Genomic DNA, 262319 nt, shown 5'->3' on the forward strand with positions numbered 1-262319 from the left:
AAATGTGAAAATGTAAAAATTTTATTTTTTAAAATCATCTTTTAAAAAAAGAGATTAAAGTTATTTTTTAAATTAAAGCTATTTTTATTTAAATAAAAAAACGTTTAAATTTTAGTTTATAAGAATAATTATAAAATATTTCTAAATTTGAAATGCATTTTAAAGTTTTTTTAAATTATTTTTGGAATTACGTAATTTTTTATTTAAAATGTGAAAATGTAAATATTTTGTTTTTAAAATCATCTTTTAAAAAAAAGAGATTAAAGTTATTTTTTAAATTAGTGCTATTTTTATTTAAATAAAAAACGTTTAAATTCTAGTTTATAGGAATAATTATAAAATATTTCTAAATTTGAAATGCATTTTAAAGTTTTTTTGAATTATTTTTGGAATTACGTAATTTTTTATTTAAAATATGAAAATGTATATATTTTGTTTTTTGAAATCATCTTTTAAAAAAAAGAGATTAAAGATATTTTTTAAATTAGTGTTATTTTTATTTAAATAAAAAATTGCTTAAATTTTATTTTTAAAAATGATCTTTTAAAAAAAAGAAAATAAGAGTTTAAGGTAGCTTTTATGTTATGTAAGTTATTTAAGTTAGTGAAGTTTTTATTTAAATGTCAAAAAGTATATAATTTGTTTTTAAAACAATCTATTAAAAAAATTTATAACTGAAGTTTATAAATTACTGAAGTTTTGAATTAAATATAACGTTTAAATTTTGTTTTTAGAAATCATGTTTAAATTTTATTTTTAGAAATCATGTATTAAGAAAAAGAAAATAAGAGTTTAAAGTAGCTTTTATATTATTTTAGTTTATAGGAATATGTAATATAATTATAAAATATTTCAAAATTTCAAATGCATTTTAAAGTTTTTTTAAATAATTTTTTTTAATTACATAATTTTTTATTTAAAATGTGAAAATGTATTTATTTGGTTTTCTAAATTCATCTATTTAAAAAAAGAGAGATTAAAGTAGGTTTTATGTTATTTTTGAAATTGGTGCTATTTTTATTTAAATAAAAAAGCGTTTAAATTTTAGTCTTCAAAATCATCTTTTTTAAAAAAAGAAAATAAGAGTTTAAGGTAGCGGTGTGCGTTTATCAATCTTTATGTGGAATATTATAGATTATATAGTTGGTTAAGAGTTGTTTCATAATTTAGGTAGAGTAAGTAGGCTGTATAAAACACCACATGGGCATTATCCCTAAAACACCACACCACATGGGCAAAGACCCCAACACTAGAGTGGTTAGATGCATAAGCGTATGGCTAATTGGATCTTCTAAATGCATCAGCGCATGGAAAACACATACGTAAATGATTGTCCAAAGGTCTCCTCTCTCCCTAGGCATGGAAACTAAGTGATGATCTATAGGAATGGCCACTAGTTGAGGTGGATTGCCCAACCAAAATAGATAATATTGAAAAGGCCTAATTATTTTCTCAAAGTTCTCGCTTTAAAAGGTCTGTAGTGTCAACCCGCTCTCTTTTTTAATGTGTAGTCCGAGAAATACTAGATGTGCCTTGCTTGTGTATCGTTCAAAGTAATGTATTAGATATCCTTCTATCTCCTCCATCTCTATTGCAAACCCAAGGCAGTAAAGCATTCAAAGAAGGTCTTATTAACCAAACCTCTCCACTATCTGTCCTTAGTATAGGGGCCATAAGTGGACAATGTGGGCCTTACACCACATGTGGAAAAGTTTCCAAAGAGCGAGAAAGGCATTTAAAAAAATACAATTCTCCTTATTTTGGAAAATAAGTTAATCAAGTATAATAATACTTGCCCCAACCATGTGTATTATCTTGGGGAATAAAATATAGAGATTCTCCTCAATACCATCTCTTAAACCTACAGTCTTGTTAGAATCTGTATAGTTATCAAACACAGATCATAATGAGTCTTCTTACTAGGGTCCTCAAAGTACTGATAAATGCAAAGAAATACAAGGGTTACCAAGAGTGTGTTGCATGTGTGTGTGTATGTGTGTGTGTGTGTGTGTGTGTGTGTGTGTGTGTGTGTGTGTGTGTGTGTGTGTGTGTGTGTGTGTGTGTGTGTGTGTGTGTGTGTGTGAGAGAGAGAGAGAGATTCCGCACACAAAAAAAGTGTGTGTGTGCTTAGATTAAAAAGTCCCATCAATAATTGAGCCATACAGTTAATTCCATCAATTGGATAAAAAGTAAAAAAAGGGAAACATATAAGGAAAAAATATTTGAGACATCTAAGTTTAAAAATGCAACAACTAGAGTTTGAAAAAATTTTAATCAAAATTAAGAATTTTTAATAATATTGAGTTTGATAAACATAATATTGAGCCACACATTTGGCCCATCTACCGGTAGGTGCATAGGATGATCCCAATGACATCCTACCTCATCAAGGAGTACGTACAAATAGTTTTCATTACGTAAATAGATTATAAGTCATATTGAATAGAATATTATTTTCATTACCCAAATAGAATATTAATTTCCATGTGTTTTTTTTGTGCATGTGCTAGCCAAGCGCACAGGTTCTGACACCACTATTCGTATGCAGATAGAGATTCTGAGAGCTGAGATGAGGGCACTGCAAGATGCTAGGACACCCCCTCACTTGGTTGCGAGTCTAGATTCAGTTATTGAGGCTCTGGGTCGATTGGACACAGTTGAGGATGTTGTGGATAGCTTTCAGGCACAGGCTGAGGCAAAGATCACTGGTCATGGCTTGGATTGGAGAGCCATTCGATAGTTGTTTGAGCGTGAGTCACATCACAGGCAGGCCTTAGAGGATATGTTTTGGGATGGTCACACTGAGGCGATGCGACCACGATCAGGGCTGCCCTTGCATATTTTACGTTGTAGGCACCCCATCATAGCAGCACACATTTATCCGAGATATCTCGCTGCGAATGGTGGTCGATTGCCTCACAACCGTCAAATAGCTAGGTCATTTGCCATACGCTGAGTTTGTGCTTGGTCATCGGGTAGACTACCTTAGTACCCGTCCAGGATCAGGAGCAGGACATGGTAGGATGGGGCATCAGGAGCATCAGAGTATAGGTGTTCGGCATCGATGCGAGGCACCAGAGTTGCACACCATCCCTGCACTGGCATTGCGAGCTGTTGGAGGACAGATTAGGGGGGATGTTCATTCAGTGGCATCATCCTTGTAGCACATGGTCTCTGCCCTATCGAGATCACTTTCGATTCCACCTCCCCCACCTCGATCATCGATGGAGCCTCCCACATCTACACCACCTCCCACATCTACACTGCCTCAGCATGAGTTGGAGACTCGAGACGCATGGATTGCAGAGTTGGAGGCATTGTTGGCCGAGTCTAGGGATGAGGTTAGTTATTTAGATTATTTTAGTTTATTTTTTTGTAGCGTGTTTTGAACTGAAGTTTTTTGGTTAATTCTCACCATGTACGCGACATGTTTGCATTGCAGGCACATCTATTGCGACAGGATACAGAGTCTCGTGTACGACTATTGGAGACCGATTTGGAGGATCAGAGGATTCAAACATGCATAGCATACCATCGTGCGGAGCACTATATTTTGCAGTTGAGACATATTAGTCGTGATCCATCTCGCCATAGGATCGACCCCAGCGTGGCCCTATACCACACTCCACGAGGAGTTTGACACTGTAGGGTGGTTTGGACTAGGGTGCGGCCACATCGCACATCTCCATTGCATGACCCGCCACATGGTGGCACGATTAGTGTGCCCTGTATGCTTTGCTGACATTGATGTGGCCACATACAGAGGACTAGGCATGGATGATCTGTATCCTGGTCATCGTCAGGCCATTGATCCATTCGCCCGCATGGTCTTGACAGAGCACTACAGGGAGGAGGCACAGAGAGCTTTGCTAATGCAGGAGGGTGCTGATACATCTATGGTTGCAGCGTGTGTTCCACGACGCTTCTCATATGGTGATTTCATGCTAGGTGACGAGGCACGAGCAGAGGAGGCACGTCGTATTGAGCAAGAGGCAGAGCTGCAGACATCATTGCAACAGTGGGTGGAGCAGCAACTTGGGCGGGGCCAAGACTAGCGTCTTCTACAAGAGGCGGCAAGGGAGGCAGAGATGGCAGCGATGGCTCATGCAGCATGCCCTCCTCTTCATCAGGATGAGGCTGGCCCATCTCATGCAGGAGATGAGGCTGGCCCATCTGATCTGGCTTTGCCTAAGGGCACACAGCGGATGGTTGGGCAGTGGGTCATACAGGAGCCACGTCAAAGGATGACTAGAGGATCATATGTGGAGTTATCAGATACTGATTTAGGATGATTGTTTAGGCTTCACACATTTCTTGTTTAGGGATGCACTTCTGCACAATGATGATGATGATGTACACATTCATTTTAGTACTTTCATGATATTGTTCTTACTTTTATGATGTATGAGCATTTTCGTACTTTCATGATGTTCTTCACACTTTGTTTATCTCAGTTTATAGTTTGTTCAAATCTAACATAAACATTTAAAATTAGGAGTATGATTTTGAATTTCGAATATCTCAATTCACACATCTAATACATAAGGTATTTAAAAAAGAATGCCATGTGAAGTAATTGTAAACATTAAGCATTGAAAAAGTGTTCAAGTATAAGGTCTCTCTCTCTCTCTCTCCCTCTCTTTCTCGTGCTATGAACTTTATCATTTTGAATATCATATTGAATTTCGTATATATCAATGCTTGCAATTATTACACTAAACCTAAGAGCTGTGCGAAGTTTCATCCCCATGTGCATATTTAAAATTAAGAGTATGATTTTGGATTTCAGATATCTCAATTCACACATCTAATACATAATGTATTTTAAAAATAATGCCGTGTGTCGTAATTGTAAACATCAAGCATTGAAAAGGCGCTTGCAAAAATGTACACATTATACCTTCCACGTGGCGCATACCAAATCACTTGGAGACCAAATCTTGCATGGATGTATGTCTAGGGTAGCCTAAGAGCCGTGTGAAGTTTCATCCCCAACAGGGTTTAGGATTTAGGGTTTAGGGTTTAGTCGTGCTAGTAGGGATTGTAAAAATGTACGCATTATACCTTCCATGTGGTGCATACCAAATCAGTTGGACACCAAATCTTGCGTGGATGTACGTCTAGGGTAGCCTAAGAGCCGTGTGAAGTTTCATCCCCAACAGGGTTTAGGATTTAGGGTTTAGGGTTTAGTAGTGCTAGTAGGGATTGTAAAAATATATGCATTATACCTTCTACGTGGCGCAAACCAAATCAGTTGGAGACCAAATCTTGCGTGGATGTACGTCTAGGTTAGCCTAAGAGCCGTGTGAAGTTTCATCCCCAACAGGGTTTAGAATTTAGGGTTTACAGTTTAGGGTTTAGTCGTGCTAGTAGGAATTGCATTATACCTTCCACATGGTGCAAACCAAATCAGTTGGACACCAAATCTTGCATGGATGTACGTCTAGGGAGCCTAAGAGCCGTGTGAAGTTTCATCCCCAATAGGGTTTAGGGTTTAGGGATTAGTCGTGCTAGTAGGGATTGTAAAAATGTACGCATTATACCTTCTAGTGGCGCAAACCAAATCAGTTGGACACCAAATCTTGTGTGGATGTACGTCTAGGGTAGCCCAAGAGCTGTGTGAAGTTTCATCCCCAACAGGGTTTAGGGTTTAGGGTTTAGGGTTTAGTCGAGCTAGTAGGGATTGTAAAAATGTACGCATTATACCTTCCACGTGGCGCAAACCAAATCAGTTGGACACCAAATCTTGCATGGATGTACATCTAGGGTAGCCTAAGAGCCGTGTGAAGTTTCATCCCCAACAGGGTTTAGGGTTTAGGGTTTAGTCGTGCTAGTAGGGATTGTAAAATGTACGCATTATACCTTCCACGTGGCGCATACCAAATCAGTTGGACACCAAATCTTGCGTGGATGTACGTCTAGGGTAGCCTAAGAGCCGTGTGAAGTTTCATCCCCAACAAGGTTTAGGGTTTAGTCGTGCTAGTAGGGATTGTAAAAATGTACGCATTATACCTTCCACGTGGTGCATACCAAATCAGTTGGACACCAAATCTTGCATGGATGTACGTCTAGGGTAGCCTAAGAGCCGTCTGAAGTTTCATCCCCAATAAGGTTTAGGGTTTAGGGTTTAGTCGTGCTAGTAGGGATTGTAAAAATGTACGCATTATACCTTCCACGTGGCGCATACCAAATCAGTTGGACACCAAATCTTGCGTGGATGTATGTCTAGGGTAGTCTAAGAGCCGTGTGAAGTTTCATCCCCAACAGATAAGTCCACGTGCGTATTTCATTAGTACATGCGTATTTCATTAGTACGTGTGCCATTTTTCATACGTAGTCATGCTAGTAGGGATTGTAAAAATGTATGCATTATACCTTCCACGTGGCGCATACCAAATCAGTTGGACACCAAATCTTGCGTAGATGTACGTCTACGGTAGCCTAAGAGCCATGCAATGTTTAATCTCCAACAAATGTGTCCACATGCATATTTCGTTAGTACGTGCACCATTTTTCATACGTAGTCGTGCTAGTAGGGATTGTAAAAATGTATGCATTATACCTTCCACGTGGCACATACCAAATCAGTTGGACACCAAATCTTGCGTGGATGTACGTCTATGGTAGCAAATCAGTTCGAGACAAAATCTTGTGTGGATGTATGTCTAGGGTGGCCTAAGAGTCGTGCAAAGTTTCATCCCCAACAGATAAGTCCACACGCATATTTTGTTAGTATGTCCGCCATAGCTTTGCCGCAGTCGTGCTAGTAGGGATTGTAAAAATGTACGCATTGTACCTTCCACGTGGCGCATACCAAATCAGTTCGAGACCAAATCTCGCGTGGATGTATGTCTAGGGTGGCCTAAGAGTCATGCGAAGTTTCATTCCCAACAAATAAGTCCACACACATATTTCGTTAGTACGTGCGACATAGCTTTGCCGCAGTCGTGCTAGTAGGGATTGTAAAAATGTATGCATTATACCTTCCATGTGGCGCATACCAAATCAGTTGGAGACCAAATCTTGCATGGATGGATGTCTAGGGTGACCTAAGAGTCGTGCAAAGTTTCATCCCCAACAGAACTGTCCACGTGCATATTTCAATAGTACATGCACCATTTTTCATACATAGTCATGCTAGTAGGGACCAACAGATAAGTCCACACGCATATTTCGTTAGTACGTGCGTGAATTTTCTTAGTCACATTTTTAAAATGTCCTAAAGCACAAAACAAATTACAACATTACTACTAATAAACAATTTTTTGTTTTACAAACACAACAAATCCCATTGAGAAGACATCAGACATCATGTATAAAATAGAATCTAATACAATGATGTGTATGAACGTGTATACAACCATCAGAGTGAAATACAAAATATGAGTCCATGAAAATTACAATGGTACGGTCACACAGTGAGCCTATACATATCGAATACAAAAATGTGTAATCAACTAGTGATACCCAATAAAAATCAATCTGATCAACTGATGATCCCAAAAAATATGATATGTAATGTGCTACTCCTCAGGATCAGCTCTCATGCCAATAGTTGCAAGTATGCTCTCGTGATCCGCCACTGCAAGGCGCCATCGTGGAGTGGACGTCGCCTTGCGAGTGCGAACATGACTCAAAGTAACGATATCCCAACAACAAGATGAGAATACATGTATGCCTCCTGATCCGCCATGTACTCCTGGAACTCAATATAGCGACCACGCCTCTGTATCTGCTGAAAATAGTGGCCACCTACGATCATGCTATGAGCATTGAAGTGCATCCCATGCCCATCCACTGTATCCTCATTCAGCACACTCTTCAGCATAGAGCATCGCAACAAGTAATAATCCACACCCTCCTCATTGCCCTCCGAAGCAATAACCGTGAAGATATCACCAATACGCAAAATATCTGTAAGCTGGTCATAATCTTTAGAGGAACTGAATCCTGATCATCATGTACCTCCTCCCAAGGCTGGAAGGGAGAAAGTACTTGCCGTACCCATGGATCGGTCCATGGTATCATGGAGCACCCTCCCCAATCATCATCAATGCATGCAGAGCAAAAACATGCGAACCGTCAAGAAAAGATCGCGGGGTGAGACTCCCCTATGCTCCTGATGGAATGGAAATCAAGAGTGCCAGACACAGAATGACAATCAAAAGGCCTAGACCGATCAAGACTCCCAATGTCCATGCACCAAAAATACCGGCTCACCACCCTATCGTCATGCGACTAATACGAGGAGATAGCACTAGTGGATAAGTGCTAGCTGCACCACCGCACAACATCATGTGCATCCTTGAAGCGATCGGCACTGTGATGCAACTGGTATCGACGCAAAGCATGCTTCACGCAAGCACCTGCACCATCGTGCTCTCCCTTACCATGCCCTATCTCGAAGTAGCTCCATGTGATCGGAATGCCTGTCTCACGGTGCCATCTACAGAACCAATAAAACTGTCTAGCAGATTTGAACTGACCACCGCAGCCGTCTGACCAGATCCAGCGCCACTGCCATGTGACACCATGATCCCTCAAGAAACTATCATGCAAAGTGAAGCAATGCTACACAAAATGGGCATCATGCGATCGATCATCACTAATGTAGAAGTGATACTCTCGCACAATGACGCGTGAGTCCATGGTGCTATCAATGCCATCCACATGAGCCTGTGCATGACGATAGCTAATGTGCACAAATATAGCAACCTGCAATATGGCATTGAAAAAAAATATGACTATTAAAATAATTCAATATAATGAGGTGGGGAAAAAAGCAATACTCAATCACACGTCACCTGTTCGGAGAAATAATACTCCGATTGGATCTCATGCTATGGTGCAAAGGTGTAATTCTCTGCAAAGTCCACCACTGAGACAACAACCCCTGTAGGAAATGTCCTCAAACATGCACAGAACTGACGATCCTCCCATTTCGTAGTGTGCGAGTGGTGTATGTAGTGGTACAGCTTCCCTCGAAAACTGTCAATGAATACAACACGTGGTGTCTCCTTCCCCACAAGCTGCAACCTCCTCGACTGTGCACCACCATCTAATGTCAAGGTACTGTACTCATACTGCTGCCAACGAACCATCTGCACATCACAAGTATCTAGTGCAACTCGTGGCACTCTAGCAAAGTCACCACACAAAGTACACCTACCTTCCACACAATCAAGGGAGTGGAATAAAGCATCACCATCTCGTGTACACAATATGGAATGAATGAAGTCGCGAGGGCTAGTCGGAACCACTCCCCTATGACCATCAAGGGAATGGAATACATCATACATCAATCCAAAATCCACATGGTAGCGACAACAGCATGTGTCACGCTCTTGAGAGCATCGCACAAACCATGGCCTGCATCGCTCAAATGACCTCTGCCCAATCCTGAACTCCAGGTGCGCCTCTACAAACTGAGTGTACAACTCAGTCTGGGTACACTCCAAAAAACATGCACCATGCTCAATGTACACACCGCGTGACACCCTCTTCCGCAATGCCTTCTTGAACATCGGGGATGCTCTGCAATGCTCCTCCCAAAACTGTTGTATGAAGGACCTAGTGGAATCATCCAACAATCGATCGCTGCAAGGTGCATGACCACTCGAAGCCCAAAGAGCATCAGTCTCACTATCCTTTAGACTTTGCCTCCTAATCATGCCTGCTCGCAATGTGCGCGGTGCAATCTGAAGAAGAAGTGAAACGGTACGCACATGGCCTATCATATGAGGTCTACTAATGGCAGCCACAATAGCACGACGTGCTGCCAAGGGATCACTGGAGTTCTTATGCTTAATAGAAGCATAGGAACGTCGAACACTGCTAAGGACCTCGCTAGATACAACCCTATCTCTACGTGCACCAAGACCAGCAAGCCTCCTACACTCTACCAAGTCATGAGAAGACTGCGAAGCTGGCATGAGGTCACAAAAAAAAGACTGCACAATCTTGCTAGTACGACGACGGATAGTGGACTTCGGTAAGTCACGTCGTGAAGCAACATTGCTGATGCAAGGTGGGGCAAGGGGATCAATGGGAGATGGTAGGGTGGATGGGGGAAGGGAGGCGCCAAGGGGAACGGGGGGAGGGGGAGGGGGAGGGGGGAGGGTGGAGGGGGAAGAGGCAGAGGTGGAGGCCAAAATGTAGGTGGCTAGGGGAAGGGCGGAGGCTAGAGGTAGGGGAGCGGATGAGGATGGGGGGACAATGGAGGTGGGGGTGGGGGTGGGGGTGGAGGTGGAGGTGGAGGTGGGATGTAGAGGTAGAGGTGGAGGTGGATCGGTGGTGGTAGCGCGAGCTCTAGCTCTAGAGGCTCTCTTGCGCTCACGAGCCTTTCGCTTGCGCTCCTCGTCAATGAGATTTGGGGGGGGGGTTCCTACATCTTTCACGTCTACTAGCTCTACGGCTTTGAGAACCCATTCTCAATGAAAGTAGGATGGAAGGTGTGACAAAGTGATGAGGAGGCAAGAATGGCTAAGAATGGGTGAAATGAACCAAAACATAGTGTCTTACAGAGAGCCTCAACTCATCCACTAGATTGCTCTTAGATTGCTCTTCATTATTATTGGTGGAGAAGGTGCTAAGATTGAAACTAATTGGCTGGAATCCAACGTTAATTTCTAATATTTGCATCGTTTGATTTTATTCCAGTTTTGTACCTTCAAATACCTCGATCGAGGTATGCCATGCCCAGATCATATACCTCGATCGAGGTATTCAATGCCTCACGCAAATATAAACCTCGATCGAGGTACCCCTCGGTCATAGCACATACCCCTCGGTCATATACCTCGATCGAGGTATTCTATGCCTCACACAGGTCATATACCTCGATCGAGGTATTCTATGCCTTGCACATCGTGATGTGTATACATGTGGCTGATGTGGCACCATGCATGGTCATGATGTGGCAATATAGTCTCTTCCATGATGTGGAAAGGTGATGTGGCATGATGAGTTGGCATTCATGAGGTGGTAGATTGACATGGCAAATTGAGGTGGAGGGATTGGTGACATGGCAAGGTTGACGAGGTATGCCAAGGTGGCAAGGTGTGATGACATGGCTCATGATGTGGAATGATGAGGTGGCACATGTGGCAGCATGTGTGGCAATGTAAGGTGACATGGCAAGGAGTGATGTCACATATCCTTGATGACATGGCACCACGTGGTCTAACAACGTGGCATGGTTGCAAGGCAAAAATAGATGACTCAGCCTTCCACATGGGCAGCATGCACACTCCAAAGGCTTGCCACTAGGGTCGGTGATGCTCCTAGCCTACCTCACCAAGCCTAATACCAAGCCTACCTTGTCTTGGTATTAGGCTTGGGTGGCCCTTTTTCCCCCACAAAAGGGAGATTTCAATCTTGGAGGCCATATCGTACGTTTCCCTTACTCAAATTTAACCAAAATTTTTTCCTCTTATTCATCATGCAGAGGACTAAAAATATTGACATTTTTGAAATGTTTGGTCATGTTTGAGAATTACTAGATTTATTTATAATATTCTTTGTTGATCCTCTGACGAGTAAAAGTAAAAATTAAACTTCAATTTTCCTAAATCTAATCGTTGGATTTGGGATTTGATGATTCAACCACACACCCTTATGTGCCTACTAACCTTCCACCGAATTGGATTTGCTTAATTATTCAAAATACTAAAAAAATGTGCTACTAAAATGCATGTATTTTATGACTTTATTTATTATAAATAATTATTTATAATTAGACAAATAATTCAAAAAACTACCAATAAATCAAGTTAAGCTCTACATAATGCAAAGAGACCACTTACAAAGTTTCAATAACATTTAATCTAAAATGAGTGAGAAATTTAGAATTTAATATAACACTCTCTGTTCGTGACAAACGTGTGACCACCCTGGAACCATGCCGTGTGACACAAAGAAATTTTTTGTGTGTGCATCGAATTTTCGATCAGACTATACGATCGTGTGCACAATAGCAAGTGTGATGTTGTGTCAGAAGACTTCAAAGACTAGATCCATAGGGAAGTAGGTGAGATTTGCATTTTTGTGTGCTAAAAAGCTTGTTTTTCCACCTCCTAAGGATTGGGGAGTGAACAAAAAGTGGACACCCTTAGCTTGCTACTTCCCTTGTGCACATGCACAATCACTCCCTCTCTCTCTCTCTCTCTAGAGATAGAGAGAGAGATAGAGAGAGAGAGGGAGGGAGGGAGGGGGAGAGAGAGAGAGAGAGAGAGAGAGAGAGAGAGAGAGAGAGAGAGAGAGAGGGAGGGAGGGAGGGAGGGAGGGAAGGAGGGAGGGAGGGAGGGAGGGAGAGAGAGAGAGAGAGAGAGAGAGAGAGAGAGAGAGAGAGATTGTGCATGTGGACAAACATGCATACATACACACATACGTAGTATGCACATATGAATATCTTTGTTATAGATTCCAATTGAAAGCTACCATCTTAAGCCCCTGTTCTTCTAAGTAGTACATATAGGAAATAGCTTACACACACACACATGCACACACGCATGATACATACACACATACGTAGTATGCACATATGAATATCCTTGCTGTAGATTCCAATTGAAAGCTACCATCTTCAGCCCCTGTTCTTCTAAGTAGTACATATAGGAAATAGCTTACACACACACACACGCACGCACGCACATGCACAGAGAGAGAGAGAGAGAGAGAGAGAGAGAGAGAGAGAGAGATTGTGCATGTGCACAAACATGTATACATACACACATAAGTGGTATGCACATATGAATATCCTTGCTGTAGATTCCAATTGAAAGATACCATTTTAAGCCCTTGTTCTTCTAAGTAGTACATATAGGAAAGAGCTTTCATACACACACACACACACACACACACACCTCACACACACACACATGCACATGCACGTGCACGTGCATGCACATGCACACATGCATGCACGTGCACGCATGCACATGCACAAAGAGAGAGAGAGAGAGAGAGAGAGAGATGTGTGTGCAATGCTACAAAATACATTTTTCCCAAGACTTGCAAGCCTTGACAAGGCTTATCCAACTTTGAAATTCCCTTAGAAGCATTTAGATATTGAGATTTACAATAAAATCTTAAATTGTTTTCCTTGAAATGAAAGGGAGCCTACAATTCCAACCTTGGGACCCGGCGGAGCGGATCTCTAACCCATCATAGACGGGTCATGCTACTCATAGTGAAAATTGCCTACCAAGAAATATAATTTTCATAGCATACACAATTACAGAATCTTCATTTTCGAGTTTAGAACATAATATTGATTAAATACATTCTTCTTTATATAGTCTTGGAGATGAAGCATTCCATGTATGTAATGTGTTATCCCATTGGATATATCACTAGCTCATCTTACCATTTTGCCATCTCATAGTCTCACCATTGAATTTGAAATCCTTGGATTTCCCATCCACCAAAGTTCATCACAATGCATCCACCAAAATAGTTTTGCAATTGGTAATGCTCTAACCATGCTTTGACCCTAGATTTTCCGGACTTTATTTTATAGTCTATGTTCAGGATATAACAAGAACTCAAAATGGGTCTAAAAGCTCAATTATGCAAGAACATACCCAATAGCAGAAGAAGAACTTTTACCAATGAACAAATCTTTATATCAAGCCACAATAAGCTTATCCACAAGCTTCCATTCTTCTTACTTTTTTAAAAATCCTCATATAAGGAAATGCATTCCAAATGCAATCAGGCTACCTGACTATTTCCCATTTAAAGTTGTGCACGTTCTGGTTGGTAACATCACGACATTGATTCAAACCTCTTGAGTCAATAGTTTATAAGGTATGATCAGTTTCTTATTTCCCTTAAATGGTATTATTTTACTCCTAAATAACTTATGTAATGGATAGTTATACATTTGTGAACTTTGTATAGAAAGTAAGTCATGCAATTCATCACAATGTCACATTTTTTATTTTGAATCCATCATTTGAAGATCATAAGGCAAAACACATTAACATAACATGGATTAGCCTTGTTGGAAGTACTATTGATTGACCACATAATAATAGTATATGTAAATGGTTTAGTGAGCAACGTCCAAGAATATGATGAAGCTTGCTTGTAGCTTTCAAATCCTACATGGTGTCCATGTTCAAGCAAGTAGATTGCAAAGATGAAGGAATCTTTACATGACTATTTCCTATTTAAAGTTGTGCACGTTCTGGTTGGAAACATCATGGCATTGATTTAAACATGTTGAGTCAATAGTTTATAAAGTATGATCACTTTATTATTTCCCTTAAATGGTATTATCTTACTCCTAAATAGCTTGTATAATGGATAGTTCTACATTTGTGAGCTTTTTATAGAAAGTAAGTCATGCAATACATCACATCATTTGAAGATCATAAGGCAGAACACAACGCTTAGCATGTTCATCATGTTGCTACCACAAGGGGTGTACTACTAGAAAAAACTACATACAATGTGCATCCAAGGGGTAATATTCAAACACCCTACAATACACAAGGGTCCTAGTTTCCTTTCTCTTTATAGAAGCTGAATTCTTTGATTTTTTTGAGTTTCAAAATAACTTTTATATGAATATTTATGTGAATTTAATGGATTTAAAAACCCCTCATGCTGAACCTAGTTACACATTTTTAGGTGCACTCTAAAGATAGCTCCCACCATCACAATAATAGAAATGTGATGGTAGTGTGTAAGTTGCTACCATCATTGCATGATTCATTTGTAAGTAATGTTTACATTCATCAAAATTATGATCATTCATGTGTAGTAATGTTTTAGGAAAGAGATTAAATTTCATATTAAGAGGATTGATGGGATGTTTAAAGCTTTTAGTCAAACACATTGGTTAAGGATGATAAGTTGTATTAAGAGCATTCGTTTAACATGGTCCCATATAAAATTCATCACATGCATTATTATGGTAAGCTATCATTTTGAGCATTTCCCCCCCTAATGAGGAATTAATTGCTTATGCTTGTGGCCAATTCACATGTACCTTGTGGTGTGACTCTTGACAGCACTAGAAGCACCCAAGGGAATTGGAAACTTGCCCTAAGGAGGTTCAAGTTGCATAATGAAAATCAGAAACAAAGCTCACAACTCATTAGAAAAAAGTATGTTGGATGTTTTTAGATTAACTTAACCTTATGACAAGTTGTAAGCTGATATCTTCTAATCACCTTATAAGCACTTACATGTATATTCAAAATAGGTTAGAATTGGTATGTAGCCCCTACCTACTTTCACGTAATTTTCCCCCATTAGGTTGTAGATCCACACTTCCCATGTACCTATTCTAAAGGTCTTTAATCCTGACAAATTTTTATGTACATCTAACTTGACCTTCAAAGGAGAAATCTAATTAAAAAGGGCATTTATCTTTCAATGTGATATTCAATTGATTCCTTAGGTTAAAAGTGGAGATAGCCCTATTAAGCTAAGATTAAAGGAATAACTTATGGAAAGGGGGAATTTGAATTCAATGCATCCTTTTAGGCCTTTCCACTAGGCTATATGAGGTGATGTGAAAAGTTTATTGTAAAAGGGTTTCACAATCCCACCTTTATAAATATAAGAGGTGAGGGGGGGTAGAGCGTGGACTTCCTCCTCCTCTTTACCCTCCACTCTTTGTCTTTGCTTATCACTAGAGCTTACCCCTCCACTCTTGGGCTTGCCTTATCGTCGGTAGAGTGTGGACTTTCTCCTTATTCACTCTTCTCTTTACCCCTCCACTCTTTGGCTTTCCCATCCCTCCCCTAGAGCAGATCTGCAAAAATGTAGACAAATGTAAGACGAGTTCATGGATTTTCCCGGCCAGAAAACGCCCGTGGATGGGTGAGTGTACCGAGTGTGCTGTACTGGGCATATATATACATACTATTAGGCATTTCTAAATCGATTCGTAGAAGGTCGTATCCAGAAATGAGAATGCAAAAGGGTGCGAGGGCGTCTCTAAGGAGGGGCACGACCCTCCGCCCTAACTCGCACTCCCACTGCACTGAGCAACATTTCTTTCTACTACAACAATTCCACAATGGCTTGGATCTGCTAAATGCTCCCACTGAGGCTTTACGGTGATGTGCTCAACAACATGGCCCCCTCTCCAGCCCCTGAAACCGAATCAAGCGACGCCATCGTTTCTAGACGTCCAGCCGATCAGTTGGTCCTACTCAAACGCACGTATTCCGATCTTCCTCTTGTCGAAGATGTGCACCTAGCTCTTCAAAGACGCCCCACCCTTGAGCAGACATGGACGGAACTTAACCGGCAGAGCGAAATCGGTGCACCCATTGCTGCAATGAATATCATGTGGTTTGCACGATTCATCATATCGACTGTGTTTTTGGGTCACCTTGGTGGGTTGCAACTTGCAGGAGGAACCCTGGCTCTCACTTTCGCTAACGTAGTTGGATTCTCCATCCTGCTTGGCCTTGCGGGAGGCATGGAGCCAATTTGCAGCCAAGCCTACGGTGCTAACCGCTTTGACAGCTTGGGACTTGCCCTGCAGCGTGGAGTTATACTCCTCCTGGTTACAAGCATTCCTGTAGCCGGGGCTTGGTGTCGCGCTGAACATCTTCTTCTTCTTGTTGGACAGAACCATGTTATAGCGAAAGTGGCACAGGAATACCTTCTCTATTTGCTTCCCGATCTCATTGCCACCTCAATCCTTGCTCCGCTCAGGATTTTCCTAAGATCCCAGTGCATAAACAAGCCCCTGATGACATGCTCCGTCTTTGCCATGTCGCTCCACATTCCTGTGAATTATCTTCTTGTGATCAAGTTGAAAATGGGAGCACCCGGCACGGCCCTGGCCATCTGCTTCACGGACTTTAATCTGATAATCATGTTGCTGCTCTACATCCGGTCTTCAGGTCTTTGCAAGGATTCGTGGACGGGGTGGTCGAAAGCAAGCATAGGAGGATGGAACCATCTCTTGAAGCTGGCTATTCCGTCTTGTTTGATGAGCTGTTTGGAGGGATGGTGCTACGAGATAATGGTTCTCCTCACAGGCCTACTTCCCCATGCGAAAGAGGCTGTGGAGACAGTTGCTATCGTGTTAAACGGTGACACGCTTCTCTATGCCCTTCAAGTGGCATTGGCCTCTTGCGTCTGTACCAGGGTAGGAAACGAGCTTGGCGCAAAGCGGCCCCTAGGGGCTTATCACGCAACAATTGCAGCTCTTTCTATCAGCATGGCCATTGGGTGTGCCGGAGCAGCATGGTTATTATCCTCGCGGTTCATGTGGGGCAAATTCTTCACCACAGACTCGAGAGTCATTCAAAGCGTTGCGCAGGTTCTTCCGATTATGGCTTTGATGGAATTGGGAAATTTCCCTCAAACTGTAGCTTGTGGGGTTCTCCGGGGCAGTGCGAGGCCTGGAATGGGGGCCTTGATTTACCTGGGCGCCTTCTACTTTCTGGGAATACCCGTAGGAATTCTTCTCGGTTTCAAGTACAAGATGGGATTGCTTGGGCTCTGGATTGGCCTTGCTACAGCTGTAGCGGCGACAGCGGTCATGACAGTTACTTTGGTTCTGCGAACGGACTGGATCCACCAAGCGTTACGTGCACAGCGACAACTAACGGCCCAGGATAAAGGAGAAGCCTTGTATGATGATGCTCTGGACGACAGCCGTTCATCCCAGGTACCCGCGTTTGACAATAGGGCGAACTTGGATGAATCGTATGAAGAGAACAAGCGTGTAGATCAATGGAATATGCCTTCCGAAGAACAGCTTCTCTCTCGTAAGCACAGCACTTGTGAAGATCATGTGAGCCCGGCCGGCCAAGCGGCGCAAGCACAGTGATGGGTCCGTCTTTCGATACCAGGGCGCTAGGTTAGACAGATACGTATGGTGTTGATTTGCTCATGAAATTTTGTGGGCTGCAGTTGAAGTTCGTTCAAGAAGAAGGCGAACCACTGTTAAATTTTGAGAAGGAGAATGATCGATTCGCATGGCAAGCTGCGCCAGGCGACAATAATATTGACCAGGCGCCAGCGCCATTGGAGATGAATCTGGACTTAGTAAAGCTTGTGAACAAGTTTCCAGAAGCCAGCGTTGAGGTTGCAGATGAGTTTGCGGATGGAAATTGGACGCGGATGGCGAGCAGCACAGGAAAGCAAACGGTGATCGGGAGGCGATATCTGGACAGGCAACCGACACGGGCGTGGGATCGACACGGATGGGAAGTCTCAGTGAGTATGATGAACGAGAGCATGCGCAAATGTGCAAAGATGGCGCGTTTGCAAGGCGATAACAATCCCATTAGATCTGGCGCTGCTGGTCATATTGACCAAGATCAGACCAAGAAGCAGCTCATGCTGAGTTCAGACAATTGCCTTCAAGCTGCCGCTGCTCACGATCCTCATCCCGACCATCACACTAAGAGGTTCGTGTTCAAGAAACTCAGATCCTTTCTTTCCAAACGGCACCATCACAACAAGAAACCCGAACGTAGGATGACGCACTAGCACCACCCAAATTTTTGTTTTCCAGTCTATAAGCTTTAAATCTATGTGATCTCATATTCATCATCATGCAGTTCCCTGGAGGTTGTGTAGACTTGACTAGATGTTTAGATTCCTAATGATACTTATGATTGATAATCGCTCTCATATGGCTTCTACTTCCTCTCCTGAGTTTCAGGTCCAGGAAGCTTTTCACAAAGTGCAGATTATGTTTTATGGTCTGATGTTTAGACTCCTTTAGCTTCTTTTCTCAATGGTCTCATATTTGCCTCACATATTATGGTATGATGTTTAGACTCCTTTAGCTTCTTCTCTCAATGGTCTCATATTTCCCTCACATTGGGCTTGCATAATGATCATTCTATTATGTGTAACCCTTAGCATTTCATCATTTTCTAGATTGAAGACAATTTCAAATGGCATAATGGGTTTAGTTTCCTAAAACTTTCAACTCCCCCCCCCCCTTTTTACAATTAAGCTAATCTCACTATGCTCTAGTCAATTAATGAACCCTAATCGACCTCTCCCTCCCCTCGCTCTCTCTTCCCTTGGCTTCCTCTCTTGCCTCCCTTCAGCCTCTCCTTCTTTTACCTCCCTCTCGTTTTTCTTCCGCCTCTCCCTCTCCGTCTTCTATCGCCTCTCTTTCTTCTCCTCCCTTTGCTTCCTCTCCCGCCTCTCCTTCTCCACCCTCCCCTCTCCCTCTCCCTCGGCTCCTCCCCTTAACCTTCCCCTCCCCTCGCTCTGCACTTCCTCCACTCACCCTTGAGGCTCCCCTATTGTTCCTCCTCCTTCACTATTGCTCATTGCAGTGGTTGGGAGGCTTTCACAGCCCCCTTCTCCCTTCAGCCTGGTCTTCTCTTTATAGTAACCAGCAAAACCTTCTAGAGACCAGAAGCTTGTCCAAGAAGCTCCCCAGTAGTCGAACTGTCTCGACCCTTCCTACGTTTTGCACTCGCCCGATTCTCAAACTTATGTTAATGCGAATGGCATCGGCACTCGAACCTTATGTTAATCACCTTAATCAAGCGCCCCCCCGCACAAATTAATTAATTGGCGTCATTTTCTCATTGGGGGGGCCTATTGGATTTAGTTTCCTAACACTCATAACTTTAACAATACTTATGTTTTCAGCATAATTCAAACACCAAGGTTTTTTACCGACATAGGAAATTCACATGCCAAAAAAACTATGGAATCTAAATTTTGCATTGATCAGACATTCATTAGCATTTGGACATTCTTTAAGGTAGTACTAATAAAATATCAAAGATTTGCAAATGAAAGATTTGCAAGCACAAAGTTAAGTCTCCCTATTGAGCTCTCCCTACATAGCCTCCGCTCCTCACCATTCCTGCCATAGGTTCCATCACCTTAGATCCAAAATCATGGGGTTGCTTAGCGGTTGCCACGGTTTGATCTACCCTGCTTGCTCCAACAACAAAACATGGCGCTCACTGTTTTGAAAGGCTTTAGTCTCCATGCCCTAATGTAAAGCAAGTTGCGGCCTGCCCTGTACACTTGCTACCATCAATCGCCAAGTAGCCCGAAAAACCACAATTCTCAACTCCTTTCTCCCTCTACTCCCTTCGATACCCACTCTCGTCGAACCTATGGATTGTCACTACAATGTGATTATCAACAAAACTTAGAGCAAGACTCCAACAGTCACACAAGCAATGAAACCCAAAAAACCAAAACAAATCACATGAGCAATGAAACAATCGATGTCAGGGGGAAGAAACTTAAAAGACAAAAATCGTGGACATGAATGTCTCGTTGTTGAGAGATGTGAGAGGGTAGGGCAGGACAAAGGGGCCGAGACAAGGGGATGGAGGAGCCGCTACCCAAGATGAGAAGAAGGGGGGAAACTAAGAGAAAGGGCCAAGGGAGAGACAGAGAGATGGCAGGAAGGACGGATGGCGAGGTGGAGTTGCGAGACATGGAGGGAGTGAGAGATGAAACTCCAGGTTCTAAGGAGAGACAGAGATGCAAGGTGGAAATGCGCATAAAGCAAGGGGAGGAAGGAGGCAACAGAAATTTTTTGTTCTCTCACAAAGTAGGCCAACTTTCATTGGAGGTCAGCCCCTAGAAAAAGACCAAGGCCTTGTAATGGTGTTTTAAGTGTGTTAAGTGAAGGGTTTAGTGTACAACTTCTTGTGGGATAGTTAGGGACTTGTAACGGCAGATTCAATTGGAAGGCATGTATTCAATTCATCACTTGGAAACCTTCTGATAGATTTCATCAATGGGATAGGGGGATTTCTAACTTATCTTAATCGATGGCAGGGAGACTAATACAAATAGAATTTTGATTTTATATTCGAAGGGGGGACATACTTAGGTGTATTGAATTTCATTTATTTTTTTGAGCTCATCATTTTTAATATTTTTGTGGTGTTTGATGTTTGTATAATTTCACCCCAAATCCATGCTTTTGTTTTAATATTTCAATATGCTTCATGTGATAATAGTTCCATTCCTTGGAGCTTTACACCCTTTTTTTCCTTCATAAGTAGAGTTCCACTTTAAAAAGTTTGTAGTACAACATGAGAGTATTGTCTATTGCCTCTTTTTTTGGGTAAAGAAAGAATAAATGTCTATTTTTTGCTTTCAAATTAATTAGTGATTGAGTATTCTACCTTTAGATTGTCCCTTTCAATTATATTATTGGTCATAGCTCTATTTACTTGCTTCTTCACATAAACATGATGCCCTTAAATTGAAAATAAAAAAGATATATTATGAATGGATTGTCTCCGTTACTTATCTCCTAGAAATCATAATCTATAAAATCTCCTCTCTTATATTGATGCCCTTTATAGTAATAGTCACAATAGATCTATAATCATTTATTCTTACATTTGTGGTCATCCTCCATCTGGAGGCATAACTCAATAATATATTCTCAACATGCATTTATTGTATCTTTGTTGTATTTTGAGTCATTCATGTAGCCTACCTCATTATAACTTTCCATAGCACCTATAATCATCCTCTCATACAAGGCACAAGCTGTTTTTCGATGGAAATACTGACCTTTTTTACACTAAAAAGTTTTTTTAAAACGGGCACAAAAGTCGCTATTTGTACGTCGCTATTAACGTCGAAAAATATATGTCGCTATATAAGCGTCGCTATATAGCAACCCTTAGTAGACCTTTAAAAAAACATTAGTGGGGCTAACAGGGCCACAGCAAGCCCTATTTTTCTGCACTAATGTTTTTTTTTTGCATTACAAAAGAATGTTTACAAGCACACAGGTGAGATAAAACTCTCAAACCTTGTTTGTTACAAAATTGCTCAAATGAGCCAAGAGACAGAAGCATATACATGCCAAAGTATATACAACCTTGTTTGTTACAAAATTTTCATTTTGAAAAGGGTGATACAAAATCGCTCAAATGAGTCGACATACAAAAGCATATGCATGCTGAAGTATATACAAACTACTACTAATACTACTCATTCGAATCGTCGTCATTGTCGTCGTGGTCGTGCTGGCCTAATCCTTGGCCCTTGTGAGCTATGCCTGATCCTTGGCCCTTGTCGAAGCCATGTAAGCCAAATCTCTCGAGACCTGCCTCCTCGTCATCACTGCTCACCTCCGCTGATGGGACGTTTGAGCTTGCACCCTAAGAGTGAAACCATATTAATTGGAAATTAGATTGAAACTTAAAGAATAAAACAATTTAAAAAGCGAGATTACAAGTAGGAGTAGACTTATACCAAGCGATCAGCCACCTCAACCCAATCAACTGTCGCTCTCTACACCTCCATCTCAATAAACCAGGGCTTCTCTCCTATGCGGAATGTGCATCTTTGATCTTTGTTTGTGGGAAGGCGACCCATTACAGCTTACTGTGGGCCCAAATTACGAGAGTTAGATAAAATGCATGCAATATGTAATAAAGTAAATAGAACAATAAATTAAATGAGAAGAAGTAGACTTACCACCCATGCCTTGAACGCGGCCCATCCACCACTACTGAGGTGTGAAGCACCTACGGTGTCCAGCCGTCTCCTTTGACTTTTGAACTTTTGGGGTTGGTTCATGTACACCTTCTTAAAAAACTTCCAGTTAGCTTTGTCTGCCCATAGTCTTCCCCTTTGCGATGGAATTCGTAAGGTTGACCTATGATGCTTCAAGGCAGCACACATGCACTCTCGCATGTAATCCTCATTGAACTCCCGATTTGGGGGGTTAGGGTATTGTCTTTTCAATTCCTTGACGATTGGCTTCTTCTTTTCATCATCCTGGTACCACCAATCAGTAGCTATGCCGCTCTTGAAATGGGGGCTCATCAATCGCCTCATGGTGGCCAACACTTTTGAGCACTTTTTATTTTCTATTATCTTTCCACCCCTAGTGACTTCATAGTACAGGTCCTCAAGCAGGAAATCAGGAGTCATGGGAGTGGTAGAAGTAGCAGAGCTAGTGAGAGGGGTGGTACTGCGAGTGCTTACGTGATTGCATTTTATATCCTGAAATGGATTGAGGTTTGAGCATAATTTTTGGGACAAATTTATTGCCATTTCAGAGTAGCCACTATCAGTGAATGACATTGTAGTGATTGCATAGCAGTTTGGGGTCTTTTAGTTGTCCATTTGTTGTCTTTTCCTTTGTAGGTACACTTGCATTTATTATTGAGCTTGCAATCATGTCTCTCAATGAGAAATTTGGTACCATGAATGAGGCAGATAAGTTGGATGGACCCAACTATGCTTTATGGTCGTTTACACTCAAGAATATCTTGGTTGGAAAGGGCTTATGGGACATTGTGAATGGGGATGAGACTAGACATGGTGCACCTAGCTCTAGTGCATCTTTCACTACCACTCAGGGTTCTACTGCCACTACTCATGTCACTCCCATAGAAGATTAGAGGAGGTTTGATTGAAGGGATGCCCAAGCTTTATCTTTGATTGCATAGTCTGTGAAGACACACATTATGTCCACTATAAAGTCTTGCAAGACTACAAAGATAGCTTGGTATAGAGTGAAAAGTATGTGGAATGTGAAGAATGAAGAAAGAAGCATTGCCTTGCATAATAAACTCAATGACTGGTCCATGCGAGAGGGTTAGACTGTTTCAGCTCAAGTTGCAAAGATGACTGACATTTGAGATGAGCTCATAGCTATCAATGGATACAAAAGACAAGAAATTGGTCTCTAATCACCCTCAAGAGTCTAGCACCCTCATATGATGTGTTCAATGTCATCCCGGGGGATTCACTCTTCATTAAAGGGGGACGTCACCTGTGTGCATGAACTTCAAGAAAACCCCCTATTTAAGATCCACATAGGATGACAAAACACCCCTATTTAAGCTTATAAGATACCACCAAAATTCCATTATGTTCCCCCCTTTCCTTAAATCTACATTCTCTCTCAAGCATTTAGGTTACACAATTAGCAAATTTAGGTTACTTTCCTGATGACTATTTAAAACCATACACAAAATCAAACTTGTTTGGACTAGTTACCCAAGGTAACCTATATTATGTCTCCCCTTCTTAAATATGACATGGTCCCCCTAGCTTAAATTCAATATTGGGGAAAAAAAAGGGCCCCCACCCCTAATGTATAAGCTTATGCCTCATTTCAAAAAGAACCCCTATTGTACACTCACGTGAAATCATAAGTTTCCCCCTGTGAATCCCCCGGGAATGTCATGCATTTATGATAATATTAATAAAAGATCAAAGATTTTCAAATGAAAGATCTACTAGCACAAAGTTAAGTCTCCCTATTGAGCTCTCCCTACACAGCCTCCACTCCTCATCATTCCTGCCATAGGTTCCATCACCTTAGATCTAGAATCATGGTGGTTGCTCAGTGTTGCCACGATTGGGTCTACCTTGCTTGCTGCAACAACAGAATATGGTGCTCACTATTTTGAAAGGCTTTAGTCTCCATGCCCTAATGTAAACCAAGCTACGGCTTGCCCCATTTCCTTGCCATCATAAATTGCCAAGTAGCCTTAAAAACGTCAATTCTCAACACCCTTCTCCCTCTACTCCTTTCACACAAATTAATTAATACCCTCAATCAGGGGCCCTATTGGGTTTCCTAAAAATTTCATAAAGTTAACAATACTTATGTTTTTCAGCATAAATTAAACACCAAAATTATTTACCTACATAGGAAATTCACATGCCAAAAGAATGGTGGAATCTACAACTTGAAATTTTGCATTGATCAAACATTCATTAGCATTAGGAAATTCTTTAAGGTAATACTAATAAAAGATCAAAGATTTGTAAATGAAAGATATGCTAGCACAAAGTTAAGTTTCCCTATTGAGCTTTCTTGCACAGCCTTTGCTCCTCATAATTCCTACCATAGGTTCCATCACCTCAAATTCAGAATCATGGCGGTTGCTTGACGGTTGCCACGGTTGGATCTACCTTGTTTATTGCATTAATAGGACATGGCACTCACTATTTTGAAAGGCTTTAGTCTCCAAGCCCTAATGTAAACCAAGTTGCTCCCCCATTCACGTGCCATCATCAATTGCCAAGCAGCCCAAAAACCACAATTCTAACCTCGTTTCTCCCTCTACTCCCTCCGATACCAACTTCCGTCAAACCATTGGATTGTCACCACAATCTTCTTATCAACAAAACTTGTGTGTATGTGTGTGTGTGTGTGTGTGTGTGTGTGTGTGTGTGTGTGTGTGTGTGTGTGTGTGTGTGTTTCCTAGATCTCTACCATTCCTCTGCTTATTATTATTCAAAGTCAATCATACTTTATAAAGCAAAAGAGTCCATTACAATAAGAAGAGGAACCCTTGCAGGACAAAGTAAAAGGATTAAACTATTGCAAGTTTTATCAACATATTAGTCATCCAATACAATTTCCTAATATGATGTTCCAAAGATGGCTACTAAACATGATATAAAGTATGAAGTATAGATAAAGAGCTAAAGTGTGCCAAAATTTGCATAATTAGATTCCATCTATCTTATGAGGGAAACTAGGTCCAAAAAGGATCTACAAGCCTAAAACATGTTAGCTTGTGAAAATCCTCCATAAGAATGAGCTTCAACTTTCCATTGTTCCAAGATGCCTAATTATATAAAGAGATCTCCCGTTTCCTCTAGCTATCAATTCAGTCCTTCTTCCTCAAACAAACTACTACACTTTATGGGTGATTAGAAAAAGGATCCACTTAGTTAAAATGATTAGTGATAGCAGTTTCTTGAAGAACACATAAGTCATATACAATATTTTCCAAACAAAATGACTAATGAAGCTGTCCTTTTTCCATATGGCTATGCCAAAGTCGTTGGGGCCATTTGAGAAGATGAGCCCTCCAAAATCCTTGCAGATCCAAAAAAGTTCATCCTTAAATGTCAACACAACTAATCCATCAAAATACAAATTGTCTATCTATCTACACACACACATACACACACACACACACATGCATGTGTGTGTGGTGTGTTGGAATATACTCTCTCTCTCTCTCTCTCTCTCTCTCTCTCTCTCTCCAAATGCAGTGGTAAATAGGAAATCCATTAATAAAAACTACCCAATAATTGAAAAACAAATGGCATACAAATTTGGAAAGCCCACAAGAGAAATTACAAGAAGCAAAGAAAGTGCTAGGATCCTTCCAATGCTTGCTATAATCCTTTGACCTCAGCAACGTCATGTATTGTACAAGTGTTCTCCCTTCCAAACCGCCAGAGCCAATTGCTATAAGTAGAAGCATGAATTCTCTGTCCAAACTCTCAACATCATGGTTTGTGAGAATCCATCTTATACCCTTGCCTCACTTAGCTGTTCTATTTTCCCCTAACCTTTGGATGTCACCCATTGCCTCTCAAAGGTTGGAATGTCTTCTCCTAGAGCATTCACCACACCCAACAACTCAACCTCGACCTCTCCGCTACCGTCTTCTAAAAGAACATGGAGGTCCTCAACTTTGTCAACTACTAGATCCATGGCCTAAGGGTCATTTTTTGCTTGGGTGTAGCCACTTTTTGTGAGGTTCAGGGACTTTTCTGTATATAGGTATCTTGCATGACCCATAACTTATGCATTGCTCAACGGAATTCGGCAAACTTTGTCTTCAAGTTGTAGTACACATTCCAAACTTAAACATGAGAGCAAAAAAATTATGGAATAAGGATATGGAATGAGTGTGGGAGAGGAGAGCACACACAAAAGGGGTAAGGAGACACCAAAATGTGATGGAGCAAAAGCTACTCCAGCTTATTCCTCTATCATATATATATATGAGTATACATGGGCATTGTACAAGTGGGTGGGCACACTGCCCTTTACCCCAACAACCTCCCACTTAAAGGCAGTGTGCCTTTAAGGGAGTATAGTACACATATAATACAATCAGCCATAGGCTGAAAAACAAGATGACCACACCATCATCCTATGCCCATCGGCACTTTACAATGTGCAAAGTGCATAGAGGATAAGCTGCTAGCAGACATTAGGTTTGCAAGATAGAAAATGACAAGCTGTAGATGCCTGTCAACCAAGATCTCATGCCAGATCTCACTGGGAGAGTGAACTCTCACCACCACGTGCTCTTGTGCTAAGTCCATAGCACCCAAACTGTCACTGTGCAGAGAAAATGTCTCTGTACCACCTGTGACCATAAGCACATAACCTACAATAGACCTCTGCTGGTCTACCCAACCTGCATCACCTGCATGTTGCTCCTGGAAGCATAAGGACCTGATGTCCACAACCGCTTCCCTACTGCCAAAATCTACCATAATCATGCTACCAACTCCCACTGCAACGGAAGCAAGAACTGGAAGTGTAGCACCAATGGCAAACATGTGAGAACCAAGTCTCAACACAGTCATGGATGCATGAAGTACTATGGCTGCCATATCAACCATAACTTGCTGCTCAACTGATCTGTGATCGTCAAACCTGCAGTGTTTCAAGTATGGAGCCAATACAGGCAATGGAGTACTCAGTAACTTCCCCCTCTCCATACTGAAACAACCAAGTATCTGACAAACATCATCAAGACCATGCAGCTCCCACTGCAAAGCATCCCTGTCCATAAGGAACCATATGGCAAGTAACCTCAGAAGGATAGCAACCTCCTGAATACTGAGACCATAACCTGTCTCACTGCGCATCACATCCTGAGCTCTCATAACGGTATCAAACCTATGAAGCCAAGCTCGAGGGGATTGCTTCTGGCTATGAAGGCACTTACGAAGCAAACATATCAATGATTCCTGCCCATGCGCAATATGACCCGAGTCAATAACTGCAGAAACCACATCTGTCCTGGCATAACCAGCCAATGGATCATACCGGGCATCATTAGCCAAGGTATCCTCCTCACCATGCATAGCCTCATCCTCATCTGCAAGAGGCACTCCGCATCCTGGGAGTAAACTGTAACTGTCCATAGAAGATGCATCAACAATCTCCATAGGAGTATAAACCTGTGGAATACTAGAGACATCTAATCGTCTCTGACCAAAATTAGGAAGTAATCGTGGCTGTCCCAACTTTATAACCTGCTCACCGTGGGAAAAACCTCCCACTCCAAGGGATATGGGCTGCCCCTGCAAAGAATTCGGAGGTATCAGTGCACTTACACCCTCCTGGAACACCACTCTCCTGCTATCCATAGTCTTGGGCTGTCTAAACATAGCATCCTCTCTGAAATAGACATTATGGCTGCGTATCAACTCTCTAGTTGAAGAATCCCATAACCTGTAGTCCCTACTGGACTCACTGTATCCAAGAAAGATACACCTCCTCGATCGGGAACCATGAACATAAGCCTCACAGCCAAACACACGTAAATGCTCATAACATGGTGCCCTGCCTGTCAAGAAGTCAAATGGCACTCTACCATTCAGAGATCTCCTGGGTGACCTGTTAAGCAAGTATGCAGCTGTCTTACATGCCTCAGCCCAATAGCATTCGGTAAGACCTGCATACCGTAGCATGCTACCAATCCTGTCCAATAGAATCTGATTTATGCCTTCTACCAAGGCATCATGAGCAGAAAGATGAGGAGTGGTCAACACCCTCCTAATACCAAGTGTATCACATAGATGCTGAAATCTAGAAGAGGTAAACTCTGCATCGCCATCAGTCATCAAGCTCAATAGCTTCTTTCCTGACTGATTTTCAGCATTACCCAAGAAGCGCTGAAATGTATCATATACATCATGCTTATGCCGAATCGGATAGACCCATATGTACTTTGTAGCAGCATCAATAAATGTCACAAAGTAAGAGGCGCCACCCAGTGAAACGGTAGGCATAGGCCCACAAACTGCACTATGAACCAACTGCAATGGCTCAAGATACCTCTCACTAACTGTCTTCCTCACAAAGGAGGATCCTGACTGCTAATCATCATCACAATCATTACATAAAATTTGAGAGACATCCATAACAGGAATGTATCTCAATGTTGTAAGGGCTTCCATACCTGCAGTAGACATATGTCCAAGTCTGGCATACCATAGACTAACTGATGGCTGCTTACTAATCATAAGCATCTTATCCTGGACACCTGATACATGCAATGCATAAGAGAATCCAACCCGTGATCCCCTAGCCATAACCAGATTGCCTCTAGCAATCTTCCATGCATGATCATCCAAAGAGACATGATAACCTGCCTCAACCAACTGTCCAGTATTGATCTTGCTTGTAGCAAGTCCTGGTATATGTCTAACCCTCTGTAGAACAAGAATAGAGCCACTAGGCATAACAAGGTGGATATCCCCATAACCATAGACATCCATAGAATGATCAATGCCCATCAAACCACTCTCCACAATGCATTCCTGATATGCACTGAACCATGACCTATGAGGGGTCATATGACATGAAGCACATGGATCTAACATCCAATCACCAAGAATGGGTACATCAGTGGCCAAGAAGGAGGTGTCAGACATAGACAAAAGAATGCCTTCATCACTGCTACTATCAGTGGAAACCCTGGCATCCATGCCTTGAAGCTCAATATGCTTCTTCTCCTTCTTCTTGTCATTCTTAACCTTGCTCTTCTTCTTGTATTTTCTCAGCCATTTCCAGCAATACTTTTTCATGTGGCCATACTTTCCACAATAGAAACATCTAACACAAGACCGAGAGCTAGACTTGCTCCTAGAATTCCCCCTTGAACATGACCTGTTTCTACCAATTGGTCGACCTTTGGAGTGCATATCAAGGCTGTATTTCAGCCCATCAGGACATTTCAGCCCATCATGCTGTAACATAACACTATCATGGTCATACATCCGGCATATACGAGTATAGAACTCATATGCATGGCAATCTATACCCTGTACACCATCTTGTACCTGCAAGTAGACTGACTTCGAGAGTGATGACTGAATGATAGAGCATGCTTGCTCATCCATGTCATCCCAATCACTCTGTTTAATGCTATTAGGCTTGACACCTTTGCATTGAATGGGCTTATGTTGCCTCTTCTGCACTAACACATCATAAATCTGCTCTTTCCAATACTGAAAGTTTGATCCATCCAACCTCTCAATATCAAAGAGGGCACTACCAGCTGTAGATGCCATAGGTCACAACCAAAGAGCAGTATAGTGCAATAGGCAACCCAAATGACCAAAAAATATAGTGTTGTCTAGACCAATCAGGTCTCCAAATAAATTGGCTGATCCAATGCTCAAAAGCACTCAGCCATAAAGAGGCATAAACAAGTATGTATGCAGCCCAGTAACCTGCCAATGCCTAGCAATCCAAGTAAGAAATGCACTGAACCAAATGAGCAATGCCTGCTCAACCAATGGCAATAGGAGCCCAGCTCAACTATCCATAAACATCAGTGCAGCATCCACCAATGCAAATCCATAATGCATCGAAATGGCATTTACTGCATCACCAATGCATCACCTCAAGCGCGCAATTGTTTGGCAACAAAATCAAGCATTCACCACTTGCCAAATGTGCCAAAGTGACTTGCCTAAATGCCAATAATGCCCTTGGACTGAAGTGAGATCCCAATCACTTTCTGTAATTTACTGTGAGTTCCCAATTCACTATTGTGCAAGAGAAATTCCTACAACAATACCTCACAGCCACTTTGGGCAAAATAACACGCTGTCCCTGTCTTTGAACAGCGATATCTTTTCACTGAAAGACCGGATGCCAAAGCTGTAAACAGCAAAGTTGTAGCTGGTAGAAAGATCTACAACTTGTCAGTTGACCTCAAGAGCCAAATCCTTCTAGATTCTCAGATATTCTCACCTGAAAAACAGCTTCCTGCACATTGGTTACAAATAGACAATAGACTGCAACTTTTTGTGATTTTGCAGAGGCTGTAACTCCTGCAGCTTATATCGGATCAACTTGCTTCCAAAAGCAAAGTTGTAGTATATTCTGTGAACTACAACTTTCCAGTTTGGCACAAAGTGCAATTCCGCACCAGGAAAGAGATATTCAGTCCTGAAAATGACTATTTTGTCATAAAAACAGCAACAGCAGCTTCCTTGAATGTTTGCTACCCTTTACAGCACTCATCTGCTCCGGCAAAAAACAGCCCCAAAAAATGGTCAAAATACATCCAGTAGATCACCCCGTATGTCAACTGCAACACCAACAAAATGGCAAGTACAATGCCCAACAAATCAGCCCCAAGAATGCTCACAGATCAACAATAAAATAGCCCAAAAGCACTGGCAAAACAGCCCCGAAATGTGCTCCAAATGATGCTAATCTGACAGGATCTCAATACATCACCGTACCACTGTATGTATCCAACATAGGCAAATAACCATGCATCCAACAAACTGTCAATGCATCTCAACCAGGCATGTACCACTGTCAAAGCATGTGTCACTGCCACTACCAAAGTGATGTATCTGCAAAAAAGATATGCAACCCACTGACTAAATGTAACGGAATGTTCACAAGGACTAAGATGCACCAGAGTATGTCCGTACAAGGACCCAAATGCACGGGAAAACACGAGCTAACAAAGCTCAACTGCAACCAAAAGAAGCTGCATAGTGCACAAGCACATATCCCACACAATGTCCACAAGGCGTACTTCTGCAAAATGTCCCGCAAAGAGACCAAAATCAGCCAATGCTCAGCTCCAAGACCTCAAATGCTACACCGGCTATCCCCCAAGCATTCAACTGCATCAAACATGCAATCCAGAGGCTCCCCAACAGCTCCCAGATGAGCTAGAGACAATGGCAAAGAACTATGCCAAGACTGGAACATCTCCAAAGACTGAGGCAGCTCCAGCTTCATCAATGTAAAGCCTCCACAGGAATACATGCTCCCTCAAGCCTCACAGCCCACTGTCAACGTTCTCTAATGGGAAGCCATCTCCAACTGTGAATGGCTGTCAACAACGACCACTCTACTCTCATGTAGAGCCAGCTACAACGCCACAACCATAGAGTTTTCTGTAGCGATGGGACTATAGCGACATACTCCCAGCAGCGACCACAAGAGGCCTTCATGATTTGCACCTTCAGTTGACATCTTCACGGCTGGAATGACCTCAATGCATGATGCATCCAAAGCCACCATTGGTCAGCCAGCAACGAGCAAACAATATTCGAACAGCCTTGAACTTCTAGCCCACCAAAGCAATGCGCATTTGCAGTTGTCCTCTCCACAATGCCCAACGCAATTGCATATCCCAGGTGCCAGCTGACTAAGCACCAAGTCGAGCTACCTCCATCTTCATGCAACAGGCAATGCATACAATGCCACACCCATCTCCAAGCTCCTGGTAGATCTCTCGAAGCAATTCCCGTTCTCCTCTCACCGAGCTCCTCGTAGATCGAACGCCATGGGCTCTGATACCACTTGTGGGAGAGGAGAGCACACACAAAAGGGGTAAGGAGACACCAAAATGTGGTGGAGCAAAAGCTACTCCAGCTTATTCCTCTATCATATATATATATGAGTATACATGGGCATTATACAAGTGGGTGGGCACATTGCCCTTTACCCCAACAATGAGACCGTTAAAGCATTACAAGTGCTATGTTTCATGTGAAGCATGCATCATGAAGACTATAGGATATAGCAATTTATTCAAAAACATCAAAATTTTGTTCTATACATACATGCAACCAAGTAATCATTAAAAAATACACTACGTGAGCTTCTCCTCAACCCAAGGACACACCTAAATGAGAACATTAGGCATGGGTTAACGGGCCTCCAATGTTGTGCTAAAGTGATGCATACCCATTTGAGGGCAACGGATTGAAAATTTGGAATCCGAACTAGTGGGACAACTACATGGTGGTCTTAAAACATTGATAATTGTTGGTACTAGTATCTAGATTCATCCTAAAATGGAAGAAGTTGGGTAAATGCAATTTGTCATGTGAAAATATATTTTAATAAATCCAACACTATTTACAAATTTTAATTGTTTCTTTTTCCATGCACTTGCTTGCTATATGGCTCATAAGCATGCCAAAGGTCATTGCATTTCATAATACACAGCATCAAACTTGATAGCGTGCCCTTTGGACTATTTGTGTTTTGAAGCATTGTAGGCCACAGTGCCCTTGTTTGAGATACCCAATTCTATTGACGTGTATCGCCGGAGGGGGGGGAAACTAGTAGTTGAAATTTTGCTACTTCCATGAATTTTGAGTTTTCACACCTACCCATCAAATCTTGGAAGATTAAGTACCTGCAACCTATCCTTGCCCTGTAAATGTCCTGCAACCTACACGCACCTCGACGTGACCTTATGCAAACTTTGGTTTGCCATTGTCTTCTTTCGAGTAAGTTGTCTTCTATTCTTTGCTTGCCTATGAAGACATTGAAGGAGAAAGGGAGCTAGCTAAGATACCAATGACTAATACACAACTCAGTACTGAATAGTGAGTGTGAGAACCAACCCAAGAACTTAATCTTGGAATAGATGAAAAACCTATAATGGTGGTCATTAGTGCCAATCTCTCTTTTGAGCAACTGAAGGTTGTCAAAGAATTGTTCACCAAATGCAAGGATGTTTTTTCTTGGAACTATATTGACCTTTGTGGAGTTCCTCCTGAGTTGTGGAGTTCCTTTTGAGTTGTGTCCACATAGAATACCTCTGATACTAGATGCTAAACCAATCTGACAACCAAGGTATAGGATGAATCCAAACTAGACTCCGAACTATGCCTAGCCTTGAAGCTCTCTCACACTTCCTGCATCACCTTTCTGGTTTCTGCATTCTCCCTTTTCAGCTCCTCCATCATCTAGTCTTTTTCAATGTTCAATGTGTTCTGCATGTTGCAGAGCCATTTGTAAAGACCCTCCTTTTTAGCTCTCTGATCTTCAAGGTCTTTTTGCATCTTCTCTAGCTCCTTGTCTGCCATGTCCCAATCATTTCTCACTTCTTCGAGCCTATCTTGGAGCTCCTTCATGTGCTTCTCTGCTTCTTCTTGTCTATGCCTTTCCATGTCAACCAATTTTGTAGTAGCCTCAGCTTGCTCTTGTTCCTGCAAGGCCCTCCCTTTTGCCTCCTCTACCTTGGATTCTGCACCTTCCCTGAGACTTTTCTCAAGTCGCACTGCCTTTGCTACAATGGGCACAATAACTTGCACGCATCTCAAACTAGGTGGCATTTACTTGCATGCAAAGTGGCGCACCCATCCCAAAAGTACTTATTCAGATAACACACCTGGGGGCATGTTTTTTTATGGTTGTGCATAACACTAGTTAAAAATAGTATATAATGCATGATCGAGCATGCAAAGCATATCCTATGTTCACAATACTTTGCACACACCTCAACCTAGTTGGTATTGATTTGTTTGATATGGCATGCCAATTTGATAAGTACTTGTTGGAATAACACACCTAGCATAGTGTTTTTTGATGCTTTGCATGATACTAAGGCAAAAGCAAAGTTTCATGCTTGGTCAACCATGCATATCATATCCGATGGCCTCAATACTTTGCATAGGTCTCTATTCAGGTGATATTGATGTGAATGCAAAGTGGCATGCCCATCCCATAAGTACATGTTTGGATAACACACCTCGGAGTGCTTTTATTGACAGTTGTGAATAACACTAGGAGGAAAACGTTGAATAATGCAAGTAAATACTTTGCACATGCCTCAACTTAGGTGGTATTTACTTGCATACAAAGTGGCACACCCATCTTATAAGTACTTGTTCAGATAACACACTTGGGAGCACATTTTTTGACGGTTGTGCATAACACTAGGGGAAAAATAATATATAATGTGTGATCGAGCATGCAAAGCATATCCGATGGGCACAATACTTTGTATGCACCTCAACCTAGTTGTAATTGAGTTGCATGCAATGTGGCATGCCAATCTGATAAGCACTTGTTGGAATAACACACCTAGGACAGTGTTTTTTGACGATGTGCATAACACTGAGGCAAAAGCGGAGTTTAATGTTTGGTCGACCATATATATCATATCCAATGGCATCAATAGTTTGCACAAGTCTCTATTCACATGATATTAAGGTGCATGACATGCCCATCCCATAAGTACTTGTTCAGATAACACACCTCGGCGTGCTTTTATTGACGATTGTGAATAATATTAGGAGGAAAATGTTGTATAATGCGTGATTGAGCATGCAAATCATATACAATGGACACAATACTTTGCATGCATCTCAACCTAGATGGTATTGATTTGCATGTAAAGTGATGCGCCCATCCGATAAGTACTTTTTGGATAACACACCTATGAGCATGTTTTTTGATGGATGTGCATCACATTGAGGCAAAAACGGTGTTTAATGCTTGATTGACAATGAAAAGCTTATCCAATGGGCACAATACTTTGCAAACACTTCAACCTAGGTGATATTTGCAACATGGAGCACCCATCCGATAAGTACTTGTTGGAATAACACACCTAGGACCATGTTTTTATATGGTTGTGCATGACACTAAGGCAAAAGCGATGTTTACTTACAACCATTCAAAGCATATGATATGGGCACAATACTTTGCATGCACATCAACCTAGATGGTGTGGACGTGCGTGCAAACTTGCACACCCATACCATAAGTTCTTGTTTGAATAACACACCTAGGACTATTCCTTTTTATGATGGTGCATAACACTAGGTGGAAAACGGTGTATAATGCGTGATCGATCATGCAAATCATATCCGATGGACATAATACTTTGCATGTGTCTCAACTAGGTGGTACTTATATGTTTTGCAAAGTGTCATGTCCATCTGATAAGTACTTATTGGAATAACACACCTACGACCATGTTTTTATATGGTTGTGCATGACACTAAGGAAAAAACGATGTTTAATTCTTGATCGACCATACAAAGCATATCCAATGGACAAAATACTTTGCATGCATCTCAACCTAGATGGTATTGAATTGGGTTCAATGTGGTGCACCCATCCGATAAGTACTTGTTCGAATAACACACCTAGGATCGTGTTTTTGACGGATGTGCATCATCGTGAGACAAAAACGCTGTTTAATGCGAGAATCGACCATGCAAAGCATATCAAATGGGCACAAAACTTTGCATTCACCTCAAACTAGGTGGTATTTACTTGCATGCAAAGTGGCACACCCATCCCATAAGTACTTGTTCAGATAACACACCTGGGAGCGCATTTTTTGATGGTTGTGCATAACACTAGGGGAAAAATAGAGGGGAAAAATAGTATATAATGCGTGATCAAGCATGCAAAGCATATCCGATGGGCACAATAATTTTCATGCACCTCAACTTAGGTGGTATTGAGTTGCATGTAATGTGGCATGCTAATCCAATAAGTACTTGTTGGAATAACACACCTAGGATAGTGTTTTTTGACGCTTGTGTATGACACTAAGGTAAAAGCAGAGTTTAATGCTTGGTCGACCATGCAAATCATATCATATGGACACAATACTTTGCACGCATATCAATCTAGATGGTATTGACTTGGGTGCAAAGTGACACATCCATCCGATAATACTTTGTAAGGATAACACACCTAGGAGAGTGTTTTTGATGGATGTGCATCACAGTGAGGCAAAAACGGTGTTTAATGCAAGAATCGACCATGCAAAGCATATTAAATGGGCACAATAATTTGTACACATCTCAAACTAGGTGGCATTTACTTGCATGCAAAGTGGTGCACCCATCCCAAAAGTACTTGTTCAGATAACACACATGGGAGCACGTTTTTTGACGATTGTGCATAACACTAAGGAAAAAACAGTATATAATGTGTGATCGAGCATGCAAAGCATATCCTATGTACCTCAACCTAGGTGGTATTGAGTTGCGCAATGTGGTGTGCCAATTTGATAAGTACTTGTTGGAATAACACACCTAGGACAGTGTTTTTAGACGCTTTGCATGACACTAAGGCAAAAGCGGAGTTTCATGCTTGGTCGAGCATGCATATCATATCCAATGGGCTCAATACTTTGCATAGGTCTATATTCAAGTGATATTGATGTGCATGCAAAGTGGCATGCCCATCCCATAAGTACATGTTTAGATAACACACCTCGGAGCGCTTTTATTGATGGTTGTGAATAACACTTGTGAATAACACTAGAATGAAAATGTTGAATAATGCATGATTGAGCATGCAAATCATATTTGATGGAGACAATACTTTGCACGGGTCTCAACCTAGATGGTATTGGCTTTCATGCAAAGTGGTGTGCCTATCGGATAAGTACTTGTTCAGATAATACACCTAGGAGCATGTTTTTTGACGGATGTGCATCACATTGAGGCAAAAATGGTGTTTAATGCTTGATTAACAATGCAAAGCCTATCTCATGGGCACAATACTTTGCACCCACCTCAACCTAGGTGATATTTGCATTCTTGCAAAGTGGAGTACCCATCTGATAAGTACAAATTTGGAATAACACATCTAGGACCATGTTTTTATATGGTTGTGCATGACACTAAGGCAAAAACGATGTTTAATTCTTGATCGACCATTCAAAGCATATGCGATGGGCACAATACTTTGCACACACCTCAACCTAGGTGATATTTACATGCTTGCAAAGTGGATCACCCATCCGATAAGTACTTATTGTGGAATAACACAACTAGGACCATGTTTTTATATGGTTGTGCATGACATTGAGGCAAAAATGGTGTTTAATACTTGATTGACATGCAAAGCCTATCTGATGGGCACAATACTTTGCACGTGCTTCAACCTAGGTAATATTTACATGCTTGCAAAGTGGATCACCCATCCAATAAGTACATGTTGGAATAACACACCTAGGACCATGTTTTTATATGGTTGTGCATGACACTAAGGCAAAAACAATGTTTAATTCTTGATCAACCATTCAAAGTATATGCGATGAGCACAATACTTTGCACACATCTCAAACTATATGGTATGGACTTGTGTGCAAAGTTGTGCATCTATACAATAAGTTCTTGTTCGAATAACACAACTAGGACTATGTTTTTTTATGATGATGCATAACACGAGGGGAAATGGTGTATAACGCATGATCGACCATGCAAATCATATCCGATGGACACAATACTTTGCACATGTCTTAATCTAGGTGGTATTTACATGCTTGTAAAGTGGCGTGCCCATCCGATAAGTAATTATTGCGCATTGTAAGCCCTGGTACATCAGGAAACTCAAAGATAGGAATGTTTGTTGTTGCAAAACACACATAGACTTTGACCTGGCCCGCCGACAAGCTATGAATGACTTGATCTGGGGTGTCCTCTTCCCAAATCCAAAAGCCATTGGATTAATTTCAATTCAAAATAAATCCAAGGCTGTCCTAAAGGAGGCAAGAGTGTTGGAGCATTGCTCCATGGGGATCGATGCCCATGCCTCCCCAATGAATGCGCAGTCTGTAGGCCACCTAGATCCTCATCATGTGTTGTAAGGGAGGGTAGGTTTTGTAGCTTGAGGTCTCTGTGGGAGCCAAAGGGAGACCGTAAGTGGCATAGGATTGAATGCATTTGCAGCATATGCAAGCAGTACAGTTTGAAGCTGAAGAAGAAGACATTCAATGTCTGTCCAAATGAAATGAGGGAAGACAACCATGTTGCTCTAAAATGGAGGAGATTTGAAAATGTCAATGTTGAAGGATCCGATAAAAAGAGATGGCTACTGTCATATAAGAGACCCATCAAGGGAGCTTGTAGGTCACATGGTTCAATCCATCCCAAAATATGTGCTTCATAATTTCATGGCTAGCTAGTAGGATAAGCAGTTCAGGACGTGCCTTGCCAATTTTCCCCGTGACACTATTGTATCTGTCATAGATTTTACATAAAATTATTCTTTTCAAGAACAAGATGAGATACAAAGTGCTCGCTTGTTGTACAAGCAGATAACAGCTAAGGCATTTATGTAATCTCTTTTTGTTCAATTTGAGGCTCTCAGTATGCACTCTTGTTAAATTTTATATTTGTATTTGAATGGTTATGGCTGGCTCTCAGTATGCACTATTGTTAACTTTCATATTTGTATTTGAATGGTTATGGCTGCTACCTGTAATCTTTTGTTTAAGGCTCTCAACAATTGTTGAGTTTTTATAAGTGTAAGATCCTTTGTTCAATTTTTTCTCAGTATAAGTTGATAATTTTTATATAACCTATTATTGGACATAAATATACATTGTGATCTCTTTTGCTCAATTTTCACTCTATAAATTGTACTTTTTCCATCATTTATATTTACTACAAAAAGGGCTAAAATACCAAGAAAGAAGGACTACAATCTCCTTGGTTTATGACCAAAATAGCGCTAAAATAACTCCAACGACCCCACTGTTGTGGTTGCATGGAGATACATCTAGAAAAATTCAATTGATGATATGGCCTTTGAGGGGTCCTCCCCTTTAGGGGCAAGGGCCATATCGACATGCCATTTCTATCCAGTGGCATCATGGATATTGTATAATGCACATAGATATGGCCCTTGCCTCTAAAGGGGACCCCTCAAGGGCCATATCATCAATTGCATTTTGCTTGGTTGCACAACGGAATACATTTTCATTGGTACACAAATATATAACTTCAAGAACCAGCACGGTGGCTTTCATAGATCTCCTCCCATAATACATAAAAATAGGTAATGGAACTATAACTCCAAGAACTAGCGTGGTGATCTCTCTAAGACAACCTTGAATTCTGGACGATGACAGGTAGTCATGCCAGAGATTGCATTGAGGCGATGCTTAGAATGATAGATTGCATCTCATTGTTATGCCAAAAAGTAGCGCAATGGTCTCTCTAAGCCAACCTATGATTTGCATGGGCTGCGGTTAAAGAAGCGACAAAAGGCTGCATGATGACAGGTGGTCATGCTAGAGACTACGCTATGGTGGTGTTTAGAATGATAGATTGCATCTAATTATTATGGCAAGAACGAACGCGGTGGTCTCTCCAAGCCAACCTTCAATTTTAATGATATGCATGGGTGCATGCCAGTGACAGGTGGGAAAGCTATAGCAAAAGGCTGCGTGATAATAAGTGATTAAGTGATGTAGGCCAGAGATTGTGCTACGTGAAGTAGTGTAGAGATGCCATGTGTCAAGCTATGCAGTGTTCTGAACAAATAGATTGCATCTCATTATTACGCCAGTGCGCCTTCATGACGTCAAGAAAATTTTTAGCGAGAGCGCAGGTCTGCACAAAATTCAAATATTCACCCAAAAGCGGATCGCATCGTGGCCCCAAAATGGCCCTGAAAATAGTTCCACGATTGGCTACACCCAAGCTAACGTTGACCCAATGGTATGAGCCATGATGGTGGAAAAACCTTGGCTACCCATGGATGGGCTTGACGAAACGATAGTATGAGAGATTCCCAAAATCTTCTGAACATCCATCTCCCTTACCTTCAGGTAAAGGGAAATGGATAGGCATGGAAAGGCATGGTGACCTTCCAGATAGGTTGGGCATCTACCATTGCATGTTAGATCTCCACTCCTTCATGGCAATCTCTAAACATAGCACAAATACTGGAAGCCCCCCATTAAGCTACGGATTTGCCATATTATTATATTCATTGGGCAGCATGAAGGTGCTTGCCACTTGTGCTTCAATTATCTTGATCTTCCTCACTTTGACTTGGAAGGTCTTTGTTATTGAATCGTAGTTGTCAATCGATTGGGTCAACCATTCTCTTTTGGAATAGTAGCCCAATGATGAGTGTCTACAAAAGAACTAGAAGAAGGGCATGCCTTGTGTGCGTTGCTAAGAGTTGGTTCTCCACCTCTTCATGGCACCATTTCTATCCAACCTTTTCTAGAAACCCCTCGTTAAGACTGCCAAGGATGGACAGCCAAGGCAAACTATGGATCCCATAACTTAGGCAACATTAAGCAAAAGGTACATCAGGGTTGTAGTAGAAGATTCATCACAAGGGTTGAAGGGGCTTGGAGAGAATGGAAGGGGATAGGAGAAGGCTTTTACTAGGTGCAGAAAGGTTTTTCTCTCCCCTTAATGCCTTGGGAACTTGCCACCCTCCCACTCTTTTCCCCTTCATTTCTTATGTCAGTTCATGCGACTTTGGTTGCCTCTAGTTGCTATGATCACACAATCCACCACTGGGTTTTTCTATTACCAGATAATTGCAATACTGGCACCCCTTTAAATGACACATTGTTAGGATGAGGGGAGAGGGGTGGTAGCACATGCAGAGTCCCAATTAAATATTGCAACCACCAACCCCCTTCTAGTAGCCTAGCCTAGCATAGGTACTCCTCATATCCATCATCGTCTGGCCATGCATGATGTGTGATTAGATGGTTGCCATGGGATAATATCGGTCATCAGATCCAAGATCATAATAATTAAATGGAAAGCAAACTACCATTTTGAATGGCATTACGCTACTACACACGGGCCTTATTCTGACGGTTGGCATGTACGGGGTGCTAATCATCGATAAGTAAAGAGGTTTTATAAAAGAGTCACTATGTACTGACAATTGCCAAATGTCACTATATAGCAACCTTTATAAAACGTCACTATATAGCAATGATTGGTAGACTTGTAAAAAGTCATTATATAGTGACTCTGAGACACTTTCCTATAGCGATGTTTTACAAAGAGTGTTTTTCCCCATACCGACCTTTAAAGATAGTTTTTCCCAATGACAAAAAAAAACTCTCTTCATACATGTTTGATCCTTTGAAAGAATAAAAGTACAAGAGAATGTACATCAAGTTTGAAGCTCATATATTCATGTCCAAGTTTGAGATGGAAAAAATCAATGGAGAGCATTTACATCAATGGCTTCATCCTGAGCCAAGTCTAGAGTGCCAAACAAGTCTATCTCCAACTCTATACCGAGTTGATATCCTATATCATCATCGTACTCTGGCATCGTACATTCACCTAAGACTTGACCATCTTCTTCAATAAACTCGGATGATTCTTGATGATCGTCATCTTCTTCCTCAATATCGTGATCTCCATCTTCCTCCTGTATGCGTATCTTCCTCTTGGCTCATATTGTGATTCTCATCTTCTATGCTAGATCCATATGGATCAATTGGATCCGGCATTGGTAGTCGCATCTCCATATCCACATCTCTATCTTCAAAAAACAATTTATTTTTGTGGTGCAACTTGGATCACATACCAGGTGATCTTGGATCAGAACGATCCGGATGAAAAACCACCTATATTGAATATGGGTGCCAAATTCCATCAATTATATGAAATTATGCTTAAGTACATGTACCAATTGATCTTTAAAAATGAAAGCTTTAATTAATTAAATAGTTAGTATGCACCTGCTCACAATGCTCTCAGGAAGAACAAAAATATCACTTTCAACGGTCCAAATTTTGGTGGAGTCTATTGCAAAGAAAACTACTATCTTTCCTCAGTGTCACATGGGGACCATTGTAAATAGTTCTAAACCATTTTACATCAAGAACAAAAATACTAAATCGTTTGAAATCAATTTCATAGATTTCCTGTATGGTCCCATAATAATCCAACTCCCATAATAATCCAACTACGAGGAGAGAAGATTGGTATCCGAAGCACTTGCTCGGCTATCTTGGCATCTAGCATGCTTCTTGTATGTACAAGCAAGATGTTCAACCATTTGACTTCTCTCTTGATATGCTCATTGTCTCTTAAAACACGTCAATGCTCATGTATTACATCTTGTACCATCAATGGTGTGAAAGTGAGTTATGTTCTATGAATGTAATGAGCATGCTTCGCTACTCCCCCCTCTTCTAGGTTCATAAAAATGTCTAAATACATAACTAATTTAGACAATGTAAAAGTGTGCAAGCAAGCAAACCTTAAATCCAACTCATGAATAGATTGAAGCAGAAATCATAAAATATGGCATAAATTTTCACCAAGGGATGGAATTCCAATGTTTGAGGGTGGTGATGTAAACACAAGCACTATTGGAAGTGTGATTGGTGTAGGCTCATGTGTTTGAGGCTTGTCAGCAAAGTCCATGGGATGACCCAACATGAATCTTGCATACATCATCTTGGCAAAATATTGTGGAATATAGCCACTATGTGGTTGTGTTAAATGCACCATCTCATAAAGAAAATGTGCATTTTCACACATAGCTTGGTGCTAAGAGTAAGGTAAAATAATAGGGATACATTGAGTGATATTTTCAAGGAGTTCCAAAACAATATTTTGAAATGAAATATGATATTAAAAAACACCTACTCAAGCAAGGGCTTTGTCAAAGGAATGCATGAAGAAATTCAAGAGTAGATGGAACATTATGACTTAAAGACAATGATGGATATATACAATGAGGCAATGATGATCAAAGAGACAACTTAAAGAGATGAAGAACTGACTAAGCCAAAATCAATAAGACAAATTTGAAAAAAGATAGGTGACACATGTTAGATATCAATGCTCCACTCTCATGTAACTACGCGGGAACTAGCTAACTCTACTTGTAAGCCCCCCCATATGAGGAGAAGGCATTTGAGTAGCTCGATTATCTGGTAGGTCCTGGTTTGGACACCAAATGGGGGCCATGTGTGGCCTGATAGCTGAACGGAGTTGGCACACTGCCAACTAGGCTACATGCAAGTGCGGGAAGGCATCCCATGACTGGCCGCATTGAGGGTAGACAGAGCATTTCTCGGGGCAGCCCACTCTTGAGTTGCGGGGCCCGTTTGGAGTCCCAGATGATCCTGGATGGCTGTGGGCTGAATGGAAACCGTAGGTTAGTTGCTCTATTTTGCGCACCAGTTCTATCGTGTGGTTAATGGCCTACCCCCAGTCGACCGTTTTGGGCAGACTGAGTCAGTCACCCAATTGAGCCCAACCGACTATGACTAGTGGCTATATAAGAGCAAGCCCATGAAGCCCATTTTATCACTGGCTTCAACAACCCTGATTCCTTAGCATCCAGCCTCCGTCCTCTACTGTTTCTAGCATGCCATCGAAGCTTCTCTCACAGGAGCGCACGGTTGGGAGGCAGCACCATCTATTGTATCAGTTCTACAGTAATCAAATTTTTGATTCTCCATACTGTGGTTTTCTCTCTTGCATATGAAATCCTGTTATCTATTGAGCACAGACGTTGTATTGTTTTCTTACAACACAAGTGGAGCTAGATCAACTCCAATGCACATATGACACCCCCTATGAATAGTAAATAGGAACAACTACTAGTATTAAAAAGAAACTAAGCCATGTAAAGCCTCTAAAATAGTCTTGAATAAGGATAAAAAAACGTTAAGGCAATAAGTAATAAGAAGGACAACATGTTGAAAAATCCACAATGAAGATAAGAATGGTTTTAATAGTAGAGCAAAAGATTGGAACTCATTAAACACACACACACACACTCATTAGGCATGAACTAGAGAAATCTCATCAAAATCAAATTGGGCCCACATAAAATGAAGTCCATATATAATGATGAGCGCCTTAGCGTTAATCTAAAAAAAAAAGAAAAAGAAAAATGAGATCAAATAATGGCAATTGGTAAACTCCATTTGGAGACCAAGCCAAAAAAATATAATGGTATTCCATAAACATGTAGGCTTGTAGCCAATGAACAACATTGACTATTTAGAACTTTTAGATCCTATTGTTCACATAGTTTACACACATTTTAGAGCATGCAAACTAGGTGAATGCACAAATAACATCTCTTTGAGTATGGTAGTGCCAATAAAAATCGGGCACTAAATTCAAGAATGATATGCATAGTCCCTTGATGATTAGGTGATCAAAACAAAATAGCTACTCTAGGTAGCACTAGACAAGTATCAAACTCCAAAGATGCACTTGCAATATCCATAGGTGACAATAAGGATCTAGAAATACCAAAATAGATGCCTATAGACATTTGGCATGTAATTCAATATAACAAGAACAAGAAATGGGTATACTTTGTTCAAACAAACTGATAGTGTCAATGTCACCAAATTTACATTTCGATGACACTAATAAAATCTGAGAAGCATGCCTATAGATGATGAAAAGGAAATAACAATGCCCATAAGAGGAGCTATAATAGCAATATCTTTCAATGCATTAGCACAAAATAAGAGGGAGCCTACTTTGAATGTGGTTCCAAATGTCCATAGGACAACTTGAAATTTGTCTTACTAGCTTCTACCATTTTATGATCATGAACCTCAAGAGTGTTTTTTTGGTGGCCTAGCTTGACCATTTCCTAAAAGATATTGTTATTATAGTAGCAAATGAAAAATAGCTCCATTGCCCACTTTGTCAAATGGCAAATAGCTACTATTGGAGGTAGTACATGACCATGGTTCACACTTTGTCCATTGACAAAGTGTGAAACATGGTCACTTACTCTCTTTAGTAGTAGTAGGGATCCAAATTTGACAAACATGTTTTCATATACAAACCCAAAAGTGAATGATGCCTATGCATTCTTTATTGTGTCTTTTTTGTCAAGTCTGCTATGACATACCTAGCATGATCTCCCTTTTCCTAGGATATAGTACATGCCACATTCTCAATATGTTGATGAAATTGTGAGGACAAATCATGGAAGCAAAAATACAGTGCAATGACCTATGGCCTCACACTGGGTACTCAATAAAAGTACACATATTATACTCTACAAGGTTGATCTACAAACTCTATTCATGGTTTATATATGTCCCATGTACATCCCTTTCACTTTTTCATGCATATGCTTACTATACTCCAAGATTGATCTATTACATAAATTCAATCATATTTATTTCTTATGTATTATGTCCTTCTCTAGTTTTTGTTTTAGTGTTTACACTAAAACCAATAAGAACAAATGTCACTCTTAAACTTTTAGAGACAATTTGTCATTATAGATAATTGTTACCTTATACAAGTATCATCGATATTATACATATGTATGCCCCTAATAATCTCATTGTACCTCAATTTAATAGCATGGATATGCATGGACATGTTCTATGCTTATGATACAATTGATCTATAGGTGTTGCTTCTTTTAGATGCTCAAATACTTTTACTTTTGGATGCCAAACATTAGGATATGATATGGATATCATTCATCGGGTCTTGATGGATATGTTAACTTTAAACCTTCAAAAGCTTTCCACTTCTTGTAATAAATAAAATTGAATATTTTTTCCCCACCCTTGTCCTGTCCTGTCTTCTTACTGAATCTTTGCATGCTTGACTTTCACATAATTTAAATTTAAAAATGAAGCATTGTGTTTATTACATCCAAATTTTTGGTACATTTGAAGAAGATCTTTAAAAAATGTTATATATTACAAAAGCAAAGTTTTTTAATACATATTCAATTAGAATATCCCCTCTAACTTATATTATTCATGAGTCAAAGTTATTAATTGAATTAAAAAATCAATCTAGCTCTAAATATAAGCAATACCTAGGAGTAGAACCTTCCCAAAATGTTACTTGGAGTATTACATCAAAGCATGTATTACTTGGAGGTTCAAGTTGCCAACTCCCATTCTATGTAAATAATAAATACAAGTGATCACATGCAATTATGTTTGATTGTTTTCATATACATAACTTAATACATATTCATTTGTCTCATCCATGCATGAGGTGGTGTATTTTGGCACCATTGGGATTTATTAAGTAAATAAAGACTCATATCTTACTGGACATACATAATCTTTAAAAGTAGTACATTCTCAAAGACCATATACCCATTGATTTAAAATCCCAAACGCAACATGTACATCTATACCTTGTCCACAAGATCCCAAAGACAACCTACTACCTAATAAAGGAATTCATTCTAAAGGAGCCATCAGTTGTTTTCAAGACTTACATCTACACCTCATCGACAAGATCCCACAAACAACCTAGCTACTCTAATCCATGCACAACCTATTGTTCTTCATCACTAATTCATGTAGTAATTCAAAGTTGTCCTGGCTAACTAAATACAAAAATTAACCTAAAGTAATATATTCTGAAAGAATTAATATGATAATTTATAGAACAAATTATAGATATCCAATGTGGAATAAAAAATTTCTTAGTATATTCAATCAAATCATTTTTAGTGGTACATGAATGCTTTCATTCGATGAAAGATACTATTACATCCATGTGCCTTTCCAATAACTTCTTGATCTTTAACTTTTTGATCTATAAAAGAAAATAATAATCATTATAAGGCATGCCCCATTGTGGTCGTGAATTCACTTCTCATAGATATTATAGTAGCGGTGCTTGGCATGTCCCTAAATGGTCAATTTTGATGCATCTTGACAATTGCAATAAGTAAATCATTAGTATTTCTTTAAAATCATTAACTTAGTAATAGAAATCATAATAACTACAAAATAACTTCAGATCAAACAAAGCCTAGAAATCTAATCAAATCTTTATTGTGTCCACTACATCATGATCCATAGGAATCCATTTGCTTTTCTCTCTCTCTCTCTCTCTCTCTCTCTCTCTCTCTCTCACACACACACACGCACACGCACACACACACACACACAGCATGGGAATCCCTCTCTCTCTCTCTCTCTCTGTCTCTCTCTCTCTCTCTCTCTCTCTCTCTCTCTCTCTCTCTCTTACACACACACACACACACACAATGCATGGGAATCCATATCTCACACACACACACTCTCTCTCTCTTTCTCTCTCTCTCTCTCTCTCTCTCTCTCTCTCTCTCTCTCTCTCCCCACAACATAGTCCTCTTACCCTCGCTCCCATACAAGCCCCTTTTGAGCAATCCCAAAATGAAGTACTCCTCCAAAATGTGTCTTACATCTGGTCTAGGGGAAGAGGAGCACTTCATAAATATGGAAAGAATGGGAGAAAGAAAAGAGGAAGAGATTGAGAGGACGAGGCTAAGAGCAAGAAGAGGTTGTGAGGATGTTGAGAGGGGGAGGATAAGTGGAGATTGAGAGGAGGAAGCTGAGAGGAGGCTGAGAGGAGGAAGAGGTTGAGAGGAGGAGGTTGAGGGGAGGTTGAGAGGAGGATGAGGAGGCTGAGAGGAGGTTGAGAGGAGGAGGAGGAGGCTGAGAGGAGGCTGAGAGGAGAAAGAGGCTAGGAGGAAGGTCGGGAGTCAATGGGGATAGTTTGGGGGGCCTCTTGGGAGGTGTTTGGGAGGTTGGGGACACTTTTGGGAAAAAAAAAATTTTTGGAGGGTAGGGGGACCATGAAAAATTCAAGGGGGGGAGTAAATGCCCCAGGAGGTGGTGGGGGAAAGAGAAGGCAAGTGGGAGCCTAGTGGGGACCAAGGAAAGTCTCTCCACCAATGAGAGGCCAATATGGAATCCTCCATTCTTTTAATGCCCAAGCCTTCCCATTGGTTGGTTTACTAATCACAAATCTTAAGGGACTAATCCAAGAGGCCCTTTTTGAGTCCAAAATTCCCCTAATGCAAAGCTCTCATTATAAGTAATAGCATAGTCAATAGCCAAAAGAAGTATAAGGATGGCATCCTAAATATTATTACCCTGCACAAAGCCATATTATCTAAGTCTAGATTAAGCATCACAAACCTCTCATTATAAGTAATAGCATAGTCATTGTAGCCAACAGAACTATAAGGATGGCATCCTAAATCTTGTTGCCCTGCACAAAGCCATATTGTTTGACATGGGGGATCCTACCCAAGATAAACTTAACCATGTTCACCATCTATTTAGTCAGTATCTTGTACACACAATTTGGGGGTCTCTAGTGATAAGACAGTGCATGACATGACATTTAGGAACAAGCTTGATAATACATGTGTTAGATTTACTGGACAAGCTGTGGGGTTAAAGGTCACTGTGCCTTAACCCCAGTTATGTACAATACTCAAACACATATATAAATGAATGAAAAAGAAGATTAGGGTGGTTCTGCACCCACCAAACTTGTGTGGCTCTCTGTCTCTCTCTCTCCTTCTTCCGTTCTTGCTTCCGTTGAGAGCACTCTCAACTGGTATCAGAGCCCGAGTGATCTAGCTGAGCGTGCGTGAATGCTTGGAAGCTCAGTAGCTCTGTGGGAGGAAGGAGAAGCTTTGTGGGAAGCTTTGTGGGTGACTTTACTTGCATCCGAGTGTGCAGAGACCTTGGAGGAACCTTTGGAAAAGTCACTTTGGCTTTGCGAAGTGGTTTTGAGAGCCTGTTAAGAGTTTTCAAAGAAAAAGTCATTTTTTGAGCTTTTCCCTATTCCGTTCGATGACAGAGACTTCATATTGACTTGTAGAGGCAACTATTGCTTGCTTTTAGTGTCCACATTACTTCAGGAGCTTGGAAACACCTTCATTCTTGAATCTGAGATCATTTCAATGGATTTCTGACTCACTGTGTCAGTTCCTGCGTTTTTTGCCCGGGTAAACTCAAGTTTGGAGCAACCATTTACAGATCTGTCAGTTCCGGTGGACTCAGGAGGTCCTAAAACTTCTATGTTGCTCATCATTCGCACTCCAGTGGAGTTTACAGATAGCTCTGTTTCCAAAAACGTTTTTCAGTCCGTGTTGGACCCAGTGATTGAGACCACGGTTTCCAAAACCGTCTGTCCCATTGCGTTCCGGATGCCCAAAAACCCCTACCTATCAATTCTTGCATGATTCGGTGGAGGATTTTCAGAGTTATAAATCTCTGTGTGTTCGATTTCGTCTCTCTGTTATGCATTTTTCATGCTAAGGTTTTGAAACCTTGAATTTATGCCACATGGCAGTGGATAAGTGTTGACTCCCATTTCTCATTCACCGGTTGGGATTTTGGAGTTCTGGCAGAAGAGAGATATTTGCAGATTTTCTTGCTTAGTCCGATTATGCAATGGCGCCCATGCTTTGAAGCATCTCAGGTTCTATTTTCAGTAGCGCTCATTACCGTGGGACTATGATTTCTTGAGCATACCTTATGCAGATCACTCTGGTTGCAGTGTGCGCTCATTCGTGGTATGCATTGGGTTGCAGTGGATGATTTATAGGCCATTTGGATGCATTGCGGTCCTTGTTGGATGCGCTGATAGGCCCAAATTGCCTTGTGGGATGCTATTTTTTATGGACGCCTTGCACATGGATGCTATTTTAAGCTGAGGGACAGCTTTGACACATTGCAGGTGATGCACTGATAGTGCTATGCTCTCTTGGATGAGATATTATTGATGCATATGCCAGTGGACGGTGTTTATGCTTGAGTCATTTGGCACTTATTGGCATTTTCTTTTGGGCTAGATTTGCTCATATGGATGCATAGTATATGCACATGAGTCAGATGCATCTTTTGATGCTTTGAGCTTTGAGATTTGGTGATATTTCAATCTATTGTGGCATATACATTTGGGTGCACCTAGTATTTGGTGTGATTCTCTCTTGCAGGCACTAGCATTTGGGATTTTGTTTCATTTGCATCATGGCATCCTCTTCCACATCTGAAAAGGAGTTTTTCAGCATTAAAAAGTTTAATGGGACAAACTTTTCTTTGTGGAAAGAACAAATAAGGGATGTGCTTATTCAAAAGAAGCAGATTAAACCCTTAGCAGGGATTGAAGCTAAGCCTGCAAATATGTCTAAGGATGATTGGAATGAGTTGGATGCATTAGGAAAGTCTACTATTAGACTTCATCTTGCAGAGTCAGTTTATTTCACAGTAGTAAATGAGCAGACTACGGAAGATTTGTGGAAGAAACTGTGTGCCACTTATGAGAAGGAAACTGCCTCTAATAAAGTTTACCTCATGAAGAGGTTGTTTGAGCTGCAGATGAAGGAAGGGATCTCCATTGCTTCTCATTTGAATGAATTCAATATTATTTTCAGCCAGCTTCAGGCTCAGAAAATGAATTTTGATGCGGAGACTAAGGCAATATTTCTCTTATGTTCATTGCCATCCTCATGGGATACCTTCCGTACAGCTGTCAGTAACACTGCACCTGGTGGAGTACTGAAATTTGATGATGTTGTGGGTAGCTTGTTGGCCGAGGAGATTAGACGGAAGTCTATGGATGGCAACAAGCAGGATGCAGCCTTAAATGTGCAAAGGGGCAGATCACAGTACAGGGGGAAGTCCCAAGAAAGAGGGAAGTCTCGTAGCAAATCCAGGGCACGGAACATTGAGTGTTACCATTGTGGCAAGAAGGGCCATATGAAAAAGGATTGCTACAAGCTGAAAAGAGAGCAAAAGAATAAGAAAAAGAATGCAAATTGGGGTGCAAATCAAAAGGAAGAGAGTCCAAGGGAGGACAAAGGAAAAGTGAATATCGAGGAGATCAATGCAGTCACACGTGATAGTGACAATGATGTTCTCTTCATGTCTAGTTTATCTGCAGAGTTGCTTACCACTTCAGATGATGCATATTCCCAGGATTGGATTTTGGATTCTGGTGCTTCATTCCATGTTACTCCCCATAGGGAATGGTTCTCCACTTATGATAGTGGAAAGACAGGTTGTGTGCATCTTGGAAATGACTATGCATGTGACATAGTGGGAGCAGGTGACATAAAGTTTTCTTTTGCAAATGGGTCTGCATTTGTTTTGAAACATGTGAGACATGTGCCTAAGCTGACCAAGAGTCTTATTTCAGTGGGTCAGCTAGATGATGCTGGTTTTCACACCACTTTTGGCTTTCAGAGTTGGAAAATTCAGAAGGGCTCTATGCTTTTGGCCAGGGGTGCCAAGTGTGGGACTTTGTATCCCATACATGTATCAGGGGTATTTGATCATGTTGTTGCAATAACCGAGCAGCCAAGCACTTCTTTGTGGCATTGCAGGTTGGGGCACATGAGCCAGAATGGAATGAAACTCTTATGCCGTTTGGGTTATGTACCGCATTTGAGTTTCTCTGATTTTGAATTTTGTGAGCACTGTCTCTATGGGAAGCAGACTAAATCAGCCCATAAAAGAAGGGGAAAGAAAGAGTTTGAAATGCTTGATTTGGTGCATTCAAACGTATGTGGTCCCATGCCTACACGGTCATTAGGCGGGGCTGAATACTATGTGACATTCATTGATGATGCAACTAGGAAAGTGTGGGCTTATGCTATAGCTCGGAAGAGTGATGTGTTCCAGGTATTTCAAAAATGGCTGGCCTTGGTTGAGAATCAGTCAGCTAGAACGCTTAAATGCCTACGGACTGACAATGGTGGAGAGTATCTCTCTCATGACTTTCAGCATTTCTGTGATACACGTGGGATTAAGAGGGAGCTCACATCCCCTCGTACTCCAGAGCAAAATCCAGTTGCAGAAAAGATGAATCGTACCATTCAAGAAAGGTTGCAATGCATGCTTTCCAATGCAAGTCTTTCTGGTGGTTTTTGGGCTGAGGCAATGAAGACTGCAGTGCATGTGATCAATAGATCACCTAGTAAGAGTTTGGATGGTGGTATTCCTGAAGAGGCATGGAGTGGCAAGAAGCCCTCTTACTCTCATTTGCGTATATTTGGGTGTGAGGCATATGCACATGTGCCAAAAGAGCTTCGAAAGAAGCTAGATCCTAAGTCTAGGAAATGCATCTTTCTGGGTTATGGTGAAAGTGGAGAGATGGGCTATCGTCTCTGGGATCCAGAAGCAAAGAAGATCATACGCAGCCATGATGTGGTCTTCAATGAGAAGAAGATGCATAAGGCACCCATGAGGGATGTGGAAATGAGGAGAATCACTTTCCAGGATGTGAATCCACCTACATATGTTGATAGACAGCAAGCTGTCCATGCACCAAATGTGCAAGAAATGGTACCACCAAGTACTCCCACAGGTATACAATCAAGGGTAGATGATGGATCATCTATTGGTGGAAATGATGAGCCAAATGTGGCTGATATGCAAGTGGGACAGCAAGCTGAAATGCCCTTGAGAAGATCATCTAGAGTGTCTAGACCGCCTGATAGGTTTGTTCCAGGGGTAGACTATGTGATGCTTACTGATTGCGGGGAGCCTTCTTGCTACAGAGAGGCTATGATGCGTGAGGATCAACGCAAGTGGGAGTATGCTATGCAATCAGAGATGAGTTCACTTATGAAGAATAAGACTTGGGACTTGGTTTCTTTGCCACATGGAAAGAAAGCATTGCCATGTAAATGGGTCTACAAAATGAAGGTCACAGGTGATGATGTGCCTAGGTACAAGGCCCGATTGGTTGCTAAAGGGTTCAAGCAAGAGAAGGGTGTGGACTTTGATGAGATATTCTCTCCGGTTGTGAAGATGACCACACTTAGATGCATGCTTGGACTAGTGGCAGTAGAGGATATGGAGCTTATGCAAATGGATGTCAAGACAGCTTTCTTGCATGGGGATTTGCATGAGGAAATTTACATGGTGCAGCCGGAAGGCTTTGAAGAAAAGGGCAAAGAGCATTTAGTTTGTAAGCTGAAGAAGAGTCTCTATGGTCTTAAGCAAGCGCCTAGAAAATGGTATCAGAAGTTTGATGCTTTCATTCGGTCCCAGGGTTTTAGAAGGAGTGAAATTGATCACTGCCTCTACACTAAAAGGGCTAAGGATAGTAGCCTGATAATCCTGGCACTATATGTGGATGATATGCTATTGGCTAGCAAGAATACTTATGAGCTAGATGCATTAAAGGCCAAGTTGCATGAGGCCTTTGATATGAAGGATTTGGGATTTGCAGGTCATATTCTTGGTATGCGCATCACGCGTGATCGGAGTAGGAAACTCCTTTGGCTTTCACAAAAAGAGTATGTTACAAAAGTATTACAGCGTTTCAATATGGAGGGGGGGAAGGCAGTGAGTACTCCATTGCCTCCATATGTGAAACTGAGTCATACAGATAGTCCCAAATCAGATGAGGAGAGGGCCATGATGGCCAAGGTTCCTTATGCATCAGCAGTTGGGAGTCTTATGTATGCTATGATAGCTACTAGACCAGACATTGCATTTGCAATGGGAGTTGTTAGCCGGTATATGGCTAATCCAAGAAAGAGGCATTGGGAGGCAGTTAATTGCATCATGAGGTACATGAAGGGTACCAAGGAGATGTGCATTTGCTTTGGTAAAGGAGACATGCGTGTACTTGGGTACACAGATTCAGACTATGCAGGGCATGTGGATAGTAGGAGATCCACTTCTGGTTATGTGTTCACCTTTGCAGGTGGTGCAGTGTCGTGGATGTCTCGCACACAGAAGTGCGTTGCTTTGTCTACCACAGAGGCTGAGTATGTGTTGCAGCCACAGAGGGTTGCAAGGAGGCTATATGGCTTGATCGGCTAGTGGGAGATTTGGGGATTCATACAGGTGTACCGACATTGCATAGTGATTCCATGAGTGCTATTCAGCTAGCACGGAATCCGATCTTTCATGCAAAGACCAAACACATTGAGGTCAGGTACCATTTCATTAAGGAGGTACTTGAGGACAAGCGCATAGAGCTTGTCAAGGTTCATACAGATGATAACCCTGCAGATATGCTGACGAAGAGTCTACCTAGTCAGCGGTTTGAGTATTGTCGTGTATTGATGGGCATTGGATAGTATGCTCACTAGTTATTCTCCCTTAAAGGCACATTGTCCTTTAAGTGGGAGGTTGTGGGGTTAAAGGTCACTGTGCCTTAACCCCAATTATGTACAATACTCAAACACATATATAAATGAATGAAAAAGAAGATTAGGGTAGTTCTGCACCCACCAAACTTGTGTGGCTCTCTGTCTCTCTCTCTCCTTCTTCCGTTCTTGCTTCCGTTGAGAGCACTCTCACAAGCTACCTTGCCAATAGCAAGAATTGATCTAAATAGTTAAGTCAGAGACACAAGTGCTCAAAACTCAATAGGAAATCTATCCAACCTAGAGCCTTCCCCTTTGCCATAAAAAACACTGTAAATTTGATTCCCCCCTTATAAAAAGCAATGCTATAACATGCGACAATACATATCTTTAAAGGTAGAAAAAAAAAACTCCAATCGTTCATTATAGTCCAAATGATACTCTATCTTAGAGTTGACAATATTAGCTAAATGGCCTGTGAAATATTTGTATCATCTCCCACTACTTAGTTGCCGATATCATCAAGGATCAAGGTAGCTAAATCAAACATCACCCGAAGAGGAAAGTGATTCGATGAAACACTCTTTGAGATCACTCTACCACTCTTCAGGGGTTTGATCCACTAAACACTATCAAAAAATTAGATTTGATCAAGACAAGCCACTCTCCAAGTTTTGTTTGCATGATGATTGTGCCATGTAAATACCCTCAGTGCCTTCAAAGCCTCAAACGATGCCCAATCAAACTAAAGAAGTGGAGCTCATAAATTTTTTTCAAGCCATTTGCCCTCGGAGCAACATCTCAAGGCCATCGTGTGAATGTTCCATTACCCCAGCTACACTGCTCCACTCCCCTATACAGATAGCATGCTTACCTTCAAGGCTACCCTTCAACTACCCTTCAAGGCTCCCCTATACAGTGAGCTAATTAATTTGAAGTATAAACTGAGACTATGGTAAATGCAATCCCAGGGAACACGGCATCAACTAACATCATTTCACCATCTCATTGCAGAGTCATTGCACTAAATTGAGCTAATTGAAAAGTCATTCCTAACCAACAATATGGTACTACCCTTACCAATGGAAGAATAGTTACAAATGAACTGAAAACTATAGACTATAATCCTAGGTCACATTATTATTACCTATCTTTAATTCCTCTCAAGCCAACACATTAGGCTTATGATTCTTCATCATTCTGACTACTTCCACTTCACACATGTGTCCCTCACGTTCTAGCTCATCATGATAAGATTGGATCAAATTGGTGCATCTTTACTCATCAATGTCATCACATTCCTTATCTATTACCTCTGCAAGTTGCAAGAAAAGTATTGACAAATTAACCCCTATGAGCTAGCCTTCCCTTTACTTACTCTAAAGGATTCCCTCTCAATATCGGGTGAGTGAAACATGCCTTTTGCATGGGCACCACTTCACTCTAAGTTATGCTTGGGCCACAGACTCCTCCTGGCTTCTAGATCTCTAGTCACACTTGATGCTGATCTGTTCTCCTTCTACCAAAACTCAATCCTTTTAGTTGTAGAATCCATAAAACCCATCTTGTTAGCCTACATCTAAGATGGCTTCCCCACATGAGCTAGCTTGGCTAACCCAACCCAAAAGAGTATTCCCACCTTCATCTCAATGTTGAAATGTAGCATTGAGCTGCTAGCCTAGCAGGGCTATTTGGAGCTATTTTGGTTCATCATTCCAGTGCCCAAACACTCTCATTGTCTCAAGTCCTTCCATCCTCCCTACTATTCATTGAAATAGGCTAAAAAATTCTCTGACATGCTTCATAAATGCCATTTTTAGATCAATAAATCTTTCATCGGGACACTTGAAACCTAAGTTCCTCTGAGCATTGCACTGCTCATGTTTCAATAGTGTGAACAGTGTGGGGAGGTCCTCTAAACCACCAAATCAACATGCTTAGATTTAGAAGTCTCATGACCAAGATCTTGGATACCTAGAGGTTTCTCCTTCAAAGATGGTGCCAGAGAAACTATTGCTCTAGCACTCTTGCCTCTATCTTGCTCCATCTTATCTAGCCCATTCTCCACCATCTCCCTGTTAGGTGACCTTGGCCAGGATTTCCCTAGCAAAATGGCCACTACACTTGCTAAAGTAGTAGACGTTGAGAAACATCCCAAGCTTGAATTTGACAAAGAGTGTATGTGGCAACACCAGTTCAAGGCCTTTTGGCATCTCTTTTCTAGTATCCTTGAGGATGCATACTTTAGGAGAATACTTCTTAACCTAAATAGGTGGGACATACATCACTCTTCCTAGAAGAGAAGCAATCTTTTCCAACTTACCAACCAAAAGCTCATTGATGTTAGGGAAATGTATCCAAACATGGCATTCATGCTACAAAACTAGTGTGAATGATGCACTCCATATTCAAATCACAAAATTACCCATATGTCAATATGTTGTTGAGATTGTCTAACAAGATTTCATTGCCTTTTCAAATAGATTAAACATTGCATTGGTTTATAGTGCTAAGATGAGGCACCATAAGCGGTCATTTATAGGCCATTTGCACCATGGCTATCGAAGCAACATGGTCATTTAAATGACCACTTATTCCATGGATATTGTTTTCCCATGTATGAAATGTATGAGGTTGAAGAGCACAGCTAGTCCCCATGTACATGGGGAATAGATGGCTTTGTTTTACCCCTACTAGATTATAAATAAGAAATGCTTGCTTTATGGACAATGGATGTGCAACACTTACTTTATGAAGCTCTTTTGAATATTCCTTTATCATTCATGGACTTGATTTTTTTAGTTTACTTTAATAGTGATGCAAGGTCAAGAGTGGTGGATACTAGATATGAAAGGTTAATAAGCTTATCCTTTGACCTATGTGACAAATGATTTCTTAAAAAATCTTGTAACCATATGGATAACCACATACATGCAGATCCTCAAATGAGAATGTTTGAAGGTTATGGATGACTTCAAGGTGTCTGAGCTTCTTTTGGAAGACATAGTGGCTAGTGACTCATTCACTCGGTTGTCCCATATTGTACCTCTTATTAATGCTATCACTTTGATTTGCTTAATATTGGTATTTGACAATGTGACATTGATGAGCTTCACGCTTAGGCCTATAGTCCCATAAAAAGATATTTCTAATCTAAATTATCTTTTTCGTGTATGGATACAAGTGAGTGGAGCTCCCTTAACATCATCCAAGAAGTTATTGGCTATGAGACTCTTTTAATAAATCTGAATTCAAAAGCTATTCCTTGGTTCATATAGTCATGGAACAATCTAGTTGCATGGATGATGGAGCATTGTGGATATGTATAAATTAAATTTATTCTTTCATATCTATAATATATTAACGACACTAATCGGTTAGGACCATTGAAAGAGTCTAGACCATTAGATCTATTGGGATTAATAATGATGCTTAGATTGAAAGTCATTACATGTGGTTACATCATTAGGAAGAAGGGAACTCATTTTGGGGCCCTCTAAGAAATTCACTATTTACCTATTTTTGTTGCACTCAAAATATGGGAAATACCCTAAAATGCGGATACTTACTATAAAAATGTCAGTCTGGTACTCAGGCTTCACATTAAATGCATATATAAGATCCTTGATTTCTTGTGCATTATTTAATTATTCTGACATCGCCAGCGTGTCTGGACCGGGCCAAAACCCCCAAATCGACCCTGGAGACACTGAAAACCGACACCTAGAATCTTGGAAAAGGGCAAAAATGCTCAAAATGGGGGATTTGCACAAAAACACGATTTGGCCAACTGGAATTGTCTAGCTGGCCAAATCAATTTGCACAAAAACACGATTTGGCCACCTAGAATTGTCCAACTGGCCAAATCAATCCCCCATTCTGGGCATTTTTGCCCTTTTCTGGGATTCCGAGTGTCGGTTTTCAGTTCTCTAGGGTCGATTTAGGGGTTTTGGCCCAGTTTGGATGCATTGGCGATGTCATAATCATCAAATATTATGTAGAAAAGCATCTTTTGAAGATCACATATGTCAGACATAATAAAAGAAAAAGATTTTGAATATGACTTACTTTATATTTTTACATGGTTTTTGGTATTTTATGTTGGCCCTCTTCTAATTAGTTGAGAGCCTATTTTCTAAACCCTAAAAGGCCCTAAAATGAGCTCCCTTTTTTCCTAATATGATGATGGTGGCATCATGCATGAGACCTGCGAGAGGTTGTGAACGGAGTTCATGGACATTTTGCTTCTTGGCTGAGACATTGTGAATCTTGTTCCCTCGATTTTCCATGCCATCAAGTTGGTGCGAGGATGTCTATTATGTTTGTTTCATTATTGCTTTTGTAGTGTTTGTATCTACTGCGTCTAGTTTGTTTTTGGACTTGGAGTCCAAACCGCATTATGAGATCATCTCCATGGATGTCGTTGAAGAGCCCTCGATAAGAATTTGGAGATCTGCTAATAGTAAGGAGTCCCTTAGCTTAGTACATGAGTAAGCCCTAGTACATGATAGCCACAATGCTAAGGAGGAGGGATCAAAGTTAGTCGATCAAGCCCTTGTATCTATGGCCCTTGCTCCACACACGCACGGTCCAATTCACCTGCACATAGGACCAATCATTTTGCATAACAAGGCTAATGGAGGAAGGTTGATAGCAACTAGCTTGGTAACACAGCTTAACTAAGGATTGCAAGAGAATCCTGACTAGCTGTAGCAAAGAATCTAAGGTATTCTAAATAGCCAATAGATCATATGCTTTTGCTCTGTTTTTTAAAGGATGGGACATGATCAATTCTAACCTGATGCTTTGCAAAATGTCAAAACAATTGGTAGGAACTATTCTTGCTAATTCAAGTGGAATGGAACCAACTAACCTATTATGTGAGAGATTGAGAACTTTTAGACGTAGTAAACATACAATCATCAAAGGAATGAATCCAAATAATGCATTATTGTCTAGAAGCAAGACCTCCAAACTGGTCAAGCTTCCCACAGTCCACAAAATATCTTGTGATAGTTGATTTCTTGAAAGAGAGAGAACAAAAAGGGAAATATAGTTGAGGATACCTACAAGGAAAGGCCCCTATAGCCTGATGTTTGCTATGGACAAATACATAAGAAGTGGGAGCAACCCTATCACGTTTGGGATAAAGTCATCAAGGAAGTTTTCATCAAGCCACACATGGGTCAATTGGGTGCAATCTTTTATTTGAGCTAGAATCGCATCTGTAAAATGATTCCCTCATAGGCACAGAACTGGGAGATTGCTCAATTTGCCAATCTCTAATCTAAAGACAATGCACCTCCCAACTGGTTGTAATCTAGGTTGAGAGTTCTCAGATAGGTATAATTTAGTATGGATATTGGGATATTGCCGTTAATGAAATTATAAGAAGAGGTTGTGAGCTTGGAAAAGTTTCCAAGTGCTGAGGGCAAGCTACGTATTTATTGGTGGCGCGAAGCATCGAGGTTGGGATAGAAGGGGACAGACGATGAAAAATGATTGTGATTGAAGAAGAGGTGCTACAGGGAAGATGGGGAGTTGATGGTCGAGGGTAGGGGGCCATGGTGGGAGGAATGGCTCGGATCTAGATGGTGGAGGTTTGGGGGTACTGGGGAGGGAAGGGGGTGAGTGAGCTAGGATTTATGGGAGAGGTCGAGGAGGGCAAGGTTGGATAGGTTTGTGACATTGGGAGGGACGATATCAAAGAGTGTATTGTTGGAGAGGTTGAGGTGGTGATGAAAGGGAAGCCAGTGAAGAGGAGGGGAAGGATGGAGCCAAGCAAGCTACAGGAGTGGAGGAGAAGGGAGATGGCATGGGAGTGGGAGTTACGTGCAACGCTAGGCCAGAGACATCAATGGGACAACAAGGGGGAAGGTGGCCATTAGAGATTGGAGACAATGGAGCTACGAAAATCCAAGAAGGAGGAAATCTTTGGGGCAGAGCAAGGAGGAGGAGAAGTACTGTAGGATAGATTTAGAAGGCCAAGGTAATGAGCAACATCAAATTGGCCAAGAAGCTTGAATAAGTGAGTGCATGAAATAGCAAGGAAATCTTGGTGATGGCATTTGCTAGCAATGCCATCATTATAGTGATCACTCCTAGATGTTGCAACCTAAGGCGATTGAGGAGGTCAGTTGAGGTAAAAGGGGAATCAGCTGAAGCAGATCACAAGGGAGAGGGCAAGTGATAGAGGTTGTGAACAATTGTTCGGGTGGAGAAACAAAATGAGGGAATGAGCAAGTGAACAATTGTTTAGGTGAAGGAACCAAATGAGGGAATGAGAAGAGTCATGGCATGTTTGTACTTGATCACCAATTCATCCTTCATGTTGAAAGGATTTGGACCATTCGATTTACATGGATTAATCATGACCCTTAGATTCAAAGTAGTTAGATCAATGATGGCTAGAGAGATATGGGACATGCCCACTTGATCGTTTGTTTTGTGAGACATCATGGGAGAGGTTGAGCCATTTGTTTTGCAAGACATCATGGTAGAGGTTGAGACTCAAGATCAAGAGCAGGAGCATTTTGTTTCCTTGCTATTCAGGTGGCTCAACTGGTATTTTTTTTATAACTCTTCGCAGTTTCATTTTTTTGTTTTGTCAATCTTACCCTAGTTTTGCTGGTGCTTTTGCATGGAAGGAGCGATCTGAAAATTCTGCTTCTCCATTTGTGTCTTTAGTATGTGCAATTGTGGTAGATATGGATTTGCCAATCTACATTCTTAAAACCAGAAGGAAACTACAATTGAGTACTGGTTTCCATGGGTTGCTTTGTTTGAGCGTGATTGCACTCCTATCATGTAGCACCGTGCTCATCGTGTGATAAGGGAAGGGAAGGGGAAGAAAAAATCCATAACTCCCTATTGTATCTTACATCTTAGCCACATTTTCTTCATGAGATACCTTCTCCCATGCTCTCCTTGCTCCTGCTCTTGAGGAGAAAATTTTGTGTATTAGCCAACCATTTGTGAATTTTCTTCCATATGGCATTCCCAAAAAAGGTAGAAGTTTGTCTTCTTGCAAAGGGGGCATATTAGAGGGACTTTGGATGCGCAATTCAGTCAGATAGGATATTTGTCAACCAATAGCCTCCATAGCATCATGAAATTTAGCCTAGATGAGGGGGTAAGGGACCATACCCTGCTTAAACAAGAGCACTAGATAGCCCGTCATGAGAGGCAACTCTTGCCCATGTTGCTACAACCACACGACCTGAAAGTTCTTATCATGTGTATATCTAGAGGGTCTTAGGAGACATAATAGTGGCTTGCTATTGGAGGGCTTGTAGGCTAGCCTACCCTGACTTTTTTTAGAATAGATTGGATGAAAAGGGCTTGAGGGAGTATCTTAGTTTTGATTGATTTGATGTGTCCCATAGGTACTGACATATCTGAATTTCTATTAAGGCTATTTTGTTGCATAACGAGAGGTTCACAGGAAGGGAAAAGGGGAGTAGGCCTTGGAATTAGCAGAAATTGTTTTTGCCATTTTGCAAACAATTTCCCAAGCAAAGCAGATTGAGGGATCTTGATCTTCGCCCAAGTTGAAATGCAGTCTTGTAAGGGTGCAATTGTGCCTCAAAGGCCATCGACACCATCTTAAGTTCAAAGAACTCAATTTTCAAATTCAACTTAGAAGTATGAGAGCTAGCACCAAATAATACATCTAACTTATGCCATGCCTCAAAAGAGGATTCCAAATTTGAAGTATAATGCACATAATCATCTTCCAAACCTAATGAAATTATTGGATAAGCTTTCTCTATCCTTTTAGCATCTGTAGGTGTAGTTGAAGAAGAGTCACTTGCCTTCCCTTTACCTTTGGTTGTGGTGGATTCACCTTCTTGAGATGATTGATTCCTTGACTTGACCAAGTCCCACAAATTCTCTTTCATAAGCACAAATTTGATTTTCATTTGCCAAGTGTGAAGACCTTGGCCATTGAACTTGTCAATCTTAAAGGTGTCCACGAGAGGGTCTTACCTTTATCAAGCAATGTCTACTCTCTTACAAAATGACTAATCTTGCTGAGCAAAGAAATCTCCCTCACCGTATAAATGTAGATTACTAGAGAGAAACTCAAAAAAGCCTAGTTGTTTAGCATATGCATATGCAGTTTGCTTCTCCCAAAGCTTCTTAGCTAGGGTCTTCTTTACCTTGTACTTTGTCCTTCTTGTAGTCTTCTTCAAGTGCTTAGCATTGGAAGAGCATTGAGAGCTTGGCATTTTGACAAGATATCAATGCCAACTGAACTTCAAACTAAAAGAGCATTCTTTGAACTGTAGTTTAGCACCACTTCATACCTCAAGCATCAACTTAGCATTTACTGTAGCATCAAACTTCAAGAACTGTAAAAAATGCTTGCAAAAAACAAAGTAACTTGGAGGCTTGATATCTCACTCCACATAACTTCAAATTTGGGGCTTTGTGAGCTGGAATGAAGTCCCTATATTAGAGAATAAGCACAAGAGAGGAGGGGCAAAAAATTGCACCACATTATCGTGAGAGTCACGCCAATGCCGACTGGTCTTTTGCTAAATTCTCAGCAACCACTGGACCAAATGGGCATAGATTTCACTAAGAGAAAGCTCTTAGTATTGCCTAACTTGTGCTTGAAGGGCAAGTTGTCATTTCTATTATAGAGGAAGAATTTTGCTAACAATTGCAGAGGACAGAGAGTGTCAGTACACACAACAAAGACAACATCTTGGGGAATGCTTTGAGCAAGAGGTGCGCCCCAGAGGGAAGAAACTTTACTTCAGAGGGTTTGGCGAACGGCACAATGGATGAGGAGAACAGAGCTTAGCAAAATTTGAAGAGAAAGGAAGAGGGAGCTTCAAAAATGGAGGTGGTGGAGAAGATGATGAGGTGGCACTTTCAAAGTGGATTCTCTAGAACCTACCAGCTCTGATACCAAATGAAGAGATGAGTGGATAGAAGAGGTGCATAATGACACAAAGGAAGAGCACAAGTGAAGGCAAAATCAAGTGTATTGAAATGAAGGGAGAACCTCCCTTATATAGAGTAGAGAGGAAGGTGTCCTAGATCATAGGCACCTCCCCTATATCAGTGCCAATCAGCCCCTACATCATAGGAACTGGTTAAATCAAAGGAACCTCCCATGTGGGGGCCTTTGCACTTACATCATCACTTATGTCATGGTCTAGACACCTCATAGCACTAGGTGTGCTTCTACTACACACACACATACACACGTGTGACTCCCCTAGATGCACACGTGCACCTTAGAGCAAGCCCTTGATCACATTTATCCCAATAGTAGCTTTCCTCTTGCTCTAATAGTGCATTTGCCTGTGTGCTCACATCTTTCTTGTTTGCAACAACAGAGTCTCTATACTCCTACATTTGCTTGCTTTCTATAAATTCCTTTTCATGAAGAGTCCTCTTATCAATGTTGTACAACCTTCTTCTCATCATCTAATTACCTTGCCTGCACTAGCCATGGCTACCACAACTGCATGCTCTTCTCCTCATCATTTTCACTGCCATCCCACTCTGCACTTGGCTTACTATGGATTTCTACCATTCTACATGCCCCAATGTCGAAAGCATCATGCTAGATGTTGTTCATACTGCCATTAACATAGACCCTATTGCTCCTTCTGGCCTTCTTAGAATGCGATTCCATGAAGCTAGATATGCATGGGAAGTAGTCTCAAATAGAAGACAAGATCGTTGCATAGTCACATTGGTTATTCTCTAGGAATTATGAACCTAGGTATGCTTCCATAATGTTGTGCATGTGTCATGTCATGTTTTGCTAGGATTTATTGAGCTTATACCCTAACTCATGTGTGATGTGATCACTTCTTTTGGTCTGGTTCATGTTTTTGTTTGCATCTTTGGAATATGCTCGCATTTTTTAGCAACCAACTATTTTTTAAAAGCTCTAGTTTGTCTCATTTATAATTTTGCTAATGGAGCTTGAGGGTCTTAAGTTTGACCAGTGTGACCTCAATTCAAAGTTGAATGGTTGGACTAGCTATTGCATATAATCTATCTGAGCAGGACTTAGCCACACAAAAACACCTTTTAGCCTATCAATCTCTTTGTAGAAAAGAGTTTGTGTACTATGGGGTTGAGACTAAATACAAGCCGAGGGGTCATGCTAACTACAATCCATACTTGGGGGTGATGCCATCTTGGACCTTTGTGTGTATCACAAGCAATTTTTGTTGTAGAGGCTACACATACACATGACATAGGCCTTGAATCACTGTAGGCTTTGCAACCAATTTGTAGTTATAAGCATCAAGCATGAGGGTCTGAAAGAGGATCATGCTTGCTACAGCCAACCCTTAAGCAATGGAATAAAGAAAGTCTTGAGATCGCACGACAAAAAACTTTAAATGCCAATTCACTCCATGTGCTTATAGAGAGAACACTTCAGATAAATTCAGATATGAAGAGAATACACAAAGATATTCAGCCAAATAAATCTCATAAATAGAGGTGATGTCCAAGTACAAAATATTGCCAAAACTGTGACATCACCATCAGCAAACATATGCTGAGGTAAGCCACCAAGAATAGGCTCTATTTGTTAATCCCTTTGTTGTGGACTCCTGCTAGATTATTGATTGTCTCCTATCAGACTTCAGTTGATTCTCTAGGTTGAGCACTCTTGAAAATCTGCTCACAAGTTCTTTGTAGATAAACCTCCATCCGTTGCACCAGCTTATGCTCTCCTACATTGTGTAGGATTGCACCAAGGTGTGCTTTAGATGTCTGGGACTTCTTATTGGATAATTGTAGCTGAAATTCTAGCACATAGATCAATCATTCCCTCTCTCAAGCTATATCAGCACCACAAGTAACCACAGAGTATATATTCCCTAGCAATCCCCCCCTAAGTTGAGTATGGGAATGTAACATTTTGTTGCTGAGCTACTCACATAGAGCAAAGCATCACTAACAATGGAAAAGATACTGCCACACATGGCCCCACAACAAAAAAGAAAAATTTCAAACTACTTCAACCTTATGGACATGCTCATCTTTCCAAGCAATAAAATCTCTTACATTTATTATGTCTGATAGCAGTGATGGACACGAAGAATGAGAGACCTTTGGCTATAAGGTACCGAGAAGCAACTGTGAAGATTGAAGCTATTGTAGAGGATATCATGGAAAAATCAAGGAGCATGAGATTGCCCGTCAGCTGCATCATTGCTAGCACATTCTTTTTTTGGATGCAAACATAGGCCAGGGGTTATTGGTCTCTCCTAGATGACCATGAGTGTGTGAGTGGGTGTGCGGTGGAGGGAAAAAAGAGAGTAAAAAATGCAGAGGAGAATGTCCAAGGGTGTAGGACAATGGCTCACACTGGGGACATACTGTTGCTCAACCCTTGGGATCTTATTGCCATACATTGGTGTCGATGGCCTTTGAGGCAATGGTGTCGATGGCCTTTGAGGCACATGTTAATACTTTGGATGGAGACAATGTTGTAGCTCATGTTAATACTTTGAGGAGTCTTATGACACAATTGGCCTCAATCAACTCTTTAGTTACTGAAGATGATGCTATGGCTGTGCTCTTGAAGAGTATGCCTCAAGATTATGATTATGTTGTGACTACTTTGAAGAATCTTTCCCAACCCATACTGGAGGGCATCATCAATGCTTTATAGGAGGAGGAAAGAAAGAATACTTCAAGAATGGGTAAAGTGCACACAAAAGCACTTGCAGTAAAGTTTTCATCAAAGAGCAAGTACAAGGCATGCAAGCATTGTGGGAAAAACAATCATCTTGAGAAGGATTGTTATAAACCAACCCTTGCACCTACTGTGGCAAGAACAATCATACAGAGAAGTTTTGCAATGGGAAGAAGAAAAATATGAAAATTTTGGTTGAAGAGAGAACTCCATCAACAAATGAAGAATCAAACTTTGTGGTAGAAGACAAAGATGATGCCTCTTTTGTCTTTTGAAAATTTATCTTCACTTGGTCAATTTTGAGGTTCTCTGCCCGGAGTAGTATTCCAAAAACAATGTTATGTGTTTTGTCTTTTGTAAATCACCTTTAGTCACCATATGATGTAGGCCATGTGATATGTCTTTTGTCTATCCCATTTTTTGTAAACCTTGACCCTTGGGCACCTTTGCTAGCATGAGATCCTAGCCATAGATTTATCCTTGACCACCATGAGATGGCATGAGAAACTATGTGAGTAGATGGATTCTTGACATAGTAAGAGGAAAACCCTTGAGGGGGGGTATGTTGGGATAAATGTGATCAAGGGCTTGCTCTAAGGTGCATGTGTGCATCTAGGGGAGTCACATGTGTGTGTGTGTGTGTATGTGTGTGTGTGTGAGAGTGCTCTCAACGGAAGCAAGAACGGAAGAAGGAGGAGAGAGAGAGAGGGAGACAGAGAGCCACACAAGTTTTGGTGGGTGCAGAACCACCCTAATCTTCTTTTTCATTCATTTATATATGTGTTTAAGTATTGTACATAACTGGGGTTAAGGCATAGTGACCATTAACCCCACAACCTCCCACTTAAAGGACAATGTGCCTTTAAGAGAGAATAACTAGTGAGCATACTATCCAATGCCCATCAATACACGACAATACTCAAACCGCTGACTAGGTAGACTCTTCTCAGCATATCTGCAGGGTTATCATCACTATGAACCTTAACAAGCTCTATGCGCTTGTCCTCAAGTACCTCCCTGATGAAATGGTACCTGACCTCAATGTGTTTGGTCTTTGCATGAAAGACCGGATTCTGTGCTAGCTGAATAGCACTCATGGAATCACTATGCAATGTCAGTACACCTGTATGAATCCCCAAATCTCCCACTAGCCAATCAAGCCATATAGCCTCCTTGCAACCCTCTGTGGCTGCAACATACTCAGCCTCTATGGTAGACAAAGCCACGCACTTCTGTGCACGAGACATCCACGACACTGCACCACCTGCAAAGGTAAACACATAACTAGAAGTGGATCTCCTACTATCCACATGCCCTGCATAGTCTGAATCTGTGTACCCAAGTACACGCATGTCTCCTTTACCAAAGCAGATGCACATCTCTTTGGTACCCTTCATGTACCTCATGATGCACTTAACTGCCTCCCAATGCCTCTTTCCTGGATTAGCCATATACCGGCTAACAACTCCCACTGCAAATGCAATGTCTGGTCTAGTAGCTATCATAGCATACATAAGACTCCCAACTGCTGATGCATAAGGAACCTTGGCCATCATGGCCCTTTCCTCATCTGATTTGGGACTATCTGTATGACTCAGTTTCACATATGGAGCCAATGGAGTACTCACTGCCTTCCCCCCCTCCATATTGAAATGCTGTAATACTTTTGTAACATACTCTTTTTGTGAAAGCCAAAGGAGTTTCCTACTCCGATCACGCGTGATGCGCATACCAAGAATATGACCTGCAAGTCCCAAATCCTTCATATCGAAGGCCTCATGCAACTTGGCCTTTAATGCATCTAGCTCATAAGTATTCTTGCTAGCCAATAGCATATCATCCACATATAGTGCCAAGATTATCAAGCTATTATCCTTAGCCCTTTTAGTGTAGAGGCAGTGATCAATTTCACTCCTTGTAAAACCCTGCGACTGAATGAAAGCATCAAACTTTTGATACCATTCTCTAGGTGCTTGCTTAAGACCATAGAGACTCTTCTTCAGCTTGCAAAAACTAAATGCTCTTTGCCCTTTTCTTCAAAGCCTTCCCACTGCACCATGTAAATTTCCTCATGCAAATCCCCATGCAAGAAAGCTGTCTTGACATCCATCTGCATAAGCTCCATATCCTCTAATGCCACTAGTCCAAGCATGCATCTAAGTGTGGTCATCTTCACAACCGGAGAGAATATCTCATCAAAGTCCACACCCTTCTCTTGCTTGAACCCTTTAGCGACCAAACGGGCCTTGTACCTAGGCACATCATCACCTGTGACCTTCATTTTGTAGACCCATTTACATGGCAATGCTTTCTTTCCATGTGGCAAAGAAACCAAGTCCCAAGTCTTATTCTTCATAAGTGAACTCATCTCTGATTGCATAGCATACTCCCACTTGCATTGATCCTCACGCATCATAGCCTCTCTGTAGCAAGAAGGCTCCCCACAATCAGTAAGCATCACATAGTCTACCCCTAGAACAAACCTATCAGGCGGTCTAGACACTCTAGATGATCTTCTCAAGGGCATTTCAGCTTGCTGTGTCCCATTTGCATATCAGCCACATTTGGCTCATCATTTCCACCAATAGATGATCCATCATCTACCCTTGATTGTATACCTGTGGGAGTACTTGGTGGCACCATTTCTTGCACATTTGGTGCATGGACAGCTTGCTGTCTATCAACATATGTAGGTGGATTCACATCCTGGAAAGTGATTTTCCTCATTTCCACATCCCTCATGGGTGCCTTATGCATCTTCTTCTCATTGAAGACCACATCATGGCTGCGTATGATCTTCTTTGCTTCTGGATCCCAGAGACGATAGCCCATCTCTCCACTTTCACCATAACCCAGAAAGATGCATTTCCTAGACTTAGGATCTAGCTTCTTTCGAAGCTCTTTTGGCACATGTGCATATGACTCACACCCAAATATACGCAAATGAGAGTAAGAGGGCTTCTTGCCACTCCATGCCTCTTCAGGAATACCACCATCCAAACTCTTACTAGGTGATCTATTGATCACATGCACTGCAGTCTTCATTGCCTCAACCCAAAAACCACCAGAAAGACTTGCATTGGAAAGCATGCATTGCAACCTTTCTTGAATGGTACGGTTCATCTTTTCTGCAACTGGATTTTGCTCTGGAGTACGAGGGGATGTGAGCTCCCTCTTAATCCCACGTGTATCACAGAAATGTTGAAAGTCATGAGAGAGATACTCTCCACCATTATCAGTCCGTAGGCATTTAAGCGTTCTACCTGACTGATTCTCAACCAAGGCGAGCCATTTCTGAAATACCTGGAACACATCACTCTTCCGAGCTATAGCATAAGCCCACACTTTCCTAGTTGCATCATCAATGAATGTCACATAGTATTCAGCCCCGCCTAATGACCGTGTAGGCATGGGACCACATACGTCTGAATGCACCAAATCAAGCATTTCAAAATCTTTCTTTCCCCTTCTTTTATGGGCTGATTTAGTCTGCTTCCCATAGAGACAATGCTCACAAAATTCAAAATCAGAGAAACTCAAATGCGGTACATAACCCAAACGGCATAAGAGTTTCATTCCATTCTGGCTCATGTGCCCCAACCTGCAATGCCACAAAGAAGTGCTTGGCTGCTCGATTATTGCAACAACATGATCAAATACCCCTGATACATGTAAGGGATACAAAGTCCCACACTTGGCACCCCTGGCCAAAAGCATAGAGCCCTTCTGAATTTTCCAACTTTGAAAGCCAAAAGTGGTGTGAAAACCAGCATCATCTAGCTGACCCACTGAAAAGGTTGCTCCAAACTTGAGTTCCAACACCCGGGCAAAAAACGCAGGAACTGACATAGTGAGTCAGAAATCCACTGAAATGATCCCAGATTCAAGAATGAAGGTGTTTCCAAGCTCCTGAAGTAATGTGGACACCAAAAGCAAGCAATAGTTGCCTCTACAAGTCAATACGGAGTCTCTGTCATCGAACGGAACAGGGAAAAGCTCAAAAAACGACTTTTCTTTGAAAGCTCTTAACAGGCTCTCAAAACCACTTCGCAAAGCCAAAGTGACTTTTCCAAAGGTTCCTCCAAGGTCTCTGCACATTCGGATGCAAGTAAAGTCACCCACAAAGCTTCCCACAAAGCTTCTCCTTCCTCCCACAGAGCTACTGAGCTTCCAAGCATTCACGCACGCTCAGCTAGGTCACCCGGGCTCTGATACCAGTTGAGAGTGCTCTCAACGGAAGCAAGAACGGAAGAAGGAGAGAGAGAGAGAGGGAGACAGAGAGCCACACAAGTTTTGGTGGGTGCAGAACCACCCTAATCTTCTTTTTCATTCATTTATATATGTGTTTGAGTATTGTACATAACTGGGGTTAAGGCACAGTGACCTTTAACCCCACAGTGTGTGTGTGTGTGTGTGTGTGTGTGTGTGTGTGTGTGTGTGTGTGTAGTAGAAGCACACCTAGCGCTATGAGGTGTCTAGACCATGACATAAGTGATGATGTAATTGCAAAGGCCCCCACATGGGAGGTTCCTTTGATTTAGCCACTTCCTATGATATAGGGGCTAATTGCCACTGATGTAGGGGAGGTGCCTAGGATCTACGACACCTTCCTTTCTACTCTATATAAGGGATGTTCTCCCTTCATTTCAATACACTTGATTTTAACGTCACTTGTGCTCTTCCTTTGTGTCATTATGCACCTCTTCTATCCTACTCATCTCTTTAGCTACAAATAGTAGTAGTGATATGGGCAATAGGTGTTGTGTTAAAGGGAAATGTTATCGAAAATTTAGCGGTACCAAGGGATGGAAGAACAAACATCTTGAAGCTTAATGAGAGTGATGTGAGGAGTTGCAATCTCTTGTAATCAAGGTAATATGTTACAAAATAAAGATGAAGAGGAGGACAACTACAAGAGATCTATAGAAGATGAAGGAAACAAACAAACAAGTAAGGGTTGAGCTCCAGCCAAAGTATAAGTACTAGGTCAAACAATCAAAGAATAAAGAGAAATACCTGATTGCTTTTATATTGTTGTTGAGCTCCAACTAGAGCATAAGTAGTAGCTCAAAGAATCATAAGGTAGGAAGAATTACCTGCTTTCTATTGTTGACATTGCTACATTAATGAGTAAGAAAGAAACTTCTAATAGGTAGTTAAAAATATATGGGGTGTAGTTGGATTAGTTAGACTATTGATATTGGGTTCCATCAAAACCATATTTCTCTTTGAACGTTCTCTTGTAATGCTTTCATGCCTTTATAGAGTGCACCTCGACATGACCCTCACCCTCTAGATGCTCGACTCCTCACCTTGTCCAACACATCATTCAACCATAAAGATGCCTTGCCTTGGGTCCCCACTCAATTTGCATATTGAAAAGCCTTTTGCTAGTGTAGCCCCTCAAGTGCTTAGGGGGCTTGCTCAACCAGGCTTATTGTGGCCATAACTTGGCCAATATGACTCCAAACTGTTGAGATATGGTGCCATGAGCACATAGATTAAAGGCTAAGGTATGGTACATGAAAGAATTAAAGTAGCCACCCTAGGATGTGGACTACATGATATGGAGATGTGGATCAAGGATGTCCACAAGGAGAGATGTGGATCAGAGGATCCCACAAGTGTTGACTATTCAAAGGGCACTCTCTATATAAGGGGCCTATCATGTATTGTTGAATAGAGAAATGCACATTCACTCAAGATTCTAGTTATAAGTCCAAGCTAATCCATCTTGGAACCTAATTGACTTGAGGTACATGTCATGAGCACTCTCTTTCATCATGTCTCCACATCGCTTCCATCCACCTTAGAGCGCTCCATCAATCCTAAGGCATGCATGTTTTTACATGGTATCAGAGCTTAGGTCTATCTCTCCTTGATTAGTTGTAGGCACACCTTAGGTACTCATGGTTTCTCTTGACTAAATATTGAAATTCCATTTAGAGGTCTGTGTCCATCATGTTTGAGTAGAGAGGTCAAAGGTAGTGCAAAAACAAAGCCTACATAGCTTCAAAGTTCAACCTCCTACAACTCCTGGATAATCACCGCATCGACACGAATAGTTGCCTACATACCACAATGAATCGGCCAACAAAAGCCGCTCTAGGAGATTGGTGGTGCCGAAGGAGTGGCTCACGTGATCAGAGTCAATTTGGAGAAGAGGAAAAGGCCATATCTGATGACGCCATCAATGGAGAAGGCAAAGAATCATCCCTCAAAAATTGCAAGCTGAGCGGCTTTCAGTGGTAGAATTAGTCAATCATTTTGATGATGTGCACAGTGCTATCCCTTGCTTTAGGCATCAAAAGCCAAAACCAGCCAAGGCCGGCTGCTCTGAAAGCTCCCAAGGCTCCTAAGGCTGCCAAGGCCCTAAAGCCTCCCATAGCCAGCACGACCGACAAAGCTCCTACAATCATCTCCAAATGCAGTAAAAGAAAGTCTCAGACTTACAACAGCACTCTATCCTGCTCCATCATACGTCTGCTACTTAGCCGCCATAACTTTTAGACCTACACAATAGTCGTATTCATTTGCAACATCTCTCCAGAGCTCACGATGCTCCTACAACCCTTCGACACCCAAGCAATTCTCCATAAGGCAGCGTCAACACGACTAAGCAACTCCAGCTTAACCTCAAGGCTGCTCTGAATGGCTGAGGCAGTTGACCTCTAATGACCCCAAGGTAGTCTTAAGGCTCGCATCTAGCTCCACCCACTGCTCTCGTGACAGAGGCAGAACATGCCATCAAACAAAGCTTGGCTAGTGACCTCCAAGATCATAGCGAGCTTCAATGAAGGCTCACGGGCTCCCTATGACATTCACAAAACTACAGTGCCATCGCCAACGAAATCCCAAAACTGACTCTGAGAACACCTATGACTAGTGGCTACTCCAAACAGCGCTACTCTAAATAGCTCAAATGCATTTGAGTGGCTCACTCCTACTCTTTCTTGGCCATCTCATTGTCATCGATGCTTCTTCTCAGCTTACTGTGCATCTTTCTTCCCAAAGGCTGAAACCTTAGGCCACGTGGAAATGCCATGTGGTAGATAAGGGTGGTCAAATTTACCACTGTGGTAAAGATTCATTATGGTTTTGGTTAATATGCCATGTCACCTATAGTGCCACATAAGCAAAGGCCTTTACTAAGCATAGTGTGTCTGCAGCATATGAACAGACTTTGCCACATCATCAATTGCCCTCATCTTCACAAAACCTTCGGCAAACTGTAACTTTAATTCTAGGAAGAATTTGCATACGCTCCAAAAAGGAAAAGTGATCATCTTTTTGAGCTCTACGCGCCTGTTAAGCAGAATCATTGTTAGCAATTAGACACTGCCATTGCAGCAAAACAAAGCTCATGGTAAGACCTTTGCAACAAATGGAAAAGTGATGCATGAATGCAAAAATCATGCCAAAAGCACAAGTGCATGAGATGACCATAGCCCTGAACATGGTTTCAGCATATGAATAGACTCTGCCACATCATCAATTGCCCCTCTTCTTCACAAAACCTTCGACAAACTGTAACTTCTAATCCAAGAAGAATTTGCACATGCTCCAAAAAGGAAAAGTGATCGTCTTTTTGAGCTCTACACGCCTGTCAAGCTAGAATCATTGTTAGCAATTAGACACTACCATTGAAGCAAAACAAAGCTCATGGTAAGACCTTTGTAACAAATGAAAAAGCGATGCATGAATGCAAAAAGCATGCCAGAAGCACAAGTGCATGAGATGACCATAGCCCTGAACATGGCATCCACACATAAAGCATTAAAGGCATAGGAAGAACAAAGCATCATGCATCAAGCTACATCAAGCAAAGAAGAGAACGCCATTGACATCAAGCATTGAGAAGCAACAACCTTGCCACCTTTAGCCCACACGTTTGTAAATCAAACCTGACCACCTGAGAGTGGCTATGTAAGCACCCAGGGGAGGATTTGATCTTGTGATACCCACACTTGACCACCTTAAGTAGCAATGTCTACACTAAGGGGAGGTGATGGAATGTAAACTCACATCTGACGACCTTGCAGTAGCCAATGGATCATGGCACCAAGGGGAGGTGTTGATATATGGTGCCATGAGCACATAGATTAAGGGCTAAGGTACAGTACATGAAAGAATTAAAGTGGCCACCCTAGGATTGTACTACCTGATATGTAGATGTGGATCAAGGATGTCCACAAGGAGAGATGTGGATCAGAGGATCCCACAAGTGTTGACTTTTCAAAGGGCACTCTCTATATAAGAGGCCTATCATGTATTGTTGAAAAGAGAAATGCACATTCACTCAAGATTCTAGTTATGAGTCCAAGCTAATCGATCTTGGAACCTAATTGACTTGAGGTACATGTCATGAGCACTCTCTTCATCATGTCTCCACATAGGTTCCATCCACCTTAGAGTGCTCCATCAATCACGAGGCACACATGTTTTGACACAAATATGGTCATGTTTGTAGTCAAAACGATCGGGGTGATATGAACAAATCCATTTCTCACGATAAAGTGTCAAAATTCTACATGTTTAAAAACCTCTATTGAAAATTATTTGTTTCATAAGAGCTTGAATTGTCATGCTACACATGGACATAATATTGAAGAATGAATAATGCTACAACTCAAGAGACATAGTTACTTTGAATTATTATTATTTTTAAATTATTTAAGTACCACAAAGAGAGAGAATTTCCATCCTATTTATTAAAAACTTTTCATTCTCAAATTCTATAGATTTTTTAATAATAGTTTTGAAATCACTTCCTATCTTTTATATTTAATAGCTTTAAATTAAATTAAGCAATATGAGATGTGTTTTGTTTGGTAATTTAAGGTTACTCACTCTTTGTTTTAAGAACAAATTACCACATAATAAATAGGAAAGTTTTACTCTGTGGCTTGTAGGAAAGATTTACTCTGTGGCTTGCCATGAGTTTCCCACTAGTTTTCATTATTTAGCTTGTATTATGGGTCCAAGTGACTTGAAAAATTTTTAAATCAATCCTCACACACACACACATGCATGCACGTGCACACACACACACACACATACTGCAATGTGGACTTCACATACCTCAATATGCATCTAGCCCCTTCATGTGAAAATGCTATTGAAGCAAAAGTTTGAGATGAAGGATTTGGGAGAGCTGCGTTACTTCTTGGGCATTGAGGTGATCATATCCACAAGTGGGATATGGCTCTTACAGAGGTAGTATGGATTGGACATGCTGTCCAAATATGGGATGACAGGTTGTAAGCCTATTTCAGTTCCTTTGGAGCAGAATGTAAAGTTGAGCACAGATGCAGGTGAGCTTCTGGAAGACCCTACTATGTATAGATGCATAGTAGGATGTTTGATTTATATGACTATTACCAATCTAGATTTGAGCTATGCTATTGGGTTGGTAAGTCAGTTTATGCAAGCTCCAAGGAGTATCAGGTTTGTTGCCATGTTTGTGCTTTGACACTGGGGTTTGAAAATTGTATCCAAACAATTGCAAGTGAATTAGAAGTTGTCATTGCCTTAAATTGGCCATTGGCTCCATTTACAAGACCATTGGATGTGTTGTAGTTTCTAGCACATAGCTCAATGATCATGCCTATTTTTAGTCTTATTTCTTTCTGGATCCTGGCAATTTTATTAGGATCATCTAAGAGGGACAATGAATTAGGACAATTGTTGTATTTCCTGTCTATAGCTTCCCAAATGTAAACATCACTATCAGTATGTTGAAATATGTACTCGTTGTGCACGTGTGTTGGCATGTTTGTACAAAATAAGTAAGGCAATGTCAAGTCTTGTGGCACTTTGCAATAGCACATAGAGTTGATTGAGCTAATATCTTTTGGTTGATCCGCATTTGTTCTCAATTTGTTTAGGATGCTAGTGAAGAAGAAATCACCCTAACGCATAATGGTGTTGAGTTAGTAACACAGGTATAAGCCGCTTGTTATTATGATATCCAAGCCACCATACGTTAAATTATGAACGTGTTTGATGGCACGTAGTCTTCTATCCATAAAGTTGAACATTCTCTCACCAATTAGTGACATCTATCTAAAATTATTTTTTGAACTTCCATGTATTCCTTCGTGAGTTTGTCTAATTTTTTGGTGGTTAACTTAGGCATGTCTTTGCAATTTCCTAGTATACGATATGTCTTTGCAATTTCCTAGTATACCTAATGTTGAATGTAGAGTTGCACCATTTATGTTGTATGCAGCTCTTCTTGTATATACCATTTTCAATATTATGGTCTTCAATGTATCCAAATTGCATTTTTTGTTATACCAATGCAATGGTTCTTTAATAAGAGCACAAACAGTAGTTGTTTTACTAGTTCATTTAGGAATATGTAGTTGGATTTGTTAGGGTTGTTATTTTTTTCCCCACATTATGTCATTGAATATATGCCATTACTCTGGGTTTCATAATCGTATGTAACCAATGTTCTTCTAGTATCAGTTTTCTGCAGGCTACAAGAATCGAAAGGAAGTAGGAGTTTCCTTTTTCTACCTCTTTTGATTTTGAGGTAATGAAATGTCTGTTGATTGCTTTTCTATGTAGTTGTGGTGTGTCACATCAACCATGCCAGATGAGTCTAACAAAATAGCATTTATTAAATGTTTTGGCCCATATGTCATTGTTTGCGTTGTAGCTAGTTCTTATTTGGTTCTTGAAGTTTTTCCAAGCTTCAGTGTTTTGGCCTTTTGAGTTTACATGGAAGGTGAATTTTCCTTTAGTCTTAGAAATTTGGTCTACAGCCCTAGAGTAAGTATTTTGCCAAGTTTCTTTGATGACCTTAGAGTCTCTTTTAAGTTCAATATGGTAAGGAGTATAAAGCATGAGTTGTTCTCTACAGTAATTGTCAGTGTCTCGATGTTGGTCATAATTTATGCATCTAATTATTTGTGTCCTTTTTTTAATAAATTGTGTTCTCATAATGTGTGAATCTAAGTATTTGTGGCCTTTCTTATATAAATAGTTTTTCTCATTGTATTCTAAGACAAATTTTACAAGGCATGTTGAGTCAAGTGTTTTTGGTCTTGCTATGTACAAGTCATCACTAATTAAAGTGCACATTATACCAATTGAGTTGTCTGGTAGTGTTTGCAATATTTTATTAAGTTTCAAGGCTATGGCACACAGTTGTAATGGCACTATATTTATAAATTGTGTAGTTTGGAAGCATAGTGCAATGGTAATAAAAGCAATGTGTGATCTGCTTGTTGTGTCGACATTTGTTGCAGGTTCAAGAATGTAGCCCCATTTTTTTAATGCAACGATTGCTTTTTAAATGATGTCGTGAAATGCTTCGGTTATTGTGTTGTCTAGTTTTGTTAGGTATGATGTGTATACAGTATGCGGCTGCTACATATGGATCTAGTATAAACTCAGCATCAGTATTTGTAGCCCATAATGGCACTCGTAGTTTGGGAAATGGGTTTGTCCAAGCATCCAACGGTTTTCTTTTTAGGAACAATGTTGGTCGCTTTAAGTTGGCCTTAAGTAAATTGCAATTTCACTAATAATTGCTCTAATCTTTGTAATGGACTTGGAATTGTATCATTGTAGCTCTTTGTATACTTTAGTGAGGGTCATGTTACCGTAAAATATTTTTTGCTCTAGAGATTGTAGGATAGTTTTTTTGTCCATTGGTGGCAATGAAAATGTAACCTACATATTGCTTTCTGCTTTTCCCTACATGTACATGAGTGTCTTTCGCATTCTGCTACTTGTAATGATTCAAGAAGCACTGTGAGGTCGCAAGATATGTATTGGCCAATGACATCTGTAACGACTTCATCTAGTTCTCTATTATAAGTAAGAGAAATCTTTAATCCATTGCAAACCATGGTTGTGCTCTCCGATAATTTTGAACTTCAGTTGCAAAGAAATATTGTATTTGTCCAAAAAATTGTCTATCGAATTTTAGAAGCTTTCTTAATGCTTTGATACAGTGATCATTATAACATACACATGTCATAGAATCATGCGTACAAGCTAGTGGATTGGAATGTTATCTCATCAGTGGTGTTATGTTGGGCCAGGCATAGTTTGCTAATGCCACCCGATTGCTTCTCTACTTGTGAATGTTGCTTAAGAACATTAGAGGGCCTAGTTGTCAAATCATTTGCTAATGCCACCCGATTGCTTCTCTACTTGTGAATGTTGCTTAAGAACATTAGAGGGCCTAGTTGTCAAATCATCGCAAATAATTGCTTAAGTTGACGTTGCAAGTAGTGTGGAGATGTTCTAATGCTTTCAAGTTCATGGTAAACTATATCTGATTGTAAAGTAGATTCAAATTGGCTTTAGTTTTAACATCCATGGTTGTTATAGCTCTACCATGTAACTGTGCTTTTTGCATCTGGATCCACACTAATGGATCCACACTGAACTAGCAATAAAATGTATTAATATTTTTGTTGGTTTGAAGAAAAGATTTTGAATGTGCATTGCAAAGTGCCGCTCTTTATGCATTATCTCCCATTTCACAACTTTTTGCTAGCTTAGGATTTTAAGCATGTTCTCGTATCTTAAATGGCCAAAGAACAATGTTGGGTAGTTTAATTCCTCACAGTATTTGTCTTTGTATATACCTAAGGGTTTTTGGTTCTTGCTAGGAGTAATTGCTATGATGTTTGAGACCCTATCAAAAATTTCATTTTTGTCTATGTATCCATGGACTGTTCGTAAATGGATCATCATTTTCATCTCCTTGTTCAATATCCATAGGTTGTTGTTGTGTGTTGTCATTGTTTTGTTGTGCTTTTATTTTGAGTTGAAAATGGGGAAGCTAAAAGTGTGATATTGTCACACCTTCTTGCTCTTATAATGTTGTTTTGAGGTGTTGTTTTAGTGCCTTCATAACTAAATTGGGGCAGACATTACCACTTAAATATGCAGTTTGGTATTCCACCTTTCTCTTTATTGCAATTCCAATGGTCATGCTATCATCCAACTATCATGCAAGCACAATTTAAATATTTTCTATGTCAGTGGCAACATTTATAATGCTCCCCTTCAAAAAATATTGGCCAAGCTACAAGTATTGGCGTATTTGTCCGAATGTCACTAGCGGTGCAACTAGCCTTTCTTCAAGATTTGAAAGCATTTGCACGTCTTGGATCTGTAGGTGATGCTAAAATATGAATTTTGTGTTGATCGATTTGTTGTTTGCACTTCAAGCATATGGCATTGTTGCATGCTTCTATGCAGTCTTCGAGTACATTTACAGTTTGCAGTAACAATGTAATTATTTTCTATCGTCACTTTTTTAGTTTGGCATTTTAAAAATAGCCTATTGCAACAACAACAAGGGTGTGTGGGCATGCCTACAACAATTTCCATGGATGTTTGTATGGCTTTGTTGTTACTTGTCCCTGATCATTTTCTCCTTCTTGTTTTTTTTGTTGGCATTTACAGCTTATTTTGAGGGTACCGGAGATGTTAACTAGCTATGCAATTGTTCAGCCTAATATTTTGTGTTGCTTTGAAATGGCTCTAGCTATTTCACCTCCTTGCAATGAAGTGTGATAGATGCAAGCAGTAACATTTTTGTGTCTTTGATTTTTTCATGTTCAATGGGTGTGGCAGGTAGTTGCTACTATTGTGTAGCTTTTAATAAAGGTTCATTTTCATTTCTGCCAATTGTTGCATTGTCTCTTCAGGTATCTTACATGGGTTACTATCTTTTGCAAAGGAACATCACAAGTGCTAGTAGGCTTTATATATTGCTTACCAATTTCTATTATTGTTGCATCAAATTTTTCATCTAACATTTTTTCTATCAAGCAAATTTCCTCTGTTGACCAAACACACCACTTGCTTCTATTTTAGGTAGTAGCTATTGTATGTTCATGATTTTGTTTCATGTTTAGTTTAGTTGATGTACTAGCAGATAGCTTGGGAGTTTGAGCATGTGTAGAATGGCTCCTTCAAGAATGAGGATATCCATAGAAATGAAATTGTCTCCCCAAAGTCCACCCTTTGTTGCTAATTTGCTCATGCCAGCCAAGTATTCTTCACACCTTTGCACATGATGTAGACCCTTCGAAAGAACTAAACATAAATATACCTTGGAGCATTTTGGTTGCTTTTTTGTCAGTATTGTGCAAGCAAATGTAGAACTATTGCATTGCAGATACCTATATTTCTTTATATGTTAATTGCATCCCCATTAAGTACTTTATTATATCAAATAAGCAATTACCCATAGTGTATTTGTAGTTTCTTATGCGACACAAGCCTTGATCACGAAGCACAAGGTCAATTGCCTCATCTTGTCGAATGTCTAGCTCAGTTGATTGATTTATGTATGCTCCGACAACACTGCCTTGACATCTAGTTAAAGCTTGGGGGGTGTATTATGTGGCATATAAAATTGAGACCTTGCACTTATCTTAATAATTGGTTCAAAATGAGGAGCATGCTCAAAAGTATCATCATATAGAATTTGCAATGGATCTGACATATATTTCTCCCCAAATTGTAAGTACACCTTCTTGTTTACAAATGACCACACATATATTGTTTCTTCAAGAAGCTTAAAAATACAAAAAATAGCAAATTGATTACCTCATAAACCCCCCTTGATTGTTGCTAAAATGCTCATTCATGCAAAGTATATGTTATGATATACACCCCATGTTGTTTATAAATTCCAAAGGTACATATCTTTGCAAGAAATCTATTGCCTCATTATCATTACTATGCAAAGAAGACACAAAGCTCTCAATTGCTACAACACGGACTCCTTTAGATGTCATGGGTCCATGCATTAAATATGTCACTGTATCAAATAAGTAGTCACCCAATGTGTACTTGTAGTTGCTTACATAACGTAACCCTTATTGATGCAATATATTATCAATTGACATGTTTTTTACGAATGAAATGCTAAAATAGCATCTCTTTTGTCTCTTTCTCCAATCCCCACCCCCCTTCTTTTTTACACAAAAATTTGGAAAATAAGAAACTACAAGCAACACATAATTTGGAAAGAAAATATGCTCTTTCTTTTTTGGGAGGGGATTTTATTTTGTGGCTTTTTGCCCCCATCTTTGCAAAATAGCTTTTCTAGTCACAGCTTTGTTTGGATAATATGTTTGTATACAGCTTTTTTTGTTTATATCAATTTGCTTTTTTCTTTTGTCTGATTTGTCCATCAGTTTGTGAGCCCGCAAAATGTATGCTCCATTTGCCAAAGTATCTATAGAGCTAAAATAGCGATTCAACTAGCATCTTTTGTAGAAGGTTCTTCTCTGTCTTTGAAATCTTGAAGTGCTTCATTATCGTTTCGATGTCGTAATCATTGAGTCCCTATTCCTTTTCAGGCCTCTGGATTCAAACAACCCTCTACTATAGAAATTGCTAGGTGTCAAACCAAATTCTCCATCTACTTGAAGCTAGCCAATTGTCCATCAAAACTCCCTCTCATTTTTCTTGAAGTACTAATCAACTAGTATGTCTATAGCAAGCAATGGAGAAATCCAAGGATCCTTTATCTTTATTTGGATTCGGCCTCTCATTATCTTGTTTAATTGTCGCCACCATGTAAAGGACAATTCCACATTGGACGTGCTTCTTGCAATGCATGCAACTATAAATATTTATGCCTTTTCTATGTAAATTAGTCGATAGGTTACAAAGCAAACACGCAATGAAAAATGGACAAGTAGTTTGGGTGAATGTTAATTCACCATATACCTACAGAAATAGGAAAGTGAAATAAGTTAGTACCTTCCCTATTTTTTATAGGGGCCCTAACCATTGATTGTAGAAGCGATTGCCACTCACATATTTGATGTTGCTTTCTAGACCCATGTAATGTTAGTAAACTCTAGTCAACTGCTATACTACAGTTAGATCAGTTACTAGAGTTGCTATTGAATAGCTTGCAAGCTGCAATTACTTCTAAGTGGTATGCTTCCCTATTGTCACATTCTTTATCACATACAAGGAAGGGCGTCCATCATTTAAACAAAGAAAGTATTTCATCTTTGATATGTTCATGGTCATTGTAAAATGTTAACTACATGAAAAGCAAGAAAATGAGGGGGGCCAAAAAGAGAGAGAACGGTAGAAGCAAAAGCAATGAAAGAATTCGTCAGTAATTAGAAAGAAGAAAGGGAAGTAGGATAGGAAAGGAAACTGATGCCATAAAATGAGGACTTACAATCGTGCAATCATATGCACTTGTTCCGTCAGCAACTTTTAAATAGTGGGCTGAAAATCTTTCACTTTCATGTGTTCTAGTGCCTTCAAAAATTGCAACTGCAACTGTGGCAATTGGGTATGTATCCAAGATTTACAATAGCTCTGCTTCCTATGTGTTTTCATAAAATCTCAACTCAATTGCAGATCTTGGCAATTGAAAATGTAAATTATAAGTGTGTTTCTTGTTACTTTCAATGTAAATTTTAAATCATCTTTATCCCATTCGGCTTTGCTCTTAGAAAAAGTTTTCAACTCTTATATAGCTCCCTAGTCTAACTAATTCCTCCTGTTTAGCAATGAGGTCCTTATCAAGTTGCAATGTAATTGTTGTAACACCATCTCTGTCAATTAAGTCTGCTCTTATGTTGGGATATAATGATTTCTTATTTCTATCGTACATGCCGTAACAATTTTAAATTAGGCCTTCAAATATGTCTCTTTGCATGTTTGGAATTATGTCCTTCATCATTATAACTTGCAACTCAAAAGCTTCTCTTTTTTGTGATTTGTTACTTGGTATTATGTAACTACTTTATGTTCTTACATTGGCCGACTCAAAAGTTGTTGTTGGGTGGTTGTCTTGTCAAGACTAGATGCTAATCTTTTCACTATCATCTTTGATACTTATTTTTCACCGGTAGACATCTTCATGTATTGTGCAAATATAATTTGTCTTTAGCAGGTCAATAGTTAATGTCTGTAGAATGAAGAACATCTAGCTTACAAAAACTCACCCACAAATTCACTATATATCAATGAATATATATTAATTGATGTTGCCCAAAGTCAAAGATATTGCTTTTGAATATAATCTTACGTACATAAGGATTATACAAAGTTGTATTCATAATGAACTCACTTCAATTACGAATAGCAACATAGAATCGACATTCGCGTAAGTCAAAAGAGCTTATTTATAATATCTCAATAGCAAAAGCCATACAAAATTGCACTGGTTAATAGTCTTGATGCATTGTTAATAGAAGTAAGGAGGCCCTGATCCATATAAGGTAAGTAGACAATAATGGTTAAAGGTTCTTGCCTATGTCTAATAAACTTCATTACTTCTAGAAATCATGCAAACTACGGTCCCTACATAGCTCCATGCTCTCCTCATAGTCAATATCTCTGTAAATGACATTACCAACCGTATATTCACTAGCAACTCCTCTCTAACTGCACCTTCTTTGCTGTTAACATATCTACTAATGGAGCCATAATGTGTCCCGCTGCTGCTGCCTCATAGTGCCATTCACTAATCCCCACACATTCTTTAGTGATTCACAGTCTCTATTGTATATTTGTAGTTGCTACTGTATATTTGCAATGCACTTAACTGTTGAAACCCCATAAAGGCCAAAGCCTCCATAATGTAATTGACATTATTTGATGCCACCAAAAGACCATGCAAGTAGCATTCGGCTTTAGGACATGCAACCTCTTTTTGGAAATCGCACAGCCAAATGAAACCACTGCCAGCTAATGTGGAACAATAACCAAATAGTGAATAATAAGACAATGGATCCCCTAGCCATGAAACACTACTATGAGCCTCTATACTTGGCATAGATCCATCATAAAATAGAGTAGCATCACTTGTTCTTTGAAGATAAAAGCTGCTTGTTGCACAATCATCCAATGCTTTGATGTGGGTAAATCCTTAAAACTTTATAACAGGAAACCAAAGTCTAGCAAATCAAGTCTATATAAAAAGCCCAAGTACATCAACATCTCTGAAATTGTTGTGTATTGACTAGCCTTTGCACCATCCAAATCCAAAGTAGACATCAAGATCTCTATACTTTCCTCATTTTTTATTTCAGCATGTCTACTGTCATCCCTCCACATCGTAATATTTTAAAAATCTATGCAAGGTACGAACATTTTCTATTCCCTGCGCGTGATCTTGAAGCTGGTGTCAAAGACTATGCAACTCTTCAACTAATGTTCTTATCAAGAAGTACGCATGTCGAATAGTCGAGATACTAAAGAGCGCTCCACCATTCTTCTTAACATACAATTTTGATATAGTTGGACTTTTCAAGAAACCATATTGCAATAGAAAACTCCTCAAAGACATTCTCTATGGCACTTTTACTAAAGTCAATGTAACTTTCTTTAAAGTAGCTAAGGCAATCATCAAGCAAATAAACCCTAGCTTTCTTCGCACTTTTTTATTTTGGAATAGCTTTTGGTAATTTCCTGCCTATACCTATAAAACGATAAATATTTCTTCCATATTTAAAAGATGGAAATTCATTGCAAACCTTTGCCAGGTGCAATAGAACATGTAAGAAATTCCCAAAATGTTCCCGTTTAGGAAAAAAAACAAAAACAGGAATAGCATGGCCAATTTAATTGAAGTAGAACATGTTGGAACTTGCAAATAATTGGAGCCATCATCAATAGATGCAACAACTAGTAATCTACATCCCAATATAAAATATTGAATGGATGCTAACAAGTGTAAACACTAGTATGAGCTGATGTTATAGTTGACTTCTTCCAATGATTGCGTGCACCTAGCAATGTCAGTGTTCCTTGATGAAAATAGTTGTGACAAGCAGTTTCTAGGGACATTCACTTTTAGGGTCTAATCTAAGCATACCCACTAAGACGTGCTTAACTAGGTTCATGTTAGTTGTCCACCAATAACCATGGTGAAAGGGAACCTCAAGTTGGGGTGTATCGTTCCCTATATAGCAACAATACTTACAAAATTTTGATAATATCCAACCTAGGGAGTAGATATCCGTTGTAGTAGACCATGGCCTCTTGCTATAACATTATGCTTTGTTTGCATGGACACCTCTTTCACGAAGCTTATTAACTTTGTTGTTGCACTTCCCTTAAAAGATTTGGCAACAAAACACCTATCTAAATTGAAACGTACAACTCCTTGTATCTTTGCAAAAAAAAGCTGTCCCTTTGAACCAACTCCAACCTTTTGATCAGTGAAGACCTTGTACTATGTCTCATGCAACCAAACAACATAGCTACTTGCCAAAGGCTTCATGTGGAAATCATACTCATTTACAATAGGGTAAGAACCACTCGATAGGTTTAATGTAAAAGTTGGATGCTAACTAGGTTCTTCCACATCAATGTTTGTCTTAGCCGATGCAATGACTCTAGCTTGAGCTATCCGTGTCTTTCATTTTATCCACATAGCATTCCAAAGAGGTTGCTTTTCATCCGATAGGATGGTGCCATCGACGCAACCTGCATGTTGTTCGATGCTTCCTATAATTGTTGTGATGCATTTCAACAACTTCATTGACCAAGTTTCGTTGCTTATGTCCTTCATTCACAAATGAATCATTAGCACATCTTCCTGTCTCTTCATTAATTGCACAATTGTTGCCTTGAATACATATAACAAATCCTCATTGAGCCCAATCTCTTCCATTGTTGGCTCAACCATCTGTGAAATAGTACAATCACCTCTCATTGTACAAGGGCAAATAAATTTTCCCATTCTTTTGGATCTCTTTTAGATCCCATACCTACACATACATGGCAAGGTATTGATGAAACATATAGGCAGAATTTAATTAATAACTAAGAATGTACTAAAGAAATTCAAATTGCATGTCAATCTGATGTTCCTTGCAACTATTAGAATACGTCTCAATGATTCAATTGTGTGAATTTTTTATTCCATTAAATACATCTAGTAAATTATCATTGGACCTATGGCCCTCAATTGCTAGTTCACTTGACAAAATGTACAAGGCAACTAAAACAAATAAAATTTCAAAAATTGTTTGTATTTTTTAAAATTTCCATACCCACACATAGGCTATAAGATATGCACTAAATACTTGACCACACTATAATTAATAACAAAGAATACACAATTCACTTAGGATAAACAAAACAGCTACTTGATTTGCATATAGATCAAAACAAAACCTTTTTGTTGCAAATCTTATTTGCAAGAGCAATAAAAGGTTCCTTCCCAAAAATCACCCTTACCGTTTGAACAAGACACAATATATTATCGCCACAATGCTATCACCGGGATATACCTATTATCGTAAAGAAACCTAAGTTTTTCCTTAGGCACATATGGCACAAGTTCATTTGTGACCTAATAAAATTGGATGCTCCTCATCTTGCGTAGTCGCCACTAACATCTCTTGTTGTTGTAATAACCCCAAGACAGCACACAGTGGCCATTACATTCAAGTGTTGCATGCTTGTACTAGTATCCCATTCAAATGCACCACATTGGAAGTAAAGAATCTCCTTGGCTTGATTGTATTTCAGATGATGGAAGCCTTCAACTAACTTCTCTGCGATAGTATGCATTAGTCTTGGGAAATGCCCACCGAGGCCTTTAAAAATTCCCTCGGCTCTAGGCAAAATCTTAGATAGGTCACAAACGCCTCCTTTTAAATCATCCCAAGTCAATGGGTTTCTAGTAACAGGCAATTCAATAGAATTTACTTCATCTTGTTCGCTTACAACAATGTTCAAACTTCTTGGCGAGGCCCAATGTCCATCCATTTTTATGTGTTTGCAACAACATTATGAATGTAAGATTAAATGTTGATTGAATAGATCATGCCTAATTGCGAGTAACGTAAATCTTACAAGTTATAGCAACAAAATATATATTATAAAATGAGTGATTTTTTGCGTTCAAAAGACATTCTATAATAGTACATCTTACAAAAAAGACGTTAAAAATATTAGTATTAGTATCTAAAAATGCCATAAATGTTTTTGTTTTAAAAAAAAATCAAATCTCTCTCTCTCTCTCTCTCTCTCTCTCTCTCTCTCTCTCTCTCTCTCTCCACATTCAAGACATGTTTATAGTATGTTTATAGTACGTTAAAAATATTAGTATCAAAAAATACCAAAAATGTTTTTGTTTTAAAAACATTTTAAAATCTTAATCTCTCTCTCTCTCTCTCTCTCTCTCTCTTCTTTACATTCAAGAACATGTCCACATATTAATGTTTTCAAAAGATGTTTTTAAAACAATAAAAACATGTTCTTGAATGTGGAGAGAGAGAGCATGTCCACATATTAATGTTTTCAAAAGATGTTTTTAAAACAATAAAAAATGTTTTCAAAAGATGTTTTTAAAACAATAAAAACATGTTCTTGAATGTGGAGAGAGAGAGCATGTCACATGCTCTCTCTCTCTCCACATTCAAGAACATGTTTTTATTGTTTTAAAAACATCTTTTGAAAACATTAATATGTGGACATGTTCTTGAATGTGAAGAGAGAGAGAGAGATTAAGAGAGAGAGAGAGAAACATGTTGAAACATTATTAATATTAATTATTATTATCAAATTGATTTATTAAAAATAGCATAGCAAAAAGAGGCTCCTTCTTATTAAAAGAGCATAGCAAAAAAAGGTCTCTTTCTATTACATACAGGCTTCTATAGAGCCAAATTCTACTAACACAATTAGCAATTCCAATTTTGGAAGCCTAGGATGGGCACACACTTCACACCATCAAAAAATCTAAGCCTCTCTTTAGGCACATAGCCAACAAATAAATTTTGGCAATGTACTAAGAAGGGCACTTGCCAATTCATGTACAAGTAATGTACATCGACCCACTTCATGATGCCCATGAAGCAAATAATAGTAATAGCATTTAAGTATGGCATTGTTGCTTCACCCCAAGTGACCTCGCCACCCGCCACCATGAAAAGGCAATATCTCTTTACTGGGTAGGTATCGAAGATGGGGCAAATCTTCGATAAGGTAGATAAAAGACATGACAAGATGACAATGAATGGGTGCTCCAACTCTTATAGCATTTAAGTAGACTTTCCCAAAAACAACTGAAAGGATGCTTACATACTTCAAGTAACACTTGTTGTACAAATTCTACATGTCAATTGCAATTAAAGCACACAAACTTTAACCAATTCTAGTTGCTATTTCCACTTATATATGTAGAATCTACATTAAATTATCAGACATTCAAATCTACATATATAGTTTACAAGTAAATATGTATGCAAACCCTATGGACTACTATGTCCCATTTGAGTAACTATTTCCGATACCCCCAGAAAATCAAATTGATACGTGGCATTTTACACTACTTCTCCAAAAATGCGCCCAAAGCCGTTCCTAAACCAATGACTTTAAAGAGCAAGTGCAATAACTGATGTCTAAGCCTTTTAAGTATCACAACAATATGTGTCAATGGCATATAGACAGACCACATGTGTCTCCAGGTGTCCTATGTGTCACAACCATATGTATCTCATTGTATCCTTGCTGCCAAGGAAGGAACGGGGGAAAAACCAAGTGTAAGGAGCACAAGGAGCAAAGGTGTGATCTGATACACCAATGCCTCCCTGGGACAGCTCCATCGTCTGTAAAGTCTATCGAGAGAGAGAGAGACAGGTTTAGCTATCGCACGGTTGAATAGCTTCGGCTTGAAAGCTAATCTTCAGCTTTGCGTGAATGCAACTGCGAGAAACAAGAGATCAGTTTCCAATTTAAGAGCGCGAATTTGAAATATGTAAAGCAGCACTCTTGTGGGTGCTCAATGCTCATGAGGCTGGCGGTTGCCAGACTTCCCCCCTGCAGTTCTGAGTATCACAAGGAGCGTGCGGAGGCCCTAGTCAAAAGATAGTTACAAAGGATGTGGATGTTATTGCGGGCGTGTCTATTCGCGTCCATGTAGCACTAGGCTCACGAAGAAACGCTATCCAAAGTACAGCCATGCAGAATCTGAAGATGATTGCTGTGGACACCTCTCTGGGTACCAACTTTCTCCTGTCAACACCTGAGGACAGTAGCATATCCGAGCTTCGAGGTCAGTCGCATCGAGGGTATCCTGATTGTTTTTGTTTCCGAGTAAACCTCTGGCTGAAGTGGCTGTTGCTAGTTCCGTCTTTTCTATGGTGTTCCTATTCCTTTTTATACGTTCGGGATTATATGCAAAGTAGCTGTTTCCTAACCTTTACATATCGATGGGGGCAAGGATGTGAGGCTGATAGAAGATGTAAATGTCCGTAGACTGGTTGGAGATCCTCTGTCACGTACAAGAAACAAGAGAGACTGGAATAGGTTACTCCCGAGAATGGTTTCTGCCTCACACAACTAGCGACATTCTGCTGTTGCGCAGATTGGGCTTTGCCTTGCACAGAGCTGGCGCTGAAGTCATATCAGTGAGAGGCACGGTCCTTGGCTAACTTCAAGCATGGCCAGCTTTGTGCAAATCAGATGATCTGAGAACCTCCGAGCTCATTGAGCTTTAACGTGCAAGACAAAGGATGGCGACCCCTTGAGTCTTTGACTAAGCACCTAAGCACCTTGATGCTTGACATCAACTATCTCGGAATCCACCACTGAGTAATGGTGAAGACGATTGCAAACGTTTACCAGGAAAGCTTCTCAGGTCCTTGAGCATGGAGCATGCATTTGAGGTCCATGCTGCATTTATCAGTGATGAAAGAGGCCAAATACCCTGGAGCGTGTTTGCCTCTCACAGCATTTACAGGATCTAGAACGGCAGATTGATTTAGAAGGGCTATCAGAACTCATTTCGTTTCAAGTTTGTCAGCTGGATCCTAGATTGGACACCCCATTCCGGAGATTTGGGGATGCAATCACATGTCAATCCACAGATGCCATGTGTCAGTATGCCGAAGTGCTAATTGGGCTAAGCTCATGCGCTTGCTTGGGAGAGCTGTGTATGTTGACCAAACAGGAAACCTATAAAAAAGGAGCCTCATTTGTCATTCTTAGTGGCCCAGTCAAAGCATCGACTACTTTTATGGCTTCAATTCAATCTTTAAGCTTGCGCAAATGTGGATCAAGAATCCATCTTTTAATATAAACAACCATTGATAGAAAATTCAGATGCCATGTAAAATTTAACAGAGCAAGAATAACATAGATGATTATAAATAGGTCACATAATGCTTGAATACACAATATTGAAAGACTCAACAATAGTCAAATACCAACTAAGAGACAAGTACATTATAAAAAAGAGAGAGAAGAAAACATGGCAAAAAGAGATGCATGAAACCGTGGCCCTCTAGGCCTCAACCCGAAATAGGGGGCTGCTTCTCGTCATCACCATGATCTTCAAGCTCAAATTTCATAAGAGGATCATTTGTTGGTGCTGTTGCTGCTTCAGTGACAGTTGTGGTCTCGCTTGCAGGGGGCTGCACTCAGGTTTTTGCTCAAGAGCATAGAATGAGTTGAACTTGTTAAGAAAATGCGCATTAATAAATACGTCTTTGCATGAATTCTTCCCAAGAGAGCCCGGCCTGTAGTAGTGAAGGCAACATTATTGCTACTAGTTATGGCGAAGCAATTATGTGGTGTAATCATGGAGCAGAAGAAATCATACTTTTGCTCATCCTGCAAACCAAACAATGGCGGAAAAAATGAGAGCTCCTGCACTTTCTTCCTATCATCTTTGTTTGAAATAGTCAGCTCAACCGTTCCCTGCACCACCTTTAAAAGTCTCTTGCACTTTTTGGTGGAATTCCAGATATGAGAAAAACACTGCAGCCTCCAATGGTGAATGATACCAGCTGGTTGCAAGTGCCCCCAGGTCCCACCTCCAAGAGGATACAATGCCTTCACATTTTGTGTCTTTTCAATCATCTTGTCATCCCTTCGTAAAGCTTGCCAATGTAAGGCTCGCCCGATCTATGAGCCTTAACATATACGATGGGCTTTGCTCCTCATCACTACACTGGCATTATTCTGAGGTTCTAGTTGGTTTAGTGCCTGCGGAATCCTAGAGGCATGAAGGCGCTATTGTTCATGTGTGGGAAGGCATGGCATCTGCCCAACCTTTCTTTGCTCTTATTTCATGTTAGCGCCACCATGCATCGCCTCCTAATGCTACTATGGCTCTAGTCACACATCGCTGTGATGGTGGGTCATCATCCTAGGATGACCTATCCTTTTTCAAGTTCACCATGCACTTGCACATTGAATAGATAAACAATCTATGCACAAGGGTGGAGATTGGAAGCAGAGCATTTCCATGTCTGTTATGAAAACCCACTTTAGCACTGGAGGAAAGCATCTATACAGTACTAAAATTTTAACAGACAGCTGAGTCACAGCTTGTATCCTTCTCTGCATATCTAGGTGGCATTGGTGCCTAGGCTCCTGCACAGCCCTGGCATGGAGACCCTTTTGAGAGAGGTTGGTGAAGCAGTAGGTCCCTTTGCTTAGTCCTCTCGAGTTGTCTGTGGTCTAGCCACAGATTGAGGCATATATTGTTGGAGGTGGTGGCCTTCACCCCTCGGTTGGCTAAAATGGAGCATGGTTTGTGTGTGGAGCTAGCGTGCTGTTGACACGTGGCCATTTAATGGGAGGCTAATCCCATATGCATTGGTGCCCCCTTGGGGGGCTTGAATATTAAAAACTTGTTTGCCCTCTCTCTCTCATCCCTCTTGGGACTTTTTGGGAGGAGAGAGAGGCTCTGTTGCATGGCCAGGAGGCGGGGCTTGGGACCCCCCCTACCTGGTGCACTCGTGGCGCTTTCTGCGCCAACATGGTATCAGAGCAGTCGACTAGACTGCGGACTGTGTAGAATTTTGGCACGGCCCCTGCGTGGGCGACATGTGGGGGTCGTGGGCTCTTTGGCGGCAGATTGTTGTGATCCGTGCTGCGACTTGAAGTGTGACTTCATGATGACTGTGGCGGTGGTAGCTCTTGATGACTCTTGACGCATCTACCTCCTTGTGGACTTTGGCACCGACGCTACTCGTGGTGTTTGGCGGTAGCTGGCCTTTGTTTGGTGGTCCGGTCTTGTGTTTGTCCGTGACCAGGTTTGGTCAGCTCCACGGTTTGTTTACCTTGAGGTTTCCACAGGGGGGTGTTAGAGATGGTGGCCTTCACCCCTTGGCTGGCTAAAATGGAGCATGGTTTGTGTGTGGAGCTAGCGCACTGTCGACACGTGGCCATTTGATGGGAGAGTAATCCCATATGCATTGGAGCCCCCTTGGGGGGCTTGAATATAAAAGACTTCTCATCCCTCCAGGGACTTTTTGGGAGGAGAGACAGGCTCTGTTGCATGGCTAGGGGGCGGGGTTGGGACCCTTGTACCCGGTGCACTCGTGGCGCTTTCTGTGCCAACATAAATGAGATTCCTTTTGGGCTAGCTGCTCATTGAAACAAGCGTAGAGGCAATATGCTTCTAGTTTCCTGCTTGCCTGAGCTACCTTCAATAACAAGCAGCACGTATGCTGAGATAAGGAAGGTGGCAGAGAAAAATTACACATTAATAGTTAGTGGGTTTTAACAGCCCTCCCTTTGAAGGGGGTATTTCTATGTTGCTGAAGTACAGGGTCAAAGGGCATCAACTGAATAGAGCAACCGACAAGAGGGCCTAAGAGCTGCAGGACAAGGCTTCTCTTTGTAGGTGAACTCCAAACTGCTCCTCGTGCACAAGTTAACTTAATTAATTGAGGGGGTGCTCATATAAGACACAAGCTCTTGAGGTATGCTGAATTTGACACACGGGAAGCTCATGTGCCCCTTCTGGCACCTTTATGGGCTGCCTTGTGTGTCGTCTGTAGAGTGGCAATTTTCATGCATGTCACACGTTTAGAGTGGCACTCATGTGGGCTGCAATGTCGCATCTCTAATGTTCTAACTAGTGCTCTTACAATGGACGTGCTGATTACTGTGTTGCGATGTGGGGGTTGGATGTGAATGGAATCTTGATAGCATTCCTTGAGCAGCGCTGTCCTAGCATTATAAAGTATCCCAGTTTGCAACTATATGCTCTAGATTATCGTGCATTTACAAATATGTATGTAGCATATCCACACTTTTTGTGGCCATACTTCAATGCCCAAGGAATAATGAAACCATCCTAAATTTTCATCATGTTAAACGCTTTGCATATTGCTCTTGATCACCCTATAAGAGCTTGTTTATTGCCAGAAATAATGATGAGACCATCCCCAAATAGGGAAGGACAAAATTGACGTCATTTTTTCTTAAACAAAAAGATTTGGATCTGGTCCTTTTTCATGTTGAATATTTGAGAGAAGGCATCTAACTTGGTTGTAGAGTCAGTGAGACTGAAAGGAGCACGTACAAGGTACAAAGGTCGATGAGAAATGCCGTCACGTCAAAACTAGGATAATGAAAAATAGGAGTACAAGGTACTTGTAGACCTAGGACTAAGTGTCCTAGGTGTCACATAGGACTAAGTGTCCTATGTGGCCTAAAAGGCACTAACACTACAAGTGCCTACATTTATGCCTACAAGGCACATACCATGGCCTATAGGGCATCACTAGAACCACCAGAAGATGGCCTACAAACCCCCCTCCATGGGATGGGCTGAAGTACTATGGAAACGTCTCAGAATACCTGGTATTTTCTGGTCATGGTGGCACATGTTCGTCCAAAAGGATATAGCCACCTATGAATGTACAAGGGATATCAGATCATGTAACAAAGGGAACCAAGTGTAAAGCCTGTCCGAAGACGTCAAACTTGGGACAAGGAAGTGCCTTTGTAAACATATCTGCTATGTTGTCCTCTGTGGGAAGATAGGACAACTCTATGTCTCCTGCTGACAATCGCTCCCGAACATAATGATAGTGAACTTCAATATGCTTGGTACGCGCATGAAACACTGGGCTACGTGCAATGGCCAAAGCACTCTGGCTGTCAGTGTAGACAATAGTGGAGGATGTCTGGCAAATACCAAGATCTGTAAGTAAGTGTCGAAGCCAAACACACTCTACTGTAGCGGTGAAAGCTGCCCTGTATTGAGCCTCACAGCTAGACGTGGCAACTGTTGGTTGCTTCTTGCTGAGCCAAGAGATACATGAATTGCCAAGCAAAAAACAATTGCCAGTATGTGACACTCTGGTGTCGGAACATCTGCCCAATCACTATCCGTGTAAGCATGCATGGTAAGTGAACCGTGATCACCATAGAAGAGGGCTAAATCCTGAGTGCCTTTGAGATATCTGAAGACTCTCTTCACTGCCTGCCAATGCTGTGAACTGGGCATGTGCATGAATCTGCTGAGTTGAGATACTGCATACTGCAAGTCAGGTCTGGTGTGACATAAATAAATAAGGCATCCAACAGCTTGCTGATAAAGAGTGATATCACATGGTGGGCTCCCATCATGAGCTGAGAATTTGAAGCCAGGGTCCATTGGAGTAGAGATTGGCTTGCAATCCTCAAACTGAAAACGATCAAGGAGCTGTCCAATATACTTGGACTGAGACATCATGATACCCCCCTCAACATGAGCAAACTGAATGCCCAAATAATAATGGAGCCGTCCCATGTCTGACATGTCAAAAATCTGCTGCAAATCAGCCTTGAAAGCTGCAATTTGCTGAGTATCTGGGCCCGTGATGAGCATATCATCCACATATAAAATCAGCACTAAAAAATCAGATCCACTCCCATGGACATAAAGAGTGGGTTCTGTGGGACTATTTTGAAAACCAAGGGATAGTAAGTGTGCATGAATTTTGGCATACCATGCCCTGGGTGCCTGCTTCAAACCATAAAGGGCTTTTCTAAGCCGGCATACCTTATTTTCAGAATTAACAACCTCAAAGCCAGGAGGTTGTGTGACATAGACTTCTTCCTGCAGATCCCCATGAAGAAAAGCAGTCTTGATGTCAAGTTGGTGCACTTGCCAATGATGATGGGCTGCAATGGCAATGGCACATCTAATGGTAGTAATCCTGGATGTGGGAGCAAATGTCTCCTCAAAGTCAATGCCTTGTTGTTGGGCATACCCTTTTGCAACAAGATGGGCTTTGTATCGATCTATGCTGCCATCAGATTTCCTTTTTAATTTGTAGACCCACCGCGTTCCAATGGCATGCTTGCCGGGAGGGAGATCTACTAATTCCCATGTGTCATTTTTGGCAATAGATTGTAACTCAGCTCTCATTGCATCCATCCACTCTTTGCTGTCAAAAGCATCTTCATGGCACAGAGGCTCTTCATTGCAAGCTGTAGCAAGGAGTGCAAACTCAAGAAAGTGACCATGCTGTCTATTCCGTGATCTTGTCCAGGCAGCAAAAGGCTGATCTTGTTTGCTGTTCGTCAATGTATCAAGAAGCCATTTGGGAACTTGCCTTTGCTGTCCATTGACAGCTCTTTCTTCAATGACTGCATCATGAGTAGTGGGATCATTTTGTGCCGGAAGAGAAACCTACAAATCAGCATGAGCTTGTGGTTGATTATTGCTTAGTGGAGGGCCTGCAGGAGGCTCATGTTGGTGGTCAAAATCCTCTTCTGATGATGGCAGAGGTAACCAAGATTCAAAGGCATCAAACATGTCAAGTCTTCAAAGCACGTGGTCACACGAACCGCCTCCTAGATGCTTGTTAGGCTCCCATAGCGCCTAGGAATAAGTCTTCCTAGTACCTGCAACAATTAATTAAAGCGCACCACCATGGCACCCATTAATTGTTAGCGCTTTGCATGCAAATAACACACTGTGGACTAATTCTAGTCACGGTGGGCGTCCCCATTGAATACATGTGCACACATAACAAATATAAAAATAGATATTTATTCTCTGGTTGACCGAAGTCAACGCTCTTGATTATAATTAAGAGGCTTTGACCAAGGGTCGAGGCGCCTTAATTATAGTCTAGTCTCTCCAACCGAAGTTGGCACATCTTGGTTAACCGTGGTTAACCCTCTTGGTGCATGCTAAGTCTCGTTGACTGAAGTCAACACTCTCAGACCGTAGTCAGCTCTGTAGTTCTCTGGTTAACCGTAGTTAACCCTCTTGGTAATAAACCAAGTCTCCCCGACCGAGGTCAGGTTTACTTGACCAGAGTCAAGTATCTTTGACCGTAGTCAATTCTTTGACCATTAAAAGAACTCTTTGACCATAATTAACACATATAAAACTCTTTAATTATGATCAAATAAATGATCAACTGTACTTTCACTTAGGATATTTACATTATGGTGACATCAACATCTGGCTTTGCTTTGCAGTCCACAAGAGGAGAAGCTGAATATTCAGCAAAGATCACATCTCTACTGACAATAATCTTCCCAGTATTTGGTTGATATAACCGATACCCTCTGCTCTCCTGGCTGTAACCAATAAATATGCATTTGATTGCCTTGTCATCAAGCTTATGTCTCAGCTGAGATGGTACATGAACATATGCAAGAGACCCAAAAACTCTCATGTGTGAAAGTGAAGGCTTCCTACCTTTCCATGCTTCATAAGGTGTAATAGTCTTCAATGCCCGTGTAGGTGATCTATTCAGCACATAGTTGGCACACATTACTGCATCAAGCCAAAATTTATTGGGCAAAGACTTGGCCTTAAGCATGCATCTGGCCATCTCCATTGTGGACCTGTTTTTCCTTTCAGAAACATGATTCTGCTGAGGAGTGTAAGGAGTAGTGCATGAGTGAATAATGCCCCGTGAAGACAGAAATGCATCAAACGCCTTTGACATATACTCTCCCCCCCTATCTGTGTTGAGGGTGACAAGCTTGCATCCTGATTCATTCTCAATCATAAGCAGCCATCTCTGAAAGCATAAGAAAACTTCAGATTTGGCCTTTAAAGGATATACCCAACAATATCTTGTGAAATCATCAATGAGAGTCATGAAATATTTATACCCCCCAATGGCATTTGTCCTCATTGGACCACAGACATCACTGTGTACTAGCTGCAATTTCCTTTGTGAGAGTTTTGGACAATTCTTTTGAAAAGGAAATCGATGCATCTTACCCCACACACATGTTTGGAAACTGTGTGAGTCTGAGGTACATCATTTGCCATCTGCTGTGAATGTAGCTTTGCAAGAGCTCTATAATTGAGATGGCCCATTCTCTCATGCCAAAGATGACTTTCAGCAAGCTGTGAATCTGAAATAGCCAATGCTTCAATAGAAAGTGCAGCTGAATGATGATCAAGGTGATAAAGCCCTTTTTGCAAAGTGCCAGTGAGAACTATGGCATTGTCATCACGAAGATCATAAACTAGACATATGTAGCCATCAAAAATCACTCTGAAACCTGAAGTAGCAATTGCTGAAATTGAAATTAAGTTGACTTCAATGCCAGGCGCAAAAAGAACATTTGTCAGAGTGACAGGATGGCTTGAAATGGATGTGAGCTGCACATCACCAACTCCTTTTACAGCATATGAAGCATTATTAGCACGTGTAACAGTCCCCCCTCGAGGTGCATCAGCTAAAGAATGAAACAACTGTCTGCAAGATGTGACATGCTTGGAAGCACCACTATCAAAATACCAGGACTGAGCGTCATTAGCAGTAAAGAATGCATCAGCTTTGGAGGGATCAAATGAGCAATGGACAGCCCATGCCCAATCATCCTGAAGAGCATGTGCATGTGAAGCATCTTCTGGCTCATGGGATTCAATAGCATGTGAGGCATTAACTGTCGATCCTGCTTTCTTTTTCTCTGAAGCAATGTGCTTCCTGCATTCTGAAATGTCATGTCCAGGCTTGCGACAATAGTTGCATCCTTTCTTCGTTGCCTTATCTGCTGTATTTTTAGATGCATGGGAGGAATTGCAGCTGCTATGCGTAGATTTTGGCTTGTGCATAGGCTTGGAAGCCTTGCCTCTTCCTGTTTGCTGTGAAGCAAATGCATGATCAGGAATAATGGCTTGTCTATTAGCTCTACTTTGCTCTTCCTGCAAAAGCAAAGTAACTAGCTGATCAAAAGAATAGTGGTTTGGATTACCCATGGCCACTAATCGAAGGGTTGTAGCAAACCCTTGATATGTATCGGGCAGTCCATTCAACGTGGTACTGACAAGCTGTGAATTTGGCACCACCTCATCAATGTTGGCAAGCTGTTCCATGAGGTCCTTGACCTTTGTTAGGTATGCATCCATAGAGTCACCTTCATTCATACTGACTTCTTGTAATTGCCTTCTCAAATATGCAACACGAGCTTCATTGCGAATCTGATAGAGAGAAGCCAATTTATCCCAAGCATCCTTAGCTGTCCTGCAAGACCAGATGTGTGGAATAATGATTCTCTTGCATGATAAAGCAATGCATGAAAGCTTGCCGATCTGCTTGCCTCTTAACGATAAGGATACCCCATCTAGATGCTTGATGCTCGGGAAGCAAAATAAAGAATTTCTTTCTGAATGTTTGAGTTTGATGTACGTTTCATGTTTCATCTGGTGGCTCTAGTTCACCCACTGTAAAGGTTTGCTAATTACGAGCCTTAATTGTGGCTTGTTTCTCCAAGCTTCAAGCTTACAAAGTGGCAAAAGCTTTTAGATGATTATTTTCTGCAATCCAAGCTTCAAGCTTACAAAGTGGCAAAAGCTTTTACATGATTGTTTTCTTGCAGTTTGACTGAATGTTACTGCTCAGTATTATGGTAATATTTTTTGTTGTTAAAAAACCTAACTTAACCTGATTTTGTTACTTTCTGGGGCTTAGTTGACTACAAAGCACTCTCTCTATTCTGACGTTTGTTCTTGTCTTTTTTGGTTTTATTTTGGGCAGACTTGATAAAAGAAGAGCATTTGTCTTGCTTCCCAGGATATGGAAGAATCAGCATTGGTGCACTGATGGTAAATAAGCTCTTCCACACCAGAATAGAGTGTCTCGACACATCACCATCATGTAGTGCATTTTACCTTGGATTTGGAAAGTAGGCTTATACCGGTACATAAGAAAGTACTCTTATGCTTTATGGGAGGTCTAAGTAGACCTTGTTTTGATTTGAGCAGTAAGATTGTTTTCAAGGGAATCAATTAGCTGGTATAGAACAGTCATCCTCTATGCTGCATCTCAAATTGGGAAGTGCTGTCTCAAACGTCAGATGCACCAGGGTATGATGATTTGGGAAGTGCTGTCTCAAACACTAGATGCAGCAGGGTATTATGATTTGCCTATAGTGTGCATAGGGGAGGTCAATATGTTGCACGCATGCAAGACCTGTGATTTGATGATTATGTTGTATGAGCAGCATGCAGGGCTACTGCTTCTTTTGTTAGTGCCGTCGAGAGAGGATGGGGCCTGAGTGTGAAGGTTAGGGGTGACCTGTATATGAGTGGATCTATGACCTGTACACGTGACTTAATGTATATCGCATCAGTAAGCACTGGAGTTGTCGTATGACAAGCTTTACACACTCTGTTAATGCCAGTCACCTTATCATTCCTGCTTGTGGTCTAGCTGGTGACAAAAGGCTGACCAACAAGGTGCCAGGTGGGGTCTCATACGTATAGGCATGAGAGGTGGTGTGTGTCCCTTTACATGTAACTACCCAGAAGCCTCATGGCAGAAAATAAATGAATGAGTTTTAAACCAAGACTGCTTTCTAGTTTGTAGTCCAGTAGTAAATTATCCTTCTAGAGGCTAGAATGTGCTTTCCCTTGTTACATGTTTTTCTGTCTTTGAAGATGATACACTTTTACTTAAATACTTTGATCATGTTATTTGTAACCAGCCATAATTCTAGTCTTAATGTGTCATCTAATACCCCCCTTCAATATATGATATACTGCTAAAATCCTTCTCATCTCTCAGGAGACTCAAGGGGATGAGGAGAGGAGGGGAGGGGGTTTCTGCTTGTTAAGTCTGACCCAGCCAACTATGGTATTTTGGGTGTTTCCTCTGTTGACTGTTACGCAATACCTTTGGACCTTCCTTTATAATAGTGTGCATGGCCTATATTTGAGAGCCATGTAATTGCTCCCCAATTGAAGATAAAAATCAGTTGGTTGTCTACGCATTATGACACTGGCAAGGAACACACCTACGGCCGACCTTTTCTCAACAAGGCGACTTATTTGGGGCCTGCATTTTGCCCCAATTTTACAGCCATCTGACTGTATACCTCTCGAGATTATATGGCCTATACAATTGCACTATTATGTGGGAATCACACATTGCAGTCAGTACTGTGTGGATAGGTGTTTTAGTAAGAGATTTGAGGATTGCTTACTTTTTGTGCAATTGCAATGGCAAACAGTGATCTTTTTGGAATGCTTGCACATGAAGATAAATTAGATGGCACCAACTACCCCATATGGTCCTACAAGGTGCATCATGTGTTGGTAGCCAAGAACTTGTGGAGTATTATTGCAGACTTGCTGTTACGTCTCCATCACATGTACCTGCCACTGTCACTACTAGTGGCGGGAATGCCACTGATTCTTCATTTTCTCGCACTAATGCTCTTTTGCCTGCCTCTTAGGACCCGGCCAGATGGCATGGTAGAGATTCACATCCTATGCTTTAATTGCATTGTCAGTTAAATGAGCTATAATCCCTCACATCAGGTATGCAAAACAACAAAGAATGCTTGGGGTCAATTGGCCTCTTTATATCAGATCTGCAATGAAGCAAGAGTTGCTTACATGAGAAAGCGGTTGGATGTCAAAAAATTTAAGGAACAGTCGGCTAACATTGATGAAGTTGTGCCAGATGGTCAGACAATTAGTGGACTTCTTGACTCCTATCAAGGGTTTGCAACGACTTTGAGATTGGTGGCAATGGGCAATCCCAATCACTCTACCTTTGATTGGCTTGTCATTAGTTGTTGTAGGAAGAGCAAAGCCGTGCGAATTGGAATGCCTCTATCAATGGTGATCAAGCTTTTGCTACTCATCATAAGGGTAATGGAGAAAATAATTCTGGTGACACTTGTGGTGCCAACAAAAATGCAGACATGAAAGAGAAAACATGCAAAACGTCGTCGCTACAGTTACACGACAAGTTGGTCGTCGACAGAGATACTGTGTTGTCGGCAAAGTGGGAGATGGACCCTCTGGATGCTGACACCTCCACAAGCAACAAGGCACAGGTTGGGTTTGGTTCATAAGTTGCACAAGGTGGCGGCGTGGGCATAGAAACACAGGTATAGAAGTATGGATGGACTTTCTTCTGGTTGTACGTAACTAGGTTGGGTCTTGCTTGGAGAGAAAGCACGTACTAGATGAATTAAGCCACCAACAGGTTGTGAGCACAGTTTGTGTTAGAGAATCAAACACAGGGTGTACGCGGTGGAAGACTAACACCAGAGTTAAGCTTATGGAGCCGAGGAACTCACACAGAATCTCAAAATTCTTTCCTTAATGTGTACTATGCATAGATGTGCAGCAAGTAAATGAACAATGTAGAACTAGCAATATATATTTCCGTCCATTGTGGACACAAGATAGAAAGATATGTTCAGTGTGCCACGGCCCACCCTCGATCAGCAGAGTGCTGACTAGATGTGGACCCCTGAATACACAAAATGCTGTTTCATACCTCCGTGGAACTTCCAAAACACTTGGCCTTCTTGCTCTCCTAGAGCTTGAGTTGGCCTCATGACTTGCCCCACAAACACACCTTCCGACTGATCCTCCTGGACAGCGCCTTGTAAGGTAGTGCTTGCTATGGAATCTTGACCCCTTGCTGCACTGATGCAGCCAGTGGTGAGGCACACGCTTCTCCTTGATCCCGTCTTCCTTGCTGCTGTGAGGCCAGCCAATTCGTGAAGACCCTTGATCTCGTTGATCCTTGGAGTCAGCCACCTCCCTTGCTGCACCAAGATACCCCTGGATTGAACCTTGAGGCAGGCTGCACTGCTCCACAAGTTTCTCTTCAAATGGATGTCTAATGAGCCCTCTAGGGCTGCCTTTGATAGGCCCCGAGGGCCCCCAAAATACCTGACTGAACTAGCCAACCCAGTCAGTCTATAGATCTGACCTGGTTGGCTGCTTTTGCAGACCCACCTGGCACGTGGCAGCCTGCCACGGGCCCAGCATTTCTCTCTTTCACATGTCTTTTGGACATCCTCCTGCTCTGGATCCTCTGCCATATTTAGAAATCAAATACCAAAACTCACTAAAATAAAAACAAGTATGCTTTTCCCTATACTAGGGAAACCACAACAACTAAATAGATTCCAACTCTCAATACCACGGGAAACGCAAGCTCAAAAAACATGGGAAGAAACTCCTTAATCCAATCTCTTATGTGCCACCTCCACATTGCTCCAATTTTTTTGTCGTTCGTCAAGTAGCAAACCCCTAAAAAAAAGTTCTCCGCTTCAATTAAACATCTGCCAAACTGTTACTCCTTAAATAGAAATCAGCATGACTTGTTTTCCACTCAAACTTGCATCGATGAGCCCAAAATCTTGGCTGGCTCTTTTTTAATTACGAGTGACGACTTAATGTTTGTTGGATGGAGAGTAGTGAAACTGTTGGAATGGTCACCTCCCCATCTGTGAGCCCCAAATGATAAGTGCATGGGGGAGATGGACCACGGATTGTTAGATGCCATGTGTTCAGAAATTAAACCTGCCACAGGGGCTGGTCTGACAAGGAAATTAGGGCTGCCATGTGGGCAGTAAATTCACACAGAAAACAAAGTATAGGGGTACCTGGCTGCTTGGAGAGATCTGCAACAGGCTTGAAGCAACAGCAGCACCTAGAACCCTTCCAGGCAATGCTGCGATGCCACATGGCATGTCTTGGAGGACGTTTAGCAAGAGTACAGACAGGTTCGTGGCCTGGAACATATCCGGGATGCATCCGACAGCCTGCGTGGACTGTTTGGAGCAGATGGAACAAGAGATAGCAGCACGGGGTGATCAGAACGATGCCAAGACACGTGCATCTGTTGTGGGTGTATTTGTAGAACGCTGTATGGTGCTGGGGCAAATCATCAAGATATGGAGGTTCAGGATGATACCAGCAATGTGGACCTTGTAGGATCAGGAGTTCAGCTGGTAGAACAAGTATTGTGCCCAACGGCACATGAATCCTGATGTGTGAGAATGAGGGTCGGGAATCTATAGGATGCATTACAGTAGTTCTAGGCTCAGCAGTTGCAATCCAACGAGGGACATGAATAATCATATAAAATCATGCTAGTCAAACTGGTAATAGAAATTCAGATGCCAAAGGATGGCTTCACAAACGGGATGAAGCGTTTGCTGTTTGTGAAGTCCACATTGACATAATCTTCATATGCGAAGCTACACCCATTTTAGTTGAAGCTACAGATAGATAGTGGATAAAACATCAAAAGGATGGATTACTTCTAGTCAGATGGGAAATTTTGTACTGGAGTTTTGCTAGCTAGTAGGATCCAGAGGCAAAGACATGTCCAATGGAATGCATACCCACTGCTCCGTCCCAAGCCGGTGGATCAAATCTCTAGACTAGGTCTTGAGCCCAGATTGTTGCAACTCCAATGTTTGAAGCCAAAAACGTATGTTTTTGTAACATGAAAATATCCATTGAAGGCTTGACAATGACTATTTGTTGGAATTATTGCCATAATTCATGGAGTGACCAATGTATGACCAATAAGTGGGTTAGGGGCACTTTTCCCTCATTAGAGGTTGTTTCCCCTAACCACAGTTAGGATCCCTAACTACGGTTAGTGGATAGGATAAGGTTTTGTCACTTGTATGTTCTCTTTATCTCTTATTTAGTACGTTCCGTGTGGCTTGCTCTCCATCTCTCGTTTTCCTTAATTTGGTATTAGAGCCCAGCTCTTGGACTTGCCTTTGCTTCTGTCCATCTCCAGCTCCAGCTGGAAATTTGTACAAGGAGCTCAGCATAGCCCGCGTGCTGCTCCGTCGACGCTATCCGTACAGCTGAGCTGTCAAGCTTCCATTTATCGTACGTACAGGTTGTTCGTCGCCGTACGTACCTGCAACTCTAGCCCGTTCGTACAACACCTGCACACTCCGTCCGTACAGGGTACAACGCTGTACGACGACCGTACGCTCTTCGTGCAGCTCTCGTCCCTACGTCGTCTGTACTATTCACCAGTCCGTACACGCCGTGCTGTCCTCGTCTGTACTGCTTGCCATCCGTACAGGAGCCCGCAGTCCCTGCTCGTACAACTCCATCCGTACAGTCGTACATTGTAGTACAGGCCAGTCCGTATCGTCCTGGGCATGTGACCGTACAATCCGTACCGTACTGACTGTCATACAAATTCAGCTCTCGGGTGTCACGTTTTCTTATAGGGTGCTTTTTTGCATTAAGCCATTGTTTGGCTGTGGAAAAATTAAGCCATTGTTTTGCATTAAGCCATTGTTTGGCTGTGGAAAATGTGGGGCAGATTTTCTTGCTTTGCAGGCTTTGCACATAAATCTGCAAATTTGGGGCTTTTGTAGGAAAATTGCAAAATTTGGGGCTTTCAATAAATTTGCCCTCTTTCAGTTGCAATTTCCTGCAAGAATTTGGGGCTTTTGCCATTTTGATGCAATTTGGCAATGTACAAGCTGTTTGGCATCTTTGTAGGAAGTTTTGGACTCAGTTTGAGTGACATTGCAAACATTTTTCATTTTTGCAATGTTATTTTGAAGTTTTTTGGGCATTTACAGGACATTTTGGGTTGCCTTTGATTTGCTTTGACAGTAAGCTTTCATTGTGGATAGATTTATTGGAGTTTTGGTTGTGCATCTGAAATCCTAGGAAGGGATATTCTTGTCACATTTGCTGCATTTTGTTTTCTTTGGCAGTTATGGCCCAGAACAATCCCAATGAAGTGTTTGGTGTCCTCACACAGGAGGATAAGTTGGATGGTACCAACAACTCCTCATTGAGTTTTATGGTACACAATATTTTAGTTGGCAAACATTTGTTCATTGGGGATGAGACACGGCGAGAGAACGTGGTTGCACCTGCCACTCCTCCTCAACAAGGTGGAGGAAGGGGTAGAGGACAAGCTCAGGGTGCAGGACAAGTGCTAGGTGCAGTAGCTGCTGCAGTGGTGCCTCCCACATAGGAAAAGAAAAGGTGGGATTCACGTGATGCACAACCACTTTCAGTAATCTCTCTTTTTGTCAAAAGGTTTATAATTCCACACATTCGATCATGCAAAACCTCAAAGGCAGCTTGGGATATTTTGGAGAGTATGTTTTCAGCCCACAATGATGCCAGCCTATCTTTCCTGAAGAGAGTTGACTCATACTCACATGGATGAGGGTGACTCTATGTCTGAGTACCTCACCAAACTTCAGGATTTGTGAGAGTAATTGTTGAATATTGATGAGATCATTCCAGATTCAGAATGGTTACGACCACGTTGAATTCTCTTCCTGAGTCTTATCTTGGTTTTCACACCTCATTGAACCTGTCTTTGAGGGGGGGTGGCAACCCTCTCACCTTTCATGAGTTGATAGGGGTTTTGTTGTAGGAAGAACAAACCAAGAAGAACATGGCTTCACGGGATGGTGAGCATGCCATGCTTTCTAAATTCAAGCCCAAAGGGAAGGGGCAGCATAAGCAGCATGCAAATCAGCCTACACACCAGCATAAAGCTGATTCTGGACCGCCTTCTCACAAGGCTAAGGATGATGCAGAGAAGCCCAAAAGAAAGGGCATTTGTCATTATTGTACGAAGCTGGGTCACTATATAGGAGAATGCAAGAAAAGAATTGCCAAGGATAAGAAGAAGGATTGAAGTATGACTGTCACAGATTCAGCTCCTCATGCACATGATGGTGATGCTTAAGCCAACTTAGTGGAAGAAGACTGCGTTTTTGGCTTGCATTTTTGATTTTCAGGCGGATGCTCCGGATATTACTGCCACATCTGAGGATGACTCTTATGCTTTTCTGACTTAGAGTTATGATCCTTCTAAGGATTCATGCGCTTTCAATGTCAATGAGACATTGAATAATTGGTACTTTTATAGTGGTGCCACCAAACATATCACTTCCAGGAAGTGTTGGTTTGATTCTCTGCATCCATCACCTGTTGGAAAAAGGGTGTCTTGTGCAAATGATTCTTCTTATTTAGTTCGTGGTATTGGTGAGATTGTACTTACAGCCATAGATGACACAAATTTCAGAATTCATGATGTGCTTTATGTACTTGGAATCAAGAAGAATTTGCTTTCAGTGTCCTCTCTCAATAAAAGAGGATTTTAGGTTATCTTTGAAGATGACAAATGTGCAATTCGAGATTGAGAAGATGATTATGCCTTGAGGCTATCTGGCACACTATTTTTCAGCTTGATGTTTTTGAGAAAAGACCAGATGATGCACTTGCAGTTTCTTCTCCCACTGTTGTCATGCAGAATGCGGAGTTATGGCATGCTAGATATGGGCATATGAGTTATGGTAGCTTGATGACTCTTCCAAAACATTCTATGGTTGATGCTTTGCCTCCGTTGGAGTAACCTCCCCCTCATGCCTGTAAAGGGTGCATACTTGGGAAGATGCACATGTTTCCCTTCAAGAAGGATGGTGCAGTACGAGCTGTTCGAAAATTACAGCTCATTTATAGTAATGTCTGTGGTCCCATGAGGACTCCTGCATTGGGTGTTTATCTCTATTATGTCGCATTTATTGATGACAACTCAAACTACACTTGGGTCTGTGGTGTAAAGAAAAAATCAGATGTGTTTAAGCATTTTCGACACTTGGTGGCAAAGGTTGAAAATTAAACAGGACTCACGGTTTAGATTATACGTATAGATAGAGGGGGGGAGTATATGTCTCATGAATTTGAGGCTTATTTGAAAGAGAAAGGCATCACACATCAGCTTACAGTGAGGCTTACTCCTTTTAAAATGGCAACGCTGAGCGGAAATGTGTGCCAACTATGTTTTGAATCGGGCTCCCACCAAGGCTTGGAAAACAAAGACTCCTGATGAAGTTTGGCATGGGAGAAAGCCTTCAGTGGAACATTTTCGTGTCTTTGGATGTGTTGCATATGCCCATGTGCCTGTTGAGTTTCGACATAAGCTGTCAGACAAGGCACTTAAATGCATATTTGTTAGGTATAGTGCAGAGAGCAAAAGTTATCATCTCTACAATCTTGCTACACGCAAGATTTTTGTTAGCAGAGATGTAATCTTTTGAGAAAATTCAGCACATACACAAGCTGAATTTAATGTTCCAGCTTCTTCTACATCAGATCATGTTTTTGAGGGATTACTACCCGTTGCTTTGGGTTCCGCATATGACATCTCCGCTGAAAATCAGCATTTATAGCAAGCTTCTCCTATTCCACATGCTCCAATTCAGCCACAGGCTGATTTAGTTCCTCCACAGGCAGTGGAAGATGTGTCAGGCAAGACATTAGAAATATACACAGCCAAGACTGTTCCGAATTGGTTGCTCCAAACTCTCAAGGAGAGTAGGCTTGATGCTTCTGTGCCTGGTAGAACTCGAAGTGTAGCAAGGCATGAAGGCGGGGCTCTTTCTGTTGAATGAACTTATGCAGAATACTCTTCTTGACGAGGAAGAGCTTCATAATTTTAAAGAAGCCAAGGATAATGTGCATTGGATGCAAGCCATACAAGATGAGTTGCAGTCTATTGAGAAAAATCAGACCTGGAATCTTGTGGATTTGCCAACAGAAAAGATGGGTTTTCAACGTTAAAAAAAAGACTGGTGGCAAAAGGCAGGCTCAGAAGAAGGGCATTGATTATGAGGAGAAATTTGCTCCTACTGAACACGATCAGATTAGTTATTGCTATGGCTGCACATTTTGATTGGAATGTTCATCTGTTGGACATAAAAACAGCTTTTCTTAATGGAGACTTGTTGGAAGAGGTTTATGTCAAATAATCTCTTGGCTTTGAAATTTTGGGTAATGCATATAAAGTTTGCAAGATGAATAAAGCTTTGTATGGGCTGAAACAAGCTTGCTCCACGTGCATGGTACTCCAAGATTGATGCCTTTCTCACCAGCAAAGGGCTTCATAACAGTCCAATTGAAAGTACCTTCTACATGAAGAAGGATGGGGGCGGGGGGGTATTTTGGTCATCATTCTTTATGTAGATGACATGTTGCTAATAGGGTCACTTGAAGAAAAAATTGCAGATTTTAAAGCTGAATTGCAAGCTACATTTGAGATGTCAGATTTGGGCATACCACATTTCTATTTGGGGATTCAGTTCATACAAGAGAGACGTGGCGTCATTATGTCTCAATCCAAGTATGTGCAAAAGCTCTTGGATCGGTTCAACATGCAAGATGGCAAGCCTACAGCCACTCCCATGGAGCGAGGGCTGAAGCTTACTATATGATGCAGGTAAATCAGTAGATGCCACACTCTACAACCAGGCTGTTGGATGCCTTATTTATTGCACACAATTCAAGTATGTGCAAAAGCTCTTGGATCGGTTCAAGATGCAAGATTGCAAGCCTACAGCCACTCCCATGGAGCCAGGGCTGAAGCTTACTATGTATGATGCAGGTGAATAAGTAGATGCCACACTCTACAGCCAGGCTATTGGATGCCTCATGTATTTGTGCAATACACGGCTTGATTTTCAGTTTGCAGTATCACAGGTGAGCAGGTATATGCACAGCCCAAAGACGGCACATTGGCAAGTTTTTAAACGCATCTTCCGTTACTTGCAAGGCACAAAGTCTTATGGTTTGATGTTTTCGAGGGGAGGGGGGGTGACTTGTAGATGCATGCTTACAGTGACTCAGATTGTGCTGGAGGTTATGATACTAGGCAATCCACAAGTGGTAATTGCTTGCATTCCTTGGCTAAGTAAGAAACAATCTATTGTGGGTACTTCCTCATGTGAAGCTGAGTACAGGGCAGCTTTCACAGCAACAGTTGAATGTGTGTGGCTACGTCGCTTATTTGCTGATCTTCATCTATCATTGGAGGGTCCTTTTCCAATTCTCACTGATAGTTAGAGTGTCCCTTTATGCACTGTAGAGGAAGGGAGTGCCTTTTACATGGGCTGAAAAAGAAATTGCAGCATTTGTAATGCTGAAAGAAAAGCTTACTTCGGATCCAGTGTTGATCTTGCCAGATCTCCGAAAAGCTTTTGCTGTTTAGTGTGATGCATGTGAAAAAATTGGCATTGGTGGAGTTATCATGCAGGATGGACTGGTTGTTGCCTATGAGAGTAGCATCTTGCAAGATGCTGAAAGAAATTTGCAGATTTATGAGAGAGTTGTTTGCTGTGGTTCATGCTCTTTGTACATGGAAAGACTTTTTTCCACCCTTTTTGATTCCATTTTCCTCCGTGTTCAAGGTCCAATTAGAAATAATCCTGGGTCCATTTGGATCAAAGTGGCCTAAAAATAGGGATCTTCGATCTCCTTGTACCTTATGTTTGAGGCCCAATGGGGAGCCTTTCAGGATCCGTTTAGGTCAAAGTTGCCTAAAATATGGCTCTTTGAAGCCCCACTTTTATGTGCATTAGTGCACAACCAAAATGGGCATTGGGGAGACCCTTTTTTCCACCCCCTTTGATCCTATTTGTCCCTATGTTCAAAGACTAACGGGGAAAATTTTAGGGTCCATGGGCCAAAGTGGCTTCTTGTGATAGGGGCCCAAATATTGAATCTTAACTCTCATATATATTATTCAGTGTTTATCCATTCGACATCTAAAAATGAAACCCCTAACAATATAGGATATATCGTGTCAATTGGTAACACAAGAACAAAAGCATACTTTGTCACATCAACTTCTAGTTTGAATCCTTGGCTTACAGTGTGCTGTCATTTTAGACTGCCTTAGTTATATTTTATGTGTATTTGTGACAAAAACAATGTACATTTTGAAATAGAAATATATGTAGTATATTTCAAATATTTCAATGGTTGCATACAATGAATTCTTATGAATGAAAGATCCAAGTCTTGGTCATTGCCAAAAAAAAAAAAGTTACATTTGATGACACCAATTGATGATCAAGATCTAGCACTTAGCTTCTATCTACCCATTTGTGGTTTACAAATATCTTTGAGTATCTCCACTGAGCATGTCTTTGTGCTGCATTTGAGTTCTATTTTTTCAAGTGTTTCTCTAAATTTTTGGGTTGGTCATCCTATATTGTGGCAAACAGATAAGATCATACTGATAGAGAAGCGGTCTGCTTTACTTATTTTTGGGTGTTATGCTGGAAAGCAAGGCTCAAGAGCTGGCTACTTTTTGACATATACTGCCTGGGCACTAGCTTGTGGTGTAAATGATGCCCTCTCTTTGGAAGCTTATGGAAAGCATAAGCTCATTAGGAATTGAGAGCCTTCTTTGGTGGCCCTTCCTGACAAATTAGTTAAAGAGCAACCCGCGAGCACAACAACTCTTGCACAAGATGAGAAGAGCAGCTCAAGGAAAAAAGGTCTCCAATCAAAGTTAAAAGAAAGATTCCAAGAAAAGTTAGCAAACCATTGGAAGGATAGCCTGTATGGCATTGTATATTTTACAAGATAGAAGTAAGGTTGAATTGGCCGCGGGGACTGGCCTAGAGGAAGCGTCAACTTCCTAGAGGTCCCTAGTTCGATTCCTAGAGCACCCACTCGGCCCAAGTGCTGGGGCAAGGCAAGGCTAAGAGGGGTCCCAAAATTGGGCCCAAGGAAAACCATTGTTCCATTGGTTGGAGAGGGTTAGGACTTTAATGTGGGGGCAAACCAATGTTCCATTGGTTTGAAAGGGTTAGAGCTATAATGAGGAGCCACGTGGCAATTCCTCATGCAAACCTATTCACCTCTTTCTTATCCCAAAGCTTTGGTATGTTTCTTTGATTGAGTATGCATGTGCTTTCTAAGTTAGGAATGTAATTTTGCATCTTTGTAGGAAGCGGTACATAATTGTAAGGGGTTCATTTAGTTTTTTATGTTTTGAAGAGTTCATTCATTCTGTAAATTCTTTCTCTCATTCTTACGAGAGAGAGAGAGAGAGTATCTATTAACGTCCACAAGAGACTAAGAGGTCTATGAGACAACGTGAAAACCAATTAGTACATCAGCTTAGGAAGGGCACATGGCAGCTCCCAAGGAGTGCAAAGGCAGCTCCATTTTATTTAAAGTACCTACGTGATAACCTAGATAAAACATATATAGATATAGCTGGCTATACATTAGTTTAAGATTGAGAGTCTTTTGGTTTTGATTTAAACTCTTTAATGAGTGCTACTCCTTCACGATAGACTGCCCATTTACCGTTCGTCCTTGCAGCCCAAACCTTTACTAATTCCTTTGCCTTATCCTTTAGTTGAGCTCTTGTGAGTTCTTTGGCTATCCATATCTTAGTTCCTTTCAGCTTATGAGATTGTCGTTGTACTTTTGTACGTAGGTCTCATGAGTTGAATGTAATGATAGCATGACCATTACGCTTACCTATCTGGACTGCTCGAGCTTGACCATCATCATTAGGATTGTCATCTGCATCAGCTATCCAATCAATAATAGGCATGGCTGCTTTGACATGTGCAAAGGTGTCACTGAATGATTCCTCTTCTTTATACCATTCATTTGGAAGTCCTCTAATTGTGATTTTCCAAGCATTATCCTTTCTACTTGCATGTTCTTTAATCTCTTCGTGAATAATAGCTTTGTTGACCTTTGCATCAAACTCCACAATCACTTCTTGCTTGTCTGTTTGCACTTCTGTTTGAACTAGATTCTTGACTTTGACTGGAGACACTAGTTGGGAGGTTAGGGGGGGAAGCATTACATGACTTTACAACCTCGTCAATGACTTCCTTCTTAGGTTTCTTCCAAAACTTGAATTCTAGTTATGGCATCCGCGCCAGTTGCATCTTCAGCTCTCTCACTTGATCTCGTAGGAAGAAAATCAGTTCATGATACCCAATAATGGGTCGGTCAAAAAGACCACCTTGTTCATAGATATACATCTACAACTGTGGCGTATCGAGCTCTGCTATTAGAGGTTGTTAGAGTAGAGGGTGATTTTGAAGAAGAGGGTAGGTTGGGCCATTCTTTGCTGGTATCTCCTGTTACCCCGTGGCTGAGCTAACTCCCTAGTTGAGCTGGGGGTTCAGCCCAACTAGGGGTTCCTAGTTGATAAGGCTAGACGGGGGTAAGCGGAGGGCAGGCGAGGGTAGGCTGAGGGCAGGCGGGGCAGAGGCGGAGCAGGGACGGAGGAGCTACAACGGCAGGGGTTGGAGCAGAGGCAGGCGGAACAAAGCCGAGCGGAGCAGGAGGAAGGAGGCGAGAGGAGCCAAGGGTTAAGCGGGAGGAGTAGAGGCGGGAGGCGGAGGAGCAGAAGGGGGCGGGGACGAGAGAGAGAGAGAGAGAGAGAGAGAGAGAGAGAGAGAGAGAGAGAGAGAGAGAGAGAGAGAGAGAGAGATCTATTAACGTCCGTAGAAAGCCTCACGGGCTTATGGGACAAAGTGCAAAACATAAATCCCTACATCATCTGGATAAACTAGAGAGGGTCGAGGAGTGCACATGGCAACTCAGCTCGAGCTTATTTAAGCACAATTCTAAGTTTTAGTCCTATATCAGGAAGGCCTTCATTACATCAGTTTAAGACTGTGGATCTTTAGGATTAGATTTGAAATCTCGGATTAATGCTATTCCATCTCGATAGACTATCCATTTTTCAGCTTTACGTGTGTTTCGATTGTACTCTTTTAAAGAGTCTTGCCTTTTAAAAGTTATTGATAAGGGAATACTCAAAGTTTGTTTTTCAAATAGACGAAAGCTTAGGAGTTCAAAATATCTTATCAAAATAGAAAGGCAAGGTTTTGAAGAAATTTTCTTTGAACTAGAAGAAGTCCCTTCAATTAATTGCTCAAAGCAAAGTAACAATCTTTCTAAAGAAGATGAAACTCTTTTGCGAAAATTCCCTAGGAAATTTGTCATTTCTTATATGGACAAATGTTTCAATAATTTTGTTTTTATTTGCAAAAAGTTTTACTTAGAATGTCTTTTGAGAGAAGTGAACTCGTCTGCCAAAACTTACGCCCTTGCCTTAGTTTCTCAAATGGATCTAATCTCAAAACACCAGAGTTTTTGCAAGTCTTCAGGGTTTGTTTGCAATCCAAGTATCCCTTGTCTTTGTGCTGCTTGGAAGTTTCACAAAACTCTAAAAAAGCCAAGATTTATTGCAGTTGCTTGTGAGACTACTTTGATAGATGTCTCTAAGTGGCTAAGCTATTGCTTCAAAGCCATGTTGCGTAGTGTCCATGAACTTTGGAGGGATTGTTAAAGGAGGCATATGTCCCCTTGCATTCAAGTTGGATTTAAATGACTTTGTAGGAGTGATTCCTATTGTAAATTTTTTTTATTCCTCTCGAAGCTTTCAGAAAAAAGAGTCTCCTATTCTCCTTCAAACCTATGATTTTACTATGCTTCATACAAAGATCAAGATGGAAGATCTGAAGTTTAGAATAAAAAAGCCAATGGCTGAACTTTTTAAGCTGAGATTTGACAAAGATAGATGCAAAGTGCTAAAAGTTGAGAAAACAGCTTTGTGTTTTGAATTTTTGTGGCTAAATAATAAAGATCATGACATCAATTCTAAAAAGAAAAGATACACAATGGTCGCAAGTGTTGAAGATGTTTGCTCTTGGATAGATTTTCCTTTTTTCTTTTAGATAATCTTTACATCACAAAAGGTGATTCTTTGTTTCAACAAATTATAGGAATCCCTACGGGCACTAATTGTGCCATCTTTTTAGCAAACTTTTATCTTTTCACATATGAATTTAAGTTTATGCAGTGTCTTATTTCTACCAATACCTGCCCTATCATTTTACATAAGTTTAGCCAAGTTAGGCATTTTATAGATGATTTATTTGTACCAGATGTTCTTGACTTTCAAGAATTTATGTACAAAGATGATTGTGCTTTTGGAGAAGGAATCTATCCTCGTGATTGTTTTGAACTGAACTGCACTTCAAGAGGGGATTCTTGTGTTTTCTTAGATCTTAGACTTTCTCAATCTACCATAGGATTAATTGCTTGGTTGAAGAGCTTTGCTAAGGTCAGGGCCAAGGTATTTATCATGTATGCAATGAATTGAGTACGTAGGTCCTCGTGATCTTTTGCTCGGCCGTTGTGAAGTTAAAAGAAGAAAGGGTCAGCCTTAAACCAAGACTTGCCTCTTCTTCCCTCCCCCTTATTGAGGTGCAAAAAAACCGGGTTATGGTCTGAGACAGGGAGAGTGGAGAGCCCTTTGAACTTGATCATCAGCGCATCCTCGTAAATGGATTTAGAAGCATAGATTTTGTCGATCCTTGCCTTCGTGTGCAATGGTCTGCACTGGTTATTAGTCCACGTGAAAGCAGTTCCGTCGGAGATGTCGATCAGCTCTGCTGATTCCTTGACCTCTTGCCAAGCCCTGGCTTCACTCTCTCTAATAACGGTGTTAAGCCCATTCCATCTATTTGCGCTAGCCTCTACCATATTGAAGTCTCCCAGAAGGATAGTATCCTCTCCAAGGGCGCACATCTCCCAAAGAAATGTTCTCTCCCTTGCCGTGTTTGGTCCTCTGGATTGGTGGCATAATCACCTTTCCCTATATGACCTCAAATCGCTCTTTTCCTGTGGAGCTATGAACTGTATTACTAGATGCAAACTTCACTAGCAGAAGGTATTTTTCCCAATCTGATTTTTGATCGGCCACAAAGCATTCCAAAAGGTTTGTCCCCATATTGTCGAATAAAGCTCTCCAAAATAGGCTGGTCAATCTGAGATCTCGGTCATGAACAATGGACTTTGGCATACCATGGTGCTTAAATATTTGAGCCATGAAAAGTTTGGCCATGTGGCCAACTTAATGGTCTTATGCACCAGAAATAAAATAGGCATATTTGCTGAATTTGTCTATAATTGTCCATATCCCATCATTCCCCCTCTTTGATCGTGGCAATCAAAGATAGCTATACTCTCCCATGTCTGAGCCAGAAGAAGAGGCACCGGTAGGCCAGGTGCCTTTTGTCTGTCATACTTAACTTTTGACGAGTAAGGCATTCCGTAACAAACTTGTGTGTATCTTTGCGCATGGCTGGCCAAAAAAAATCTCTCTCCAATGCTTGAGTAGTAGTTGCAATACCTCTATGTCCAGCATACATACAGATGTGCATGACATCATCTTTCATGGAATATTGACTTGTAGACTGCTCCTCCTGCATTTGCTGCATTATTTCTTCAAAGTATAGCTCACTGGCATATTTCTCTCTCATCTCTTCAAGATCCCTGTGGTAAGCAATGGTAGCATGTGCTTTTCAAAGAGCTTAGTCTATGTTAAGAAATATCTCAAATTTCGATGATTCGTTTTAACAATAAAATCAGCACCCAAGAGGATTCCCATATGCCTGTTAGCATCTCATAGTCTTCGGCTTCATAAGCCACTATGTGACCATCCTGATGAAGAGCAGCCCCAACACACTCTCCACAAGCATCACAATCCACATCAAAGGGCTTGTATAGTCAAGGACAACAAGAATTGGTTCTATAGTAAACTTCCCTTTGAGTATATTAAATGCTGTCATTTTGTTGGAATATGGAAGCAAGAACTAGAACTAGAAACTGGAAATGAAATAACAAGACTGAAAGACTAGAAATACCTTGAGAAGAGTGTAGACAAGACACAAGCTAGACTGATTGATTGCAATGATGTGACCCATGAATATATGGGCCAAAGTACAAGACATAAAGCAAGAGTGCTTATGGGATAATTGTAGAAGTGCCACATGGCACATACTCAAGACATAAAGACTAGACTTAGACTTAGACTTAGACTTAGACTATTGTAGACTAGGAAATAGTACACTTAGTGTGCACTTATCTCCAACACCCTCCTTAAGTGGACACTAGGAGTAAGACAGAAAGACAAGACTAGAAGACAGACATAAAGACTGATAGACTGAGAGACAAGATAGAAGACATGACAGACAAAAGATCCTGAGACACCCCTCCTCAAGTGATATCCTCATATGGGTCCACAAGGGTATGGACAAGATGGATCTAACACACAGTCAGATTGATAGACAAATAGACAGACAGACAAGACTAGATAGACAGAAGACTGACTGTAGACAAATAAAGACCGAGACACTAGAACCCCTTGACCTACATCATCGGTGGTCAAGGTGGTAGACAAGACATAGAAGTAATCAGAAAGCCCACTTCTCATCATGTGAGGAAGGAACAGCAGGATCCGCTGATGGAGATGTTGCAGCTACATGGGCTGAGGTAGATGCAGGAGCTGATGTAGAGGTTTTGGAGTAGCAGTCCCTCTCCCGGTGATTATCACGGCCACAAATGGTGCATGGATGAGCCTTGAAACAGTCCTTCTCCATATGATTAGTTTTGCCACAATGGGTGCAAGGCTTTCTTACCTTAGAACTTCCTTTCTTTGCTAAAAATGCAGTGTCAGTTACCTTTCGTTGTTGAGTTCTTTCTTCCTCTTGGAGAGCATTGATGATACCCTCAAGAGAAGGATTATTATGATACTTGAAGGTAGTGACAAGAGTAGCATAGGAGTTAGGTAAGCTTTTGAGAAGCACAGCAATAGCAAGATCTTCGGAGATGGGAGACTTGACTGACGCAAGCTGAACCATAAGACTGCGAAGATAATTGACATGAGAGGCTATAGTAGCTCCTTCTTGCATATGTAGATCAAAGAATGAGATCATAAGTGCAATCTTAGAGTTTTTAGATCGGGCTCCAAAAAGGGTATCCAAAGTGATCCATGCTTGAGGAGTAGACTGTATGTCGGAGATGTGATGAATGTAATCATCTCCAAGGCCGAGCAATATGATAGCATAAGCTTTGTCATTCTTGGCAGTGACAACTTGCTCAGATGGACCTTCGGGAGCAGCACGGTGAACAATGTCCCAAAGACCTTCTTTCATAAGATGGCACTTGATTTTGATCTGCCAAGTATGAAAGTTGGACCCATTGAATTTGTCGATAGATATGAGAGAATGAGAGGAAGATGCCATGTGGGAAGGTCTTACCTCTTGCTAGGATGCAAGGGCAGTGTCTATTCCCTTACAATATTGCAGAAATAAATGAGAGGGAGAGATCCAAGAGGCCGGTTCTCTCACCACTTTGTCAAGGCCATAGCATATGATAGCCCATCGAAGCAGGAGGAACCAGCAAAAAAGGAGTGACTGTTCAGCAAACTGAAAGAGGCAAAGCTCAGTACCTTAATTCCGGGCAGAGGTAGAGGTGCAAAAAGGATGCAGATATCCGTGAAGATGGAGCTGGAGAAGTCAGCCTGTGCAGGTACGGAGAAGTCGGAGAAGTCGGCCTGTGCAGGTACGGATTCCGTACAGTCGTACGGACTCTACGGACAGCTGAGTAAGGGCTGCTTGCTTTGCATAGCCAACTAGCTCAAGGTGGGCTTTTTAACAGGAGAAGGGAATCAATGAGATATTGCTAGCAAACACTATAAGAGTCGAAAGGCTTGACGGATCCTTTTGGAGCCCTCCTTCTGAGTGCCATAGCCAATGAAATCCTGAGGTAGGAGCACTCAGCTTAGAAACCAACTTTTGGGGAAGGCAGCGGGCTGTGAACAATTATTAACAGCAAGTACCATTGTTTCAGCCACTTAGAAAATAATTTTAGTAACACAAACAGAACACAGAATCCGCAACGGGGAGCTAGATTGCTCCTGCTTAGAAACCAAACACCGATCGGCCCCAAACCTTGGCACCCCTTTTGGTATTTCTTTATTTCTTTATTCAGTTGGCAAAAATTACACCAAGGACAACTCCCTTGCACCTGTCACAAACTAGCCAACTGAAACCAAAACCTAGTAGGCACTTGACATCCTGCTACTATGGCAATTCTTGGCAAAAAGCATCCAATCTCCAGGGCACAATTTTTGGTAGAGAACATTCCAATTTCTAGGGCACTATTCCTGGTAAACTGGCATCCAACTCGCAGCTACTGAACAACTGCAACACCTGCAACACTAGCCAATTTGTGGCTCATAAAGGCAAAACCCAGTGCATAATCCATGGCCAACGGTTTCAAAAATCCCATCAACACCTACAAGGCTCCTCTTGGCTGTCCACGATCCCTCAGACACACAAGGTTTGCAAACAGCGTGGAGCTGTTACTAGCAGCCTGACTCAGCAACACAACCGTCACATGCTATCACTGGTGCAAAACCTTTGCTGCCCTCCTAGGGATACTCTAGCTGACATAGAAAAGAAGGTGACACTCCATGCGAATTTTCTGATAGAGAATTCTGGAAGCAACTATCTCTGCTGTCTGAAGCTGGCGCGCAATCCCAACAACTAGCCCTGGATGAAAACGAATTAATCTGGAGGCTCCCTGGTGGTAGGCGATGCAATTGTGGAGGCTCCCAGGCAATAGGCGATCCAATCAGGAGGCTTGTAGGCTGAAAAACGATTTCTTTTGGAGGCTCCCTGGCTGAAAATGATTTCTTCAGGAGACTCCCTGTCACAAAAACACATTCTTCTGGAGGCTCCTGGCACAAAAACGAATTCTTTTGGAGGCTCCTTAGCACAAAAATGAATTCTTCTAGAGGCTTGTGGGACAAAAACTGGAGGCTCCCTGGCACAAAAACGAATTCTTCTAGAGGATCCTGGCACAAAAACGAAATCTTATGGAGCTTCCGTCAGCCCTAGTAGCACTCAAATAGCACACGGACTACTTTGTCAAAAATCAGCAAGGCGATTTGTTAGAACAGCTCTGGGGCACTTTCCCAGCCTGACTTGCCTCTCTCTACCTTCCTCTGGTCTAGAAAATTGCCTCAAAGCAAATTTTGACTTTTATGCTTGCTTCCCAAGCCAACTTGCCAAACATGGCCCATGGAGCTATTTAGGAGTGGGATTTTTACCCCTCTCTTGCCCTTCAGCTCTTGCCTAGGCCCATGGAAAGCCCTGCTCCCCCTCCCTTAGTCAGCCATTCCGCACCTTGGTCACCTGCCTCTCCCCACTCTGCTCACCCTTCCTCAGTCACATCATACCTCTTTGCAGCTCCTCCCCAAAGCCTTTCATTATGTCTTCATTTATGTTTCATTTCCTCACACCCTAACCTTCTCTATCCCTCTCTCCACCCTGTTCCTAACAATTGGCACATTGCAACCCTTTCAAAGTCGGCAAGGATGTGAAGGGCTTTGTGCCCTTCTCCCTCTCCCCACCGTAAATTTAGCAAGAAAACTTGCAGAGAAAACAGCAAAGCAATATGGCAAAATGAGAGAAAGGAGAAAAGGAGGAGAAGAAACATAAAAATCAGCAGCTCAAACACCATTGAAAGGAGAGATTGATGACACCAACAACCGCCACAATCACGACGGTTTGCAGACGGCTAGTACGGCAATGCATAAGCTTGCACCTGCATCAACCTCAGCTTCAGCCCTAGCCTCAGCGTCATCGTCATCATCATCATCCTTGGCATCATCATCAAGATCATCCTCATCATCATTGACACCAGCTTTGGCATCGGCATCGGCATCGGGGTTGGCATGAGTATTGGCCTCAAAATACCTACTAGTTTGATCTCCAAAGTACCCCCTTGTGTGTGCTTACAGTATCTTCTTTCTTGTCACCCCTACCTCTTAGCCAACCACCCTTCCTCTCTACAGCCGCGCTCACCTCAGTCATCTCCCAGATGTCTCCACACCACTTTCAGTCATTTGAACTTCCCCTCTCTCCTATCACTCAGCCTCCCTTCATAGCTTATCAATATTAGTCACATCAGCCACATTAGGCATGCCAGATTGCACCCGAGCTGTTTAGGAGCAGCTCGTCATGGACGTTCATTGCCAACATACACTTGAGATAGAGCAGGATCCTCTTATACATAGCCTTGGTCAAGAGATACTACAGCTCCATAGGGAGATTACGGCCTAGCAATAGCCCCTAGCAGTGGGCCTATAGTGGAGTCACAAAGCCACCATATAGTCAGCTATAGGGAGTTCTTCAGATGGGTGGATGTAACTCTGTGGAATAGAAAACTTGCGGATATTCAATAATTCGCGGTTTTTCTAGCCAATTTGATTTGTTGATCTATACTCTAAGCGAAGCTAGAATTCAGGCGATGGAAGAGGAATAGCTTCAATGCAGGAAAAAACAGTCAAAATTCTTGAAGAGGGAGAGAAAGGAGAGCACACATCACTAGGGGCATAAAGGAGCGATGGTCCCCCCTGTGGGTCCTTATTTCTTAAAGAAAACTTGGTACGAAGCTGGCTGACAGAGAGAGCAATAGACATAATAGAATTGGCATGAATACAATTGCTCTCTAATTTATAAGCTTGGTATGTTGGCATCCCATAAAGCTGGGGCTTGCTTTTAGCCAATACTGACTTTTTCTTGAAAGCAGTAGCTTTCTTCTCCAAATATGCGATCTCCTTGCTTGTAGCCTTGTGGGCCCTCTTTTAGGCTGCTCGCCCCTTGCCATGCGCTTTTTACTCAAAGTTGGGCACTCCATATCTATTTTTCCTTGTTGGACTTGCTTTTTGTGCATTTCTTCTTAAAACAAGGGCCTTTTTACACTGTCCAAGGTCCTGCTAGAAATAAAGCATATCCAATACACTTTGACCCATCAAAGGTTGCCCGAATGCATGCATACTTGTGGGTTTGACTCATCCTAGTCTTTTGGAGTATCCTCATCATGTACTTAATAACTTTTCTCTTGTTGATCAAAGTCAACGTCTTTGACCGAAGTCAAATCTCTCGACAAAAAATATTCTCTCTTTTATTTCTTGGGACATCAAAGTACCATGTTGTGACATTCCCTTCGCTTCTTTATCAGTTGTCTTGAACTGAAAAGCTTTTGGGTATAGCTGCAAAACTTGTGGATACTATGAGAAAAGCTCCTTATCTACCCACTTGGCATCTAGTGTCGAGTAGTTCTTGAACTTACAAGCTACATGTGGATAACCTTACGTCTAGGCTCTTTTCTTTTTTGTATGATGTCTGGTATCTCAAGATATCATGTATACTTTCGACCATTGACCTCACCAAGAAGAAAAGCCACATCATTTCCTAAAGGTTGGAAAAAGCCCACCTCATCATGTGTATTTACACCCCTCTCTAGCCCCCATCCTGGCAACGCTGTTCAATGAAGCTGTCTGCCACGGGTTTCCCAGAGCCTGGACCCTGAACACTATCACACCCATCCACAAAGCAGGAGATCCCATGGATCCAGGGAATTACAGGACCATCATGATTGGACATGTTATGTCCAAGATCTATGCATCAGTGTTAGATGGCGAGGTCAGTGCTCGCGCAGAGGTGCAGGGGCTCAGGGCATCCGGACAGGCCGGCTTCAGGGGGGATCACTCGACTTACGATCACATTTTTACACTTAGAGGGATCATTGAGGAGGCCAGACACATGAGACAGAGAGTATATTGTTGCTTTGTGGATTTCCGCAAGGCATTCGACACCGTTCCCCGCGCCCGACTCGTCAGATGCCTGCAGGAGATAGGCTACGACTCGGAGGTTATCTGGGCAGTAGTAGCTCTCTATGAGCGGGTGACGGGCCAGGTCAGGATTGGCACCAGCTGGACCCCAGAGATCACGAGCACTATCGGAGTCAAACAAGGATGTCCCTTGTCACCGACTCTATTTGGCCTCTACATCGACGAGCTCGGGACCACCATCAGGACACTCGGAGGTGCAGGCTGCTCTCTTGCGGAGGCTGTCATTCAGATTCTCCTATACGCAGACAATGTAGTACTACTATCCTCTTCTGCTACTGGTCTTCAGCGACACCTGGATGGACTTTAGGTCTTCTGTGATACACATGACTTAAAGGTCAACCTTGGGAAAACCAAGGTGATGATCTTCAACACTTCCAGACCCGCTATGCACCGAGAGCAGTTTCTCTTCGCCGGCGACCCTGTTGAGATAGTTGACGCTTACACATACTTGTGCGTTGTCTTCTTCGGCCCGATCTTCACGATGCGCCCGGCCATGTAGGCCAGGATCAGCCGGGGCTACGTCGCTCTTGCCAGGCTGGAGCGACAGTGCTACCACTCCCACTTCCAGGACCCACGGACCAAGTCTCTTCTTTTTGATTCTTTGGTCTGCCCAGCAGGCATGTACGGTAGCCCGTGGTGGGGAGCCGACCTTTCAGACACAGAGTGGGCTCGAGTCGAGCGCCTACAGATACTGATGTTTGCTCGGATGATCCGCAGCAAACCATCGGTACCACACCAGATCATTCTAGCAGAGTTCGGCGCCTCACCCCTACAGCTTGATGCGGCTTTCCAGGCTATCACTTATCTCCACAGAGTCAGGGATTTCAGCTCCTCCGCCGACGGTCGCCTCCGCCTACCTTGGCTAGCCCTATCCTCCTCTATGGCCTTATCCGTTGATGGGGACCAACGATGCTGGTATAGTCGTCTTTCTAGTTGGTTCACCCGACTGGGCCTCGACTTAGACCGGTTGCCTCCTTTTCAGTACAGCCTTGACGCTCCACCATCTCCCATCTCCCCCATTGACCAGGAGGTCAACCGGCTCATTCGAGCGGATCTGCTCTAGCTCCACACTTGGCGGACATGGTTTCTTCGCTCCGAGCTTCCTGTGAAGCTCGACTTCTACCGCCGACACTGCCTCGAGATCTCACAGGAGGGCTTCATCACACCTCCGGGTTACACACAGCTTTGTCTACCACATGTGCTCCGGATCTCCCTCGGTCAGTTTAGGGTTTCGTCACACCGATTACGGATCGAGAGCGGACGCGCAGAGGGTATCCCACGAGAGGGCCGCCTTTGCCCACTTTGCGACTTGCAGGAGATCGAGTCGGAGGAGCACTTTGCTTTCAGATTTTCTATCTATTATGCCATTCGAGGCCGGTACCACTGCCTCTTCCGCGACAGATTCGGCCCCCTCCCACACATGCTGCAGTTCCCGGATCAGCGATGCCTAGTTGCTTTCTTACATGAGATGACTCGCCACCGAGATACCTCTCTCCGAGCACGGCGACACGTGCAGCACACACAGCGTGAGGACACCTAGCAGCCCATCACTGATTTCTTTCAGTCACAGAATAACTTTCCTCAGTCTAGCCGACGACGCGGACGTGAGCGAGAGCCAGAGTTACGACAGCTGCGCCAGCGAACAGACTCACACATCCGGGTCCATGACATCTCGTCTCTGCTCTCTGCCCGCCCCACCGGGGTTACCGTTGCCCTCATCCACAGGACCACCCGCTGCCCCCGACGATCGAGCTCGTCTAGGCCGCGTAACGTCAGAGGCCAATCATCTATCGCAGGGTTTTTTCCGGCCTCTCATTTGACGGCCCCTCTATGATTGGTCTCTGATGATCACCACCTGCACATATATATTGTATCTCCTCCCTCTGTCCCATTTTTGGTGCCCCCCCCTTCTTTTTTTAATCATCTGGAGGTTGACACATATTTTTTGTATTAGGACTAGACAGACCGTCCTTCATAACCTCTTTTTTGTAGAAACGGTTGGCTGGCCCGTTTTGAGACCGCCACCGTTATGCTCATTGTATCAGTTATCTTTAGTCTCATAGACCTTCACGGTCTCCCGAAGACTTTAATAAACTTTCTTTCTTTCTTTCTTTCTTTCTCTAGCAATCATAGTAGTGTCGATTGTAGCAGATGATAGTGTCCCCTGTCTCAGGTTGATTGTCGAGAGCCCAAAAACCTTGCATGAGGAGATGTACCGTGAGTACCTTGACGAGGGAGAGGCTTCAAGATTACCAGGTCAGTGCCTTAGATGCAGGCAAATGGGTCACTTGGCATAGGCTTGTCCCAAAGGTTAGGGTCTATCTCCCCTCCCTTCTCAGACTCGTTAGGGATTGAGGGCAGTAGCAAGAGTTGCAGACTCCCTGGGTGGAGCCTTCCGCAGGGGCTTGGACCAAGGTGGAGAGAAAGAAGCCAAGAAAGAGGACTGCCAAGAACTGTAGGCGGAGAGCTAGACTTTGAGAGTGCATGGCGGCCGAGCTTGCAGCAGCTTCCCGGGCATAGGTGGAGCAATTTAGGTGGCTCTCCTTGAGGATGTCCTCCTACTCTTGAGGGGAGATCTTCAATTTCCTAGTAGACGTGCCGGAGGTAGTGGCCTAGAGCACTTAGTCCTCTGCACAATGGTAGGCCACAAGAGGGCCCGCCGGTCCGATTCCCCCTCCCCCCCCCCCCCCCCCCCCCCCCTCCTCCTAGATATCCCCCCCTTTCCCCCTCCCCCCTTCTCCCTCTTTCTCCCCCTCTTTCCATTGCACATCTGCCTCCCCCCTTCGCCTCGACTACAATCATTCTCACCTCCCACCCTCCGTCCTCCTTTCCTCTGCCTCCCTCTCCCCCTAGCCTCTATAGTAGTCCTTCCTGCTTTCCATTCTTGCCCTCCCCCCCTGAGTCCTGCCCCTTTTGGTGTCCAAGCCTTCGGGAAATGGGCCTCCGCCTCTCAGTTGCAGGCCTCTTTCTTAGCGTCCAAGATCGACCTTCTCTCGGCGTGCATGATGCAGCCCCCACAGAGTAGTTGGAGGCAGAAGGGCCCTTTTCTTGGCTTCTAGATCCCAAACCGCATCCAGGACAACCCCTCTCGAATGATATCTAGTGGCTAGGGCCATGGAGGTACCTTGACATCCTAGACGGTGACTCTTGGGCTGTTGGAGGTGAGTTCAACAACCTAGAGTTTGTGGAGGATAAGCTGGGAGGAGCTTCTTTCTCAGAAATGCTCGCGTCTTTCTCTCCTTCTCCCAACCGAGGCATGATGGGCTGCTAGAGCGCCTTGACAGGTTTGATGGGGGAGATTGGGCGATGCATAGAGGGAGAGCCATGGGTATTTTGGCATGTACGATGATGACAGATCGCTTTTCGATGATGGACTTTCTCAAAAGGGGGCTCGCATTCTAGATGCTTTTCTTCAGGAGGAGGAGGTGCCTCTTGAGGGTAGGTGGGCTACGTATGTGGCCGACACGATCTTGCCCGGCATAGGTGGAGCAATTTAGGTGGCTCTCCCTGAGGATGTCCTCCTACTTTTGAGGGGAGATCTTCAATTTCCTAGTAGACGTGTCAGAGGTAGTGGCCTAGAGTACTTAGTCCTCTGCACAGCGGTAGGCCACAAGAGGGCCCGCCGGTCCGATCCCCCCTCCCCCTCCCCCCCTCCTCCTAGATATCCCCCCCTTGGCTGTTGGAGGTGAGTTCAACAACCTAGAGTTTGTGTTGCACAAGTGGCTGTGGGAAACCAAAATAGCATTGTCTCCCTCTTATTTTGCATGTCCTTTTGTGTTTATGGCTTTGCAAATCATTTTTTGCAGTCTCAAGCTTTGTGTTGTCTGTCTAGGCCCTTTTATCGAAGGCACGCTCTGCAGGAGTGGGGAAGAGCACTGAGACGGGATTTGGCATTCATAGAGTGCCTCAAAGGGTAGGACGGAGTCTCACAGTGGTTCATAGGCCAATATGAGAGTGCGAGGCTTGACCTTCAAGCCATGGAGGTCCGACGAGCCGAGTTCTTTTATTACTCTTCTTGAGCCAGATGGGTACAATAGGGAGATCGGATTACCAGACAGCTCTTCCATAGTTCTTCTAGACCACTAGACCACACTCAGTTGGGACTCAACTCCAACGATTGAGGGATGTGAGCGGTAAGATGCATATGGATCCAAAGAAGATCCTTGAGATGAGCTCGGAGTTCTATTGTCAGTCGTTCCGGTCCAAGGAGTTGTCTCTGCAGGTTGTTGCAGCCGAAGAGGTAGTGTGGGATTGAATTTTTATAGTGGTCCCTCATAGCTTGAGTATAGGTGGAGGCACTGGGAGGCCTTGAGGGCCCACCCGATCCAAAAGTGTCCTAGGTAGGATGGTTTGAGTTTGTCCTTCTTTAGGTACTTCTGGGAGTATATCCTCACCCCTTCAGTTGGCTTTCGTGGTGATTTTGACTGAGGATCTCTTCCCAGTCCTTATGTGGAGGTTAGATTTGTTTGATTCCGAAGATGGGGGGGGGAACAGGTCCGACATTTGTTTGTGGAGACTGATCACCTTGCTAGACACTGCTTCAAGATCTTAGCCAAGGTTTTGACTTTGCGGTTCTTGCCTCACGTTGTTGATATCATCCATGACACGCAAATAGGCTTTGTTCAGGAACCCACCATTGTGGACAATATCTTCACCTTTTAGTAGGCAATGGATTGGGCAACGTAGGAGTCTTAGCCTATTGCTATCCTTCTTCTAGATTTTGAGCAGGCTTATGATAATGTGGAGTGGTCCTTTCTGGAGGACACTATGCAGAGGTTGGGATGGATTTGAGGGGTCTTGGCTATGTATCAGGGAGCACCGGCCAAATGCTCGTTGATGGCCGCATGAGAGAGGCATTCACCCTTTCTCGCTCAGTGCGGCAAGGCTTCCTCTTGCTCTCTTCCTCTTCCTCTTTGTAGCATAGGATTTGGGTACTTTTTGCGATCCCAAGGAGTAGGCTTTACTCTCGACCTACCAGGGGAGCTTTTGGATTCAGAGTTTGTAGATGACAGAATAGTCTTTGTGGAGGGCACTAGACGGGTTACGGAGAGCCCTAGCGCCTTAGTTTGGCCTCAGGAGCCAGGATCAATTGGACAAAGTTAGTTTGTTTCCTCACAGCGATTGAGAAGGCCCAGGATGTCCAAGATTGGAGGATGGCACTTGGCTTCTATTGGATTATGAGAGGGCACACTATAAGATATTTAGGCTGCCAGGTAGAACATTGCCCCTATATGAGAGTGTAGCGCGAGCTTCTATATTGGAGCTTGGCCAAACTTTCTCTAGCAAGAAGAGTCCTTGTGGTAAACCAGGTTTTTTTGGTGATGTCAAAGTACATGGCCTCACGTTGGTGTTTCCAAAGAGTATGCATGGGGCAGTACAGGTGCCTAGTAAGCAATTTATAGTGGGTACGAGGAACACTAGAGCTAGGGTTGCATGGCAAACGGGATCCTACCACGGTCATAGGGAGGTCTTAGCATTATCAAACAAAGATGCAGAGCAGAGCCCTTTTGGGCAAGCTAGTGCTATGAGGTCTCATCCTAGGATCTGAGCCTTGGAAGCTCTTGCTTCTGAGAGGGCTTCTCAGGAACACCTCGCACACAGGACAGTGGGAGCTATACTACAAGTGGATTCTCTCAAGGCTCCCCTCTTAGGAAAGGGCTCCCCAGTGATGCGGAGCTTCACAAGGTTTGTCAGTTAGGGCCAGCCCATCGTGCCTGGAGGAGTTTGAGAGGCACCCACTCATTTGGCTCCCGGAGTTGTGGAATCAGGAGGGACATATGCTGGGCAACGGATACATGTTGGTTGGGCACAAGGGAACATCGGCCCAACTAGGTTTTGTGGGACATGGAGATGGCTTGCTGTGGAGGTAGAGGCATGAGAGCAGGCACTTTGTCATTTGAGGGGGGCAAACACATGGATGATGCCGTGATTCTCGAGGCTTGGTGGGAGGGATTGCATAGCTCCTTGACCCCCCACCTTTGGTACGGCGGACAGTTCTCGAGGACCGGGGTGTCTCTCAAGGGCAAGCACACGGATGATGGAGATTGATGAGTGATTCCCGAGGCTTGATGGGAGGGATTGTACAGCTCCTTGCCCCGCCACCATTGGTACAGGCAGTTCTGGAGGACTGGGGTGCCTCTCAAGTATCAGTTTGAGAGGCACTCCCTTGGCTTCTACTGGCACAGACTTTACAGAGCAAGTCCTCGGGGCCTTCTCGCGCCAAAGACCAAAGGAGACCTTGAGGCGGATGGGATTCTGGATTCACTTGAGTGGTTGAGGGTTAGAGTGGTAGGCTGCTCGTGCAAGAGTTGGACCATCGAGCCAGTTCTTGTTTCTTCGGGGTAGGAGGGGTTTAGATGGCACCTTTGGTTATGGGAGGGACAACCTCTTAGGGAGATCCAATGGGAGTGATTTTGGCCAGTTTGCATCAAGCGCTTGGATAGAGTTGTGGTGGTGCCCTTTTTCTCTTATACCACTCAGATTGGGTGTTGACTGCAGTTGGAGGTGTCTGCTTGGTCCCCCTTGCGAGAGCGCCATTGGTGGGAGGAGCAAGTTCATGTGGAGGTGGTTTCTTGCTTTTGGTCATGTGTGTGAACTAGCCTTAGGCCTTGGGAGAGATCTTACTTCTTATGGATGGTGGCACATGGAGGCCTGTCCATTGGCCTGTGGTTGGAGCAAATGTGGGTGGATGGTAGATGCCTTTGGTATGCAGACAGAGTCTTAGAGAAGATCCCACATTGTCTTTGGGGCTGCCAGCAGCGCAGAGGATATGGTTGGGAGCCTTGCGGATTGTGGCTAGCACACAGGATACAATGAGACTTCACTTGTCCGTTGAGGTGGTGGAAGTACTCAGGTCCTAGAGCTCTTTCCATGTAACCTATTGCCTTCATCTTTCTGCTCCGATATAGGAATCTTGTCAGCATCATGAGACCTTTCCTTCGGTTTCTTCTCCGTACCAGGAACTATATGCCATAAACTTTTTTGCATGAAGAGCAGACATGTAGCCAACTGCCACGACGCAAAGTTCTTGTGTCTCTCTTTGACGTGCCCATCATCACAACCTTGCGGGATTGAGAACTTGAAAGCACACCTTAGCCAGGATGTTGAGGGAGGATCGCTTCCTATGACCTTGATTGCTTCTGCGTCTTCTCACAACCGGGATACTTGACCACTTTTGAATAGCCTTCCTACTTGCTCTCTGGAGGATGTGCCTATCTCCCACTATGGACAGGTACATGCTGATGTGGATTCTGCTTGGGAGATACTTGCTAGTATTACTGCTTGGTTTGGAGGGCTAGACGCACAGAGGCCTTAGATGGATCATAGGTCCACCCTTCTCACACCATGGCCAGTATTTGGGCTGATGCCATTCACACTCTGATGGCCAGTTGGGCAACCATGCATGGGCCCTCCTGGGCAGCATATGCCAGGAGGGTTATATTCCTTACGGAATGGAGGGGCTCACCCATTTTCTCAAAGACCACAGTAGGTCGAGCTTGCTCACGCAGGTTTCTTTCATACTTAATAGAAGCCTTTTTCATGAAAAAAGAAAAAGAAAAAAGATAGAGGCGTACAATGCGACTTATCACGCTTGCCTATGCCCTTCGCTTTTGTGAGAGGACAATGTTTGGGAGACGGTATCTAGCATCGCTGCTTGGAACATGTGGATTACCACTGCAGTTTTGTGTTGGGAGGGCATCAAGTTCCCCGACAACAACCACGTTGGTAGCCATTTGGCAAGATATCGCTTACACCCTATGTGCCATATGGGAGTTCATGACTCCAGGTTCTAGAGCGACTACCAGAAGGTAGGAGCATTTATGCAAGGCTTGGCATGCAAATATCTTTTATATCATCACTGCGGCGAGAGGTATTCGCTGGTTGTATACACTTCACTTCCTCCCTGGTTGTTAGCCCTTGTTCAAGAGATTCCCTGGGTAGTGTGTTGGGTTCTCTGGAAACATGCTGGTTGTTCTAACAGCCAGTTTATTTTTCTCCTTTTCTCCATGATCAGCAGCCTTTGGATTGCTCATTTGGATGGTTGATTCTCCATGGTTTAATAGAAGGTTTTTTTTTTTGGGGAAAAAAAGAAAAAATATATACAATGGGAGCAAGATTCTCTAGCAACACAAGTGCTTTCACGACACCCGCAAAGGGATCTTACGTGGTTGACTACCTTATAACTGACTCACATGCACCCCATCTAGTAAAAGAGTTTGAAATTGATGATGGGACATTAGATTTACATCACAACACAATTTCTCTCTCAATATACAAAGTAACAAGAGACAAGATAAGAATTACGCTTGCAAATAAAGCTGGATTACAACAAATGTCATGTGTACAAACGCCACTTGAAGGGTGCGTTGAACAAGCACGAATGACAAGGCACTTGCACAGAGATGAATAGTACATACTGAAGAAAATGCCCTTTGACCTAGGCCAACCTTAAAAGCATGAAACCATAAAAGAAGAAGAAAAAAATTAATAGAAGACTCCAATGAGTTCCAATGTCTATTCCAAAAGAAAGGTGCTCCTTAAATACGATCTGTGGCCACTCCCCCATGCCCTCAGCGCCTACCCATCATATGTGGATATCTCTCGTCTCTTCCACATGGCACTCTCATTGTAATGAGGGCCTCTCCATTCTCCACGTGGCCTACCCTTATGTTACAAGGCATCTTAAAATCCAGAATATCAAGAGCATAAATTAAAATTCACCCCCAACATCTAATGAGGGACTCTATTCTCTCTTTAAATCAGTTTTGCTCTAATCTCCACTTTAATCAAAGCCTCTAAGCTATAATACTATGTCAAAGGGCTCATTTAATGTTGGGATGCAGGGAAGCAGGAGACAACAACAGATGCAAGCTGTACGTCTATTGTGGAATAAGTCAAAATGAAAGTACAAGTGACACCCTAGTTTTAGGTTAGGGTAGGACTAAAAGTTCTAACAGTCATATGCTAACTAATTGACCTAACTGTCCCAAATAGACTGAAAGCTAACTGGACCTAACTGTCCTAGGCCTACAAGGCCTTACGGGGGTCTAGGTCTAACAAACCCCTCTCTATGGTATGGCTGAAGTACTCTGGAAACATCTTAGAGATGCCTAGAATTTATGCCATGGTTGCACAAAGGGTATAGCAATCTATCGAACTGCATGGATGACAATATCACATAACAAATGGAATTCAGCTTGGTCATGTTGAGTGGAGTATACACACGCACAAAAACTTACAAGAATTTTCAGTTGAACAATAAAGCCTTTTATTCAAGTGGACTTCTAAAATTGAACAAATACAGTTTTGGAGAACCAAGTTTTCAAGAAGAGTTGTGTGTGAATGCAGTGCACACGCATCCTGTGTACTCTCTCTCTCTCTCACACACACACTTTTTTTTTGGGGTGAAATCATTGATTGATTATATTATATGAGTAGTAACCTCAAAGAAAGGTTCTACAATTACATCAACTGAAAATTTCAGTATATGCCAAAAAGACCTCATGATCTATGCAGCGGGTCTGCAAGCAATCAAAGAAAGATTGCTGCAGAGAACGCCTAAAAAAGCCAAACAGAGAGAAAGTAGGATCACCAAAGACTTTACAATTCCTATATATCCATAAAGTCCATAGTGCCCAGTAGCGAACCCAAACGAAGAAAAGATGAAACTCCGGTCTGGATGGATGAAACCCAAATAGCTAGAAGAACTTCCCAAACGGAACAGATGGGAATCTCGCTCGTAGGTGCTGTCGAAGCAGATCAAAAAACTCACGAGAGCACTGACAGCCAAAACAAGTGAGGCACAGTCTCCGAAGAAGCAGAACATCTATGGCAAAGTGCAGGAGCAATGTGTCGATGAGCTAATAGCTGTCCAGACGGAAACACTCCCAAAAGAACTCGCCAAAAGAAAACCTGTTGCCGAAGCGGTACTTTATAGGCCCAAAGTTGCTGTAATCTTTTCCTCCACCACTTGGCTGGGCGATGCATTCGCCAAACAGAATCACCTCTCTCTGAAACCCAAGGTTGAGGCAAAAGGATTTTATACAATGCAGGTACAGTAATCTGAGATAGCCTCAAAGGACAAGAAGAGGACCCTGGAGAAGTCAAAGTTCAATCTTCCAGTTGGTCCTGGAGTTCCAAAGGAGGAATCGGAACAAAGGGCAAAAGAATAGAAGTAATTTGTCGCCATAAAGGACGATAATGAGAGCCCAATCCATATGTAGTGGCTGCTAGAGAAAAGGGGAGCATAGTACCAGCATCATCTATAACATTAGCAACCGAGGTGATGCCTTTAAACGAGACAAAGTAGGAACGTCGAGGTTCCTGTAAAGCCAAGGGAGGCTGAAAGACTTTCGACCAGTGAATGCTTTCAGCTCTCAAAGAATTCCCAAGCAAAGATTGCCGTCCACTCCATTCCAGATGAGAAAGACCATGCTTCCAGTCAAGAAGCAAGCGGGAGACAAAAGGGCATCCAGGCAAAGTGCCATCAGTGCAGCCAAAAAAGAAATCCTAGTGATCGAGTTGCCAATGACCAAACGTAGAAATACTAATATGAGTGACCAGAGTCCTAATCATAAGAGCCCAAGGCTGATCACCTTGCAGAAATTGCAGCAACATTTTCCCCCTGTGGGCAAGAATATGCACATGAATATCCGTGATGTTCAATCCACCATGCATCTTGGGAGAACAAATGTGATGCATCGAAAGCAGCCTGAGACTTTTTCTGCCATGTTTGGATCGCCAGAAGAGTTCCATAAAGACAGACATGAAAGATGTAAGATGTGCCTTAGTGAACATGATCAATGGCAAGTAAAATTGAATATATGCCACAAGGATGGACTGCACTATTCGAAGACGAACGTGCAAAGGCCAGGTTGCTAGTTTCCAATACTCAAGCTTTTTCCGAAGCTTAGCCAAAACCCAATCAGTTTGTTGTCGGCGAGTGAGTTCCCAACCCAAAGGATAACCGAGATGACGAACAAACTGAGTGGGTGGAATGATATCCCCGGGCCATAATAGACTATGCCAGTCTTTGGAATTCAAAGGGAGCAGCTTAGACTTCTGAAAATTAACATGAAGACCAGTTGCCAAACCATAAATAGAGAGGGCCTGCATCAAGGCACCAAGATCATGGGGCGTATTCTTCCGGGTAAAGAAAGAATCATCAGCATAAGCTTGAGCAACCATGCTGCGATTAGCATCCAATTCCAAGCCGTGAAGTGACCCTGTAGCCACAAGATGATCAATATATTGCAGCATAGGATGAGTAGCAATGGCATCCAGTAAAGCACTGAGAGGGCATCCCTGGCGGACTGAACAACGAAGAGTCCACTCATCATAGATATCCCCAGAGATAATGCAAGCCGCATTGCTATCTCTGTAAAGCCAGTAAATAACCTGCTGCATTTTTTGTCCAAACTCCAAAGCTCGCATAGTTTGGGAGATGAAATCCCATTGAACTGTGTCAAAGGCTTTTGCAATATCTACCTGCAGGAGTAGAACATCCTGCTGCGTGTATTTGGCATATTCAATCCCAATAGAAGCATTGGCAATGTTATCTGTGATATGGCGACGTGGAACAAAGCCATATTGGGAGGGATGCAACCCATCATGCAAATAACCTTTTATCCGATCAACCACCATTTTGGCAATGATCTTGTAAATGACTGGCACGAGTGTGATTGGCCTCCAATCACCAAGTGAATCACATAGCTGCTTTTTTGGAATCAGCTTGAGAAGACCCTTTTTCCATGACAAAGGCATTTGCTGATTTTGCCATGCTGTATTTACCATTTGCAGCAAGGTGAATTTAAGAAGATCCCAGAATGCAAGAAAAAGTTCAACAGTGAGACCATCCCATCCTGGAGATTTCCATCTGCCACAGGATCTCAGTGCATCAGACAATTTCCTTTCAGTGAAGGGATGTTCAAGTTCCAAAGCTTGAGCATCAGACAGAATTGGATGAACATGCTGCAAAAGAAGCTGACGTGCAGACACGACCCGAGGAGAAAGAGTATCCAGATGCCCAAAATGAGTGGAGAAGTGCTGCACACATAAATCAGCAAGCTCTGAACGAGATGTTGACCAAGAACCATCAGGCATCCGGATCCGACAGATATTGGTAGCCTGTCTTTTGTAGTGTAAACTCTTAAAAAATTGCTTGGAAGAGCAGCCTTTATTCAAAAATGCCCGTTGTCTAGATCGAGTTTCCCATTTAGCAAGCTTTCTGCGATCATTAGATTGAAGAGAGAATTGAGCCTGACATAAGAGCATGCTTTCCTCTGAAGACAAGGGGCGAAGATGAGCAAGCTCAGTCAAACTCTGACATGTAAATTTGGCATGTGCTACAGTCTCCCTTGTGGCTTGCATATAGGATTTGCCATAATCTCGAATAACTGCTTGCATCCGAGCAACAAAAGCCTGCCAGGCATAATCCAAACCAATGCGTATCTGACGAGAGAGAGGCTGAATAGCATCAGAGACCAAGGCTTTAAAGTCAGCATGCTCCAGATAACTATTATTAATCAGCAAAAGCCTTCGGCAAGGCAATCTGTCAGTGGGAAATTCATGTAAGGAAAGCCTCAACCAAAGAGGAGCATGATCCGAATGTGTGAAAGCATGATCAACCCAAATTTGACAAGTAAAGGCATCACAATGCTGTGGATCAATCTGATACCATCTGTCCAAGCGTGCCCGATAAGAAGATTGAGCATTATGTTGAAAGGTATAACCCGGAAGCATGGGCTGTAATTCCTTCCAGAGATCAACCAGGCGCAACTGAAGCAAAAAATCAGACCATGCCTGTGTTTCAAAAACCAACATATGAGTGTGGCCTGAGGTGTTGTCACCCAATTGAGGGGCATTATTAAAGTCACCACAAATGAAGGCATGTTGTCGCCATGGATAAGTATGCATGGCAGCCCAGATTAAAAGCTCTATCACGAGAAGACTGGGGGGCATAAACCGATGCAAATTCAAAAATTTTCCCTTGAACAAGGCATTGAACAATAATCCATCTACCATGGCGATCATTGAGAGCCACAACAGGTTGAAGGTTGTGCTTTATCAAAAAAGCCACACCAGAAAAGGAGTGCTCTCCAACATAGAAGATATCATAACCAGCAAAATGGCCTATTTGACCAGCATACATATGCTGATTATGCTCTTATATCAGGCTGCAATTGCCTGATATACATCCAGACCAGTTTCCATTTGCGACCATCACACATTCCCTGTACATTGAGAGTAACACACTTCAGATGATCAAGCATATTTACAGCTATGGGACAGGTATGTACAGCAACTAACGGGCTGTCTACGTCTGCATTTCCACCTCAATGTCTGGGCCTCTGCCCTGGGATGAAGCATCAGCCTGAGGAGTAGACAAAAGTGCAGCAACTTCTTCTTCAGGAAACAAGGTCCGATTTGCAGTCACAGCAGCCCAGGTCAAGCCAACACCAGAGTTTTCAGCAGGTGTTTTTTCATGAGAGGATGCACCACTCCAAGTCCGAGAAGGCAAAGGTCGCCTGAGGGAGATCACTTTGCGAGGAGTTTGCCATCCATTCGTCAAAAATTTCCCCCCCCCCTTCCCCTGAGGTGGAGAGGACAAAGGCACAGGAAAAGAAGCATTACCATGTGAGACAGCCGGGGCTTTGCCTTTGTCTTGAACATAGAAAAACTGTTTGACCCCTTTGTTTTTGACCACAGAAGAGGCATTTGCATTCTTATTCAAAGGCTGAACCATTTCAGCTTGCACTGGCATCTGTGGAGCTCGGGAAGGGCATTGTGAAGCCATGTGCCCAAATTGCTTGCATTCAGAGCAAGCACCTGCAAACAGCTCCCACTTGAGCTTGTAAAAGGCACTTCCCATGGAAACAGTATTCACAGTGACCGAACATGAAGCTAGAGTGGGATGATCTGTATCCCACAAAATGCAGAAGCGATTCAAATTTCCATTGGGTCATGGTGGACATACCACCTTACCGAGCGAAGCTGCAATTTTAGGTAGAAGAGAAGACAAGCATTGAGGAAAATCCACAACTTCTACCCAAACAGGGCCTTGATGCCGAATCAATGCCTGGTAATCCCGGGGGGGAGACCAAGGGAGAACATGGACCATCTGCTGGCCATAGAAAAGAGGAGAGTGCTCCAGCAAAACCTGACGGTGCTCCTCATCAGCCATGATGATCTCAAAAAAGCCCCTCGCTGTATAATGAACTTTTTTGACATAAGAACCACCCAGGGTTCGAGTCAACCAATTCCCAACATCTGCAGCAGCAGGCATCCGTCCTGGGAAGAAAATTATAATGGCATGCTTTGCATACTCCTTCACTGGATCAAATATATCATCCACTTTCACCATAATGCCAGTGGTGGGAAGTGGATCTTTCCAACCATTACGGGTGTCTTCAAACCCTTCATGCATAACCTCATAAACAAGCTGAGCCTCAGCACAGTCATGAAGGCAATCATCTGAATCCATCACCTGTTTTTGTTTCTTGTTGGAAACCGACTTGTCTTTGTGAAAGGTTTTCTCATAGGAATAATCCCTCTCTCACACACACACACACACACACACACACACACACACACACATTTCTCTTACTTACATGCACTCATGATGTGTGCACACACTTCCTCACCTTTACTTAACACCCCCCCCCCCCCCCCCCCCTCCGCTTCCCCTTCCTTATCCTCAATTATATTCTAGGTCAATTTTTTTCCACAAATCCTGCTATTTCTATCCCTTATACATACACTTCTCTTTAAATAATTGTTTTGGCACATACTAAATTCTTTCTAATTAATAGTCTTGCCTTCCTCCTCTTGTTAGTTTCCCCTTCCCCCCCAAGCCCTTCTCCCCTCTTAATATGGTCGTGGTCTATTTCAAACGGTGGTTCTTCTAATGGTTGTGGACAATACCCCCCCCTTTTTTTCACACATTATTTGTGGATTATCTCCTTTTATTTTTGCTTCTTGATGACTCTTTTTATGCATTAGAATCTAGAAGGTTGTGCATGTTCCTAGGTAAAGCAGAGTCAGCCCAAATACATTGTACACTTCAACTTGAGGATTTGAACTAGTTTCTACACCTTTGGAACCTGGTTTCCGTTTCTCCTTGGACGATGCTACCGAGCCTTTTCATACCACCCTCTATCAGCAGGCTGTTTGATGCTTGATATATTTGTGTCACACATGGCCTGATCTTCAGTATGCTGCTTCCAGCTGAGCAGATTCATACATAGTCCCAGTACAGAGCATTCATAGGCAGTGAAACGTCTCGAGATACTTGAAAGGCACTCAAACCTTCTTTATGGTCCAAATTCTTGACTTGCTCTGAGGGACTCTATCACAGCTTCGTTGCCATGAACTGTTCCAATGACTGGAATGGCTGGCTGGTAAAAGTTAGTTGGTTGATTTGGATGTCCAAGGTTTTTACTGAGAACTATTTACAGAGATCATGGAAGAATAGACCTGTAGTGAGCAACAAGCCACTCTTTGCAGAAATGCTGCAATCTCTTGTAACATCTAACTAATGTTGTGTGTTAAGTGTCAAAGTACAAAAAAGATTTTGGAGGCTCTCTTGTGTGGACTTTATATTTTAAATCTGGGAAGATGTGACTTTCTTGGACAGCTATACAGGTTGGTTACTTCGTATTATAAGCTCACATTTTTGTACTTGCACTCTCCCATCTAAATTGCGCCTTTTGTGGCAGCTGCATCCTTTTATGCTCCAGTTTGGTTTCCTATTTTGAATCCATATGTGTCGTGTCTTTTTGATAAGAGTTCTGAGTTGGAAGGCCAAATAGTGAAACGATATCCAAAACAAATATTGAATCAGCTCTTGGATGTGGATCTATGAATTATCTTTTGTAAAACATAATCTTGTAAGCTCACAAGTTGTTGGCCTAAGCGGTCTGTGGAACGTCATTCATATTGTACATGTGCACGTGGAAGTTATTGGACAAGTATGCTAAGGAGTCGTTCTTCTTTGGGTGTTCATGTATCTGAAATATCAAGGCATTCCATATTGCTTAGCACTATGGAAAAAGGACGAGATAACTGTGTAGATGTTGATATTTCAGGTGGAGTATGATTGTAAGAAATATCGCATTACAGATTCCTTGCTTGTGGGTCAAGTTTTCAGAAAGAGTTGGAATAAAATTCATGTGGAAGTATCTCCACAGGCTGGAAGGAATGCTTCAAATCAAGATAATTCAAAATCTTTTCATTGTGGAAGCACTGCAGAGGCAAAGGGACAAGATTTGCGTATGGACTTGGATGTACCTCTGGTTAAATGTCCTCAAGCTCTGGAAGATGGAGGGAGTCAACATTTGGCTGATTCTTTGTGTCACACAAAGGCCCCAAAAGATGATATTGGGTGGGGTGGGAAAAATGGCGTGCTTGGCCAGAGATTCCCAGATGCGGAGCGAAGCCCTAAGAGCCATTTTCTTGGTACAGAAGGTCCTTATACACAACCATTTTCCAAAGCAAGGGTTGCAGCATTATGTATCCTTGGCAGAGGAAAGAGGAAACGGGAAGGCTGTGAGGAAGCGAAATTGGATGCTTGGAAACATTTCAGGTCGTCAGATAAGGTTCTGGACATGGATGATAACCATGCAGCACTATTGGGAGAAGGCCTATTTTCGCCAGATGAAGCTGCATTGGATTCAGACCATGGGAATTCAGTTTTTGTAAAAGTGGGAGAGAGAAAGAAAAGGCATGAATGCTCATTTAAAATGCCTCGAGAATGCAAGCAAACTCTGGATGGTAGGGATCAGGACAATAAATCGGAGTGCCCATGTGGATCACAACAAAATCTCAAAAAGTATCTTAAAGCTGAAGATAAAGGGCAGGAACAAAATTTTCCAGGACTAAAACTCAAAGGCATATATGACTTGCCTACCTTGGGTTGTCCTTCAGTAGCTCATAGTCACGTTTTGGACCAGAAGATCCGTGTATTGCGCATGCAGGCAAAGGCTGCAACATCAGAGCTTCAGGGATCAATTTTGCCAGCAGTTGGCTATGAACGAAACACAAACACACATACGGATGAAAAGCTTCCCAGGGGTGACTATAATGTTGGTAGAGCAGACAGTTGCAATCTTGGGAGAGGGAAGAACGGAGATGATGGGAGGTTAAACAACAAGGCTGAGGACTCATCAAGCGAGAAGGCTACATCTTTCCCCCGGATTTCTAATTCAAAGCATTCTAGCAGCAAGTTGGAAGGGATTAATCTTCAAAATGAAGGTCTACTGCTTTGTCTGTTTTAAAACTCTGATTTCAAGCTGTCATTTAATCCTCAGTGCATATGGAAGAATGTAAGGTGTGTAAGACAAGATTGCCCTTTCCAGAACTGGCCAACGTTTTTTAATCTCTTCTCAGATCTTGGTACCTCATCTCTTCTCTGCTAAAATGACTTTCAAAATTCTGGATAAGAACCGGTCCAAGAACATTAGCTAATGAATGGAACATCCCAATTGGTTTGGTGCATCGTATGCAATCATGTTTTTGGGAGACCAAAGTATTCTTATGATGCCATATTAAAAAATTTGGGACTCTGTTTGGCATGCCACCAAGATTCAGCCTACATTATGTCAAATGGGTTTCTTGGATAGCTAGATTTGGAGTGGCGTTGCCACCTGCCTTGTATATTTTGTTGGTTGTGATAGAGGCTATAGGTTACTTTTTTTTCTTGACATATGTAGGTATGTGTGGAGATACTCTAGTCTTACAAAGGTATATAAATAGGTACATGTGGACTAAGACTTGAACTCCGCAATGATCTCTTATATTGTGAGCGGTCTAACAGCAAGAACACAATTTTGGTGGCTGGAAAAGTTTCTTAGTGGGACATGGCAGCCCTTTAGGGGCCTTTTCGATTGGCATTAGTCAATTGCCTCTTGGATTAGGGCTTAATGGTTATGCCATATTCTTGGAGTTTAGACTAGCAGCTAGCTTCTTGTGGATTAGTTCATTTAATAACACCACAAACCGACCCCCCCTGCCCCCTGGCATTAGTCAATTGCCTTCTGGATTAGGGTTCAATGATTATGTTACATTCTTGGAGTTTAGACTAGCAGCTAGCTCCTTGTGGGGTCAAATATCTCTTCAGCCTAGCATTTCAATAAACTTATAAGTTGGAGCTCCACATAATTATCTTTAGTAAAACGGGTCATGGTAATAAACTAGTTTATACCTATGACCCTAGATCATTTAATAACAAACTGCCCTCCCCCTCCCCTCTCCAACCCCCGTTCTCCCCAGCCCCTGCCCCACAAAAGAGCTTTGAAAAATGATACAAAATCAGCTATCCGTGAGATAATGATAAGAAAAGGACAAGTTGGCTGCCTTGTAGCTGGCTTCATTCTGCCTATGGTAACTCTGAAGCAAGTGCCGACAACTAGTGCTGTGGTCTATACAACTAGGAGATTCCTTGAATGTAGAAGATGCGTACATGCAAGCTTTGCAGAAATGTTTATGCCACTCATTGGTCTTTCTGAACCCTCTTGCTCTCAAATCTAGTGCAAGGGTTTTATGATGTCTAACCAAATGTTGAGGAGAATAGCCGTAGGTTGGATCTACTGGCCCCCATGATTAAGCTACACCGTGGTACTGAGATGTTCTGGGTTCTAATCCTAGCCATGGTTTCTAAGATAATTTCCTTTTGCAAACTTGAGGGGCACTAACATGGATCTCTTGATGCGTGACCATCTCCCCCACTCACCAAGTAAGCTGGGGGTACCATCTCTGTGGAGAAAGTGTGCCTCCCCACTGTCAACCAAGCTACCATCCTTCACATTGGCACATGCTGGGTGCACCCCACCCATGACCTGATCCTAAGCGAGCACTCTTGGATGTTTTCGTTGAAGGGCGACCCCTCTAGCAATGGAAGATCATCTCGTGAACTCTTACTGAGCAACACCGATAACTATCATCCCTCATCTGTGCTATTTAGGGACCAATGAAGAGACCACCATGTGCCACCAAATAGAAGAAATGGGAAATCTTTTGTGGTTGGAGGCTGGTCTAGAGCCATGACCAAAATCTTGTGCGAACCTCTCGTGGTAGTTGCTGCTCAAGGTAGTGGCTCTTGCATGAGGGGTTACAAGTGTAGGCGACTAGTCGTTGTTTGCCGATGTAGTTTGTATATGAGAAGAATGGCATTGGTACGGTTCTCGCAGATTGGCCAAAACCACTCCCTTCCAACGAATCCCACCCAACTTAGAGGCTTTTTGGGTTTGCCTCTTTTTACAGGAGATTTATTGAACATTTAGCCAAGAGGGTAGCCCCTCTCACTAACTTGTTGAAAAAGGATGCTTTCAAGTGGTCAGAAGAAGCACAACTCAGTTTTGAGGACCTCAAAGATTCCATAAATGCCCGGATTTCTCATGGCCCTTCATTGTAGAGATAGAGGCAAGTGGCAAAAGCCTGGGGGCCATTCTGAGACAAGAGCATGGAGTTATAGCTTTCGAGAGTAGGAAATTTGAGGCCAAGGAATTGAACTATCATGTTTATGAGAAGGAAATGTTGGCTATCCTATATGCTTTCAAGAAATGGCACCACTACTTGTATGTGGGTAAGATTAAGGTTAAGATGGATCATAGGACACTGAAGTACTTTCTTACGCAGCACAATTTGTCCATGAAGCAGAAGAGTTGGTTGGCTGCAGTTCAGTCCTACGATTTCGACATTGAGTACAGGAAGGGGAAAAAAATGTGGTTGCCGATGCCTTGTCTAGATTGTGGGCTTGTAGTTTATCTACCATTTTCACCATCTATTAGGATTGGATCCATGGGATTCAGGAAGAATATATGCAGAATTCAAAGGCAGCTCCCATATTTTGGGAGTTACAAGAGCCTTCAAGCCAAGGGCATGCTGAATTTAAGCTGCATAATGGGCTGTTGTACTGCAAGGACAGACTTTATCTTGTGCCAGACAAGTATAGACTGCTGGTTTTGCACGAAATGCACTTATCTTCTATGGTAGGACATGTGGGTACAATGCTTTCCTTGACAACAGAATAAGGTGGACAGCCAGCTACCGGCAGGTCTCGTACAGCCATTACCTATTCCAGAAGGTAAATGAACTCACATAGCTATGGATTTCATCACTGGGTTGCCTACAGAGAGGAGATGGGATAGCATTTGTGTTGTGGTGGATAGAATGAAAAAACAGGCTCACTTCATACCCACTAAGACCTGGTATACAGCATCACAGGTTGCTTGGAAATTTATTGAGCAACATCATGGCTTCCCTCAGGAAATTGTCAGTGACAGAGATGCAAAATTTTTGGCAAGAGTTATTCACAGCAGTGGCTACTGTCCTCACACCTAGCACTCCCTGAGACGGATGGATAGTTAGAAACGGTGAACAAATGGGTGGAGGAATACTTGAGGCACTTTGGTCATGATAAACCAAAGTCCTTGGATAAGTGGTTGGCTCTTGCTGAATTTTGTTACAACAGTATCAAGCACCTTTCTATTGGCATGAGCCCTTTTGAAGTAATGTATGGATGCAAGATTGGGATGCCGCCTTTTATTTCAGACATAAAAATCAGTAAGCAAGAAGTGACTTGGAAAGAATGGATGCCCTTCTGCAATTGGCTAAGAAGAAAATGCTGGATGAATGCATGAGGTTTCTGTGTTTTGAAAAAGGAGATTATGCGCATTTACGCCTCCATAGGAACCGTTATGCCTCGTTGAAAGGTAACACCGACATGAAGCTTGCCCACAGATATTACGGTCCCTACAAGAACATCTGCAAAGTTGGAAAGGTGGCATATGAGTTGGAGTTACCTAGTACCTCCAGGATTCATAATGTTTTCCATTGTCCTTGCTGAAGCCGCATATAGGACAGCATGCCCAAGTTCTTCATGAGTTACCACCTATGGATGAGGAGGGTCACATCCTCTATGTCCCGGGGCGCATCATGGGTTTCAGAGACCATGTGCTCTGAAACAAGGTCTACATAGAGTATCTCATCAAGTGGCAGGGACTCCCTGAGGATGAGAATTCATGGCAGCCAGAAAGCATTGTCCAGGACTACCCCTATCTCCTACTAGGCTGAATTAGTAGTCGCTATTTGCTGCATTTTTTGGACAGCCAGGATGTAAAATTTTGAGGGCAAAATTCTATGGGAAGGGATATTTGTAATGAAGGGGGGAAAAGGACTATTTTAGAGGCCCTTTAGAGGTCTTTTAGGTGGGAAATGTGGAGGGACTATATATGGCCACAGTCTTAGGAAATACAAATATTTCTAAGGCACTGTCTGTCAAACAAATTTCTGCCTTTCTCTTCTCTACAGATCACGGGAGTAGCACCTTTCGTTACCACCCAGCCAATTCTGTCAAGTCTTCAAGCAAGAGAGAGAGAGAGCTATATCGAAATTACGTAAATCCACACATTCTTCACTTCTCTCACTAGCCTTGACAGACCCCAAATCCCTAGATAGATCTAGATGCCACATGTCATCCATATAGGGCCTTCCTAATGCAACATTTCACCCCTCTCTTGGGATGCATTTAATTCCTTGCCCCTAGGCACAATCTTTGCACTAGGCCCTTGGTCTCAGATCTATCTAGTCTGGTGCTATCAGCCCTCACCTAGGACCTTGACATTAATCCCTCCCGATCATTTACATAAAGCGCAAACACATATATTACAAAGATAGATCCTATAAGGGAAATGTCGACTAATTCTTCCGAGGTCATGCTACCTCGGCTAGAGCGTAACATTCCTTCCCTCTTCAGACATCAGCGTCCTCGATGATAAAGTCTGGGAACACTCTCCGCAATTGATATACGGATTCCCAGGTAGCTTCCGATAGAGGCTGACCATGCCATGCAACCAACACCGTGGGTATCTTCCGATTTCGTATTTGCATTGTTCCTCGGTCCAGGATTCTTGTTGGTTTGCGCCTTGCAATATCCTCTATCTCCTGAAACAAAACCACACCTTCGATTAGTGAGTCACCAGTATGTAAAAATTTCTTTAAACGTGAAACATGAAAAACCGGGTGCACCTTACACCCCTGTGGCAATTCTAATTTATAGGCTACACTGCCTATTCTCTTTAGAATTAACCACGGCCCACAGTATCGAGGTGATAACTTAGCACACTCTCCTGAAGTCAACGACTTCGAGTGCGAAGGAATTCTGAGAAAAACTTTTTCTCCTTCTTCAAATACTCTTATAGACCGATTTTCATCCGCATACACCTTGGCTCTATCCATAGCCTGGCGGATATTAGCTCTCGCAAGTGCTAGCATTTCCCGCATCTGAACTACAAAGTTCGCGGCACTAGGCACTTTCTGAGGTACTCCAACTATAGTCGGATTGGCTGGTCTATAACCATAGTTCAGTTCAAACGGACTGAACCCAGTAGATGAATGTTTTCGATCATTGTAGGCAAATTCCAACAATGGCAACCACTTGTCCCATGTATGTTGCCTCAATGATACATATGCCCTCAGCATATCCTCTAAAGTTTGGTTGACTCTCTCCGTCTGACCATCCGTCTCAGGATGATCCCCACTACTCATTCCCAACTCAGTCCTTAGTGTCTCAAATACCGCTGTCCAAAAATGACCGGTAAACCTGACATCTCTGTCTGACACTATGGATCTAGGCAATCCATGCAGACGAAATATATGTCTAATAAACAAATCCGCTACTTGCGGGGCACTAACAGACTCTCTAGTCGGAATGAAGTGAGCCATCTTGGTTAGACGATCAACCACCACAAGGATAGAATTATACCCTCCTTGTGTTGCAGGTAACCCTACAATAAAGTCCATGGAAATGCTCTCCCACTTACTTAGTGGTATTTCCAAGGGTTGTAAAAGTCCGGGTGGCTTCACCCGCTCGGCCTTACTTACCTGACACGAGAAACACCGTGTCACATATTCATGAATATGCTTTTTCATCTTTGGCCAAAAGAAATCTCGCTTCACGAGATCATATGTCTTCTCGACTCCTGGATGTCCCGCACACGGGCTATCATGGCATTGTCGAATGACTCTCTGCCTGAGATCATTCTGACCAGGTACTACAACCTTGCCATTTCTAACTAGCATACCATCCCTTATGGTATATCTTGCATAAGTTTGGCCTTTTCTGGATGCCAGGTCATCCCTTTCACTTTCCCCGGGTTTTAATACATGAGCCTTAGGCCATAAGCTCTGGACAAACTCGTCCACCTTTTGAGTTTCTCTGATCTCGGTCATTAGAGCACTCTCTAATACCGTGAAACTCAGGTTATGCATAATGCGAGACAACGCATCAGCTACCTTATTGTCTTTTCCTCTTCGGTACCGAATCGTTAGATTAAACTCCTGCATGAGCTCTGCCCACCTAGCTTGGCGGCCCCTCAAGTCAGGTTGTTTACAAAAATGTTTCAGAGTGTCATGATCTACATCCACATAAAACTCTGAACCATACAGATAATGCCTCCATGTTTTCAAAGCATGGATAACAGCATACAACTCCAATTCATGAGTTGGCCAATTCCTTTGAGAGGGAGAAAGCTTCTTGCTTTCAAAGGCTACTGGCCTTCCCTCTTGAAGGAGGACTGCTCCTACCGCAATGCCACTTGCATCGGTTTCTAGAAACAACGGTTTCTGGGGATCAACTATTTTTAACACCGGTCCTGAGACCACAGCTTGTTTTATGGTGTTAAAACTTTCTTGTTGATTCTGTCCCCAAATAAAAGGTACTTTATCTGAGGTCAGATCAGTCAATGGCGATACTATTTCGGAATATCCTTTGATATGCCTTCTATAAAACTGGACAAATCCCAAGAATGATCGCAGCGCGGTCAGACTCTGAGGGATTGGCCAAGTTAGTATCGCAGCCACTTTCTTCGGATCCATTTCTACCCCCTGTGGAGTAATTATGAACCCTAAATACTCAAGCCTAACCATACACAGTATAGTTTTCTTTTTATTCACATAAAGACTGGCTTTCCTCAAAGTACTGAACACTATCCTTAAGTGTTCACAATGTTCAGTAACACTTTTACTGAATATCAAGATATCGTCAATGAAATGTACTACGAACTTTCCGATATACGGACGTAGTAAATCATTCATAAGCATGACGAAGGTCGCTGGAGCATTGGTAAGTCCGAAGGGCATTACCAAAAACTCATAATGACCAAACCTGCTTCTAAAAGCGGTTTTATGCACATCCTCGGCTCTAATCCGGATCTGATGATAGCCGCACTTAAGATCTATCTTGCTGAAAATCACGGCTCCATGTAATGCATCTAGCAAATCATCAATCCGAGCCATCGGATACCTGTGCTTAACAGTGATATTATTTAATGCTCTGTAATCTATACAGAGTCGAAACGTATCATCCTTTTTCCTCTTTAATATCACTGGCGAAGCAAAAGGTGAGAAACTTGGTTGAATCTGCCCCAACTTGAGGTATTCTTCCAGTTGCCTACGCACCTCTGCTTCTTCAGTAAAACTCATTCTATAGGGAGGTCTATTTACAGGTTCTGCCCCCGGGATCAGTTCAATCTTATGCTGAACATTCCGCTCTGGAGGTAACCCATAAGGTAGTTCATCCCTAAAACATTCAGAGAACTCCTCTGTTATAAGATCAGCCAGCTTGGCCATCTCACCACTTTGCGTAACATCAGTGCTAGCCGAAGACTCATCCACCGACTCTACCGATGCTGTGCAAAGGTATAAAAACTCTACTTGAGCCTTTCTGATTTCCATCACGGAAACCAACGGTCCCTGAGGTATATCTTTTTCACCTCGCAAGACATAAAGCACATCATTCATCTTGAATTGATATACGTGTTTTTTCCAATCAATGGCTGGATTCTTCCTAGAATGCCACGCCATTCCCAGGGCTATATCTGCATGAGCAAGCTTGGTCATTTCAAAATCAAGCTTCTCAGCATAGTCCTGAATCCGAAGCTCCAACTGGGTAACCCTTTGGTCCCATACTTCAGTTGAACTTCCATCTGCCATCCTGACTGTATACGCATAGTCAGATGGACTTGTCTTTAATTTCAGCCTCTTCACGAGCTTGGAGTTAATCACATTGTGAGTTGACGCTGAGTCAAACAACACAATGACATCATGACTGGCCACTTGCCCTTTCATCTTGATTAACTCCGTATCATTGAAGGCTGTATACCCCGTTGCTGCGGGCTTAGATAGGATGTTATCAGGTGCACTCGTCACTAACTTAGCAACAGATACACATAACAAACAAGGTACTAACCTCTGAGAAGGTCCCGCCAGTTGCATCTGCATATGCTCCGCACTGGGACTCTCCTGCATTTCCACGTCGCATTCAGATATTATCATACCAGCCGTGCGACGATCTTTATTCAGTGGACAATCCTTCCACTGATGTCGCTGAAGGCAGCCGAAGCACAATCCTTCTTTTCTAGCTTTCTCTTTTTGTTCAGGGGTCAACGAGGACTTTGACCAAGCCCGGGCTGCCATTGGAGTTATTTTCCTTTTCACCCCAACGGTGGTACTTGTTTTTGTTGGTCCCTCAACCGGCTTCACCTGCTTGGTTTGGCCACTTGGCTGCGAGACACTTGTCTTTGAAACCCATTTCCTCTGAAATCCCCCTTTCCTCGGGTGCTCATACTGAGTCCCTGCCTGCACGAATCCACCAGATCTGCCTCTGGCATCCTCATAGTTCAGGGCTACTGCAATAGATTCATCTAATGTAGTTACATATTTAGCCCGAACTTCCATTTTGATCTTGTCGTTCAGTCCATAGATATAGTCCTTTAACTGAACCGACATAGGGAGAGGGTCTGTTATTTTCATAACACATTCCCTAAATTTGTCAGTGTACTCTGCCACTGACAAGCTCCTCTGACGAAGATTTCTATAAGCATCCCAAGCTCGGGATTCTTCATCAGGTGGGAGAAAGTGTTTCTTGAACTCAGTTTTAAACCCTTCCCAGGTGGTTGGAGCAACTTGATCCTTCTGTTGCTTTATCCACCATCTGTCCGCTGCCTCAATAAACAGGTGTGTGGCCTCGCGGATTTTCTTTAGATCGGATTTAATCTCACAAATGGCGAAGGCTTCTTCCCACTTGTGCAACCAAACCTCGATCACATCAGAGCTGCGCTCGGTCATCCGACCAGCGTACTTCTCCGGTCTATAATTAGCGATATTAGGTACTTTGACCCTTGCGCGCTCTAGGGAATGTACACTGGGCTCTGGCTCAGCTAGAGCTTTGCCCTTATCAATCCTAGACGGTCTAGCCGACAAGGCTTGCACCATCTCCCTAATCTCATTTTGACCAGCATTCGCCTGAAGTTGCTGGTTCATAATCTGCTGTAAAGCATCCTCTAGTATTGAAATCCTACCAATCAAAGTAGGTGCTGCCTGATGTGACATCTGTTGTGTAGACTGTACTCTAGACTCGCTAGGATTTACCCTTGAATTCTGTCCTTCTGCTTCCATAGGTTCACAGTGGAAGATGGGGTTTTTTTTTTTTTTCTTCTTAATAATGGATTTCCCCCTTTTCTTGTGCTCAGAAAAGACAAGCGACAATTCCTGCTGTAAGAACGAACTAACTGTAACTCAGAAAAAAAAAAATTTCGAAAGAAATGCTTCCTGGATTTTCCACGCGATCTATCCGTTCGTGCGCTTCTGACTTTGGCGATTATGATCTCTCTCTGCGCAAATTTTCGACGCCTGCGGGTATCCTTATCCCTGCTGGAGACACAGTAGCTCAGCACGCTTGCGGTGCCTGTCGTACACGTCTAGGATTGGGAACACTGACGAAGAAGCCGTAATCTAGTAGCGAGAAATCTGCCAACACATATGCGCTGATCGACAAAGCCAAGGAACGTTGGGGATAGCAAATTTCGGGTTTTATTTCATCGTCGTCGTCGCCTCCTGTTCCGCTATCCCGCTCCCTTTTAAAGGTTTTACGACGAGCAAATTGTCGCAACCTCAGACCATCAGCAAATAAAACCTTTTTTTCGCTTCTACCTCGCCACGGGCGAAAACCTGCGCAATTTGGCCTCGTGAGAACAGCCTCTGACTTGAACAGTTAGTCTTCTCGCGATGAAGAATCCCAAGAGCCAGAGACCCCTGCCATACGTCGCAACAAAAGTTTGCAACCCTGTCGTCGCTCAGTTCATCCCTTACCCGCTGTCCGCCAGAAAATGACGGATTCTGCCTTACCTCAGCTCTGATACCAAATGTCAAACAAATTTCTGCCTTTCTCTTCTCTACAGATCACGGGAGTAGCACCTTTCGTTACCACCCAGCCAATTCTGTCAAGTCTTCAAGCAAGAGAGAGAGAGAGCTATATCGAAATTACGTAAATCCACACATTCTTCACTTCTCTCACTAGCCTTGACAGACCCCAAATCCCTAGATAGATCTAGATGCCACATGTCATCCATATAGGGCCTTCCTAATGCAACATTTCACCCCTCTCTTGGGATGCATTTAATTCCTTGCCCCTAGGCACAATCTTTGCACTAGGCCCTTGGTCTCAGATCTATCTAGTCTGGTGCTATCAGCCCTCACCTAGGACCTTGACATTAATCCCTCCCGATCATTTACATAAAGCGCAAACACATATATTACAAAGATAGATCCTATAAGGGAAATGTCGACTGATTCTTCCGAGGTCATGCTACCTCGGCTAGAGCGTAACACTGTCTTAGGAAATGCAAATATTTCTAACACCAAGGACAATATCACAATGTACAAGCCAAACACCCCAATCACCCTAAGACTTCTCAGTGGCAGGTTGTGAAGCATGTGTTTTAATATTTTCAGGGTGCCCGGCCTCTTGGTTTGTTCTTTCTTAGGGGGGTGACTTTCATTTACATGCTTACAACGATTTAGATTGGGATGGTGATTTTGATACTCTGCAGTCAATAGATGTTAACTGTTTCTTTCTTGAACACTAAAGCATTTCTTGGTTAAGCAAGAAACAGTCTATGGTGGCTACCTCATTCTGTGAGGTGAGTAAAGGGCGGCCTTCACTATCACAATCAAGTGTATTTGGGTGATGAAACCAAACCTTAAGATACTTGAAAACAGTATAGCAGTAAAATCGCTGCTATTATGACACTTTTCAGTGGTTTGCAACACACAAAACAGCTTCTACACCAAAATCGCAGCCGTGCCGGGCTCCCTGAAATCAATTCGCAGCAGGTTTGGGCATACTAGAATCAATTTGCAGCAGCTCTGGGTGCTTTGGAGTCAATTCGCACAGGTACAGGTGGCTGAAACAGGAATCACAGTCTCTCTGGCGACTCGCATGTGCATATGATACAAGATCTTGGAGCTAGAGTAAATCGCAATTCAGTCTGGAGGAGAGAGAGTGGATTCACAGCAATAGATAGAACTCTGGGAGGGGGGGAGAGAGGACAAAACACCACACTAGGGCCCAGAAATAAGGGCTGGACCCCCCAAGGTCTCTATTGCAATAGAATAATCTTTGTACAAGTGGCTCTTGAAAGAGAATAGAATTGAGTACAACTCTGAATACTTCTGGGAGGCCTAGGGCCTTTTTTTTATAGACTTGGCCTAGCAAAAGCTAGGGCCTGCTTTCTAAAAGCTACTTTTACATAAAAGCCAAGCTTTTAGGCTTTTCTTCCTAAATTGAAGGCTTTAGGTGCCTTTTTAGTCTTATGGGCCCTCTCTCTAAAGAGGCATCCCCTTATTCTTGCTTTAGAGTCTTGTGGGGCCTGCTTTTTGTGCTTTTCTCCCCAATCTTGGGTCCTTTTTGCACTCTTTTGGGTTCTACACATTGCACAAACAAATTCGAACACTTTAACCCATTAGAGGTTAGCGAAATGCATACATTTCTAGTTCTTAGACTAATCCTAGTCCTTTGTGGGTGTCCCCACGGTTCTCTTTTACCAATGCCAAGCAAAAGTAAAACAATAAAACTTATTCCTAGCTAACCATAGTCAACATTCTTTGACTGAAGTCAATTTCTAATAAAGGTGATCCTTTATTTCTTGAGAGAAGTACCAAATGGTGACAGCTGAAGCGTTTGTTTGGCAGATCTTTATGCATCATTGGAGTATCCTACTCTAATTCTAACTGACAGTCAGAGTTCCATTGCTGTGGCCCAGAATCCTATGTTTCATACTTGCATTGAAATTCATGCTCGTACGAAACATATTGAAATTATCACTATGTTAGGGAGCGGCTACATTCACGGTATATCAAGGTGGTCTTCTAAGCTGGGACACTGCATAGTGAATATCTAGCTGCACATTACACAAGTAAATGAGGCATCCCATAGCCTGGCTGTAAACAGTGGCATCAAATGATTCACTAGCATGATGAATGGACAGCTGAAGTCTTGGCTCCATAGAAGTGGAAATGGGCTTGCAATTCTGAAATCTGAACCGCTCCAAGAGTTTCTCAATGCCTATGTCAACTTGGACAAATTGGATGCCCAAATAATAATGAATTAGACACATCAAAAGTCTGCTGTAGTTCAGCTTTGAAATCAGCAATTTTGCCAGGATTTGTCCTAGTGAGCAGCATGTCATCGAAATAAAGAATAATAACAAGCAAATTCATCCCTCCTTTTTTGACATAGATGATGCTCTCATGTTGGACTATTTGGCATTCCCTGGCTTGCATTGGCATACCAATCTCTAGGAGCTTGTTTCAAGCCATACAAGGCTTTCTTCAATTTGCATACCTTGCCTTTCATGTGATGAACGACAAAAGCAATGGGCTGCACAACATAAACTTCCTCTTGAAGATCCACATTCAAAAATGCAGTTTTAATGTCTAGCTGATGGATATCCATTTATGAAATGCAGCCAAGACAACCACACACCTGACCTTTGTCAAATGGGAAGTGGGGGCAAAAGTCTCACCATAATGTATGACTTTCTTATTGTGCATAGCCCTTTGCAACGAGATGGGCCTTGTACGTGTCTACGGGACCATCTACCTTCAGTTTCAGCTTGTATACCCATATCGGTTCCAATTGCTTTCCTGCTGGTAGGCAAATCTACTGACTCCCAAATGTGGTTTTTCTGAATGGTATCCACCTCTGCTTGCATGGCTTGCATCCAATGCATATTGTCAGGTGCAGCCTCAAAACAATCATGCTAATCCCGCCTAACCCAAGCTGACTCACAATAGTGGGCATCCTCAGCATCTCTAGTTCCACTGTGTAGAAAGCTTGCTGTCCTGAAGAGTGTGGAGCAGCCAATGTGGAACTGTCTTGGCTTCCTGCACAACTGTACGTTCTTGAGCCATTGCTTGCCCAATATCCTGCTGAGTGATGGGATCGAATTGAGGCGTCAACCACTGTAGAATCCTGCTGCAGATTCTGATTTTCCAAAGGCATATCTACTGCAGCATCGATAGAAATAGGCAACAGCCCGCCAAAAGCATAGATGAACCCTGATTTCTGTTCAAAACAGCAAGGGGCAGATCTGCATTTTCTGCAAAAATGACATCACGGTCACGCGTTTATAAAGTCTGTAACTGTTGCTTTCACCACTGTAGCCAAATAGAGCCCCCAGTGAGAAAAAAACCCCTATTAATTAATTAGTTGGTGTGGGGGAGGGGGGAGTGGTACATGCTGGCAAAATATTTAGGGCTTGAATTAATTAATTAAAGGGGGGAGGGGGAGGGGCAATAATTAGTCTCACGTGGGGGGTAGGGGGAGAGCTTGAATTAAGTAAAGGGGGGAGGGGGAGGGGCATTATAGAGGGAGGGACTTGCATTCCGTACACATGTACTTGCAGAACAGCTGAGACAGTAAAGACAAGTTCCCAGATGGCTTCTTGATACATTGAGGGACAGCAAACAAGATCGTCCTTTTGCTGCCCGGACAAGATCACGCAACAGACAGCATGGTTACTTTCTTGAGTTTGCACTCCTTGCTACAGCTTGCAATGAAGAGCCTTTGTGCCATAAAGATGCTTTTGACAGCAAAGAGTGGATGGATGCAATGAAAGCTGAGTTACAATCTATTGCCAAAAATGACACATGGGAATTAGTAGATCTCCCTCTTGGCAAGCATGCCATCGGAACGCGGTGGGTCTACAAATTAAAAAGGGAATCTGATGGCAGCATAGATCGATACAAAGCCCGTCTTGTTGCAAAAGGGTATGCCCGACAACCAGGCATTGACTTTGAGGAGACATTTGCTCCCACATCCATGATTACTACCATTCGATGTGTCATTGCCATTGCAGCCCATCATCATTGGCAAGTGCACCAACTTGACATCAAGACCGCTTTTCTTCATGGGGATCTGCAGGAAGAAGTCTATGTCACACAACCTCCTTGCTTTGAGGTTGTTAATTCTGAAAATAAGGTATGCCGGCTTAGAAAAGTCCTTTATGGTTTGAAGCAGGCACCCAGGGCATGGTATGCCAAAATTCATGCACACCTACTATCCCTTGGTTTTAGAATAGTCCCACAGAACCCACTCTTTATGTCCGTGGGAGTGGATCTGATTTTTTAGTGTTGATTTTATATGTGGATGATATGCTCATCACGGGCCCAGATACTCAGCAAATTGCAGCTTTCAAGGCCCAGATACCCACTCCTTCACTCCAGCATCTTGGAGCTTCAGCCTGTACTTTGTCGTCCGTACAGTTTGTATGATTGTACGGGAATCTGTCGCCATTTTGGCTGTACAGTCCTACGCTCTCATACAGCTCGTCCGTACTAGCAGTCCGTACGTCGTACTGCTCCAGCCGCCTGCTGTACATACCTGTGGAGTTCGTACACCATACACCGACCGTACAGCATCAGCCGTACAGCTCCAACTCCAGCTCCATCCTCAGCTCCGTACATTACTGTAGAAGTTTGGCCGTACAGTCCGTACGACAGTTTGGGATCTACATGTCCTGCATCCGTACATTTGCAGTGCAGGCCGTTTAGGCCATACATCCGCACGTTTGCCATGCTGTCAGGTCCTTACTGACAGTTCCGTACATTTGTAGGCGTCCGTACATTTTCTTAAAGAGTCCTCTTGCCAGATCACATTGCAAGATTACTTTACAGGTTTTCCTGTGCAGGTGCACTTTGTAGATAGCCATTGTTTGGCTTAGTTTTTGGGAGCACATTTGGGGCATTTTGTTTGTTGTAGACATTGCAGTCAGGTTGCAGAATCTACTCAAGAAATGTGGGGCTTTTTGATTTTGCTTAGACAAAATTTGAGGCTTTTGCAGATAATTGCAAAATTTGGGGCTTTTGGTTGATTTGCCCTCTTTCAGGTAAATTTCTTGCAGGAATTTGGGGCTTTTGCATTTTGGATGCAATTTGGAAGTTGACAGATTATTTGGGAGCTTTGCAAGCAGTTTTGGATGCATTTCAAGCCTTTGATAGGCTGTGACAGCAATTGGCATTTTGGGCAGATTCTTTGGCAGACTTTGATTGTGCATCTTACAGCCTAGGAAGGGATTTCACTTGTCTAATTTGCTGCATTTTTGAGTTTCGTGGCAGATATGGCTCCGAACAACCCCAATGAGGTGTTTGGAGTCCTCACACAGAAGGATAAGTTGGATGGCACCAACTACTCCTTGTGGAGTTTTATGGTTCGCAACATCTTGGTTGGCAGACATCTCTTGGATAATGTCAATGGAGATGAGACAAGGCCAGAAACTGTGGCTACACCTGTGACTCCTACAGGTGGAGGTAGGGGTAGAGGTTACAATGCAGGACAAGTGGTAGGGGCAGCAGCAGCTACTTTTGTTACACTCAAGTTGAGGTAACATGACCTCGGAAGGGTCAGTGGACATTTTCCTTTAAAGGATCAATGTTTGTATTATATTTGTTAGGCTTCATGTAAATGGTCAAAAGGAATCAATGTCAAGGTCCTTGGTGAGGGTGACATGGCACAAGACTAGGTGGATCTAAGACTAAGGGGCCTAAATGCATTCAATGTGCCAAGGGGCAAATGAATTAAATGATATCCCAAGAGAGAGGTAAAATGATGTATTTAGGTGATGCCCTCAAATGATGACATGTGGCAGACTAGATCCATCTAGGGATATGTGGGCTTTGTGTGTAGCATGCGGTGGGTTTTTCTACTTACGTATCTTTTGAGCTACTACAGCAGGGAATTGGCTGGGTGGAACGTAACTGTGCTAGCGCCCGTGATTCCAAGTTAGATTTCAGTTTTGGTACGCAGTTTTTGGGTTGTAACATTTGGTATCAGAGCAGTGGTCTTGGAGGATTTGAAGCATCGAAGCATTCAAGCGATATGTGATTCTGAAATTCTGAGAACAAGAGTCAGTAGAAGTAGTTAAAGGAAGGAAGTGGCATTCTAGCAAGAGAGCGTACGATCTGATTGTCCGTCAGAATTGATAGTCAATCGTGAAGACTACCTTTCATATCAGGTTGGCACATTGGTAACGTGATTTGCTAACCATCGTGAGGCTTACGAGACGTTCTGTTGGTGATCATTGTGAGGCAATGAATTGAGATGATTAGAGTGTTGGTCTAGGTACGTTGATCGCACACACTAGCTAGTGCGTTGAATGGTTCGTTAAAAAAAACACACTGAGCTGTGGTGTGATGCACATGTATATCTAGATTGCGGTCAAAGTGTCGTGGAAGTTACATAGATCTCTTGGATTCTGATGAACGGTTGTCAAAGGCGATGGTAGCGTAGTAATTGGTGGACCTTGTGAATTCCATCAGCGAGCTATTGCGTAGATGGTGGTTGAGTGCAAGCGTTGGATTCAAAAGGCTTTGTTATCAGTATTGTTAGTGCACGTAGGAGATATATGTTGACCGGAGAAAGTCCTACGTTAATGAACCCATTCACTTAGTTGGTGTTACGATTGGCGGCTGAAAGAGAGGATTGTTTAAGGCTTACGTAACCCTTGCGCATAGTTGAATGGGTTAAGACCAGACCTGTTTCTTGGGAGTCCATCGAGTCATTGAAGGCTGCGCATTTCTATTTAGTGCAGAGCGAGAAATATGACCAGGGAGCTTTCTATGCCTTTTAAATTTTGTTGTGGTATATGCTAGTTCATTTGCCCTCGGTATTTGAGTTATTTGAGATTGCAGATATTTCCCTAGTATAGGGAAAAGGTATTCATCTCGGTTGTGAGTGTTTGGAAGTTGGGTTACAAATTGTAAATATAGTTTTAGGCGGTGTTTGAAAAGAAAAAGAAAAAAACATCAATCGACCTAAATGGAAATTGAAGAAGCAGCTTCTAGGGTGGATCCCGTAGAGTTGGGAGTCCGTCTGACCCTGTAGGTGTCGCGCCCAGCAGGCCATACACTGTCTAGTAGAATTGCATTATTGGAGGGTGCCTTGCAACAGATTTTAGCTTAACAATTGCAAGCAAATGTAGGGCAACCCGAGCTCAGAAAAATGGTTCATAGTATGTCTACTAGACCATCTCGTGAAGAGAAAGGTAAAGCTCCAATGGAGCCTGAAACCAGTGTTCATATGGTCGAGCCTAGGAGGGCTAAGGTGCCTAATATTTCTAATTATAGGCCTGATAAGTATTGTGGTTGGATGTCTTACCGTAGTTCCGATATCATAGAGACCTGGTTACACATAAAACAACAGAAAGATGGAGTGGCATCCACTACTTGGGAGGGGTTTAAAAAAGAATTTAGAAAACACTTCTTACCTCCATACGAAGCATCCCGAGCTCATGTAAGTCAGTATTGCCGCCTTGAATTATTCAAAATTCGGGCCAACCACTGCGGTGGCTCTCACCTTGGCGAAACTTCGTCAGGGAAATTTATCAGTGGCCTAATACACTGATAAGTTTAGAGAAGGTGTAATGAAAATTTATGAGCCTCTACCTCAGTCGGTGCAAGTAAAAGATTTTATCTTTGGATTGAATGATCGGGGGCTAAGTATGTGAACACGCTAGATGAAGCAATTGCCATAGCCCTGAACTATGAGGATGCGAAAGGGAACATACCAAGTGGGTTTGTATAGGTTGGGACTCGGTATGAGTACCCGAAGAAAACTGGGTTTAAGAAGAAGTGGATTAGCAAAGGGAGTGCCTCCCAGCCTAGCGGTCAAGCCAAGTAGGCGAAGCCAATTGAGACTCCTAAACCAAGTACCACCATTGGAGTGAAAAGAAAATAACACCAATGGCAGCCCGGGCTTGGTCGAAGTTTTCTTTGAACCCAGAGCAAAGAGAAAAAGTGAGGAGAGAAGGCTTGTGTTTTTGATGCCTTCAGCCTCATCAGTGGAAAGATTGTCCACGAAACAAGGATCATCGGATGGTTGAGATGGTGATCTCAGAGTGCGACGTGGAAATGGAGGAAAGTCCCAGAGCAGAACAGATGCAAATTTAGCTAGCGGAATCTTCTTAAAGGTTAATACCTGTTTTGTTATGTGTGTCTGTTGCTAAGCTAGTAAACAATGCATTTGATAATATCCTATCAAAGCCTGTAGCAGCAGGGTATATAGCCTTTAACGATACGGAGTTAATTAAGATGAAAGGGCAAGTAGCTAATCATGACGTCATTGTGTTGTTTAACTCAGCGTCAAACACACAATGTAATTAACTCCAAGCTTGTAAAGAGGCTGAAATTAAAGACTAGCCCATTTGAGAGAGAAGTTCAACTGAAGTATGGGACCAAAGGGTTATCCAGTTGGAACTTCGAATTTAGGACTATGTAGAGAAGCTTGATTTTGAAATGACAAAACTTGCTCACACAGATATAGCCCTAGGTAAGGCTTGGCATTCTAGGAAGAATCCAATAGATAGGAAAAAGCACATTTATCAATTCAAGATGAATGATGTGCCGTATGTGTTACGAAGTGAAAAAGATATACCTCAAGGACCGTTGGTTTCCGTAATGGAAGTAAGTTTGTTTCTTTGTACAGTATTGGTAGAGTTGATTGATGGTCCTTCGGCTAGCACTGATGTTACCCAAAATGGAAAGATGGCCAAGTTGGCTGATTAAATAGCAGAGGAATTCTCTGATTGTTTTAGGGATGAATTACCTTATGGGTTACCTCCAGAGCGGAATGTTCAGCATAAGATTGAACTAATCCTGGGGGCAGAACCTGTAAATAGACCTCCCTATAGGTTAAGTTTTACCGAAGAAGCGGAGGTGCGAAGACAACTGGAAGAATACCTCAAGCTGGGACAGATTCAGTTTTTCACCTTTTGCTTCGCCAGTGATATTGAAGAAAAAGAAAGATGATACTTTTCGCCTCTGTATAGATTACAGAGCATTGAGTAATATCACTGTTAAGCACAGGTATCCGATGGATCGGATCGATGATTTGCTAGATGCGTTACATGGGGCCATAATTTTCAGTACGATAGATCTTAAATGTGGCTACCATCAGATCCGTATTCGAGCCGAGGATGTGCAGAAAACCACTTTTAGAAGCAAGTTTGGACATTATGAGTTTTTAGTAATGCCGTTTGGACTTACCAATGCTCCGGCTACATTCGTCATGCTTTGCACAAGCTCTTTAAGTTATTTCTCTTTCTGTGAAGATGTTTATCATTCCTCACAGTAGGTCATGCAAGACCTTGAAGGCAGCTTGGGAGATTTTAGAGAGCATGTTTGTAGCAAGAAATGATCCCAGAGTTTCCTTCCTGAAGAGAGAGCTATCTCATACACATATGGATGAGGGAGATTCTATGAATGCTCACCTCACAAAACTTCTGGATTTGAGGGAACAGTTGTTGAATATTGATGAGATTATTCCGGATTCAGAGATCATTACCACCACTCTGAATTCTCTTCTTAAGTCTTATCTCAGTTTCCATACCTCCCTGAATTTGTCATTCAGGGGGGGCAGGAATCCTCTCTTTTCACACGAGTTGGTAGGACTCTTGTTGTAGGAAGAGCAGACAAGAAAGAACATGGCAACACCAGCTAGCGAGCATGCGCCATGCTTTCAAAGTTCAAGCCCAAAGGGAAAGGGCAGCAAAAGCAACATGGAAATCAGCCCACACATCAGCATAAAGCTGATTCTAGACAGCCCTCTCATAAGTTTAAAGGTGATTCAGAGAAGCCTAAGAGGAAGGGCATTTGTCACTATTGCAAGAAGCAAGGTCATTACATTGGTGAATGCAAGAAGCGAATAGCTAAGGAGAAGAAAAGGGATTCGGGTTTCGTTGTTTCATATGCATCAGCTCCTAATATACATGATGGAGGGGATGTTACAGCCAACTTTGTGAAAGAGCAGCATGCCTTTTTGTCTTGCATTTCAAAATTTTTAGTGGCTAGTCTAGATAGTACAGCCACGCTTGCGGATGACCCTTATGCTTTCTTGACTTGTAGCTACGACCCTTCAAAGGATGCATGCTCTTTCAGTGTCAATGCCTCGTTGGAGCACTTCTTTTGCTGTAATTCTCATTTCTAGACTTCATTTGCTCGCATTCAGAGCCTATCATGGCCTCGTGTTGCCTTTGGGGATTTTTCTTGCAACACGTACACCTTGGGACAACAAAGTCTCTTGCAGGCATAAGCTTTGAAGCTTGGGGAGATTTTTGTTACTTAATTCTGAGAGATTGCCTTTCTCTCATTTGGTTTGCCGGTTGGTGCATTTGTCTTGTATTTCAGCACCATGTCTGGTGGCAAAGATGATTTGTTAGCTTGATGGCACCAATTATCCCATGTGGTCATACATGATGGGACATGTTTTGGTTGCCAAGAATCTATGGCATATTGTTTCAGATTCCGAGGCCAGGACTACAAGCACTGCTACTTATGGTGCAGATACTCATTTGTGGCATGAGAGGTTTGGACACCTTAATTTTGGAGCCCTGGTGAAGTTATGTAAGGAGGATATGGTTGTTGATCTTCCCAAAATGCATATGCCTACAAAACGTGTTTGTGAACCATGCTTGCTTGGTAAGATGCACCGTGCTGCGTTTCCCAAGAATGGGAGAGTTGGTGCTTTGAAGACACAAGCTTTATTTGGCTCATAGTAAGGTTGCAGCTCTGGGGGGTGCTACTATTTTGTCACTTTTATTGATGATTTCACAAGGTACACTTGTATTTCCGCATTGAAATCCAAATCTGAAGTTTCTTCATGCTTCAAGTACTTTATTGCCTTGGCTGAGAATGAGAGTGGGCTGGACATTGCTCACCTTAATATAGACAGGGGGGGTGAATACATGTAAAAGGAGTTTGTTGTTTTTTTGGCTTCGAGTAGCATCAATCATTGATGCACGTTGCCTTATACTCCTCAACCGAATCCCGTGGCTGAGCAAAAAAATAGATTAGTGATGGAGATGGCCAGGTGAATTTTGAAAGGTGCATGTGGTTAGATGCGGTCATGTGTGCAAATTACATCTTGAATAGATGTCCTACATGTCAGTATAAATGATGCTTGTATGGTAGTTTTAGATGTTTGTGATGCCTAGTTCTTTGATAGTGGTACTAGCAAGCACATCACTTTCTGTAGGAAGTTATTTAGCTCATTGGATCTTACATCTCAGGGGGGCAGTGTCACATGTGTCAATAATGCATCATATACGATGAAAGGTATTGGGCAAGTTGCTCGTATTTCTGTCTCTGGTGGTATTGTCACTCTAGAGCATGTGCTTTATGTTCCAGGCATTCGTAAGAACATCATTTCTATTTCAGCCATTGCTACATGTGGCTTTCGGGTTCTTTTTGATGGTGTGAGATGTGCAGTGTATGATGCTACACATGCCTTTACCATGGTTTTTACTGGCACATTGTCTAGAGGTCTTTATAGACTTGGTGCCTATGACCGATGTTTGGATGATGATGCTGCACTTGCCGATGCACATGCCTTTGCTCTTGATTCTACCATGGCAGATACTCATTTGTGGCATGAGAGGTTTGGACATCTCAATTTTGTAGCCGTGGTGAAGTTATATAAGGAGGATATGGTTGTTGATCTTCCCAAAATGCATATGCCTACCAAACATGTTTGTGAACCATGGTTGCTTCGTAAGATGCACCGTGTTGCGTTTCCCAAGGATGGGAGAGTTGATGCTTCACGCAAGCTTTATTTGGTTCATAGTGATGTTTGTGGACCCATGAGGGTTGCAGCTCTTGGAGGGTTCTACTATTTTGTATTTTTTATTGATGATGTCACTAGGTACACTTGGATTTTCGCATTGAAATCCCAATCTGAAGTTTCTTCATTCTTCAAGCACTTTATTGCCTTGGCTGAAAATGAGTGTGGGCTGCACATTGCTCATCTTAATACAGAGAGGGGGGGTGAATACATGTGGAAGGAGCTTGCTGTTTTTTTGGCTTCCCGTGGCACAATCATCGATGCATGGTACCTTATACTCCTCAACAGAATCTTGTCGCTGAGTGGAAGAATAGATCATTGATGGAAATGGCCAAATGCATGTTGAAAGGCAAACATTTGCCTAATAAGTTGTGGTTGGATGCGGTCATGTGTGCAAATTACATCTTGAAACATGAGGCAAATCACACGACTCCAAGGCCTTCATCCAACAATCATTCTGAAAGGCATCTTCATGACATAATGGCTCTTCATTGCAAGACGTAGCAACCAAAGCATAAGCAACAAAACTAGTATGCTCTTTCTGGACAGCTGCTCTCGTACGGGCTGGCAGACAACTATCTTGTTTGCTATCTTTTAATGTGTCAAGGAGCCAACGGGGTACCTTTTCGGGCTCCTGAACTTCTACTCTTTCCTGGTCAAGAGCCCTGTGCAAATGATCCAGGCATATCAGGCTGAATTTATGGCTGCACATGTGGTTGCAAATGACCAACAGATAGAGGAGGTACAACCTCAAATGGAACATCATCCCGAGCATCGGATGGAAACAAAGGCATCAAGCTGTCAAATATGTCAGGGGCATCAACAACGGGCTGGTTTTGACAGTCCGGCAAAGACTTGGTGGAAGATTTATCAAACACAACATCCTGACTGACAAAACACTTGCCCGTGCGGGGCTGATATAGCTTATAGCCCTTGCTCTGAAAACTATACCCAAGAAAAATGCACTTAACAGCTTTATCATCCAACTTAGTGTGTTTCTGTGAAGGTACATGACCATAAGCTAAGCATCCAAAAGTCCTCATGTGGAAAACGTGAGGCTTACGACCCGTCCAAGCCTCATAAGGTGTGATAGTCTGCAATGCCTTTGTAGGACATTTGCAGGAAGAGGTCTATGGTTCTTAACCCTTTGGCTTTGAGGTTGAAGGTTCTGAAAGCAATGTATGCCGCTTGAAAAAGGACCTCTATGGATTGAAGTAGGCACCTCGGGCTTGGTATTCGAGAATTCATACTCATTTGGTCACACTTGGTTTTGAGAACAGCCCTACAGAGGCTACCCTTTACATCCGCAAGCGTGGGACAATTTACTGATTTTAGTCCTTTATGTGGATGACATGCTTGTGACTGGGACACATGCTCAGCAAATTGCAAATTTGAAAATTGATTTGCAGCAGCCATTTGCTATGTCTGATTTTGGTCTTCTACACTACTATCTGGGCATCCAATTTGCTAGCATTAAGGGGGGCATTTTGATGTCACAATCCAAGTACATTGGACAGCTTTTGCAGCGTTTTCAGTTGGAGGATTGCAAGCCAGTATCCACACCATTAGAGAGTGGTTTTCACTTCTCTTTTGAGGATGGCAGCAGTTCATGTGATGTCAGTCTCTATTTGCAGGCAGTTGGTTGTTTGATTTACCTATGCCATATGGGACCTGATCTATAGTATGTTGTCTCACAGTTGAGCAAATATATGCACAGCCCATCTATGCACCATTGGCATGCCGTGAAGCGTGTTTTCAGATATCTCAAAGGCACTGAGCATTTAGGCCTTCTTTATGGGGCTGATACCTCACTTGTGATGCATGGATTCACTGATAGTGATTGGGCTGGTTGTTCTGACACTCGTGTGTCACATAGTGGCAATTGTTTTATGCTTGGTACTTCATGTGTTTCTTGGTTCAGCAAGAAGCAGAGTGCAATTGCTACTTCTAGTTGTGAAGTTGAGAACAGAGCAGGTTTTACAGCTACAGTGGAGTGTGTTTGGCTTCGGAAGCTACTTGCAAATCTTTGTGCATGTTAGACTGCTCCTATCGTCATCTTCATTGATAGTCATAGTGAATCCAATTTTCCATGCTCGCACAAAGCATATTGAGGTTATCAGCAGGTGATATTGAGTTGTCTTATGTTCCCACTAAAGACAACTTAGTAGATCTTTTTATGAAGGCTCTACCTCGACCTAAGTTTGAGGCTTTTCAGCAAGCTTTAAACTTAGTACCTTTTGTAACTTGATCTGTTGTACCCTGTACAGTAATAGGTTGCTATAATACTACAGGACGAACATATGCAACTATGACACTAGATATTTAGGTATCCTAAGTCATGTCCAGGATACTTCAGCCCATACCATGGAGGAGGGTTGTAGGCCATCTTATGGGCTATCCATAGATGCCACTTATACCTTGGTATGTGCCTTGTAGGCCTAGTTATAGTCAGTTAGGACTATTGGTACAGTTAGTTTATGTACCATCTAGGTCAGTTAGGACACTTAGTCCAGTGAGGGCAGTTAGCCCTAGGGTTTTGTTATGTTGGCTCTCCCTTGAGCCTCCACACTTCAATTTTGTAGCAATATATTACAGCATCTCGTTTTTCTCCTTTGTGCTTCCATTTTTTTGAGCTTCCATTGCTTCCTACACCCAACAGCCTTTTAGTTTGTTGGGATAGGAAAAAGGAATCATAAGATATGCCTATGCAATCGAGGGTCTGTAGTCATGTGTCTCTAGACCATTCAAGGCACCTGTATCTACCAAATGATCCATGCATTGTAGCATGGGATGAATAGCTATGGCATATAACAATGCACTAAGAGGACAACCTTGTCGCACGTTTTTCTCCGTTGTGCTTCCATTTTTTTGAGCTTCCATTGCTTCCTACACCCAACAGGCTTTTAGTCTGTTGGGACAGGAAAAAGGAATCATGAGATATGCCTATGCAATCGAGGGTCTGCAGTCATGTATCTCTAGACCATTCAAGGCACCTGTATCTACCAAATGATCCATGCATTGTAGCATGGGATGAATAGCTATGGCATATAACAATGCACTAAGAGGACAACCTTGTCGCACGGAACAAAAAAGGCTCCAGCTGCCAAAATGCCAAGAGCTTGACTATCTTGATATAACCAATAAACGAGATGTTGCATTTTTTCCCTAGAACCTAGAACCTCAATGGTTTGTGAGATAAAATCCAATTGTATTGTATCAAAGGCTTTAGCAGTATCCACTTGCAACAGAAGAACATCTTGCTCATTGTACTTTGCATTTTCGATCGTCACATAGGCATTAGCAGGATTGTTAGTAATATGTTCGCGGGAAATAAAACCATACTGAGTAGGATGGAACCCATCATGCGGAAAGCCTTTGATCCGAGCCACAATCATCTGACATGCATAAGAGTGACTCCAAGCTGTAAAAGACCCACTCAAATGCATTTTGGGGAATAATTATACCAAGCCTTTTTTCCAACAAGCTGGCATCTGTTGAGTGTCCCATGCATAATTAACCATATATAGTAAAGCTGGTGAAATTGCATCTCAAAACTGTAGATAAAATTCCACTGCGGGACCATCCCTATACCCCGGACTCTTCCATTTCCCAATAGCTCGAATGATATCATTCAACTTTCTGTCTGTGAAAGGAAATTCAAGTTGCATAGCTTGTTGTGGAGATGAAATTAGAGTGACATAATGTAGGGGTTCTTGCCGAGATGACATCACATCCTGTGATGGAGAATAAGCCTGTCCAAAAGGTCGAGCAAGGCGAGAAACACAAGCCTCAGCAAGTTGTGCTCTAGCATTTGGGATGGCCACTACCATGAGTAGAGACACTCAGATGGCTCCTATGTCTTGGTGTGAGAAGTATGGAGTGGGAACTCCTTAATGGAGGAGTGTTGCTATATGGATTGCCAGCTGGTTTTAAGTAAACTTCCACAAGTCCAAGCTTCTTCCACTGCATGTGAAAGATTGGCATCATATTTTATGGTGTGGCGAAATTGTTTTTCCTAGGCAGCTTGTGTGTCATATTGGTTACCCTTTGGGATGGACAGCAGGCTGCAGCTTGAGGCTTGAGCCTCATCGGTTGTGAATCGTGATGCATTTCAATTTTCAGCTTTATTTCTGGGCTGTGGCAGCCTTTTCTTCTATGATGTTTTGCCTTTGATGTTTTGGTGTAGTACCTACTTCCAAGTTTCTCATACCTACTACCTTTGATCATGATGTTTGGTGTAGTATTGATCTATCATTGACACTATGTATCAGAATCCAGATTCCAGATGACTCTGGTCTCCGGAGGGCCGAGGCTGGACTCTTTGAACTTTCATGAATCATGACTTGAATATTAATACAAGTTTAAAGTCTGAAGTTTCAATTTGAAAGTTTGTAGCTGTATGTCAATGTAATCTGTACAATTTATATCTTTCTAAATGTTTTTGAGTAAAATTAGGGTCACGTATGTTTCAGCCCTAGGGGCTGAACCATACTCCAATCATACTTCCATACTCGTATGACGTATGCGTATGGTAACGTATGGAAAAAACTATGACTCTTTCTAGTGTGATTTATTGAGTTCTAGAGTAGTACTAGACTACTTTATAACCTAGTGTGCCACATGTCACTATGGGACTTATCCCATATACATATGACGCCTAGAGTGTGTGTGCCTATTCTATAAAGGCATTGTACTTGTCTAGTCTTGTCGTATGAGTCAACATCAAGCTATTCTATCATGTGAGTACTTTGGTTATCATTGCTTTGCACTTGATCTTCATTTTAGTCTTTCCATCTCCTTTCCTTCCGTGCCATGTGCCTTCATTAACTTCCACTGTTCCAATTTCTTTCCTAGCTTGTCAAGCACCCAATCCATTTGCTAGCGGCTACCTCATTCTACCTTGCTCATCCTCATCATCATCTGCATTAGTGCCATCCTCCTCCTCCTCCTCCTCCTTGAGACCATCCTTGAGGCCAACCACAGCCAAAGTCGGCCAACAATGTACGGAGTACGGATTAGCAATGTACGGATTAGAATAGTCCTAAAAATGCGTATCCCAAGGTTTTGACTAGGCACAAAATCGATCCCCCCTCCCAAACAAAACACCCCCACCCCACCCCCCCCCCCCTTTCCCCTCCCTCCTCCCAACACACACACACAACAAAAAAACCAAACCACACCCAAAAAACACGCCTCACAAAACAAAACCCCGCCACCCAAAAAAAAAAAAACACACTCGTACGGAAGGCCGTACATACGGACGTATGGAAAAACCATCCGTATACGTACGGATGCAACTATGGAAACACTCACTTTGACTTCATGTTCTAGCATCTGCCCGTAAAGGCAAGGTGAGAGACTATTGGAATGGAACCAAGAACAGAACATGACAATGACGGACTACTAACCTCCAAGTTAGAACTAGACATGGTTCCCACACAATCTCAGAGGCAAGTGAGCATGGCTCAGAGGCTAGTGAGCATGGTACAAATGACTCAGAGGCTCATCAAGCATGGCTCAAAGGCTCATCAAGCATGGATGCATGAACAACTCAGCGGTCTAGACAACTGGAGCAAAATGAGATCCTATCAAAGCCAATACATGGCTCCCACAGTACATCCCCTTCCTGACTCCGTAACAGAATGGCAGGGAGTCAAACACACAAAACAAATAAAAAGATTACATCATTTTAGGAGGACAATCCAAGGCTGAGAACCTTTATTGACTCAAGCACAGTGGAGATGAGCAGGGCAGAAATGCGGGGTGAAGGAGCTCATAAAGGATTAGCTACTAGGCGGAAATCGCTGCAGCATCATGGCGGACTGTTTGGCGCTGATAATGGAGCTGTGGATGGCGGCGGGCAGAGCAGAGAAGATTTCACAAACAGTCACGAACAATCACGATCAGTCCACCTTGTTGGAGAAGTCGGAGGCAGCAAGGTGGAAGCTCATGTTCACCTCCAAGTCGAGATCTTCATGTGGGAGATGAGGCAATCTGCCATGGTGAAGCTAAGGGGAAAGTGGAAAGGAAGGAGGAGAAATGAGTGGCCTTCCAAGGAGGAGAAGGGAGAGTAGCGTCATTGGCCTTCCTCACCTCATCCTCTTGGAAGAGCAAGGCTGGGCTCTGATACCGATGAAGGCACATGGCACGGTGGAAAGGAAATGCAAAGACTAAAATGAAGATACAAGTGCAAAGTAATGATAGCCAAAGTACTCACATGATAGAATAGCTTGATGTTGACTCATATGACAAGACTAGACAAGTACAATGCCTTTATAGAATAGGCACACACACTCTAGGCGTCATATGTATATGGGATAAGTCCCATAGTGACATGTGGCACACTAGGATATAAAGTAGTCTAGTACTACTCTAGAACTCAATAAAACACACTAGAAACACTCACTTTGACTCCATGTTCTAACAGTTAACTACCTGGCCATTGCATGTCTATTTTCACATTGTCCATATTAATGTTGGTTGCCTATATACAATTTTATTTGCACCTCATGATGTTTGTGAGGCAGGATATCTCAAGTTTCATGTTTGCTATCATCGAGCTTTCTGGTAGGCACATCCTTGACATAAAGCCCTCATCTGTGCTAGCCGAAGATGCATGGGGGATTGAATGTTCTAGCTCATGACAGGTAAATGATGCTTCAGTTCATGCAAGGTGATTATCCATGGGTGTACATGATGCGGTGTTTGCTTTTATATTTGTCTACCTTAGGATTTGGTCTTGACTTAATGGGATTTTCTCCAGAATAACATTGGTAGCAGGATTAAAGGATGCCCTGTTGACAGTCTCTTGTTTTCTGCCTGGACGCACATACTCTCTCATCTTAAATGGCACGGCAGGGATTCTCTTGCGGGAAATGTTTCACCACTGCTCTTACTTTATTTGGTCCAAGGGCATATGCCTTGTGGGTGATGTGCTTGATGATGCTGGTATGGTGTTATCTTTTCCCGCATCAGTGAGGCAGTTTGGCTTGGGACAACATTATAGAACCCTATGGCATTTATTGTCTTATATCCTTCATGACTTTTAGTAAGTGCCTCGTCTCGAGATTATGGAGCCTTAAAGACTGGGCCCTTCACCTAGATGATCTTGCTTGTTGTTCGTTGCTCTTAGCTGATGTCATAGTGGCGTCGGTTTATAAGGTTTTGCTGCCTCCGCCTTGGGTTTCGTTTCATGGCAATCGCATCTGGTCCATGACACATGCTTCTTGGTGGTGGAAAAAAGGTTGCAGCAAATTTGGGCTTGCAGACTCCTTCGTCAACAAATTTTCTTATAGCGAGTTCTGCTTGGGGTTCTTCAATTTGGATCGATTTTGGCCCGCCGACATATTGCTTCTGCTACTAGTACCGATGTTTGTCTTTGTGGGAGTCTATGCCTCATCTATTTTGGCGTTGCCCTGGTTCTCGTGACTTCTTGTTTTTTCCCTACTGCTTCCTTCAGCAAGCTGTTCTCGCGTTCATCCTGTTAGGCAGAGGTATGATCTACTTTTTCATTGGGTTCATGATTGGGTAGTATGGGCTGTATTTGAAGAACTGAAACCGTAGGATCGTTGGTGGTCTGCCCCCGGCATAAGTATTACTTCTTCTGGGCATCTTTATGGCAATCCTTCTTTGATTGCCTGCAGGAGCGGATCTTGATTATCCTGCTTTCTTGATATATAATGAGATCTTCTGATGTTAAAGTTGCATGTCCCTTTGTTGGGTACTTCTTTTGGTAATATAATGACAAATGGATTTCACCAAAAAAGTGTGTGTGTGTTGCGAAATGCTTATTGGCTTCTCCTCCTATGGGGGTCTATACTGATCACAACTAAGGACCGACATTGAACCCAGAGAGTGGAGGCTTGATATCATTATTGACCTTCGTCTCCGGAGGCTTCTTTGGCTCCTTTGCGAATCATGCAATCAAGGCACATATGTATGGTATGTTTGTTCATTTAAAAACAAGGATCTTTCTTAGAGGATTAAAAAATCATGCATGCTCGCCTCCTTACAGGTGCTCTTCTGCTGCTGTGCTGCCCAAGCATCTTCAGCTTTCCCATGTCTGCCCTTTGCTTGGATTTGGTTTCCCTTTGGGCGTGTGTGTTGAAATAGTTTACTGATTATACCTATTGACAGTAACAAAGGGTTGAGAATGTTTAGCAGTGTTTGGAACATAGACCTTCTGGATTGTCCCTGTAATGATTGTTGAGAGAGGATGGCATAACATTGATCCTGTACAATGGTGTTACAGGAAGCAGCAAAAGTTCTGAAGATAATGAAACACAAGAAAGTTGGCTGGAAAAATCAAGGGCACTTTGTGTCAATGCAGATGGTGTTAATGGTCTAGGTCCTGCAAGCATGTCTGCAGATGTGGTCTTTGAGACACAGGAAAGTCAAATGGGCACCCAAATTTATACTGATGATATTGTGAAAGAGGTTCGAAATACTGAAACAGGAAAAAGTTTGAAGACACTTGATGAAACTTCTGAAAGAGGTGCCGAAAATCCAAATACTATACCTTCAACATCTGTCTCAGTTCATGTGGGAACTGTGGCAGAGCCAGATGGGAAGGCAAACACTGCAGCACTTGAAAAAAGTCATCTTTCTCAGACCTTTTGTTCTGATGTGATCGGTAACAATGGAAGTTCACATGAGACCCAAGAGCTTAAAAGGTTGCATGGAACACTTTTCAAAGGGTACATTGATAACCAAGTAATTCACCATTTCTGTGCTAGTCTATCATCTTCAAAAGAACACATCGTTCTTCCCAAAAAACACAAGAACACCAAAAAGAGATTTGAAGTGCAGTTACAAGCTCTTCCTTTTCAAGAGCAAAGCATGGCTGTGAAGCAGGATTTTGCTGTTGGTGGCCTTAATGAAAAGGAGGAACTTAAAAGTGGCAATGGATGCTTTGAAACTTTGAAACGTAATTCAGAAGTGGATGAAATTCGAGCTATGCCAACAGATGATCCCTGTACATTGGCTCTTTCAGAGAAGACAAAAGGAAGCTTTCAGAGCCAAGAAAAGATAATGGGAAATGAGACTGCAAGCTTTGCGGTTCCTGCTGAAGTGTTTCAAGATCATCAACCATCCTGCAGTGAGGGACAAAAGAACAGAGAAGGTAAGAACTTTGGTGAGTTCACTCCAGCCATAGAGGAGCAGGATGAGGACTTAGGATTGACTTATAGGAGCATTGACAGGGACAAAAACAGACGAAAAAGCCTTTCACATATTCAAAAAAGTAAAACAGAAATGCTACAAACTCCTGACAAGAAGGACTGGCGGGAAAACAGTGTGGCTTGGAAAGAGAATGTGGATCTACAGTCGGAGCATGTGGGTATACGACAAGAGAATATGGATCTAGGGGTAAAGAAAGCTTATAAAAAGAAAAAGAAGCGGGAGAAAGCGCAGGATAATATTGATTTATGCCAGCATAATAATGCAGAGATTGAAGGAATGCCTTCAGAATGTGAAGGTGTTCAGATAGATGAATGTGGCAGCAAATGTTTCCAACCAAATTCAAGTAAGTTTGTAGAAAGGCGTAAAAATAAAATATTGGATGATGTTGTAATAGAGACAAATAATGGAGATGCAGAGGTGACATCAAGTGGTGCCGAACCTGATTCTTCTCTGGGCAAGAGATCAAAGAAGAGGAAGCACAAGCGAAAGCATGGAAACAGGACACTATTAGGTACTGTGGACAATTGTAATTTAAAAGGAGATCAGGAGAAAAACCTTCATGCAGATGCAGAGAATGCTACTGGTATAGAGGCAGACTTGATTATAAATGAAAATGCTCTTGATGTATATGAGTTCAACAGTCCTGAAACATGGAATGAACGGCAGGAAAGCCCATCTTTTGCAGGGAGAACGGAGAAGAAAGTAGCAAAGGAACTAGATAGGATCTGTTCCAAAGCAATAGAAAAGATTTTTGACGATGGCATGCTAGATGTCCTAAACGTAGAACCGAGGAAAACAGATAGGAAACACATTAGTAGGGGGATGGAGCTACTTTCAGCGAGGCTCATGCAAAGTCAGAGTCCTGCTAAGGGCAAGTCAGAGGCAGTTGTAGGGGATTCTGGGGTGCAGAAAGCTACAAAATCAGGTCTGAATTTCAGGTCTAAAGTTGGGAAAATTTTAACACAAGCAATGCAAATTAATAAGGACTTCTGTGCATGAAGACGACCTGTTTAAAAAGTTGCATGATACAAGGTTGCTAATAAATACATAGAAGAAATCAATGTTAATAAAATGTATACCTTCATATACATGCATGTGTGCCTGTTTTGGTGTAACAAAACGTGTTACATTTTGGAATTTCGTTTGGCCAATTTATTGTCCCTCCTAATGTGAAATCTTTGTTGTAATTCATGTATAGGTACACAATGTAAAGGGTATGTGTATACTGTGTTCACCTAGATATTGGGTATGCGCATGATTAAATCTCTCTCTCTCTCTCTCTCTCTCTCTCTCTCTCTCTCTACACCAATAGATCCACCTGTCGACCACCCTTTGGATTGGTCCCCTGCAATAGCTGGTACAATGACGGGTGTAGGGCCTTGTGTTGTCAGCTTAGAGTCGAGACCAAGCATCGGTTGAAACAGAGACTGCGCGAGAGTATCGTGATCTGGCTTGTCGGAAGAAGAGAGACTTAAGAACTAGTAAATATTTTGTTAAGTAACAATTCCAAGGTTTTCTGGAGGAAGTTTCTCGAGCAGAGGTTCACATCCCCCCTCACTGGGCCAATCATTTGGCACACATACGCATGCACACTCTGCGACATTCCTCATCAGCCTTCACCAGACCTCCCACAGCTACTGCACCCTACTTCTTGCTCAGTCTTCTCTACTGGTGATATCAAACATGCAGCCCTCAAGCTATACAATGGCTGAGCCTAAGATCACGAGGGGATTTATATTGAGTACATTGCACACAGTATTAGTATACTCACCCTAATCTTGACAAGGCTATTAAATGAAGTGGTTCGCACCGGTTTCCCCCACACCTGGACCCTTAACACCATTATCCGAAGCCGCAAGGCGAGGGACCCATGAGTCTGGAAAACTACTTGACCCTCATGTTGGACATGTTATGTCCAAGATTTATGTAGCAACAATTGATACTCATGTTACCTTTGAGGCAGAGTGTGCAGGTAGGCTCTTGGGCAAATCGTACTACGTTGGACCACATTTGTACACTGAGTGCTGTCATTTGAGGCGGCCCGAGCATTTTGCTAGGGATTTCCCAAGAAAGAACAAGAGGCCTAAAAGCCTTCTAGTATAGCTCCTCCTCGTCCTCAACAAGGGGCTCCTCTAGTACTGACAGTACCGCCCTCACTTACGTCAACAAAGTTGAGAAGATGGATGGCAGCAGGATACCACACAAGGCGATGGAAACAAGGCAGATCATAGGATGGCATAGGGAGGGAATGAACTGAATGGAAACATGGGGTATGACAGTTGCTCGTATGCCAGAAGTTGCATGTGAAATAAGGGAGATTGTGCTACAGAAAATGCTACAAAAACTTTGGTGAAACCCTGGGACAAGAATGCAGCTTTATAAACAGGAAATTAACTCAATGAACAGCCATGGAATGTAGAAATACCTCGAGGAAGACATATCAACCTTTAAAAGGCATCTAATGTGCAAAATCAAAAGTAGTTCACATGATCTTGAGGTAGAGAGGGGTAGATGGGCAAGACCACGGATTCCTAGAGAGGAAAGAACCTGCAAAACTATGCCCCACAGGGGAGGTAGAAAATGAACAGCATATACTCCTAAGATGTAGAGCCTATGCACACATCAGAGAAGGATATGGGGATAGCAGAGATCTAAAGAACCTGCTGGAGCAGCTAGCTAAAAAGCTAGGAAGCTACTTGAAAGAGATTTTGGAACATTGCAACAAAGTACTAGGTCTAACGCACAAGCTAGCCCAACAAGTACTCAATAAATGACGAGTTTGTAACATTTTCTCTCACTAGATGTAAGGGATGAGTATTAGTTAATAGTGATCGCCAGTCTCATACATCCTGAAGGGTCTCTGCGGACTTTAATACAGTCATATCATATCATAATCTCTCTCTCTCTCTCTCTCTCTCTCTCTCTCTCTCTCTCTCTCTCTCTCTGTGGAGGATGGACGGCGACCAGGCCGAGAGACTAGGATCTGTCCTTGTTGCACCATGGGAGAGGTGGAGTCAGAGGTGCACTTCATTTGCAGATGCCCACTATATTATGAGCTCAGAGGTAGATTCCACTGTCTCTTCACGGATGGCTTTGGACCTCTCTCACGGGTGATGGACTACGAGGATCAGCATTGCCTAGCTCTTTATGTCAGGGAGGCCACTATGCTTCGACGAGACTACCTCAGAGACCATCAGCACAGACCGGAGCGTGATAGAGCCCAGCCTGATAGAGCTCAGGCACACGCTATACCAGAGGACAGAGACCAGGAGGGGCATGAGGAGGTCAGAGCTCACACAGGACACATGCCTCCACCCTGTGGATGTACATATGAGATGGTTTGTAGACGCCGCAGGATCTTGTTACATAGGGGACGTACTCGCTGCTTCATCTCCAGACGATCCAGGATGATGGCAGCTTTTCGGAGGAGACTTACTCATGGAGATCTCGCCCCACTAGGCGCTCACCTCACCTTTGCTCAGATTTGTACTCTCATAGCAGGAGGCAGAGTCGATGGACAGGATTTCCACTATTATTTTGGTTCTCAGACTCCGTGACACCTGGACTTGTATCTTTGCATTGGCATATTGTACTCATCCCCCCATTTTGCACCCAGCGGCGGTTTTCTTGCATCTAGTTTACTTTGTATTTAGGCTCATATTTGACATTATGTACTTTCACTTGCATTGCATTGCGTAGCACTTAGATGATATTCGATGATGCCTCTTCTTTGTGGCACGTTGATTTTGTGCTATCTTGTATGCAGAGTTCTTGATGTCCCATGGGCCCATTTTGGCCTTTAGTGGACAATAATACACTTTCTTTCTTTCTTTCTTTCTCTCTCTCTCTCTCTCAGGGTCTCCTACGGAGGGGATAGTAAGATGGCAACAAACTATAGGACCATCATGGTGAGCAGCTTGATGGCCAAACTATATGAAACCATTCTTGAGCAAAAACTCAGCAAGTGGGCAGAGGCAGAAGGGGTCAAAGCACCATCACAGGCGTGCACTCGACGGTAGATCATCTAGTAGCCATAAGAGCAGCAACTGAGGGAGCAAAACATAGAAAACAGGCCATTTATTGCTATTTGGTAGACTTCAAGAAAGCATTCGACACAGTATTGTAGGCCATCCTATGGGCTATCTATAGATGCCACTTATTCCTTGGTATGTGCCTTGTAGGCCTAGTTATAATCAGTAGGACTATTGGTGTACATTTAGTTTATGTACAGTCTAGGTAAGTTAGGACGCTTAGTCTAGTTAGGGCAGTTAGCCCTAGGGTTTTGTTATGTTGGCTCTCCCTTGGGCCTCCACACTTGTACTCGCAGCATTTTTGATTACAGCAGCTCGTTTTTGGCACACTCACTCATTTCTGAGCTTTCATTGATTGCCATAGCCAACAGTGGTATCAGACCAGGTTAGGGATCCACCCCCTAGCCATTTCCAGCCACGTGGAGCCCTTTTGGAGCCATTGGGAGCTGTTTGGCAGCCTTTTTCTTGCTGGTTTGCTGGTCTTCTACACACCCGTGAGCATCTGTGGCTTCTCCAAGAATTTCTGTCGCGGGAAGCTTGCATTTTGGAGTGCCTGCTGCAAAAGAAGACCTATTTTGGGGCATTTTGGAGCTGCAGTTGCCTCATATGTGAATCCGTACAGCAGTACGGCATTTATTCCTGCTTCAGCCTAATAAGCGCGCTTGTACGGCGATCCGTACACCCTATACGGACTGTATGGACAGCAAGCGCCTGCATTTACTGCATTCCCGGCGCTGTACAGACCTGCACGGAGGTACTTGAGACCTGCAGCTGCGTTTCGGGGCATTTATTGCAGTCGACTTAGGCATTTGGGGACCTGCTTCAGCTTTTTGGAGGCATTTACTGCTGTGTATGGCCTCATTTACTGCAGTCAGACCTCATTTACTGCTGTGTACGGCCTCATTTACTGCTGTCAGGTCCGTACAAGAGCATTTATTGCTGTACGGAGGCATTGCAGGTTGCATTTACTGCAGTACGGGCTTCCTTACACAGACTGTCAGAGCTGTGCGGCATTATTTACTGCATTCATTTCAGGCGCGTGGTCCGTACACAATGTACAGACTTGTACGAAATTTGCAACAGCCTTTTTCCAGCGTTTCGGTTCACCTCGGGTCTCGTCTCAGTCGTACACAGTTTTCTACTGCATTTAGCATTCTGCTGTTGCAGTATGGACAGCTTTGTCTCGTGAAGCGTGTCTTCATTTGCAATGGTTTGCCTTGGGAAGTGTGTCTTCATTTGCAGCCTTTGGGACTGCTATACATTTGCAGTTGAAAGCCTTGAGGCTTGTGCAGTCATTTGCATTCCCTTTGTCAGTAGTGGTATTGGCTCTCCGTTTGCATCAATGGCTAGCCACAAGGATGATCTTTTTGGTCATGATTGAGGTTGATAATAAGCTTGATGGCACCAATTATCCCATGTGGTCATACATGATGGGACATGTTTTGGTTGCCAAGAATCTATCGCATATTGTTTCATGTTCTGAGGCCAATCCTACATGCACTGTCACTTTTGGTGCTACACCTACAGCCTCTGGTTCTTCTTCAGGTGATGGGTCTTTAGGTGATGGTTCTAATGCTACTGCTAGGACACCTGCACCTCCTACTACAGGTGCTTTGCCTCCTTCACAGGAGGAAATTCAGTGGGATGGTCGTGATGCCAAAGCACATTCCTTGATTGCTCTTTCTGTGAAACGGGTTATAATCCCTCATATCCTACCTTGCAAGATAGCTAAGCAAGCATGGGATCAGCTTGCATCTTTGTATCAGGTGCGGAATGAGGCGAGGGTTGCCTATCTCAACAAGCAGTTGAAAGACTTGAAGCTTGAAGAGGATTTGAAAGAGCAATTGGCCAACATTGATGAGATTATGCCTGATTCTCAGTTTGTTTCTAATACCCTTGATGGGTTGCCTGATTCATATCAAGGCTTTGCTACTACATCGAGGTTGGTTGCGGGGGGTGATGCCAATCATTTCTCATTGGACCAGTTGGTTGCTCTTCTTCTTTAGGAGGAGCAAAGTCGTGTGAATCACAATGCTTCTATGGCTAGTGATCAAGCATTTACCCATCACAAACACAAAGGTAAAGGCAAGGTTTCAGCTGGAAAACCCTCTCATTCCCATGCTGATCATTCACATGGTGCCTCTTCTTCCTCAGGGAATAACAAAAAGAAGAAGAGATGTAATTATTGCAGGAAACCTGAGCATGATATATCTGAATGCAGGAGCGCATAGCATCTGAAAAGAAGAAGAAAGAAAGAAAGAAAGAAAGAAAGAAAGTTTATTAAAGTCTTTGGGAGACCGTGAAGGTCTATCATAACGGTGGTGGTCTCAAAACGGGCCAACCAATCGTTTCTACAAAAAAAGAGGTTATGAAGGACTATGTGTCTAGTCCTGATACAAAAAATATGTGTCTACCTCCAGGTGATACAAAGAAGAAGAAGGGGGGGGCACAAAAAAGTGGGGCAGAGGAGGGAGATACAATATACATGTGCAGGTGGTGATCGTTAGATTGGTATCATAGAGGGGCCGTCAAATGGGAAGTCGGAAAAAACCCTGCAATAGATGATTGGCCTCTGACGTCACGCGGCCTAGTCAAGCTCGGTCGTCGGGGGCGGCGGGTGGCCCTGTGGATGAGGACAACTGTAACCCCAGTGGGGCGGGCCGAGAGCAGAGACGAGATGTCATGGACCTGGATGTGTGAATCTGTCCGCTGACGCAGCTGTCGTGACTCTGGCTCTCGCTCACGTCAGCTTCGTCGGCTAGACTGAGAAGAGGTATCCTGTGGCTGAAAGAAGTCAGTGATAGGCCGCTGGATATCCTCACGCTGTGTGTGCTGCTCGTGTCGCCGTGCTCGGAGAGAAGTATCTCGGTGGTGGGTCATCTCATGTAAGAAAGCGGCAAGGCGCCGCTGATCCGGGAATTGTAGCATGTGTGAGAGGGAGCCGAATCCGTTGCGGAAGAGGCAGTGGTATCGGCCTCGAATGGCATAATAGATCTTCTAGTGTAGAAGATCAATATGAGTCCGCTAATTTCGCACAAGACCAGCATTGGGCTTTCTTGGTTACATGTCAGTATAATCCTGATGTTCATGATGCTTGTATGGTAGTTTCAGATGTTCATGATGCCTGGTTCTTTGATAGTGGTGCTAGCAAGCACATCACTTCCTGCAAGAAGTTATTCAGCTCATTGATCTTACATCTCAGAGGGGCAGTGTCACATGTGCCAATAATGCATCATATATACGGTGAAAGGTATTGGGCAAGTTGCTCTTACTTCTGTCTTTGTATAACGACTAAAAACTACAGCTCAATCAAGACCACTAATTGGACGGATACAAATTAACAGGTGATGGCACAATGAATAACCACCCAGCCATTCTCTGGTTCAGCAAGCTCGTCACACACTCTCACGTAAGAAGTACCTGCATGCTGAATACCAAAGCCCACAATTCCCTAGATGGATGTAGTATGCCACATGTCTATATTTTAGGGTACCTCCTAAATGCATCATTTACTCCTGTCTTGGGATATCATTGAAATCATTTGCCCCTTGGCACATTTAATGCATTTAGACCCCTTAGCCTTAGATCCACCTAGTCTAGTGCCATGTCACCCTCACCAAGGACCTTGACCTTCATTCCTTTTTGATCATTTACGTGAAGCCGAAACTAATATAATACAAACATTGATCCTTTAGAGGAAAAGGTCTACTGACCCTTCCGAGGTCATGTTGCCTCAACTTTAGTGTAACATTCCTTCCCTCTTCAGGCATCAGCGTCCTCGATGATAAAGTCTGGGAACACTCTCCGTAACTGGTATACAGATTCCCAAGTAGCTTCTGATAGAGGTAAACCATGCCATGCAACCAACACCATGGGTATCTTCCGATTGCATACTTGCATTGTTCCTCGGTCCAGGATTCTTGTTGGTTTGCGTCTTGCATTATCCTCTATCTCTTGAAACAAAACAGCACCCTCGATTAGTGAGTCACCTGTATGTAAAAATTTCTTTTACGAGAAACATGAAACACTAGGTGCACCTTATAACCGTGTGGTAATTCTAATTCATAGGCCACCTTGCCTATTCTTTTTAGAATAAACCACGGCCCAGAATATCGGGGTGATAACTTGGTACACTCTCTTGCAGTCAAAGACTTTGAGTGCGAAGGAACTCTGAGAAAAACTTTTTCTCCTTCCTTAAATTCTCTAACGGATCTGTTTTCATCTGCATATGCCTTAGCTCTATCCATAGCTTGGCGGATGTTAGCTCTTGCAAGTGCTAGCATCTCCCGCATCTGAACCACAAAGTTTGCGGCACTAGGCACTTTTTGAGGTACTCTAACTGTTGTTGGATTTGCTGGTCTATAACCATAGTTCAGTTCAAACGGACTGAACCCTGTAGAGGAATGTTTTCTATCATTGTAGGCAAATTCTAATAGTGGCAACCACTTGTCCCATGTATATTGCCTCAATGACACATATGCTCTAAGCATATCCTCTGAAATTTGGTTTATTCTTTCCGTCTGACCATCCGTTTCTAAATGATCCCCACTACTCATTCCCAACTCAGTCCTTAGTGTCTCAAACACTGCAGTCCAAAAATGAATGCTAAATTTGACATCCCTATCTGATACTATGGATTTGGGTAATCCATGCAAACGAAATATATGTTTAATAAACAAATCCGCCACTTGCGGGGCACTAACAGACTCTCTAGTTGGAATGAAGTGAGCCATCTTGGTAAGATGATTAACTATCACAAGGATAGAATCATATCCACCTTGTGTCGTAGGCAGACCTACAATAAAGTCCATGGAAATGCTCTCCCACCTACCTAGTGGTATTTCCAAAGGTTATAAAAGTCCGGGTGGCTTCACCCGCTCTGCCTTACTTACTCGAGTCGAAAAACGTGTCACATATTCATGAATATGTTTTTTCATCTTTGGCCAAAAGAAATCTCACTTCACGAGATCATATGTTTTCTCGACTCCTGGATGTTCCGCACATGGGCTATCATGGCATTGTTGAATGACTCTCTTCTTGAGATCATTCTAATTAGGTACTACTACCTTGCCATTTCTTTTCAGCATACCATCTCTTATGGTATATCTTGCATAAGTTTGGCATTTTCTGGATGCCAGGTCACCCTTTTCCCCGGGTTTGAATACACAAGCCTTAGGCCAAAGGCTCTGGAAAAACTCGTCCACCTTTTGAGTTTCTCTTATCTCGGTCATTAGAGCACTTTCTAATACCGTGAAACTCATATTATGCATAATGCGTGACAACGCATCAACAACTTTATTATCCTTCCCTCTTCGGTACCAAATCGAGTTAAACTCCTGCATGAGTTCTGCCCACCTAGCTTGGCGGCCTCTCAAGTCAGGTTGTTTATAAAAATGTTTCAGAATATCATGATCAACATCAACATAAAACTCTGACCCATACAAATAATGTCTCCATGTTTTCAGAGCATGGACAACAGCATACAACTCTAATTCATGAGTTGGCCAATTTTGTTGAGAGGGAGAAAGGTTCTTGCTTTCAAAGGCTACTGGCCTTTCCTCTTGGAGGAGAACTGCTCCTATCGCAATGCCACTTGCATCGGTTTCAAGGAGAAACGTTTTCTGGGGATCAACTATTTTTAACACTGGTCCTAAGACCACAGCTTGTTTTATGGTGTTAAAACTCTCATGTTGATTCTGTCCCCATATAAAAGGTACTTTCTCTGAGGTCAGATTAGTCAATGGCGATACTATTTCGGAATATCCTTTGATATACAAATTGAACAAATCCCAAGAATGATCGCAAAGTGGTTAAACTCTGAGGGATAGGCCAGGTCAGTATCGCAGCCACTTTCTTTGGATCCATTTCTACCCCCTCAGGAGTAATAATGAATCCTAAATATTCAAGTCTTACTATACACAGTACAGTTTCTTTTTATTTACATAAAGATTGGCTTTTCTCAAAGTATTGAACACTATTCTTAAGTGTTCGTGATGCTCAGCAATATTTTTGCTGAAAACAAGAATGCCGTCAATAAAATATACTACAAACTTCCCGATATACGGATATAGTAAATCGTTCATAAGCATGACGAATGTAGCTGGAGCATTGGTAAGTCCAAACGGCATTACCAAAAACTCATAATGTCCAAACCTGCTTCTAAAAGTGGTTTTATGCACATCCTCGGCTCTAATACGGATCTGATGGTAGCCACATTTAAGATCTATCTTACTGAAAATTACGGCCTCATGTAACGCATCTAGCAAATAAGCGATCCGAGCCATCGGATAGTATCATCTTTCTTTTTTTTTAATATCACTGGCGAGGCAAAAGGTGAGAAACTGGGTTGAATTTGCCCCAACTTGGGGTATTCTTTCAGTTGTCTTCGTACCTCCGCTTCTTGGGTAAAACTTAACCTATAGGGAGGTCTATTTACAGGTTCTGCCCTTGGGATTAGTTCAATCTTTGCTGAACATTCTGCTCTGGAGGTAACCCATAAGGTAACTCATCTCTAAAACAATCAGAGAACTCCTCTGCTATTTGATCAGCCAACCTGACCATCTCTCCATTTTGGGTAACATCAGTGCTAGCCGAAGGACCATCAATCGGCTCTACCGATGTTGTACAAAGAAACAAAAACTCTTCTTGAGCTTTTCGAACTTCCATTACAGAAACCAACGGTCCTTGAGGTATATCTTTTTCACCTCGTAAGACATACAGCACATCATTTATCTTGAATTGATAAATGTGCTTTTTCCAATCTATGGCTGGATTTTTCCTAGAATGCCAAGCCTTACCTAGGGCTATATCTGCGTGAGCAAGCTTTGTCATTTCAAAATCAAGCTTCTCTGCATAGTCCTGAATTCGAAGTTCCGATTGGGTAACCCTTTAGTCCCATACTTTAGTTGAACTTCCGTCCGCCATTCTGACTGTATATGCATAGTCAGATGGGATAGTCTTTAATTTCAGCCTCTTTACAAGCTTGGAGTTAATTACGTTGTGCGTTGACGCTGAGTCAAACAACACAATGACATCATGATTGGCTACTTGTCCTTTCATCTTAATTAACTCCGTGTCGTTAAAGGCTGTATACCCCATTGCTGCGGGCTTTGATACGACATTATCAGGTGCACTAGTTACTAGCTTAGCAACAGACACACATAACAAAACAGGTACTGATCTTTGAGAAGATCCCGCTAGCTGAATCTGCATCTGTTCTGCTCTGGGACTTCCATCCATTTCCACGTCGCATTCGGAGATCACCATCTGAGCCATCCGGCGATCCTTGTTTCGTGGACAATCTTTCTACCGATGAGGCTGAAGGCATCCAAAATATAAGCCTTCTCTCCTCGCTTTTTCTCTTTGCTCTGGGTTCAAAGAAGACTTCAACCAAGCCCGGGCTGCCATTGGTGTTACTTTTCTTTTCATTCCAATAGTGGTACTTGATTTAGGAGTCTCAACTGGCTTCGCTTGCTTGGCTTGACCACTAGGCTGTGAGGCACTCCCTTTGCTAATCCACTTCTTCTTAGACCCAGTTTTCTTTGGGTATTCATACCGAGTCCCAACCTGCACAAACCCACTTGGTCTGTTCTCTTTTGCATCCTCATAGTTCAGGGCTATGCCAATTGCTTCATCTAGCGTGTTCTCATACTTAGCCCAAACTTCCATCTTGATTTGATCATTCAATCCAAAGATAAAATCTTTTACTTGGATTGACTGAGGTAGAGGTTTATAAACTTTCATTACACTTTCTCTGAACTTATCAGTGTATTCCGCCACTGATAAATTTCTTTGACGAAGGTTTTGATACCGATCTCGGGATGCTTCGTCAGAAGGTGAGAACTGTTTTCTAAATTCTTTTTTAAACCCTTCCCAAATAGTGGATGCCACTCCATCTTTCTGCTGTTTTATCCACCACCTATCCGCTGCCTCATTAAACATATGGGTGGCCTCGCGGATTTTCTTCATATCATTCTTGATTTCACAAATGTCGAAAGTTTCTTCCCATTTGTGTAACCAGGTCTCTATGATATCGGAACTACGGTCAGACATCCGACCAGAATACTTTTCTGGCCTATAATTGGTAATATTAGGCACCATAGCCCTCCTAGGCTCGACCGTATGAACACTGGTTTCAGGTTCCATTGGAGATTTATCTTTCTCTTCACGAGGTTGTCTAGCAGACATACTATGAACCATTTTTCTGAGCTCGGATTGCCCTATATTTGCTTGTAACTGTTGCGCTAAAATCTGTTGGAATGCATCCTCCAATAAGGCAATTCTACCAGACAGTGTATGGCTTGCTGGGCGCGACACCTAAGGGGTCGGCCGGACTCCCGACTCTACGGGATCCACCGTAGAAGCTTCTTCTTCTACTTCCATTTAGGTCGTCGATGGGTGTGTGTGTGTGTGTTTTATTTTATTTTATTTTTTAAACACACCTAAATTGTATCTAGAATCGAAAGCCCAACTCCCAAATTTACAACTATCTAGGTATATATCAACTGCAACCAAAACCACTTTTCCCTATACTAGGGAAACTCCTGCAATCTCAAAAAGCTCAAATACCAAGGGCAAATAAACTAACATATACCACAACAAAATTTAACAGGTATAGAAAGCTCCCTGGTCATATTTTTGCCGTATGAAGAGATTAACTTGTCCCTGTAAGCCACTCCTAATCTGCATTTATAATCTATCCTGAATGGATGATGTGGCTTTTTTTTTTCCAAAGGTCCAAGGACCTTAGATGACGCGTCCTCTGTCAATACAACCGTTCAGACGGTTGCCTCACTTTTGAGATCTCCTTCACCCAATCTCTGTGAGTATCTGTTCTGGACTCTACATCATTGCAAAGTAACCATGTCGTAACAGTAAACATCACACCTAGTTCTACGTACTCAGATGACCATCCGCTCCTTAAAGATCCTCAGCACAGAGCCGTAGCTGTTTCACGCTCCAATCTTTGGTATTAACCAAAGTTCCATCTGCTAGTTACTACGTCCACTCAATAGGACATACGTTCCATCTGATACCAAAGTATAACAACAGCTAGTCCCCGTGATGCCAAGGAGCCCTGAAGGTAACCACCCGTAAACCTGCGCGTGTGCCACTCTGATATCCAACGCAGCTCCTTTCCACCAAACAAATGGACCTTGGTATCGAACTCCTGGCGCCCTTCAAGTAGCACATGCAAGTCCCGTGACGACACAATAGCCCTCTGCTTGCAGTCGTGAACTCCTGCTTCCTTGCCTTCAAATCGTCAACAGCTCGTTAGATTCCCGTCACAAAGCCCACGCACAGCTTTCGTCTTTGACTCCGATCCCGTATGACTTTGTGTGCATTTCTTCTTTGCACTCTGAGCGAAGCGTCGCTCCAAACTCCCACAGCCCGATACAATTCTGCGACCAGGGCTCTGATACCAAAATATAACGACTAAAGACTACAACTCAATCAAGACCACTAATTGGACGGATACAAATTAACAAGTGATGGCACAATGAATAGCCACCCAGCCATTCTCTGGTTCAGCAAGCTCGTCACACACTCTCACGTAAGAAGTACCTGCATGCTGAATACCAAAGCCCACAATTCCCTAGATGGATCTAGTATGCCACATGTCTACATTTTAGGGTACCTCCTAAATGCATCATTTACCCCCCTCTTGGGATATCATTGAAATCATTTGCCCCTTGGCACATTTAATGCGTTTAGACCCCTTAGCCTTGAGAGAAGGGAGAGAAGTGGAAGAGAGCAAGAGAGTGAGAGTTAGAGAGAGTGACACTCTAGTGCGGGTGTGTAGAATGATGAGCCACACCACAAACTCACTAATGTTTAATTAGGATTAGGTTTACCCTATGATTGTCTTAAGACAGTCATAGGTGTCCTATCTTTTAATGAAGGGTTGGCAATGTGCCTTTACCCCAACAACCTCCCACCTAAAGGCCAATGTGCCTAAAGGGGAGAAAAGAATAAAAATTACAGCAATATACAGTTACTGTATACAAGACCATAAAATAAGAATGGTCTCATCCTAATCCCATGATGTGGCGGCAATGTGCAAACCGCTCTGTAGGCAAGCTCTTAGTGAGCAAATCTGCAGGATTATCATCAGTATGCACTTTCACAAGCTCAAGTCGCTTGTCTTCCAGTACCTCCCTGATGAAATGATATTTCACTTCTATGTGCTTGGTCTTCTGATGAAAGACCGGATTCTTTGCCAACATGATAGCACTCTGACTATCACAATGCAAAACTGGCATATCTCCTGTAATGCCCAAATCTCCCACCAGCCGAGTAAGCCATATTGCTTCCTTGCAAGCCTCAGTGGCTACAACATATTCAGCTTCTGTGGTTGACAGTGCAACGCATTTCTGCAACCGAGACACCCATGATATAGCACCTCCTGCAAATGTGAAAATATAACCGGTAGTAGACTTCCGGTTATCTGCATTCCCTGCATAGTCTGAATCTGTAAAACCATGCACCAATGCATCCTGCCTACCATAGCATATGCACAAGTCTTTGGTACCTTTGAGATACCTCAAGACACCTTTCACTGCTTCCCAATGCCGCTTGCCTGGATTTGCCATATACCTGCTGATGACTCCCACCGCAAAAGCAATATCCGGACGAGTGGCAACCATGGCATACATCAAAGATCCAACTGCAGATGCATACGGAACCTTGGCCATTTCAGCCTTATCATCATCTGATCTGGGGCTGTCCTTACTGCTGAGTTTTAAATGTGGAGGCAACGGGGTACTAATGGACTTCCCCCCCTCCATTTTAAACCTCTGCAGTACTTTGTCAATGTACTCTTTCTGTGACAGAAACAAAAGTCCCTTGGACCTGTCACGAGTAATACGCATGCCAAGAATATGATTTGCATCACCCAAGTCTTTCATGTCAAAAGACTTATGCAGTTGTTTCTTCAAAGCACTAATCTCATGCTGAGATTTACTGGCAATAAGCATGTCATCCACATATAGAATGAGTAGCATCAAACTGCCATCCTTTGCCCGTTTGGTGTATAAGCAATGATCGGTCTCACACCGATGATATCCTTGGGACTGCATGAAGGCATCAAACTTCTTGTACCATTCCCTTGGCGCCTGCTTGAGTCCATACAAGCTCCTCTTGAGCTTACACACAAGAGCTGTTCTTTCCCTTTAACAGCATATCCCTCTGGCTGACTCATATAGATCTCATCATGAAGATCTCCGTGAAGAAAAGCTGTCTTCACATCCATCTGACATAAATCCAACATAAATCCATGTCATCATGAGCAACAAGAGCTAACACTGCCCTCAAAGTAGTCATCTTGACTACAGGGGAAAAAATCTCATCAAAGTCAATGCCCTTTTCCTGCTTAAATCCCTTGGCAACCAATCTGGCCTTATACCGAGGTAAAGCATTTGAATCCACTTTGACTTTGTAAACCCACTTGCATGGCAAAACCTTTCTGCCTGCAGGTAACTGCACCAAGTCCCATGTATCATTCTGAAGTAGGGAGTCCATTTCTGACTGCATGGCTTTCTCCCACTTCTTTTTCTCTGTTCTTCCCATAGCTTCCTTGAAGCTGGAGGGCTCACCACAATCTGTCAGCATGATAAAATCAGCCACATTATTGGCTCCTGGAACAAACCTGGCAGGAGGCCGTTGTGCACGGGTGCTCCTCCTAATAAAATGTTCCGGATTAGGCTGCTGTCCAGCCTGTTCTTCATGCATGACGGGTGGCTGTACCACCATATCTGGCTGTACTACAGCCCCATCTGTTGGCACATCCAGTGGTGCATCATTGGCAAAATTATCTGGCTGATTTTCAGCCTGTATACCCTCTTGAACAGGGTGATCTGCAGCAGCCTGCTGCTGCATATAAATGGGCATTCTTTGCTGTCCAACATCATCATAAATAACCCTCCTGTATTCTATAGGTTGCACGGGTTCCTTGTGTACACTATCTTCTTTAAAGATGACATCATTGCTGCGTATAATCTTCCGTTTAACGGGATCCCATAACCTGTACCCCATTTCACCTTCGTCACCATAACCCAAAAAGATGCATCTAATAGACTTTGGATCCAGTTTGGTGCGTAGTTCTTTGCGTACATGAGCAAAGCACTCGCAGCCAAATACACGTAAGTGCTTATATGAGGGTGGCTTGCCAGACCACACCTCTTCTGGCACTTTCAACTCCAAAGCCTTATTTGGTGACCTGTTAATAATGTGAACTGCTGTTTACACGGCTTCTGCCCAAAAGCCATGGGGTAATGCAGCATAAGACAACATACATCGAACCTTCTCCTGAATAGTTCGATTCATCCGCTCACTTGCACCATTTTGAGATGCATTATGAGGGGCTGTGAGTTCCTGTTTGATGCCCTTAGCTTGGCAAAACTGCACAAAAGCATGTGACACATACTCACCCCCATTATCGGATCTGAGGCATTTCAGCCTACGACTTGTCCGATTCTCAACCTGAGCGACAAACTTCTTGAAAGCATCTAAGGCATCTCCCTTATGCTTCAAGAAATAGACCCACACCTTACGTGTGGCATCATCAATGAAAGTAATAAAATATTTTGCACTCCCTAGTGATAACTGTGGCATCTCACACAAATCAGTGTGCACTAGATCAAGTGGTGCTCTATTCTGGGGAGTTCTCCTCTTATGAGGAGTCACAGAATGCTTGCCAAAAATACAATGATCACAAGTAGGCAAATCTGAAAAAGAGAGAGGCGGCAGATAACCCAAACGTGACAGTTCTTGCATTCCTTTAACAGACATGTGTCCCAACCGGCTATGCCACAATGAAACCTTTGGCAGCTCGGTTATGGCAACAACATGATTACCCACACTGGAAACATAAAGAGGGTACAAGGTATCACTCTTAAAACCCTCAGCCACTACAGTTTGGCCATCAGTAATCACCCATTTGGAATCCCCAAATGTGGTGTGGTAACCACTGTCATCCAATAAGCCAGTGCTAATCAGATTTTTCTTGATTTGCGGCACATGGCGAACACCATCAAGCATAAATGACTGTCCATCAGGAAATACTATCTGTATACTGCCAATCCCTGCAATGTGACATGCATAGTTGTTCCCAAGATGAACAACTCCATGAGTACCTGTGTAGGAAGTAAACCACTCCCTATGAGGAGTAACATGAAAAGAGGCACCTGAATCCAAGAGCCAGGTGTGCATGTCATGGCCATCAATAACCAAAGCATGTGCTATTACAGCAGAAGAGCATAAAACATCATGTATGTCACTGTCACTGTCCTCTGCTGCAACATTCACTGCATCTAAGTCATCTGCCTGGCCTTGCCTTTGCCTTTGCTTGCATTTCCTGCATCCTTTGTTTCAGCCTTCTTGGCTTTCTGATCCCGTATGAACTTGAAGCACTTCGACTTCACATGTCCCTTCTTGCCACAATAAAAGCATTCAATGTCCTTTTTGCCACGGGACTGACTACGGGATTTGGACTTACTAGCAGATCTCCCCTTCTGCTGAGTCCTGCCTCTATCCTGTACCTGCAAAGCATTTGAAGACTTGCTGCCCGCATTATTCTTCCTGCTCATCTCCTCCATAAGGAGAGAGCTCTCTACTTCAACATAAATAAGAGTGGCATTCGAGTTTGACAGGGTGGTCTTGAAAGTGTCCCAACTCTCGGGGAGGGTACACAGCAAGAAAGTAGCCTTGAACTCCTCATCAAGGTTCAACCCCTGTGCAATCAGCTGTGTAAAGATAGCATTGAACTCACTCAAGTGTGAGGTCATAGCTGTACCTTCCTTCATGCGAAGATCGACCAGCTTCTTCAGCCAATAAACCTTACTGGCTGAGCTCTTTTGGGCATACAATTCTTCTAGTCTTTGCCATAGACCATAAGAGGTCTTTTCAGCCTGTACATTGAACACAAGAGTGTCTGAAATAGTGAGCATGATAGCTGCCCTCGCGGACAAATCAAGCTCTTCCCAGTCATCAGCTGCCATATCAGATGGCTTGACACCCTTCACCCTTATGGGCTTAGCAATCTTCTTTAACAGAAGTACATTCAAGCACTGTTCTGCCCATAAAGCATAGTTGTGTGCTCCTTCCAGTTTCTTTATGTTCAGAATTCAAGAATCACCTCCCCCTGATGCCATATCAGATGAGGAAAGTACCTGACTCCCTGGAAGTAAAAAGACTGAATAAAAAATCTGATTTCTCAGAAAAAACCTGCTCTATTCAAGAGCCAGAAGCACTTTCAATGGTGCTGTTTTTACTGTCAGTAAAATCTGCAGCAAAACAGTAAATGACCCTGCAAATACTGTACCTTCTGACAAACTGTTCTGAGCTCAAAGAGGCATAAAAACAGTAATTTCAGACTGCTGCTGCTGCTCAACAAGTGCTTAACAGTGCATAATCATCTGACAAAACCACCAACACTGCTGTAAACACTGCCGTACTGACTGTACTGATCACTTCTCCCACCTCAGATGAGGTATTGCACTGAGTTAAATTGCAGAAACCACTTGACAAACACCCCAAAAACAGTAAATGATCCTTCAGCCTGTCACAAAACCTGCAACAGTAAATGGGATAAATCCCAAGCTATCACCCTTAGACCAAGGGGAGAAAATGCATCTGAAGATCTCTGTCGGTAACCCAAGTGCTATCAAACAAAGTCTGGGCAAAAGCCCCTTGATCTGACCCCTGAATCAAGTGGAGAACACCTCAACACTGAGGTAACATGCAATATGAAATCTCTCTGACACTTGTACCTGACAATGTGCAATGCATAGACTGCCCCTGTGTACTCAGTAACAACACAAATCACAAAGTACAAACACCAAGAAGAAAATCTTTTGAGCACTGTCAACGATGGGCAGTTAGGGACCGAGTAAACTCGATGCGCTCTGACCAAGCGTGGCTCAACTGAGATTTTCAAAGTGCGTACAAAGAATGTGACCTGCAACAAATGTCACCAAATGCACTGCAGAAATAAAGCAAATGTGTGCTCCCTGGCTACACACTGCCTCAAGGCATATACTGCAAACACATCCAGGCAAAAGCCCTTTGAAATGGTCACCCAAAACTGAGAATTGCACTCAGTAAATGCATAGAAGCTTCTGCAAAACAAGCATCTGACCTTCCTGAAAGACAAGTAACTGCGCAAACACCACGACTGTGGCACAAGTCACCTCAAGCGTGAGTGACACGAGAGTACCTGCTGTACCTCAACAAATGCACAGTATACAGCTGAAATGCTTCAGGAATGTATCAGAAATGCTTCATGTACTGCGCGCACATGCACAAAACAGAGTGCTTCAGCACTATTCCTCTTCCAACAAAAAAATGTCTGCTGTACTTTTCAGTACCTGCAAAGTACCTGCTGTACTTCTGTCCCTGCAGAGTACTTGTGTACTCTCTGTCCCTGTAGCAGGCACGCTTTCCCCCAAAAAATCGAGTCTTTGCAGCAAAAATTGTACCTGCAGGTGAAGAAGACGCCCGTACACAGTTGTACGGCAGTCCGTACGGCTGCCGTATGACTAGCTGCGCACAGCAGCTATGCAGCTGCCTGATGCAGCGTCGAAATGCTGCGTACAGCAGCTGCTGTACAGCTGCAACAAAAAAAAAATCCGACGACGCCCGCGCCCGAGACGTCGCCCTGCAGCCCGCGCCCGCGCCTTCACCCTGCAGCCCACGCCCGCGCCTTCACCCTGCAGCCCGCGAAAATGCGCCGCCCTGTACCGTCGTCCTGCGAAAATGCGCCGCCGCTTCCTGCGCAGGTCGAGCCCGTCCGTACGGTCGTACGGACGGCCTACGGCCGTACGGATCTGTCCGTACGGAAGAGAGGGTAGGCAAGGGAGAAGGCTGGGTAGGGAAAAGGGGGAGCTAGGTAGGCTCTGATACCAGTTGAGAGGGGGAGAGAAGTGGAAGAGAGCAAGAGAGTGAGAGTTAGAGAGAGTGACACTCTAGTGCGGGTGTGTAGAATGATGAGCCACACCACAAACTCACTAATGTTTTATTAGGATTAGGTTTACCCTATGACTGTCTTAAGACAGTCATAGGTGTCCTATCTTTTAATGAAGGGTTGGCAATGTGCCTTTACCCCAACAAGCCTTAGATCCACCTAGTCTAGTGCCATGTCACCCTCACCAAGGACCTTGACCTTGATTCCTTTTTGATCATTTACGTGAAGCCCAAAAAAATATAATACAAACATTGATCCTTTAAAGGAAAAGGTCTACTGATCCTTCCGAGGTCATGTTGCCTCAACTTGAGCGTAACACTCTGGTGGTATTGTTACTCTAGAGCATGTGCTTTATGTTCTAGGCATTCGTAAGAACCTCATTTCTATTGCAGCCATTGCTACATGTGGCTTTCAAGTTCTTTTTGATGATGTTAGGTGTGCAGTGTATGATGCTACACATGCCTTTATTATGGTTTTGACTGGCACATTGTCTAGAGGTCTTTATAGACTTGATGCTTATGACAGATGTTTGGATGATGATGCTGCACTTACCGATGCACATGCCTTTGCTCTTGACTCTACCATGACAGATACTCATTTGTGGCATGAGAGGTTTGGACACCTCAATTTTGGAGCCCTGGTGAAGTTATATGAGGAGGATATGGTTGTTGATCTTCCCAAAATGCATATGCCTACAAAACGTGTTTGTGAACCATGCTTGCTTGGTACGATACATCAGCTTGATATCAAAACAACTTTCCTTTATGGGCATTTGCAGGAAGAGGTCTATGTTTCTCAACCTCCTGGCTTTGACGTTGAAGGTTCTGAAAACAAGGTATGCCGCTTGAAAAAGGAGCCCTCTATGGATTCAAGCAGGCACCTCGGGCTTGGTATTCGAGGATTCATACTCATTTGCTCACACTTGGCTTTCAGAACAGCCCTACAGAGGCTACCCTTTACATCTGCAAGCGTGGGACAAATTTGCTGATTTTAGTCCTTTATGTGGATGATATGCTTGTGACTGAGACACATGCTTATCAAATTGCAGATTTTAAACTTGATTTGCAGCAGACATCTGCTATGTCCGATCTTGGTCTTCTGCAGTACTATCTGGGCATCCAATTTGCTAGCCGTGAGGGGGCATTGTGATGTCATAATCCAAGTACACTGGACAGTTTTAGCAGCATTTTCAGTTTGAGGATTGGAAGCCATTATCCACACCATTAGAGATTGGTTTTCACTTCTCTTATGAGGATGGCAGCGGTTCATGTGATGTCACTCTCTATCAGCAGGTAGTTGGTTGTTTGATTTAGCTATGCCATACGAGACCTGATCTACATTATGCTGTCTCACAGTTGAGCAGATATATGCACAGCCCATCTATGCACCATTGGCATGCCGTGAAGCGTGTTTTTAGATATCTCAAAGGCATTCAGCATTAGGCCTTCTTTATGGGGCTGATACTTCACTTGTTATGCATGGATTCTAGCTGTGAAGCTGAGTAAAGAGCAGCTTTTACAGCTACAGTGGAGTGTGTGTTTGGCTTCGGAAGCTACTTGCAGATCTTTGTGCAGGCCAGACTGCTCCTACCGTCATCTTCACTGATAGTCAGAGTGCTTTGGCTGTTGCACGGAATCTAGTTTTCCATGCTCGCACAAAGCATATTGAGGTTCACTATCACTATTTCAGAGAGCGATTACCAGCAGGTGATATTGAGGTGTCTTATATTCCCACTCAAGACAACGTGGCAGATCTTTTTACGAAGGCTCTACCTCGACCTAAGTTGAGGCTTTTCGGCAAGCTTTAAACTTAGCACCTTTTGTAACTTGATCTGTTGTACTTTATATAGTCATAGGCTGCTATATCCCTACAGAACGAACATGTGCAACCATGACATTAGATATTTAGGTATCCTGAGCCATGTCCAGGATACTTCAGCCCATACCATGGAGGGGTGTTTGTAGGCCATCCTATGATCTATCCATAGATGCCACTTATTCCTTGGTATGTGCCTTGTAGGCCTAGTTATAGTCAGTTATGACTATTGGTACAGCTAGTTTATGTACTATCTAGGTCAGTTAGGTCACTTAGTCTAGTTAGGATAGTTAGCCCTAGGGTTCCGTTATGTTGGCTCTCCCTTGAGCCTTCACACTTGTACTTGCAGCATTTTTGATTACTGCAGCTCGTTTTTGGCTTTCTCTCACTCATTTCTGAGCTTTCATTGGTTGCCATAGCCAACAAGTACCATGCAAAAAAGTATGGGAGAGACTTGAGAAGCTCCAAGTCCTCCTGGAACTCAGAGAAGTCTCGTATGGACTCTACGAGAAGGTACTAGCTCAGCTAGCTGAAACCAGCCTTAACAACGTAAAGGGTGGTAGGATCCAATAATTACAACATAGATAGTCAATTGACAAATAATTATGCACCACATATCAAATCACAAGGGAGCTAGAGCGCTCCTACTCAAATACAAGGACACCGATTGGCCCCAAACGTTGGTGCCCCTTGCAGTATTTATTTAACATTCATTTGAAGCCAAGCTGCTGATTACACAGGTCTCTGGGAAGTTGCACCACAGGCAAACCAACACCCACAGACTCCTCGTCCAACCCACCCTGTAATTCCCTACTCAACTCGAAATGGTTAAATGGCATCCAAATTACTAGGCAACCCTCTGTCCTCAGCCAACCAAAGCATGCAACAGAGACCCGAAAAGCATCCACTATCTGTGCTGCACCTGCAATTGCACAAGCAAGTACCCAACCAGGCAGACACGGCTGAACAACTGCAAGACAAGCCTTCAACAGCCAAACTATGGTGCATCAATCGACAAAGCACTTCCAAACAGGTCGCAACGAATCAGGGAACGGCAAAAGCAGGCAAAAGGAAAGCCTTCTTCTATCCAGTATCCACAGAAGATAGGTCACCGGGGATGGAAAACCCTAGATCCTACAGAGAAAAGCTGATTCTTCTCTGGCATAGTGCGAAAAGCAGCTTAGAAGAAAATACCCACGCCTGGAATGCTACCAAAATCAGCGGCAACACCCAGAAAGCTCTAGAAATCATATCAAAATCTCCTGCAAAGCTTCGAAAGCCTTAAAAAGAAAATCACAATCTTCTACAGCAACCTGGACAGCTTGGAAACACTTGAAACAGCCCTAGAACAGGTAGTAGTCACATGGCACAGCCCGGAAGACGTGTAGATGAAATCACAATCTGAAGAAGACACTCTGGCTGAAATCGCAATCTGTAACAAGCTCGTGGATCAGGTGCGATTTCCTCTGGTAGGCCCTGGATGCACTGGAACTGGCCTTGGCTGATGGTGATTTTCCCTGGCAGGCTCTTTAAGATTCTGGTAGATGACGATAGCTCACAACTGATGATCTGGCTCCTTCTAGAACTGGTTTTGGCCTTCTGCCCCCAAAAACAGGGCTTTGTGCTCTTTTTGGAGTCCTGTGCTAAAATTAGCAATTTTAAATTGCACCACTCTTTTGGCCCCCCTGTTGCACACTTTGGCCGTAGGAATGAATTGCCTAGTAACTGGGCGCACATTCACAATTACCAAGGGCACACTAGGGAATTTTCATTCCCCAAGTCCCTCCCCATAGCCGGACCCTCGTCCCAGAGGCTCAAGGGAGTCACGCACAAATTACAGGAATCGCAAATCAAAAGTCCCATAATTTGACGCCCTCGTGACACTAGCACAACCACTCGTAGATGGATCCAGTTCCAAAGGAAAGGTCATCATAAGCAACGATATAGGGGTCAAGCATGGATGCCCCTTGTCACCAACTCTCTTTAGTCTCTTCATAGACGAGTTGGAAGATTGGATGACATAAAACAGCAAAGGAGGATCCCAAGTGGCTGGCTATGCACTGTTGTTGCTCATTTTTGCGGATGACGTGGTTTTCTTTGCAAAAGATAAGAGTGATATGCAGAAACACTTGGATGCCTTATATAATTTCTACAAATATTAAAAAATGCAGGTCAACATAGCAAAAATCAAAGTAATGGTGATCAAGTCTCGAAATAAACAGATAAATTTCGCATTCGAAGGGGAGACTCTGGAAGTAGTTGCTTCATACAAATATACAGGGCTGGATTTTACAGATAATTACAAGTGGAATGCATGTGTGGAACGTAGGATTTTGGGAGGTTTAAAAGTATTGTACAGCTTCCAAAATAAATGCAGAAATGTGGAATTGGGTGATGAGGAAGTTTTTATACACCATGCTCATAAACACTTTATTGTAGTAAGTTGGGAGTTAAAATGCAGTCACCGTATCCCATCCTGTTACCTGAAACATGTATGATACCATTGGAAGGTGAAGCACTATGCCATTATCTGGGATACCTCAACAAGGTTAACAAGATGGATGCACACTGGATACCACATAAAGCAATGGAAGCCACTATGACCACGGGCTGGTACAAAGATAGGGAGGAGTGGATGGAACTATGGGGGATAAAGGCAGCTGATATACCTGAAGAATCATGTGAAATCAGGAACTTAGTGACGCTGAAAATGATCCAGGAACAAAAATGCAGTCTACAAACGGGAAATCAACTTGATGGACAGCTATGCAATGCATAAATATCTTGGGAAGGACATCTCAATATTCAAAAGGAATTTAATACGCAAAGTAAGGACCAGCTCACATGATCTAGAAGTGGAGAAGGGTAGATGGATACGACCCAAGATCCCAAGGGAGGTGAAGATATGCAAAATCTGCCTTATAGGGGAGGTAGAAGACGAGTAGCACCTGCTCCTAAAATGTCGAGCATATGCACACATAAGGGAGAACCATGGCAACAATAGTGGTAGTATGAAAAATCTATTGGAAGAGTCAGCCCGCAAGTTTGAAGCTACTTAAAAGAAATCTTGGAACATCGTAGCAAAATTCTCGAACTAGCACAACAAATAGTCTAGCAAATACTCACAGTGTAGAAAGGTTTGGGAGACTTTTATTTCTAGTGGGCCACTTTTTAATTAATAGTGGTCACCAGTCCCATAGAGCCAAGGGTCTCCAGAGAACTTTACTACAATCATATCATCTCTCTCTCTCTCTCTCTCTCTCTCTCTCTCTCTCTCTCTCATATTTTTGTGGCCCATAGTGCTTGTATGCTATGCACGATGGGTCAGGTCAAGACCGAGGAGCACTTTCTTTGTATATGTCCCACCTACTACGAGATCCGAGGGCGCTACCATTGCCTTTTTTAGGAGGGACACGGGTTTGGCCCACTGTCACGACTGATCCACTTCCAGGATCAGGTCTGTATTGGGCTCTACCTAATGGAGATGCGGAGACATAGAGAGACACTACTGCGACGGGGTCAGAGAGCAACAGGATGCGACCACCACGTCACAGGACACTGAGGTGGACCGAGCGCAGAGGCAGGTCACCGACTTCTATGCATTTGAGTAAGCTCCAGGGCACTCGGGAGTAGAGGAGGAGGAGCTAGCTGACATGAGAGGGAGATGGGTCAGTAGAGGAGTCGACACGACACCAATACTGGACGAGGGTCACGGGGATCTCACATGCGACAGGAGACCAGAGCACACACGATTGAGGTTAGACCTATCTCACCTCCTCAGAGGCGACTGACAGAGACGTGGCATTACACTTGACATAGTCCATCGGATCCTGAAATCGAGGAGACCACGCCCCCCACCACAGCACCAGACAGCTTGACAGATGTAGATATGTGAGCTCTTTGTGTCACACCAGAGAGCTATTGTGGAGCTTGGATACATGGAGCCAGATCATGTTCTTGGAGCATTAGCCCTGAGTGCCTGACATGCCCCACTCATGTTACACACTCTTTGGTTTTTCTGGCCTGACTTGATATGATGTCATTAGTATTTCAGTTTATGTGTTTTCTAGTACTCAGCGAGGGCCTTAGTGAGCCCTTCGGTCCAGCCCACCATAGCTTGTATGAGTTTACTTTGTTTCCGCACTTTTGTCCCATAGGCCCGCAAGGCCTCCCGCGGACGTAGACTGACCACCCCTTGGTGTCCCTTCCCATTACCTACTAGTTTGTATCGGATTGCTGGAGTGCAGTACACATTTTTGCACACCGAGTCAGCTAGGCAACCTAGGTATTCAGCTTGCCTAAAAGGGTAGGGCTGGTCCACAAGCAAGGTTTTTTTCTTGTCGATCCTTGAATATGTTTTGCAGGCTTGGCCTTTCCTTGGGGCCGTTGCTCCATATTGGGGCCAAGGGAGGCTTGTCTTGCCTAGCTCTTCCCTCAATTGGCCACCGAAGTGGGCTGCTATTTCCTAGGTGTGGTGGCCACATCACATAAGGGAGGTGATCATCCCTATGGTAATGATCACTTGTAGGTAGAAGGATTTTTCTTGAATCCCCAACAAGAAAAGTGGTTTCTCCTTGGTGCCAACCCCTAATGTGGAGGAAACGCATGGATCTACATTAAATGAAAGAAAGTTAGCTCTGTGTGTGTGTGTGTGTGTGTGTAATATCATTATTGCATGTCAGGCTACGGATTGTTCAATCCATTCTTATGACATACATTCAGTTTTATTTGCCCTTGATCATGTTCAACAAAGGGCATCTTGCAGCTTTCATGTCTCTGGTTATGGAAGCCTTTTGGTGCTCTAAACATGGCAAAAAAAGCTTGCGGTTACTTTCAGTGCAGCATCTATGTTCTCCCAAGATGCATGGAGGACTGAATATTCTAAATCTTCATGTACATATTCTTGCTCATAAAGGCAAAATGATGTTGCAATTTATGTAGCGTCAGCCATGGGCTGCCATGATGCGTCATTTGCTCTCTCAACTTACTACCCTTGCCTTTGGTTATTGGCAGCCCACTCCCTGGGACTTTATCTTAGGGAAAAATCAAAGGCTGCCCACTGATCTCCAAAATGTTGATCGACTGGACACATTCTCTATCTCACTTGGAATGGAATTGCAGGGATTCTTTACAAGGCAATTCTTTACGTTCTGAAGCATACATTGGTCGAGAGCATTTTCCCTTTCGTTTTCTTTGCAAGAGCCTCGATGTTCGTATTTTTGAGTTTTAAGGGAATCCATTCTGTTGCAGATGTGATTCATGATGATGGGACTCCTCTTTCTTTTCCTCTGGCTGTTGCAAAATTCAGTCTTGGCATGCATTACCGCCTGTTTGGTATGTTATTACTCATGTGCTTCAAACTTATATTCCAATATCTCCTTTGGAAATTCAGGATCGGCTTCAAGACTGCTGGACACTTCATTTGCCAGGGTCGGCATGTCGTCCCTTGAAGCTGTCTCACATAAGAGTTTCTTCTTTGTATAAGGTTCTTCAGCCGTTGCCTTGGGTTTTGCAGTGGGCAAATAGCCTTTGGCATATGAATCGTCCCACACAATGGTGGCGACGGAGATTGCGAGGGATTTGGAAATCTAAAATTCCTCTTCGACAACAGGTTTTTATCTGGAGAATATTGCTAGGAGTTCTTCCATCTTGACAGTTTCTATCACGCAGACATGTTTGTCACGGATGCTTGGCTCCACAAGAGTCAGTGCTTCATCTTCTTTGGCATTGCTCACATAGACTCCCTCGAGGCGAGACCCCGATATGACCGTGACCCGGAGCCTGTGACCTGACAGCTCATACAGAGGGTTGACTCCCCTCGTTGTTTAGAGTCGGAGCCCGACCGACAGAGGTCACAGTGGCCTTGGTTAGACGCAGAGCTACGACTAGGAGACGTACCAGGACTGCACCCTTGAGGGAGCGACATTGTTCTGCTGTTGACCTCATGCCTCCACTTCCACAGCCTCATACATCATGATGTCTTGTTGCTGACGACGATGATGGTGATGATGATGATGGTTATGGTGATGCCGACGATGATGCTGAGATGGATATATATATAGTCGGGATATGACTATGTTGTACTTAGGACTTAGTACTGCCATTTTGCATTTTTTTCATTCTGCATTGGTATGGATGCTTGTTTAGTAGCTCCACTACCACAGCTCATTGTATCAGGCTTTTCAGTCTCATAGACCCATCGGTCTTCCGAAGATTTTAATAAACTTTCTTTCTTTCTCACACTCGTGACTTTTTGGGATTGCTGTGCTAGCGTTTACAAACCAGATTTCCCAGTGTTGCTTTTGGAAAATCTTTCTGGTTATTTGGGATTCACCCACATTGATAGGGTTTTGATTTGTTTTTTGTATGGGTTCGGTATTGCGCACTATGGACTCTCTGGAAAGATAGAAATCATAGAGTCTTTGGTGATCCCTTTTCCCCCCTATACTCTTTCTTCAGGCACTCTTTGCAGCAATCTTTTTTTGATTGCGTGCAAACAGGGACTTTTGATCATGATGTATATTTGTCATATCTTGAAATCTTCTCTTGATGTACTTGAGCACATCTTGCTTTTGGATTGTGACTTTGTAATATAAAAGTTAAGTCTTTTCACAAAAAAAAGAGAGAGTGTAATATCATAAGGTGCATATGAGGCAATTGCGGTACATACTACAAATGTCACTGACTACCAATGAGTGCCTAATGCACTTTTTAAATAGCAGGCTATTCCTAAACCCCAATTCATTTAAAGATGTAGATGTATGTGGTGAATACGATATTGAGTTTTCTTAGTTAGTGATTTCTGACAAGGTTGAGGCTTCTTAATTGAAACGAAAGCTGAAGCTGAAGTCCAGGCCAGCCAAGCTTAGGGATGCTAGGTAGGCTTAGGGTGACAAGGTCATAGAGTTAGTGCTCTGATACCATGTAAAAATTCAGAACGATCATGCAAGGGAATGGAGAATGAAAGTGTATGTGCAAGAAGAGAGGAAGAAAGAAAGAAAAACTTTATAAGAGTCTTCAAAAGAGCGAAGGGTCTATGAGAATGAAAGAATGTGATACAATAAGCGGAAAGGGTATCCTCTACCGGGCATCAACACCCAAGACAAATAAAACATAGCCATAAGCATAAAGACACTATTAGGCGAAATGATTGCTTGATTCATAGAAATATTGAATACATATAGAGGCTTGAAATGGCCTTCACAGAACCGGTGTGTCAGTTCATAGCAGTGCTTCAACCCAGCTTATTATTCCATTTACATAGTGTAAACCAAAACATTTATCTGGAGTTCAGTGTGAGGAGCAATCCTCTTATCCCCACCCTATTTGAAGGGTCATGCGGGCAGTCCCAAGGGATACCCAGCCCTTAATAAAAACGTCTATAAAGGAGGTGCCCCTTCACCATGGGCTAGGACTTGGATAGGCACCCTTTGGAGGCTTGTTTTGGCCCCTCTCTTCCCCCTCCTCCTCCCTGTCTCTCTCTCTCTCTCTCTCTCTCTCTCTCTCTCTCTCTCCAGTTGCACAGCTCTTGTGCATGCTCCGCCTGCTCACAACTCTCTTCTGAGCCACTCTCTGCTTCAGCTTGTTGGTGACTTTCTACCAGGGGCGATCTGCATCAGCCCCTTTATGGTCCTCCCAACCGCACCCTACACTGGCCTCAAGATCAGACTCCTTTCCCTTGCTACCCATGCCACCTTGTAGGCACCTATCCTACAGTAGCAGCCTGCCACACAGACCTGCCAATCAGCCGTACATCCGCTATGGCTGTACACAGTGGCTGTACCACTCCATAGGGGAAACCCCTGCCTTAGTACAACGCATGGCGGTACGTACAACTAGCCATCTTGACCGCTGCCTGTTCTCCAAGTTCATCAGAAAGGAAGCACATCACATATGCTTTCTAGGTTGTTGTATTGTCTCACACTGGTGCTGTCCAGCCTCATGATTTTCATCAGCCTGGAGATCGTGACAGCCCCTTTTTGGCCCTTCCCCTTGCCTATTTGCTCTCTGCTTGCACAAAATTTGTCACCAAGTCTGCTCTTGCTTGGTCATCGGCCCCCCTCTAACCAGTACTTGGTGGTGCTCATTTTCCAGCAACTGATAGCAAATAAAATAGCATCCTCTACATCGGTCTTTCAGGGGCCAACTTCACTCGACTTCCCCAAAAGAGTGAAGTACCAGACACTGGTGGACAGCACTAGCTGGCTGAAAAAAGCAAACATCATGGCATATAATCTCTCATACCAGGTTGTCTTCTTGTCTCATTGAGGCTATATTTACACTTAATATTTGCTGTCGTATACACAAAAATCCAGCTACTGAATAGCCTTCAATGAAGAAATGGAATCACCTAACAATTTCCTGAGATTCTACCTTGTGGCATTCTGAGAGAGCATAGAATTCACCAGATTTCATATTCATGTTGCTCACTAGTTTTCCCAGGAATATTTGAGTCATGGATATTTAGCATATCGTGTCATGCTGTAGATCTTGATTATATCCTTCATTTGCTTCAGGCGGCACCACACACTGTTACCTTTGCGCAATAGCTGTGATTGCTCATGAGCCTGTGTGGTACTTGGTCCCCCTATGAAGTTTATTGTCCGTACTTGGACCGCTTATGGAGTTGGGCCAGCATCTCCAAAATTTACACGGTGTCCTATAGGAGACTAGCCATGGCATCATAGGCTCTTGCAAGTTGTTTGGTTTTTCCATGATCTAGTGAGCATGATGTTTAATTGATGCTCTTGATACCTAACAGCCGATACAATTTCTTTAGGAGAGTATGGCTTCCTTCCCTGAACGGTTTCAACAATCACAGTTTAGATTTTGGCTGTTTGAGCACAATGCCATGATCTGTTTGCATGCCCTAATAATAATCAGACATCTCAAATGAAGCTTCAAGATCCTTCTTGAATTCCACAATTCTCTTCATTTGGGCCTATGAATAGAACAAGATGATATCAACAAATCGTTTTTGTCTTCCTTGACATAAAGGGTACTCTCAGTTGGACTGTTTTGTAGACCCTGATTGGCAAAAAATATATGATTTTTTTATACCAACCCTGAAATCGGACCAGAAACCCTAAAATGAATCTGTAATCAGCCCAAAAACCCTAAAAACGAATCACTTCTGGTAGAAACGCAGCCTGGATCCTCGATTCGCAGCAGGTAATCGCCATGATAGATTTCGAATTTCATAGATAACAGGGAAAAACAGCAGCTGATAGCTTCAACACCAGCAGATTTCTTCTGGGAAACAAAACAAATTGAGAGAGGGGGAGAAAGAGCAGAGAACACACACACTAGGGCCCAGAAATAAGGGCTGGACCCCCCCGAAGGAATACAATTGGCTCATAAAAGAGCATTAGGCTGAGTACAACTCTTGAATGAATCTAGGAGCACTGAGGCTCTGCTTTTATAGACTTGGCCTAGCAAAAAGCTAGACCTGCTTTTCTAAAGCTACTTTTACAAAAACTGATCTTTCCCGCTCTTGGGGCAGCTTTCTTGATCTTTTTAGAACCCTGTGGGGCCCTCCTTATTGGTGCCATCTTCCTAGTGCTTTTTGGCACTTGCTCCATCATTTGTGAGCGTTTTTGCACTCTTCCAAGTCCTACACAAACACCAACACTTTAACCCATTAAATGTTAGTGAAATGCATGCATTCCTAGTTCTAGGACTAATCCTAGTTCCTTATGCGTGTCCCCACAGTTCTCTTTTACCAATGCAAAGCAAAAGTAAAGACAATAAAACTTATTTCTAGTTAACTAAAGTCAACTTTCTTTGACCGAATAGTCAATCTAATAAAGACTATCAATTATTGACATAAGCCCATGGGGCTTGTTTCAGCCCATAAAGTGTAGTATGGAGTTTGCATACTTTATGTTCCTTACCGGGCGTCTGAAAACTAGCAGGCTGACTCATACACACTTCTTCCTACAAATCCCTAGTAAGAAAGGCTGTTTTTTATATCCAACTAATACACTTTCCAACCAAAATGAGCAGCCATGAAACAACATACTTGATGGTGTTCATCTTGGATGTGGGGACAAACCCCTTTTGTTGAGAATAGGCCTTGGCAACCAACCTTGCCTTGTACTTGTCAATGGTACTATCTGAACTCTTTTCATCTTGTACACCCACTTTGTCGCGATAGCTCTCTTCCGTATGGGCAAGTCCACCACTTGCCACGTATTTTTCTTCATGATAGAATCCAATTATGACTCCACGGCCCTCATACAATGGTAATTCTCTTCACTCTCCTCAAAACTCATGCAAGTTGAATCAACAAAGTTTGCTACACGTGTAACTCTTGAGCCAGCCCTTGTTCTATTGGAGAGAGGGACTTAAAGTCTGCTGTCCTGCAGAGTATGTAGCAGCCATCTAGGGACTATTCTAGCTTCCTATGAAGCAGCCCTCTCTTCTGTGACACCTCCTGCACATCTTCGTGTTATCGGCTGATCCTAGACCTAGTTTGGAGCATCCAAAGGATGTTGTGGAACAACATGTGCAGGCTGAATATTCTGAAGTGCCTTGAACTGCTAGTAGAAGCACCCTTAAAACACATCTTGAGTGCCTTATGCTGATGTATAATGTCTCTAACCGAAATTTGTGTGCAACTGCTTCCCCTTTGTCATGCATCTAGCCATCGCTATCAGATACATTTTCTTCCTCTCCGCAACAGCATTTTACTGAGGTGTATAAGGGGATGTGCACCGATGCATAATCCCTCTTTCCTTCAAGAATGCTTTGAAGGCCATCTCGCATGTATCCCCCCCTGTGTTTGTTCTCACAAAGTCTACACTTTGCACCCAGACCCTTTCTTAGTCATAGCAACAAATGGTTCTCACGTGTCGCGCAAGGCGTGACGGACTCGAGACCTCGACGGACGAGGGGCATGGGTCACGGAGGCCCTTGTGTACGTTTTCGATCATAACTTTTGCGTCCAGGCTCCGGTTAAGGAGTTTCTTGAACTGTTGCGACGGGCTCGTCGTGCTCTTCGAGGCTAGGGCAGTGGATGCCCAAGGGAAGACCCCAGGTGGAAGTTATTCAGGCTGAAGCCAGCGTGGGTATTGGCTACGTTTGAGGGGCGCGTAGCCTCATCGGGACCTCCCACGGCTAAGGGAAGGGTGCAGTACCTTACACTTGGTATCATTCCATGTCTCTGCAACAACTACAAACTGCCATAGTTTACGGAACCATGCCTTGCATGGCATAATTTCACACTTTTATTTCTGCAGTCACTGTTGCCACACATGCATTGGACAGCTTGCTGTCATGTTTGTCCAGCTGGTACAAGCCTTGATTCAAAGTGGCTGTATTGACTATTTGATATTCTCTGTCTCTATCCCTAACGATGCACTTATTATCCTAAAAATGACATCCAAGCCCCTTTTACCAAAAGGCGACACACAAAGTAAATTCTTAATTATCCTTGGCACATAAGGAGATCTAGAAGGCATAGTTCAGTCCCATCAATTGATGACAACGAAATTGACCCAACTCCTTTCACAGGATCTGAAGAATTGTTGACGCAAGACACTCATTGGCCGACAAGAGCAGGCTGCAAATCTGCAAATGAATATTTCTTAGAAGTAAAGTCCCTAGAAGCATCACTTTCAAAGAACTGTACAGCACTTGAGGCATCAATCACACTGAGTGAGGCAACCTCATGGTTGGCATCACACCTGGCATTATAAGTGCAAACAAAAAGGACCAATCTTTTGAACGAGGTTTGCTGAAGCACAATACTTGTTTGCATCTGATGCATTTGAGTCTGAAACTGTCTTTTTGTCCTCCCTCTTTTTCCTTTCTTTCTCTAACCTTTTCTTGCTTTATTATTGTGGTGTCTAGGCTTCTTGCAATAATAGCATTTACCCTTTTTCTTGGGCTTACTTGCATTTTTTGAATTTGTCTTTGATGGCTAAGTTGAATCAAACCTAGTTTGCGAGCCACCAAAGTGAGTCTTATTTTTTCCTTTAGCCAACAAGGCTCAATCATCATCATTCACTTTAACATACATATTTTTCCTTGTCTGTTTTTCTTGCATTAATAGTTTCACAAGTTTTAGAATGCATGAAACACATGGATTGATGCAATATTAGCCATCTGATTGGATGCCCTAGAGTGCTTTTCCCGCTCGACGTGTAAGAAAGCCACATGGATTAATCACCGAAAACAAAGTCTATAGCTCATCATAACTTTTTCGACAACCACATCATTGCTTACGGCAATTAGTCTTTGATATCGTCTTCATGAGAGCTATGTTTGTGAAAGTACTTGTATGTTCTCAGTATGAGAGCTAAAAGATTTTCTTAAACTCTTTTTGAAAAGAACATCATTACCGACAAGAACCTTCTTTCCCTCCAGATAATTATGGTATGAAGTCTTCAAGAAAATTATTGATATCGGAAATTCCCGATAGTATAAAGGTGGCTACGGCTAAGCGATACAAGTCAAGTTTTGCGATCAATAGGATACATACTTGATGAATGTGTACTTATAGTACTTATATAAGGCTGTTTGAGTCAAATTTGAACCTAGTCATATTAAGGACATGAACTAAGTGTTCATCTTATAAAAAGCTTCAAATTAAAATAGGAAAGTTTCTTGAACAATCCTCATGTGGAGTCTTGTTCTTGACTTCGTTTGTGATACTTCTATTTTGTAAGTAAATCATTATAAGAAACATGGTGTGAGGGAGAGAGAGGCTAGGGAGTGGAGAAGTGATACTCAAATGAAGACACAATGAAGGCTTTCATTCATTCATCAAGTATGAAATGACAATTGAAGTACAAGCCTTATATAGACTACACACTCACACACTTGCACGAAGTGCATATGGGATAAGTCTCATAGTGACACCTGTCACTCACACATGACACACACACATGAACTAGTACTAGAACCCCTAGTACTACACACCAACACATCACACTAACAAACTCTTTGGTTATGATATCTCCAACAATGCTCGTACGGAACACTAAAAAATACACAATCACTATGTCAGGGAGCGGCTACATGCAAGGGATATCAGCTTGGCCTTCTTCCCTACACAACAAAATGTGGCAAATCTTTCCACCAAGGTATTAACTCCTCCAAATTTTGAGGCTTTCACAAAGCTTGAACTTACATCTATTTGGCGATTGATATTCACCTCGTACATGGTGACATTGTCACTGCAGGGGAGTATTAGAAATATTCATATTTCCTAAGGCATAGCCAATAAATTGAGGGTTATGGGCACTTTTTCCCTTTATAAAGTTTTTTCCCCCTAACCTTAGTTAGAGGTTAAGTTTATGAGTGCGTTAGTCACAAAACATTTTTTGACCCTAATTAGGGTCCATGCGAGGGTTTTGTCTCTATGACTACCCTAGTAGTTCATTTTGGTTGCTGCAATTTCATTTCAGATCCATTCTCTCATGTTCGCTCGCTTCCATTTCCAACATATATAAGAGAGGTCTGCAACATTCATACATTCTATGCAATGCAGTCATCTTGCTCTTTGTTATCATTACACTCTCCATTCTACTTCATATCTCATTCATGATATTAGATTACTGGGATTTCTTACACTAAAGAAGGGGGAGTACCAATACATAATGAGAACAAAAGTGGGCTCCCGAAGGACAAGAAGGCCAACATATTCTGGGAAGAAAAAGGAGGATCCAGCATCAAAATGGCATGCCAAGAAAGTAGTGTGTATAAAAGGGAGTAGCTTGTGAAATAGGAGATCCTACTACCAAAAATGACATCTTCCCTAGGATTGAGAGATCAAGTTGTTCCAAAAAATTTAGTTTGTTGCTAGGAAGATCTTGTAGAAAAATTATCCTTTTTGCATTAGAAGCTCCAAATAGGGTTCTTCAAAAAAATTGTGTTTTTTTAAGTATTTGGATCTATAAGTGTTAGAGAGTGAGAGACCCAACATCTTCCTACAAGACTACTACTCCACTTCTCGCCACAAGCTTCATCCATCAATGTCGTGGTGAGTTCACCTCATTTAAGTTTAACCACTTTCTAAAATTATATGGGATCCAATGCTAGCTTATTAAGGCTCGCATTCATAGTAGAATGGATGGGTAGAATCAAGAGTTGTTCCAATGGCAAGATGACCTACAACTTGCTCAAAGGAAAGGATATTTCCAATTGCTTCTAGGTAGAGGCAATACATGCATGGTATTAGAGCTAGGTTCACCCTGCCATAGCTGCCACGTCAGCCTAGACCTAACCCTAACCCAAAACCCTAGTTTTGCTCTAGCCTTCCTTTCTGCAGCCGCCTCAGTCCTGTTCTTTTTCGCCTCAGCCCAGCTTCATTTTGCCTCTGTCCTGCAGCCCATTTGCCCTCCTTTGTGCCCACTTAGCTTCTGCCTCTTCATAGCCACCTCCAACTCGACTGTTCAGGAGCTATTTTATGCCTCTGTTTGGGTCTCTACAGCAAATTCGGCCACTCCCAAGCTGTTCCAATGCCTTAACTTTCACCTTCGAGTATTACTAGCCCCTGCAAGTGCTTTGTGGAGGCCACCCTCTGCATTTCGGAGCATACCAGGGCATCGAATCTCTGCTGCAGCAACATTTTTTCAACTGCCTTTCAAGAGCCCCTTGCACGTGTGGAGATTTGACTTATTTCCGAGCATTTACATTCCCGTTTCTAGGGTTTCCAGGCCGCTGTAGGAGAACTGTCCATTAACGCACATCGGTTTGCAGATTCTCGGGTCATTTGGAGGCGTCTTCGATCTATTTTGGAGCAGTTGCTATTCCCGAGCGCTTGATTTGTAACTTTTTACTTGGCTGCCTCATGACTTTTGCTCTGAGGCTTTACTTGCAAATTTTTTTCGTGTACTTATTGGTGGGTTTTTACCTCTTTTGAGGTTTCCCACATAGAAATATAAGATTTCACTTTTTTTTAAAAAAAAAAGTGTGTATGTGTGTGTGTGTGTGTGTGTGTGTGAGAGAGAGAGAGAGAGCGAGGCTAGGGAGTGGAGAAGTGATACTCAAATGAAGACACAATCAAGGCTTTCATTCATTCATCAAGTATGACATGACAAGTGAAGTACAAGCCTTATATGGGTTACACACTCACACAATTGCACCAAGTGCATATGGGATACGTCCCAATGTGACATGTGGCACTCACACATGACTCACTTTTTTTTTTGGTGAGAAGAAATTTTGCTGTAAAATAATTACATTCATAGTTACTTCGAAAATGGAGTAACTATTACTCAACTAAAGATCTCAGTATAAGCTGTATACACATCCTGATCAATCAAATGAGTCTGAACACAATCATAGAATGATTGTTGCAGAGATCTTTTGAAAAAAATAAAGGATGAAAAAAGGGGATTACCAAAGACTCTATGATTTCTGTCCATCCATAAAGTCCATAGTGCCCAGTAGCGTACCCATATAAAAAATAAATCAAAACCCTGTCTCGCTGGATGAAAACCAAACAACCAGAAAAGCCTGCCAAAAGTAACAGTAGGAAATCTCGCTCGAAGTCTCTGTCGGATGAGAGCGATGAAGGCAGAAGTATGTGGACAGAACCAAAAGATGTGAAGCACAGATTCAGTAGGATGTAAGCATCTGTGACAAACAGCCGGAGCAATATGTCTGTGTGCAAGTAGCTGGCCAGATGGAAAAATGCCAAGCAGGACTCGCCAAAGGAAAAGCTGTTGGCGAAGAGGGACTTTGTAATGCCAAAGGAGACGCAGCCTTTTTCTCCATCACTTTAGTGGGCGATCCATATGCCAAATAGTATTTGCTCTGTCAGAAATCCAAGGCGGAAGTAATAGCACTTTATATAGTGATGGCACTGTGATATGTGAGAACTTCAAGGGACGGGCTGAAGAAGAGGAAGAGCGTAAAATCCAATCCTTAAGCCTATTCTGAAGTTCCAAGCGAGGTACCGGCAAAAACGGTTGAAGCATTGTTGAAATCCTATGCCATAAAGGACGATAATGCCGAAAAAACAGTGCTAATTATATTACTTCGAGAGCAAGATACAAAAGGTCAGCTTGTAGCTGACGGGCTGCGTTCACAAATCGGACACAGCCCAAAAAGGTACAAAATAAATCACTATCTCACGGAGGGATAAGGCGAGTGTGAATGAACAGCCAATGGGGTGGTGAGTAGCACCACCGAAGGCCCTGCGAAGTCTGCTCGAAGAAGAGGCCCTGTGTGTATAAAGGACGATAATGAACTCCCAAACCGTATTTGTTGGCAGCTATAGAAAAAGATAAAAGTGTGCCCTCATCCTGAAGTACATCCGCCACAGATGTAATGCCTTTAAAGGAGAGAAAGTAAGAATGTCTTGGTTCTTGAATGGCCAAAGAAGGGTGGAATACTTTAGACCAATAAATATTCTCAGCCCTCAAAGAGTTTCCCGACAAAGAGTCTCGGCCATGCCATTCCAAGTGGGATAAGATATGTTTCTAGTCAAGAAGCAGGTGAGAAACAAAAGGGCAGCCTCTGATCTTGCCTTGGATAGAGCCAACTATGAAATCCCATTGAGTAGGTGCCAATGCCCAAAGGCAGAAGTATGAATATGTAATAAGAGAGAGCGGATCATGAAAGCCTACGGCTGATCTCCTTGCATAAACTACAACATCATTTTTCCTCTGTGAGCAAGTAAATGCATGTGAATATTGAGAATGTTCAGACCCCCGTGCATCTTTAGAGAACAGAGACGATGCATAGAGAGTAATCTGAGACTTTTTTTGCCATTTTTTGCACACTAGAAAATTTCCATGATAGCTGACATAAAGGAATTCAGCTCTGCCTTAGTGAACATAATGAGAGGCAGATAAAATTGTATGTATGCTATCAAAATGGATTGTGCGATTCGCAAACGAACATGTAGTGGCCAAGTTGCAAGCTTCCAATATTCAAGTTTTGCCCTCAACTTTGTCAACACCCAATCAGTTTGTTGGGAACGGGTGAGTTCTCAATCTAGAGGATAGCCGAGATGTCGAATAAATTGAGAAGCGGGGACAATTTTCCCAGGCCACAGAAGACTGTGCCATTCCTGTTCATGCAACGGCAACAATTTTGATTTCTAAAAATTTACCCGAAGACCAGCAGCCAATCCATATGTAGAAAGAGCATGCATAATCATGGCCATACAGATCACTCCGAGTATTTTTTGGGGTAAAGAATGAATCATCAGCATATGCTTGAGCAATCATGCTGTGACTGCCAACAATCTCCAAACCATGCAACTGGTCAGTGTCCAAAAGGTGGTCCAGATATTGAAGCATTGGATGAGTGGCTATGGCAAAAAGTAAAGCACTTAGGGGACATCCTTGCCTAAGAGAACAGCCAAGAGTCCAGGATGTAGAAATATCCCCTGAAAGTATGCAGGCAGCTTTACTATCTTGATATAGCCAAGTGATGACTTGCTGCATTTTTGTGCCAAATCCCATTGCCTGCATAGTCGATGAAATAAAATCCCACTTAACAGTATCAAAGGCTTTGGCAATATCAACTTGCAATAATAAAACATCTTGCTGCGTGTATTTGGCATATTCAATTCCAACATAGGCATTAGCAATGTTATTAGTGATATGCCTACGCGGAACAAAGTCATATTGGGCAGGATGCAACCCATCATGTAAAAACCCCTTTAGCCGATCGACAATCATTTTTGTGGTGACTTTGTAAATGATTGGCATAAGGGTGATGGGTCTCCAGTCTGCCAAAGATTCACAAATTTGTTTTTTTGGAAGAAGTTTAACAATACCTCTCTTCCATGTGTCTGGCATTTTCTGATTTTACCATGCAGCATTCACCATATGCAGCAATGTATGCTTCAAAAGAGGCCAATATTCTAGAAAAAACTCAACTGTAAGACCATCCCATCCTGGAGATTTCCATCTGCCGCAAGATTTGATTGCATCTGACAGTTCCCTCTCAGTAAAAGGTTCCTCCAATTCCAAAGCTTGAGGAGTGGAAATAATAGGAGAAACATGCTGCAACAGTAAATTTCGTGCAACCAAAGCTTGCTGTGAGGGAGGAACTGCAGAACCAAATTGCTGAGAGAAATGATGCACACAAACAGAAGCAAGCTGTGACCGTGAGGTGGTCCATGATCCATCAGGCATAAGCACCCTGCAAATTTCTGTTTTTAATCTCCTCTGATGCAAGCTTTTGAAAAATTCTTTGGAAGAGCAGCCTTTATCTGTAAAGGCTCTTTGTTTGGCTCTAGTCTCCCATTTAGCCAGTTTTCTGTGATCATTGAGTTGAAGACGATGTCTGGCCTGGCATAGTGTTGTTTAAAATAAAGAGTGATATATTCCATTCAAAACAAATCATACAACAGGTGGGAGAGAAAGTACTCTATCCCTAGTTTCAACAATGTGGCAAAAAAGCCATGGAGGTGGTCTAAAATGCCACGACATCCCAAAAGGGGTCAAGTGAAAAAATAAAGAGCAGTCCCATGTCCTCATGAAGGATAGAAGTCTCCCACGAGCTGCCAAAGAAGTGCCTGTACTCCTCTCCCACTGACTCCTAAGAGTGAAGATAATCTCTGCCCAAATGGAAGCGAGAGTGTCAGTCTCCGTGCATAAATGGTCCCCAAGGATAAAAGAACATCGCGAACACCATATCCGCCATAGAGTAATGCTGGAAATCACCTCCCAGGCTGACCCTGCAGCTGAAGTAGGCATGGAATCCTGTGCTGGTACCGGTACCAAAAGTAAATCCTGCGGTTCCATGATGCTGGCCTCCGTGGGACCCCGTCTCTGGCAACATTGCATGAAGAAACCGAGGTCTCCTGGCTCTGACTCAAAGAGAGTAAAGGCTCGAGATCCTCTCCCCCAAAGAGCAGCGCCCCACGTCATCAGAAAGGACTCAGATGTAACATATGAGAACAACTTGAAGATACCTTTCCATGTTTGATTAAAATGACCACCCCTGAGAAAGAGTGCTCTCCAGCATAGAAAATGTCATAGCCACAGTAGTGTCCTGTCTTTCCTGCATAGACATGTTGGTTATGTTCTTGTAATGCCACTATGTCAGGCTGAAATCTATTGATGTACAGCCACACTGTTTTCCATTTCGTACTGTCACACATCCCCTGGACATTGAGTGTAAAACATTTGATATGAGCAGTCATATTTACAGATATTTATAGCAATATAACAACTATGTACAACAGCAAATTTCATGATGTCAACCCTGCATTTCTATCTCAGGGTTAATGCTTCTCCCCTGAGAAGAAATATCCACCTGAGGAGTAGACAGCAAAGCAGCAACCTCTTCTTCAGGGAAGAGTGTTCTGCTAGCTGTCACTACAGTCCATGTGATCCCAATTCCTGTATTGACCTCTGGGGTGTTTCCACTAGAAGACGCACCATTCCAAGTACGAGGGGGTGGAAGTCTTCTAGCAGAAATAACTTTTCTTGGACTTTGCCATCCATCGGTTGGAGGTTTCTGTCCTTTTGTCGAGGGTTGAATAGCAAGAGGTGAATGTGAAGAAACATTCCCATTTGAAACCACTGGAGCTTTGCCTTTATCCTGAATTCCAGAAAACTGTCTATTACCTTTGTTTTTATTTGCAATAGAAGTAGGAGCATCTTTAGTAGGCATTTGAACCGGTAAAGCAGCAGGAGGCATTTTATGCTGATTCATTGGACATTGTGAAGTCATGTGTCCAAATTTTTTGCAGTCAAAATAAGCCCCTGCAAATAGTCCCCATTTCAATTTTTAAAAAACACTTTCCATGTCCACATTATTCACCGTGACTGAATAAGAGTTTGGTGTGGGATTATCAGTACTCCAAAGAATGCAAAATCGATTTGAATTGCCATTAGGCCATGGTGGGCAGACCACTTTGCCTAAAGAAGCTGCAATTTTAGGCAAGAGTGAGGCCATGCATTGTGGAAAGTCTACAACTTCAACCCAGACCGGGCATCTGTGTCGGATTAAAGCCTGATAATCCCTTGTGGGAGACCATGGCAATACATGCACCATTTTGCTGCCCAAAAAAAAGAGGCGAATGTTTCAAAAGCGTTTGTCTGTGTATCTCATCCACCATAATAACCTCAAAAAAACCCCTGGCTGCATAGTGCACTTTGCAAACAAACGAGCCAGCCAGTGTACGAGTCAACCAGTTGCCTATCTCTGCAGCAGGTGGCATTTTGCCTGGAAAAAATAAAATGATTGCATTTTTAGCATATTCTCTGACTGGATCCACAATTTCATCTACTTCCACCATGAGGCCAACTGATGGAACCGAGTCTTTCCACTCTTTCCTTGTGTCTGCAAATCCTTCATGCATGACATCATAGACCAGTTGGGCCTCAAGAGTATCATGTACCGGGTCATACTGACCCTCAGCCTGCTTTTGCTTCTTGCAGTGAACCGAACGTTCCTTTTGAAATGTCTTTTCATAGGAATATTCAGCCATAGCTTTGTAAAAAGTGGAACTCAGAAAAGAGGTACTTGTAAAGTGGTAGTGGAGGAAAAAAACCAGTCCCAAAAAAAGCCCACAGGAAGCCCATAGAGAAAAGAAAAAGAGTATATTTGTAAGGAGAAAGAAGGGAAAGAGGGATGTAGAGGTCGAGATAGGATAGAAAACAGTTTTGTAGAGGAAGAAGAGAGAAAAAACCAGTAAAAAAACCCCAGATGAACTATATTCCAGAGGAAAATGGAAGATTTTGGCGATGGGAAAGGTGCAGCAGACCCAGAGACTGAAGAGGAGAGAAATGGGAGCGAAGGCCTTCAAGATCAGTGCGTAGCTGTAGTCCGGAGGCAGAAGTTAGAACCCTGCGCAGAAAACAAATCAGGAACCAGATATGATGTAGAAGCAGCAGGCTGCAACAGGCGAAATGGTCCGTACAGGCCGTACAGCTGTACGGAAGCTGTATGGAGGTCTGACGGGCTGTATGGCGGCTTATCACTGCTCCAAAAGATCGAGTTTAGGGCGTTGATGCAGCGCAACAGGGTGCTGATGCTCACGGGCTGGTTGCGGGATGCTTTAGAGCTGATCTGCAAAGCTTCTCCACTCTCCACTCTCTCTTCTCTCACTCCACACACACACACACATTTTCTCTCTCATCTCACACATGACTCACACACATGAGCTAGTACTAGAACTCCTACAGATCACACTAACACTCTCTTTGGCTATGATATCTTCAACACCCCCCTTCAGAGCAAAGAGTGTGAGACCCAACACGCAAAGAGTAGACCGATCCCCCCTCCACTGCAATATTGGAAAGAGCAAGTCCAACTATCCAACACCTCCTGTGTGATAGTGACTTCTCAATCAGCTTGCGACCGGCAAGGGCAAACCATCACTCGTCAGCCCCTTTACTCTGAACTGGGTGGTCAATACCATCAAGGCAAAGTAAAAGACAATACATTCATTTTTGCCTTGGAAATAACGGAAGATGCGTTTTACAGCTTGCCAATGTGTAGTCTTTGGGCTGTGCATATACCTGCTCACCTGAGATACTACATACTGAATATCGGGCCTTGTATTGCACAAATAGATGAGGCATCCAACAGCGTGGCTGTGAAGTGTGACATCCACTAATTCACCTGCAACATACATAGTAAGCTTCAGCCCCGGCTCCATGGGAGTGGCTATAGGCTTACAATATTGCATGTTGAACCTATCCAAGAGCTTTTGCACATACTTGGATTGAGACATAACGATGCCATGCTTGTCTTGTATGAGCTGGATCCCCAAATAAAAATTTAACATGCCTAAATCTGTCATGTCAAATTCAGCTTTCAACTCAGCTTTGAAATCTGCAATTATTTTCTCATATGAGTCTGTGAGCAGCATGTCATCTACATAAAGAATGATGACCAAAATGTCCCCCCCATCCTTCTTGATGTAGAGGGTGCTTTCTGCGGGACTATTATGTAGCCCCTTACTTGCCAGGAATGCATCAATCTTGGCATACCATGGACGTGGGGCTTGTTTCAGTCCATATAAAGCTTTATTCAGCTTGCAAACTTGAAGTGCATTGCTAGGAAGTTCAAATCCAGGAGGCTGTTTGACATAAATCTCTTCCTGCAAGTCCCCATTAAGGAAAGAGAGAGTAGGTAAAACATTCTTCCTCCAGGCTAGGTACCAAGGCATGTTTGCCAGGGTCAAGGCAGAACCAGAGAATGATTGGTGGCCTATTTGAGGTTGGCTAGTATAGGCCAATCAGGCTCGTAGTTAGGGTAGGGTTGGGGCCTTGTTCCAGGTCATGTCACCCGACCTACCTGGTCGGGATAACCTGACCTAACCCAGCCTATCTAGGTTAGGTCATCCAAACCTACTGGTCGGCTAGTTAGCCAGCTCTAAGGAGGCCGAATAGGTTGGGAAAGTACCTATTCATAGGCCCTCTCTCTCACACTTCTACTTGTCAATTGGACATTTACTCCTGTCTTGTCTCCCTTTGAATGAGGTTGCTTTCCAGATTATATGCAGTTGCCATTTCCTTGTTCGGTGCCAATTTCTCCCTCTCTTGTTTGTATGCTTCTGCATGTGCACTACTTTCTGGGCGACAGTTTTCAGCCACACAGGAGCTGAATTTCGTCGATCATTTTGGGGTTTTTTCTCTAGTTTTTTGCACTAAATCAGGTTGCCTACACCTATAGAGGAATCTTGCCAAGTTTGGTTCGATTTTCACTGCCCGTTGCGAAGTTCTTGCTGATTTTCAGTTTCCAGCCACAGGGCAAGTTGCAGATCTGTGGATTTCGCACATTCTACTGCTGATTTGACATCATAAAAGTGGTCGCCTACTTGAAGGGACACTGTCTGCCAAGTTTGGTTGAATTTCGCCTTCGTGGTCTGCGTGATGAAGAAAACTGGATCCTGTCGAGAGAACTCATAAGCCAAGTGATGTCCCATCTCGGTGCTGCACCAGCAAACGGCTCCCCAAGTGACTGGTCCTAGCTCGGGTGCAGCCCTCGCCAAGATCCCCATGACTCCCTTCCACACTGTCTGAGCATGCGAACAGGTCCAAAGGCAGTGCTTCAGGGACGACTCCTCTTGAAAACACATCTGGCAGTGCCCCTCCTGCCCCATCTGCCTCAGCCATCTCCCAACTGGTAGCCCCTTGTGGACCACCATCCAAAGAAAGTAAGAGATCTTCCTCGGCCGCCAACTTGCCCAAAGAGTCTTCCAGAATGTACGAAGAAAGACCAGAGATGTCCCTTGGGCATACCAACAATGTGCTTGGGTGGGTAGCCTGCGTTGGAGAGCCCCTAGAGCATGCCTACCGGTGCGCTCGCTGTATGAGAAGAAGGGGGTAGGGTTCTCTGAGGTCTCTAGTGGTGGCCAGCGCCACTCCCCTGGGTCCCACTCCATCTCTGTCAAGGAGCGGCCCTCCCAAATCCAGAGTCTCCAGTCCTGGTCTTGAACAATCAGGGGGTCTATATGCCACGCTTTCCCCCGCAGCCCTATGATGCGAAGGTGCTGCCAGGGAAGCTGGGGGTCGATCACGGCCTCTCGGCTCTAGAGACGGCTACCATCGGCGACGGAGAAGAAGTGTATCGAGGAGCTCGAGAAAAGGCCTGCAACCACCAAAGGAATGCCGCGGGGAGTGAACTGCCCTAGCCACCTCTCATCTCCTGGGAGGAGCTGTCTGGTGATCATGGGAATCCTCCAACCTGCAGGAATGGCAGCATCGATCTCCGCTCACCGAGCTTGGATCCCACGTGCCGTACCAACTGCTGCTGCCAGCTCGCCTGGGCCCATGGGATATGGGATCTCTCTCCAAGCTGGCGGCCTGTATCATCTATCACCTGGTTGCTCCACATCAAGGGCTGTCTGTCTATCTCCTCTCGGCAGTTGGGGGGAACCTAAGAGAGGCTGTGCCGCAACTTCCTCCAGACCGAGACGAGGCTGTGGAGGAAGGGGGAGCGGGGCTGAGTCAGTGGGGCTGAAGTGAAAATCCACCGAATAGACGGCTGCCAATCACCCCCTCTCTGGGGGATACACGCGCTGAGACCATGCTGAAGCAAGAGCTTCCACGGCTGCCCTCTTGGGGTCAGACCGCGGATGACTAACTTGCCAAGTAATGCCTGACTCTGTAGTTCTGGATCTATGATGCCAAGACCGCCCTCTGTCTGGGGGAGAATGACCGTCTGCCAGGCGACCCGGGCTCTGGTGGTGCCGGAACCATCTGAGCCAGACCACAGAAAGTTTCGCACCAGTCTCCTCAGCTGGGCTACGCACGATCTCGAGAAACACCAGCAAGATGCCACGTACCAAGCGGTGGCTAGAAGGACCTGATTGACCACAAGGGCCCTGCCTGCTAGAGATAGCCGAGCCGTGCTCCAGAAGGCTAGCTTCCGTCGTATGGAAACTAGGACCGGTAGGAACTGCTGAGCCGGCGTGATATCCAGCCCTACCTGGAATCCCAGGTAACGTGTCGTTTGTCCTCTAGGGATCGAGCGAAACCAAAGGAAAATACCCCACTGTGAGCTGGCTCCCGGATCCGTAAGAAAACCAACTGACTTATGCCAGTTGATTTTCGCCCCAGCGGCTAGGCAAAAAACCTCTAAAGACAGTCTCACTCGCTCTAGTGACTCGATATCATATTGCACATACAGGGCCGTGTCGTCTACATACTTGGAGTCCAGAAGTTCTGCATCGTCTCGAATAGGGAGGCGCATCCCTCGAAGACCAGTGGTGCGGGCTCTTAGGAAGTGAGTCATGGCCTCCGCAAAAAATAGGAAGAGGTAGGGCGCAAGCGGGCAGCCCTGACATACCGAGCGCTCGAGGGTGAATCTCTCCCCCATCCTGCCACTGATGATAACCCGGCTGGAGGCCGATCTGTAGAGGCTAGCAATACCTCTGATCCACTCGTCCGGGAAACCGAACCGAGAAAGTGTGCCCTCCAAGAAGGACCAGTCTACCCTGTCGTACGCCTTCTCAAAGTCAAGAAGGAGTATGGCAAGGTGCTGGCCACTCTGCTAGGCCCACTTCGTCGCCTCTGAGAATGTGAAGATGTTGTCCAAAATGCTGTGATCTTGGACAAAACCAGTCTGGGTGTCATGGATCAAGTCATTTAGCAGGGGTCGGATGCAGCTACTGATCATCTTGGCGAGGATTTTATAGGCAGTCAGGAGGAGGGTGATAGGGCGCCACTGTCTGATCTCGTAACGGTCCCTCCCTTTGGGGATGAGGCAAATCAAGCCTGTCGCAAGGCTCTCTGGCATCTGTCCGCTGTAGAAGATATGCTGGAAGGCTGCGAGCAAGGGCTGGTGGATCTGCTCCCAAAAGGTGGTGAAGAAAGCTCTAGAGAGCCCATCCTCACCTTGGCATTTCTGCCCATCTATATCGCTCACAGCATCCTGCATCTCTACCACGGTGAAAGGGGTGAAAAGGGTTTCACTCATGCTAGGCTGCACAAGCGACGGCGTATACCTCCACACCTCCTCCCTACATCGGCGGGCACGAGGGTCTGGGGGCTCCTGCTGGAACAGGGATCTGTAGAAATCTGTCGCCAAGTCCCTGACCTCGTCTGGATCTGTCTTGACACTACCATCCTGCGCTCTAAGAGATCAGAGCTGTTCCTCTGCTGACCTCTGGCCATGAGTCCTGAAGAACTCTCTGCACATCCTGTCGCCTTTCCTAGCCCAAAAGGACTTGGAAGCATGAAACAAGAACTCTGAGTGTCGCTGGGTGATCTCCTCTAACATGGCTCGGGCTCTAACCTCCTCTCGTCTGAGCTCCTCAGAGCCTGGAGAAGACTGCTGCATCCGCTGTATCGAGGCAAGGTCTCGTCTGAGACCCCTCTCCTTCGCCCACCACTGCTGCCTGACCAGAGTCGCCTCCTGTTGACATATGAGACTAGACTCGGCAAGAACCCGAGCTACTTGAGCTGCCATATCCCCCATGGGGTCCCAATCCTGCTCCCATAGGTCCACTATCCTGCTGCGAACCGTTGCTCTGGAGTAGATGGAGTCAGGGATCCGGCACAAGCGGGGAGGTAAGGAATGAGAGGCTGAGTCCAGGACTAGGATGACTGGGGCATGGTCAGAGAGGGTCGTCCCTAGAACCACCCCTGACTCTCCACCTCTGCCTATCGCCCAATCACTGACATAGAAACGGTCCAACCGCTCCAAAAGTCTGCCTCCCTCCCTCGTGTAACCCCAAGAGAAGTCCAGGTTCCCTGTCCATCTGCAAAAGGAAGGCTCCCTCCACCTGTCTCGACCTCCCACAGCGAACAAGGAGTCCCATTCCGCCTGCTCCGCCTAAGCTATACCGAGGAACTCTGGGCCCCGTCCCTGCTGATCCTCTAAAGCCTCAAGGTTATTGAAATGCCCTCCTACAATCCAAGAATCCATCTCTGGCAATAAGTCTGTCAAAGAGCTCCAGAAAGCGGCTCTCCGTCTAAGGTCGGTTGGGGCATAGATATTGAGGATGCCGATGTGGGATTCCTCAATATTCAAGCCCACCCAAAGCGCTCGTCCTGGGATCAAGGTGCCAAAACTACACACATGCTGAACTAGAGAAGCGTCGATGGAGGTACAGACACCCCCGCTCCTCCCTTGCTCGCCAATCGAAGGTTCCCAGTAGGTGTGGGAGCGTCCTGTGAGGACCTTCCCACACTTACTGGTCTGAGAAGCCGAAAGCTTGTGTTCCTGCAATAGGAGCACATCTACCCCTCCCACCAAAGCTGGCTGGAGCTCCTGTCTGAGCACCATCTTCCTGGGGCCGCGGGTTCCTGATGAGTGGAACCCATTGACGTTCCAAGAGATAATGCGTATACTCATGAAGAGGAGAGATGGGCCACAAACAGCTGTCTGCTTGCGGTCGATGTCGAGGTGGTCGGAGGATGTCCAGTGTGCAGACGAAGGAGCTTCTGTGAAGGTTTCGAGCGAGAGGCCGGATCATTGGACCCATCCTCTAAAACCTTGAGCAGAGGGGAGAGGCCCTTCGTCCCATGGTGGTAAGCTCTCTTTAACCAACTCGAAGCCTCCGCCAGGAAAATACTGTAGAAGCTCACTACCTCTGAGGTCCTCCAAGGGTGGAGCCCTTCCGCATAGATTCACTCCAGAGGCGGTCGAATGATGACCAAAAGGCGGAATCGTTTGGCGTTGTGGCGCCATCTCAGACGAACGTCACCCTCCTTCCACTGCTGCTGAAGAAGCTCCGTTGCTCTGCTACCGATCCAGTCCTGTACCTGCTCTCGGGACTGATCACGAATCGTCTCCCAAACATTTTCATTCGTCCATTGCTCATTCCCGTCACTGGTGATAGTGAAGGAATAGCTAGGACCATCATAGGGGACAAGGACGGACACCTTACCCTCCGTCCCCTTTCAGAGGAAGAAGATGTTGATGTCTAGGCATGCAGGGAAGGAGCCAATACCAGCTGCATCCAAGTAATCCCAAGGTCCTGCTCGGTAAAACTCCAAAGGTAGAGCTCTAGGAGCTGCCCTTGGGTGGGGGGGCGAAGATGAGGAGTCCGAACCAGAAAGAGGGGTGCCGGCTGTCGAAAGAGTTGGAGTGGTGCTGGCCGTCTGCGGGGAAGGGCCTCTCCCCTCCACCGGGCCAGGGGGGATAGGCGCGGAGGAGGTCTGTGTTGGCTTCGGGGCCGCAGGCGGATGGGGGGGTTCCCGTGGGATCATGCTCAAGGGAGAGGGGGGGGCTGAACCAAAGGTGCCGGGGGGGTCCCGTAGGGGGGGGAGGTAGGGGAACCGAGGAGGAGGGGGGAGGAGGGGGGGGGGCGGGGTGAAGGATGAGGGGAAGGCTGGCTGACCTTCTCCTTCCCTTTCTCCTTCCCCTTACCGGGCTGCTACTGACGGGTGACCACAGGGGTCTCTTGCTGGAGAGGGGGGGGCTTTTTTGTTACTGTTTTGTTTCCTTTCCGTTTCCTTTTGACCTCAGTCCAGCCTTCCCCTTCGGGAGGGGGTGTCGATGCCTAGCGGGGGGGATCCTGAGTTGCCTGGATGGGGGCCATCTGAGGTTCTGTCCTCGTGAAGCGAGGGCAAGAGCGCGCCTGGTGCCCGAAGCCGTGGCATCTCAGACACTGATCTGGGCGTGGCAAATCAGAAATTCAACATTGATGATGAGTTTAAAGCGACATTCTTGCTTTGCACTCTTCTTGAGAGTTGGGATATTTTTAGAACAGCTTTGAGCAATTCAAATCCTACTCTTATTTATGCAGATGTTGAGAGTCAGCTTCTCATGGAGGAGATGAACAAGAAGAACAATTCTTCAAGTAAGTCTTCCACTGCTCTTAACACAACAGGAAGACCTCAGAATAGAGGCAATGATAGCCAAAGGAACAGATCCCGCAGTAAGTCACGTCCTAAGAAGGATATTGAATGTTTTCACTGTGGGAAAAAGGGGCACATGAAGAAAGATTGCTTTAAGCTCAGAAAAAGAGCAACAACAACAATCAGGATGCCAAATATGATAAAGGCAAGCAACAAGTAGAGAGTAGTAATAGTGGTGTGAAGATTGAAGAGGTAAATGCAGTCACTCATGAGAGTGAGGATGACATTTTGTTTGTTTCATCACTTGATGCACATGCTTTGGTCACAGAAGAAGACGGTGACATGACCACTTGGATCATTGATTCAGGTGCTTCCTTTCATGTGACACCACACAGGGAGTGGTTTTGCTCATATAATGGTGGTTTACAGGGTGCTGTGCATCTTGGAAACAATTATGCATGCTCTATTGCAGGGATTGGAGATGTGAAGCTTGCATTTTCTGATGGCACGCATTTTATACTTCATCATGTAAAGCATGTGCCAAAGCTGAAAAAGAACTTGGTTAGTACTGGTCAACTGGATGATCAAGGCTACTACACTGTGTTTGGTAATAGTAGGTGGAAGATAACCAAGGGAGCCAGAGTCATTGCAAAGGGGTACAAGTGTGATACTTTGTATACTTTGCATGTTGTTGCCGTAACTGAGGTGCCAAAGGTTTCATTGTGGCATGGCCGGTTAGGAAACATGAGTGTTAAAGGAATGCAAGTACTATCTAAATTGGGTTATTTACCGTCTCTGAAATTTTCAGAATTTAAGCAGTGTGAGCATTGCATTTTTGGTAAGCATTCACAGTCACCACATAAAGTGACATTGCAACAAAGATTGACACCCTTGGATTTGGTACATTGTGATGTATGTCAAATGCCTCAGTTGTCTATGGGTGGTCATGAATACTTTGTTACATTTATAGATCATGCCACAAGGAAAGTGTGGGTCTATTTCATCAAGAGGAAGGATGAAGTTTTTGGTGCATTTCAAAAGTTCGTTGCCTTGGTTGAAAATCAGACAGGTAAGAAGTTGAAATGCTTACGCTCTGATAATGGAGGAGAATATGTCTCCAAAATATTTCAGGAATTTTGTGACATGAAAGGGATAAAGAGGGAACTCACAAGCCCTCATAATCCTCCACAGAATGGAGTTGCAGAGCGAACAAATTGGACTATTCAAGATAGAGTCCGTAGTATGCTGTCTCTTGCTGCCTTACCCCATGGTTTTTGGGCAGAGTCTGTTCAAACAGCCATTCATGTCATCAACAGGTCACCGAATAATCGGTTGGATGGTAAAGTACCTAATGAACAATGGTATGGCAAGCCACCTTCATATAAACACTTGAGAGTGTTTGGCTGTGATGCGTATGTGCACGTACGAAAAGAGCAGCGCAACAAACTCCAACCAAAGTCAAATAGATGCATCTTTATTGGATATGGTGACAGTGGTGAAATGGGGTATAGATTGTGGGATCCCGTTGGAAGGAAGATTATACGCAGCAATGATGTGATTTTTTATGAGGAAAGCATGCACAGGCAGCCCACTCAAAAATCAGAAAATAGGAAGGTTGTCTTTGAAGAAATCATTGTGAATAGACAGCAAAATATGCCCAATAATATGCAGCAAGGTGCTGCTGCAAATGTCCCTAATGCGCAGGGAATAGAGGCAGAGAATCAGCCCAATCAAATTGCCTTTGATATGCCACAGATAGAGCCACATTTGGGTGATGTAGGACAGCCAGAGGAGGTGGTACAGCCACATAATATGGCTGATATGCAGGCTGAACAGCCAGCCAATCAAGATAATTGGGTAAGAAGATCCACCAGAGTCTCCAAACCTCCTGATAGGTTTGTTCCAGGACAGAACTACGTGGCTGATTTTGTCATGTTGACAGATTGTGGTGAGCCTTCATGCTATTAGGAAGCAATGAGAAGGCATGATAAGAGAAAGTGGGAGAAGGCCATGCATTCAGAAATGGATTCTCTTATAAAAAATAAAACATGGGATTTGGTGAAACTACCAACTGGAAAGAATGCCTTACCATGCAAATGGGTTTATAAGATCAAGATCACTAATGCTGAGAACAAATACAAGGCAAGATTGGTTGCCAAGGGGTTCAAGCAACAGAAGGGCAGGGAATAGAGGCAGAGAATCAGCCCTATCAAATTGCCTTTGATATGCCACAGATAGAGCCACATTTGGGTGATGTAGGACAGCCAGAGGAGGTGGTACAGCCACATAATATGGCTGATATGCAGGCTGAACAGCCAGCCAATCAAGATAATTGGGTAAGAAGATCCACCAGAGTCTCCAAACCTCCTGATAGGTTTGTTCCAGGACAGAACTACGTGGCTGATTTTGTCATGTTGACAGATTGTGGTGAGCCTTCATGCTATTAGGAAGCAATGAGAAGGCATGATAAGAGAAAGTGGGAGAAGGCCATGCATTCAGAAATGGATTCTCTTATAAAAAATAAAACATGGGATTTGGTGAAACTACCAACTGGAGAGAATGCCTTACCATGCAAATGGGTTTATAAGATCAAGATCACTAATGCTGAGAACAAATACAAGGCAAGATTGGTTGCCAAGGGGTTCAAGCAACAGAAGGGCATTGACTTTGATGAAAATTTTTCTCCTGTGGTGAAAATGACAACATTGAGGGCTGTTTTGGCATTGGTTGCACATGAGGATATGGACTTGTGTCAGATGGATGTCAAGACTGCATTTCTCCATGGTGATCTTCATGAGGAGATTTATATGGTACAGCCAGAAGGGTTTGTCAGTGAAGGCAAATAAAAGTTGGTATGCAAGCTGAAAAAGAGCTTATATGGGTTGAAGCAGGCTTCAAGGGAGTGGTACTTCAAATTCCATACTTTCATGCAATCTCAAGGGTTTAGGAGAAGTGATGTTGATCACTGTCTCTATACCAAGAAAGCAAAGGATGGTAGTCTTATTTTGCTCATCATTTATGTTGATGACATGCTTATTGCATGCAAATCTCGGTATGAGATCGATGCATTGAAGATGGGATTGCATAAGACATTTGATATGAAGGATCTTGGTGATGCAAATCACATTTTAGGGATGTGCATGATATGGGACAGAAATCAGAAATTGCTCTATTTGTCTCAGAAGGAATACCTTGGCAAGGTTTTGCAGCGTTTCAATATGGAGGGAGGAAAGATTCTTGGTACTCCATTGCCTCCATATGTGAAACTCAGTCAGAAAGACAGCCCACAGTCAAATGATGAGAGGGCTGAAATGGCCAAGATTCCTTATGCATCCGCGGTTGGTAGTCTCATGTATGCAATGGTGGCTACTACACGTCCAGATATTGCCTTTGCAGTGGGAGTTGTCAGTAGATACATGGCAACACCTGGCAAGAAGCATTGGGAAGCCGTAAAAGGTATCATGAGATATCTTAAGGGCACAATGCATGTGTGCATTTGCTTTGGGAAGAAAGACTTGGTTCTTCATGGGTTCACAGACTCAGATTTTGCAGGATGTGTAGACCAAAGAAAGTCTACTACAGGATATGTTTTCACCTTAGGTGGTGGTGCTATTTCATGGATCTCTCGGTTGCAGAAATGCATTGCTTTATCTACCACAGAGGCAGAATATGTTGCAGCCATAGAGGCGTGCAAAGAAGCCATATGGTTATCTCGTCTAGTGGGAGATATTGGTTTATCAGGAGAGGTTCCTATTTTGCATTGTGATAGTCAGAGTGCTATTCAGCTAGCACGTAATCTTGTGTTTCATGCCAAAACGAAACACATAGAGGTGAAATATCATTTTATCAAAGAGGTGCTTGAGGATAAGCGCATTCAGCTTGTCAAAGTGCACACTGATGACAATCTTGCAGATCTTTTAACCAAGAGCTTAACCCGCAACGCTTTGCACATTGCAGAGTACAGATGGGTGTTGGCTGAGTTTCTCATGATTGAGATTCTCTTGTATTTTGTGTATATGTTTTCTATGTACACTCCTTCCTCTTTTTGGGCACATTGCCTTTTAGTGAGAGATTGTTGGGGATAAAGGCATAATGTGCTATCCCTTGTATAAGTGGTACTTATAATGCCACGTCATCACCTTATCTATTCTTTGTATAAAAGGCAATAAGGGAAGTCACATCGTAGACTTTTGCTTCCCACAAAATGTGTGTTCTCTCTTTTGCTCTCTCACCTTTCTCCATCTCCCTCTTGCTTCCGCTCCTTGCTCCCATCATGTCGGTCCAAGAACAAAAGCCAGTCTCGAGCCGATGACACAAAATCAGATTCATCTTCAGACCAGTCTAGTTTTCTAGAGGTAGCGATTTCTCAAGGACTCCAAATAGCACCCATTTTCTACATGAACTCCTACGTGTCACAGCCAGTGAGGGCGTGTGGGTGGGAGAGCGGACTGATTGCAGCTCCTATCGTTTGAAAGTCTGGCAACAATCCAAACGGTGGAGCTATGGACCAGATATGCTCAAAGTTCATTGCTTGACGTCATAGAGACTATGGACAGTGTTTGCCGGAATTCATTGTTCGAGGTTCTTGGACATGATGGGTTCAGCAGAGGATATTGGGTGCGGTTTGTTCCATGGATCATCATTCTCCATTTAGAACTCAAACTGCAGACTAGTATGGGAAATCAAAGCCAAGGAAATCTCATTTTTCTTGGAGGATCTTGCCAATATCAGTTGCCATCGGAGATGTGAATCCAGTATTCACATGGTGTTGTAGGGTCCATGGTTGCATCTCCATTGGCTTGCTTCTTCCGATCATTTGACACCATGAGCTGCAGAGATGGTGTTAGAGTTTATGCCATCTCATGTGTAATGAGAGAGGGCTTCTTTGTGGGTGTGCCAGCCCAAAGAGAGTATAGGTACCAGGGCATGTTTGCGAGGGTCAAGCCTGAACCACAGGCTGTTTGGCGGCCTGTTTGAGGCTGGCTGGTGTAAGCGAGTCAGGCCCATGGTTAGGGCAGGGTTGGGGTCCATTTTGGGCACCCAACCAGGTTGGGTCACTCGACCTGCCCTGGTCGGGACAACCCGACCCTGTCTGGGTCAGATCAGTCCGACCTGCTGGTCGGCCACTAAGCAGGCCGCCCAGGCTGGGAAGGGACCTATTTATAGGCCCTCCTTTTCACCCTTCTACTTGCCACTTGGCCTCACCTGTCTCCCTCTGGCTGAGGTTGCTTTCCAGATTATATGCAGTTGCCAATGCCTAATTCGGGGTGTGTGTGTGTGTGTGTGTGTCTCTCTCTCTCTCTCTCTCTCTCTCTCTCTCTTGTATGCTTCCACACGTGCACAGTTGAGGATGTTGGCTCATACATTTTCTTGGATAGAATCTAGTGGGACATGGAACCCCCACACCAGGATGGCATGGCCCACGGTCTAAACACATTGTACGCAGCGGTGCCCTTGTTGAGGACCATGGGGAGGAGCCTGCAAGGGACACAGCATCCTCATGGATAGATAAATTGTATTTTCCCTCCAGAATCTTAATGGGAAGTTCCTATTAGCATCAGATGTGGCATGCAGACTTCTTGCAAAGAATGTTGAGTTCGGTTTTCGAGTAAGGCCTGACCGTGCATTTATGGATAAATGGCAATTAATTCTAGACTGTCACTGCTAGTTCAGAGCAATATGATCTCTTATTAAATACAGAGGTCAGATAATCCCCCTCTCACAGAACGCTTCTTCTTTCAAAAATTTAATGGATTCTTTCTTTCCTGCTTTCTGTATTACAGAGTGCAAGCACAGATGATGGGGTTGTAACACTTTTACTTGGTGGAACTGCAAATCTGTTTGCTTGGTTTGGCACAAACTTAGTGCTACAAGATGTGCAATTCTTATTACTAGCATTCATTGACATGTTTGAGATTCAGAAGAGGGGCAGGATTGTCCTAGAAACTGGAAACAATAACTTTCAAATGAGAACTTCCTTGTCACTTTTGAAAAATAATGCTGGCATTTGCTGTTTGTAGGTTTGTGTTTGAACCAAGTGATCAATGATGGTGGGATCTCTGTGAGGGCTTTGAACATTGAAGAAGAAATGCTGTATGGAAGTAGTGAGTTCACTTCCACTCATGGGAATATAGCTTGTCCAGCTGGCTGTGGGCGCCTGTATGCTAAAAAGACCTCTGCTTTTTATAGACACAGCAAGAAATGCTCAAGAAAGTGTATGTAGCTTCAATTTCATATCTACTTATTGAGCTCTCTGATTGAGCTCTCTGCAGCAGTCAAAGAAGCCTGCCTAAATATTGCATGGAAGTAGCGAGTTCACTTCCACTCATGAGAATATAGCTTGTCCAGCTGGCTGTGGGCGCCTGTATGCTAAAAAGACCTCTGCTTTTTATAGACACAGCAAGAAATGCTCAAGAAAGTGTATGTAGCTTTAATTTCATATCTACGTATTGAGCTCTCTGCAGCAGTCAAAGAAGCCTGCCTCCTTACATCTCAATAACGTTGGACCTTGATGTGTTTACTAGTCTGCTTTTCCACCAGGTTGGTTACAACCTACCTATAAACTTTGGGATTCAAAATGGTAGACCTTGGTGTGTTTTCTAGGTTGGTCACAAGCTGCCTATAAATTATGGCATTCACATAACTGAATTGTCATAAGTTGTCAAAATTGTAAATACTATCCATGGGAGTGTTTAGTTTTTATTTGCAAACTCTATCCATGGGAGTATAAAGATGCTAGAGCCTAGGACTCTGCAGATATGACGTATTTAAATCTCTCAGATTTTCCATGTGAAAGAACATACTTGTCATTAGCGGCCACACTTTAATTTCCAATAATGCATTTAATTAGGATCAATCATGTGAAAGGATTTGGTTTACTTAACCTCTACTAATGTTATAATGCATCAACATTACTAAGGCGAGAATATCATCCACCTATAATATAACAAACCCCAAATTTGCTGTTTTCGTTATGTAGTAAATATTAGTATATGCAAAACTTTTTCTTAAACCTCAAAAATAAATCTTTATAAATCCAAAAGGTTTTTACAAACAATGTTTCACCAAACCATGCATCAACATTACTAAGGCGAGAATATCATCCACCTATAATACAACAAACCCCAAATTTGCTGTTTTCGTTATGTAGTAAATATTAGTATATGCAAAACTTTTTCTTAAACCTCAAAAATAAATCTTTATAAATCCAAAAGGTTTTTACAAACAATGTTTCACCAAACCAAGCATCGCATAAGATATCCTAAAACAGAATGTCGTAGGTGGACAATAACTTGGGGATCTCTCTATGTTCACTAGACCAGAGGCACAGCCGATGGGGTGTGACAGTGGCACATGCCTAGGTATGATGCACCCAGCCCTATCCTACACTACCCTCATAGGGGGCGAATAGAATGGCCAGGATTTGCCTGCCATGGCCATATTCATGGGCCAGGAGGGCTGCTGTCCAGGGCGGATCAGTACGGGCCAGTACGGGCCAGGTCACTAGATGGTTCCACACCGAGAAGTTCCATTGACCATCTCCCTCCATATCAGTACTCACTGTAGACTATGAAGATGTTGTGAAGAAGGCGGATGTGAAGTTGATCAGGATGGCTCTAAAGACGCTACCAGAAGGTTCTGGTAGCGTCTTTAGAGCCATCCTGATCAACTTCACATCCGCCGCCTTCATCACAGCTTCATAGTCTACAGTTACTTGTGACATATTCAGTTTTGGCCTAGCCATCTGCAGCACATGGCTGTTTGACCGAGATTCTTTTTCTTGTGAAAAGTTGCAATCTCTTGTAATTAAAATTCTTGCTCAAACGGCTATCAAGTCAAGTAGAGAAAAATTGGAGCATGTGCAAATATATTCATATTATCACTTCTAATCAACTTTTGGCAGACAGAGAAGAGAAGTTGGTGTACTTACATACAATTACTAAGTTTTTGATAAATCTCAAGGATGAGAAGTTTGATGAGATGGTGCAAGAATGGAATGAGCAATAAGAGATATACGGGGTATCATTTTGGGATGCAAATTGGTACCATTGCCCTCATTTGATGCCTACAAGCCAAGAGGAGAACAAATGATGATGTTTCAAGTCCTTGCCTTGTTGCCGGACTATTTTGAGGAGCAGCTTGATAGAATTGAAGATATGTTATTAAGTTTTGAGTTCTCTAATGCAAATTTGACAGCTCATGAAGATCATAGAATGTAGTATTGTTGCAAAAATTTGTTTGGTCATTGCATCCAAAATTTTAGTACATATGTCTGTATATTTAGTTCATGTAGTTTGGTATGCGTGCATAATTGAGGTAGGGTTGGAATACATGAATTATTAAAAGAGCAACATTCAAAACATAGTTATAATGTACTTTCATGTAGAACCATACTCAAGCCATACGTAAAAGAAAATGTAGACTCTATATGGGCGAATAAATTTGCCTTTCAAGCCATTTCAAGTAATGTAAGTTTTTTATGTTTTCATGTTTTAAATAATTCATTCGTCTTGTAAATTCTTTTATTCTTACTTTTGTGTGTGTGTGTGTGTGTATAGTGTATAGGAGAGGAGCGGACCTGCCTTGCAGCCAGCCCAGTCCGTGTGTGAGCCCATCGTTTAAGGCTTTCTGCGACCTACCTCAATTCCTGAACCAACCCACATGCCCTTGCGTTGCTTCCGCTCTATTTTTTCTGCCAACATTCGCCCTCGAAGTCCTGCTGCAGACCCTGTCTCAGTTTCGTAAAGGGCCGTATTGTTCCGTACAGCATGTACGGATTTAATATACTTTGTACGGCCATCCCAGGCTCCTCCGCGCTTTCTTCATGATCTCTGCAGTTTTGTCATGAATTTCTCTCCTCTCTTGCTTTTCTTTACTGGGTTTTTCCCTTTCTCTTCTTCCTTCGTCCCTTTTTGACGTCTCCAACATCTCCTTGTATTTCTTGCTCCAGCTTTTTCAATCTCGTATATATCAGCCTTTTTCTCTTTGTTATACGCTTTCTTGCAGTCAATATCCTCTTTCACTTTTGCTTTCTACCCTTTACTTTCAACCTGTTCAAAGCTCTCTTCCTTTCCTACCTCTTCTTTTTCGCTTTACAGGTCCTCAATGACTACTATGAAGACATACATAAATAAAAGACAAGTAGGATTTGGGTGAGAACGACCTTGGGCATGTTTCTTTGGAGGCCCAGTTAGTTTATGATGTGATGCATGAAGGTTTTGTTGATACACGTAAGGATTGAAAGGATCATGCCTCCAGCCAGAGCATATTCCTAGATTTGGAGTATTCCACTCCTCCTCCCTCCTCTCTCTTCTTTCCCCCATGCTCTTACACCTTCTTCCTCTCCCGATGCTATGATGCATTCTTACTGGTTCACATCACCACTCCTGCATTTGGTTTTTGGAAACCCACGCAGTGGGATTTTCTTTTGGGCTGCATTGAAGGCAAAATCAAAGGTTGTCATATGGTTTCTCAGATGTTTTTAGAGTGGAAGCATATTCTTTTACACTTGGCATGGAATGGAAGAGACTCTTTCTAGGGTAACTCGTTGTGAGTTGAGAGCATCCATTAATCATGGGCTTTTTCTACTCCCTTGGCTTTAGAGGAGCCTCGATGCTCTTATTTTCTTAATATAAAAGGGATTTCCGTCGTTGCAAATGTTATCAATGATGATGGAACTCTTTTATCCTTCCCTTGGGTTGTTGCAAAATATGGTTTGGGTATGCACTATCGTCCAGTATGGCAAGTCATTACTCGAATGGTTCAACCATTTCAACGAGTACTGCTTTAGGAGCTTCAAGACAGGCTTCAGGATTGGACCCTTCTTCCTTTATACTTATCCATTCATCCTTTGAAGTTGTCTCATATAACAATCTCTTCTTTATATAAAGTTTTGTTATCACTACCTTGGGTGTCAGACAGAGCCAATCAGATTTGGGCATTACATCGTCCACTCAAATGGTGGAGAAAGAGATTGAAGCAGAATTGGCAGTCAAAGGTTCCATTACGCCAATAGGTTTATTAATGGCGTGTTCTGCTGGGGATTATATCGTTAGGATAGCCTTTATCTTGCAAAGGTATTGCTCCAGCTATCTGTCATCGATGCTTAGCTCCCAGGGAATCTATATCTCATATCTTTTGGCATTGCTATGAGACACATAATTTCTTGGGCATCCTTTGGGACAGATTGAGATTGAGATTCTCTCAGGCTGTTTTTGGCAAGCATTTCTGGTTGTTTGAGATATATCTTAAACGGCCAGACTTTGATTTGTTCTTCACCTGGGTTCGCTACTGGGCACTGTGAACTCTCTAGAAAGATAGGAATTATAGAGTCTTTGGTGATCTAGTCTTTTCTACTTTTGTTTTCTTTGTCATTCTTTGTAGCAATCGCCCTTCGATTGTTTGCAAACTCACTGCATACATCAGGATGTATATTTGTCCTACATGGACATTTTTGCTTGATGTACTATTTCAGCTTACCAATTTTTTCTGGATAGCTATCTTGTAATATAAAGCACTCAAAGATTTCACCCAAAAAAAAAGTGTGTGTGTGTGTGTGTGTGTGTGTGTGTGTGAGAGAGAGAGAGAGAGAGAGAGAGAGAGAGAGAGAAGTAGAATTTATTAACGTCCACGGGGGGCCAAAAATGACCCATGGGACCATCTCAATACAATGTAAAGAAATTCTCCTAGAAAAGTGGGGTCAGGAATCTATGAGTTTCTGACGACATGTAAAAAGACGGGTGACAAAAGATCCCAACGCTGTCGGAGAGGCAGTAGAGAGAATTGATGCCAACTGAGTGGAGTCCTCCAGTATTCGTTGGTAGTCCTCCCTCATATGTGCATATTGGGGGTACTATAAGCACCTTCTTACAGTGCACAGAGAGAGAGAGAGAGAGAGAGAGAGAGAGAGAGATTATTCCTGTTTTTTGACCGATTTTGTTTCTTGATTTGCTTGTTTATTTTTGCTTAGTCACCTTCTTCCTTTCTTCTTTCTTTCTTGTTATCTTTCTCTTTTGTTTAATTAACGTATTGGTTGGACCAAGAGTCTTCGTGGGTGTTTAGAAACCTAGTATAGTTGCTTATGCTTGGGCATTGATGACGACATAAGCATTGCTTTGCTTGCTATGTAAGTCTACCTTTTGTTTTTCAAAATTTTTTTGTTAGCTCATTTTTCTTCTCTTTCGTCTCTCTCTCTTTTATTTTCTTTAGAATTTTGGACTTTAGAATAAGAATCTGAATTCGTACGATTGGATATATTGTAGTCTATCAAATAAATAAACCTCCAAGTCGCATGTCATTCTAGAATTGATGGTTGTCGTGGTCTCATGAGCTACCAAAAAATGGTTGCACAACACAACCAATTAAGTTAGAACTCTATCTTCAATTGCTTGGTCCAACAATGGGATCATTATTTACAAAAGAATCTTTCCCATTAATGCAACTAGGAGATCAAAGAAGCTCATCAATGTTTAAATCTATAGGAACATCCATATGAAAACACGGCTTAGGAAACTCAAAATTACATATAATGGTTGGAAAGATGTCTTACAAGGAGCACCAGATAAAAGCGAGGGCTACAAGCTGTCATACAAGATCTAGTAGAGGTGTTGAGAGGTGTCATAAATGGGACATAGAGGGCCTGGTTGTATGCTTCGTGCAAGATCACCCACTTGGAATGCAATCGTCCTTGATGATAATATATTTTGTTGCATCATCGATGTTGCTGACCTTGCCAATAGTGTATCTATCTTCTAAGTGCCACTTCCAAGGCAATAACGCTACCTTGAATTGTGATGGCTTTGCCCTAACTAGAAACAAACCTGCTCAATAGTGCAATGTCAACATGTATATCTTCCCTCACCTTGTTCAGCTCGTTTGCCTATGCATGCATTTCATCCCCCAACTTTGACTTTGCATGCTTTGCTACCAACCAAGCGCACACCTTGTAGTAGAATATGAAAACTTTAGGAAGTTTACTTTGCTCCTCTCTATCCCTTCTCACTCACATTAGACTTGTGTGAGGAGAAAAGTACACGCCTATCTGCACACAAATTGCATAAACAATTGTTGGCAAAAAAACAGTGGAAGATTGTTGTGATATTGTGATCGCCCATTTGTCTTTGCAAAAATGACTTCAATATGCTTGTAGATATCCTCATTTGTGGAAAAGTCGGTCTCCCGTTTTCCATGCCTTTGATTGCAAGAGATTAAAAAAGGTTTCATGTCTACCTTATTAACCTCTTTTACTAGATCCTTCGACTTTAGACCCATTGGCTCAAGAAACTCGCATAGGAATATCACAAAGGTTTAATAGGGTTTCATAAGTTTAGTAAGTCTTGAGACTTTGGACTCTTCCTAGTGAACCTTCTCATCAGATGTGAATTCTTGCTCTTGTTTGACCTTGATCACCCTCATAGTTAGCCTATCTATCAGATACTTCTTTGATTCTTAATGCTATGGCTATTGCATCATGATAAAGTTTATTGCAACTATCTAGGAAAAGAAATATTGCTTGCATAGACTTGAATACACAAAATTATATTGCAATGTACTATATGCCATTTGAAAATATCATTTCATAAAACAAGGTTACATGTAGAAACAACATTATATTGAAAGGATGTGCACATCATTAATCACTCAAGTCATGCCACCTCCCCATGACAAATCCATTTATAGGGAGTACCCAATCCTAGCCATGCATCGCAAATCTAAACAAAGATTAACCATAATCTTAAAATAAATCCTTCATAGCATTTTAATTGCATCTTTGACGTCATACTCTATCCCCTTCAACCAAGTTGCATTGCGATTGGCAATGTTAGTAGCAACTCTTTCGCATTTGCTTGAGTTTGGTAGTATCATATGGTCATTCGTTGTGGTCAAATGTGTTGTCAATGCTTCTCTCTAATCCAATACTATGGGTGCAAACAACTCTTGGAACCTCTAATACATCCATCGTTAAAAAGGCTAAAAATTGATCCAAGTGCATATACATTTAAGGGCAACTAAATATGGAGATGGTGTGAGGGATCCAAGAGCTACTAAGCAAGCCATTTGTAAGGGTCAAAATCCTTCCTCCCTTTTCCCATATGCGCTTGGAGCTTGACATCTACCTCTTCTCTTTTCTTCGAGTCAATGTGGGGACCTTTTTTCGAACTTAAGCACATGTCCCTAGTCAATAATGCCAAATTATACAAGTCCCTTGGGGACCTAATCTAAAATCATATTGCAATTATGCAAGTCACAATGAATCCATGATCCATGCTCTACTATCTCACCCCATTAAAGTAAGGCATGATAACCAAATAGGGTTTCTTCTTGGTTCTGCCAAGGCACACACCAACATTGGTCGGATTCTTAACTGTAACATTTAGCTAGAAGCATTTTGTGTAGGGCCTTCTCATACCATTCATGGAATTATTGCCTATGAAGTACAAGGTTTTATGAAATTCCTTACACCATGTATCCTAACCTTGAATGTAGTGGTGTTATGTACGCCGTTGACAATTCTCACATATTTAGATAAATTCATTGCTAAACCTATAGAGAAGAATAAGACATCATGCACATTACAAGCTATAATAATAGGAATCAAACTGAGCCACCATATGTTTTATGTGCTTTGGAAAATGATGTGCAGCTAAATACTCATCAATTTGTATGAAAGACTTGAAGGCCTTATTTTTCATCTCACATATAAAGGGAGTTGGGGGAGATCTTCTCCTATGTCCATTTGAATGCATACCTTGGGGTTGCACCTAGGATTGATAAAACTTTTCTTCGCAACACCAATGACTTTACCCAAACCATGACGAGGAGGTAGCACTTGATTGCACAAAGACAAGGGAAGATGAGGGAGTTCAACCCAAACCATGGTCTTAGTTGACCTATGGTTGTTTGGTGAGAATTCCTCAGACCACCGTTCTAGGTAAAGAGGTTAGCTTTTGATAGTCCAAAGGCCTTATCGAAGTGTCTTAACTACCATATTTGGCCTATCAAAGAGAAAAACAAAATATCGCTTCCCCAAGAATCTAATATTGGTTACATTCATCCCTTTGTTCCAATCCATATTCCTATCATAGACATTAGGGGACGGACACTGAGAATGAAGCCTACAAGTGGATCCATTATGAGCCAATCATAGAGACCTAAAAGAGGTCAATGTTGAGAGTTGCAGTTACATGAATACATGTTTGAGAAGGCGCCATCGTGTCTGCAGATTCAATGCCCTCTGTGACATAGATTCTCATGCGTCAGCTCTTCTTTCATCATCATGGGGGGCTAGTGGTTCATTCTTTTTTGTCTTGCCTTTATCCAAGGCCTCTCTTTCAAACCTCCTGTAGATCTTGATGCAAGGGAAGTGAAAAAATCCCTCCTGAAGAAGTTTGGATTGTTTTCGAGTAGCTGGGCCTGGTGGTTGAAAGGGTGGCTTCGTTCTTTCCTCCTTGGGTTGCATGGCTGCATTTCAAGTCTCTATCTATAGAGAGACCAAAGCCCTAGCACTCGAAGTGGCCCCCTTTGTCAAAGTCAAGTATTCTTATTGGAAAGCATAGGGTCCATTGACTTTTGGTAGAAAGGCCAAAATTGTTTTGTTTGTGAGCAGTGAGCAAGAAACAACAAACTCATCCTCCTAAGAAAAAGCAGCATGGGGTAATTTGAGGCTATTGGGTAGAATTTCACCTTACCTTATCACTATTTCTTGCATACTTAGCTCTTCAATCTTGAAGGTGTTGAGAGATGTGGGTAGAGCAGGGGAGAAAATGGGCTTTCCCATCCAAGTCTCTTCCATCTCCATCTCTATCATCCATCTCTTTAGGAGCTCTTTAGATCTTATTTCTTGAACTTTATCTTGGATGGCATATCCTTGCACTATGTTCTCAATATAACTTGAACTAGGGCTACATGCTTCCTAAACTTTGATAGTTTAGTTGTTAGTATATTCATCAATAAAAGTCTGATAGTTTTAGATGATAGGAATGTTTTTGTAATATGAAGTTGATTATCACTTTTTTTTTGAAAAGTTATATGTCGGTTGTGAGGTTCTGATATGCTAACCTTGTGTCAACCCACACATGAAAGTATTTATAAGCTGTTATATACCCATATATATATATATGTGTGTGTGTGTGTGTGTGTGTGTGTGTGTGTATGTATGTATGTATATATATATATATATATGTATATATATATATATATATATGTATGTATATATATATATATATATATGTATGTATATGTATATATATATGTATGTATATGTATATATATATGTATATGTATATATATATACATATATATATGGGTCTATATCTATGTCTATGTCTATGTCTATATCTATATCTATGCCTATGTCTATGTGCATGTCCATGTCCATGTCTATATCTATGTCTATGTCTATATATTTATGCATATGGATGTGCATATGCATATATGTATATGTAGAGTATATGTATATGTAGATGTATATATATAGATGTGTGTATGTGTGTGCACACACACGCACGTGCATGCATGGATGCATGTATGTATGTATGTATGTATATGTATATGTACACATACATGTATATGCACATGTATATGTAATTCCAATTGTTTTTCTACAATGCATTCATTTCTTAATTCATAGAAGTTTTCCATTCTTACTTGTCAACTGCATCCTATAATTGCAAGATGCTCAAAATAATTCTTGTAAAGTTTACATAACCCAAAAATGGTCTCAACCCATGTATCTCCCTAGTTTTTCCCATGTACAATATCTTCTATCTTCTTTGGATCTACTCAAAGAGTCACAACACGATTAGGTGTAACCTATTGTGAAACTACTTTTAGGACATGCCACAAAATACATTGGTGGGGGGATTATAAGATCAGTGGCAAATCACACATAAAATTTGTTTTTTTTCATTTATGGGAAGGTCCTATTTTCACCACAACTAAATTTTTACCAGGTACAATCTCATTACACACTCTTTAATTGCACAATAATACTAGAATCATCATATCTATTATATGATGGCAGTGTGCCAAATGGACTTAGAGGCTATTGTTAATCTATTGCAACCACTATGTTGGTGTTTGATGCAAAACCCATGGAACTACACATGTATCTTTGAAGCCATGAATAGGACTCTGGTAGAGCACATAGGCTCAAAACTAGTCATGCCAACTAGTGAAATGGGTGGAATACACTTGGAATGGCCCAAGTCAATCCCTACATTAGCCACATCAACCAATGTAGGTGTAGCGGCTATAGTTATCTATTGCAATCACTATGTTGATTGGCAATATGAAACATGTGGCACAGAAGTTAGTGGAATAAATCAATCATCACATCACAATGTGGCTAGAATCATAGCCTAGACACCATTGTGATGGTCAAAACTAGGCATGTCAATATTTGCAATGGTTCAAAATAGCCATGTCCACCACTACAATGGTTGAAACTAGCCAGCTAAACCTTGCCATGTCAACCATTGTGGTGGCAATGGCATCTATTGCAAGCCTTATCAATTTCCAAGTGAAGGGTTGTGTGTGTGAGTCTAATTACTCCTTATTGGAGCTTGTTGGCATGACTGAAGGGATAGTTGCGAGGCTAGGACAAAAAGCCAATCAAATTAGGCATGCATACCATGCCACTTTGTGCACCACACTGCTTTGCTGCACCCAAACCACACTAAGCTAGTCTAGATAAGTCCAATGTTACTAAGAATGTTGCCAAAATACTAGCTAATAGGTGGATGATTTGATTGGAGAGAGATGTGACTAAGTATCAAGGCTCTTGGACTATAACAAGATCCAAGAACTAGTCCAAATCCTTAAGAAAATACCAAATACCTATCAAGATCCAAGGCTCATTCTCATTGTCCTAGATGCTCATTGGATTCTATTGGAGGTAAATTCACAACAAGGTTTTTCATAGGATGCCTTGTCAATGCAATACTGAAAGCAAAAAGAGATCGTTTGTTGTTGTGGACCATCCTTATCTCCCATTGTTCCATAGTTGTCCTCAGACTTCTCATAATCTCTCATGATGCCACTATAAAAGCAAGAGAGCTATTGTATTTTGAAACTTGTGTCCCATCAATGGCTTTATTATTATGTTTATTCCACCTTTGTATTTCCTCCACTTTAACCTTGTGGAACACTCTACACACTAAACTATTGTCGAAGCTCCTTTTACTGTATGCCATCTAGGGTCATTGTTTGCTTAGGTGTAGCCATTTTTGGCGAGGTTTAAGGCATTTTTTGTATGTAAGTATCTTGCTTGACCCATAACTTATGCATCGCTCAATGAACTTTGTATTCAAGTTGTAGTACACATTATAATATTAAACGTGAGTCCAAAAAAATATGGAGTAAAGATTTGGAACAAGATAGTTAAATCATTACAAGTGTTGTGTTGAATGTGAAGCATACATCCTGAATGGGATGCAAGAATTTGGATAAGCACATCATACACATGTTGGATACGACACAGGTCAGTGGTTGCCTAAACCAACCCGGTGCCAGCTTGGTGGTTGTTTGTGATTGATTTGAAATGTTTAATTTCTACATCAAGCTGGCTTGGACTTCTAAACCAGCTTTTTGGTTGGAAGATTAAGCATTCTGGCTGCTTTAGGTCAAACACCAATCAAGTGATTGTCCTAAACCAACATGATTGAACAAAAATTAATGCTAATATATTTCGCAACAGAGTATGTTTTCGTTTAATTGATGACCACTCCAGTAGTTGAAATTGTTGTGTTTCCTAGTAGTTAAATTATTTAAATCAAATTTTTTGTTAGTTTGGGTCATATAGTAGTTAAGTTCTAAACTTGATTGTCCTAAACCATCCTAGTGGTTGGAACATCAAGCAAAGTCAAACACCAGTTATGTGATGTCCTAAATGAGAGTGCTCTCAACGAAAGTAGAACAGAAGAGGGAGAGAGAGAAACAGAGAGCCACACAAGTTTTGGTGGGTGCATAACACCCTAATCATCTTTTTCATTCATTTATATATGTGTTTGAGTATTGTACATAACCGAGGTAAAGGCACAGTGACCTTTAACCCCCACAACCTCCCACTTAAAGGACAATGTGCCTTTAAGGGAGAACAACCAGTGAGCATACTATCCAATGCCCATCAATACACGACAATACTCAAACCGCTGACTAGGTAGACTCTTCGTCAGCATATCTGTAGGGTTATCATTTGTATGAACCTTGACAAGCTCTATGCGCTTGTCCTCAAGTACCTCCCTGGTGAAATGGTACCTAACCTCAATGTGTTTGGTCTTTGCATGAAAGGCTGGATTCCATGCTAGCTGAATAGTACTCATGGAATCACTATGCAATGTTGGTACACCTGTATGAATCCCCAAATCTCCCACTAGCCGATCAAGCCATATAGCCTCCTTGCAACCCTCTATGGCTGCAACATACTCAGCATCTGTGGTAGACAAAGCAACGCACTTCTGTGCGTGAGACATCCACGACACTACACCACCTGCAAAGGTGAACACATAACCAGAAGTAGATCTCCTTCTATCCACATGCCCTGCATAGTTTTAATTTGTGTACCCAAGTACATGCATGTCTCCTATACCAAAGCAGATGCACATCTCCTTGGTACCCTTCATGTACCTCATGATGCACTTAACTGCCTCCCAATGCCTCTTTCCTAGATTAGCCATATATTGGCTAACAACTCTCACTGCAAATGCAATGTCTGGTCTAGTAGCTATCATAGCATACATAAGACTCCCAACCGCTGATGCATAAGGAACCTTGGCCATCAGGCCCTCTCCTCATCTGATTTGGGACTATCTATATGACTCAGTTTCACATATGGAGACAATGGAGACATAAGGAACCTTGGCCATCAGGCCCTCTCCTCATCTGATTTGGGACTATCTATATGACTCAGTTTCACATATGGAGACAATGGAGACTCACTCACTGCCTTCCCCCCCTCCATATTGAAACGTTGCAATACTTTTGTAACATACTCCTTCTGTGAAAGCCAAAGGAGTTTCCTACTCCGATCACGCGTGATGCGCATACCAAGAATATGACCTGCAAGTCCCAAATCCTTCATATCAAAGGCCTCATGCAACTTGGCCTTTAATGCATCTAGCTCATAAGTATTCTTGCTAGCCAATAGCATATCGTCCACATATAGTGCCAGGAGTATCAAGCTATTATCCTTAGCCCTTTTAGTGTAGAGGCAGTGATCAATTTTACTCCTTCTAAAACCTTGGGACCGAATGAAAGCATCAAACTTCTGATACCATTCTCTAGGCGCTTACTTAAGACCATAGAGACTCTTCTTCAGCTTGCAAACTAAATGCTCTTTGCCCTTTTCTCCAAAGCCTTCCAGTTGCACCATGTAAATTTCCTCATGCAGATCCCCATGCAAGAAAGATGTCTTGACATCCATCTGCATAAGCTCCATATCCTCTACTGCCACTAGTCCAAGCATGCATCTAAGTGTGGTCATCTTCACAACCGGAGAGAATATCTCATCAAAGTCCACACCCTTCTCTTGCTTGAACCCTTTAGTGACTAAACGGGATGTGCCTTGTACCTAGGCACATCATCACCTGTGACCTTCATCTTGTAGACCTATTTACATGGCAATGCTTTCTTTCCATGTGGCAAAGAAACCAAGTACCAAGTCTTATTCTTCATGAGTGAACTCATCTGTGATTGCATAGCATACTCCCACTTGCATTGATCCTCATGCATCATAGCCTCTCTGTAGCAAGAAGGCCCCCTCCAATCAGTAAGCATCACATAGTCTAGCCCTGGAACAAACCTATCAGGCAGTCTAGACACTCTAGATGATCTTCTCAAGGGCATTTCAGCTTGCTATCCCAGCTACATATCAGCCACATTTGGCTCATCATTTCCACCAATAGATGATCCATCATCTACCCTTGATTGTATACCTATGGGAGTACTTGGTGGTACCATTTCTTGCACATTTGGTGCATGGATAGCTTGCTGTCTATCAACATATGCAGGTGGATTCACATCCTAGAAAGTGATTTTCCTTATTTCCACATCCCTCATGGGTGCTTTATGCATGAAGGCTACATCAAGGCTATGTACGATCTTCTTTGCTTTTGGATCCCAGAGACGATAGCCCATCTCTCCACTTTCACCATAACCCAGAAAGATGTATTTCCTAGACTTAGGATCTAGCTTCTTTTGAAGCTCTTTTGGCACATGTGCATATGCATCACACCCAAATATATACAAATGAGAGTAAGAGGGCTTCTTGCCACTCCATGCCTCTTCAAGAATACCACCATCCAAACTCTTACTAGGTGATCTATTGATCACGTGCACTGTAGTCTTCATTGCCTCAGCCCAAAAACCACCAGAAAAACTTGCATTGGAAAGCATGCATTGTAACCTTTCTTGAATGGTACGGTTCATCTTTTATGCAACTAAATTTTTCTCTGGAGTACGAGGGGATGTGAGCTCTCTCTTAATCCCACATGTATCACAGGAAATGTTGAAAGTCATGAGAGAGATACTCTCCACCATTGTCAGTCCGTAGGCATTTAAGCATTCTACCTAACCGATTCTCAACCAAGGCCAGCCATTTTTGAAATACTTGGAACACATCACTCTTTCGAGCTATAGCATAAGCCCACACTTTGCTAGTTGCATCATCAATGAATGTCACATAGTATTCAGCCCCGCCTAATGATCGTGTAGGCATGGGACCACATACATCTGAATGTACCAAATCAGGCTTTTCAAACTCTTTCTTTCCCCTTCTTTTATGGGCTGATTTGGTCTGCTTCCCATAGAGATAGTGCTCACAAAATTCAAAATCAGAGAAACTTAAATGCGGTACATAACCCAAACGGCATAAGAGTTTCATCACATTTTGGCTCATATGGCCCAACTGGCAATGCCATAAAGAAGTGCTTGGCTGCTCGGTTATTGCAACAACATGATCAAACACCCCTGATACATGCAAGGGATACAAAGTCCCACAATTGGCACCCCTGGCCAAAAGCATAGAGCCCTTTTGAATTTTCCAATTCCCAGAACCAAAGGTGGTTTGAAAACCAACATCATCTAGCTGACTGTTGAAATGAGACTCTTGGTTAGCTTAGGCACATGTCTCACATTTTTCAAAATAAATGCAGACCCATTTGCAAAAGAAAACTTTGTCACCTACTCCCACTACGTCACATGCATAGTCATTTCCAAGATGCACACAACTTGTCTTTCCACTGTCATAAGTGAAAAACCATTCCCTATGGGGAGTAACATGGAATGAAGCACCAGAATCCAAAATCCGATCCTAGGAATATGCATTATCTGAAGTGGTAAGCAACTCTACAGATAAAGTAGACATGAAGAGCATGTCATTGTCACTATCATATGTGACTGCATTGATCTCCTTGATCTTCACTTTTCCTTTGTCCTCCCTTGGACTCTCTTCCTTCTGATTTGCACCCCAATTTGCATTCTTTTTCTTATCATTTTGCTCTCTTTTAAGCTTGTAGCAATCCTTTTTCATGTTGCCCTTCTTGCCACAATAGTGACACTCAATGTTCCATGCCCTGAACTTGCTACAGGACTTCCCTCTTTCTTGAAACTTCCCCCTGGACTGTGATCTGCCCCTTTGTACATTTAAGTTTGCATCCTGCTTGTTGCCTTCCATTGACTTCCATCTAATCTCCTCGGCCAACAAGCTACCAACCACATCATCAAAGTTCAATGCTCCACTAGGTGCAGATTTACTGATAGCAGTACGGAAAGTATCCCATGATGATGGTAATGAGCATAAGAGAAATTCAGCTTTTGAGCTTGAAGCTGACTGAAAATGATATTAAATTCATTCAAGTGCAAAGCTATGGATACTCCCTCCTTCATGTGCAGCTTAAACAATCTCTTCATGAGATAGACTTTGTTTTAGGCAGTCTCTTTCTCATATGTACCACACAGCTTTTTCCATAAAGCTTCCGTAGTCTTTTTAGTGATTACTGTGAAATAAACTCTCCCCAAGATGAAGTCTAATGGTAGACTTTGCCAATGCATCCAACTCATTCCATTCATCTGTGGACATAGCTGCAGGCTTAGCTGCAATCCCTTGCAAGGGTTTTATCTACTTCTTTTGAATAAGTACGTCCCTTATCTGTTCTTTCCACAAAGAAAAGTTTGTCCCATCAAACTTTTTAATGCTGAAAACCTCATTTTTAGACATGGAAGAGGATGCCATGATGCAAATAAAGCAAAATCCCAAATGCTAGTGCCTGCAAGAGAGAATCACACCAAATACTAGGTGCACCGAAATGTGTATGCCACAATAGAGTGAAATATCACCAAAAGTCAAAGCTCAAAGCATCAAAAGATACAGCTGACTCATGTGCATGTACTATGCATCCATATGAGAAAATCTGGCCCAAAAGGAAATGCCAACTGCAATGGCAATCCAAAATGCTAATAACTGCCAAATGGCTCAAGCATAAACACCGTCCATGGGCATATGCATCAACAATATCTCATCCAAGAGAGCATAACACTATTAGTGCATCAACTGCAATGTGTCAAAGCTGTCCCTCAGCATAAAATAGCATCCATGTGCAAAGCGTCCATAAAAAATAGCATCCCACAAGGCAATTTGGGCCTATCAATGCATCCAATAAGGATTGCAATGCATCCAAATGGCCTATAAATCATCCATTGCAACCCAATACACACCACAAGTGAGCACACATGGCTCAAACTGCAGCCAGAGTGATTTGCATAACGTATGCTCAAGAAATCATGGTCCTACAGTAATGGCCCCTACTGAAAATAGAACCTGAGATGCCTCAAAACATGGGCGCCATTGCATAATCGGACTCAACAAGACAATCTACAAATATCTCTCTTCTGTTGGAACTCCAAAATCCCAACCAATGAGTGAGAAATGGGAGTCAACACTTATCCACTGCCATGTGGCATAAATTTAAGGTTTCAAAACCTTAGAATGAAAAATGCATAACAGAGAGACGAAATCAAATACACAGAGAGATCTATAATTCTGAAAATACTCCACCGAATCACGCAAGAACTAATAGGTAGGGGTTTTTAGGCGTTCGAAATGCAATGGGACAGACGGTTTTGGAAACCGTGGTCCTAATCACTAGGTCCAACATACGGACTGAAAAACATTTTTGGAAATTGAACTGTTGGTAAACTCCACCGGAGTGTGAATGATGAGCAACATAGAAGTTTTAGGACCTCTTGAGTCTACTAAAACTGACAGATCTACAAATGGTTGCTCTAAACTTGAGTTCCAACACCCAGGTAGAAAAACATTGAAACTGACACAGTAAGTTAGAAATCCAACGAAATGATCCCAAATTCAAGAATGAAGGTGTTTCCAAGCTTTTAAAGTGAAATGGACACCAAAAGCAGGCAATGGTTGCCTCTACAAGTCAATACAGAGTCTCTATCATCGAACGAAATAGGGAAAAGCTCAAAAAACGACTTTCTCTTTGAAAACACTTAACAGGCTCTCAAAACCACTTTGCAAAACCAAAGTGACTTTTCCAAAGGTTCCTTCAAGGACTCTGCGCACTCGAATGCAAGTAAAATCATCCATAAAGCTTCCCATAGAGCTTCTCCTTCTTCCCACAGAGCTGCTGAGCTTCCAAGCATTCACGCACACTCAGCTAGATCACCCAGGCTCTGATACCAGTTGAGAGTGCTCTCAACAGAAGTGGAACAGAAGAGGGGGAGAGAGAAACAGAGAGCCACACAAGTTTTGGTGGGTGCAAAACACCCTAATCTTCTTTTTCATTCATTTATATATGTGTTTGAGTATTGTACATAACCGGGGTAAAGCCACAGTGACCTTTAACCCCCACACTAAAATAGCGTGGTTGAACATAAATTAATACCTATACATTTTGCACCAATTATGTGATTGTCCTAAACTAGCTCAGTGGTTGTCGATGACTGAGTTTTGGAATGTTTAGCTTCTATATCAAGCTGGCTTAGACTTAATGTAATTGTCCTAAACTAGTCCAATGTTTGGAACATCAAGCAACCATGGCTGAACACCACTTATGTGAGTGTCATAAACTAGCGTGGTTAAATAGAAATTAACAACAATATATTTCATAGCACAACGAACAATAATATATTGTTATTGTATAGCCCAATGGTTAAAATATTGCTTGTCCTAAACTTGTCATTGAGCTGGTTTAAGTAAAAAAATAGTTACATGATTGAAATTGTGGTTGGACAAAAATAATAGACTTATTCAGGTCAAAAACCAGTTATGTGACTATCCTAAACCAACCTAGTGGTAGAAATTCTAGTACCTTTGATTAGCTTAATTATTAGCTTGATTAGTTTAATTAGACTATGTTTTTTGCATGTACAACAATTTAATATCGAGTTGATTTAGTCCAGATACCAACCCGGATGTTGAAATTGTGATTGTCCTAAATAGCCTTGTTGTTTTTCTTTACTAGTAGCTTGATTAATTTAATTATTACATTGATTAGTTTGATTATTAGCTTGATTATATATGTGACAAATCTTAACTAAAATTGTTTTTCTAAACTAGTAGCTTGATTAGTTTAATTATTAGCTTGATTAGTTTAGTTGACTAGCTTAATTTTTAGCTTGATTATATGTGATTGTAAACCAGCCCAGTGGTTGAATTTGTTTTTGTTTAGACAACATTTTTGCATGTATTGTGTTTTGTTTTGTTTTTGTCATAGGAGTGCAAAAATGAGGTTTATTAGTATAGTTGTTTGCACATGTTGGGTGAGCAAATTCAAGACCATCTCATTCAAAATGTCCACATTGCAGTATCGTCCTTCAAATGGACCAATGTCTATTCCAAGTGGGTAGATCTAAGAGAACATCTAATTTGCATTGCAGACCCAAGACGACATCTAATTTGCAGGCTAATATTTTTAAGATCCACATTGTAGCGTGAAATGCCCACTATTCTTGGACAGCTATAAGATTGTAGATGATAAAAGTTTATTTGGACAATTATAGCCATTGGGTAAACACTAGCCCTATGCATGAGAGCGGTCATGACCATCTAAATTACAATAACAAGACTAGAGGCTCGAGCTAGCATTGAGCTAGAATCAGGCTGTAAGAACTATAGGAAATTAGTCTGTTAGAATTTTAGAATCTCTAGTTATAACACTACAAGGCACAGGCCGTTTTTCGAAGGAAATACCGACCTTTTTTACACTAAAAAGGTTTTTTCTAACGGGTGCAAAGGTCGATATTTATATCGCTATTAACATCAAAAAGGAAATGTCGCTATATAAGCGTTGCTATATAGCGAATCTGGTAAACATCACTGTATAGCAACACTGGTAAAGCGTCGCTATATAGCAACCCTTAACAGAACTTAAAAAAAACATTAGTGGGGCTAAATTTTGTAACAGGTTTTGCCCCACTAATGTTTTTTCTTATAGTAATTACAAAAGAATGTTTACAAGCACACAAGCGAGATAAAACTCTCAAACCTTGTTTGTTACAAAATTTCCCTTGTGAAAGGGGTGATACAAAATCGCTCAAATGAGCCGAGAGACAGAAGCATATACATGCTAAAGATATACAACCTTGTTTGTTACAAAATTTCCCTTTTGAAAATGGTGAAACAAAATGGTTCAAATGAGCCGACATACAAAAGCATATACATGCCGAAGTATATACAAACTACTAGACAAACACATGCACAAACATGAAAACAAAAACAAAACAAGAGCGAGTAAGAAGCAGAAAGACAATTATGAAATTCAAACTCAAAAAATTATGAAAAGACAATTAATCACTTAAGAAAATTATGAAATGACATCAACGCAGAAAGGATAATTATGAAAGGAAAATTATTTATTTAAGACAATTATGTAAAGCTAGCTTTGAAAGGACAAATATTTATGAAAGACAAGTGGAATCTAAGAAGGTTTTCATATATCAAAAATACTACTGTTAAACAAGAATTCTGATGTACAAAAAGAGAGCTCAAAATCTATCTTCAAAACTATATGTAAGCAAAATCTATCTCCAAAAGAGGCATTCTCTAAAAATGCTAGAATAGTGGAGGAGGTGTACTGCTCTGCATTACTGTCCGAGGTACTTTCCTCCTCCGAGCTACTAGGCGGGTCACTTGAGACCTCATCCTCCACTTCTTCTAATATGAGGTCATGCTCTTTAGGGATTATCTACTAGCTATCCACCACGAAGGCCTCCACACAACCCATTATGTCCTTTATACATTGATCTTTGGTGCTCTAGCAATCATGGTGGTCTCTCTAAAACCTACGGAGATCCCGTAGGTTGTGTCATGTGTTCCTCAGTCACCCCTACTCCACTATCATTCGGCTTGCATCCCACCCAAGCGCACGCACTTGGACGTTGTACTTCACCCAGTCGTTATCGTGCACAATCTTCTCTTTTACATGAGCTAGTAGAGAATCAATGTCTCAGATTACCCCAACGTGGGGAACCGGGTTGGGGTTTTGGGAGGATATCCATGGGTGAGGGCATGGTTGTTCCATTTAGAAACTGTTAGAGAAAAAAAGAACCAAATATGGCTAAGGATCAAAAGAAAAAATAACCAAATACGGCTAAGGAAAAGAGAGGGGAAAAGAAGAAAAGAGAGGAGAAAAGAGAGAAGAGAGGATGAAAGATTAGAAGGAAAAGAGAGGAAGAGAGAGAGCCTAAGTTCATGCATAAGCATATGAGCATATGCTCATGCATAAGCGTAAGCATATGAGCATATGCTTATGAGCTCATGTATAAGCATAAGCATATGAGCATATGCTTATGAGTAGCATACGCAAAAGAGAGAAAAAGAGAGGGGAGGAAGAAGAGGAAATAATAGAGGGAGGGAAAGATGGGGGAAAGAGGGAGGAAAAGAGGGAAAGAAGAGGGAATAAGAGAAGAGAGGGGAAGAGAGGGTTCCTATGCCCATCAGTGCAGCTAGTGCTTAAGGTGCTAGCTGCAAGCCAATGCAAATCACGAAAATAAAAATAGGAAAAGAGAGGAAGCACTTTCTTACCTGGAAAAACCTCACTTGGTGTTTCATGGACTGGCTCTACAAAAGAGAGGAAACATACCATTTTTCAGATAACTAGTCAACTTTTCTACATAAAGAACTGCCTTCTATTTGAGTGTGCACTTGATGGGCCAACCGCTACTTGCTCTGATAGGTTCATTTGTTAGAATCAACTGCACATCTTGCTGCAAAATGGGTGCTCAAATGCCTCCACTGCTTCTTGCTCCTAGTTGAGGTCAATGCTCAATGACCACATCCAAGTTAGCCTAACTTGGGACTCACATCTTGCCTTGGCTATCCTTGTCTGTGTCCTCATGGATTGGTAGGGACTAGACATTTCTCAAAGGGAGATGCTCGCGAATAGAACACGCGGGGTCACCGGCACCTTCATTGGGAGACAAATGGGTTGTGGAGGTGGCCCGACTTCATCTATAGGTGGTGGTCAAGGAGGGGAATGTGGTGGCTCAAAATGTTGTCCCCTTGGTGGCCAGGGATAGTAGACACTACTGGCATCCACTGATGAGCACTTGGGTTTCGCAATCCAATCCAAGGTCCAAGCTTCGACAATTGGGTCTTCAGATGGAACATCGATACCTAGCATCTCAAAATGTATATGATACTGCTTCATTTGGGTGACTTGCTCTCACCACTTGATCCCTAGATCCTTACATAAATTGCATGTGTTATCATGTATAGATTGAGCCTATATCACTTGACTGTCGACAATGAGTTGCTCGAGTTCTTGTAAAAGCTTGCCATAGTAGATGGGTAACATGGCCATCATAGGCTTGGGCAAATACTAAAGAGAGAATCAACTTGCGCTCGGTCTCAAATATGTTGTGCTACCTCTAAGAGTGCTCCTCCACAAAATGGTTGAAATCTTGGATCGCCTTATCATATACTAAAATAACTGATCATACAGGCTCCAACATTTCTTGGTGCATGGAGGGTGTAGTAAATACTTCATCCACTCTTAGATGCCGATAAATCTTGTAATGGATGGGCATCTCTTCCCTATCCAGAATACGCCGCAAAACTTTTGTGGTAGCTAGAGCAACTGGGAGACCTTTATCTGGAAAAATTGGTTCTAGCATCGGCGATCTACTTCATTTGCACCTCCTCATCTAACACTCATCCAAAACTCAAATCTGCACTGATACATCAAAACTGTTGTCCGTTTGTATCGCCTACTTGGTATATGTTACAGACTTGAGTGCAACATTAGTAAACTTTGGGCCATGACCCCTTCTGGCCCCTTTGTTTTTGAAGTCCCCCCCTTAGCCAAGGAATGTTAGCCTGAGTTACTGTCTCTTTTACTGGGAACTAACTGTTTGAGCCCACCAGTTTTTCCATCAGCTTCATCATTATCTAGTGGCTGTCTACAAGGCAGGATGGGGTGTTCATCAAATACCTAGACAAGGTGGATGAGTTGCTGGAGTTGCTGATACTTCTTCAACTTTGCTTGAAGCTACACATTCTCCTCTCCTATTGCATGCCCAAAAAAAAAAAGAAAAAAAACCAGATGGCCTTAGGCACGACCACCTAGGGCCATCTAGCCATTTTTTTTCAATTTTTTTTTGGGGGAATGTCTCTCCATGCCCAAAATACTGGACCTAGTAGTGTTTGGGGCATGGAGAGACATTCCCCCAAAACAAAATTGAAAAAAAATGGCCAAATGGCCCTAGGTGTGATCAGGCATGACTTTTGGCCAAGCGTGATCCCCGTCTGGGCAAAAGTCGCGCTTGCTCACACCAAGGGCCATCTGGCCATTTTTTTTCAAAATTTTTTTGGGGGAATGTCTCTCCATGCTGTTAGGGAAATTTTTGAAAAAAAAAGGCCAGATGGCCTTAGGGGTTACGCTTAGGGCCATCTGGCCATTTTTTTTCAAAATTTTTTTGGGGGAATGTCTCTTCATGCCCCAAACACTATTGGGGACCAGCATTAGGGGCATACATTCCCCCAAAAAAATTTTGAAAAAAAATGGCTAGATGACTCCAGGTGTGAGCAGGCATGACTTTTGGAAGTCGTGCCTGCTCACACCTGGGGCCATCTGGCCATTTGTTTTCAAATTTTTTTGGGGGGAATGTCTTTCCATGCCCCAAATATTGGTTCCCAACAAATCACGGATGCCTAATGGTTTTTTTTTTTTCGGGGGGGGGGGGGGGGGGGGGGGGGGCGGTTCAAGATTGCCTAATATTTTTCCAAATCATCTTTTTTCTCTTTTACTTAATTGGGAACCACTATTTGGGGCTCAATCTTGTTGAAGCCTAGTTCAAGTGGTTGCCTTTCTTTGTTTACACAATACTTGTTCTTCTTGGCTCAACTGATTTTTTGAATAGATGTGTGGCTAATACTAGTGTTCATTATAGAGAAACTTGCTAATCACTAGGAAGGGGCTAATTAGGGGCAAGAAGTAATGTCATAAGACACAACAAAGTCCTCTTGGCCAAGCACACATTTGGGCCAAACTTACATTGTTTGATCCAATTGCACACCCACATGCACATTGAGGCCAAGAGGCCTTTTTGAAATTGAGAACAAGCAGCAAGAATAAGACAACAATAATAAACCAACATAGATTTTGATTTTACTTTATTTCATGAGAATGATAACATTTATTTATTTTAGAATGAAATAATATCAATTACCATAGAAAGGGCAAGTACAAGCAACCTCCGTTGGGGAACCAAAATATAGTGTCTACAAAAGGACACACTATAATCTAATAGGTGTCCTCTAAAGGAAAAGAACGCATACAAGACAGATAAATGTTGATGGGTATAGTGGTAAATGCTAAAGAATGACCACTTCGATCACGTTGAAGAAGATTCTTCCCTCTACCTTTGATTGCCTCAATGTTCTATCTATCCATGCTCAAGTTCCTTGAAATCCAATTGAGATTATTTCCACATATTTAAAAAGATCTGAATAATGTTTATCCAATAAGCTACATGATGAATGGGGTCTCCCACCAATGCAAAAGGCTAATTTCAACATACGCCTTCTTGTAGATGATTTACATGCAAAGCCCTTGGGAATAGTGAATGGAGTGTCCACAAAAGTCGTAGGAGTCCGCTTTAATCTTCAATTCACAATCTTGGATCTCCCCAATAAATCTTATCAAATCTTGCTTGGACATCCTTGGTTGCGTGAAGCATCACTCCTCGATGATTGGGGAACTGATAGATTGACAATCCAAAATCACGACACTACAATAAGAGTCAATGTGGGGACAAGAGCAATAAAATGTAGAACCTGTCTAAGCATGATGAAGGGTCATCGTGCTTATTGTGCCAAGTGAATTTCCGGAGGCTCTGAAGAATATGATAAGAACACTAGTCAAACAAACCACAAGCGGTAGCAAAGCTCTCCCATGCAGCAACTTCTCATATGAAAGCACCAAAGAGGAGTGTGATCTGTCGATGGCATCAATCGCCATATTCCAATCACCAGCAAACACCACATTTCCCCCCACAAATTACATTTGAAGTTGCTCCCGAACTTCAATAGGATCACGTGGTTGGTTAATAAACCGAGAAGGTAGTTCATAATCCCTAGACGTCGTAGCCCTCATGCACCATGTAGCTTGCACCCTTTGATTGATTGCTTGCTCCACTGCAACCTACCAAGAACACATTTTGTCACATGCACTTGTAACTCAGGAAACACTTCTACTTCTTGTTGGGAACAGAAATGGAACAATGTGTGATGTGAGAAAATAGATTTGAGTTACTAAGTGACAGTAATTTAAAAAATTAGATTACAAAATAGCTTTGTTGTTACACTATCAACTACCATGCACCACATTGTAGGAGAATCTTGCAATGGCGCCATGAGAGGGTTAGAAAAGCGATGAAAAATAATTATGGTGAGAAGAAAAATGATTCAGGGGTTAGAAAGTGATTAGGTGAGAAGAAGAAGGATTGAGGCATTGGAAAGTGACTGTGGTGATGAGTAGAAGAAGGATTCAAGGGTTAGAAAGGGATTTGGGTGCATATGCATGGTTTGGGGAAAGGTTTGGAAGGGTTTCAGGTCATTTTTGGCACTTTTGAAAAATTTCAAATTTTTGGGGGGAGTAGTACCCACGAGATACTTTTTAGGCATGGGGACCACCACCACCTTGGGGTATAAAGAGGGTGGACTTCTTGCACATGGTGGGGGGATCCTCCAAGTGGCAAAGGGAGGTGCACTTTTTGCGACTACCAAAGCCTAGGGAGGTGTACTTTTTTGGACTCATATGGGGGTGATGGGACCCTTTATAGACCTTATTAGTTCTTAGTCCATTTTGCTAATCCACTCCTTATGAGACCCTTTTTGAGTCCAAAATTCCCCTAATGTGATGCTTAATGTGGATTTGGTGAGGATTTTGCAGGATGACTAGGATTCTCTTTTACAAATGCTTATGGTAGGCTTCCCCTGAAATCATAGGTTCTCATTGCAGAGGTCCATCCATAAGGGATTCCCCTTAGCTCCCTTACTATTTTCAATTGCCATTGAACCCCTACTTTGTTAGTTGGAGCACTATCAGAATATAGGTTTCATTAAGGGACTTTCATTACCAGAGGGTTCTTACTTTTGCTCGCAATTTTTTGCTAGCGACAATACCAATTTTTCGTGGTATCTGAAGACCAATATGAGAACTCTATTGAGAGTTTTTTTTTTTCTGTCCTAAATTCTAAGGTTAACCATGCTAAAACAATAGCCTTAATTCTAGCTTGGGACGATGGCCCTAACTGGTCAAACAAGTTGGATTTCAGGTGGTTAAATCCTAGACAATTTTTGAGATATTTGGGATGCTGAGTAGGAGTTAGTGTTGCACTCAAGGACAAGTTTGAATGGTGCTTTCAAAAAATCATGCTAAAGTTTGACAAGTGGAGAGGAAAGAAATTGTCTTTTAGTAGACCTACTACGGGGAAGCATATCATGGTTTATGTTTTATCTATTTTCCCTTTCTTGGATAACTCTTTGAAGAAGATTGATGCTTTATTGAAGGATTTCATATGGAGGGATCAATGGCATGCTATTCCATGGGATCTTGTGATTGCCCTAAAGATGGAAGGTGGATTAGGAATTGAAGAAATGAAGGCCAAGTATGATTCTTTATACATCAAATGGCTTCTAAACTTGGGATGTAGCCAGCCATGGGTGAATATTTCAAGGTTTTGGATCAATAAGTTTGGGCGTCAAGGTATTTCAAAGCCATGGCAAGACCTCACTCTTTTTTATGTCCCTTTGAAGATACCTCACTTTGAGCGTCTAAGTATATTGCTTCCAATTTGGAAAAACAATGTCAATGGAATTGTATCGATGTGGTTAAGGTCTCTTTATGGTGATGCTTCTCTAGGGAGATCTCTTCGGCTTTCCAACTGGGTCTTCATGGGAGGATTTCCTTTTGTTTGCTCCTAGCCAAGAGTGGTTAGAAGATTGTATAAGAAGGGTCTTAGAGTGTTTTTATGATATTTATGATCCTACTCGCAGCCAATGGAGGTTGATTGGTGGTATTGCTGCTATCTTTCATCTCTCTGAAGTGGAAAAGAGATTGATGAGTCTACTATTGGGTAGGATCAGGGAGGATTAGCTTCAGGATGACTGAATACTTTAAAGGATTTTTTATTGATATTGGAAAGCCTTCAAATCAATGTTCTCTAAAGGACTTTAGGAGTTTTTATTTGCAAGGGGCTACAATGATAGCCCGCTATCAGTGGAAGCAATTTGCCCCTCTTGATGCGATTGAAGTGTGGAATAATAGGCTTAGGAAATTGTGGAAGGTGCCCAAACTTAATCTCTTATTGTGGAGATTGATGGTGTGCAAGTTTCCTGTCTAGAGAAAGACTTGCTAAGTGCAATCCTAGGGTTTCCCTATTGTGCCCTTTATGCAGATTGAAAAAGGAAACTCGTATGCACTTATTCTTGTGTGGCCATTAAAGGGGTTTGATGGAAGATAAGTAGATGGTTGGAAAGATCCTCCATCTCTATTAAGTCAAAATGGAAAAATGCATTATTGGGTGATAAAGGCAGGCTTAATGGTTTTGTAATTTTTGGCAATTTGTGACAGGGAATTCTATGGTCTTGAAGAAAGGTAAGGCAATGATATCTCTATGGGGATGAAGTCACTACTCAACTTATAAGATCTTTGAGGCTTTTAGGCAAATGAAATCAATTTTTTGGCATGATATTTGAGCTATTAAATCAAATTTCTCTCTCCTTTTATAGGAGAAGCCTCTTATGTCATAGTCTTTGTCTATTAGATCAGATATATTTGCCTTCTTGAATCAGGAGGTAGAATATTTTGTATTTTGTACCTTCTCTTTCTTTCTTAATATAAGGGGTTATCTTTTCACCAAAAAAATAAAGAACTCTAGTAGCATCTCTATCTATGTGAGACCGCACCACATAGCACCAACAATAACATATACTATCCATCATTGAGCAATTGACCATGTCTTATGTCACAGTGATATTCGATTAGTTTAAATGGTATGATCAATCATAGTTCACCCACCACACCCACCACCACCCCCCTACAATGAGTCATACATCTTCCACATTAACCACGCGAGTCAACTCATTGTCCACACAATTATAGAACATAACCATTTAGCATTAAGCCATGACACTTCGTTAGCATGTCCTATCATAAGCTTGGGTAAAGAGGCAATGTTTGCACATCATTAAGTATTATATGCCAACCTCCCTGATCATTTGAAGTAAAGAGATATGTAACAACGCTAATCCATAGTTTATAGGAATAGAAAAGAGTCATTTCTATACCATTGATTTTTACTCGGGGGGGTCACTATGTATAAACCCTCTATATCACGTGCGTTCAAGGCCTATATTTAAAGTCCGTTATCTGTAAAAAATTTCATGAATAAAATGTACCCCTTTTCTATACAAATCTGTAAATTTTTTCCAAAACTATTTTAAATAGTCCCTTATGTATATTTATTTTTGTAAATTTTAGAAATAAAAAAAATCCTTCTATTGAACTCAGGTGATAGGGTTACATATGATGAGTGACCCCCCCAAGGATTTTTATTGGCAGTTTAGCCTACTTCAATCCCTCCAAGAGCAACTAAAGGGGTGTGCAATCAGGTAGAAACATTGTAATCTTGGCTTGCATTACTATTCCCTCTAAGATTTGTTGAAAGGATCATCATTCTTTAAGACTTTCCCATTACATTTAAGAATCCCAACATATATCCCCCCCCCCCCAATTCTCTCTCTCTCTCTCTCTCTCTCTCTCTCTCTCTCTCTCTCTCTCTCTCTCTCTCTCTCTCTCTCTATCTATCTATCTATCTATACATACATACATACATACATACATACATACATACATATATATATATAATATATGTATGTATATATGTATGTATGTATAGATAGATAGATAGATAGAGAGAGAGAGAGAGAGAGACATATGTATGTATGTATATGTATATTTATATGTATAAATATGTAAATAAATTATATATATATATATTTATACATATAAATATATAAATATAATTATATATATGTATATATGTTTGTCTATTTGTCTGTCTATCAACCTATCTATCTACCTATCTATCTACCTGGCTATCTATTTGTCTATCTATCTAATTTTGGGTCATGGGTTTGGACATTTTTTACATTATTGTCACATGCATTTATGTAGACAATATCCTATCTAGAGTAGATTCAAGTGAATGATAGAAATTAAGCCATCCATTGATATTCATTAATCTATAGATTACTAAAATAATACATCATTCATGACAAAGTCGTGATCCATATAATGTTCATTTGGACATGAACAATAGGGAATATTTCAAATAAACTAAGCCATAAGGGAAGTATAAGGATGGTTGCTAAGTAGTCACATCATGTGAAGAATCAAACATCCAAAATGGGAATGGCTTGTATGAAGGAGACAACAAAGGGAGGCAAAAACTTCCAACTTTTTAAATGATGTAAGCTCCCATGATATATATCGGGAAGAATCACTTTCATGCTTATATTGTAGTATTCTAGCCACAAAAACCCAAGGTCATCATTTGCACTCTCTTCATGTTTAGTTACTAAACCTTCTTTGTGTATGAATAGAGGATTAAGGGTGGGTTGCCATGATTATGAAATAGATTTGGGTACTACCATGAAACACACTCCCACTTGCAACTATTTAAGAAGAATTAGGAATAATTTGATGTGACTATGGGTTAAGTATGCATCAATAAGTATGCCTTCAACTCTTACCATTTGCATTATTATTATTCTATTTTAAAAGTTAATCCCTAGTTATGAGTAGTCCAAGAAGGGGATGATGTTTTCAAGGAATCATGAGACAAGGAGGATAAAAATGACAAGAAGTTAAAGTTCATGCCGAGAGGATAGTGTCATAGAGTAGCTTAAATGGAGCCTTTTAGGAGTGCTTTGGAATGGTGAAAAGTTCTAGGGATGAGAGTTCATTGTTTTAGAGAGTCAAATAAATCAATATTATAAAGTACGAAATAAATCATTTGGTGGTACAATGTAATGGAAACACAAATTTTTATGTAAATATGTATTGTCCAGGCACATGCACAAGCATGCATGTGCACACACACACACACACGTGTGTGTGTGTGTGTTTAAAAGAGAGAACCTTTCAACAAGACGGCACATGAAGCTCAAATAAGGGTGGATACAAAACGTTTCATTATACGATTGCATATTCAATATGTAAAAATTGGTACAAAAAGGGTTGAATCCATCAGGCAACCCAAGCTCCAAGGTCAAGGTCCACTTACATACCACCATCAAAATAAACCATATGTTAGAACAATATAGCTTAATTTGGGAAGATAGGTAGCACCTGTGCTCCTTGGCTTGTTATCGCTTTACCTAGGAGCAAAGCCAACCCTATAGATTCTAAAGAATTCTTAAAAAATGATGAAATTCATAAGGGGGATAATCTGCACCCATAATTGAAGATAAATTAAAGAATGAATATCTTAATTAAAGAAGGGGGGTAATCCTCATCCCTGACTTAATTAAACTAATTGATTAATTTAATCTTAATTAATTTAATGAATATCTTAATTAAAAAAGGGGGTAATCCTCATCCCTAACTTAATAAATTTAATTAAAAATTTAATTATGTAAGGGGAGTAATCCACATCCCTATATGAATTAATTAATGGGGGTAATCCACATGCCTTAGGGAAAGTTAAAGAAGAGGGGTTTTCCACAACCCATAAGGACAAATCACTGATGAAGGGGGTTGCCCACATGAATTATTTAATGAAGTGGGTTAATCCACAACCCTTACTTGTAATCAAGATGGGGGGTAATCCACACCCATAAAGGGTTCTTAATAAAATATTTAAAAAATACTTCACCACATCTTTTAAAGCATTAAAAATAGAAAAGAGAAGTATTTTAGAGAATAGGAGAAGGAGGTATAGATAACTTAAAAAAGTTTGCTCGATTTTTAAACTTTTATAAAAGTTTATCTCATGCCATAAGCAGTACTTTAAAGATTTTTTCTTTTAAAAAGAGAAACAATCTAGTCCTAGTTTTTTGTCCAATTGTTTCAAATTTCTTCCGAGAAATGATGGCCAATTTGGTAGGGTCCTTGACTACCGACATTCTGGCAGTCCTACAGAACTTACAAGTGTTCAACATTAGAGTGTCCTATCAAATTTAATTAACAAAAAAATTAGGAGGGGTGCTTTGCCAATAATGTAATAAAAGGGGTTGGCCCCAAAGATTCTAGAAAAAATAAAAAACTGTGAGGGGGGTATTCCATGCCCAAAAGTAAAAAGACAATATAGAAAGAATATAACTAAGGCAAGGGGGTAATCCACATCCTTGAAAGAAACGTAAGGGCTTTATGAATTAACAAAGGCGGACGTCCACACTCGTATTAAGGGTTAAAGAACTTAAAGTTTAGGAGATAGTCCACACCCAAGAGTAAAAACAATCAAATTGAATAAAATTAACTAGGGGATAATCCATATCCAAGAGTACAAATAGTTAATTGTAATAAAAGGTAGAGGGTAATCCACTCCTATGACAAGAGTCCATTATTTTATGTCAACAATAATCAAATAGGGGCAACATTACAAGGATTGATTAAATGGGCCAATAACCCATGCTTGTAGTCAACAATGAAGAACCCATATAAGATAGTTTAATTCTTCAAGAATAAATAATCAATTGCTTTAAATGGAAAAAGTATTAGATTAAGAAAAATATTAGGTAAGTTCATTTTAAAGATATATTAAGTTTAGTTAATAAGAGGAAGTTCTTTCACTAGCCCAAAAACATATTGATGACGCGCTGTATGAGCAGGTCGGGGATGTCGAATTCAAATTGACGTCAGGGGATGTGTTTCACTTGTCTGGAGTACTTTATGTCCCAAATTTAAAAGGGATCTCATATCTGTTGCTCGTCTAACCAACATGGGTGTTATTGTGAAATTCACATCTACTGCCCGTTTCATTCGTCATGAAACCTCAAGACAAGTCATTGCTCAGGGTGTCCGCCAGCATTCGCTTTATTTGTTGACAGATGCAAATGACGTTAGAAGTATTGTGCTCATCGCCACTAGCAGTAGTAATATTGATTTATGGCATCAACGCCTGGCTCATGCCAGTATTAAATCCATCAAACAGATGCGTCAGGACAATCTGGTCACTGGTCTTCAAACTGCCTTCACAACCGCGACTTGCAGCATGTGAAGCATGTGTTTTCGGGAAACACCACAGGCATTACTTCAATCACAAGGCCCCTCATGCGGATACTCTCCTTGCGCTCGTTCAAAGTGACCTGTGTGGACTGATGCCAATTCCATCCAAAGGGGGCAGCCTATACTACATGACCTTCATTGACGACTTTAGTCGATGGACTGAAGTCTATTTCCTCAAACAGAAATCAGATGCCTTCCAAATAAGTTCCAATGCTTCCAAGAGTACAAGAGCATGGCAGAATTACAGATTGGGCACAAACTGAAGATCCTGAGGTCCGACAATGGTGGCGAATACCTCAGTGATGCATTCCGCTCCTATTGCAAACAACATGGCATTCTATGAGAATTAACGATTCCACACCCCCCACAACTTAATGGGGTGGTGGAACGTAAAAATCGCAACACCAATAATGGTGGCATAACATGTTGGTAGCAAGCAAACAGGATTCTACCTTCTGGGCTGAGGCGATTCACACAGCAGTATATGTTCAAAATCGTCTCCCAACTGTGGCGCTCATCTTATCTACTCCTTATGAACTTTGGCATGGCACCAAACCAGATGTGTCTCATTTGAGAGTCTTTGGGTGTCAAGCTTTTGCTAAGCTTCTTCCTTCACAGTGCACCAAACTTGCTCCTCGTAGTTGCAAAGCAATATTTATTGGGTATCTTCGTGACAGAGTTGGATAGAAATTGTGGGATCCTGTCAACTCTTGAATGATTCTCAGTACTGACGTTATTTTTCATGAGGATACATTTCCTGGTGATACATTGCATATTGAAATGTAAAATAAACACAAAACAAATATGAAGAGGCGTAAGCCTCTTCCTATAAAACAAACAAATGAATCCGAAACGACATAACCAATTCACAACAATCTCTCTGTCTCTCATCGATCTCTCTCTCTCAACCTTCTCATCTTTCTCTCTGTGTATATGAATGACGTTCCCCTAATTTCTATATGGTATCATCGTACCAGCCTTTCCTGCTGTGACCTGCACGCTTCCATCGCCATATCACCCTCATGATTACCATGTCTACCACAAATTCTGAATCGTCAACCCTCTCTTCGCAAGATCTGTCGTCCAAATAACCCTTCAAGAGGCTTCCCGATCTATACAAAAATCGTCATTTCTTCAGCGCCCAAACTACCCTTGATCTGCTGCCCAATCCAATTCGCCTTACGTTCGTCACTTACTTCGCAACATCTCTTACCCGCTGCAACGCCAAAGTTCAAACCCAAAATCACCAAGCCCAAACGCCTGTTCCACAACCTTGCATCCTCTTCAATCTACATCGTCAACAATCCAAAGCTGCGTGCAGCGCGAGATCGCTGAAATTCAGTGCCAAAACACCAGCGCCTCCTAAACACCAGCCCAATCGCTATTTCATCAGCGCCATTTTTCAAGCCTGCGCTCGTCTGCCATCCAGCCAAACCGACAGCCTGAATTACCATCCGCTTCGAACCCACTCCTCCCCAACCATTGGCGACGCAGAGTCAGTAACACAACCACAATTGCATGCCTCCTCTCGCCTCCAAGCAACGCAAGAACCCTCTTGCCAACACTTCGCTTGGACACAACGATCGAGTCGATGGACAATTAGCTGACCAGGAATTCAACCATGGATACCATACGCATACTACTGCAATTGATATAGAAATTAGGGGAACGTCATTCATATACACAGAGAGAAAGATGAGAAGGTTGAGACATTCATATACACAGAGAGAAAGATGAGAAGGTTGAGAGACAGAGATCGAGGAGAGACAGAGAGATTGTTGTGAATTGGTTATGTCGTTTCGTAATTATTTGTTTGTTTTATAGGAAGAGGAGGCTTACGCCTTTTCATATTTGTTTTGTGTTTATTTTACATTTCAATATTCCCCCATTTTTCTGAAGGGAAAATTTGGATTAATTAATTTTTCACTTCAAAATTAAGATGGGCTTTTTTTTTTGCAAGCTCGGGCTTCTTCTTTTGTAGCTCCTTTTCAGTAGATCTTTCGAGATGCTTCTATGCAATTGTTGCATCTTTTATCATCTCCTTTTATCCACACTTTGCGTACCTATTCAAGAAGCAATACAAAAGTGAGTATCAAAGAAGCACAATTGACGAAACCCTTGGTGAAAAAGATGCTACATTATAGAAGATCAAGACAACTGCATCAACAACATCAAGAAGACTAAGCCCTCTAACTCCCTATCTTCCTTTCATTTTGATGCTTCGATCATTTAAAAATCACCATATATTAAAACACACACCAAAATTCCATCGATAAATAGTTTGCATCGATCTACCATCACCACCTTCCAAACAGGCTTCCATCCACTCTCTACTTGGAACTGCCTATTCTTTAAGGCTATCCAAGGCAACGGAGCTGCCATATTCTTTGGCTATTCGTTGTGGAGAAGTCTTGTCCACATCACCATGGCCTCCACATCTAGAGGCTTCTGATCTTATAAAATTGACCGTCTCACCAACACTAACTATCGTACGTGGTCCGTGTGTATGCAAATGTTGCTCATTCGAGAAGGTTTGTGGAAGTATGTAGATGGTACCACCCCATCTCTGCCACCTACCTTTGCGGCTGGCGCGGCACAAGGCTCGACTCCTACTAATTAAGCTGACATTACTACGTGGAAAGACAATGATGCTAAATCTTATTCTCTCCATTGGATATCATCTGGTTAATCTAGTTCATCGTCTTCCTCACTCAAAGGTTATTTGGGACCGTCTCAAACTTATTTACGAGCACTCTGACATTGCTTCCCAAGTTTCAGCACATCGTCATCTAGTAAACCACTCTTTGGATGAGAATGCATCAGTGCCTACTTCTTGGAAGAGTGGCAATTGCTTCTCGATGAAGCCATGACTGTGGGTCTCAATTTCTCTAACTCCCAAGTGGTCACCATGTTACTAAGTGCCCTACCTCCCACATGGAGCTCTTTTGTTACCACACACAAGGGAGTGCCGCTAATCTAACCCTACCTATTCTCCTTGGTGGAATTCTCCAAGAAGACACCATGCATAAGAATACTAACAAACCACCACCCGAATCTAACACTACCACCAACGCACCCCTAGTCATGTTCTCAAAAAGCTCACGATCTCCCTCACCATTTCATGGCAAAAAAAATGTGTCTTGGCAAGAAAGACCTTCTAGCACTAAAGTATCAAGCCCATCCTCCTCAAGAAGTCAATCACCAACTCCACATTCTCGTGATATCACATGCACATATTGTCATAAAAAGGGCCATTATCGTGAAGGTTGTTGGAAACATGCATTCGATAAGCAACAAGCACGAGAGCATGAGTTACACTTCGCAGAAGCGGAGGGGGAATATAGTGACACTGAAGACACTAATGACATTGTTGGTCTCCATTTTGTATACTCACTTTTGTATTGCTTCTTGAATAGGTACGCAAAGTGTGGATAAAAGGAGATGATAAAAGATGCAACAATTGCAGATGCTTGAGTTTGGAACCATGGACAATCTGCAGCATAATAAGGTGGAGCATTCTCAATGACCTTGGCAGATGGCTTTCATGAATGAGGTCATGAGTGCAGGATGGCTAGTCATCTGAAACAGGAGGAACAATTGACTCAAAAAGATTAGGATCTTTAAGCTCACGAAAGATATCAGAGAGAACCAATTCTGGAGTGTGAGATGGAGGTGGAACCAATGATGGTGAATAGTCAACAGCTATTTCATGATCATGCTAAAACTCACTGCCATTCGTGTTTTACTTGCATATGCCACTCATGTTGATCTCCATATTCACCAAATGGATGTGAAAACTACTTTTCTCCATGGTGACCTTGAAGAAGAAATTTATATGGTTCAGCCACTTGGGTATGTTGATCCAGCCAATCCACACTTAGGATGTCATGTTCACAAATCTATCTATGACTTGAAGCAAGCATCACACTCTTGGCTTGCCCAGATTTATGCTCATCTACATTCCCTTGAATTTACAAGTTCTAATGCAGACTCTCTAATTTGTACATCCTACGTGATCCTTCAACAAGTCTTCTTCTCGCATTATATGTTGACAACATTCTCCTATTCACAAATAGTACTTCTCCCCTACATCATCTCAAACAATGGCTCTGTTCTACCTTTGACATGGTTGACTTGGGTGAACTTGGCTATTGTCTCGGCATGGAAGTATATCGTGATTGCTCAGTTGGCCTTCTTCATCTTTGTCAGTCCAATTACATTCGTGATCTTCTTCACTGATACAAAATGCTTCATTGTATCTCCACTAATACTCCAATGGATCCTGTTTCTTCCTCCATCCTCAATTCTTCCTCCTCGGGCACTAGTTATCCTATTTTTCCCTACAGAAGTTTAGTTGGCAGTCTATTATACACTATGATTTGTTGCAGACCTGACATTGTCTACTCTGTGATTACCCTATCACAATTCAATTCATCTCCTTCTGAAGGGAGCAGTGGATAATGTGTCGCAACTCGAGAGGAAGCAGAGAACATAATGCTTGATAGCAAGTAGACTGACAAATGAGCCGACTACCAAAACATTGAGGGAGATAGGTGGGTAGATAAAAGTACATGAAAATAAAATAAGTGTAAATAATTGTAAGGTTTAAAATCCTATGAGTAGATAACACTCCTTAAAATTGAAAAAACTCAACCAAGTAAACAAAAACTCTCGAAGGTAAATAAGAAACCAACATGTAAGTGGAAGCAAAATAAGATAACCATAATTAAAAAGTAGCATCATACAATATGCTAGCAAGAGCTCATAAAATGGGTTACGTAAGAAATTAATGGCTAGGTGACAAAGGCAAGGGGTCAGGAAGGAATACTTACGATAAGAGGAGGCAAAAAGTAACTAGAAAAAGAGGGAGGGTGGGGGGGATATTATATATCAAATTAAAATGAAAGAAAGCTAAGCAATCACTAATTAATTAAAAGAGAGAAAGAGCTAATTAAGGAGTAAAAATCAATAATAAGCTCAAGGGAGAAGTGGGGGGAAAAGGAAAAAAGTCAATAATAAGCTCAGGGGACAAGTGGGGGGAAAAGGGAAGAAGGGGGTGGGGTGGGGTTAAAGTTATAGAAATTAAAAAGGTGCACATGAATTAATGAGAACAAAAT

The 262319-nt window shown here is 42.4% G+C and overlaps 1 protein-coding gene and 1 pseudogene across 2 annotated transcripts; both read left to right on the forward strand.

Annotated features, from left to right (window-relative positions):
- Nucleotides 1-16093: 16093 nt before the first annotated feature.
- LOC147879878 (protein DETOXIFICATION 48 pseudogene) lies at nt 16094-18474 on the forward strand (annotated as a pseudogene).
- Nucleotides 18475-88553: 70079 nt separating this feature from the next.
- On the forward strand, nt 88554-226164 carry LOC147879879 (uncharacterized). 2 transcript variants are annotated; one of them, XR_015540665.1, is made up of 6 exons: nt 88554-89055; nt 98744-98811; nt 137431-138595; nt 168544-170397; nt 225475-225994; nt 226058-226164. XR_015540665.1 is itself a non-coding variant. In XM_087371848.1 (5 exons), the coding sequence occupies exons 1-5, from the start codon at nt 88962-88964 to the stop codon at nt 225675-225677; spliced, it is 3384 nt and encodes a 1127-aa protein (XP_087227974.1). In that variant the 5' UTR covers nt 88554-88961; the 3' UTR covers nt 225678-226164. The 2 variants fall into 2 exon arrangements, 1 of the variants encoding a protein (XP_087227974.1); XM_087371848.1 differs by having other exon boundaries at nt 225475-226164.
- The last annotated feature ends 36155 nt before the right edge of the window (nt 226165-262319 follow it).

This window comes from Dipteris shenzhenensis, chromosome 33 (genome assembly GCF_047967505.1).
Source record: "Dipteris shenzhenensis isolate YYH24624 ecotype China chromosome 33, Dip_SZ_1.0, whole genome shotgun sequence".
Classification (NCBI taxonomy): Eukaryota; Viridiplantae; Streptophyta; class Polypodiopsida; order Gleicheniales; family Dipteridaceae; genus Dipteris; species Dipteris shenzhenensis.

Excerpts from the sequence above, each read along its gene's own strand:
- LOC147879879 (XM_087371848.1), top strand. The coding sequence starts at position 88,962 with ATGCAGAATCTGAAGATGATTGCTGTGGACACCTCTCTGGGTACCAAC. Across the intron at positions 89,056-98,743 it reads TAGCATATCCGAGCTTCGAG|ACTTGATAAAAGAAGAGCAT; the intron begins GTCAGTCGCATC and ends TATTTTGGGCAG. Across the intron at positions 138,596-168,543 it reads GATTAATCTTCAAAATGAAG|GAAGCAGCAAAAGTTCTGAA; the intron begins GTCTACTGCTTT and ends ATGGTGTTACAG.